At 39.8% G+C, this 280,377-nt stretch overlaps 12 protein-coding genes, 3 long non-coding RNA genes and 1 other non-coding gene across 32 annotated transcripts; 6 read left to right on the top strand and 10 right to left on the bottom strand.

Annotated features, from left to right (window-relative positions):
• Nucleotides 1-5,101: 5,101 nt before the first annotated feature.
• Nucleotides 5,102-7,692, bottom strand: LOC147164336 (gamma-crystallin M3-like). The gene is made up of 3 exons (XM_086090511.1): nt 7,542-7,692; nt 6,343-6,585; nt 5,102-5,427 (listed from the first exon to the last, which is right to left on the bottom strand). Exons 1-3 carry the CDS (start codon nt 7,569-7,571, stop codon nt 5,152-5,154), a joined length of 549 nt encoding a protein of 182 aa, XP_085946637.1. The 5' UTR covers nt 7,572-7,692; the 3' UTR covers nt 5,102-5,151.
• Nucleotides 7,693-10,947: 3,255 nt separating this feature from the next.
• LOC147164335 (uncharacterized) lies at nt 10,948-27,412 on the bottom strand. Its single transcript, XR_015096625.1, has 3 exons — nt 27,239-27,412; nt 19,680-19,746; nt 10,948-11,554 (listed from the first exon to the last, which is right to left on the bottom strand). It is a non-coding gene; the product is annotated as an uncharacterized LOC147164335 (long non-coding RNA).
• A 2,013-nt stretch (nt 27,413-29,425) lies between these two features.
• Nucleotides 29,426-30,443, bottom strand: LOC147164334 (gamma-crystallin M3-like). 2 transcript variants are annotated; one of them, XM_086090611.1, is made up of 3 exons: nt 30,367-30,443; nt 29,842-30,084; nt 29,426-29,759 (listed from the first exon to the last, which is right to left on the bottom strand). In XM_086090611.1, the coding sequence occupies exons 1-3, from the start codon at nt 30,397-30,399 to the stop codon at nt 29,478-29,480; spliced, it is 558 nt and encodes a 185-aa protein (XP_085946737.1). In that variant the 5' UTR covers nt 30,400-30,443; the 3' UTR covers nt 29,426-29,477. The 2 variants fall into 2 exon arrangements, with proteins under 2 accessions (XP_085946737.1, XP_085946738.1); XM_086090612.1 differs by having other exon boundaries at nt 29,426-29,756.
• Nucleotides 30,444-33,744: 3,301 nt separating this feature from the next.
• LOC147164333 (gamma-crystallin M3-like) lies at nt 33,745-34,700 on the bottom strand. 2 transcript variants are annotated; one of them, XM_086090614.1, is made up of 3 exons: nt 34,649-34,700; nt 34,294-34,536; nt 33,745-34,087 (listed from the first exon to the last, which is right to left on the bottom strand). In XM_086090614.1, exons 1-3 carry the CDS (start codon nt 34,679-34,681, stop codon nt 33,806-33,808), a joined length of 558 nt encoding a protein of 185 aa, XP_085946740.1. In that variant the 5' UTR covers nt 34,682-34,700; the 3' UTR covers nt 33,745-33,805. The 2 variants fall into 2 exon arrangements, with proteins under 2 accessions (XP_085946740.1, XP_085946741.1); XM_086090615.1 differs by having other exon boundaries at nt 33,745-34,084.
• Nucleotides 34,701-37,405: 2,705 nt separating this feature from the next.
• On the bottom strand, nt 37,406-38,292 carry LOC147164332 (gamma-crystallin M2-like). Of its 2 annotated transcripts, none has more exons than XM_086090698.1 (3): nt 38,139-38,292; nt 37,824-38,066; nt 37,406-37,744 (listed from the first exon to the last, which is right to left on the bottom strand). In XM_086090698.1, exons 1-3 carry the CDS (start codon nt 38,145-38,147, stop codon nt 37,469-37,471), a joined length of 528 nt encoding a protein of 175 aa, XP_085946824.1. In that variant the 5' UTR covers nt 38,148-38,292; the 3' UTR covers nt 37,406-37,468. The 2 variants fall into 2 exon arrangements, with proteins under 2 accessions (XP_085946824.1, XP_085946825.1); XM_086090699.1 differs by having other exon boundaries at nt 37,406-37,741.
• Nucleotides 38,293-41,274: 2,982 nt separating this feature from the next.
• LOC147164331 (gamma-crystallin M3-like) lies at nt 41,275-42,142 on the bottom strand. Its single transcript, XM_086090697.1, has 3 exons — nt 42,011-42,142; nt 41,680-41,922; nt 41,275-41,596 (listed from the first exon to the last, which is right to left on the bottom strand). The coding sequence occupies exons 1-3, from the start codon at nt 42,017-42,019 to the stop codon at nt 41,321-41,323; spliced, it is 528 nt and encodes a 175-aa protein (XP_085946823.1). The 5' UTR covers nt 42,020-42,142; the 3' UTR covers nt 41,275-41,320.
• A 3,597-nt stretch (nt 42,143-45,739) lies between these two features.
• LOC147164330 (gamma-crystallin M3-like) lies at nt 45,740-46,691 on the bottom strand. Its single transcript, XM_086090806.1, has 3 exons — nt 46,552-46,691; nt 46,235-46,477; nt 45,740-46,164 (listed from the first exon to the last, which is right to left on the bottom strand). Exons 1-3 carry the CDS (start codon nt 46,558-46,560, stop codon nt 45,886-45,888), a joined length of 531 nt encoding a protein of 176 aa, XP_085946932.1. The 5' UTR covers nt 46,561-46,691; the 3' UTR covers nt 45,740-45,885.
• Nucleotides 46,692-51,376: 4,685 nt separating this feature from the next.
• LOC147164329 (gamma-crystallin M3-like) lies at nt 51,377-52,322 on the bottom strand. Its single transcript, XM_086090802.1, has 3 exons — nt 52,159-52,322; nt 51,820-52,068; nt 51,377-51,721 (listed from the first exon to the last, which is right to left on the bottom strand). Exons 1-3 carry the CDS (start codon nt 52,165-52,167, stop codon nt 51,434-51,436), a joined length of 546 nt encoding a protein of 181 aa, XP_085946928.1. The 5' UTR covers nt 52,168-52,322; the 3' UTR covers nt 51,377-51,433.
• A 947-nt stretch (nt 52,323-53,269) lies between these two features.
• Nucleotides 53,270-58,883, top strand: crygs3 (crystallin, gamma S3). 2 transcript variants are annotated; one of them, XM_086090803.1, is made up of 3 exons: nt 53,270-53,899; nt 57,017-57,259; nt 58,568-58,883. In XM_086090803.1, exons 1-3 carry the CDS (start codon nt 53,876-53,878, stop codon nt 58,838-58,840), a joined length of 540 nt encoding a protein of 179 aa, XP_085946929.1. In that variant the 5' UTR covers nt 53,270-53,875; the 3' UTR covers nt 58,841-58,883. The 2 variants fall into 2 exon arrangements, with proteins under 2 accessions (XP_085946929.1, XP_085946930.1); XM_086090804.1 differs by lacking the exon at nt 53,270-53,899 and adding an exon at nt 54,713-54,860.
• A 22,029-nt stretch (nt 58,884-80,912) lies between these two features.
• dgkg (diacylglycerol kinase, gamma) lies at nt 80,913-181,224 on the top strand. Of its 4 annotated transcripts, XM_086091387.1 has the most exons (27): nt 80,913-81,118; nt 90,513-90,895; nt 93,226-93,302; nt 104,448-104,468; nt 105,229-105,379; nt 107,801-107,863; nt 109,216-109,467; nt 110,858-111,010; nt 111,247-111,296; nt 111,570-111,644; nt 113,156-113,275; nt 113,466-113,583; nt 113,665-113,753; nt 114,344-114,460; nt 116,248-116,346; nt 117,506-117,616; nt 119,302-119,375; nt 121,196-121,270; nt 128,182-128,267; nt 128,495-128,584; nt 130,226-130,386; nt 147,030-147,094; nt 155,528-155,618; nt 156,927-157,128; nt 171,548-171,668; nt 173,588-173,648; nt 178,471-181,224. In XM_086091387.1, exons 2-27 carry the CDS (start codon nt 90,829-90,831, stop codon nt 178,567-178,569), a joined length of 2,688 nt encoding a protein of 895 aa, XP_085947513.1. In that variant the 5' UTR covers nt 80,913-81,118; nt 90,513-90,828; the 3' UTR covers nt 178,570-181,224. The 4 variants fall into 4 exon arrangements, with proteins under 4 accessions (XP_085947513.1, XP_085947515.1, XP_085947516.1 ...); XM_086091389.1 differs by lacking the exon at nt 104,448-104,468; XM_086091390.1 differs by lacking the exon at nt 107,801-107,863.
• Nucleotides 181,225-193,585: 12,361 nt separating this feature from the next.
• Nucleotides 193,586-203,287, top strand: etv5a (ETS variant transcription factor 5a). Of its 2 annotated transcripts, none has more exons than XM_086091806.1 (13): nt 193,586-193,733; nt 194,990-195,104; nt 195,238-195,319; nt 195,394-195,441; nt 195,734-195,784; nt 197,395-197,518; nt 197,593-197,898; nt 198,634-198,938; nt 200,293-200,355; nt 200,904-200,972; nt 201,203-201,372; nt 201,446-201,547; nt 201,669-203,287. In XM_086091806.1, exons 2-13 carry the CDS (start codon nt 195,057-195,059, stop codon nt 201,897-201,899), a joined length of 1,599 nt encoding a protein of 532 aa, XP_085947932.1. In that variant the 5' UTR covers nt 193,586-193,733; nt 194,990-195,056; the 3' UTR covers nt 201,900-203,287. The 2 variants fall into 2 exon arrangements, with proteins under 2 accessions (XP_085947932.1, XP_085947931.1); XM_086091805.1 differs by having other exon boundaries at nt 201,446-201,553.
• A 2,881-nt stretch (nt 203,288-206,168) lies between these two features.
• Nucleotides 206,169-226,753, top strand: rbm44 (RNA binding motif protein 44). Of its 8 annotated transcripts, none has more exons than XM_086090355.1 (12): nt 206,169-206,309; nt 217,467-217,510; nt 217,948-218,105; nt 219,775-219,947; nt 220,061-220,352; nt 221,518-221,570; nt 221,649-221,765; nt 222,047-222,110; nt 222,177-222,291; nt 223,389-223,499; nt 226,018-226,085; nt 226,288-226,753. In XM_086090355.1, the coding sequence occupies exons 4-12, from the start codon at nt 219,838-219,840 to the stop codon at nt 226,543-226,545; spliced, it is 1,188 nt and encodes a 395-aa protein (XP_085946481.1). In that variant the 5' UTR covers nt 206,169-206,309; nt 217,467-217,510; nt 217,948-218,105; nt 219,775-219,837; the 3' UTR covers nt 226,546-226,753. The 8 variants fall into 8 exon arrangements, with proteins under 8 accessions (XP_085946481.1, XP_085946479.1, XP_085946474.1 ...); XM_086090353.1 differs by having other exon boundaries at nt 217,945-218,094; XM_086090348.1 differs by having other exon boundaries at nt 217,945-218,105.
• LOC147164325 (uncharacterized) lies at nt 207,521-214,674 on the top strand. Of its 2 annotated transcripts, none has more exons than XR_015096712.1 (2): nt 207,521-208,660; nt 212,046-214,674. It is a non-coding gene; the product is annotated as an uncharacterized LOC147164325 (long non-coding RNA). The 2 variants fall into 2 exon arrangements; XR_015096711.1 differs by having other exon boundaries at nt 207,521-211,521.
• On the bottom strand, nt 221,602-225,396 carry LOC147164324 (uncharacterized). The gene is made up of 2 exons (XR_015096610.1): nt 225,231-225,396; nt 221,602-223,463 (listed from the first exon to the last, which is right to left on the bottom strand). It is a non-coding gene; the product is annotated as an uncharacterized LOC147164324 (long non-coding RNA).
• Nucleotides 226,754-229,942: 3,189 nt separating the features above from the next.
• itgb5 (integrin, beta 5) lies at nt 229,943-265,546 on the top strand. The gene is made up of 16 exons (XM_086091073.1): nt 229,943-230,456; nt 231,655-231,740; nt 231,835-232,042; nt 232,257-232,506; nt 234,627-234,795; nt 236,551-236,712; nt 239,189-239,284; nt 239,375-239,464; nt 242,289-242,423; nt 245,587-245,761; nt 246,127-246,381; nt 257,425-257,647; nt 257,831-257,931; nt 262,121-262,240; nt 263,278-263,444; nt 263,618-265,546. The coding sequence occupies exons 1-16, from the start codon at nt 230,378-230,380 to the stop codon at nt 263,705-263,707; spliced, it is 2,406 nt and encodes an 801-aa protein (XP_085947199.1). The 5' UTR covers nt 229,943-230,377; the 3' UTR covers nt 263,708-265,546.
• A 3,029-nt stretch (nt 265,547-268,575) lies between these two features.
• trnas-gcu (transfer RNA serine (anticodon GCU)) lies at nt 268,576-268,657 on the bottom strand. Its single transcript has one exon. It is a non-coding gene; the product is annotated as a tRNA-Ser (tRNA).
• Between the last annotated feature and the right edge of the window lie 11,720 nt (nt 268,658-280,377).

Raw genomic sequence — 280,377 nt, 5'->3', positions numbered from 1 at the left:
TCTACCTTATTCCGTTTTTCAGTAATCAACAATAGAAAATAGGTTAGTTTCAACCAAATGCTCTGTTTTGGACCAAAATATGGAGACATCAAGCATTTTGTGAAACGATATTATTTCATGCACTCTAGTGAATTTGACACTTCTTTTTTTTTTCCATGAATGATGCCACAAACACCTAAACAGTGCTTTACTGCTGTAAAACACTACCACCAACAATGAAAAAGTGTTTTTTTGATAGCAAAATACGTTTATTTACATTCAACAGTGTAACAATTTGACAAAACAATTTGGCAAACTATTTACAAATGTGTGCAACTGTGGTACTATTTACAATTGTGTGGCTGTTTCAACTACACAGTTTTTCTTTTTGTGTGGTTTATTGTGTAAAACTCCCCTGCGTGCAAGGGGACGCAGCATGATTTGCACCACAGATTAGTTTCACTGCGATTGCCCCTTCGCGTGCACTTTCTTGCCGGCCTTTTTCTCCGGGGAGTAGCAGGTATATACTGCAGTGTGTGTTTGGCCATGTTGTCATCAAGTCTACTCTCAGGATCATGATACGGTGACCTGGTGTTACGTCTGGCTTCCTCATGTCCTTCAGTTCCTATACCGGGTGGTAAGAGATGTTCTGATCCATCTTATCCACTCCATTCATGGTAGCATCGTAGTCCAGAACCAGTGTCTTCTCCGTGATCAGACTGTAGCCACTCCTCCGATGAATATGCATTGGACTCGGGGTACTCTTCATCGTCCGATTGAACGTCCGCCTGTGCAGAAGTGCTCCACGTTTTCCGCCGTTAGCATCACTAGCCGGTGAGGCTTTACGACGTGATCGAAGCCGCCGCGTCAACGCTTCCAACTTCGGCATCAACCTCGGAGTCACCATAATCATCATCAATGTGCTCTTTAGAATTGGTCGATGCTTTTCGTCTTTGAAAAAAATGCTCAAGCGTGAGCTGCTTGCAACCGGTCGCCATTTTCGCTTCCTCAGCCATTCTCCCCTCAACACTCTAGCTCCGCCTCACGTCTTCTACTACTGACTCCTACCCAATCTTGTCCAAAGAGAGTCATCGCTGCCATCTAGTGCCCATAAATAGTCATTATACTAACTCGATCTGCTTGATACTTTCAGCACAGCTGGCCAAGGCAAAAAAACAAACAAAAAAACATAGTGATTGTCTTTTAACATCTTTGGTGGCACTCATTTGGATTTTACTACACGTTATTAAACGTTTTTGGCGGTCAAAGAGTTAAACACTTCCTGACCCCCTATCAGCTGACTAACACTAACCAATCAGAAGCTGGCATACTTTAGGTAAATGCAAGTGAATGACAGAGAGCAGCAGCTTCAACACATCAACAAAAAAAAAAACCCAAAATGTATGAATGTGTAGATAGTAATTCTGGAAACATACATGTACAAGTAAATATCTATTTTAACAAATTTATTTAAATGCTTTAATATTTTATTAAGGTTGAAAAGTTCCTTAATAAACACCATTGAGACGGAAGAAATGTAAAAAAAAAACGGCAAGCAAAGTGGCTGAGTAACATCTCCCATAAAGATAGAGTTGTCGTTGTTGTCAACTGCCTTAAGTGTCCCATTCTTGGCTATCAGCTCTTGTAAATAGAGCGAACTGCACTCTTCAATTTGGGCCACGGGAGCGAGCATTAGCTTTCTTATGTTGACAAGTGGCAAGCAAGTACTGCCAATTCTAAAGCGACTCACAGGGAAGGGATATTGGTGACCGTATTCACCGGAGGACTTATTCATTTTAGACAACATTTTAAATTATTCAGGGTGACCTCCAATTCTACATTTTAAACATTTTCACATTGCATGCTGCAAAAAGTAGATTTTCCTTTACTAGTGTTCTTATTTTGTTGTCAAAATAAAATTTTCATTATTATCCTTCTGGGACAATTATTAGGTGACTCAAACCAATGTTGTTGAATAATAATTAGTAATTGTTTAGTCGTGCAAACTTCTGGCTTTGAAAATACGCGTAAAGAATCAAAATCTACACAGCAAATCGGCCAGTGTTAAATTTCCAGTGTTCGATCAGATAATAAAAAAGTTACTCTGTTTTATTTATAGCAGTCTCCATGACATAAAAAAGCGTGTTATGGGCAAATTTGTGATGCTCAAAACACCCACTGACACGCAACTTTTGCGTAAAAGCATTGCGCTGTGTGAAACTCTGGAAAAGTCAAACCACTTCCTGAACCCATGAAGTGCCTAACGTCATCGGTGACGTCGTTTGCCCGGAATGAATCACGCCTCGACACGCGCTTCAGAAATTTCTTCCTGGATTACTCGACACACACTCCAAAGCCTCGGCACATTACGTCCCATCACAAGAGCTGGGTCAGTTGGTGAACAACGACTGTAAGAGCACTTTAGCAACAAAAAGAGAGCACCGCCGACTACTTCCACTTCTTTCCTGGGACTATACAGCCGGGGCACTATTTTCTCCAGCAGTGCCTTTTTTGTGGTACGTGATAGCACTTCCGCTATTTTAGTGGCAATCCGGCAGTCGGCAGTTGCGCTAAATAGCTTTGGCATGGATGATAAACACGGCTGCTACCTCGGTACAGTTCAACAGCAAATAAATACACTTACCAACACTTGTATGCTACTTCCTTGCTCATCATTCGGTCCCGGCTGGCCGTGTTGTTACGCTGACAACAGATAGGACGTTGTGTGTTACGTAGCCGGTACTCGAAGCCAATTGGCTACCGCAAAGCAAAATGCGAAAAAAGTTAAACATTTTCAACTTTGGCGAATACGTGAGCGTGTGGATTTTTGTCACAAATGTGCGGATTTCGCTGGGATGCATCGTGTCCCAGCGCTCCAAACGCGTCCTCCACGCTTCCCCCCGCACTTTCCTTACGATCCACGCGAAGTTAATTGACTACACTGCAAACGCGCCGCCGAATCGCACTCCACCGATTTTGGTGTGAATGCAGCATAAGATTTACACTCATTGGTGTGGACACAAACACTTTTCTAGCGTTAGCTTTAACACTGTACTAGCGATTTTGCTGTGTAGACGCTGCATTTTGGATAAATTGTTGGCGGGCATGTGCACAGAAAGACCCCTAATGGTGTTCAAGTATCTGCCCTTTTGCACTGAATGAAAAGTAAGTGCCATTCCCTTATTATTATATAGCTTATTAAGACATTAACTAGCGGGTTATTTAGCACCCTAATGAGCTACTTAGAAAGTTTAGCTTGATTTTCCTTCATAACATATTTTCATACATCAATATAGTATTGTTAGAGTAGACAATATTAAGTATTGTACTCTTTGCGTGTTCAATTAACTGAATGGTGAGATTCTGTTGAAGAAGTTCCTTTGCAAAGGTATTAATTACCAGAAGCTTCTGATCACACAATTGAAGTCACCCAAGCAGTGCTCTGTTCAAAATGTGTTGTCTTCTCTCCAGCCCACATCGTTATTTATTCACAAAGAGGGTTCATAAAAAGGTCAGCCCACAACACACCTGGTTACAACTGAATGAATACAAGAGAATCCGTTCCCATGGGTATAAATCAGATTAGAAAAAATACAATAATAATAAGCCTGACTCCCTTCCGACACAGCAGAATCCCCGGCCCTCCCTTTAGATTACGAATGAATAGACAGACCCGTTGCTCTTTCTCATGAAAGTAACACAGATAAGAATATAGGTCTATTCATACAGCCATACTGAGTTAACTAAATATAAAACGGCTAAAATATAATTTAAAACTGAAAAACAATGTTAATAACTCATCAGTATCAAAAAAACACAGTAGAAAAGGACAGAAAGAAAAAAAGGAAGGTAAATGGATATACAGGGTGTCCATAAAGTTTGGGTACATAGTAAAAACACATACTTTTCAAAACAATTTTATTCAGTTGTAATGTTGATAAATAATATTTTCAATGTGATTTCCAATTTTTCAATATGTAACATCACACACGAAGATTACAAATGTGCTGAAATCGACAGCAATGCAGACCTATTCTGAATTGAATGAATCAAATTATGCATTGAAAATGATGGAAATCACCATGTTGAAAATATTATTTATCAACATTACAACTGAATAAAATTAAGTTTTACAAAGTATGTGTTTTTTGCCATGCACCCAGACTTTATGGACACCAAGTATTATTTTTGCGTTAATTAGAAAAAATTGAACATCTAGCATGTATCCATGATACACCTCATGCCATCTCCCTGAAGCTGCACTATACTAACTACTAGAAGACTGTATATTGTCAGCTGAATTATTTAAAGGGTTAACCAAAAAATGTTATTTGCAATAATATGTTAATGTTATATGTAGCCCCATTAGTCTAAATACTGTATTCTAATTAATATTGCGTTTGTGGAATATGAATAAAGTAGCAAAACCCACTCATTTTTATCCATCCCAGATCAAAATGGTCGCCATTTTGACACTTGCTGTCGACTCAGGCCCCGTCCAGATGGAAGCAAAGCCGGCTTCGTTCCTCAAACAAGCTAAGGAGGCTGCGCAAAACGACTACGACACGGCTATCCGCCATTGTTGTTGACAGACTGGCAGTTCCTGTGCAGTCACGCGAGAATTGCCGCACACGTCATCAATCTGCGACAATGTGTCGTCATTGAGCTGTGACCATTACGTCATCACTGGAAGCGTATCCTGCATATGGTGTCCAGACGGATGCGTACGGGGCGCGTTTTTGAAATCTTTCCATTCTGGAGCCCGGTTTCAAAAGTGATCGGTTTTAAGCTCCGAAACTGCACCATCGTGTGGACGAAGGACCTAAACGGTAAGAAACTTGTGAGGACACATTGAAACTGGCTTTCGTGTGGACAGGGCCTAAAATTAACATGAATGGTAATGACCAAACACAGCTCAGCTTGTGAATGTCACATGACCAAACTCAGAAAACAGGTGAGCCGTGATTGGTTGTTATCTGAGCCCTGGCAGTGATGTCATTTCCAGTCTTGATATATATGCGCTTGAAAATCTAGAACAAATGGCTGTATACCGGTGGAAAAATGTGGGTTTGTCCGTCTGCAGGAAAATTCTAGCGACTGAATCACACCAAACAAGCAAAGGTACTTATGAAGAAGGCATTGTTTTTATTTATTCAAGCTTAGTACAGAGTTCTAGCACATGTCAACGATGCGCCTCAAGCTGATGATCCTGATGCCGCTCAGGCCCATCTCTCTGAGGCTGCGGTGCTCGCCGGGCCTCACGTACACCATCTTGCCGCGGAAGTTGGGCTGCTCGAACATCAGCCAGTGGCCCTCCATCACCTGGCAGGACAGGCAGTCGTTCATGCGGAGGCGCTCCATGATGTTGTCACAGTCCTCCTGCAGCTCTTGGGACTGACCGCTCATGTTCTCTCGCTCAAAGATCCTAATCCTGAACTGGCCCCTGTGCTGTTTTGGGGACAGTAAAGAAAAAGAAAACATTCAGAGGTTTCTTAAGGTGTTTCTTTCATGCTGTTCGCCTTCTATCACCCACATCAATTGATGTTTTTTGTCGGTCCTACAATGAGATGTCATGTGGGTTTAAAACTTTTTACACCTTTAAAAAAAAAGAAGTTCTCCAAGTATTTTCATCATAATCAACATATACAGTAGTAAAGCAAGCCCAAGTTTTCCTCATTAGGTCATTAAATAATGATTCAATTAAAATTATTACTATTAGTAGTTGACAAGATGTTAATTAAATTTTTCGATATAGAGGATTTTCCTCTTGTTGCTCAATGTGTCTTTTCCATGAAAACTAACACAAATTCATCTTAGTGTCTTGAGAGGTTTTTTTTTGTGTGTGGTGATTTTACAAATGGTCCGTATTTGTCATATAAGCTGTACCGTAACGCCACTGGAGAGAGCTAAATTAAGTTGTTGCATTACACCAGAGGGCTCTGTAAATTGAAGTGCCAGGATGAGGCAGCCACTTTGCATTCACACAGTAGCAGACAGCAAAATAAACGGTGTTATCTCTGAGATACGTATGAATTTGGGAAAATGTTGCATCTATTGCATGTCTTTAGCATTGTTATGATTGTACAAGGACAAGATTGTCACGGGTTTAATGAGTACTTAGGATTATTTATTCACTTTTTTGCCTTTTTTTCTGATGTTTTATTTCATTATTTATCACTTAACCAATTTTTTGATTATATACATTAATGGGGGGGGGGGGGGGGTCTAGGGAAAAAAAGCTAAACTAATGCAACAAATATCAGAGGACTCTAGACAATGTAAAACCATAGTTTCCGCACCCACTGCACTAAATGGTACAAATGTGAAAGCACCCAAACAAAACCCACGTCCCTTCCTACCCACCATGGGGATGATGCGGCAGGACTTGATGCCGCTGGACATGCCCATCACGTTCATAGAGTCGGAGTGCTCGCCCCTCCTCATGAAGTGTTGGTTGCCCATGAAGTTAGGACGCTCGTAGATCATGAAGCAGCCGCTCTCCACCCGGCAGGACTGGCACTTGCTCAGGTAGGAGGACACGTCGGAGCAGTCGCTCATGCACTCGTAGGAGCGACCCTGCATGTTCTTCTCCTCGTAGAAGATGATCTGGGAAAGCAAACTAGGATTCAATAACATGCCATGATTTGTTCAGCCCTGCAGCCCTTATCAGAATCCAGAGCAGGGATGGGCAACTTCCTAAATGAGGCCACAAATTTTCACCAGCGCTACGGGGGGGGGGGGGTTATCAGATATGACCACATATTTCCTCATCTCGATTGTGGGTGCAAGGTGGTCTCTCCAATTGCCCACGCCACATGCACAGCTGACTACATCATCCTCAAGGGAAGATCTTGCAGTTTACCTGTACAAATGCACTTTGTGTGCACCAATCTCATCTCTCAGGCTCCAGAGAATCAATTTCAGCTTGCGCAATGTCAAGCATGTGTGCGCTTCCACTGGCCTGTTTTTAATGGGAATGAGGGTAGCCGCTTCTATTGGCCGGGTGTCAGCTGCATTCCATACTACTACAGCGGCTCAAAACGCCCTTTTCTATCTGCGCTAGTCAAGCAAATTTAATTATTATTAAAAATATACATATAATTGCTCCATCCATGCACAGTTAGACTACGCTTTGCGCTTGACAGGAAAATAGTACCATACAACAGAAATTCAAATGGACTCAAATTAGTTTTTGAGTAAGGATGTTAGAATTAAAGCCACTATATCAAATGTAAAACATTTCCTTCACTAAATATGACCGTTAGCATTACTAAATAGCGCAATGTTGTAACATTGTGTATGATTACCCTCATTTCGAAAACACTACTTTGAAATATGAAGAAAATATGAGTGTGTCCATGGCCTTTGAACACAATTTAAATGACAGAATATCAAATTTCTGACATTTTAAAGATTCCTCTTTCCCATGATTCAAAAGCAAAATGTAAAAATGATATCAGCATAAAATGTTGTAAAAAAGAAAAACCATAATGATTATACCCGACCGCCATCGTACCCTTGGAGAATAGGAGTCCCTATTACAGGGGATATGGAATGCTTACCTTGCCCATGCTCATGTCGGTGGTGGTCATGATTGTCAGGTGAGCTGCTGGTGCTTGCACTGAACTGCTGCTGTCCTTCCATTTAACCCTGGCTTTTATACCTGAGCGCAGCCCACGCCGTCAGCGCCTCCCCATTGTGTAAAGCCCTGAGCCAGCAACATGCTATGGCGTGCGGCAGGGGCCCGTGTCACATGTCTAACATGGTGGTCTCGTGGCTATAGGCTCTTGAAGACCAGGTACCACAAAGCCTTTTGTATTTGAAATGAACAAAATAGCGGGTTTCATTGTGCTGTATGCGGAGTTAGAGCTGATAAAAACAAAGAAAAGGAATATCGGCAGTACTGTATCTGCTGTACATTCTAAAGCTGCATTTACCGCTAATCAAACCCTTTACATCAATGGGATCCAACCTGATAATGAAAGCTCAACAACAATGAAAAGTGTTCAAAAGCCCAACATATTCTTGGTTCAGCAATTTACTGTGGTTGTTTGGTAGCCAAGCAATTATTTAATCATGTTATTTTTTATTTATTAGAATTTGACTTTAAAATTAAAACTGTGGCATAGTTAGCTTGACACTTGACTGCTGTTATTGCTGACTGTCTTCTTTATTTGGATTCATTTTAACTAGTGTACTACCTAGCTACTTAGTTTGTTAGCTTGATCGTTGGTTGATACCTGATTAGCAAGTTAGGGTTAGGGCTTGTTATCTAGAAAGCTCAAAATCAAGTAACATATTCGTTTTATTTTTGTAGAGTGTAGTGGTTGGTGGGTGGGTGGGGGGTGGGGGGGGGGGGGGTTAATCATGTAAAGTGTTCTTAGTAAGCTTTTCCATCCTTCCTACAGCTCATACTCATGGTCACAGGTGTGCTGCAGTCTATCTCAGCTAGGCGAGAGGCGGGGCAACCCTTAAGTGACGGGACCAATGCCACAGAAAACTAAATAATGGACAGTCTGTGAACTTACCGTCCTGCTCTATCATTGGTTAAAACCCCTGTGGGAGGTAAATGCAATATTAATCAAATACACTGATGTATATATATATTAGAGGTGTCAGTCGATATATATTTTTTTATCGTAATGAATCGCATGACTTCAATAATTAACTGACAATTAATCGCACATTAATTGCACATTAATCGCACATTTTTTATCTCAATTTATATATCAATTTACAATAAAATGTAATTTTTTTTCCTAATTTAAATTTATTTATTATTTAAATTTTTTGGGTCATTGATACAGTAATTTCATAACAATTCAATAACAAATTTAAAATATTTACTGTAAAAAAAAGTGTGTGACTGATCTGTGTTGGTCATTTTTCTGTGACCACATGCATAATTGCATTTGTAAGACAATGGTGACTTCTCAGTGCATTTTTCTTTTCATATTAAGAGCTGACTAATTTTTGCCATGAAGTAAATTGTGAAATTATGCAAATTTTTAGAACTGTAAAATACATAATTACTTGAAAAAAAACCTAGTAAAGTTCAAGTACAAGGAGAGTTTTGGGTACATTTTCCCAGTGTATTTATTTATTTGAAAAAGTTACTAAACTGTTGAGGAACGAACTCATGAACTTCAGCTTGGTAGATAGACACTCTATCCATCCATCTTCTGACGCTTATCCGAGATCGGTCGTGGGGGCCGCAGCTTTAAGAGGGAAGCCCAGACTTCCCTCTCCCCAGCCACTTCAACCAGCTCCTCCGACGGGATCCCAAGGCGTTCCCAGGCCAGCCGAGAGACATAGTCCCAGAGTGTCCCGGGTTGTCCCCGGGGCCTCCCGCCGGTGAGACATGCCCGGAACACCTCTCCAGGGAGGTGTCCAGGAGGCATCCGAACCAGATGCCCGAGCCACCTCAACTGGTTCCTCTCAACGCGGAGGAGTAGCGGCTAGACACTGAGTCCCTCTCGGATGACCGAGTTTTCACCCTATCTCTAAGGGAGAGCCCGGACACCCTGCGGAGGAAACTCATTTTGGCCGCTTGTATCCGGGATCTTGTTCTTCGACCCACAGCTATTGACCATAGGTGAGGGTAGGAACGTAGATCGACTGGTAGGTAAATCAAGAGCTCTTTCTTCACTACAACGGACCAATACAGAGCCCGCATGACTGCAGACGCTGCACCGATCCGCCTGTCAATAACCCGCTCCATCCTGCCCTCACTCGAGAACAAGACCCCAAGATACTTAAACTCCTCCACTTGGGGCAGGATCTCATCCCCGACCCGGAGAGGGCACTCCACCCTTTTCCGACTGAGGACATGGTCTCGGATTTGCAGGTGCTGATCTTTATCCCAACCGCTTCACACTTGGCTGCGAACCGCTCCAGTGAGATTTGGAGATCACGGCTTGATGAAGCCAACAGCACCACATTATCTGCAAAAAGTAGCAATGCAATGCTATCGGTCCAACCTTCACTGGAAACAAATCCGACTTTCTGCCGGCAATGCGGACCAAACTCTGACACCGGTCGTACAGGGACCGAACAGCCCATATCAGGGGGCTCGGTACCCCGTACTCCCGAAGCACCCCCAACAGGACTCCCCAAGGGACCCGGTCGAACGCCTTCTCCAAATCCACAAAACACATGTGGACTGGTTGGGCGAACTCCTACACATCCTCGAGGACCCTGCTGAGGGTGTAGAGCTGGTCCCCTGTTCCACGGCTGGGACGAAAACCACACTGCCCCACACTGAATCCGAGATTCGACTTCCTGACGGACCCTCTTCTCCAGCACTCCATAATAGACCTTACCTGGGAGGCTGAGGAGTGTGATCCCTCTAAAGTTGGAACACACCCTCCGGTCCCCCTTCTTAAAAAGGTGAACCACCACCCCGGTCTGCCAAACCAGAGGCACTGTCCCCGACGTCCATGCGATGTTGTAGAGGCGTGTCAACTACGACATCCAGAGTCTTTAGGAACTCAGGGCAGATTTCATCCACCCCCGGGGCCCTACCGCCGAGGAGCTTTCCAACAACCTCATTGACCTCGAACGGTGAAGTTGAAGATAATTTCCTCAAAGCCGTCCGGATGTCGTTTTCCATGGCACTGAACTCCTCCCATTCCCGAGTTTTTGCCTCAGCGACCGCCGAAGCAGCTGGTGGCCTGATAAGATACTTCAGCTTGACGACGTCTCTCTACCAGTGGGTTTGAGGATTGACGCCACAGTAGTCAGGTAACGACCAATCATGGCTCACCTGGTTTCTGGGTTTGGTCAGCAAACTGAGCCATTATTGGTAGTTAATTACTTCCTCAGCACAGGTGATGTCAGCTTCAGTCAACAGCAAGTGGCAAAATTAGTTTTTACATTTATTAATTGTTCATGAAAAATAATGAAGTTATCGCATTAATTATAGACAAAATATTATCTTCTTACTGTTAAAAATGGCTCAATGAGTCAAGTTTCCATTTAATTAATTTTTCCTTTCGGACATGTCATTGTAACAGCTTCCAATACAACATATACTCACAAGGCTACAACCGAAAAGAAAAAGGGATGACGGGATGAAGAATACATTTAAGATGCATTAATTATCAAGATCTGGATTCATAGTATACATTGTCATAAAATACACTGCGGCATATCGTTGTCATCCAGTCCCAATGCAGCGTGTGTGTCTGCATCAGTTCTTGCCGTGTCCAGTGATATTAGTTAATCAAAAGTTGATTTGATCCCTTGCGTTCAGTCCAGTTGTGCTGGACAGCTGAGGACGCATGCAAACCCGTGCCCAGCCCCATTTTCAGTCGCTGTCATCTCCATCACGATTTCTGGTCACATCTGCCTCTCGTCGTGCAAATCTCTCCAGATCGCACAGCATTGTGACGATGTCCATTCTCGTTCTAGCCGTGGCGTCGTTGAATGCTGTTAGGTCATTTCTCACATGTGACATGTCATCACAGGTCTTGGACAGATTGGCTTGCATTCCAGAAACTGAGTTCACAGCAACATTGGACATTTCTGTTGCCATTTTCTGCCCATCCGCCATTCTGTTCATTCATCTCTTGAACTTTTTGGAAATAAAAAGCAATTATTAAAAATATATAAAGAAATAATGGTAGATTTGTGCACGTAAAAATGATCACAACTGTTCTTCTTTGAGGTCATAGCAAAGATATGTTTTTAAAAAAAAATCACTATCTTAATTTTAAATAAAGTTTTGAAATTGATTGACTCAATGAAGTTGAATAGCATTTTATGAACTTATTTTACTGAAAATAATTATTTTTAAAGCATTTTTGCATGAATGCTACGTTTTAATAATTTTTTAATCTCACGTACCCCCATTTGAGAAACACTGCCCTAGGGTATGTAAACTTTCAAGCACAACTGTATAAGACCCATTGACCTAATAGATGCACTTTTAAAGCTCATATGGGGAAGATAGGGCCCACGGGTCACATCCGGCCCATCCAATTTCTGCAGCCTTTAGGAAGCCAAAACTGAAACGTCAAGTTTTTGCTGATATTATCTATGTGCGTGCGTGTCAGCAGTGTAAGCGAACAAGAGCAATGACTTGTCCTCAGTGCTGCCAATTTGGGTCTTTTCTAACCATTTTAGCAACTGTTTAAAAAAATGAACAGCACCAATGCCAACTTTGGTCCTAATCGCCTCTGAGCAACACTTCTTGGACAGTCAAGTAAAGAGGAATGTCCTGGTTGTGCTTATGTCAGCACACTTTAAAAATATGGACACTTTATTTCAGCTCATTAGATGCCTGGGGTGAACGTCTGTCTTTGAAGATTCATCCACTATCGGCGGGACAAAAGCTGAGAAATGATACTTTATACATCGATGCCTTAAGTTATAGCCTTAGGAAGCACTCTAATATTCTTGAAACGCAAATGTGTACTGGGGCATACGAATCTGGTGCTATTTGCATTCACCACACCTGTATATATTAAGGTTATTTGAGCAAATGTGTCATTTCAGAAGTATCAAACTAGTATCCCTTTGCATTAATCAGTACCCAAGAAAAAAATCAGTGACCGCTGTATTGGAGCGTCGGTCCGCAGTGCAGGAGAGTGTCAGGCGGGGTTGGCGTCTCTGAGTGGGCTCGCCATTGCCCTCCCAACAGGCCAACGCTGTAGTTGAGCATTCCTTTGTTCCCCTCGGCCAGTGGCGTGCACAGAGATTTGGGGGGTAAGTGCTCCGTGGGGGAGGGGGGGGGGCATTTTAGTGCACAAGGAATATACTTTCCTGACAATTCCGAGATGACAACACAAGTCAAGATGGCCGTCAATTTAGTGAACGAAATCTATCTGCTCATTGAAAAGCGATGGACTTTGGATCATTGAAATTCAATTTGTGAGGATTATTTTGATTTCAAAATGTGATGAGATTTCGTTTGTATGATAGTCACAGGAAAAAGCATTACAATCTGCCGTTTGTTTTCACCGTATAAAGGAAGCATTTGCATTGTGTTGCATTGGGGACATATCAGAAATGCCCAGATGTTCGGAAATGTCAGGAAGTTTTTAAATAAACATAACACACACATAATAATAATTAATAATACCCCAACTAGTTTTAATAACAGCCTATTAGGGCAACATGACTGCAAGACTTGTAGCATAGAAGTAACTTAGTTATGGTTTGTACTAAATAATAGCTAATAATAGTTTCATGCCTGCTGATTTAGTACAAACTACTTAAAAAATAATATTTTTCAATACAATTAACCTTAAGGAGCAAATCAATATTAAAATGGGATCTTTAAAAAGTGCTAAACTCTAGTTAACATGACTCTCTCTGGCCTTGACTCTGACTGAGTCTGACCTTTCATCTTCATGCAAAAGCAGAGAGATGCTTCCCGTGACTGCTTGCTGTAGCTCCTTTTCTTTTTTTCCCCCTTATCAGCCTCTCCTTTCTAGGCATTATGCTACAATTACCAAATAAATAGACCAATTGTAACCAAACAGACCAATGGCATGAGAATGAATAAGACTGACTGTTGTCATTACAAGAAGGCAAAAGGGTATTTTTCACAGGCAATTGACAATTCTAAACATCCGGGCATTTCTGATATTTCCACAATGCAACTCAATGCAAATGCTTCGACCACCAACAACGTATTGGATTGTTTTTGCTTGTGACTACTAGCATAATACAAACAACAGTTCATCATATTTTGAAGTCAAAATAATCCCCACAAATCAAATTACAATGATCCAGAGTCCAATGCTTTTCAATGCACGGATCACAGAGAGCTTCCTTTCACCGTCATTAGTCTTACTATGTGGTGGTTATCGCGTTGTCTATTATTGAATTAGCATATAGCATTTTAAACTAGGTGGCTAATATTGTCTAATTAATGCTCAGTTGTTTGTGTTGTATGAGACATGCTACTTCACAACAAAATGATTATAGGTAGGAAGTAGAGGGAAAACAAACAATAGAATTTCACTGGATTCATAACACATTTAACTGGCTGGGGTGGAGCGGCAGGGGAAGGAGATGCATGTGTGTGTGTGTCTGTCCCACACCGTGACAAAGGAAGCGAGCGAGCGAGAAAGCTAGGTCGGGTGCACGCGCGCAGGGGACGCATATTGGGGGATTTTCACACGCGATTGATGCAGCTTTTCTAAAAGATTGTGTCAACATTGACCTGTCCTCAGTAAAGTGTTTATTAAAAAAATAACTGAACTTGGGCAGTAAAGTGTTTATTTAAAAAAACAACCTGAACTTGGGCAACAAAGGGCACGGCAGAGGGGCAAGGGTGTGAACACCACTAGGGGTACACCCTGAACTGGTTCCCAGCCAGTCGCAGGACACACAGAGACGAACAACCATCCACACTCACAATCACACCTATGGACAATTTGGAGTGTTCAATTAACCTGCCATGCATGTCTTTGGAATGTGAGAGGAAACCGGAGTACCCGGAGAAAACCCACGCAAGCACGGGGAGAACATGCAAATTCCACCCAGGAAGACTGAAGCCCGGACTCGATCTCACGTCCTCTGCACTGGGCGGCAGTCTGAGAATTGAGATTCACTTTTTTTTTAATCACAATAGTAAGGGAACTATTTAGAACATGTTTTTTTTTTTAATGACTCAGAAAATGAATCTTTTTAAGTCAATGAATAAATATTTATGAATGTTCACAGTTTTTTATCACTATAGTCAAGAAACTATTTACAGAACAAGTTTATAAACTAGGGAAAATATTGCTGAATACTATACATGCAATAAGAAATGATGAACTAGTATGTGAATGAATGAGTCGTCATAGCAACACAGATTTCTTTTTCTATCGTTTTTTGTTTTCAATGCTTTCATTTCGACTAAGCTGTGTGTAAAGCTTAATTTGCAATATTTATATTTTTATTGACTGCAGTGGGGGTGGGGGAATACTAAATTATATTGATTTGTAGTGTGTTCAGCTGTGCATGTGTGAAAGTGCATTTACCAGCTAAATAAAAATGAACTTGGCAGCCAGTGTGACAGACTGACGCAACACAAACCAAGCCCTGCCTTGTCAAGACCGCTGCGGCTGCACAGCGCTCCAAAACAAGTTTCCCACGTAACTTTGACAAACATTCAAAACTAAATACGATTGCGCTGTAGAAAATTAAGGACCAATGAAGAGTTCATTAATTACTGTCTGCGTGCCAGAAGGCGATGCCGCGTGGACAGATCCTTTTCTCAGAGAGGAGGGAGGGGCCGACTTTCTTTCGGCAAGGATATTAAGAAAGTCTACCCGTGAAATTATCCGTACCGGATACTCATGTAGTCGTGTTGTACGAATATCCGGCTCACCCCTAATAACTAAGATTCATTTCTCAAAAATAATTTCCATTGTAATACATTTTGTAGAAACTTTATTTGGACGTACGCCACCGTTATTTACGTCGCAACGCATTCAGTGCGTAGTGACGTAGAATGGCGGCTGGCTCACTGCCTATGTGAAACGCCTATAAAGAAAGCAAGGTAAGTCTCTGTAGCGTTCCTAAAGGGACCATCAAAACTCTTGAATTCGTCTGGTGAATGACGAGAGCGCGGCGTGGGGGAGGGTGACTCTCTTGATCGCATGTTGTTTCTTTAGGAACGCTACGAGACTTAACTTGCTTTCTTTATAGGCGTTCCACATTGCTCGGCAGAGAGTCAGCCGTCATTTCTTCGTCACTACGCACTCAATGCATAAATAACAATGGCGCCGTACTTCCAAATAAAGTTTCTACAACATTTATTAAACTGGAAATGATTTTTGAAAAATGTATCTAATAGTTATGTTAGTAACAACCAAATAAATAATATAGAGTAAACTTCAGTACCGTGGGGGTTCCTTTTACTAATTTTATTGGTTCCCTAACATTGTACACACCCACTTATTAGTCTGATTAAACATATGTATTTCTTTTAGCCAGTAGGGTGCACCATAGGCTTACAATTGAACATGACCCTGACTTCGACTTTCAGGGACTTTCCCACTTCAACGTTAACCGTAAGCAAACCGTAAGGACTTTCCCGCATGGCTAAGCTCCCACCATGAGACAACAGAATTGCTGACTGTTGATGGGAAAATTTGTCGCGAAGATGTTTTCAAGGCCGGCAATACTGCTCAACTTACATCTTTTTGTAAACCACTTGACCTTCCACAAGACGGCTGTTAGAATGGCTGTTAAATCATTTTTAACAGGCTACAGTTTTAGAACCAGTGGGGCAATGTGCTTCAATACATAGCGTCACTAGATACCTTTAAAATTAAAATTTTAAATTGTAGTTGACGGCCTTCTGAATGAAACCGTTCTCTAGCAGGGGACAAAGGTGCCATAAGATTTCAAAGATGCCAGAAGATTTCAGTCAGTACTGACTATCAGAATTGTTCATTAAAAGAGAAATGTTAAAAGTACCTCAATAGATTTAAGTCATACTGTATGTGCAAGTCTTGTTTTTAATTTCAATCAAGCCAAGTCTTAAAACAGGCAGTTAGAATATGATTAAATTAAGTCTGGCGAAATTGTCCATGTTCAGTGGTGTAGTGGTCCCTGGAGAAGTTGGAATACCTTCAAGTTTACTTTTCTTTTCCTTTTTTTCACTTCTAGAAAAACGCCCTGTTTTAGAAATGGTGACATGTGAGGGAAAAGCCATCATTTGTAATGACGATCAATAATAAAATGATCATGAATGAATTAAGAGCAGTTTGTAATGTAAAATGTATTTATTGTGAGGTAAACATGAACAATATGTTATCTACTATAAAATTCAACTACATCATATAAGTTAGTTAGGGCTATATTACTTTAAGTTATTGTATACATTAAACAATAACTTGGTTAACGTTACTTAGACCTAAAAATAAGGTAAGGGGGGCAGGGGCTTCATAGACACTCAGATAATCTCTGGTCGTGGCATTTATTACAGTTTTATTCATCCAACATTGCAGTCTGGCATAACAGTCTTTGCAAACTGGGTTAATTAAACAATTACTGAAACAATTACGGGGGTTCCCTACATCAGTGGTTCTCAAATGGGGGTATGTGTACCCTTCTGGGTATGTGAAAACACATCAGGGGGCACAAGGATTTTAGAATATATTTAAAAAGTAGCATACATGCAAGAAACCAGCTCGTTTTATTTTTCAGTTTCTGCTTTTATTCAAAGTTAAATAAATGATTTGTTTTGAAAACCAACCTGTACCATGATCCAAAAGGAGGTCTTGTTATGTTGATAATTATTGCACAATTATTTATTTACCATTGAGAGAATTACTTTGCTTTTTATTTTATTTAAATTTTTTTAACCGATACATAGCGAGACTGTGGCCAAAGTTAAACCAGTTCCCAAATTAAAACCAGACACATGTTGGCACAGCACTGATTTGTTTTGTTCATCCAAAATGCTTTGCGCTGGTTGGGGGTACTAGGCTGAAAACATATTTTGCAGGGTGTACATCACTAAAAAAAAGGTTGAGAACCACTGATTTACATGATTCTAATCTAGTTAGTTTAGGGCTGAATTGATAACTTTAGGATAACGTTACATTTCATAACATTATAGCCAGGGTTGGGAGGGTTACTTTTAAAATGTAATCTGTTACAGTTACAAGTTACCTGCTAATTTTTTTTAGTTAGTAATGTAATCCAAGTACCATAATATTAACGTAATGTAACTGGATTGGATTGGATTACTCCAATATTGAGTATGCTCATGAAGATAAAATAAAAATAAATATCACCACAATATATATTCTATACAATGTGCCCCTGCTATTTGCGGGTGATAGGGACCCGGGTAGCCTACAAATAGCAAAAATCCTTGTGTAATTAAAAAGCATGTAGGCTATTGATTGATTGATTGCCATATGCTGTTTTCGAACTGTCACTGAAAGCATCACTAAGGCTTTCGCATCTAGACTAGAAACAGTCATCTCTCACAATCATTCATAGTGACCAAACAGACTTTATTAAAGATCGTCACTCTACTAATAATATTAGGAGGCTCTTTAACCTTATTAGCATGTCACAGCGGCATGATAAAAAGGCAGTTATTATATCATTGGATGCAGAAAAAAGCTTTCGACAAAGTTAACTGGTCCTTCCTCTTTGCAGTTTTAAATAAATTTGGCCTTGGGAAGTCATTTATTCACTGGGTGTCAGTATTATATGATTCTCCTAAAGCTACAGTTACTACTAATGGGATTATATCTCAGAGTTTTACTCTACAGAGAGGCACAAGACAGGGATGCCCACTGTCCCCTTTATTATTTGCAATATTTATTGAACCGCTTGCATTAGCCATACGCCAGGAAAGAAGGATTCAAGGAATTCACTCTGGGGTAACAGAACATACAATTAATCTATATGCCGATGATATTTTACTTTATTTAGAAAAACCTGCTATTCCGTTAGGGGAAGTATTTAACTTAATAACTAAATTCTCACATTTATCAGATTATTCTATTAACTGGACAAAATCAACACTACTACCTATTACAGAAAATTCATGGAACCCTGCCAGCCAGCACCCACACTACTCATTTCCTATAAGTAATTTAAAATACTTATAAAAATAAAAATCTCACCTAAATTAACTGATTTAAATCATTTAAACTTTACTCCACTTCTGGATAGCATTTATAGTGACTTGGAGCGCTAGAATAATCTTCCTATTTCTCTAATAGGACGAATAGCCACCATTAAAATGAAAGTTTTACCCCAAATAAACTATTTTTTCTCAATGATTCCATTTAAACCTTCGGCTAACTGGTTCCAGTTGTTGGACTCGGCCGTTACAAAATTTTACTGGAATAAAAAAAAGCAAAGATTAGTCTATCTACTCTTTAGAAAAGTAAATCCAAAGGAGGTCTAGAGGCACCAAACTTTATGCACTACTATATAGCTAACCAGCTACAATATATCATTTTATGGGCACAGCCCAACAGAGATACTAACTGTTGGCTGGAACTAGAACAGAAGGATTGTAATAACCTCAGACTTCTAGATTTACTCATTACAACATCAATTAAGCGACACAATTGTTTTAAAAACCCAATGATTTCCGCCACCCTGACTGTCTGGTGAAAGGCACTAGAAATTACAAAAGCCCAAGTGGAACCAATCGTTTTCTTTAGGTGTGTGGGAGCAGAAAGGAATTACACATCTCCACCATCTCTTCTCAGATAATATGATTATATCATATACATCCTTGCTCCAAAAATACAAAATAAAAAACGGAAATTTTTTACATTATCTGCAAGTTACAAGTATGATAAAGAAACAAATTCCAACACTTCGGGGTACGCTCCAACCGCCTGTTTTAGCTAACTGCTATATATATATATATTTTTTAGCAACAAATACAGTTAGAAAAAAATGGGCCATCCTGACCACGGTATAAGGTTGATATTTATGATACTTGCTGGCTGTTTTTTTTTTTTCCGTAGAAGTTTATTTAATTTTTTTTATTTTTTTTATTTTTTTTTAGCTCTGAAATTTTTAACAACACCTAAGGGCCAGATAAACTACATCAGTGGTAGGCAACCCTGGTCCTCGAGAGCCACAGTCCTGTATTGGCTCCCTCTTCCAATACAGGTAACAATTGTTCAGGCTTCTCCAGAGCTTGCTGATGCCAACCCTGAACTACACCTTCATTTTTGTAAACCAAATGTAACACTAACATCTGTACTCACCCAACCAGGGTAGAAGACTTTGCTCATGGAGCCCACGGGGTACACACATACGGTCGATATTCGATTCCTTTAGACACCAAATGAAAACAGTTGTCATACACTCACTCCACAGAGCCACAGTATTCGACTGCTTTTATTTACAGTGCTGAGGTGAAAACCACATAGAAGCGGCTCTCTTGCCGGTTCCCATGCTTCAACAGAAAGACACTCTGCACAATGGAGGCTAGGGCCTTATCAGGCAGGGAGCAATCCAGTTGTGCTTTCATGAATGAATTTGAATTTAGGTAGCCGTCATTCACCTAAAACCAAAACTACAGTTGCGTATACTGTATTTCAACCACTTTAGATGAAACCTTTCTGCTGCGTCATGACTGGAATTCCCTTCAGTAGAGGCTTTCCAAATAAGGGGCGGTCGTTAATCGATTTAAGTGCTGTTAAAGGCACTTCAAATGAACGCGATATTAACGCGATCATTTTGATACCCTTAGTGTAAGGATTTCTTATTCAGGACATCCTTAGTTTTAGAGAGTATCCCTATGATTTTTGACATTTTCCTTTTGACATTATCTATGTGTGACTTCCAACTAACACATTTTTCATCAACTACTCCAAGAAATTTATTTTCATACACTATTTCAATTGAGTTTACCATAATTTTGACTTGATGTGTTATTTGTCTAGTGCCAAAAACTATTAACTTTGTTTTGTTTTAAAGTTAAGTGATAATTTGTTCATGTTCATGTCAAACCAATTTTTTCCACAGAAGCTGCTTCAGGTTTTCTCCTGAACAGTAGAGAGTTGTGTCATCAGCATATAAGACACTTGAATATTTTCGAGACACAACAGATATCATTTATGTACAATATAAATAGTTCGGGGCCTAACACAGACCCTTGGGGAACTCCATGAGTGATCTTCAAGTGTTTTGATTGTATATTGTTAAGCTGCAAGTACTGATATCTATTGTCCAAATAACTTTTCATCCATTTTATATGCTAATCCTCTTATGCCTTAAGAACCGCAAACACCCCTTCTTAAATATATGTCTTAAGATACCTGGAAAATCTACTTCTTGACCCATTGAGCCATTTTAAACAGTAAGAAGATAATATTTTGTCTATAATTAATGTGCTAACTTCATTATTTTTCATGTACAATGAATACCTTTTAAAAACACATTTTGCCACTTGCTGTTGATTGAAGCTGACAATTATGGCTCAGTTTGCTGACCAAACCCAGAAAACAGATGAGCCGTGATTGGTCTTTACCTATTTCTTTAGCACGTGTGATATCTTCAGTCGATGGCAAGTGCAGGAATTTGCATGAAAAATAATGTTCTCAAATTAATTCTAGACAAAATACTAACTTTTTACTGCTGAAAATGGCTCAATGAGACTAGTAGATTTTTCAGGTATCTGAAGACATACATTTAAGAAGGGGTGTTTGTGGTTCACACAAGTCACAGTTCGATACTCACCTGGGTTTTAGAGTCACAAACTACCTGAGATAACTTGGTTTAAAATACAGATCACAACTCAACGGTACTGAAGCTTTATTCACTTTATTCTATCAAGTTTCTCTTCACAAAATGTTGTCTACATTGACATAACTTTCAGTGACACGGGAAGTCCATCCATCTGTTGCGTGCACAGGAGCTTACAGATGTCTTCAGTGACATATGCTGAAAGACTGCAGTGTGTCATCAGAGCAGCTAAGGAGATCACTGGTGGCTCCACGCGTAGGTATTTACAACTCGCACCTCGCGTAGGTATTTACAACTCGCACCTCACCCGCAAAGCCCACCAATGTCACAGACTCTTCAGACAAGACTGTTGTCTCCAGGCCAGAACCACGCTGTCAGAAGACAACACTCTCAAGCAAGGAGGAGGCCTTAATGTGACAGGGGACTTCAAACATTCCTTTAAAACTGCAGTTTACATTCAAATAGTTTGTAACAAATACGACTGGCATTTGCCTAATAATTTAGTTGATGTAGGACTTGGACATAGGTTTTGTCAAACTCTGACTGACCATTTGGACCCGATAGAAAGCGCCGAGGCAGGATTCAAGTGATGGCAACTTTTGTTTTGACACGAGCCGGTACTGAATAACGTCTACTTTTTCAAGCACAGAAGGTTGCGTCATCTCGTCCCTTCCGTTTTCAACGTGCCATCCCGGGCCTGCATTCAAAAATTATCCATGTTAGCAAAGCTATGGATTTTATTGTGTTTCGTTTCAGTATTGTGCAGGTGTTTTTTCATCGTACCAAGTTGTGAAAAAGCTATTCCATATAAGTGACAGTAACAATTGGTAGTTTTGTTATTTCAGTTTATACTAGATGAATCAGTTACATCTGTATATATCTACCTACATAGAGCTGTTATATTTTGTCTTTTCTATGGTTTATTTTTATAGAATGGCGGGGATTTACCTGAATCCATGTCAAGAGATTTGTCTTCCATACCTCCGTAATTTACATTGTAGCGTATTAGCTTAGTGTTTTGTGGCTGATCAGGGTTAACTGTTGCAGCATACAGATCTTGTCCAGTTGGACACACAGATCAAATCCCTGGTGATTTTAGATACTTTTGAGAAAGAAATCTGACCATTTTATGGCTGAATAATTTTTTTGGGCCATATTTTGGGCTGGTCCAGCACAGCAGCAAACCCAACTACTCACCGACCATGACGGAAGCATATCTGTCAAATGGTAAGAAAGAAACCTGTCCATTTCCATCTATGTCAATACGGTCCAGGTTGAATTGTCCATCATTATACCTCTGAAGCCCAACAGAAGGAAGAAAACATTTTAATACCACCAATGTTATGCCACCAAACATGTAACCCACCAAATGTTTTTGTATCCGTTTCCACCAATTGTGTGAATGCTGAAGAGCCCGTTATTCTGTTTTATATAGCCTGTATATATTAATAGTACTGAAAAGTCCTCCTTGCTCAACTTGATTCTTACTAATGCGCCTCATAAATTTTAATCTCTGGGTGACTTCTGCAATGATTTGAGTGATCATTGTGTCGTTGCCTCAAGACACTCCCAAATATAAACCACACATTTGCAGGAGGGATTTAAAAAAATTAATGAACAAGCCGATCATCATGATTTGCCTTTGAATGAGAACACACAGGTCTGTTGCCAGATGTTGAGCTAGCTTGGGCAAATTTAATAAACATGCTCCCATAAGGAAATTTAGGGTGAAGTGGCGAGAAAACCCCTGGTTCCCTCTAGAACTGAAACCTGAATAATCCAAAGACATTTTGGAAAGTGGTTAAGTCTGCACTTTTATGGCGATGACACAATCATTTACTGTTTTGGCTCATCCCCTGCTAATACTGTTATATCGCTGCAGTATAGTATGTACTCTCCACAGTGTCCACTCTTGAAGGAAATAACATTGAGGTGGTTCATCAGTACAAATATCTGGGCATCTTGCTTGATGATGCTGTCACTTTCAAATCGAGAATCTTGTCAGGAAACTCAAATTGAAACTCTTTTTCTTCATAAATAAATTTTGTTTTTCTTTTAAGGTTAAAAAAACGACCAGTCACAGCAACTTTTTTTTTTATCCATCTTAGCTTATGGAGACTTGTTATAAAAGAATGATTTGACAGCTTAATTGTCTGACTAAAATTGATTCGGTGTACCATGCTTTTGCGTTTATTACCAATTGTAGGGCCCTGACCCATCACCAACTTTATTCTCAAGTGGGATGGCATAATTTGGCACAAAACAAGAAAATGTTTAAGCATTTAAAAATATAAAGACCAATTAAAAAAATTAATAGAAACACTATAATTATGTAAGTTCCTTTTGGACCAAACAGAATTTATAATTATACATTTACGTTGGCAAAAGCTTGAAGTTGGTGTAGCTTGTGCAAATGTGCAGTAGGATGATCATTTATTTTTTGGTACAAAACAAGAAAATGGTATAAGACCAATTAAAAAAAAATAGAAACACTATAAGTTTCTTTTGGACCAAACACATTTTTTTTATAATATATATTTATTTATGTTGGCAAAAACTTCAGTTGGAGTGCAGCATGTGCACTGTGCAGTAGGATGATATATATATATATATATATATATATATATTTTTTTTTTTTTTTTTTTGTACAAAACAAAAGAATGTTTACATGTAAAAAAACAAAAAACAAAAAATATTTGAAACACTAGTTACTTTTGGATGAAACAAAATTCATTATTTTAAAATGTAAAAACTGGTATCGCCCATCCCTACTGGGGATGGGCCCTTGGCTGGCTCCGACATGTTTCTGCCATCTTCGTGCTACGGATGTTCAACCAATCACAGCTCAGCTTCAGAAAACAGATGAGCTGTGATTGGTCACTGTCTAAGCCCTGAGCAACTATGATGTCATCTTCAGTCGACAGCAAGTGGCAAAATGGCCGCCCCAAAATGGGTAAAAACGGCTGGATTTTGCTGCAGAACTCCACAAATGTAGTATTAATCAGAATATCACGTTTAGACTAGTAAGGTTTGTTTGTTTATTTGTTCATTTTTCCTTTCAGACAGTCATTGAGACAATTTACAACATTACATTTTCACATACTATTACACCTGAAAAGAAAAAGGGCTGACGGGATGATGACAAATTTTATTAATACCCATCCCCAGAATACAATAGGATGCAGATAATCAAAATGGTAATTTGTCAAATATCTAGTTGTGTAATTATCAAGTTGTTGATTGATACACACGGAACATATTGTCAACGAAAGATTAAGGTTGACTTCCCCTTTAAGTTTCATAAAAGAAAACAGGCACAGGTCCTATTTTTTAGGACCAATACATTCCATTATTTCTAACTACGTATTCTTTTATTATTCATTATATATATATAGTCGGCCATAATTAATGTACGCCAATGATTTTTAAACAAACGTGTATTTTGAAACTTACCAAATAGCCACACTGTGGCGAAAAAGCATTTGTGCCACACACGTACATTATGTTGTTGTCCAATTTATGCAGGATCCGAATATAATTACGACAAAGCGGCTGCAATAAGAGCATACAACAGAGTCAGGGCTCCCACAGATGCAGCTGTACAAGTATGCATAAATACATATACAAAGACAACACACTGACCGGCTCTTCCGGTCTGTCGATTTTGCATTGCTCCTCGTTAGTGGACTGCCACTCCACCTGCAGCAACTGAACCAAAGCTTCTTGTCTATGTATGTAGTGATCCCCTTACCTCTGACAACCAATAATGTGATTAAAAAATGCTCCTTTTTGGACACCCATTAAGTAAATGAGGTACAATGACTTAGATATTGAGGTACTAGGTACATTATTGTTACCCTTAAATATAAAAACATTAAAATATACTAAAACAATGAGTCAATTAAAATATATTGCACATTAAAATTTGGATTAGAAAAAGTTTGTGAAAGACTCAAATGAAAATGTATTCCAAAAAAAGTTAAATATTACTTAACTGTATTGTGCATGGCAAGTAAAAAAATGCAAGTTTGAGCAATAAACATTACATGCATTAAAGTAAAGCATTTAATAAATGTTTGCGTATCACATTTAGAATATTTCTTTATGTCAAAATATTGGGCTCATATTTTTTCATTAATTCATTTCATTAATAATTAACTGATTAGAATTTTTTTGAAGACGTACTCAAAATATTAAATGTCAAAAGAACACATAACCGGTGCTCTTCAAATTTGGCGGGAATTTTTATTTATTTATAAAAAAAAGTCTTTTTTTTGATTAAGCGATTAATCAGGATTATTCAAAATTCTAAAATGTGATTAATCTGATAAAAAAAAAATCGTTTGACAGCTCTACTTTTAACACAAATTGTTGCTTTCAAGTCTACTCAGTTCAGTTTGTCGAGTTTCATTTTCAACAAAAAATCCCCTCTGAAAAAACTAGGGGAAAAACAAGGCACTGGCTGAGTCAAACAAAAGGCGCTCCAATAAGGGAGGTAAAAATGGGAACAAAACACTCACGTGACGAGACAAAAGGACCATGGAACAAGGCTGTGAAAAATGCTTCTGTGGACACTAGGGTAACGCCCAATTCACACTGACTGCGGACTCTATATACACGGTTGTTATCGCGTGAACTCAACTCTCCAGCGTGAACCCTCGTGATCTTGTGGTCTGTCGGGTGCAGATTTCCGGACACGGACAGCTCACGCAACTTACTTGGTGTGAATTGCAGTCCCTGCGGATGCCGTACGGAAAACGCACCGCATTAGTTCCGCAGTCAGTGTGAATTGGATGTGACACTCGACTGCTGAACGGACGCGGTGTGTTTTCCTTACGGCCGCCGCAAAGAATAGAAAGCATTCGAGTCTGCGTGTCAATTCACACCAGCTGCAGTGCGGAAGGGATGCTGCGCTGCGGAAGGTTTCCGCAAGCGTTCTATTTTTTCCGGACGCCGCATGCGGATTTTCATGAAGCTGAAGAAATTACACGAGCCGGACAGGAAGTCGAGCGTCGGCATCAAGGTAGATCCGGTATATTATAAGTAAAACCGTTTGCAAACTTTTTTGGGCGGGAGGGAAGCTAGCTAACTACGTAGCATGACATGAGTTGGACATTTAAGAGAAAAAAAAAAAGCTCAGAAATTGAATAAATTAACCATGACAATATAACACTATTTTTTAAACACAAAACGTACTTAACCATGGTCGAAGAGCCATGTTAGAAGTCCCACAAAGAATGTCCAAAAGCATATCGATCATGTGACAAGAGGCAAGTGTGGCTATTGTTTACCAATAGGACTCTATGTACATGGATGTTATCGCGTGAACTCAACTCTCCAGCGTGAACCCCGTGATCTTGTGGTCTGACGGGTGCGGATTTCCGGACACGGACAGCTCACACAACGCAGGCGGTATGAATTGCAGTCCGTGCGGCGGCCGTACGGAAAACGCACCGCGGCCGTTTAGTGTGAATTGGGCGTCAGACTTCAAAATAAGATAGGAAATGGCTAAGATAACGAAAACAAAGACAGACAGACCACACCACGGTGTAACAGAGAGCAAGTTCGTCAAAGATGAAAACTACTGTGTTTCCTCATAGTTATCAAAACAAGTGTTGTACAACAATATATAAATGTATATAAAAAATACTTTTACCTTGTAATTTTGTTCTTATTAACTGCCACTGACAAATATGATGCTGCTCTGTTAATTTCAAACTTGGAAACCTACAGTACGTAAAAAGGCAGAATAACTTTTCCCTTTTTGAAAGGAGATAGTCTATTCATTTGGTAGTTTCGGTGTATATAATCATGAAGCACAATATCTTGTGGGTCTTGAAAATATGAAATTGCTCTAAAAAAGGCTGGCAGTGAATTAAGTGTCAAGAGTCTGTCATTAATAAAACAGTTTGCACTTTTACCAGTCTTCTTTACACATATACTAGATGCGTAGATTAGATAGTATACTTTTGCCATCTATAAAAAAAAAAAATCATAACATTTAAAGAACAAACACTCATGGTATACTCAAGAACCATTGATCATATCATCAATGAATAAGACTAGCAAAACTGACCTTGATAGGGGACAGTGTTTCGTGGGATACTATACTGAATGCTGTTGTCACCAAATGATGCGCAGATCATCAGTCCGCAGACAAGCCTCAGCGCCGACACATGTCTCATCGGTCCTCAATGTCTCCTGGAATTTGATACAGAGCGACAAGCTAGGAGAGCCTTAACCCAAGACACATTCCCTTTGTCTCTTTAATTTATTTTTTCTTATTTTTTAATATGCCAGTCAATCAAGAAGTCAGCCTTAATGATGTCATGCAAAAAAGCTTTGAAATGCTTACACACTTTATGCCAGTCAACATTGAGCACTTTGTGCAGAGGCGGGGGTCTCGAAAGACAGTTGTCAATTTTAGGACTTGCTTGGCTGAAATATAGTTAAACGTTTAAATCAATACAAAAAGCCACATACTGAATATATTTTCCCCCTTTACTGTCTGACATAAAATCAGGCTAACCCTTTCCTGTTTTAAGTCAATTAGGATTCCCAAAATTATTTGCTAAATGCCAACATAATGAGAGAATGGTAAGATTATTCTGCCTTTAAAAATGTTGGGATACCAAGATGATGATGTCAAGTCTTTGGAAAATTCCGACTTGAGTCAAAAGTCAAAAGAAATGAGCTACACAGAGAACCGTGGTCTTGCACAAGTCTGGCTCATCCTTTGGCGCAACTTCCATAAGCCTGAGGGTACCACATTCATTTGTTCAAACAAGTATAAACACCATGGGAGTGTCCGGCTATCATTCTGTTTAGGACGGACACTGGTTAGACCAGCCAGTGCTATTTGAGTGTCCACTATTATTATTGTAAAGTTCTTCAGGCATGCTCCTGTAGTTTTTGTGACAATAAAGATAGCTGATTTCCAGCCCGTGACAATTGAAACATGAGTCAACATTTTTCCCCATTTACATATTTTTTTTCAATGTTATGGGGCCAAAAATGAGCCGTGAATGTATAATTCATCAAGGATGTGATGATGTGGAAACAGCTAGTGAATGCCTTCTTTTTTTGCTATATGCTGGGAGATATTTTGTCAGTGTGCTTGGATGGGACTGAAACATCGCTGGCTGTGCCTTGTTGACACCGCTGCTGATAACATTCAGAGTGTGGGGTTTCATGATAAACGTTACAGGATCAAAGCAGCTGGAAGCAGCATAGAGCAGATGTTCAGCCAGAATGAAGTCAAAGCTGCAATTGCTATTGAGGAAGAAGGAGACGAGCATTAGGCCACATATTCTTCCTGCTGTCTTTGTCATATGTAACGGAGTGGAATCCTTTGTTACCAAAGAAAAAGGGTCAAAGATTGTTTATGTAAGGAAGAGCTAGAATCATCAGGTTTATTCTGCCCAGTTTGTAAGTTTCCACAGTAATACTACCGTATTTCAGACAGTCCCCCATTATACTCTAATTGTAGTAAATCTGTCTGAAAACTGATGACATTTTACAATAAAAATCAACTTGATCACATGAAGTGTGATTTTATGTATACAACAGAGCTGCATGCAACAAACTGCAAATTTTTGGTTAAAGTTTCAACAGCTCAGCTTCAGAAAACAGGTGAGCTGTGATTGGTTGTTGCCTGATATTGATTGGTAACAACCAATCACTGAGAAAAAAACGGCTGGATTTTGCTTCATAATTCCACAAATGTAATATTAATCAGAATGTCATGTTTAGACTAGTGAGGTCCCATATAACATTATTATTGTCAAAAAATGTTTAAGCTTGCATGGTACACTAGGATGGCTGGTGCGAAAAACTGAAAAGGATTCCAGTGGAGAACTTTTAGCATGGTATACTTAGGGTTATCAAGAAAATACTGTACATGAACTACAGTAAATAGCCGCCCATTGAGTTGAGCAAAATCCTTTATGTAGCCACATTGTGCTTCAGAGTTTGTTGGTCAGAGGCTGACTGAAAACATAATTTGGCCCGGGAAGGAGCCGGTGACGTGAGAAGCAGTGTTGCTGTGTCACGTTAAATTATTTGAAATAAGTCAATTTCATATTATTATATTTATTTCACTATCAGCTTCATTGCTCATCAAACCTCATTTTGAGGCCCACGTAAGTAGGGTCCCCTCGCCGCCCCTCTTTTCACGCCACTGCCCCCGAAAAAGGAAAATAAAATTGATCATGCAGGCCGAGATAGATTGTCACAAAGTAAAGGTGAATATCTGACAAATATGGAATAGTGCACGACATTCTTTATTTAATGGATTTGAATGTTACTTTATCCATTTAGTTGCAGGAGTCAGTGATTTGTCTCATGCTCATGAAGGGAGTGCTGCTCACGCCCATCTCCTTGAAGCTGCGGTATTCGCCAGGCCTCACGTAAATCATCTTGCCACGGAACTGGGGCTGCTCGAACATCAGCCAGTGGCCCTCCGTCACCTGACAGGACATGCATTCATTCATATGGAAGCGCTCCATGACGTGGTCGCAGTCATCCATCAGTTCGTGTGACTGGCCGCTGAAGTTCTCCCTCTCGAAGATCTTCATCCTGAACTGGCCTCTGTGCTGCTTGGAAAGAATCCGGGAAAGAGGTGTTAACATCGATGGAAGTTTCTTGAGGCTTAGGACGGACATGGCTTTCTATACTCACCTTTGGAATCATGCGGCAGGACCTGATGCAATCTCTCATGCCCATCATGCTCGTGGAGTCTGCGTACTCGCCCCTCCTCATAAAGATCTGGTTACCCATGAAGTTTGGACGCTCATAGACCATGAAGCAGCCGCTCTCCACGCGGCAAGACTGGCACACGCTCAGGTTGGAGGACATATCCGAGCAGTCGCTCGTGCACTCATAGGAGCGGCCCTGGAAGTTCCTCTCCTCGTAGAAGATGATCTGGTAAAGTAGGAGGGGATCGGTGGTCAAACAAATGGCATAAGAACATGAATCTAAACAAGCAGCAAGGCGTTAGGTCAGCACATCTGTCAAATATGTAATTCCACATTCCAAAATATAAATTGAAGACTCTTGTCTATATGTTCCATGTGAGCATTTTGGACCTAAGCGAGGGCATTCCTAAATCTGCTGAGTCAGCTGTGATAGACTCCAGCTGATTCTCAACCCTACACAGGACAAATGTTACGAAATAGATGGACAGATGAATTGAATGTGACGTACCTTGCTCCTCATGCTGCTGCCAGTGTTGCTCATGCTGGACGTGGATGTGTTTCTGTGGTGTGCTGCACCTGGTTTAACCCTTTCCTTTTATACCTGACCAAACGATGGCCCCTCCCCTTCACAAAGCCCGGAGTCAGCGATTTACTATTGACACCCAGAACACAGAGGTTATAGCCATAATTTCACGGCAGAGGGGCTTTCAGTCTTTAGAAAAGCCTTTTCTTTCACGATAGAAAGCATTTTGGGCCATGTTATTCACATGTGAAAAGGTCCAACTGTGTGGTTAACTATAGCTGGTATAGTATAGAATTGTCTGTGGTCTTTGAAATGGGTTTCAGACATAAATCCCACAGTTAATAACTTATACTTGTAATTATAATTGCTTCTGAATTTTTTTTTCCATATTGTTTTACATTTTTACAATAAAACAGTGTTTTTCAGGGTATAAACGGAATCTTTTTATAGTAACGTATATTATGAGGTATAAACAAAAGTGTCAAATTACAATCTAAATACTTTATTTCTAGTAAATGGGTTATATGGTAATTTTGAGAAAATATATAGTACAGATCTCAAAACTCAAAATTAATATTTAGCACTTTATGGTGCAAAACACAAATAATGTTGTAGATACACACAGTACAATACAATAAACCCATATGCCTACATGAATATATGATGTGGGAAAAAAAATCGACTTAAATGTTTACGTCACGTGACTCCTGACGTTTGATTGACGGGTAAATGGACAGTACTGATGTTGAGACTTAAATGAAGATGATGGATCAAAAGTACAAAGAAGCCAAAGGACGCCACCAGGTGCCCAGTTTAGAAAAAAAGAGAAGATTGATTTCTGCATTGGTGGCAAGTCCATTTTTTGTGGGGCCGCAAAGTGAGGCAATCTTTCGCCCAGGGCCCAAATCTAGCCAGAACCACCTTTGTATATAAGAGTCATTCCAGAATTGGAGAATATTTGGGCTTCAAAATTCTTTGATTCTCTGATTTTCTGCTACATATTCATAAATAATAAACTATCAAAGGCTAGATTAGCTCATTTTACAGACCAATGGTATTTTTTTTTTTACCACAACCCTGTTAATGTAGTGCAGCCAGTCACTCTAATCACAGCAACAGGTTTGCAGGTAACATTATTGCATGTAAATAAGTAAAGAACAAAAATGAAAAATTAATAATTGTCTTATTGTGATCATATGCATAACATGATTGCATGAGATAGAATGAGACATTCAGTCACGTTATAAGAATATGAAAATAGAAGAGAGGACATAGCCTACCGTTTCAAATTCACAGCTTTTGTCTTCTTCTTTTTCTACATGTTAAAAATGTTATGGTAACAGGGTTGTGCGCATGTTGTGGGGCACATGTTCCATAAATAATACGCAAATGTTCCAAAAGTTACAAGAGACAGTAATGAAACAAATTATCCCCCCCCCCCACCCACACACACACAATTTAAATGTCATTTTGCCTGTTTTATTTGAGATTCAGTTTGGTCAGTTCGTTTGGGTGGGATGGACAAGAAAACATTTTTTTTTCCGAGGGTACTCCAGATATATTTGGTACTTTAAAAACTATTTTCAAGCATTCTTTTGTGGTAGTTATTTTTTTCCCAAAAAATTTTTGTAATTTTTTTTAGATTTGGTCTCAGGACAAGTACATTTATCGGAAACCTCATGTTTAATCATTTTGAATGTTGATTATTTATCATTTGATGTGTGGGATGTAAAATGTCCTCCAATTGAATTCTGGAATGACCCATATATTCACTGGTTGTTGGTGCAAAGTCAGAGAAGTCTGAGCATTTAAAATCTTTGAGATTGACATCATCTGGTCTTTCCAGACAATGATTGTGAACCACCCATGGCAATATCAGGTCTCAGCTTTCCAAAGCAGATGGTGTATGCTAAAAGATCTGCAGGGTGGCCAAACTTTTGCAGATGCCATTATTTTTGTTTTCTGTTATTTTGAAAGTATAAATGATGGAGATAAAAATCTTGCTTTTTTATTTGAGTTTTTTTAACATATGTTATAAGAATGTCTTATCTGTAATTTGACGCTTTTTGGAGATTGGTACCCAAACTTTTGATCCCCATTGTACGAAATACTATACATTATATATATATATATATATATATATATATATATATATATATATATATATATATATATATATATATATACATTTAAATGCTATTACGGTAATCTGCCCCAGCCCCCTCAAAAACACCCACATTTTTTGTTACATATTTTTAATGAAGAAACATAGCACTGTATTCGAAAACTGAAGTAAAATATTAATAAAAACAAGAAGAAAGAATATGTAAAGTAATAAACTGACTCCATAAAGTGTAAATTAATCAAAAGTCTCACGTACACACACTCGCACACTAGTATTTGTGTGTTGATGTCAGGAGCTCTGACTCCAGATTTAACCAACGGTTAGTTGAAGTGTGAGTGTCTGCTCCATGCTCCTTTCAGCTGATTTCATGTTGTATATGCTTGTTTAACTTGTCCCATTCAATAAACAACTGAAAGTGCTTGTTGGGTAGGGTGACCAAATGTCACATATCCACTTTTTTACATTACACGTTTTTTGTGTGTAAATAAATGTATGAAAATGTCAGGTTTTCATTGTGCGATAAATGGGAGACGGAGTGCACCTTGTTGTTCCCGCGGACTGCTCCCAAGTGTAACGGGAGTGGTGTAGGAAAAAAAAAAAGTGTTTTGAGTGTTATTATTGTCATATACAATAGTCCCTCGTTACGTCGCGGTTCACTTATCGCGGAATCACAGATTTGTATTTGGGTCCAAAATTCACACATTACGGGGTTTATCTTAATCAGATTTATATAGCGCTTTTCTAGACACTCAAAGATGCTTTACAATGGAATGGATACATTATTCATGGTGGCGGCAAGCTACTTAAATAGCCACAGTTGCCCTGGGGCAAGCATGGCTGCCAGCGTGCGCCCTCCGACCACCACCAAACATTCACACCTTCCATACACCAGTGTGAGAAGCACTGGAGGCAATGTGTGTGAAGTGCTTTGCCCAAGGACACAACAACACGTGACTTGGGGAGAACGAGGATGGAACAGCCGACCTTCTGGTTACTGAACTCAGCCACGGCCGGCCACAACAAATCCTGGGTTGTATCTGGCTATTTCACGAGTTTTTCAGAGATTAAGTTATGTTAAAATAGTTCTCATGTATGACATATTTGAGGTAACTATGTTGAGGTCGGGCCAAGTGTCCACTTTTTTGGAAACGTCACCCTAACGTCGGGGCACTTGTAAGTCAAAATACCAGTGTGCTCTTCTTATTTACTTCTTCTAAAAAGTGAACGTGTGACAAGTGTTTGAATAGTACAAGGTTTCATTTTATTTCATTGATTGTTTTTCATACATTCAGTGAACGTTTAATTGCAGGAGTCCATGATGCGTCTCATGCTCATGACCCTCATGCTGTCCAGGCCCATCTCTCTAAAGTTGCGGTACTCGCCGGGCCTCACATACGCCATCCTGCCACGGAAGTGGGGCTGCTCAAACATCAGCCAGTGGCCGTCCATCACCTGGCAGGACATGCAGTCGTTCATGCGGAAGTGCTGCATGATATCGTCGCATTCCTCCTGCAGCTCGTGAGACTGCCCGCTGAAGTTCTCCCTTTCGTAGATCTTCATCCTGAACTGACCTCTGTGCTGCTTGGAGAGGATCAGAAAAAAAAGTGAAGCCATCTTGCGTTGCCACTCACTAAGCTCGCCTAACTAGAATACAATAATTTTTCTGCAGCTTTTCACGTCATATTTTGTCTCTATGGCGAAAATGTCATATTTAATTGCATTTTTTTTTTTTACAGAACCTGTATACGTAATCAGAACGGCCTCATTCGCAACCCTGTTCAACTCACCATTGGGATCATGCGGCAGGACCTGATGCAGTCTCTCATGCCCATCATGGTGATGTGGTCGGCGTACTCGCCCCTCCTCATGAAGTGCTGGTTTCCCATGAAGCTGGGGCGCTCATATATCACAAAGCAGCCGCTCTCCACGCGGCAGGACTGGCACCTGCTCAGATAGGAGGACATATCGGAGCAGTCACTCATGCACTCATAGGAGCGGCCCTGGAAGTTCCTCTCCTCAAAGAAGGTGATCTGGGAAAGCAGGAGAAGACAACATTTATGCAGATTGAGCTCTAATTAGGACAATCGGTAAGAAATTGACATATTGGTGAATGCGTATGGAATTAATTTAAATCAAACTTACCTTGCCCCTCATGCTGCTACCAGTGTTGCTCATGCTGGACGTGTTGCTGTGGTGTGCTGTACCTGTTTTAACCCTTTCCTTTTATACCTGACCAATCCATGGCCCCTCCCCTTAACAAAGCCCCGAGTCAGCGACTTACCATTGACACCCAGAACACAGTGGTATAGCCATAATTTGAGGGTCGCAGGAACATTTCTATCTTTAGAAAAGCCTTTTCTTTCATGATAGAAAGCATTTTCAGCAGAGCTAGCCATGTGACTAGTTCCAAACGTGGTTGACAACCATGACTTTGGGTTGTATAGTTGAGAAATTTGACTTTTAAGTGGATTTTAGTCATAAATTCCTTAGAAACAACTTGTACATAGACTTTATAGACTTCAACCACTTTTTGTTTGAGCAAGTGTAACTCAGTGGTGGTAAAAAAAGGAAATTAGATACAAAGAATATATATATATATATATATATGCATAAAATAAAATTAAATATATATGACAATATATATTAAATAGGTATGACAAGGTAAGTGGATGGATGGATGGATACAATAATAAAAATAAAGAATGTTATACAAGCAGCAAAAATATAAAGCAACACTTTTGTTTTTGCTCCCATTTTTTATAAAATAAACTCAAAGATCTAAAACTTCTTCCACATACACAATATCACCATTTCTCTGAAATATTGTTCACAAACCAGTCTAAATCTGTGATATGGAGCACTTCTCCGCTGCCAAGATAATCTATCCCACCTCACAGGTGTGCCATATCAAGATGCTGATTAGACACCATGGTTAGTGCACAGGTGTGCCTTAGACTGCCCACAATAAAAGGCCACTGTGAAAGGTGCAGTTTTGTTTTATGAGGTGGGGGGACTGTCTACATATAATGAACAAAACGGTTTTGAACAGTTTTTAAGGTACAAATTCACTTATTCAGCAAACGGCCTAAGACATAATGCATATGTTTAATTTGATAGGCAGTTGTGGCAAATGGAGTTGACTTTGCCTGTGGTTCAGGCTTTATGGGCCAAAACACTTCCCTTGGCCGTGAGTTGTCCAAGTGCTTGAAGCACACAATGCAACATTTTCATTATCTGAAGAGTGACAAAATGTCAATGTAACGATTATTGTTGTAACACTTTTCAAGAACTGTTACAACTGGGGCTGGACACGATCCTAAAATCCTGATTCGCTAATCGTGCTGACTTTAGCAAACTAATTCTGGTTGGATTCATAACTTAATGTGATATATTTACAGAAAAATAAATACAATTTGACGTAAAATGGAGAAGATTTACATAATGTCTACGGTGTCCAAAACGTGTTACAAAGCCCAACATTCAATTATTTGAAGACGTATTCAATTTTCAATTCAATCTTTATTGTTCCACTTTTAACATCAAAGAGACAGACACATGCAAACATGAAAAATGTATACATTAAAAAGACATGCATACCAGTGTTTCCATATGTTTAACTGGTGGCGTACTAGCATACTGGTGGCGGCACGGTGGCTAACTGGTTAGCACATCCGAAAAACATGAATGGTAAGTTAATAATTATCTCTGAATTGTCCCGATAAGAAGTGAACGGTTGTTTGCCTGTTTGTGCCCTGCGATTGACTGACAACCAGTTCAGCATGTATCCCGCCTACAGCCCAAAGACAGCTGGGATAGGCTCCAGCATGCATGCGACCCTCATGAGGATTATGTTTGGATGGTATACTGGTTTATTTGTGAGTGTCACCAAGATTTCATTTTGAGACTTTTCCAGCCTACAAATAAAACTAAAACTGCACTCCTCCGCAAAATTACAGTAAGAAAGAAAACTCTACCCATCATAGTTAGAGCGGGTTTTGCACTGCACTTGTGCGGCTGGGCATGAAAATACAGTCCAATGTTACATAGGATAGGTACATGCATCCTTTTGCCACACACTTGGGATGAGTTCAATCAATCAACAAACAAAGTGCAAAACTTTATTTTAAATATGGTTGTCTCCACTGCTTTTATAATTGTCGCAATAAGTTAAAGTGAACACACAATTTAGCGCCTACGGGTACATTTTAGGGTATTAGTAAATCCGGCTAACCTTGCTCTGCAAGTTGAATTATGGCGGTATTTGTGACTTCAAAAACTACAAAGAATACATCTTGTACCAAGTCCATTGATTTTCACTGAACCACTAGTGATTCGGACCAATCACAGAGATCGACATTATGTTTAGGGGCGGGATATGCAGCTGTGGCAAAACCAGGAAGCGCAGACACCGTGGGAAACAAATTAACCTTACAAGGACGAATGTACGCTGCAATTAATTCTGTTCCTGTTGAATGTTGAACAGCGGCGTTTTGTGCATTTTTATCTGGTAAAGATGTTCGTGTTTTGTTTTTTTTTTACCCTAAAACGAGACCGAAGGTTACGTTTTCATCCCTTGCCGTGATTGGTCAAAACAAACGTGCACAAGATGGCGCATCGTCTAATCAGCTCAAAGTATTGTACAGAATGTTTCGCCTTTCCCGCCGAGCAAATCACCGTGGAGCAGTCCCAGCTTGATATTGTGAATCACAATTATTAATCTGACTATTGCCAGGTTAAAATCTGGCACCAAGACTACAAAATTAATTTTATTCTCATAAATTAAACATAAAAATATGGTAAGGTCAAGAATTTTCAGAGCAAGAAAAAATAATGCTGCAGTCTTTGGTTTTCTTCAGGCAAATCATACAATATCATAATGATGATGACCAAATGAGGATATGCAGATTTTTGAGAAAACTTTTATTTACGTTCTTTTCAGAGAAACATTCCACAGAACGACTTTCATATGTCCATGATGCGCTTCATGCTCATGAACCTCATGCTGCTCAGGCCCATCTCCTTGAAGCTACGGTACTCGCCGGGCCTCACGTACATCATCTTGCCACGGAACTGGGGCTGCTCAAACATCAGCCAGTGGCCGTCCGTCACCTGGCAGGACATGCAGTCGTTCATGCGGAAACGGTCCAAGATGTTGTCGCAGTCTTCCTGCAGGTCGTGGGACTGGCCGTTGAAGTGCTCCTTCTCGAAGATCTTCATCCTGAACTGGCCTCTGTGCTGCTTCGGGACAGTTTGCACATTCTAAAATCCATTGTCATTCTTTTTTGAGTAAATGCTTTGTGAAAGTTATCTCGCCTACCATGGGGATAGAACGGCAGGACCTGATGCAGTCCCTCATGCCCATCATGCTCATGGAGTCGGCGTACTCTCCCCTCCTCATCAAGTACTGGTTACCCATGAAGTTAGGGCGCTCGTAGACCATAAAGCATCCGTTCTCAACCCGGCAGGACTGACACCTGCTCAGGTAGGAGGACATATCGGAGCAGTCACTCATGCACTCATAGGAGCGCCCCTGGAAGTTCCTTTCCTCAAAGAAGGTGATCTGGGAAATGGATTCTCGAGTTGAAAAATGATTCCAAAACAGATGACTCAAAGTATGGATTTGTGCGCTTACCCTGCCCATGGTTGTGTTTGCTGCGTTGGTTCCACAGAGACTTGTTATGCCGCTTTGGTGACGACGCCACCGTGTCTTTTATACCTGACCAAACCCAAAGACTCTGCGGCCACCATTGTGTGCGAAACGCTGACACAGCAACATGGTATGGAGGCCCTATGGAGTGCTGAGGGGCATTCGTCACATTTCCACGTTGACTGCATCCTAGGGAAGTACAATCACGTTTTCCCGCACGGAAAACAGAACAATGAGCATTTTCTCAAGGCTTCCAACAGTGAGTAGGACATTACCGTCTGATTTACTCAAAACACGCCGCATGACACTCTGATCCGTAAGCCGACAATTTATAGGCATGAGCATCCTTTTGTTTCGCCGACAACAATAGTCTGACACGTCTGTTTAGAAAGCAGCGGTCGACAAACAAAAGTGTTTTTTCTGGTGGTTTGTGGAGACATGTAGGTATGTATGCATACATATATGTTAAACAAATGGGCGAGCATTGTGACTTTTAATCTGTTCTGTTAATCAGGTTTGACTCAAGTCATCTGTGATGTCATCAGCCCTGTGTGGATAGTAACTCCAAAATCTCTTTGCACCTCAGAATAAAAACGCTTATGTGGAGTTTCCATTGGTGAGAATGTTGAATACATTTGCATTCTCCAGTGGATTCTGATTGAAATTCTAGCTATTTCCATGGGTATTGTACCATTTTGTAAAAGGCTAGGGGTCTGACTTACTGACAAAGGTTTTTCTAAACTGTGGTTCATTGGAAGCTAGTGGCCAGGTAGGGAGGGACATGAGAGACGGGAAACTGAATACCCCACCATCCAACTTTTCATACTTGTTATCCTCTTCAGGGTGACAGGGAGCTGAGTTGATCTAACATTTCTGTATGAATATAATTATTTTCCAATATAATTTTTGGCAGGATTATTTAATTAAAGAAATGCACAAAGACACTCTTTTTGTCTGACAAATATATTGAACAGAATGAATTGACTTGAGTACCTAAACAGACACGAGATGAGACAGGTTTACTGCACAAAGGCAATTGACCTTTCACAAAAGCCCCACCCCCTTCAGTTGACGCTTCCAGGTCCGACATCCTTCTGCACACTTGCAATGCATACCAGAGCATGTCAGTGAGTGTTTTTGGAGCAATATCTTCCAGATCAAGTCAAAAGGGTCGACACTATGCAGTGGATGGATATGTTCATAATTTTAAAATATACAGAAAAGCGGACTTCACAATTATTGTGGCTAAAGCATACCGGTCTCAAAATAAATCTAGTAAACAATGGTGGCTCTCTCAGCGTGGAAATTGTAATCCCGCAATATAATTCCCATTTTTAATGAATGTACCTGTAAAGTATGTGCGTGTTTCTTTTTCTTTGTCTGAAACATAATGGTTGTCTACGCTGACGTAACACAAAATGATACATGAAAACAAAAAGTGCCTGTTACAATTTTATGTTCACTTTATGTAAATCAATGAAACAACATCACACAGGCCCCAATATGAGACCCAGCATAAACTACCGACTAGGACGTTAAGTTACCCAACTAACATTAATAACGATCAAGATCGTGTATTTTTACGACGCATGTCATAAAGAACTCGCCAGAACTGAGGAAGCACTCGCGGAATTCTGTGTTGAATGGCAGATGATAACGATATTCTGATAATATACAATATTAGATAATCGTAAGTATAACTTTGATGTCCAGTTTTGTGGACAATCTTGCCTCTAGAGCTAAAGTGAATTTGACAACATAGCTAAAAGGTGTGTTACAATTAATTATAGGTGTAAATTTGTGGAATAATTTTGGAATTAACCTGAAAAGGTGTGAATCGCTGGTTGTGTTTAAAAGGATGTATAAAAACAAAGTACAACAACTATATTTAAATCAGGTATAAGTCGGTACAAATGTAGAAAATAGAATGCAATTAAAAATGTATGTGTAAGCATGCTGATTTATATATCTATAAAAATATTTGCTTATCAACTAAATGTTAACTAAGTGTTGGCATATCTATGCACGTAAAAGTGAAGCTGTATATGTGTAAGTTTGCGGGGGGGTTTTGGAAGGGGGTAGGACTTGATACGTTTTTTACTTCTTCCTACTCCCTTTTGAACATGGGGCGAAATGGGAGCAGTGAGCAGCAGCAGAGGCCACGCTCGGGAGTCATTTGGTGATCTAACTCACCAATTCCAAGCCTTAATGCTGAGTGTCAAGCAGGGCGGCAATGGGTTCCATTTTTATAGTATTTGGTATGACCCGGCCAGGAGATTGAACCCACAACCTCCAAGTCTAACAGCAGACACTCTACCACTAGGCCACTGAGCTGGTTTGGAAACCTGGTAAGGATCCTGATTATTTAATTCAGGCGTGTTGGGGGAGGGAGACATGGAAAGCAGGCTTGATAGGGGCTTTCGAGGAGTCTGCCATCTTATAATATAATGCAAAAATTACCAATCAAAACAGTAGTGAGAAAAAGAATAGCCATAGATTTTTCAAACATGGTTCCTGAAATATGAGGGGAAAGCATGTATTCATCAGAATTGTTGTCTAACATTGCAGGTGACGTCCCTAAGTAAATGGTTCCTGTGCCATCGTCAAAAACCTAGCGCTCTAGCAGGGTCTCTGTTCGGACCCAAATATTACCAGAAACGTTATTTTTTTGAACATTTCCTGTGGTGTGAACTTGCTAGGTTTCTTCAAAAGTACATGGTTAAGTCTTAAGAACTCTGCCTGGCAACAAGTGTCTGTGAAAGCATTTCTGAATATACTGTAAAGCTTTAGTTTCATTTAAGCAGTTTATTTTTTATTTTTATGAATCTTAAATGACTTTTGCTGCCTGTTTAATTTATAGCATGACCATCTTGTCGCCCAAACCAGAGTTTGTGGATTCGATCCCGGGCCCTTATGACTATGTTTAAGTGACCTTGAGCAAGATGAACCCCCAGCTGCTCCTGATGCTGCGCCATCAGTAGGTGACTGAGGAGTTAGTATGAAACGCTTTGGTGGAAAAGCGCTATGCACATGAAAGTCCTTTATTATGAAGTCTACATAAGTGGTTGCAGCCCCAATAATTTGTTTTCATCAGGACAGATCAAGATAAAGAACAACAAAATTAGATTTTAGAAAGTCATATCATTTATTTTGGCAACAATGTACAATTAACATGAATCGGTGATGCGTTTCATGCTCATGAAGCGAGTGTTGCTCAAGCCCATCTCCTTGAAGCTCCGGTGCTCACCGGGCCTCACGAAGAGCATCTTGCCTCGGAGGTTGGGCTGCTCGAACAGCAGCCAGTTGCCCTCCATCACCTGGCAGGACATGCATTCGTTCATGCCGAAGCGCTCCATAATGTTCTCGCAGTCGTCTGTGAGTTCGTTCATCTGACCGCTCAGGTTCTCCCTCTCAAAGATCTTGATTCTGAACTGACCTCTATGCTTTATTTTGATGTAAAACAAAATCAGGAATTAGAGAAAACGGCAGGGAAACTTGTGAAGTGTTTGTTGTGTTTTCGACCTACCATGGAGATCATGCGGCAGGACTTAACACCGCTGCTCAGGCCGATGAGACTCATATAGTCTGAGTACTCGCCTCTTCTCATGAAGTGCTGGTTGCCCATGAAGTTGGTACGCTCGTAGAGCATGAAGCATCCGTTCTCCACTCGGCAGGATTGGCACCTGCTCAAGTAGGAGGACATGTCGGCGCAGTCGCTCATACATTCGTAAGAGCGACCCTGGAAGTTCTTCTCCTCGAACAAGATGATCTTGGGGGAGGGGTGGGGGTGGAGGTGCACATTTGTTTAATTTGCTGGTATAATCAAGTAGAATCACCAGTGGCGGTGGTTTACCTACCTTACCCATGTTGATAGTGGTGGTCTACTGGATCGCTCAGAGAACTGCGCTTGAACTGATACTGCTCTGTCTGAACATGCATCATTTATACCTGAAAAGAGACAAAGACTGCGTGCCCCCTATTGTCTAAAGTCCTGAGCAAGCACCTGACTTTAAAAGCCTATAGAGTGTCGAGTTGCTTGCACATATAGCTGCAGGGTCATAACGTCCACGCAGAATTTTCCTTTGACAGGAGTCGTGCATTCTTTTTTTTTTCCAGCAATTTGATGTAAAATAATGATTAGTTAGTATACGAAACAAACAACTGCAATGTGATTAGATGTATGCAGCATCATATGTTAGCATACAGAAGAGCTTCACATTTTCTAGATCAGTGTTTCACAATTTTTATTGAGCCAAGGCACATATTTCACATCCGAAAAACACCACTTTGCAAATTGATTCACAAAACGTTCACCGCTTTTTGTTGGATTATGTTCCACCTGTGAAATTGTCGAAGAGCATTTGATTGTTCTCCCTGTTACTATACATGGCTGGCATAGGTAAGTTTGCATTAAAGTTATTCTCGCGCCACCTGACTTATGAGAAGCTTGTGATTCATTTTATTGTAACGCGTATGGGATATGGAAAAATAGCAGATCAACTGATTAGATGCTTGTTGGATGGTCTTCAGCGCTCTGTGAATATTCTTATGTTTGATGTTGCTATTTCCTTAATACAAAATTGAATTCCAATTCATATGATTGGTAACATTTTCATTATTTTGTAACCCTTTGTGTCCACTCCTTGACTAACCTGGTGTCCCACGTCCGTGTCTTGTTTTGATTAGTTTTGAACCATTCGAATCAAGCCAGGTACATACATATTGATAATTGGGACTTTTTCCTTTCATCGGATCAAAGCAAAGCAAAAACCTGAGTCGCAGATTTTTCAAACATTACCCCGACTGATTATTTTATGGTGTACATTTCACCACAAAAAATAGGACAAGAAGAAGAGTTTGCCACTGTATGTAGTTACCGCCAACATCTAGCACAGGGGTGTCAAACGTATGGCTTGCAGGCCAGATAAAGCCCACAAAGGGGTTTAATCCAGGCCGGCTCACGAGATGATTTTGTAAAATGAGAAGAAAAAAAGAGTAATGCCGGATCAATTAATCAGATAGCCACAATCAACACATATACGGGAATATATAATCCTTAGATGAGCAATGTGACATGGACACAGAATTGCCCTGGATGTCATTATTTTACACACAACCTTAAATTATGGTTTGTTTAAAAAAAAAGAAAAAGGAAAAAAAATATATATATAGATGAGCTAAATACGACACACATTCAACTACTGATAACACAAACACATATAACAAGGATTAATGTACTTATAACTTCATTAACCACACAACACAATGCATTCTAGGAACAATATATATGCAAAAAGGCTAGCTATAACACACCTGGAACTGCCGCATTCCATTTGCATTTGCGTTAAAAAAATATATATATTTAGCGTTTAGTGTCTGGCCCGCAAATAGCAAAAATCAGTCTGATGGTAAAAGTTACATACCATGATTTTATCGGTACCGCCTTCTTGGTAATATATTTTCCTCCATGTGGCCCCTGAGCTAATATGAGTTTGACACCCCTGATCTAGCAGTTGGCCAAACTTCTCCCACTTGTTCTTCTATTTCAACTGTTTCCTCTTTTTTTGCTTTTTTTTTTTTTGCTTAGTGTTTTTTTTTTTTTGTACGCCAAGATTTGAATTACAAGCAATCTTCAGATATGTTGCAGCTTGAGTGAAGTGCAAAGAAACGGAGCTGTTCAGGTACTTTAATGTCCTCCCATGTTAGGAAGGGTTGCTTCGGTCACCATTGCATTTTCGTCTGTTTATTGAAAGAGACAAACTGTAAAGCAATGAGCTGTTGTAGCCACAACTCATAATACAGTACATATGTCGTTCCAGAATTGCAGGACATTTTACGTCCCACCTATCATATTTTAAATCATCCACAAACAAAATAGTAAAACATGCAGTTTTTGAGTAAATTTACTTGTTCTGAAACCAAATCTAAAAATCTCAAATAAGACTAGCGTACCCCCTAAAATGCAATTTTTCTCTTGTCCCACGCCCCCTAATCACCAAGTTGAATATCAAATAAAACAGTTAAAATGAAATTTAAATTCAAATATTTTTTTCTATTATTTGTTTCATTCTCTTGTAAGTGTTGGGACATTTTTAATATTAATTCATTCATTTTCCCAACCACTTATCTTCACGAAGGGCGTAGGCATGCTGGAGTCTATCCCAGCCATCAATGGACCGGAGGCGGGGTACACCCTGAAGCGTTCACCTGCTAATCGCAGGGCACACATAGGACGATTTGTTTTAATAAACATAGTTATTTCAAATAATTATTATTATTCATGAAACGTGTGTCCTACAACATGCACGCAACCCTGTTACCATAAAAAATTTTGCATGGTGGAAAAAGAAGACAGCTGTGAATCAGACGATACTTTGGACTTGAAATCATCAAATAGTTTTCCAAAAGAATGGTTTGTTGAATGTTCGGAACGAACATTCCACTGTTACTTGGTGGTGGGGAGGGGTGGAATGCTGAAGGATGATGTCATGCTCATCTCCTCTGACATTTAGTGTTAGCGTACGACACTATCAGGGCCGGCGCTAGCCATTTTGGTGCCCTAAGCATAAATGCTTTGTGGTGCCCTACCCACCACCCAACACCGACAGAAATTAAGAATATCTGTGTATTTGTATATATATATATATATATTTTTTTTTAAACAAAATAACTTGTCAATATTAATGTTTCCAAAACTTCCACAAAAATAAGACTCTTGTTTTTGTGAAAGTTTTTGAATAAGAGATCTACTGAAATTCACTATGGATATAAACGATTTAATCACAAAAATTTGGTGATATAACTATTGCAAATGGGCTTTCCCAAAATCCTTCCACATGTTTCGGTGGTAGTCCCTCACTCTATTTCTTTGTGTGAATAAAGGAGAGAAGAAAAGAAGAGTAGTCCAGAAGATTTGACGGAACAAACCTATCGTCAAGGCATTGTACCCCTCTAGGATAGGTAAACAAACTATCTGTCTCTCAATCAAAAGGTCAAGCTCATTGATATTGCTAAGAGCTAATCAGTTCATAAGACATCTCAATATATATGTACATCAAGTAGGCCTACCTGTATACATAGATGGATGGGGGGAACTATGCACTCAACTAAACAAAACTCTTAGCATAAATGTCTCATTTAAACTGGACTTCCAATGAAGCACTTAAAAGAATACTGTAGTGCATGTAATGTAGTCCTTAACATGAGCTGCTGGCTGGTATGCATACATGCTTGAGAAGAAAAACTTGCCCTCAAAATGTCTTATCTCAATGATGTATTATTTTTATCATTGCTTTGTCAACGTGTCCTTTTTAGGTGCTTTCCCACATCTTCATGTTCATACTGAAAAGGTTAAGACCAGCATATTGCACATTTAGAAATGTAACACATTTTTCTATTAGACATTTGTAGAAATTCTGAGATGCTAATCAAAGTACCCTATAAGACTTTGCTCAAACGGAGCTACTATCCATTATACTATTGATTTTCTAAGTATTTAATAAAAACAAAAACAAAATAAAACTGTACTCAGATATTTGCAACGGAATCAGCAGTCGATAGTAAATCTTTGTCATTCAGGCCAAACATTGAATCGAAAACTTTAATTCTGCTATTATCATAAGACAAAACACTCAGTAGTTTTAGAGATTACATCCTTCATTTTCTTTTTAATTATGATTATTTTGTACTCATACAGAGATGTGTCCTCAAACATCTTGTGTTTATTAATACTTTAGTTGCAGGAATCCATGATTCGCCTCATGCTCATGAAATGAGTGCTGCTCAGGCCCATCTCCCTAAAGCTGCGGTGCTCGCCGGGCTTCACGTAGACCATTCTGCCGCGGAAGTGGGGCTGCTCAAACAGCAGCCAGTGGCCCTCCATCACCTCGCAGGACATGCAGTCGTTTATGCGAAGGCGCTCATTGATGTTCTCGCAGTCTTCCTGCAGCTCGTGGGACTGACCACTCATGTTCTCCCTCTCGAAAATCTTGATTCTGAACTGGCCTCTGTGCTGTCAATGAAAAACGAAAAGTTCAAACGGGGAAAAGCACTCTTCTGACTGATATGATAGAATGTCATACCATCGGGATAGCACGGCAGGACCTGACGCATTCCCTCATGCCCTTCATGCTCAGAGAGTCGGCGGACTCGCCCCTCCTCATGAAGAGCTGGTTACCCACGTAGTTGGGTCGCTCGTAAACCATGAAGCAGCCGCTCTCGACCCGGCAGGACTGGCACCTACTCAGGAAGGTTGTCAGCTCAGGGCAGTCGCTGCTTGTCTCATAGGAACGACCCTGGAAGCTCCTCTCCTCGTAAAAGATGATCTGAAATGTATGAAAATGTGTGATGAGTACCATTCGGCTTTGTATCTGGTGATTGAGCCGGCAAGAGCACTGACCCGGCCCATGGTTGTGTTCTTTCGGTTGCTACTCAAGACTAAGTTGGTGTCTGCTGTGTGCGCCTGTGGCCGGAAGCCGTTATATTTATATTGCTCGTTTTGAAAACGACGTACACGGCTCCCATTGTTTGAAACCCTGAGTCAGCAACATAGAAACCTACTGAGCAGTCAGGACGCTAAAGGGTTATTATGTTGTGAAAACGCATGCATGTACTGTATACATACACTATTATGGTCAGAAATAAAGAGAAGCTTCCACTAGTTCTGTGTCAATTCTCTCGAGTGTGAACTAATCACTAGTTGATAAATAGTTTCTTAAATACCACTACCAGGGTAATGTTGGTCTATTAGTAGCTGAAAATGTGGAGTTTTGAACCTCGTTTATGTTACTGCACTTGATGGCTGCTAGTCCTGTGACTGCAGTGCAGTGAGCTGGTCAATTCTAGCAGAGAGCTAATGCTACATAAACAAAACCTTAGCCTACTAGCTAAGGCTGTGTGAGGTTGGCTGGACTCCCACAAGTTGAAAATTAGTAAATTTGGTTTGGATTAAGTGTGGGGAAAGTCACTAAAACCATACCACATCTGTTAAATAATGTTTAATTAACTTTTATAATGTTAATAACAAATTGAGTCAGTAACTAATGGCAATAATTACAGCTGATGTTATGAACTGCTTTTGAGCCCTTCTAGAGGCACTCTTTCAAGATATTGTAACTTAAGGTTCTAGTAAGGCGGTTTGATGACCCTGTTGAAATTTGTTTTCATTTTTAACGTGTTTAGAATAGGATATCATCTCGATACTATTCATTTACTCTTTTGGCCTCCTATTCATAAATGCAGTCAATCAATCAAACCAATTTGGGATGTATAAATAATAATAAAAACTACAACTGCAAGCAGCTATTAAGGGCCCTCGTAGGCCGGGCCACTTTGGGGTACTTGCATGTTGGGGTGCTGGCACGTTGAAATGGGATTTTTTTAGAAAATGGCAGAGTAAACCTTTACCCTTTACCGAGATTCTTTCTCTCTCACAAATATTGCCAGTTGTGATAAGTGCAAAGTTTCTTTAGCTTTTATCCATTTTAAGACAAAATCAGCATTATTTTAGTTTTTTTGTTTGTTTTTTCTAACAATGTGTTGCCACAGCAACAACATTTCACGGAAAATCACAAAGTTCGCATTTCATCATTATGAAGGCCTAAAAACTCTTCCGAGCAAATAGGAGGTTGATGTGGTTCACTAACCTGGCAATAGCCAGATTGGTAACTGTGATTTACTCAAGAGAGTTCTCCACAATATCTATCTGCAATTGCTCCACGTTAATTTGCTCGGGAAAGGCGGGGCATGCTGTACAACACTTACTGATTAGACGAAGCAGAATCGTGTGCACGTCTACCTAACTTTTGTTTCGACCAATCATGGCAAAAGATGAAAATGTCATCAATGACATGCGACTGTTGTGACTAGCTGATATCATACATCTTCGAGTATTTGTTGTCGGTTTTGCAATGTTGATATGCGGATACAAGAGACCATTCAGCGAGAACAGAATTAATTGCAGCGTCCACGCATTCGTCCATCGGTGTCGCCATGTTCGGTTTGTTTCTTCCACGGCTTCGGCGCTTCTTCTTTTCGTCACAGCTGCATATCCCGCCCCCAAATACAAAGTCGCTCTGTGGTTGGTCCGAACCACCAGTGGTTTGTATTGGTGGAAATCAATGGCAGCGGTACAAGACGGATTCTCGGGAGTTTGTGAACTCACAAATACCGCGAGAATACATCTTGCGAGAGCAAGGTTACACGCTCTTTGCCAAAAAGCTGAAATAAACGGTCTGAGGCATGATCAACATCTTAAGGCTTTTGTGACAAATTTTCAACAGGATCCGTTCAACAGGCTTGGCATAGCAGATAAAAAAATGTAAAATATGAATTGTAAAAATGTGACATTTCTTGTCACCACTAGGCGGCGCTATATGTATAACCACATATTATCATATAGATGTCTTCAGGCCACGTACTAGTGAAATTTGGGCTTTTATTAAGCATTTCCTCTTTCGTGGCGAAGGAAATATGAAACAAAATTTGATGCCCCGCCCCAATCATAATTTTGAAAACTGAAGACTTTGTCCCCTGTTGTTTTCCCAGGTCTTGACATGCTACAGGCCAACTTAGAAATCAATCGGATGAAATGTCTAGGAGAAATGGGCAAAAGTATGACCACTGTAAATGTGCGAAAATTGGGCAAAATCGGACATTCAATAAATCACAGCTCACTTCCTGTTCATTTTAGCATATAGCTCCAAGAAACTTTTTTGTAGGTCTTGGGCAGTTACATATAGAGTGCCTCCAAATGTTCATAGATCTGGGTGAAACGTACATCTGGGGCTGCTTTATTAAAAATTTCCAGTGGGCGCTATTGAGTCTTACTGTATAGTATATTGCTCATTTTGCCAGGCCAGATGTGCGTGCCAAGTTTCATGTATTTTCATGCAGGCCTTCAAAATCAGCATTACTTTCTTGGTGAACAGTGCATTGCCATGGCAACAGCGTTTCACGAAAACTCACAAACTTTGTCGAAAAGTCACACTATACAGTCTGAGACATAATTAACATCTTAAGGCTTTTCTGACAAATCTTCAACTGCATCCCTCTCAGCTCAGCACAGTAGATAGAATTGTGAAAATTAAAAAATTTTTGTCACCACTATAGGTGGCGCTTTATGTATAACTGAATATTGTCATATAGATGACTTCAGGTTGTGACTACTAATAAAGTTTTTTTTTTCTTGGAACAATACATGCTACATGAGAGTTATTAAGCATTTTTTCCTTTGTGGCGAAACAAATATGAAATGCAAAATTTGATGCCCTAGCTGCCCCAGTAGTGTAGTGGTCCCTGGGGAAGTGGGTATACACTCAATTTTCACCATGCAGTTTAAAATAAAAAAATTTAAGTAGTCCAAAATCGGTGACATGTAAGAAATAAAAATCCGTCATGCTCACAATAATAAAATTATCATGACTAAAAAACGTTTGGTAACACAAGCAGCCTGAAATAATATAGAATGTATTTATCATGAGGCAAACATAAAGTATATGTTATAAAACAAATTACAATAATTAGTGAACAATGAACAAAAATAGTGAAAAACAGTCTGGTTAGACTTCAGTATTGTTTTGTGCTGAATCTTAAACTATTTGTCCCTGTTCTTGTGTTTTAACTTTCCGGTACTTAAAAATCAAGTACCAGCCTAGCGATTATAAGACTTAACTAGAGCGTGTAGTTAGTGTGTAACTGGCAGCATCCACCCCAGGAATTGAACCCACGTCATGATCAAGTATCCTGTGTATGAGGGCAAATCAGTTCACCTGAGCTAAATTTCTGGGTCGCCATTGTGGCTCGGGGGAGCATTTGAAGGATTATTTTCCTCGACATGACCCGCCCTACTTTGCCTCCGATTGACTCATCAGTCCTCATGCCAAAAGTTAGCCAATCTAATCAGTGTAGGCAGGGGGTACCAGCCAATCAGAGGCAGAGGAGGGTAGGGCGTGGCTGAACGCTGTGATTTAGAAGTGGGTATACTCAATGCTGACTGAAAAGTAAGTGGGTATACCCGCGTATACCCTGGACTACACTACTGCCTGCCCCCATCGTACAGCATTTTGAAAACTCAAGATTTTTCCCCCAGTTGTTGTCCCAAGTCTTGCGATGGTACAGCCCAATTTTGAAGTCAGTTGGATGAATCGTCTAGGACAAGGAGGCAAAAGTATGACCCCTTTGAACGTCATTAAGTAGAGCATGGCGTAACAAAAGTAGGTTGCCTTTGTTATTTTTTCATCTGATTGTCAGCTGTCAGGCTACTTCCTGGTTCATGGAGTTTGAGTGAACTCACGCTTCCCAGGATTCTAGAGGATGGACAGTATCATTGTTGCCATAATGACTCAAATGCTAGAAAATGGAACTAACTTGAATTAAATGTGTTGTGTGTAACTGTAGAATCGCCCCCCCCCCCTCCCCACAAACACCCCACCACCACCCCACCCCCCTCCTAAACACATCCTGTTCATCTCCTAGGTCGGGCAGAATAAAGGACCTGTATCCATTTATGCTGGAAATATTTTCTGGTGTATCAGTGGAGTTGGTCGCCATGGCTGTTCGCATTGTGATGGATAATTATTAAAATGTACAGTTGCGCAGTACAACGTTTAAGAGGGGAGCAGCAGAAAAGGCGAAAAGACAGGAAAAAAAACATGTAACAGACAGAATACCATCCGTAGAAAAAACAAAACATTACAATGTCACATTGGAGTCAAATACATGTGGGACAGTAGTGCTACACCCTGTGAAGGAAGGACAGGACAACGTAGGATAGGGAACAGGATGGTGAGGCTGTGTAAATTCTAAAAAAATTAAATTCAAAGAATTTGCGAGGTCAGAAGAGTTTTTTTTTATAGCAATTACGTGGCCCCATCCAAACAGCTGAATGCCATGAATGTGTTTCTACAAGCGCATTAAGTGAAATGATGCTCTCACGGAGGCCTCCCCCACCTCTGCCAGCCAAGAGGGGAGGGCAGCCCAACCAGCAAGACACTACCCATGTGTAAAATGTGTGATGTGTAAAAATATCATTAGAGCAACAAAGGTTATTTGATTTTTGAAGGTGATTTATTTGTAGCCTGGTGTGATAAACTAATATTTTCAAATACAGTATCTTCTCAATAGATCTTATGCTATATTCATTGAAAGACCGCAACCACCACAGGCCATTTGTATTACATATTCATACAGGGGCAGTCTGAATCAACAATAACCATATAGTCATGTTATAAGTTATGAACCATTTATTGATATGAATTGTTGCATTTTCAAATAGAAGTCTCTTAACAAGTTTCCATGATGCGTCTGATAGACCCGATCCTCATGTCAGCCGGACCCGGACCCGTCCCCATGTCTCTCACACTCTTGTACTCCCCGGGCCTCAGGTAAAGCATTCTGCCCCTGTAGTGGGGCTGCTCGTACAGCAGCCAGTGGCCCTCCATCACCTGGGCGGACAGGCAGTCGGACATACGCAGCGTGTCCAAGATGTTGTCGCAGTCGTCCAGCAGCTCGTTCATCTGACCTCCAAAGTTCTCTCTCTCAAAGATCTTCATCCTGAACGGACCTCGGTGCTGCCAAGTGAGGCACAGAGATTAGGTAGGGCCAAACATTTCACATCCCAGTTGGGAGCTTTCCGAAAAGTAGCAGACTCCAACTTTGGCGTTCTTACCATGGGGATCATGCGGCAGGATCGGATGCAGTCGCTCATACTGATTCCCATCAGGCGCTGGTTGTCGGGGTACTCTCCTCTGCGGACCAACATCTGGTGGCCCATAAAATTGGGGCGCTCGTAGACCATGAAGCAACCGCTCTCCACCCGGCAGGAGTTGCAGCGGCTCAGGAAGGAGGTCAACTCGGCGCAGTCGCTGCTGGTCTCATAGGAGCGACCCTGGAAGTTCCTGTCCTCATAGAAGATGATCTGGAAAAACAAATAAAAACAAAACAAAACAATCAGAATCTCCACAGCTATGTTATAAAAATAAAAATAAATACATAAAAATGCGCATACTCTCCCCATGATGATGTCTAATCCTGTCCCTGATTGCACTGCTGCCTGTACCCAGCCGCTGAAACCTTTTTATAGCTGGTCATGATAGCCAAATGATCTATGGAGCTTTTGTTCGGAACGTCTTACTCAGCAGCACAGCATACAGACCTGTAATGTTTGTTCAATTGCTTTGCAAATAGTTATTATTCCTGACTGTATGCATCTGGTCCAGTGCCAATTGTGATCACCTCTCCTATGGGGTGAAGGCGTGTCAGCTGGGCCTCTTTGTGTTCGCTCTGTGGGCATGAGCACTTTGTTGCAGGGCGAAAAAATATCTTTGTCCCATAATTCACTGGTGCAGGTCCTGATTATTTTTGTGCCTCTGGACTGTCTTCAATTCTTTAAACAGCAGATCTACTTTTTGGAAATATAAAAAAAGGTTGTCAATAGAGGGCGCTAGGCACGCTCCCCCGCCCAGCTGAGCCACTTTGAAAGGCACAAAAATTAAAGACAGTGTGAACTCGCTAAGTCAACCCCAACTAAGCGGAAATTCTCCAATCGCAGGTGATCGAGGCACGGCAGTTTTATTTTTTGTTCGAGTTGTTTTCTCCAGCATTCATGTTTGAGGTGCAGTAAAAAAGGGGGTGAAACTAGAAAATTACTACAGGTACTTTGAGGTTACACCATGCTATTTTTGTCACTTTATTTAAGTTAGCAGCTAATCAAAGCTACCATTGCCGTCCAAGCTTGCAATTTATAACACACTGCCACCTATTGGTTTGACAGAAGTAATTGATTGGTGTTTAAAAATATGCTAATGATTTGACTTCACATCATGTTTATTCATCCCTTGTTTCATTTTCAGCAGACACTATGCAGTTATTTAGTGTCTTCCTCAAGATTGTTTGATGACTTTCAGAGAGCACAAGATGTATACATAGAGAAAAGCTAAACATCCTGGGTCAGCTGCCTGATTCTTTGACATGAGGCACAAAGAGAAATCAGACTTGACCATTTAGCTGATATGCAAATGGACAAAAATTTAGATGATAATAGCTTTCCCCCGTCTGCACATTCTGCATTTTGATATAAAACAGCATGGAGGCGCACCAGGCAGTGGGGAAGCCTGCAATATTTGGAAAAATGGGGATGTTGGAAGTATGGATGTTCACATTTTTGGGCAAAATACTGAACTTGCTACACATGGACGAGTGCAACACTGACAGCCTGGATATGAGGTCCTCCTTGAGTTGATGCAACTATATTAAAGTGGAGAGCGACTGCTGGTTGCTCTTCAAGCTCCCAGTCCTTCCTAAGCTTGGGCAACTACCCCAATCGCCACAAGTGGGCTGGACACAACATCAAGTCATGTCACTGTGTCAAGAATGTGAGTCCGCTAGAGAAGATGATGGAGATTTCTGAAGTGACTGTGGGATTTTGCTGCACTCCAGCCAAATACCAGCATCGCTGTGCAGTGAGCAAGCCGTAATCAGCGGACAAAAAGTTGGGACAAAGGGCTTGCGATTTGGCAGCAGGCGGACGGACACTCAAGCATGTGGTCTTCTTGCAAAGCAACAGAACTGCGTTAACCAGAAAAACAAAGGATTGATCGGAATCAGCCATCTTTGCTGTTTACATTTGCCTCAAACGCGTTGAGGGCGGAACTGGGATACTCTGAGTTGGATAAATCAGACTTTAAACCTTTCTCGAATGCAGCATAAGACCACCATTTTGATTTATGACGAACTGTGAGCTTGGAATTGTCAGTACACGCAAGTATCACACGCACTGGGGCGCAACCTTGTTGGCAGCGCAGTTAGTAATGAATTTCCCCATCTGCACGTAGTATGTGGATTAGACACTCCCGGATTGCTCCATTTATATCGGTTAGCGCCGCGGAAAAGCCACAAAAACCTTTAGTGGATTTGGCCTAAGTGGAGAAAGCACTGAGATAGATAGAAATGGATTTTACATTATTCTCGGTGCTTTTATTCTATCATGAGAATATGAGAATTAACGCTAATATGCTAACAGTTGTTCAAATAACATATAATGTATCAGATCATCAACTTGAGAACAGAAAGCGGTGAGGTAGAGCCAAGCAATATGGATTTTACATTGTGCTCTGTGGTAAAGTACCATTTTAAAGGAGGTGAAATGCTAACATGCTAACACTTGGCATGCTAACAACTAGCAAAAATGGTAATTACCCCTTAAGCACTGAGATGCTTAGATGATTTAACCATTTTTCCTATACTTTTCTACGTGGTAGGCGCTGTACGAGTATTGGACTGCAATTATTGTGGTGTTAAAATAGCAAGCACTGGACATTGCTTAATCAGTATGATGTGGTCATTAACATTATATGATGGCCGTGTCAAACATCATCCTGGCCTTCGAGTACTGTGCCGGCTAATGCACTGAAGTGCACAGTTTTCCCTTTAAACTTGTTGGAAACAGAAGTACAAGAAAATGTAAGGCGCTAGCAGCTTTATTCCATTTTTAGACTTTTCTTTGGGCTTAGACGTAGGCCTGTTTTTGATGACCCTATTGTTGAATTGTCTAGTGTGGAGATCAGCAGTAAATGCTGTAGCCATTGTTATGACATTGCTGTGCGATGCACAGTAGCTGTATAAATCCACAACAGGCCTGTGGAGAACATTCTGATTAACAAACTGTAGGTAAAAGTTGTGTGAAGCCCAAACATGGAGCAAGTGGGAAAGGTAGGAAGATTTTGTGACAAATTGCCACCATAACATGTCTGATTGTTTTTATTTACTTCAATGACTTACTTTCCTGATAACTATTCATATACAGTCATACCTTCATTTTCGAGTTTAATTAGGCCCTCTCAAATCAAAAATGAAATTAAGGACAATGGCATTAAGACCTACAAGCCCTTCCAAAAAACACCAACATATTTTTTAATAAGAAAAATAAGTATTGTACTGTAAAATGTAATAACAATAATTATTATTATAATATTAATAATGATAATAATAACAATAATAATGATAACAATAATAATAACAATAATAATGTGTAATAAAACAGAATATGAATAATAGAGGTGTCAGGTGATGACATTGTTTAATTGTAATTAATCGCATGACTTCCATGGTTAACTCGTGATTAATCAAAAATCTGTTAATTATGTTAAAATCTGTTAAACAGTAAAATTAAAAGTTTTCATACTCTTGTTACATACTTTTACAACATAAAAGTGGACAAATGTTTAACTAAAAGAAATATGGCTGCATCTTTTAGTCATTGATACAGTAATTTCATTATAATTCATAAAATGTATTTAAAATTAAAAAGGTGTACTGTATTGTAAAAAAACGAGTGTGATATAGATTTGTGTTGAGGTCATTTTTCTGACACTAGATGGCATAATTGCATTTGGTGACAGCTCAGTGCATTCTTCTTTTCATATCATATCTACTCATTAACATGTCAGTAATTTGTGAAATTCTGCACATTTTTAAAATTGTAAAGTACAACTTGACCCGTCTCCACAAATATAGCCTGTGTGGGGGTATGCGTGTGTGTGTGTGTGTGTGTGTGGGGGTGTGTATGTATGTATGTATATATATATATATATATATATATATATATATATATATATATATATATATACACACACACACACACACACAAATAAAAAAAAGATCCCCCCAGAAAAGCTTGTAGAAGTGGCTTGGGAAAGGAACGTCTGGGCTTTCCTGCTAAAGCTACTGCCCCCACAACATACAACATTCATGTGCACGATTGCGTTTCCAAAACATGTCCATTAATAATGGCATGCGATTATGGAAGTAACAGGAAAGACATATCCAGCTTTAACCAAATGGTAGCGGGAGGAATACTAAGCTAGCATAAACACTTTAAACAAGCTGACGTTAGCCACAGTAGCTATGCTCGTGGCATTAGCCTACTCATTTGTATTGGAATGATACTATCACACTAATACTTGCATTTTAATTCAAACAAATTTAATGTACAAAGCAAAAACTGGAGAGTTAAAATATATTAAATTTAAGTTAAATTTTTGGGAGTTCGTATTAACTCTGAAAATGTAACTTTAATCTTTTCAGAGTTAAATGGTGCCCTGAGTAGGTGTTATTTCATAGAGTTGATCACCTCGAGTGAGATCAACTCCACAGTATTAGATTAACTCCACCTTGTGTGACATATTGCAATATTGTATGACGGTCACTTGACTTCTTTATGTTGTTGACAACTAGGGTCAGCGAGCCTGCGCAGTAGGATTCTGCAGGTTCCGGCTGGCCGCGGTTGGCCGCTGTGATTTCTGTAACGTCTCAAAAAAAAAAGCTGATTGTTAAACGCAGTTCAGTGCAACCTTTCGTTGTTTCATCAGAAATACTACACCTTGCACCTGCACGTCTCAGATTGAGATACGTATAAGTCAGTGCCATTTTTCTCCTTGCTTATCACTGGGAAACAATGACAGACAAAAGTAATTTGGGCCCATGGATTCATTTTCAGTCACAAAGGAGACTGTGGTCATTATTAACATGTTTCAAATGCTCTCTTCAAAAGAGGTGTTCTCAATTAGTTCAGTTTAAGTTGAAAAACATCATGACATCAGCCCGTGATTGACTGATTACCGCCTTTCGGCGAATGCTACCGCCCTATGTGTCCATTAACAAAGTGTATTGTGCAAAACTAGTGCGGTATTACACAGTGCCCCCCCCCCCCCCCCTCTTTATATACTGTACATGCAGTAATTAACTATGTGTTTAAAATATGTTTTGCTTTTGACCTATTGTGAGTGGGTCTGGCCCACATCCCCTGCGACAAACATGAGTGCACTGTGTACGTTAACGACATCCTCTTTTTTTATTTTGGTGCCCAGATCATCTTTTACCAGGAGCAGAACTTCCAGGGCGACTATTACGAGTGCAGCAGCGACTGTCCCGAGCTCAGTAGCCACTTGAGTCGCTGCAGCTCAGTGCGCGTCAAGAGCGGCGCCTGGGTTCTGTTCGAGAGACCAAACTATCTGGGCGGCCAGTACGTCCTCACCAGGGGCGAGTACCCAGATTACCACCACTGGAAAGGCAACACCGACAGCATCCGTTCCTGTCACGTCATCCCCAATGTACGTTTCGTACAGAACAAAGGCAGCTTCATTCCATGCTCAGAATCTTGGCTCAGTTCTCTGAGATATATCATTTTAATATTCCAGTCTCATTTTTACGATAATAAACATGAGGATTTATTTATTTATTTATTGAAATTTGTGTAAATTAAGTTACATACGAATGATAGTTATTATTATTACAGGGAAAGAATCGCTGTAGCTATTAGGAGGAAATAAGTTGGGTTGTAATTTTACAAGAAACCCAATTTACAAGAGAAAGTTGCAAATGTATGCGGAAAAAGTTGTAACTTAACTTTTCAAGAATATATTGCAATTTTGTAAGAATTAAATTGCAGTATTAATCTTAAAAATATGAGAATAAATTTGACAAAATAATCATAATTTTAAGAATACATTTTTAATATAAATCGTAATACTATAGGAGAAAGTTTAAATTTTGAGAACAAAATCTTAACATTATGATAAGACAATTCAGGATCAATTAAGAGAAAATAGTCCTCATTTATTTAGAAGAAAGCAATATTAGGATTTTTTTCTGAAAATAAATTAACAATTTACAAAGAAATGTTAAGATGGAAAAGGGAAAAAGTTGTAAATTTATGACAATAAAGCTGTCATAAGTAATTTTATACTCATAACGTTTTGATATTTTACAGTATATTGCAGTCTTGCGATCTTGAGATGAGAAATTTCATGGGAAGGGATATAAGAAAATAATCAGAATTTGTCAAGAATGTATGTGGACCCAAATGCAGGGAAGCAAGGCAAGGAGGCAGGGGCACAAAAAAAAAGAAGGAATTTCTGCAAAGAAACACAATCAGCGAAAACATGTGACAAAGACAATGAACGGAAGCAGGGAACTAAATACAAACAAATTGATGATGTAACGAGAGAAACCTGGACAATACGGGGCTGAGGGAGATCAAGATGGTGGAAAAAAAAAAGGAGAGAGAGCAATGATGATAACATGTCAAATGAACAATACTGAGCTCTCTCTCTCTCTCTCTCTATCAAAAAAAAGAAAAGAAAAAAAGATGGTGACAGAGCTGCCGATGATTCTGGAAGAACCTCCCAAGAGTGCGAAGTCGTGGCAGAGACGGCTAGAAAAGGGCATTAGACTCTAGGGTAATATTTCAAAAGAAAAAACTGGATTTGAAATAAAACTTTATTGATAACAGTTCTGGAATGTTACTGACACCGCTTATATATTGTGTTTATTTATGTTTGTGTGGTTCAATTATGATAAATGTCCTCTCTAGCACATGTTCAGTAAAAATCACGTTGAATTCCTTGCTTATTTTCCAGTTTTCTGGCACGTTCCGAATCCGCATTTTCGAGAAGCCTGACTTCAGTGGTCAGATGCTGGAATGCACGCAAGATGTCAATCAGCTCTCAGATGTTTGGTCCCCGGGAGACGTTCACTCTGCCCAAGTCCAGGACGGCGCCTGGATCTTCTACGAGCTTCCCGACTACAGCGGACAGCAGTACCTGCTGGAGAGGGGGCAGTACCGCCGATTCGGCGAGTGGGCCGCCATGGAGCCCCTGGTGGGATCCCTCCGGCGTGTCCACGACATTTAGATGCAACTTCACTTCGAGAAATAAATATAAATAGGATGCAACAAATCAGGAAATATCTGTTGTTGTTGTTGTTGTTTTTAATGTATATGTAATGTTAATACTATCGGCCCTATTTTTGTGCCCAGCGTAAGTATAGCGCAAAGCATGGTCTAACTGTGCACATGGGTGGAGCTTTCTTTCTTTTGGTATTTGCATAGACTTTGCGCCCGTGAAAATGGGTGTAATGGGAGTTTACTCCATTGTGTTGGAAGGAACAAAACGTTTTCCTGACTAAAAAAAGCGGCCTCCCTCATTTGCAAAGGCAGGGGGGGCTTGGAGCGCATTCAACCCGAGTACTTGATATTGCCGAAACAGAAACAGAATCCGTGCTTGGCGTCAACAAATAAACGATATCTCTCTTTGCGGATGATGTGATGTGAGCAATTTGAAACCACCACAAGTCATGTCGATTCGACTCAACATGACCCTCACCACTCATTATTCTCAGGGCAGATGAAGCGCATTACACTACCTACGCCACCATTTAGACCTCCTTTTTTCAAGTCTAAAATCAAGTACTTTCTGTCACCAAATGCAAAAAGTACTGGGGGTGGCAGCTGAAACGGCCAGCGAGGACTTGTACGTCTACCAAATGTCACAGACATGCTTTCTGCACCGACCAACCGGGCCTGGTTTGGATGAGGACTCACTTCCCTGACAGCGTCTTCTTGCAGTGATTCAACTTATGAAATGGATTCTTGCACGATTCTAGTTAAAGTTGTTTAGCACCACATGCATCCATTGCAGCCTGGTCATCCTGGTAGGGGGATTTTCACATTTGGAGCCTCTTCTCTAGGTTTCTTTTCCTCTGATGTTTTTGTTGTTGTTTTTCCTTGCCCTCTTCTGGTTTTTTGTTGTTGTCAATAGTGGGTTTGTGAAGCCCTTTTGTGATTATTCAAATGTATTTGTTAAAAAAAAAAAGGGAAAATGGGAATACATATTATTTATGGCTTATTAGGCCACAAATATAGTGGTGTGGCCCAGTTGAGGTAAATTTGGGGTGAATGTGGCCCTTAAACTCAAATTACATTGACATGGCATTATAGGGTAAAAGTCACAATTTTACAAGAATAAGTCACAATAATTACCAAAAAAACTAATTTTACAAGAATGAAGTTGTGCCATTACACTGAAGAAAAGTTCTTGTACATCAATTGCACGTGATTATACGCGTTAAACTTGTCATTTTCCCCTTTTCTCCAGAAAAATAACAGAGTAATATATGTTAGTTTAACATGATTTAACTAGTGTTTGAATTAAGTAAATTGGACTTTTATTATTATTATTATTATTATCATCATTATTATTATTATTATTATTATTATTATTATTATTATTATTATTATTATTATTATTATTATTATTATTATTATTATTATTATTATTATTATTATTAAAAGGCCATTTTCAGTGCATTAGTTAAGTCTTGTTATCCATCCATTCTCTATACCACTTATCCTCACTAGGTGTGCTGGAGCCGATCCCAGCTGACTTTGGTCAAAAAAAGGGGTACACCCAGGACTGATCACCAGCCAATCTCAGGGCACATATAACAACCATTAACATTGACTGGACATGCATGTTGGAATGCAGGAGGAGGATGCAAACAACCGTATTGCTGTAACATTCGACTTTCTTTTCTTGCTGTGATAACATGGCTGCTCATGAGGACTAGTTGTGTTGAGCATAGATCTGATTACTCAGCGGGATTTTACCGTCAGAGCGCGGACATGCCAGCTGGTGTTAAGAGCTGATGACTCAGCGAGTTTTGCTAGTCCGGGGTATGGTACATGCCAGCTGCTGTTAGTGCTGATGCAAAGCTCACTGGGACAACACTGAGAGCAACTACAAACACAAAGGAGGCATGGTTCCCAGGTTATCACCTCCTTGTAGCTGATGGGAGTGCCGCAACAAGGATTCAAAGAATTGTATTTTCATACCAACACATGCAAAAAAAATAACAATAAAATAAAAAATAAAATAGCTGTATTCCATTACAGTAAGGAGGGGGTTAAATACAGTCATGTTACGAACTACTTTTTTTTTAAACAGGTAAAAAGTAACTGTATTGGAATTTGGAATATATTTTTAAACTAATCCTCCCAACCCTGGTGATATTGAACCAGTGGATAGGGGTGAGGGGATGCTCCAAAAATTTTAGGAATTGGCTACCCTAAAAGCATTGTGATGCCTAAAAAGGCAAAGGGAACTCAAAGCGTAACAGGATACCCAAGAGTTATATTTTAGATATCTAAAAGGTAAGGGACACACGTAGGAAAAAAAAAAGTATAATAATAATAATAATAATAATAATAATAATAATAATAATAATAATAATAATAATAATAATAATAAATACATAAATAAATAATAAAAAACAGAGTAATGCCCAAAAAGGACAGAGAGCCCCTACAAGTACTCCCAAAAAGAAGGGACTGATGGGATGGATGTTTTTTACCGAGCTTTTAAATGTCCAAACTCTGTAGTTCTACTGACATCCACTAGATAGCAGCACTGCTGCATTACAATGATGGCGCCGAACCAGCCAACCCTTAAATTCGAATGACGTCGACTTTGAAGTCCAATTGCGTCCAACTATTTTAAGTCTTCTTTAGTTGACCTCAATTGAAATCATTATTTTTTGTATGCCTTAGGTTAGGTGATTTCGTGACGTCAAGCTGCAGCGGCAACTGGAAACAGCATTGCCATGGAAACCAACGTGTGCTCCATTTATCTGTAATCCATCATCCATCCTGGATGTCAGAGCAGGAAATCATGGCTCACCTAAAAAGAGCCCGTTTCTTAACTTTATCAGAGCTTTTATTCATTTTATTGTGTATTGTTTATGTCTGATGTATTCTCTCGTCCGTCGTGGTCGCCGTTTCCACTAGCTAGCGTTCCTCCTGTTCAACTCACGTGGATTTGTTAAAGCTGGCGTGAACCAAATGTGCTTTGCTGTGCTGACGTCTACTCGCCCGTCTCATTTGCATGAAAGAGAAACGCCTGACGGCCTCAACTTCACGCTGCATCATTTAGTCTCAGCGAGTGCACACATCAAACGTTCGCTATATGGGCTGCCAAGCACACATACACAGTTAGTCACAATGTTATGCTTATATCCCCATTATATCACACGCCATATCGATTACCATCACAATACAGTCCTGATAAATAATACTATTATCATGATAAGTATACTATTATAGTATTAACAACTCCAATTACTAATATCTCCTCCAACTCTTGCTGCTATAGCACTAATATACTACTTCTAATAGTTCCACCACTGGCACTGTCATGATCTGAGCAGTTGCCTTGGGCCTCACGTTACTAGAGGGCCCCATAAAATTCCTCATACACTAATAGCCAATATAGTTTTTACTTATTTACGCACATTAATTATGTTTTTGATCCAAATCATTTCGTTAAAATGCCAGCAGAAGGCTTCTTGTATCGTATGTCTCTTGAGCCCCTCCTCAGTTTCCACTAAAGGATCAGTCCCATTTTACTGTGCATGTGCATGCGCAAAAACAGCAGAAGGGACGGCAGTGAGCGAAACTGAGAAGAAAGGAGAACGTAAAAAATGAAACAAAGTTATCCCAGTGAGGCTGAAAAGAATGAGGAGGAAAGCAAAAAGTTGATTGGCAAGTTACCAAAAATGACAAATATTTTCACTGCGTCTATGGCGACTTACAGCCTGCGGCAGCAACAATAAGATCGACGCCTGTTGGGGACGCAAAAGTAGTGAGTAACTGTTCAGCTGGTGACATTTCCCCTGTATTGATAAGTATTTCTTCATCTCATTGAACTTGGGAGGGCCTGTTATTGTTGCAGCCGCATGACGGTTGCTATTTTTAGAACAAGCCGGGATATGTACGTCACTACCCTGGCTATGTGACATATTTAAGCTAGTTTTAAATGAATTCATGTGCTGTTGGACCGTTTAAACAATGTTCATATATTTGTAGCATCACTTATTTCTCCTGTGAGTTGCAACCAGCCTGTTTTTAGGCTTGTCATGATGCATTTTCCAAATTGGCCCAGAGTGATTTCTTTTTTAAAGTTTTGTCTTAAGAAGTCACCCCGCAAAATAATATTCTTTCACTTTAAGTATTAAATAATCATTTTAGGGGTTTTCACTGAGCAGGAAGGGTTTGTAATATGTAACCAGCAACATAATTGGGTTATAATTTGAAAAGTAAAGTTTTAAACAATATCTAAATGAATACAACAACAAGTGGGAAAGTGTTTTCTTTCAGTAACACCCATTTATAATCAACTGTCTGCTTGACGCCTGTGTAATGAATAATGAGACTCACCTGTAGACGCTTGAGCTTTACTCCAGAGACGTTCTGTGGGGTGTACACATTTTTGCAACACCCTCATTTGAGTACAACTGAAAATGTTGTTCTCTAATCCATATTATTAATTTTACTTTCATGTTCTAAGTTAAATAGATGTTATATACATTTAGTCTTGTCATCATTTTGGAAATTGTTTTTGTGTTCATTGACATATTGTTCAAAGTGTTCTTTTTCAAAGGGGGTGTACTCACTTATGCTGAGCACTGTACAATAGTGGAGTAGAGAGTGCAGTATTTGCCTCAGAGATACAGCGGCGCAGACAAAATCTTCAAATTTCTACATTAGCACTTGACAATACCACTGAATAAGAAGCCTTATACTGTGTTGTGCGTGTTTGTTTTAGAATGAGACAGGGATGTGCTGGGAGAGTTACATAATTATGTCAGGCAATTTTAAGGAAAAGTACTATATTGGGAAATAGAGATCTGTCTTTTTTTGGGAGGGAATTTGTATGTACTAGTGGTATCGGTATCTGGTATCAGTATCTGTGACTACTCAACAGTTGAGTATCGGTATCTGTCTGAAAAAAAAGCGGTATTGAACATCCCTATTTAAAATATATATCTGTCTCCTCAATCGAAAGGGCCCCATGCCTACCTTTGACTGAGGCCCCAAATTTCTTAAATCTGCCCGTGCACCCTGAGCTGGTAGTGATTTTTGTATTCTGCCTCTTGTCTTATTGTGTAAGCACGTTAAGTTATTCTCTTTGCCATTTTGGTGCAAGCACTTTTTGTTAAAGTTATTTCCGCGTTGCCGCTTGCACTTTTTGTTACAGTTTTCCTCCTTGCCTTGCAAGCGATTTATGTTTGGATTTTTGTGTGTTTTTTGTGTAAATAAATATTGTAAACTGCTCTGCTGTCCGCATTTTCTGGGACCCACACCTGAATCATAACCGGCACTAATAAACTACCACAACATAAACTATTGTTACAGTTAAGTACCATAAGTACTAGAAGACTCTTACACCTAATTTTCCTCCTACTACTACCACTAATCTAAACGCAGTATTCTGAATAATATTGTTCTGAAACATGTATTAAGCAGCAAAATCCACCTTTTTTTCTTTTCTTTTCTTAATCATTTTGCCACCTGCTGTCGACTGAAAATGACACCAAAGTTGCTCAGGGGCCAGGCTCAAGTAATGACCAATTACCTGTTTTCTGAAGCTGAGGTGTGATTGGTCGTTACTTAAGACCTGTGATGTCATTTTCTGTAGACAGCAAGTCGCAAAATGGGCAACTGTTTAATGTGGACTAACCATTTTTTGTATATTATTACTATTATTATTATTGTTTTACAATATAGTGTTTTATATATATATATAGTGTTTCTCAGAGCATCAAACTTATTAATAAAATTTGTACTGGCTAGAATCTGAAGCATTTTGCCGGCCCGACACAATACCGTAGTGACCTAGGGCCACTGTTGTCAGATGTTGGATGTTTTAAATATCCAAAACAGTCAATGTTATGGGCATAAGAAGTTATCATTCAATGATTTCCGTGACAAAATATGTAGAATCTGGCAGCTCTGAATATTTGATACTACTGTATCACTAATGTGTGTGTGACTTCACCTCTATGGACCTTCTTAACTCGGATGGAAAATTATTAATGTTCTTGACTTCTTGCATTGACCACTGTGTAAAAATAGTATTTTTAAGATTAATATATATATAGATATATATATAGAGCTAGAGATAGATATAGATATAGATATAGATATAGATATAGATATAGATATAGATATAGATATACTGTTTTGTTGGACTGACTAAATTGACTGGTTGGTATATTTTACTGTCTTAGGAGAGGCTTTTAACTTGCCCCAGCAGCACCACAGATGGCTTTCATTGCACACACATGCTAGCTAAAGCAAACACTTCTTTATGACCAAGGAACAGAGAGACTCAAACCTCCCCAACACGCACACACATAAGCATGAAGGTGGATGCGAATGTTTACAGTGGCGTATGAGGGGGATCCTGGGAGGCGGCTATTTTTAGCTCCGATTTCATCATTCGTCTCCTCTGCTGGAGCTCTCCGCTGCATTCTAATGAAGAGACCTTATGTTTGCAGCTCGCTCACAAGACAGAAGCAAGAACGCCCTGACTTTCACACCCATGTTTTCCCTTCCTTTTTGGAATTCAGAGTCCTTGACAATGTTGCATTTGCATGAGGCATGACCTCTGTGTAGGTCACATGACCAGGACAACAACACAATATATGAATAAAGCATGACAGGAAGTGAAGGTCGCCACTGGCACACCAAGGTCGTATGCTAACTATCAGGCGAGGCTTATTTGTTTGTGCTAGTGTAAATTCTTATCTGCATCATCTGAATTTTTTCACACGTTGATGACACTATACACAGCATCAGTATCATCTGTACCCCTCCTCCCAAAATATATAGTTTAAAAAATATGAATTTGACTAAATGGTGGCTTGTGAGGTTTTAGCGAAATGCTAATATGACTACTACTACAACTACTGCTATTAATACTTCTTCTGTTAAGCATCGCAAGAAGCTGAAGCTTTTCCCAGAGGAATATATCAGGAAATGGCTGTCAGTAAATCAAAGGGCACATATTGAGACAACCATTCACACCAAGAACCGAACTTCTGATGCATACATGGAAGTCAAAGAGGACCATTACACTATCAGTTATAGTTCCACCTCAACAGTTATGCATGGTAGTGGTACTGTCATGGCGTGGGCAAGTATGGCTGCCAATGGCACTGGTTGGCTTGTATTTAATGGTGATGTGACTTCTGAAGTGTTTCGATTTGTTTATATTCACCCAAATGCCACACAACTAATTGGACAGTGCTTCACAGTGCAGATGGACAATGACCTGAAGCATACAATGAAAGCAACCAAAGTTTTTTAAGGCAAAAAAATGGAATGTTATGCAATGGCCTTATCAGTCATCTGACCTAGATCAATATGAGCATGCATTTCACCCGCTGAAGACAAAACTGAATGCAAAATGCCCCAAAAACAAGCAGGAACTGAAGACATTTATTTTTTTATTTAATTTTTTTACTTATTGTATTTTAGTATTTTATTGACAGTTTTTTTTATATATAGATTTTATTTGTATGATCGTGTGCTGAACTTTGAAAACACTTGTTTATAAAATGTGCTATAGTATTAAAATGGATTGGATTGGAATGTAATTCCTACACCATGAATTAAAGTTGAAAGTCAGCAGTTAAAGAACATCTTGTTTGTTTCATTTCAAATCCATTGCACAGCTGAAAAACACTGTTACTAATACGCCATTGCCATAACTAGTACCATATGCTGCTACCACAAAATTCTGAAGTGACCACCTATTGTAACGGAACAATAATTGTCAGTTTCGTCTTTGATACTGTGCAGGGAGCAGTCTTGTTTAAGTTATATTCCCCACAAAGAAAGTGATTCATTCATTCCAAGGCTATTTCAGGAAACGTGTTGTCTTTGAAAAAGTGGGTGTGGCCAACTGACGCAACGAGATTCTCAAAGCAGGCTCTATTGATAGCATTCTGTGTAAGTGGGAGGAAAAAGCGACATATCTGGAATGAAGCGTTGTGTTTGCCTTGCTTGCCACCGCCGCTCTTGAACGCCACACACATTTGTTTCGTCCTGCTGTAATGGGTTATCTTGCTATTCTTAGAAAGTAAAACTGAAATATATATGCTCCACTGTAGATTACAGCTGGTTTGTTGCCAAGACTGGAAGAGAGAAAGATGCTTGATATGACCATTTTTGTCCATCCATCCATTTTCATATATGGTAGTAAAGTTTAGGCACACTAATCCTCTCATTAAGGTTGATCTTTTCACATATGCTGTATGTCTTATATACGAAAACAGACGCAATAAAATCACAATTCTGTGGTTTACATGGTTACTAAATTACCAGCAACAGTGCCACCTCCTTTTGGAAATATATTTACCATTTTTTCCTTTTGGAAATATATTTTGCAAATGCTTACAAAAAAAATAATCCTGGAGTGGATTACATTCCACATTGATGTTGTTTTCTTCTCCTGTTGACATTTTGTCAAGGTTTTTACGAGGTTATTTTGTACAATGACATTTGAGGGGTGATTAGATGCTTGTGAAGTGGCGGCATGTGCTAATGCACTGACTGGTGTTTTGATTTGAGGCAGCAGGGAAGGGGGGCAGGAGGGCGGTAGGAAAGGTGGCGCGAATGGAGAATTTTAATTAAAAACTGCAGAGACACGGCGACCCTGGAAGAAGAGGCACAGAATTTGCCAGATTTCGCTGGTGCCCGTTGAGGAAAAGCAATAACGGGGAGCCAATTAGTTCCATCGCAGGGAACCGGACCTCTCGACAAGCTTTCATTTTCTCATCTACACAAGTTTCTAGTTTTTGAAAACAACACTTGACGTTGTCTATTTCTGGTGGTGGTTTTCATGAATAACTGGAGAGATCAGGAATTGCATTGATCACATAAAACAAAAATGGTTAGTCCACCCGTGTTTCTTCAGTGCTTTGTTCATTTTTAATGCATGGTACAACTAAAGATATAAATAATGATGACAACAAAAACTAATCATTAAAGTTTAATTTAAGAACTGACATCTAGCTGTTTTCCATGATTTTCACAATACAACCCCAATTTCAATGAAGTTGGGGCTTTGTGTTAAACATGAATGAAAACTGAATACAATGATTTGCAAATAATGTTCAACCTATATTTAATTGAATACACTACAAAGATAAGATATTTAATGTTCAGACTGGAAAACCTTCAGTAACACTTTATTAAAACGTTTGTTAGTTAACCATTTGTAATACATTAGTTAAAGATGAAGTCATGAGAGCTCATGTTGAACTAACCATCCATTTTCTTAACCGCTTGTCCTCACAAGGGTCGCGGGGAGCGCTGGGGCCTATCCCAGCTGGCTTTGGGCAGTAGGCGGGGTACACCCTGAACTGGTTGCCAGCCAATCGCAGGGCACACAGAGACGAACAATCATTCACACTCACAATCACAATGACATCTAGGGACAATTTGGAGTGTTCAATTAACCTGCCATGCATGTCTTTGGAATGTGGGGGGAAACCGAAGCACACCCACGTAAGCACAGGGAGAACATGCAAACTCTCACGTCCTCTGCACTGGGAGGCGGACGTGCTAACCAGTCACCCACCGTGCCACCCTCATGTTGAAATAATAAATTGTAAATATAAAAAGGAAGGAATTGTTATCTAATAAGTTGTAAATGCATTAACAAAAGATTAAAGTCATGATGAGCTATTATCTGAACTAAAGATAGTTGCAAATTACTGTACTTCAAAATGAGTTAAGATTTGCTCATCATGACTTCATGTTTTGTTTATGCATTTTAATGATTAGTAATGGATATTTCTTAATCATGAGTTAATCATTAGTTAATATTTGCAAGTTATGAGTTCATAATTTGTAAATAATTTCTTCCTAATCTTTTCATATTTACAATTTATTAGTTCAGTACGAGTTGTCATGACTTCATCTTTAACTAATGTATTACAAATGGTTAACTAACAAACGTTATTATAAAGTGTTACCAAACTTTCTTGTTTTTAGCAAATAATCATTAAAATTTTATGGCTGCAACACTTTACAAAAAAACTGGGACAGGTGGTAAAAAAAGATTGAGAGATTTTATAAATGTTCATCAAACACCAGTTTAGAACATCCCATTGACGAACATGCTAATTGTGAACAGGTGGGTGCCATTTTGGGGATAAAAGGAGCTTCCCTGAACTGCTCAGTCATTCACAAGCAAAAATGGGGCAAGTGAAGAAAATAGTCGAACAGTTTAAGGACAATGTTCCTCAATGAACAATTGCAAGGAATTTAGGGATTCATAAATATATTTGAAAGGTTCAAAGAATCTGGAGAAATCACTGCATTTATGCGGTAAGGCTAAAAACCAACATTGAATGCCTTTGACCTTTAATCCCTCAGGCGGCACTGCATAAAAAAATACATCAATGTGTAAAGGATATCACCACATGGGCTCAGGAACACTTCAGAAAACCAATGTCAGTAAATATAGTTCAGGACTACATCCGTAAGTACAATTTAAAAGTCTTTTCGCAACAACACCCAGAAACCGCCCAAGCTCATCTAAACTGGACTGATGCAAGGTGGAAAAGTGTTCTGTGGTCTGACGAGTCCACATTTTAAATTGTGGATAGCATGTGCCATGCTTGACTGAGTGTGACATTGACTTTAATTTGATTCTATGGATCATTTCTACTTGGTCTGTTTATTTCTATTGTACAAGGTGGCAATTCTCATAAATATCCCGGGACAGTAGCGATTGCCTACATTTTATGAGAACTTTTGTTTGACTAGGTATCACGTGGGCTCAGGCTCATGTGCAATTCTAATGGTCTAGTGAGGGTAGGTACATTTATTTTTTCGAAGACTCCAGTTTGGAAATGATGATCCTTCCCTTGTGTAACTGGCTCTGTGAGTGCACACTAATCACATTAGGCAGGAGACAGAGGAGCGTAAATGAGAGTGTTTACTGAACTGAATCCATCAGCAAGGGCGGAAATGAGAGAAAATTGTCACTTTTAACTTAAAGCGGCTGGGGAATGCGCTAATCACATGACTTTTGGACTCACTCATTTATAATAATATATAATTATTTTTTCAAATGATACAACTAGATAATGGTATGCTCTATACGGATATTACTTAATTTCAATGGTAAACATGTCTATCTGATGGATTGGGCTATTCTGGTCCACTCCAGTTCTGTAGGTGGCGGTAATGCATTTCACACCTGGGATGTGAAATGCCACACATTTATTTATTTAGAGAAGCAAATTGTGCTGTTGCATACGTTCCCAATCGAATACTATTTACATTAGATATAAGGGGGGGCTTCTGATCCTCCCCCCCCCACCCCATCTTAATGACCCCATACAAAGGACCAGTGTACCATATTTAGATAGTGACTTGTCTTAAGCGCCGCTGTACTTTGTCAGCGTTTACTAAAACAGCACGTGATATGCACACACTATTGATAAAATGTTACAGATATACTCAAGACGGTGCTGCATAATAAAATAAATATACGTGGGAGATTGTAACAATCGCAGTCTGGCACCACGCCACAGGGTGGCGCTTCTTCGCTTTTGTGTAGCGTGTAGTTTGTGTGGACTTTTTCGTTTTTGTAGAAGGAATGTTTTTGATGCCGTACAGGCCTTCAATAATTGTAACGCGTGGTGGCGCCGAGCCCATTGTTTTTTCCCCTTTTGTTTTAATAAAGTGAATCCGTGGATTGTTAATCTTTTGAAGCTCTCCTGTTTTTTATTGGCTGACCCGCTGCGCCATCCGTGGCCAATCGGCCCGCTCGCGTGACAATATACACAAGACAGAGTATGATGGGAGGGTTTCAAGTTGGTTGTGTTGTTCTTTCCGACAACAGCACACAACGAAGCAAGTGGCGCCTTCGGCCTAGGAAAATACAAAATTAAAGTAAAACTCCACCCATGCGCACAGTTAGACTGCTCTTTGTGCTAGAATTATGCAGGGCATGAAAACAGGGCAACGTGTGTCTGCTCCAGGGACTGAACGAAGTCGCAATAACAGAATGCAAATGAAAAAACACATTGGGAGAAATGGCAAATGATGGATTGGAATGTCAAGTCGTAGTGACATAAAGGTCTTTGTGACATTTTCCTTTTTTTGGGGGGTGGTGCTGCAGTGTTGTCACTGGCAGTCTGTCTGTCCCACACCTTTGCCAAGATGGTGGTGGCTGCTATGAAATGTCAACAATCAACAATTAATTCTAATTGAGTATTTTAAAAAACATGTATTTTTTAAATTGTGCTTATTTAATTTTTAGTTTAGCTAAAAACACTAGGCAAAGGAATGTCAATACAAATTCTGGTATATCCATCCATCCATTCATTTTCTACCGCTTATCCTGAGTCAGGTTGCGGGGGCAGCAGCTTTAGCAGGGAAACCCTTCCCTCTCTCCAGCAACTTTGTCTAGCTCCTCCACATTCCCAGGCCAGCCGAGAGACAGAGTCTCTCCAGTGTGTCCTTGGTCATCTCTTGGGCCTCATGCTCGGAAACACCTCTCCAGGGAGGCATTCAGGAGGCATCTAAACCAGATGCCCGGCCCACCTCAGCTAGCTCTTCTCAATGTGGAGGAGCCGCGGTTCGACTTTGAGTCCCTCTCGGACAGAGATGGGAAGTAACAAAGTACAAATACTTCGTTACTTACTGATTTTCTTTACTGATGATAATTGATGTAGGTGGATCGGTAAAAATACTTTTTACTTTTACTCATCAAGTACATTTTTGAGCATGTACTTTTGGACTTTTACTTGAGTAATCATTTGAGTGAGTACATTTAACAAAGTTGTTTTTTACACAAGTAATTGTACTTCTACTCAAGTAGAGAATGTCAGTACTTTTCACATCTGTGCTCTCGGATGACCGAGCTTCTCATCCTATCACTAAGGGAGAGCCCGGAAGAAACTCATTTCATCTCGTATCCGGTATCTTGTCCTTTAGGTCACGACCCACAGATCGTGACCATAGGTGAGGTTAGGAATGGTGATCAACCAGTAAATAGAGAGTCCACATTACAACAGACGCTGCATTGATCCACATGTTGATCTCCAGCTCGGTACCTTGTACTCCCGAACTTCCATGCACCCTCAAGGATCCTGCAGAGAGTGTAGAGCTGGTCCACTGTTCCACGGCCGGGACGAAAACCACACTGCTCCTCCTGAATCCGAGATCCTCTTCAGCACCCCTGAATAGACCTTACCAGGGAGCCTGAGGAGTCCCTCTATATTTAGAACACATATTTTAAATATTTAATATTTAAAGGCGCATTGTGCAGTTCAAAAAGGTAAGGTAAAGCTTTTTCTAAAATCATGCTTGCTTCATCAATGCCCAGATGAGTACGAAGAGCCCTGACTGTTTTACGCTGACTGCATCACTTTGGGCAGGGGCGGAGTTTTTCTTACCTCATTTGAAGTCATGTCGTCGTTTGTCAACTGTGGCTCAATCGTGCACGTACTCGCACCATGAACGAGCCTGACACAGATGCTGCAGTTACGCTTTGGGCCAGAGGTGGCAGTCACGAGTAAAAAAGTGACAAACTTCACAAAGATCCTTAAACATATTTTAAATATTTGACAAGTTCATTTATTTTTGTACAAACAAAAAGGTGCAATACATCATAATTTTGGTCACATTTTATTATTAAATGTCTCAGTCATTAATGCACAAGTGTTAAAGATCAAATTCACCTATACATTATATGTGGACAGTTTAGTGCTGATTCACAATCGTTTACTATATTTCTTTGTGCCGTTACAATTGTGAATTTGGGTCATTCCCCCACAAATATTTAAAGCCTTTTCACTTTTTCATAAAGCATGTGACCGGTAGAAGCATGGTGAAGGAATGAAGGAATGAAGGACAATGTGAGGAACTTTATTAAAACATAGAAAGTAAGGTGAGTGGACAAGGACTGGACTGGACGCCATGACAGGACTGGACGAGAGGAGGCTAAATTAAAACTGTGTTTTGTACGTACCGGAACCCAGGTGGAACCTGTGATTCGAATTGCGTTCCAGAATCAGGATGTCACGTGACAGTTGCCTTTCGCGTTCCATTACGCCTCCAAACGTCACATTGTTTCAGTAAGTGCCTTTTCTAAAATGAAATAAAATCCGACCATTGCACAATATTAAAATGTCTTAAATCTGAAATAAATCCAACCTAAGTGTACTTCGTATGTAAAATTGCTGCTGATTCATCGCTCTACATGATAAAATGTCAACATCTTTTTGAATGCTTTGAACGCGGCGGTTGGTTTAGTGCTAATGCACCCGCACAATGGGGAAAAAGGTCTGTAACCCAGATTCAATTCCCGCTACGGGTGTCATGTTTTTGCAGGTCATTCTTTTTCCTCTCTAATACTTTGTCAAAACTTGATGCCCTGTCGTAAAAAAAAGCCTTTGAAATGTATCCTGTTGAAATGTAGTTTTGGATTAAATGTGATAGCACTGGGGGTTTCACCAAAGCATTTAAGTCATGTTGAGAGGCAACGTTAAAAACAAACCAAGTATCAGCAACAACAAGCTCATTTGTACTTCTATACTTATTTTGACGGGGTAGAGGTTATTCAGTTTTTGTTTTCCATGATATTATCTCTCTCTCTTATGGCATCCATTACAATTATAGCCCGATTGCCAGTTGTGTAAATTAGGTGATGACAGACAGCCAATAGTTAGTTTCCTTACTGGGGAGCTGGCAACACTGATCTACTGTTTGATTGTAATATTTTACACTTAGCCACCAGATGTCGCTGTGGGGAGGTGTTTCGAACGTTCCAAAAGATCGATTCTTTTTGTGAATCAATCGTTTCAAATGATTTGATTGTTTCATTGTTCGATTTCTGCCATTCCTATTAACGAGACTAGACACACAAAACTTCCACACATAACGTCAACAATGCTCCCACACTGACAGGACCCACACAGCATAACTAAATCCACCAATACTGATGAGCCACGCCTGAGGGAACACAAGTGGCTGAGGGCACTGATTGGTCAAACACAGGGAAGGGCAGACCCACACAGGTGGATGTGGTTAGACATGGAAAAAACAAAACAAAAAAAAACACCCATAATAAACGAAAACCCAACCTTTACAAAATCTAAACATGACACACTTCTTTTCGATTTGGTGTGCAATTTGTTTTTGTTTTTATTGTGTAAAAATAAGCTTGCTTGTTTTACTTTTTGTTCAGTGGTGCCATGATACATTTATTTATCTGAGCCATTATGCGCCACTGTCATTGTACTTTACCTCACGCACAATTGGATAGTTTTGTTTTTTGGTTCTTTGGCCACTACGGAAAGGAGTTGAATGCCAAAGGAGGATCATTTGGTCATAAAGATGGCTTACTTTTGACCAAACAATTTGTCCCCCTCCACTCTTGAAATAATGACTATGACCTTGTCACTTTGTCCAGCTTTTGGCTCCTTACCTTTGAATTTTTTAAAGCCCAATGTATGCATTTACCTTATTTTATTATCGCAGATTAAATTATTGACGCGGTCTCTTTTGAATAATTCAGTTGCTCCCGTGGCGCACACCAGTAATAAGTCATACAAGCTGTTTCCTCACGCCACCATGAATATGCATGCTTTTAATGGTGAGGCGCAGAGATCAGCTTCCTGTTTATGGAGTTTGTTCAATGTTGTTGAGGCTCAGGATGGCTGCCACCATCCTCTTCCAATCGATGACCTTTGCAAGGCTAAGCTACTTATGCTAATAACAAGAATCACAAGACATGACTCCCACTCAAACATAATTCATTGAACATTTACATATGGTAAAACAAATGTATTAAATGTATAAAATTTAAAATGTGATGATCTCATTTAAAATTGTGTCGATTTGAAAAATCTCCCATGCAATGCTCAAATCATTTTCACTGGATGTGAAACAGACTGGAATTCATTGGCTTCTTTTCAGCTTCAACATATTGATCTGCATCTTTCTTGTTTTCTTGACAAATTGAGCATGTCAGTAGTAAATTATAAAATGTTTTTTATACTACAATAACTTTTGATGAACTGAAACAAAGCCTATCACAGATTTGCTTCAGATATGTTTTCATGTTTCTTTTTATAGCTGTGGAAAAAATAGACATCTTCAAACAAACAGCAGGCTCTGATATGTCCTGGGGCTGCTTTGCTAATTCCAGCACAGGGTGTCTTGAACCTGTGCTGGGTGAAAATAAATCTCAAGATTATCAACACAAACACACAAGTTTAAAAAAAATGCTGACTGGGGGCGGAGTTGGCAGCTTTTGTGACAAAACCACCACAGGTTAATTTAACATTGTAATTTAACACAATCAATTATACTGTAATTAAATCTAGCTAACTTATTAATTAAATAGATAAGTGCAGTGTGATTCTCCACCTTGTGGCACCAAGCACAACCTAAAAAATAACAAATAAAAATAAAAAAGCTCTTCAAGTCATGATCCACATTAAAATAGAGTAGTGCAGAACATTTTATGTGTTCACCAAAAATGATGGCGCGATTTTATGCCCCAAAAGTACATTTAGTACTTTCGTAAACCACTCAAAATGAATAAATTAAAACATACAGCACAACAAATGGTTCAATTGCAATTTTGTATCTAGTATAGAAACAAATAGTTCTTAACGATTAAATGCAAATGTATTTAATGTATAAATTAAAGACAACTAAACTGTACCTGTAGGCAACAAATAAATAAATAAATCACGTATTGTACAACTAACTCTTCACTTTGAGAATCACTATACAGGTGCAATGTATTTGTTTTGGAGCTAACAAATGAGCTTTGCTTTTCCCAAATGTGAGCCAGCATGAGAAAAGAAATTTCACCACTACAGGGAAATACTTTTTGTTTTATTTTTTGAAAAGTCTTGCTGCACGTTCGTGACAGAAAGTCATGTTGACATAATATTGACATAATTGGGCCTTTGAAATGTCGGAACTCACATGTGAGGTGCACTCGTTCAATATATTGGTCCTCAGCCAATCACTGTCTATTAGATGCAAATGTCAGGCCAATGCATCCATGCAATAATAAACTGCATGTGTCTGACGCTGTAATTTATTACAAGTCACATTCCTGTATAGTATTGTGTGTTTGCATGTATTTATATCATCACTGTTGAGTTGTCTTTTATTTTTATTTTTTATATACTCTTGTGTATGCTATTGGAATTCTGACTGAGTTCATGAAAACCCAATCCAATGACCCGGCTACTCGATATCCCCCCCCCCAAAAAAGAATAATTTTATTGGCATTCATCTGCCCTGGCTGATGTTTGCTAAAGCAAATCTCATGTTTCTCATCAAAGACATTCTCAGCTTGTTGTTTATGAAGATCGCCGCTAGTGTGCTGCTTGGCTCCAAGTCTGCATTATTATTGCAAAATGCAAATAGTGAAAACTGGTGGTGGTCAATTATCAAATTATCTTTAATGGGCTACTTCAGCTTTTATAAAGCTAGCACCAAAAAACAAATGTTTATTATTACTATTGGTGTATATGTCATTGTACACCCACAAGGAGTTAAGTAGATTTGTCAATGAATAGAATAAGACACAGGTGCCAAACTCAAGGCCTGAGGGCCAGATATGGCCTGCCACATCATTTTATGTGGCCTGCAAAAGCAAATCATGTGTCAACTTGCATTTGCCATGTGTAATAAATAATGTTGAGATTTTATTAATTCATTTAATTAACAACAATTTCTAAGTAGAAGAACCAGAAACTATTTGATGCCACAATAAGTTACTCCGAATGATATGTCTATATATGCCCTTCCTGACACAACCCACCCATTTTGTGGGCATGCCATCTGTCCAGACCAGGACTTGAATTCCGATTCCGGTGCCCAAAGTCTTTTAAGAACATTACAATACATTTACTTCAACTCCATTACACATCCAAAATGGTGACCAGCTTCAACTGTTCAGCCCAAGCCAATCTTCACTATAAAAACAGAATTGCTGAACCAATTTAAGATTACAAATTGAATTGTTAACCTGTTGACCAATTTCATGAAATTGCTTCAATTGGTAACACACACAATTAAATTAAGTTAATCCAAAGTGAAGATATTGAGTTTAATTATTATAAGTTCATTAAACTTAATATATTCACTTGAATTCAGTTAATCCAAAGTGAGTTGATTTGAAGTAAATTACCGGTAAATCCAAAGTAAATATATATTGATAAATTTAATGAACTCATAATTGATTAAATTGAATATATTCACTTTGGATTAATTGAATTAAATCGTGTGTTATACAAATTGAAGCAATTGTATTAAATTGGTCAACAATTCATTTTGTAATCTTAAATTGGTTCAACAATTCTCTTTTTAGGGTGTTCAGCTCAATCATCTGAGTTTAAGTAATTAACTCAACTTTTAATAAAGCAATCAGCGCAATATCTACAGCTAGCCTGCCAGTGGATTAGGACAACAACCCATCATTTTTTAGTGTCTAGTATGATCAAATGAGTTTATACAAAGGCCTTCTCCCAATTAATTCATTGTCCTTTCTACAGTTGAGGAAAGAAATGCTCCCAGCCAATAATGAAGAACATCAATTGTGACCAAAGTAAGTTGTTGTTGTTTGACTTCTGAAATCTGTGTAGTACTAACCTTGTGGAGTATATCTAAATAAGCAGGAACAAAGCAGATTTGGATATGTGTCACTTTAGCATTTTCAGCAATACTCAGCAACGTTGATTACCACTGATAATGGAGGAGAGATGTTAGTTTCACACGGTCAAATCATCACTTACGAGAAGACAAAGACAAGGCGTGTGTGTGGACGCATTGAGAAACTAAAAGCAAACTGAGGTGTACAACATGAGCTCAGCCTGCAATGATAAACATTGTGTTGTTGTATTTTTTCTTATTTATGCTATTCTTAGTTTAAAAGAAACCTTTGTTCAACTGTCAAACCACACGTGTCTTTATTGCCGCCTTCCACTTCCTGTTTTGTCGATAATTGTTAGATTGTGAGTGTGCACGCGTCACACTTCCTGTGTGGGTGGTGAAGTCATGGAGATAGGTCAACTTGCACAATTGAAATCTGCCTGCAATAACGATATATAGCCCAGTAGTAAAACATATGAATGAGAATACATTACAGGGGCAGGTTTTCAAGTCAGGTTTTAGGTTTAAAATTAAGCCATGATAGGGTTTCAAAGTAGAGTTTCAATTCTGGTTCAGAATTTCAAATAAGGGATTCCCCTAACCTCTAACCTCCCCATCACTTGAAACTCAAGACAAAACATTTTTGAGGGATTTCGTTCTCAAGGCCTGTACATCAATGTTCCGTAGCAACACTACTGTTATTTGTTGTTGTGTCCAACAAGCCAAATCCATAAGATAGTTAATGAATTAATTGGCTGAAAAAAGAACAGGATGCTGCTGGTAATGAGGAGCGATAGAAAAACAATAATGGAGGCTTTTCTCTGTCCTCTAGGGATGTGGTTCGTTTAGCATTGCAACAGCAATAAGTGGGAAATGAGGCTGAATTCTGCAAAATGAGACAAAAAGCCTGCAGAAAGATGGGCTCTAGTTGGTGCATTAGCACATGCATTAGTGTGTGTGTGTGTGTGTTTGTGTGTGTGTGTGTGTGTGTGTGTGTGTGTGTGTGTGTGTGTGTGTGTGTGTGTGTGTGTGTGTGGGGGGGGGTGTGTGTGTGTGTGTGTGTGTGTGTGCGTGCGTGCGTGTGTGTGTGTGCGTGCGTGTGTGTGTTTAGCGACTCAGTGAGAAATGGGCAAGCGGGGCGGATCTGGCTTCATTCATCAATGATGTCACAACAGAAATAGCCAGCAGCGCAACAACAGGCCGACACGTTGCAGTGACACCTTTACCGGAGGCTGACACGCTGAGCAGTGTGTGTGTGAGAGAGAGAAAGGGCGGCGGTGGGGGTATGGGGTCAACAGAAAACAAGATGGCTCTTGTTGCATTTTTTTTCCCTTTTGGTTAAATTGCTTTTAAATTGTTCATCCATAATAACTACACGCTAAAAATGGATTAAAAAACAAAACAAAAAAACTACCAATCTAATAGAGGGGTAGGGTCAACAGAAAACAAGATGGCTGTTTTGTATTTTTTTTTTCTTTTGGTTAAATTGCTTTAAAATTGTTTATCCATAATAACTACAATCTAAACATGGATTGGTTAAAAAAAAAAAAAACTACCAATGTAGTAGGTTAAGCTCATATTGGCTTGATTAACCATTAGATTGGTCAGGCAATGACCATTCAGGGCTATATTTATTGTATCAATTTATTGAATTCTAAATGAATTTATTCATCATTATGATTACAATATATAATATAGTGTTTAAAAATGGAAATGTGTGTCTAGATAGATAACTAAGTGTGACCAGCTCTGTGTCTGCCCTGAGACCTAACTAAGCTAACTCAACCTCATGCTAACGCTAACGATCAGCACCTGGGACAACAAAGACTTCAGTTCAATTGTATGATACGGTTCATTATTAGGCATAGTTGGTTTGTAGTCTGTATCTGTTTATGTTTATCTAAAAATAAATAAACAAATAACGGTCTGTTAGTATAACTAACTCTAACCCCCAACCCTTGTTTTATGATGACACTTACCATCTGTCTAGGGACAGCAGTTAAAAATAGCCCTCTGGCTAACTCTAGCTAGCATATTTACAGAAATTATTATTAATATGTACTGCATGTCCCTGATTGCGAATCCACCAAAGTCAACACAGAGCTGTCAACCTTTTGAAATACACTTCCAGAACAATTTGTCTGAATTTCTATATTTTTAACCTTTTGTTAAAGACATTATCGTGGGACCCCATTTCTGCAGTATATCTTGCGGTATACATATGTATATTTCTCTCTCACACTAAATTATTTCTACCCAATATTCCACTAAAACGTTGTGTCTCTGCCACTATTCCTCGCCGCCGATATGAATATAGCATGCAGTGATCAGGGTTAGCCCCAAGACGTTAGCTTTGAGCTACCGGCTTTTTAAAATATCTGTAATATTCATGTTACGGCCGGAATACAGCAGCGTTCAGTGATTTTCATAACAAAGCAGACAATCCGAAAGGTTGGCAGCGCTGTTGACCCACCAACTGGACTCCAACCCCACCCTAGGCTAAACCTAACCAATCCCAAACAAGAGGGTTTTGGATAGCATTACTGGTTATTCAGATCCACATTTCAACCAAAATGTAACCCTAACCCAAATAGTAGCCCTATCCAACCGTATACACTAGCAGTTCACTACCACGGTGCAGCGGTTCAAATAAACAAGCCGGGATTTTACACTAATTCCATTTGTGAGTAAATGAAAACAAGGTCATTATTTTTTTTATTTGGGACTTTTGTTAGGTTGTGTTCTTTGAATTTTTATTGCGTAAAAATAAAATGCATGCCTAATTGGCTCAATAAAGGTTGGAAAATTTTAATCCACTAATTACCACCCCAATCCCAAAATTGAAAAAACTAAACCAACGTTTGTTGGTGTAACCCAGTGCTTCTTTGACATTTGTTTTTATTTTACTGCATTTTAATTGCCATTTTTATTACCATTTAAAATTTTAATTGCCGTGCTGATATATTTATCATCCCGTAATCACATAATTTATCTTTCAATTTACTTCACAAGTATTCCACATGCATTCAGCTTTCAGCATTCACACGCAATTTATCCAGAAATTGCACTTTGTCAAGTTATATAAAATAGGTCTACCATCTTATTATAATTTTTGCTAAAAACAACAAGTAATAAAATACTACATGTGCAAAACAAATTAACCCGATCGAATGATATTTGACATTACAGCATGTGACCTTGGAAACACATCGCACGTTTTGTTCAAATCATGTGACGGAGACCATTATAACAGAAAAGGATGGCTTGAAATGATTATCCTCAGTTAAAAAAAATCATTGGGGAACACTGGCACACACACAAAAAAAGAAGTTGCTCACAAGCAAACAAGCCAATGAGGCGCTAAACGTGAAAGGAAACAGAAAGAGGGAAGAGAGCGAGAAGCACACGACAGTGAGCGAGAAAGAGAGAGGGGCAGGGCTTCACAGAGAGAAGGGGGGAAAAAAAGTGTTCTTGCATTCACAGTGGAGAAGGATGAGGTGAGGGTGAGGGATGTTTCTGTTTCTGCTACCGCGTGGACACAACTCTGCAGGCTCGGAAGCACAGGACCGCCTCCGCGCACGCTTGTGGTGCTGCTGATTTGGGATGTTAAACGGGGATTCTTCCTGTTAACGGCAAAGGAAGAAATCAGGTAGGAAGGACTTTTGGTTGACATTCATGCCGTGTTGTCTTCCTATCGACATCTCACAACCATCAAGTCCACTTTGCGTTTGTGCTTTAAGACAGGTGTGTTCAACCGTTGGCAGGTGGGTCATACATTGTCATTTGCATTTGACATCATTTGCATGCACACCTGTAAAACACATAAATAAGACAGGAACTATTTTGCAGTGCAAAGGCCCAAATATATATTTGACCCACAAATTAATGTCAGCATCGTGGAGTAATGTTTGCATAGCGCCAAAGCCTCACAGTAGAGTGGTGCTGGATTCGAATCTGACCATAGGTGTAAATATGCTGGGAATGCTTGTTTGTTTATGTGTGCCTTGCAATTGGCTTGTGAGCACTCCAGGCTGGACACTTCCTCTCACACAATTAAAACAACAATAATAATGACATACATTTGCCTGCATGAATTTGGTGTTCACTCCCACTCAGTGACGGTGTGAATGTGAGAGTGAATGATTGTCTCGAGTGTCTCCTGTAGTCTGCCTTTCATCCCAAATCAGCTGGGATAGGCTCCAGTTTACATCGACATTGCTCGGGATAAGTGCCATAGAAGATGGATGAATGATATTGAACAACAAAGTACCAACATGATATGATGCCTGAGATGGAATTCAGCGGGACTTTAAAGCACTCAGATGTTCTATATTTTGTATATTTCATTCTATTTAGAAGCCCACACGAATGCCAAAGTAGTTTAAAAATAATTGCTCTTTAAATTTCATCTCATATAGTAGTTATTGATTTACTCCTGAGTTTGTCTGGTTGAGTGGCGCTCCAGCATGAGGCAGCTGACAGCATATGCTTAACGACATATTGTGCAGCTGGATGAGATGTTTATTGATTGCTAAGCATCCACTTGGGCGTGTTATAAACATGATGCTGTGGTGGCCTTCTACCATTGCAGTCCATAAAAGCTTTTATCATTTTCAAAAGCCGCAATAGAATATTATTGTTGTTATTATAATCAGGCAATAAGATAATAGTAATAAGATATGTCATGTATATGCTTGTGTTAAAACGTACGCAAACTAACAAAAAGGGAACAAAGTCAACTAAAAGGAATGTCAAATGTCACAGTTGACAGAATTTTATAAATTTCTCTCAGTTATGTTCATCCATTCATTCAGTCCCCAAACAGTTCATCCTCACTAGGGTGGTGGCCGTGCGGGAGGCAGTGTACACCTCAAAGTGGTTGCCAGCCAATCACAGCAGCTCAAATTGCTCATTCAATATGCTGCTTGCTTAGGAACAAAGTCAGAAAGACAAATGTGATGAAATTACCTACAAAAACACCAACAAAAATTACATAGCAATGATGAAACAATAAGATCTAGATTAGATCTAGATGCACTTTAACAAATTGACTGTAGAATTTACAAGAAACTTACAAGTATTTACTGTATATAAATTTGTTACTTACTGCATTTACTATTTTATAAAGAAAACAGCAGTTCACTGTAATCTAATTTACAACTGCTTCTTGTATTCTAATTTATAGGAATTCCTGTAGCTAAATAATACAGTATGTCGTTGTAAAATCCATCCATCCATTTTCTTAATAGCTTATTCCTCAGAAGGGTTGTAGGGGTGCTGGAGCCTATCCCAGCTGGCTTTGGGCAGTAGGTGGGCTACACCTTGAACTAGTTGCCAGCCATGCATGTCTTTGGAATGTGGGAGGAAACCAGAGCATCCAGAGAAAAACCCTGCAGGCACGGGGAGAACATGCAAACCCCACCCAGGAAGGCCGAAGCCTGGACTCGATCTGACGTCCTCAGCGCTGTGAGGCGGATGTGCTAACCAGTCATCCATAATGCTGCCCTTGTTGTAAAAACCTTCCTCGTTCTGCAGCCGAGTGCATAAATCATGTTAGCTGTAATGTTGCCTGTTGATTGGAGAAATGCCCTGGCACTAAAATATTACTCAGCATTCATTCTTTCATTCGCTGAATTCTTGTCTGTGCTCCGGTGACAATACAGGGTCTGCTATTTGCTTCTTTTCATCTAGAAAGTTCTATACAAGCCAAAATCCGACAATCTTTACAGTATTTTCATGTAATCCACATATATACATGCCAAAACATAGTTGCTGTAAAATGTATAGTATTTGACCGCTAATTATACAGCAATGCACTTTTTTTGTTTTAGCCATAATGTATTGCGTTATACAGTTAAGTATTGTAAAAACAGATGCTAAAATTCAGAAAAACAAATTGACTTAGTAAAAGAATGACAAAACCTGAAAACACCAAATTCATATATATATATATATATATATATATATATGTGTGTGTGTATATATATGTATATGTATGTATATGTATGTGTATATATATATATATATATATATATATATATATATGTATATGTATATATATATGTATATATGTGTGTATATATATATATATATGATTAATGTAAAACCGTTTTTACATACATAAAAATACATTTAGAAACAAATGGCAAATCTAGTGGAAAGTTCTCAGCTAAAAGGAAGTGAAGGCTGTACCCATTGACGGTCTTGAGCTCGTAAATGTAATTTTATACAAAATTGTATAAAATGTGTTCTCCCACTTAAAAATGATGACAGAGGTCTGTCATTTTCATCATAGGTACACATCATTTGTGAGGCATAGAATGTCCACAAAAAATTCTAGAAATCACATTGTAGGATTAAAAAACATTTTTTTTGCAAATGATAGTGGAAAATAAGTATTTGGTCAATAACAAAAGTTCAACTCAATGCTTTGATATAACCTTTGTTGGCAACCACAGAGGTCAAATGTTTACTGCAAGTCTTCAGCAGATTTGCACTCATATCGGCCCATTCCAGCAGTGATGTTTCGGGGATATTGCCGGACAAGACAGAGTTTCTTTGGGGTTGAGGTCTGGAGAGTGGCTGGCCAGGACTTTGCAATGCTTCTTATGGAGTCACTCAGTTTTTTTTTGTTTTTTTGTTTTTTGTTTTGTTTTTGTTTTTCCACAGTCACTCTGTTGTGGTTGGAATCATTGTCATGCTGGAAGACGCAGTCACGTTTTATCTTCAACACTCTCACTAATAGAAATAGGTTTTGGCTCAAAATGTCACAAAACTAGCCATTTCTTGTTTTTAGGTGACCAAATATTTATTTCCATTTCCAATATTATATATATTTAAAAAAAAATCATAATAAAATAAATACATTTAAAAAATATTTATGTTGACAAGTTTATTTGACTTTTTCATAGTTGTGGGGACCTGTTATTAAATAGAATACAACACAAAAACTCAATAATAACTGATATTGATCAGTATGAAATGAAATTGTAAATCCGTGAATCGTGAAATGTATCGTGATACACTTTAGTGACCCGCTTATACGACGTCCAAATTTGGCAAACATGGCGAAAACATATTTTCTATGAGTGCCTTGTGTTTGACACTGAGGAAAAAAGAAGAAGAAGAAAAAGCTTCCGCGTAGTAATCACATTTTCACAAAAGACCAACAGCTTCCTCTTGTGGGCGTGTCCACAATGACAGCGCCAAGACTGCTGCCACTATCGGGTCTGCTGAACTTCCTGTCAAGAGGTTCGACCCTGGAATCGCTAGGACGGGGGTGTCAGACGCATCCTGCGCTGTCAAAAAACAACAACATTATTGTCCAACTTCCTGCGTGAGTGTATGTCAGCTCGCCATTATCGCTGTAAACATCTCCTCCTGTATTAGCTGCTGCTCTCTGGGTGCCTTGCAGCAAGTCAATTGACATTTTACGTGACAAAGGCCGCCTGTGTGGGCAGACGAAGTGAAGTGCAGGCACAGGCACGAGTAAGCTTTACAAAGTCACATGCGAGCGAATGGCATGGAGAAAAAAATGAAGTAAATGCTTTTGCAGTTACTTTATTTCTTACCAAAAAGCAAGGGGGAAAACATAGTCAGGACATCTATTTGTTCATTGCCTAAATCAGTGATTCTCAGCTGGTGGGTCGGGTCGGGCCCAAAAGTGGGTCGCAGACAGCTAGTAAAAACAAAACAAAAATGCATGTATTTCTATTTAGATTAGACAGTCGTGAGACATGCCAAGTTCCCACATAGAACATAAAGTATGGGGTAAGCATCAGCAAACGGTACTCACTTGTGCTCTAGCTACTCTGACAACAAATACAGTGCAGCTCAGCTTTTGGCTAGCAGTTGAGAATCACTGGTCTAAATGGCCTTCCACATTTACAAAAACATAATTTTGGTTTGTGGTAGACTGTAATTTGTCTTTAAGTGTCCCTGTGGTGCTCAGAAAGAGAAATATACAGTATTTGGTTCTTCAAAAAAGATGAGATGCAACAGACGAGGTGCTGTACGCACATGTAAGTAATCTCCCGCCGTATGCAAGCCGGAAGCCTGTTTGTCAGGTCAGGTTATTCCTAGGTGAGTCAGCCAATTACATTTTTGAATTGTAATTAATCTCATGACTTCAATAGTTAACTCACGATTAATCACAAATGTTATGTCTGTTCTAAATGTACAATATTTCTTTCCCTGAGTTTTCATACTTTTGTTAACATAAAAGTGGAAAAAAGTGTTAAACTGATATAATATGGCTGCATCTTTTAGTCATTGATACAGTAATTTCATAACAATTCATTAAATTGAGTTAAAATGAAAAAGATGTACTGTACTGTAAGAAACAAGTGTGATATTGATTTGTCTCGAGATAATTTTTCTGCCACTAGATGGCATAATTGCATTTGTAAGACATTGGTGATTTTCCTTTTCGCCATCTAATCTTTAACATAATGTAACTTGTGAAATTCTGCACAAATGTTAAAATACAACTTGACCCCAGTCTCCGCAAATATATGCATTATTATTACATTTATTACTGATAAATTTGTGTGACGTGTCTGCTGCTTTGCGACTGGAATTACCATAGTACAGGCTTTCCAAGTAAATGGTGGTCATTAATCACGCGTTAAAACCTCCCAATGAGTGCCGTTAAAGGAACTTGAAATGAACGCACTCATTTTGACACCACTAGTTATATCCTTTTTAAATAAATAATACATAAATAAATAAATAAATATTGAAGTCTATAGTACCCATAGGATCTGGCGTATCACTCAATAGTAAGTAATGGGTGACGTCCATTAAAATTAACCGGCGGAATTGCCAAATACAAGACTAGACACAAAAATTGGAACACTAGATATGAATAAATTTTTACAACCTTGCTCCGTTTCCCCATCAATAACTTAAAATGGGGTGCCGGAGGTACACATTAAGTTTATGGATACAAAGTTCTCTAGGTTCATCAAAGACTAAAATTGCCTTCTGTTAACAAATAAATTATAGGTTTGCTCAAATTGTTTACTTTGATATTTACAAATATACTACGTTAAACTTGTGGAAGGCAAAAAAACGGAAAACGGTAACGTTAGCTGAAATTGTCTTTAATTTTTATGAAAACACATGCGTTCATCAAAGACTGAAGCACTTTTTACACTGCCCTGCAGTGTGAAAGGTTCGCAAAACAGAACGAAAAAAGATGGCACCCCATTGGCCTGCGTGCCCATATTTGGAAGTGCTGACGTAGCACAGACAAAACAGACATTTTCACCTACAGACTTTTGGCTCCTGGCATTTTTTGTTTTTTTTTCCTGTGAGAGACAGTCCAAATGGCTCTTTTGGAGTATTTAAGGTTGCCGACCCCTGCAGTAAATGTATATTTATATTGGCAGTGAGATTGTTTCTTTAACCAATCAGAGTCAAATTTATCGACATTTATTTACATCAGGCTCCCAACAATGTCAGCATTTTTCTGTCCTCTGATTGGTCAGCGCTGGTTACTGTGTAGTACTGCAAACTTGTTTTTCTTCCTCTGTCATATGACAGTGTGCAAGATGAAATTATGGTTGTATATGTCATGGTTGGCAAGTGTGTCTCGTGTTGTCTGGTGGATTTCAGTCAGTCTGTTAGGAAAATGACAACAATCGTTTCACTGTTTGAACTTGGTGACAAAAATCACAAGCAGGGCTGACTTTCATTGTCCCCTTGGACTGATCTAGCACGGAGTGTTTATATGTGAATTCCCCGTTGCTTGCTGGGAAGATCAAGCATGTGGTTGGGTGGAGGATTTTTGTTGCGCATCATTCCATTGTTTGCGCCGAGCTGTCTTGATGTCTTAGTCAGAGACATTCTCAGTGATGGATGAGAAAGGCTTGTGTAATTTTAGTCATGTTTTCCAGAGCCACCCTGATAAATGATTTTCAATAGTTTAACCCCACCCAAACACTTTAAACCAGGGCTCTCGATTATTATTTTTTTACTAGGAGCAAAGTGACAGTCGCTGGGGAACAATAGTCAGCGGTACAGAAAACTACAACCACATCCAAGATATTGTTAAATTCGTACCTCCCTGATAGCGTCAGTCATAAGTGGGCTTTGTTCTCATGAAGGGATTTTGTGTTGGATGTCATCAGATCATGCAGGTGTACCTAATTTTGAGACTGCTAATAGGAGGGCAGTGCATGAAAGCAGAAGCAGATAGCAATCTCGGACAGTAAGTCAAGTGTCCTTCATGTTTCCGTCGTGGTGTTTCTCTTTGCGCTGCAGTGACGTCATGGTTGCCCAGCAACCCGCTCAGCAAAACAGAATCCCTCTCTGCACCAGAGGGGGGAGGCCCTCTGTAAACTCACGCACACACTATAACACATGGGGATCTTCCTTTTGTCCCTTTACACAACAACGCATGCATGTCCATGAGCGCACATGCTTCACTTTGAGGAACACATAGCATCTTGCTTCTGTGTGTTCTTTTCCACTCTTAACCGGAATGATTGTATTGTTTGTTGCTGACGACATGTTGACATGATGTAATGCATGTGTTCCCTGTGGGGAAAAATATTATACTTTAACGGCTGAATGTGGCTATTAGAAAGAACAAAGAAATCCTGTTTAGAGAGTGAGGCAACACCTGCTGAATGCTGCACATCCAATTTATTTAATCTTCATAGAACAAAAACAAACCCAACCCATCCATTTTCTATACTGTAAGGGTGTGGCAAAAAAATTGATTCTCATAAGAATCGCAATTCTCTTTTAGTATGATTCAGAATCGATTTTAAATGTCCCAAAATCAATTTTATTTAAATTATTTTATACTGTTTTGCCCTTGTTTGTGTGTGCCTTTATTGGGAGCACTGTTCTTGTTGTACACGATTTGGCCACTTAGGGCAGTGTGTTTCCGCTGGTTCTGATACACTCTTAACTTCTATGTGTAGCCACATAGAAGAAAAAAAGTCATGATCAAGTGATTCCAATAAAAGTGTTGTTTTTTTTGCAGTGTAGGATGTTAAGATGCTTCTCTGTATACATTCCTGAAGCGTTTTGTATGAATAGTCATTCTTTGCGTGATAAAAGTGCCATGAGTAGTGTGCTAATTAGCATTAGCGAGTCAGACTGGAGTAGATCATGAAAATTCTTTACATATCTATAAATTGAAGCAGAAATCATTGTCAATCAAATAATTTTTTATCTAAAATCGTTCTGAACTGATAATCGATTCTGAATCGGATCGCAGACCCAAAAATCTGAATCGAATCAAATCATGAGACAGTCAAAGATTCCCAGGGCTACTGTTTATCATGTTGAGGGTTGCAAGGAGCTGGAGCCCCATCCCAGCTGACTTCAGGCAAAAGGTAGACTGCACTGCACCCTGAACTGGTCATCAGTCAATCGTAAAGAGGCACAACCATTTACACTCACATTCCCACCGTCACTGACGGAACCCGCACTACTTGCATGTCAAGCCATGTCAAGAACTGCTACATAGTTCCATGATCACAGAATCTAAAGGAGTATTATTAAATATTATTCATCTTTGGCGTGGTCCTCAAATGAGCACCAGTTGTTGTTTGGTGCTCATTTGTCCCACCAACCTCATAGATTACTTAGAGCAGAGGTCCTCAAGAGCCCCTATTCAGCCTGTTTTCCATGTCTCCCTCCTCCAACACAGCTGAATCAGCTCATCAGCAAGCTTTGTAGAAGCCTGATAACGGTCCTAATCATGAATCAGGTGTGTTGGTGGCGAGAAACATAAAAAAACTGTTGGATGGGGGCTCTTGAGGACCGGACTTGGGCACCCCTGACTCAGAGACTTATGACACATCTGGGCAAGGTTTATCGTTAATATGTGTAGATATGTCATTTTAATATAACTGAACAACATTTTTCTTTTCGGTTTTTATTTTTAATTTCCTAATTATGACAACATATCAGGGCTATACACATGGCATCTTATTGAAACAATACAATTTGCTGTTCTATAAAAATACATTAAATTCATATTTAACACTTTCATGAAAAATGTAATTGCCCACCTCTGACTTGTTGTATGGGAGCCTGCGATCTGCTAGCTAGCTTAGCACTCTTCTCTAGGGCAGCAGTCCAGTGCCCAATCTTTTTTTGCACCACAGGCCGCTTTGATGGACCATGAGGGTCAACTTCGAAATAAAAGCGTAACAAGCAAGATTTTACATGGATATCAATGCCTTACTTAGCTTTTATTTTGAAGTTGGATCTCGGAAGCGTTCGTTGCGGTGGCGGCTCACATGACTTTGAATTGTGGCTGTATAGCCTGTCTAGCGTAGTGGTGACAGACTTTTTGAACTGGAACGTAACATTCAATTTGCAGTGATCATGTCATGCGCATCAGCGCACTTATGTGCACTCCTGTTCGTTACCATACATGTGTAAAAACATCAATAAACACCATCCGTCAACTATATTTGTGCTTTTCCTTATCTATCTATCTATCTATCTATCTATCTATCTATCTATCTATCTATCTATCTATCTATCTATCTATCTATCTATCTATCTATCTATCTATCTATCTATCTATCTATCTATCTATCTATCTATCTATCTATCTATCTATCTATCTATCTATATCTATCTATCTATCTATCTATCTATCTATCTATCTATCTATAGTTTAATCATTGATGAATGAATTGTAAAATATAAAATTATTATATTAAAGTATACATTTGTGGGATTTTTTTTTATATATATATATATATATATTGCTAATACAATCTATTAGTAAAAATAAGTGCTTCCTCTTTCATAAAGTTACATTAAGGATTATTACCATTGGCAGGGAACTGATGTGTTTGTTAGTGAGCTGAAACTCAAAACTAGCATGTGACATTCACCCATAGCGACCATTAGTGCACAGTTTTGAAATACACTATTCATTTAACTCTATTTTTACTGTGGTGGTTGGTTCACAACTACTCTGCCTCATAGAGCTGTTTTAAATCAGTATTAACGGTTGCTGTAGCCTGTGTTAATAAAAGTGTATAATGTCGTGTGTTTGTGTGCAGGTGTGAACATGGAGGCCTTTTCTGCTGAGTCATGAGGACGACATCGCTAAAATGACAATCAGACAGGTTACATCTGGCCTGATCCCATCCTGACACATCCTCCTCCTCATCACATCCCCTGGTGGACATTTTATACTTCATATTTTGGATTATTAAAGCTCTTTAGAAGATTCAGGGACTATAATTCTTCTCCTGGACGAGATGACAAACCTCCTAGCCTCAATCTTTATCCTCAATCTGACCTAACTATCCTGTCTATTTCTGGTGGAAATTGCACCTTTCCGGACGTCTCCCAACCTCGGCAAATTAAGGCATTATGGGAGACGGGAGCTGGGTTTGCCTGAGCCCGGCTGAGTTCAATCAACTGCAACAGTACAGTGAGTGTAAGTACATACACACAGTAACACACTGCTTTCTACGCCTGTGTGTGTGTTTGTTTTGGGGTGCTTTTATAAAATAAATATGGGGTTATGCCAAACAAGTAGCCTACATACTAGGAAAACTATAGTGGTTTGACCCAAACTAGGCTAAATGCTGCTTGTTGTTAACAGAAACGTGTACATTAAGTCACTGCAGACTAAATTTTGGTCAATGTTAACATTCTTATTTAGTTAGGTTGAAGCAGTACAGATACAGTACAGAGTGGAAAGATTTTAAAACGCGGCCCGTAGGTCTACGTTCCAATGTGGACACCATATGCGGGATACTCCTCTAGTGATGACGTAGTGGTCGCAGCTCGATGACGACACACTGTCGTAGTTTGATGACGTATGCTCCAATTCTCTTGTGACTGCATGCCAACCGCCTCTCTGTCAACAGTGATGGATGCCTGTGTTGTCGTCATTTTGCGCAACCTGCTTACCTTTTACAGCATAATTTTTTGCGTGCTGTTGTTGTACTTGAATCACCCGCCAATGTCACTTCTCCTGTGTTTGTCACACTGATCTGTGTTATACTATTGGATAGCCGATACACGTCCGTGCAAGCCATTGAAGCAACACTGCGGCCATCTTACTCCTCCCATCTCACGAGCAGACTACTGTATAAACGATATGTATATGTGAAACGTTTCTTGGGAGGAGTAATATGGCGGCCTAGTGGCTTCAAAAGTCTTGGCCTATCAAATTCAGATCAGTAGTTCGTCTTCTTCGTTGATTCTTCTTCTACGCTTTCCATTAACTCCCTGTGGCTGCGCTACAGCGCCACTCTAGACTTGGCATATACATTACAGCCGTTAAACGTCCTCAGCGTCTTCTTTTGGATCTCTTTAAACGTTTATGTGTGTACAAGATTCTTTTGAGGAACGAAGCCGGCTTTGCTTCCATGTGAACAGGGCCTTACAGGGCCTGTGTTTACAGTATGCTCCCGGTGGCCACGGCGCTCCCGTTTCCCTGAAACACAGCGTGGTGGGGGATTTTGCCTATTTTTTCCCTCCGTATTTCCAAATTTTCTCACGGCATGCCAAGGTATGAGTGCGGGCCGACGTGGGAGCTCAAAGGCGCACTATGGTTTGGTTGGTGGTTTACCACAGATGCCGATACATTGAAAAGTTTGTGGAATACTGGGGAACTCATAAGTTTCCTGTCGTTTCCTGTCCCACTATGGACCATATAAGTTTTGATAAATCCTATTACACATACACAATTTTACTGCAGTTGCATTTACACCGTCTGACTGCGGCAAACTGATCTCTCATCTGCACCGTGATTGTCATGGCAAAGGTTTTGGCACTTGAAAAATCTGTCCGGGCATTTACGGTAATCGTCACATTTAATCATCATGTCTTTTGTTCCGTTGTCTCACGACCATCCCGTTTTGTCCATGGTGGCCTGAAACAGAGCTGCTGTACTGCATGGGAAGATATTACAAGGCATGCCTTCATCCTCTGTGATGTGGCTTGTATTGCCGTTCATGATCTGGCTGTGCCATCATTAGCCATTAGCACATATAATGTAACAGAAAGACGAAAGCAAATGGTACAAAATGAATGGGGACACTATCTTCTGTGCAAAAAGCTGATCTAGACAATATTGATGTCATTCTAGTTGCAGCTGTTGGGAATAACGTCATACAATTTCACGGAACAAATATTCTAATATAATACTATTCGGCTAAATTGTTGGGGCTGGGTATGTTTATGTTTAGTGATGCATTGACAATTGTCATTCAGCATCATAGTGATAAAATGTTACATTCCTAAATCATAATGTAATGGGATCTCTTATCGTAGCTGTGTGGGTGGAGGGCTATGGCTAAATGAACCAGCTGTGGCGTTGCGCAAGGTGCTTTTCAATGCCTTTAAGATAAGGACATCTGCTTGTTTTACACACTCTGGCACTGCTTTTGCTAGTAGAAGCAAGCAGCCGGCCACCGAGCAAGACTGAAGAGGAGACAGCCAAACGGCAGCAGCACCGCGTTGGCGAGTTCCAGCCAACTGGTTGTCATTCGAACAAAGCAGACGTAGAATATGGGACGGGATGGGGGCTGGCACACTGGACGAGACAGATCGGTCCCATAAATAAGACATTTATACCATGGCAAGAAATATGCCGTATAAGAACTGTATGACTTTATTCTTGATCCTTGGGGTATTTTGATGAAAGAATGTCAAAGTTCTCTGGCACTGAGGATTCTTATGATTCTTTATGCCAATATGTACTCTGATGGAGTGTGCTCATCATGCCTTGAACTAAAAGGTTATTTTTCCTTACAGACTCCACAAAGAAGTTAAAAGATGTTCTGGAGGAGTTCCATGGCGAAGGAGTGCTCTCCAAATACAACCCTGAGCAGGTTTGTGCACATCACCGTCATCTTCATTCTCTGTGTCAGTGATTTGCGGTTACAGGTGACATCGGTGTGTTCCCAGTTGTTAATAGGTCGTAGCTGTGGATTTCATCGACCTTTTTCTTAAATATTAATTAATATAATTGTGGTGGCTTCAGTGCTTTTTGATGTGGCTATATAAGGTAACTGAAATGCACGAACACTAGGTGAATGGAAAACTCTAAACTGGAGTCTGCAGTGTAGACTCTTTGATGCTTATGAAAACACGTACGTTAGGTCAGTCGAAGGCATAAAATTGTCTTTATCGCTGTGAAAAATGTGCATCATAAGTTGATTAAAGACAACAAATTTACTAAATGTTTTGAGTTATTTACAAACATACATTTGAAGAGAACAAATAAAGACTAAAATGCCTTTAATGTAAAAAAAAAAAGACCTTCATTGTTGACAAAAATACAAGTTCTTTCATCAAAAACATCCAGGCTCGATTCATTCATTGTTTCTTATAATATCTTAAATGGATGGTTGGATGGGAAAAAACATATTTTAGCTTAACGGACAAAAAAAACCCTTCTATTTCTTTGATGTTTTTGAAAACAACCACTCGATTTGTTGAAGAGTGAAGAACCCTTTTGGTTTTACTGAAGACTGAATTGTCTTTCATGTTTACAAAAACATATATGTTAGCTTTAACGGCAGCTAAATTCTCATCAGAGTTGACAGAAACCCTACCACAGGGTAGAATGCAAACTCTTACATGTTAATAAAAAAAAAACCACACACATTAGTTTAGTCGAAGTTGCTAAATTTTCTTTGATGTTTACGAAAACAAACGCACGTTTGTGAATTATACACAGTAATACAAAAAAAATCAGTAGTGTCCCTCTTTTATAAATTATAGTGCTTGTAATGAGGAAAAGGAAAGAAATCTCTCAAGTTGCAAGTTGCTTTAAAAGTTAGCTAGCACTGGCTCGGCTTTAACACTTTTAACACTATCAAGCCATACCTTTGCTAACGTTGTGAAATAAATAACAAAAAGATAAAGACTGAAGAAATACAATGTGTTGCTTCAGATAGATAGATTTTTGTTGTTGTTGCTTTTTAGCCTGAAACAAGACAACAATTTCACTACGAATCTATTTTGTCACTGACAACATCAAACAATTCTCTTACATAAGGCCACGGCAAGGGAATATCTTTCTTTTCTGAATCCTTTGTCATCGTTGTTAGAAAAGTAAAAGTGAAATTGTTATTAATGATTTGGGTTTTGGTTGATTTGGGCTTTGTTGAGTTTTGTGTTCTTGTATTCTCTGACATGGTCTGTTTTGTTATGTTTCCCTTGTGTCTCACTTTGTCTCATTAAGTGTGAACTCGTCCACCTGTGTCAACCCACCCCTTTGTGTTAGCCAATCAGCACCCTCAGCCACATGTGTCTTGTCCACGTGTCTTATCTCATTAGTGAGTGTGTTCTTGTTTTTCATTCTGTCGGTCCGTTGTCGTTGCTCCATGTCCTGCTTTTTGTATGTCACATCTCTCGTTTAGGTTAGCACTTTTGGGATTTTGGACTATGATGTTTTTGTTTATGCCTGTCTGTGCCAAGTTCACCACTTTGTATAGGTTTAATAAAAAATAAAAAATAAAGCCTCTTTATACTTTATCCCTGCCTCGCTTTCCTACACTTGGGTCCACCTTCCCTCACACAAACATAACAAACAAAAAAATGTCAGTGCAAGTACAGATACTTGAAAACCTATTTAAGTAGAGTAATAAAGTATTTTGATGCTTCCCATCACCCACCTATGTTTCATTGACAACTGAATTGTCTTTCAGAGTTAAAAAATTGTACATTAGGTTTATTGAACTCAACAGTGCGGTTCGCTTTTCTTGTTGCTGTTACGATTATCTTTCTTTTTTTGATCTTTTCTCTCTTCCGTCTTTTGTTACCTTGATGAGTAACACAAGCGCTCTCTTTGACTCTGTGTGGGCCAGACAGACTTAACGTCCACGTAGGCTCACCTGGCGCCACAATGGCTGACTTTGGCCTCGCTCTATGTCATCCATCAATTTGCGAGTGTGTGCCTGCATGAGTCATCGGGGCGGTGTAGCAGCCACAGTGGTTGCCTTTAAGCGAAATGGCGAAAAAGGAGCCGCGGTATATCTCGTTCCAAAAAGTGTTGGGGTTTTTTGCATCCTAGCTCCCTCTACGAGACTGATGAGTGGGTAAAGCAGACGGTGTTCATACACCCACATTATTTCCTATGTGATCTATCAGCCTGATGCTTGCGTTACAAATATAGCATCAAAGCGAGCTCACCACCTGTTGTACTGTCATAGTGACATATTAGATACAGTAAGATAAGATACTGTACTGTGGACACTTGGCTCCATCTTCATCTTGGTAATAGAAGAAATCACTTCCGGTGGTCAGTGTTGCCAACTCCCCAATAAGGAAAGCAGCTTTCGGCTGTCCTTAAAGTCGTCAAGTGACGTGATCGCCTAATTTATATAATTTGCATGTAATTGTAATGGACGCTGTAGGAGAGAGGAATAATGTCGTGGGAGAAGCAAAGTGAGTAAAAGACACCCTAAAGAATACCAGAAAAAAAGTCGCTAGATTTATCGCTAGTCGCTTTTGACAAAAAGTTTGCAGAGGTTTTTGAAAGTCACCAGATTGAGCAAGAAAGTCATCAAGTTGGCAACACTCCTTGTACTTTTTTGAAATAATGACAAAAATGATAAATGGTGAATGGTCAATGGAGTGCAACTACATAGCACTTTATCTACACCATTAGGTACCCAAAGCACTTTGCAAAGCCTCACATTCTGTTACGTTTGGGGGGGTGAGGACCTAAATGCAGGATTCAGGGAGCCGAGGCAAAAGGCATTTATTTTCAAAAGAACAACCAAAAGGCAAACAAGGAATGTGGAAAAACTTCTAAATTAACAAAAGACTAAAACGTAGATGCAAAGTAACAAACGAACGAAACACACGGGCAAGGACAGGACGACTGACATTGACTGTGACACAAACGAATGATCCAACAAAGAATGCCGGGAAGGAGGGAACTAAATAGGAGCAAACTAACGAGACAATGCCAAACACCTGGGCATGACACAAGGGGCAGAGGGTGCTGATTGGAAGACACAAAGGGAACGGTATGACGAGCACATTGAGAACAAAGAAACACAACAATGAAAACCAAACAAAACAAAACACAGATCATGACAAAAGACAAAGCAACAAAACTAACCAAACCCAAACCATAACCGTACCTTTTAATGGACGGATCCCAGACGACCCAACAGAGTCCAAAACAAAAGAGTCCAAAACCGAGGCGGGCAGAAGGGGGGCACGGAGGCGGGAACACGGCTCACCCACCAGGGCCAGTCAGGAGGATGTCCCTGACGGCAGACAAGGGGAGGCCGGCGGCGTCGTTCAGGAGTGCGTCCCGGACGGCAGACGAGAGGCGCCTAGCGGCGCCGGTCAGGAGGGCAGGACGTGCGCCGCCAAACCAGAAGCAGAAGACAGCCGCAGGACGTGCGCCGCCGGACCAGAAGCAGAAAGCGGCCGAAGGGATTGCTCCGCTGAAAGGGAAGCAGAAGGCGGCCGCAGGGCTTGCGTAGCCGCAACCGGAACGTGGGCTTGAGGCTGCAGCAGCTGAGGAGCAGGCGCTTGAACATGGAGCTGCAGTGGCACAGGCGAGGAGGCCAGGGGTGGCAGCGACTTGAGGCCGTGAGCCGGGGCACATCAGCCTGCCACCATTGGGGTTAGTGAACACAGGAGACACAAGGGACCGAGGATACAGGAACTAAAGACTCAAGACTAGAAGAAACAGGACGCGGTGAGGGCGAGGGAGAACGAGGTAAAGAGGACATTGGAGAACAAAATGACTTGGGGTGACAAGATTGCAAGGAACGAGGTGAGGAAAATGGTGTGGAATGAAGTGGTGTGGGGACAGGTTTGAGAAACGTGACTTGGCTACAGACGTACTATCTACTGAAAGAGATACGGTGTTTTGTGACTTGGAAGACGTGGGGTTGCGTGGCTTGGAAAAGGGAGCTGACGTTTGTGAAGAGGATTTGTGACCTTTACTTGGGCGCGCCCGCCGGCCACCACGCGAAGGTCCCAGATAGATAGCCAAACGGGTGCCCAAGTAAAGGTCACGTTGACCTGACGGTGTGGGGATGGGTTCCTTAAAAGAAAAACGGGTCAAGAATTGAGAAGGACTAGAAAAACCAGGGAAATCAAAATCTAAATCTAAATCATTAGCGTCAGAGATGAGATTAACCAAAACTGAAAAGACGTCACAGATGTGTACTTTCAAGTAAGTGTCCTTTTCGCGGAACAAAACTTGCACCACTCGAATCCCAATTCGGATTCACCACCGGTTTGTGATCAGCTCTTACTAATGGGTTTCTGTCTCCTAAATTCTGCGTCGCAAAAAGTTTTGAAAAGGCTTTGATTTGCGCGCCGTGGTTGATGGATAACTATCTTTATTGCCATATGATCAAATGATCCACTCAGTGAGCATACATACATATCATTTAGACAGGCAGCGCCTCCTTTGTCCTTCATTTTGAATGTCTCAGACGAGTTCTATCAGATATATTGCGCCCTCCTCAAATGAACGATGCAAATGTGTCATGGTCGTCCTTGGCAGCGATGCCACATGTCGATCACGTAGCAGCAGCAAGGTGTTGCTGACAGGAAGTGTGGACATTTTTTGAATTATATCACCACAAAGTTGTTCAGGGCTATAGCAAGCATACACATAAACGTTTTATTGGTTTCTCACTTTTTTTTTCAATTGTTGTGATTTATAACTACTGAACTTCATATTTACTTTTAAGACATTGAGCTGAAGTACAAGTGCAAGAACATTGATGATTTTAATCAATATACAATATATCAACATTGAATGATCAAGGCCACCGCATACAATACTTACAAGAAGTTAGGGTTTTTGGACTTTGAAATTTCTGCTTGAACCTAAAATGCACTACAGTACATATAAAACTGAATTCATTTTTTTACTCCACAGATTAAAAACTAGTGTCAACTTTGAAAAGGCCAACCAAGTAATGGCTATATTTTTTTTTTCACAGATTAAAAGATTGTCTGCATTTACATTGTTTTATCCTGTGAGGGGAAAAAATGCAGACCTTTCTTTCTCTCACTTTCATATGCAAAGAGCAATGTTATGGTTGAGAGTAGACTAAGGACTGTCAGGTGTGGGGTGTGATTGAGGACCCAAGGCAAGGGAAGCAGGGTAAGGAGGCAGAGGTGAAGTAACGAAAAAAAGGAGTTCAATTAAACAAAACAAAAGCAAACTCCAAAAGGCAAGCCTTGCGAGACGTGGGTGGCAGGGGTGGATTTAAGAAATTTGGGGCATGGGGCCCTTTTGAATGAGAAGACAGATACATGTATTTTAAATAGGAATGTTCAATAACGCTTTTTTTTCAGACAGATACCGATACTTAACTGTTGAGCAGTCACAGATACTGATACCAGATACCGATACCACTAGTACATTAAAATTCCCTCCCCAAAAAAGACAAGACAAGATCATTTTAAAGGCAGACCTCTAAATCCCAATATAGTAGTTTGTCCTTACAATTGCATGACATAATTTTGTAACTCTCCCAGCGCATCCCTGTCTCATTCTAAAACAAACACGCACAACACAGTATAAGGCTTCTTATTCAGTGGTATTGTCAAGTGCTAATGTAGAAATTTGAGGATTTTGCCTGCGCCGCTGTATCTCTGAGGCAAATACTGCACTCTCTACTCCACTATTGTACAGTGCTCAGCATAAATGAGTACACCCCCTTTGAAAAATAACACTTTGAACAATATGTCAATGAACACAAAAACAATTTCCAAAATGATGACAAGACTAAATGTATATAACATTTATTTAACTTATAACATGAAAGTAAAATTAATAATATGGATTAGAGAACAACATTTTCAGTTTTACTCAAATGAGGGTGTTGCAAAAATTAGTACACCCCACAGAACGTCTCTGGAGCAAAGCTCAAAAAGCCCAAATTTTAGACTACAAGCGTCTACAGGTGAGTCTCATTATTCATTACACAGGCGTCAAGCAGACAGTTGATTATAAATGGGTGTTACTGAAAGAAAACACTTTCCCACTTGTTGTTGTATTCATTTAGATATTGTTTAAAACTTTACTTTTCAAAGGGGGGGTGTACTCTTTTGCGCTGAGCACTGTACATTATGTTGCTGGTTACATATTTCAAACCCTTCCTGCTCAGTGAAAACCCCTAAAATGATTATTTAATACTTAAAGTGAAAGAATATTATTTTGCGGGGTGACTTCTTAAGACAAAACTTTAAAAAAGAAATGACTCTGGGCCAGTTTGGAAAATGCATCATGACAAGCCTAAAAACAGGCTGGCTGCAACTCACAGGAGAAATAAGTGATGCTACAAATATATGAACATTGTTTAAACGGTCCAACAGCACATGAATTCATTTAAAACTAGCTTAAATATGTCACATAGCCAGGGTAGTGACGTACATATCCCGGCTTGTTCTAAAAATAGCAACCGTCATGCGGCTGCAACAATAACAGGCCCTCCCAAGTTCAATGAGATGAAGAAATACTTATCAATACAGGGGAAATGTCACCAGCTGAACAGTTACTCACTACTTTTGCGTCCCCAACAGGCGTCGATCTTGTTGTTGCTGCCGCAGGCTGTAAGTCGCCATAGACGCAGTGAAAATATTTGTCATTTTTGGTAACTTGCCAATCAACTTTTTGCTTTCCTCCTCATTCTTTTCAGCCCCACTGGGATAACTTTGTTTAAATTTTTACATTCTCCTTTCTTAGTTTGGCTCACTGCCGTCACTTCTCTTTCTTATGGCATCCATTACAATTACAGTATAGGCCGATTGCCAGTTGTGTAAATTAGGTGATGACAGAGAGCAAATAGTTAGTTTCCTTACTGGCAACACTGCTCTACTGTTTGATTGTAATATTTTACAAATGGGGGAACAACGGGGGGGGGGGGGGTAGTGCAACAATGGTTCAACGCAGACAAAGGGGAGACAAGATACACACACACACACACACACACACACACACACACACACACACCCACACACACACACACACACACACCTGGGCAGGACACAAGTGGCAGAGGGTGCTGATTGGTTTACACATGAGGAAGGACAGGCAAGCCGGTTGAGATGACAATGCTTGACGAGACTCGGGAAGCACACAAGGACAATATGACAAGAACACAGATCATGAACGACACTTAAAGAAACATGAAGACAAAATCAAACAAAAACAAAACTTAACACGTCATGACAGAAGCAAACAAAACTAACTAACTCAAACCCAACCCAACCCAAATCATGACAAGGACTACTCTTTTTTTTTCCTCTTTTTTTTTAACTCATTCACTCTCAGCCATTTTTACAGAAGCAACCCCCTTTGCTCCCACTTGTTTTACTGGATTTTGAGTGATTTTGCAAGGTCCACAGAATATTGGATACATGGAACCTACCAAAAGAAAGATTTGAGTCTCTTCTTTCATCAGGAAAAAGTATGTTTCTATCTGGTTCCGTTTTGCAGCAATTAGCATTATAATATAGCTAAGTTTCATCATGATTTACAAATCTATTTAGAAATGTGAGTAACGAGCTTCTTTTCAACATGGCCCCTGGTTGATTGTTTGTGCAATAACTACCATTTCTTCAACTGTTGTTTGCAGTTGAGAGGCTTCATCAAAGCTAATATAATTTAAATATGTCTTTGGGACACTTAAAACATTGGAATATAGAACACATTTATAAATTTTTTGGAGCAAATTAGTTAATTGAATCTTGGTTTATAATTTTCAATTAAAATAAATTATTTTTCAACTTTTGATGTTCAAGTGGAGGTGTGGAGGATGACTGGTTAGCATGTGTACCATAACTTTCAGAGATTTTGGGTAGGGGTGTGAACTGCCTAGTACCTGGCGATTCAATTCGTATCACGATTGGATTCTATACCGATTATTCCCGATACAAATCTATAAATTGATTGCGGGGTTTTTTAACTCAAAATTTTTAAATACTAATCAGTAAACTTGCACATGTACACTGTAAGATTTGTATGAAAATGTATTTATTTATCTGAAAATTCAGGTTGCAGTCTGTTTCATGTTTGAACAGCACTGAAATAAAAATATTAAGGCTTAATGTTCCATTAATATAACATTCTTCTATGCTTAATGTGTAAATCCTAACCCTAAGTAAGACGTTTTGTTGAATATTCCCATAAAAAAATTTATGTTTAAAAATCGATTTGGCCGCATATTGAATCAATTTGAGAGTTGCGCGCTGTAATTTTGCGATATGTTGCCGAATCGATTTTTTCTAACATCCCTACAAAGTAGTAAAGAAAAGCACTTTTTTTTTGTTTGGAACCAACCATTTGAAACAATCGATTTTCTTAATAAAAATAAAAAAATTCTAATAAAGTTTAAAACAAAATCAGGTTACCCTAAATGAATTGTTAACATCACATAAAGCTCACATATTAAATTTTCTTAAGTTTATCCCATGTTTTATTTTTTCAGTGTGCAAATGTTATAGAACCTTTTAGATTCATTATGATGGATGAATATGCCTAACTTTTTGTGGAATTATGTATTTTCTCATTTTCAGAATGCCTTGATTGAACCATGTGTTATGTATCCAAGTAAGACTATTTGAATGGAAACAGGCACAACATAGTCATGATAGCTCAGGTCAAAATGTAAATTGGCTCCTTACTTGTCAGGCACAATTGTCAACTAATCATCTTCAAACATTTGGCCACTTTACCATAGATCAGAGAGAAGTCACCACTTACAAGCCAGTGGAAAAAAGACTGCTTTGCAACTAAGGATGAGGGAAAACCATGGGATTATCATAAATAAATAAAAAGAAGCAAAAAAACAACACAAGTCCCAAAAAAGTTAAAAAGACCATTTCCACAACTATATTCTTTACATGAAAATTAAAAAATCACTGCAGATTCTTTCGTTTTCACTGTAGCAACGGTCTCTGCGTGTGTGGTGTGCGCTTATCGCACGATGCACAGCAAATTAAAGTCTGTTGGTGGGTTTGACCAAAAAAGGAAAGAAGAGTGGCGGTGGTGGTCTCTTTGGGAGCTGGCGGGGTTAAACCAACAGCGGCAAGTTGGGAGGATGTTTCCTGGGTGACGGGGTCTGAACATATTGCACAACCGTATGTTTCCATTCCTAATCTTAAGGTGCACAACCTGATCCACTTTACCTTTTTTGGTGTGCAGCGGATGGCCCCTTTGATGTTTTGATGGACATAGCAGTGAATAATTTTTCGTTCAAATGTAGGGCACCCGTGTGTTTTCCTTCTCTCAGAGCTTATTAAACACTGCAGTGGCCTTATGAGGTTAATTTGTTGCGTGACCAAGCTCGCAACTCAATTTACTATATTACATTTGTGTTCCCTATTGAAATTAATTGTCATTGATCCGTTCCAGCGCCCTCAAAAATTCTGTTATATGAGCAAAGAACTTTGTATTGTAAAATATAAATTCTGTATTCTCCCCTCCATCGTGGGGGGTTGCGTTCTAGCCAATAAGTAAAATCGACGATATAGAAGCGCTTTATTTAAATATACCCTAAGGCAACTTTTTATAGCATTCATGGCAATTACATTTCTTTTAAGGTCTTTAAACACACTTTAAAAATAACACAAACACAGTTAAATACCAATAATACAATATACTGAGAGGGAGCAAGAGCATTGGATAATACAAAAATATTGTACAAACGGTGTCACAGTATACCGAATAAATTTCTCAAACTAATAAACTTCTCATCTAACAATATGCATCACCAATCATGCCTACAAATTTTAATAAATAAATAAATTAAAAAGTGTTTTAAAATGAATCAGCAGCCAGCACTTTGAATAGGCGTAAAATGCAGGTTGACATAGTAATAACAATAATAATAATAAGAAGAAGAATTTTCAACAAAAACTACTTCGTGTTTCATTCTTCTTCTTTCAAATTTACTTCATTTCAAACATATTAAGTGCTGCAAACTAGGGGCGGACAGTAGAAACACACTCAATATAAATGACTGACCAAAATAGTTATTAATTATACCAACAACAAAAAATCTGAGAAATTATGGGACCATGAACCTTGAACCTGTGATGGAGTGGAGGGTTAAGGGTTAAAAACATGTTAAAAATTGACAACATATTATACACTCTAAAAAGAGAATTGTTGAAAAACCTTATTTAGCATTACAAATTGAATTGTACATGAAACTTTCATTCTGTCAAGTTGGTATTATACGTATTTAGTTCAGTGTTACCCTGACTAAAGTGTGCGCCGAGATCCCCCCCCCCCCCCCCCCCCCCCTGAGTTTTCCAAGTTAGTCAATATTGTGAGTTAATTCATCACGAGCCAAAATTTGTGGTTTGAGCACACTTCGGATTCGTAGCCGCTAGATGCTGGCATAAAACACCACAACATCCACCCAACATGGCCGCCCCCCGAGGTGGATGACAACGGCTGGATTTTGCTGCATTACTCATATACCTCAAATGTAATGTTAATCAGGATGTCATGTTTAGACTAATGAGGTCACATATAAAATATTAATGTCACGAAATGTTTAAGGTTGACTTCCACTTTAAATCTGTATATGTAGCGTTTGATCACTCTACCAGCCACAGTTCTGAACTGATGTGTTTCAAACATTCATGAATTATTTTGTATTTCTATATCAACATGACAATCCATGTGAATTGAGTTTAAATGGTATCTAGGATAACTATAGGGTCAAGTCAGCATACTGCTTGCCACTTGTGGACCAGCGTTCAAATTGTAAATGAAAGACACCCGATGTGTTGAAATACTATTTTACTTTTTGTCTACCAGCCTTTGGGAATTCTTCTGGTTTGGTAATTTATGGTTGTGAACATCTCTATCCAGATTCTGACATTTTTAATCATTTTTATATGAAATATGTATTGAGTGGACAAGCTGGTTTAAAAGATTTATGGACATGGCGACTAATGACATCATCTTGAATCCTTTCGTCCTTCCTTCCTTCTTCCCAATTTTTACGGCTGCACGCATAAAACAGCAGCGAGATGTTCTCGACAAAGTAAGTCTCGGCCCAGGTGGTGCTGGGGGTGCATGCTGTGTGGATGTCATATCTCTCTGTCAGTTGGTTGCATGTACAGTGCATTGGCTCTCTGTCATGTTTACACCTGAATGTGTTGCTCAACGTCACCCGACAGCAGTGAGTGGCAGCAGGGGGGAGGCTTTACTGGCCCAATACTTGCAACCATCAACAGTGCATTAAGTGGTGCTAATATTATGCACCGCCGTGGCCTGGCAACAATTATTTAGCTGTCTTGAATGTATTTAAAGTGTTCATCGTGCATAAGGGCAACCATTCAAACCCTCCCTCCATTGTTTGTTGTGCTGCTAGGTCATTGTTACATTTGTATCACAATAGAGGCTGAAGTCATCTCATGCTTTTCTGCATCGTACCGCTGCACTAACAGAGGTACACTAAATTGACAAAAGTATTGGGACAGACTACCTATAGGAAGTGAAAAGTGCATAAAATATAGTGGGACCTAAAACGTTTCTCTGAGGAACTCCATTCACACACTATACAGGTAAAAGTTTAGGGGCTCATTGCACCTACAGAAAGTGAAATGTGTTTTTGATATCATTTAGTTTCCAGAAACTCCATTTAGCAACAATTGCTCAATGTGTTGCCATTGTTTCATTCAATCAATCATCTTGACTCCACAGGAGCTGAGCTCAAAATAATGATTTGCTGTTGTTGTTGATATTGAGCAAAAGGAAGTATGCCATGCTTGTCATCTGCTCAACATTTTCCCTTCATGCAGCCAATCGACTATGAGGGCTTCCAGCTCTTCATGGCCACCTACCTGGAGAACGATATCCCAGAAGAGCTGTGTCAGCACCTCTTCACCTCCTTCAAGAGCAAGACGGGAGGTGCCTCGCCTGACCATTGTCGAGCAGCAGGGAGCTTACTGGGTGAGCTTCTCTCATGTTTACTTCCTTCAATCTTCTTCACACTTGAACGCGGAACCCTTCACCCGGCATTTGGCAACTTAAATGGGGCTTCCTAATGATCGTCACTACAATGAAGTCGGATAAACTTATCAAAATTATTATAATGAACAATTAAACCCTCTAATTAAGCAGTAATTATTTGAATGATTTTGGAAAGTCAACACTTTTAGCACAACTGCTTCACAACTCTGAAGTTGTGGGTTCAAATCTCAGCTCTGGTGTTCCTGTGTGGAGTTTGTATGTTTTCCCTGTGCTGGTGTGAGTACTCTGGCGTCCTCCAACATTTCAATAACACGCATGTTAGGTTTGCTCATAGTCATTTGGGATAGGCTCCAACTCACCTGAGTCCCGAATAAGGATAAGTGGTAGAAACAATTTAATAGATGGATAGATTAATTCATCTTCACTGAAGTGAAGCCATGGCTTCAACCCGTCAGCCCTTCTTTTGGATGTTATTGATGTTGCAGATGATGTGATCGGTGAAATCTGTTGTAATAATATGTCAGAAAGAAAAATAAATACAAATAGATAATAATGAAAGGACAATAGAATAAGAATATGGAAAACAGTAAATCTAATGTTTGACGCCCACAGTTAAAGTATTTGCATGATTGCTACATTGCACAATTATTGTTATTTGCAATATTCTAATTACTTTTATGGATCATTTCTCTGTTAAATTTTGATTATTATATTTGTATTATGATTTGCAAATATTAGTTACCATTTTCACCATTTTGATGGTATGTAATAGTTCTGTCTAGCAATAAAAAAACTAGATAATCACAAAGTTTTCCGTAATTAATCACGATTAATCACAATTTTCAACTATTATTTTCTACCAAGCTTGTAACAGATATTTACTTGTGTAACATCTTGGATTTTATGTACACACAATTAAAATAACCATTAATTTAGTTTTTTCCAGAATTGCTTCCTGTGCTTTTTTCTTCTTCCATTTTTTGCAGTTTTATGGGGACTTTGCTTATGTGAAATATTAATATGTAATGCTACAAAGCATGTCAATTATAAATAGTGAGAGCAGGAGAAAATTGCTTCAGGTGGCAGTTAGGGATGTAACGATATCACAATATGATATTATCACGATATGAGGATCACGATACGATAATTATCATGATATGGTGGGGAGGTTGGTGATATAAAAAATTGTCACAATATTGTAAAAAAAAAAAGAGCTCATACTAAAAAAAGCACATCTTGTGCTTTTGTATATAACAGCAATGCATATAAACAAACTAAAACCTTTACTGTAACACTTAATATTGAGGAACTTACTTGCTAATGCACGCACACATTGAATTCCTCCACATATTGACTTGGTTCACAAGCATATTACGTTCCCCTTCATCTGACGATTAGTATGGATTTTAAACATGGAGGGGCCAAAACATGCCTTGTAAAAATGTAACTGCACTAAAAAACTAGCTACCAGAGGAGGCTAGAACTGCACAAATGGAAATCAACCTGACATTTTTTTAACAGATGTGCTGCTTTTAATATTGTGACGACGATATTGTGGCAGTTTTAATGTCGCGATATCATGATATTTAAGCGATATCACGATATTGCCGTTATCATTACATCCTGAGTGGCAGCATGGTGTCCTAATGGTTGGCACACCTGCCTCACAGTTATGATTTCAAAGCTCTTTCCTGTTTGCTTGTGTAGAGTTTCTCTATGTAAGCACATGCATGCGGGGTTAATTGAAGACTAAATTGTGCATAGGTGTGAATGTTTCTATGTGCCCTGCCTCTCACCCTATGTCAGCTGGTATAAGCTCCAGAGCATGTGGTATTGAAAGTGGATATCACGGTTGCCTCACAATCGAGGTTCTTGGTTCGAAATCTTGGCTGTGTGGCGCTTTTGTGGGTTTTCTCTGGGTATACCGTTTTCCTTCTGTATATCATGGTAGAATTATTAAAGACTCTAAGTTGTCCATAGGTGGGACTGTAAATTTGAATATTTATCTATATGTGCCTGCCCTGTGATTATCTGACAACCAGCCCACAAAGTCAGGTAGAATAGACTGCCTACACTCTAAAGGACAAGTAAGTGCCAGATCAAATGGATGGACAATTATTTGTGCCTGCACTGCCACCTGGTGTTTGGTGGATTATAAAAAAAACACACCGTTGGTTTAGATTAAGTTGTCCATTCATTTTCACTCTAGGTATTCTTCTCCTGGTTGACATGTAAAGAAGAAAGGTCATCAAAGATACATCAATCCTAAAATGATGTTCATTAAAATTACCTTTATATTCGTTTTTTGGCCTTATGATGTAAGTCAAGCATTGGAATAAAGCCCCATTAATCTTGCGTCAATGTTGTCTTATTGCTACTCAATGTGTTTCCTTCTCAAAGAGTCCTGTTCCATTGATGCTGGTATCTCTATTCACACCGAGGTGGCCTGTGCCCCCATCACAGGTACTAGCAGACCTGCTACTGCTGCTTGTTGTGTTGATGGGTATTTTTTGGTTTAACATTGTGGAATCCATTTCGTGACATTTTTTCAGCCAAGCGTTGTAACTGCACCAACTTCCCTTCATCTATTTGTAATATTATTGTGTTGTGCCCCTTTGCGTTAAATAACCGACTTGTGATACCTTGTTTTTGTTTTGTTTTTGCAACAAGGGAACCTCTTAAATCAAACACACTGCAAAAACTGAAATCTTAATTAAGTAAGATTTAATTTCTTAAATTTAACCTAAATTAGCTTATTTTGATTTGATACGTTATTTTCACTTAAAATAAAATTGTCAGGCAAAATCATTGTGCTTATCTTAAGTTCCTATTTACTTATTTGTCTTATTTGATCAAGCAGTCTTGGCATTGAGTGTTAACAGACAGTTTTAAGTACTGTGAGGATTAAAACAAGCATTTCCCACATTTTAAGATGACAACTAACCAACATCAAAGGCCCTGAACTGGGGTTTCATAAATGTTCTTATTTTAAGATTTTGCATAATCTAGTAATAAGATAAATGGAAAAAAATAAGTATGAAAACAGACGAGGGCAATATGGTTCATTTTGTTATGTTTACAAAACAAATTTTTCCTTGTTTCAGTACCAGCTTAATGGTCTAGTGGTAGAGTGCCTACCCTCATTCTTGAAGGTTGTGGGTTCAATTCCTGGCTGGGTCATGACAAAGAAAATGGGACCTGTTTCTCCATGCTTGACACTCAGGCTAAGTTATCCAAGCGTAAAAAAAATACTCATGTATTTTAAGAAAATAGTTCTATTTATTACAGCTTGAAAACAGTCGACATTACTTGTTTTAAGTCTGAAAATACTATTTTCAAAACCGCAGTGGTTGATATTACCCTATTATTATTTTCTTATTTTTCAAAATCTTACAGGTAAATTTAAGCAAAGTTTTCTTGTTCTGTTGGCAGATAATTGGAAGTAATAATGTAATTTAATATTTTTTTTCTTAAATGTTCTACATTCCTTTTTGCAGTGCACCCAACACTTGTTCGGTGAGCATTGAAGGATTATGCAACATGCAGTAAATGTAAAACTGCTTACTACTTACTAAACATAACAGTAACAGTTTGATCTGATAATTGCTCATTTTTCAATGGAAAACATTGTTGCAGGTCACCTAAAAGCTTGTGTTCGACTTCAGAGGCTACGCTTTATTCCGTATTTATTGTTTTATTGTTTATTTTCTGTGTTTGATTGTGAGGCACTGTTGTACATCAAATTGCCCTTCGGGGACAAAAAAAGATTTATCTACCTACCTACCTATCTATATATCTTTCCTTTTGTGTCCAAGGCATGAACGGTAAGAGCATCCTGTCGGCTATGGGTCGAATCACGCCAGAGCTTGCCGGCAGCACTGGGGCCACCACCTCCGCTTGTTCGTCCCGCTCCTCCTCGCAGCGGTCCAGAACTGGGGCCCACACGCCCGGGGGGCCTCACCGCTCTCCATGCATCCAGGTCAAGCCCTCTCAGAGCAGCAATAACGTGCTGACCCCCAATGCCGGCCCAGCCCGGTCACCAGTGTCGCCCCCAAAACTCTCACCAGGTGAGCCAGATAACTTAGCTTCAGACTTTCATTCAGTTGTAGAGCGGCCTCAGCGTTTTAAAGTGGTGCCTTGAGACACGAGCGACATGAGTTACACATTTTTAAGATACGAGCCGTCGTTTGGCCATAGCTGTTTACTGCCACACACAGTTGAAGTTTAGTCTCACACTTAACATAAAACAAAGGCACATACAGTAAGTAGCCTTAAATCCACTTGCCGGTAGCTGTTATGGATTACCGCCAATGGTCACTCTCTTTTTGTTGCATGCTCAAAAAGGCGATGGTAATGCAACAAAAGTATATTCCAACTGTCACTAGAAAGTAGAAGATGAAGAAGAATTGTAGTCTTGGCAAATAATGTGTGACGTAACCCTGCTGCCGCTGCTAGCATGTGGTATTCACCACAACAAGGATTTACTATTTACACTAGCACCAAAGTCGCAATAACCAACCAGGATTCAACTTTTGGCCACAATGCGACACTAGATTCTAGTTAAGGTAAGCCACTATAAACTAAAAAATAAAACTTTTCTCAAGTTAGAGAAGCCAAATTTTCGACTGCAACCAGAACTCATTTGAATGCCGTCAACACACATGGCACTCATTTTTGGGAGTACCCTGAATAACCAAACTTCACATTTGAGCAATGTTCTGAGTTTCCAAATGGAGTGAGTGTGCGCTCGGGGTGTATTCCAAACGCACCAACAATTAGGGAATGGGGATTTTTAGGGCAAGTCCGAGCTCTACTGTTTTTGCTTTTGCTTTTTTGTAAAGTACATTTCTCCAAAAATTGTGATTTGTGTATGTGTTTTTATTGTTTTTCTTCTTTATGATGCGTTTTTGGGCTGGTACGACTTATACTCCGGAGCAATGTACGGTGCAAAAATATGGTAATATTACTATATCTTAGTGAGGCACTTGCAGTAATTGTAAAACTTTTTTATTTGTGCCTGCATGACTGTATTATACTGCCCCCCAGTGGCCTATTCACACGCACCAGTAGGAGCCACAAGCTTGATTCTTTACATTCTAATTCAGCAACCAGGTCAGGGTGTACCCTGCCTACTCTGCCCGAAGACAGCTGGGATAGGCTCCAGCTCGCCCGCAACCCTCATGGAGGATAAGAGGTTCAGATGATGGATGGATGTTCCAATTGTACCAATTTTAATCCTCATTGGAAACTTCAATCTAGACTCTTGGTTAGATATCTGGTTGCACACCACACAGAGAAGCAGAGCACAAATGATATTGATAATTATGTCATTGAGTATCTATTGTGTCTGTAATGTACTGTAATGGTGTTTCATAATCAAGTTTAAAATAAGGAAAATCTTGTTATGCACAGGAGATTCAATACACATGAGATCCAATATAAATTGTACATCGACAGAGAGAAGCCGCTCTGAGAAGCATTTGTCACTACGGAGGAGCCCGTCGCCCCACAAAGGATCCCACCAGTCAGTGCCGCAGGTGGTCTTCCTGAAGGACATAGTCTGTTACCTTTCCCTGCTGGAGCGCGGCACGCCGGAGGACAAGCTGGAGTGTGAGTGATGGGCACGGGGACCGAGACGTCACGTGGGCAGGAAACTAGTACCATGAAAGATCATTTTCTATCTCTATGCTGCCATGTCAATGTAAGAATGAGTAGTTCCACAATAAACTATGTGAAACAGTGAATTCACTTACGCCGCTGAGCATGCTATAGGTGCTAATGCTAACACCTCACTTGGCACACGTTAAAGAGACAAACATGAACTTTCTCTTTGATTTCCCTTCCAGTCATGTTCCGGCTATACGACACAGACGGCAACGGCGTCTTGGACAGTTCGGTGAGTGTCTCCACAACTTTCTTCATCTTTCTGTTTTCTTTCCATCCTGGTTACCCATTGTCCTAAAAATAGAAGCTAGTTGGCAGGCAGCGTGTTGACATTAAGATCGTTTGTTATGATCAGTCCGTTTTAATGCTAGCCAGGTTCTGAGGCATAAACAGAACATTGCAGTCCGTGTGGAATTCGCAGCATTTTTACATCATGTTTTGATGTGAGCGGTTGTGATCCATGTGCCACAATGTTTTCTTTTGTCCTATTTGGGATCTTCGGTAGGAGCTGGACCGCATCATCAATCAGATGGTACACGTTGCTGAGTATCTGGAGTGGGACTCCACAGAACTGCGGCCGGTGAGCAGCAGAGCACACGGATTTATCACCGCTTTAAAGTAAATAATGACACAGAGCGGTTGATTTTGCCGGTGTACATGATGTGTCCTGTAGGTGGATCATACAGTGGAACGTTCCAAGTGGAGCACAATTAATTCTCACAATTTTGGTTGATACTGGTTGACTTATCAGTCACTCGAATTCCATAACTTTTTGCGAATAGAAATAATCGGTTCCAGGGTTAGACTGTCACCACCATGAAACATTTAGCAACTTTACAGGCAATGTTTTAAGAAACATTTTCACTAGAGGTCGCACTTGCACCCAAAATCCCCACTTGCCATTCATTTTAACATCAGCTATTAGCTTTCCAGGGTGGATCCCGCGCAGCATTGTGGCCAAAGGTGAAATCCAAGTTGTTTTTTGTTTCTATTGGTGCCGAACAAAAATAAATCCTCTACACCAGGTATTAACAACAATGGGTAGATGTTCTCGCTGGGGCAGCCGGCTGTCATTTTTTGCCTGACAGTGTGAGAGTGCAACGACTGAGGTTTGATGCACTTGCTGTCACTGAGATGGGCTTCAATTAGACTGTACTGCTGAACAGTGGATTTCACACATTTGCTGGATCGCATAAAATACACATACACTTGTATCCAGTTATGTCTGAAGGATCCCACATCCTTGTTGACAGCTTGACAAAACCGCTTGCCCTTCGAGACATATGCACTCCCTACAAAGCTATGTCATTCACATTTGAGTTCTCCATTAACTGCTGTTGTATTGCTAAAATTGTAATGAGCAGCCTGATCCATTTTATTGTCATCATACTTTTTCTCGTCTTCTCTGGTACTCTTCAGTTGTGACACCACTAAAGAACACACAAAAAGCCAAAAAAACACACAAAATGTGCATGTGTAGTGTAGTTAATTCTTTAAGATCAGGGGTGTCCAAAGTCTGGCCATTTGCAGCCTGTTCAATGTTTTTTATTAGCCCACCGCATATCCTAATAAGAAAATCACGCTTATGTTAAAAATCACGCTTATGTTAAAAAAAAAAAATTGTAAGCCTATGATTTGCTTTGTTCATGATAACACCAATAAGACATTTAGGCGTTTTTTATTTTGTTTTCTTAAAGTACTCTATGTTTACCTGCTTTATCATAGGTTGCTCAAGAGCAGGGATCACCAGCATGGTGCCTTTGGGCATTTATAAATAGCTCACCAATGACCATGGGACATTGTGATTTTATTGGTATGTTTTAGAAATGCTGATTTGAAGTGTATACACTTAAAATCATCAGCTTCGGGAAGGTTAATGACCCTGGACCTAAAGCATATTAAATTGTTTTGGAAACTCTGAAACTCACAAAAGCAAGTATTTAGACATTAATTGAGAATTTTTGGTTTGAACTCCAAATTGTGCTACTTTTAAGCAGTTTAAGTACTATATTAAGCACTGTATATTAGCGTAGAAATTAGCCGATATGAGGTAGAAAGTGTGTCTCAGTGCTTCTGCCTGTGCCACCGTAGATTCTGAAGGAAATGATGGAGGAGATTGACTTTGACCGGGATGGCACAGTCACCCTGGAAGAGTGGATCCGAGGAGGCCTGACCACCATCCCCTTACTGGTGCTGCTCGGCATGGACACGGTTTGTGTGTTTGTTTGTTTTCTCTAGTTCACTGGCCAAAAACAGCAAATGTTTTTGAGGACTAATATATGGTGTCATGTCATGACGGCTTCATTAATCTTGTGTTTGTGTGACAATCAAGAGACCTCTGTCAAGGTGTCAACATTTGTCACCTCAAGGGGAAAAAAAACATTTTCATGTCTCCCACTAGAATGTTCAGGAGGACGGCCAACACGTGTGGCGCCTAAAGCACTTCAACAAACCGGCCTACTGTAACTTTTGTCACACCATGCTGCTGGGTGTGCGCAAGCAGGGCCTCTGCTGCTCCTGTGAGTAGATCGCCACGACCATGTACATGTATGTTACCTGTGTGTTGTCACTAAAAAGTGTGTGTTGTTTTTTTTGGACAGTATGCAAGTACACGGTGCACGAGCGCTGTGTGTCCAAAGACATCGCCGCCTGCATCAGCACTTACGCCAAGTCTCGCAGGCACACCAATGTGAGCTTAAATGCACACATACAGTTACTACAGATCTTTCCCCCATGACGACACTGTATGTCCGAGTGGCAAGAGACTGAGCTTTTTTTCTGATGGAATTACCAGTAAACAAACCCTTTTATGACATTTGACCGAAGCAGTACAGTTGAGAAAACAGGATAAATGACTTGAATTATTATTTTAGATTAGATTACTTTGGATAACTTTTAAAGTGGATAGAGGAAATAGAAAAGTACAAAAAGACATGGCCTTATTCTCCCCAGTAAGTCCCTTTAGAAGTAGCTACTATGCCTTGCCATCTTCTCTGTACAACCATTTACAACAATCACTTGATTCCTTTTCTCATCACCAAAAGGCAACACTGGACAAAATTATAATGATATTAATAAATAATAATAATCTTTTTAGGATATATGTAGTGGTCGACCTCCCCCCCCCCCCAATTTTTTTTATTTTTATTGTTTTAGTTCATTTCAGAAGTTGTCAAAAAAGAATTGACCACCTGGAAGTATCCTCAAGTCTATTGTTTCTAAACATTGCGAAAAGGTCTATGATACATTTGATTGACTTGTTTGTGTGTGTGTTTGCAGGCTATGCAGCACGTGTGGATGGAGGGCAACTCCCCTACCAAGTGTGACCGATGTCACCGGAGCATCAAGTGTTACCAAGGCCTGACCGGCCTCCACTGTGTGTGGTGCCAGATTACTGTGAGTAACGATGGATGGATGGATGGATTTGACAGTACAGTATTACCTCACTTTTCAAATAGTGAAAATTTGTGCGGTATTGATGCCCCCCTAAAAAGATTTATAATTGCCTCTAGATATCACATGATCAGGGCTGGACTGGCCTTCTGGCATTCAGGGCAGATGCCCGGTGGGCCAGCTTCTTTTGGGGCTGATGGTAACCCTTTAATGATTATTTTCCTCAATTTCCGTCCACAATTTAGAGGGAGCAGCCCATTAATCCATTTACAATATAGATCGCAAACTGTACCCGTTAACATCAGTGGCAGAGCTGTGTAGTAGTCAGCTGTGGTCAGGAGTTGGGTTGGGTTGGGCCGGGCCAGCAGGCCTAAGTCATAATGCCAGAGGCAATTTTTTTTGTAACAGTCCAGCCCTGCACATGATTGCAGCAAACTACTCTCGGTACGTTTGTTTAAATGAAACTCTCAATTCACTGCAGCATAGTTTCTGGACTGACAATTTGTAGAAGACAGCCTACGGAACCTAAGTGCTGGCAGGGTGAGCAAATAACTTCTTGGGGCACTCACTTGAAGGCCTGTCACATTCCCCCGGAACTCACCTTTTAGTTTTAGGATGGTACTCTGGCTCACTCCAATGCTACTTAGCTACTTAATTTTGTGGAACACCAACTTCAAGGTGCCCAATTCTCATATCCAAATCAGTGAAATGTAGCACATTGAACCAGAAGCTTAAAACAAGGGTCAATGGCAACAGAAAAAGAAGCGCTCTGGTGAAAAGATGGCTTTTTTTTTCATAGGCATGATTTAAAACAATAAACATGGCACTATTTAAAAGGGAGCTAAACTGGCTTCCCAACTGTATAATATTCATTGCAAAGAAGCATCGTTGCAACAAAGAAATAATGTATCAAACAGGTTTACTTATTTTTAGTGCTGTTTAGATGCAATACTACTTATATCCACTAGATGACCTCACTGTCTTGCTTTTACAATCAAAGCTGCGCCACAAAAGTGGCTGCAAATGCCATCGGCCTATCAGTCTTTTTCTCAAAGCTGTTGTATAATATGTAAATCACAAGTTAATTAAAGCCACAAAATTGTCCACAAGTCTGAATGTGTTTGCATGTGTTCTGCGAATGACTGACAACCAATCAAAGGTGTACCCTTTCCCAGTCTGAAGTCACCTGGGCTAGGCTTGAGCTCACATGCAACCTTATCATTTAAAAAATTATTTACAGGGGGGAGGGGGGGGGGGGGTGCTTGTTATTTGAGAGGGGAATTGAAATTTAAACAACATTGTGTTTGCAAAAAACTCAAAAGTATGTGCATTTCAATCTGTGGATTGGTTTTGTGGAATGGTCTTGAGAAAACATCAAAATAAGTCAATTTAAGAAATTGTGTAAAAAAATCATTTTTGCTAAATATACTAGGAATGAATAAAAAAAAAGTGGTTGAAAGTACAATTTTTGTTAAGGCATTTATGAATAATGAGTTAAAGTAATAAGTGAGGTAAAATCGGATAGGACTAGATAAGCAGTTGCTTCATCCTATTCCATTTCGAACAGTAAGTAAATGAGTTTTATTTATGGTGAACGAAAACTGTTATATTTCATCCTTGTTTTGTGGAATAACTTAAATGTCTCTGTTTGTTATTTGTTTTTGACCCAATTGTGACATGCTTTTTTTTCTAATTTTTTTATTGTCATTTTAAATGTTCGAAATAAAGTTGAGGGGAAAAATTGAAGATGTACTAGATTTATTTGTGTGCCTTCGTGCTGTCCTCCACAGCTGCATAACAAATGTGCGTCCCATGTGAAGCCAGAGTGTGACGGAGGAGCTTTGAGGGACCATACACTGCTGCCCTCCTACATTTGTCCTGTTGTCCTGGTGAGTCACATACTACACTTCATATTGTATACTACATTAAAATGGAGATTAGAGTACATTAATGCGCAGGGGCTCTCAAGTGTACACAGAAAAAGGAAACAGACAAATGGACAGTCAAGTACAGATGACTAATAAATCTATTTAAAGGTTAAGTCAATCTTAAACATTTCTTGAAAAGAATATGTTATATGTGACCTCACTAGTCTAAACATGAGACTCTGTTTTAATATGACATTTATGGAATATGAGTTATGCAGCAAAATCCAGCTGTTTGTATCCATCTCAGGGGGCGGCCATTTTGCCACTTGCTGTCGACTGAAGATGACATCACAGTTGCGCAGGGCTCAGGCAATGACTAATCACAGCTCACCTGTTTTCTCAAGCAGCGCTGTGATTGGTTGTTACCTGAGACCTGAGCAACTGTAATGTCATTTTCACTTGACAGCAAGTGGCAAAATGGCCGCCTTCTGATATTGATAACAACTGCTGGATTTTGCTGCTTAACTCATATTCTACTAATGCAATATAATATAACCAGAATACTGTACTTAGACGAGTGGGGCTGCATAGAACATATTATTGTTAAGATTTTTTTTTATGGTTGACTTCTTTTTTCAGCATTTTTGCTTAATTACTTCCCACCTCCAATATGAAAGACAACACATAGCCTCTCCCCGATTTACCCTGTCGACAAACACGTCACTTATTTGCCTTTGAAAAAGGTCGCATGTCATTTTCAGGTGTGAACAGCAGGTGCATATGCCAGTCGGAGTGTCACGCTGTCACTCTTCTTAACTGGTCGTGTCTGAATTAGAGTTCAGCAAACACCTGCCTCCATTTCAAACTTTGAAATTGATTCTGTTTTTGGCCTACGACATCCCAAGAGCCCTCACATGAGGCTTTAACATAAGGTGAGAGTCTATAAGGAAACAAAGATTTTGGACTTACAAGGGCGAATTTGCGAATAATAAAAAAAAGCCATGTTAAAAGAGTCATGACAGTATTAATTAGATATACGATCTATGAATGAATCAGCTATTGCTGGCTGCATCATGTGCCTCCCAGTTGATATTTAAGAAATCGCTGATTTCGTTGATTGAGAAAAAAACAACCAATCAGAGACATAAGTCGTATCATTTTCCATCGGTCTCGTCTGCAGGACCGCCAGTCTGTGGTCAAACGCGGAGAGGGCGAATCGCCTCCCTGCACCAGCCCGGACGATATCAACCAGATGTTCAAATTCTCACCTGGAGACGGACAAGCACTGCAGGTCCACACATTTTTACGAATTTTTTTTACATCAGAGATGCAAGTAAATTTTTCTAAGTAATTGTTTTGCGCTGATACCAAATTTGCACTAGTTTTTTGTCTAGAACATCAGGTTTTCATAATAGTAATGATAATCATATGATAACAATAATATAATATGTAATATAGTCAGTGATGTGCGGTCAGGATAGGCAAGGTAGGCACTGCCTGCCTCAGGCTGAAATAAAAGTTGAAAGCGTTTGGCCTTTTCTATTTATTTTAATTATTTCTTTCATTTCAGAAAGCCTACACTACCTAGAGGTTTAAAAGTGACAACATTTGGTGATTTTCATACCTCAATTAAAAATGACTCATTACTTCGTCTAGCCTGCAGGCAAAAATGCTGCAAAAAGGATCCTCCTGAAGCCACACCGCTGCTGTGCTTTTCCCAGTACTGTCCGCGATGTGTGTTCACGCATGCGTGGTCAGTTTCCCAGTAGAAGAGGCTTTTACGCAAATAGGCAGATTGCTACGCAGCCTTTTTACGTCGCTGGATTATTCCTATGCGAACGTACGTTCGCACGGTGCATTTGTGAATTCAAAACACACTTGGTGAACAGCAAAGCGGTAAGATGACACCACTCTGGAGAATATAAAACTATTTTCACGGCTTTCTTCTGAGGAAATACGTCAGCTTTTGAAGGATGGGAGACCAACGCCTTAGTTACCGGATCTTCAGCAAAGTAAGAGATAAAGAATTATTCGTACTTTTCACAAAGAATGGGTGCAAAAGGAAAGATTGGCTTTGCGGTTGTGCTTCGATTAACTGGTTGTTTCACTTTACAATACATGATGTTTAGCATTGCTATTGCTAGCCTGATTTTGTGAGCAATTAGGCTGTTTTACCGGGAGATTACATTCTATATCTTTATTACATTCTTTCTGGCCGTCGGGGGGTGTAATTGTCCGTTTTGCGTTGTGCGGCAAATGAGGGGAGGAGTGCACTTCAACGTTTACCGTGGCTGGTAGACTGTGCACTAACTGTGACGTTGGCCCAGAACTTTAGCTGAGTGGCAAGTGTTGAGCTGCCGCATCCGAGGCGATTGGTACGAACCCCGCTCGAAGTAAAAATAAATAAAAAATAAAATGTTGCGGAGCAAAAAAAAAAAAAAAGACTTCAAAAGAGAATAATGTTTTTTGTTGTATTTTTTACCCATACGAAGGAGGCATATGTTAAAATAGTTTGAATGTATGGCATCTTGTATCCAAGTATCAAATATCTCGAGGTCGGGCTGAGTGTCCTCTTTTGGGGAAATGAAAATATGGTCACCCTAAGATATGTTGTACACTCGCCTGCCGACACACAAATTTGTAATTGGTGTGTGCGTCTCAATTTGCGACTGGGTTTGCCTACCCAAACCTAGAGCTCACTGCACGTCACTGAATATAGTAATATTTAGTGATGTTTATGAATTAAGAGTTAGGTTCAGCAACAGAATCTCTTCTGAAACGTCATGGCTATAAATTACAAACTTTTTTTTTTTTCAAGAAGAAAATACCAGTATCAGTCAAAAATACACGGGGACACATAAAGCCGTCTTTGCTTAAACTTTGCTGTTGATCAGTGTAATTTGTTGTTCAGGCCAGATCTCCAACCAAAACCAAGACTAAAAAATTGACCTTGTTGATTCAACTTCCTCTCTCCAGATCTCCCCATTCCCAGGCACTCATCCTCTGCTGGTGCTGGTCAATCCCAAAAGTGGCGGAAGACAGGGGGAACGGTAAGTTTGCTATTTTTATATTGCATTTTCTTAGATCATGTACTGTATTGTAGCATCAATTAGTGATAATGACTAAAGATGTCCAGTGGGACACATTGTGGTCATCTACAACATCCATTCTTCCGTTAGTTTCATTTGTGCTTTCAAAATCCTATTAACATTACTAAAAGGGATGTTTGCTCACCAATAGTGTAGATAATTGGTTTCTGTGTGCAACTATGTTGCATCAGTTATGACATGACGTACGTGTGTTGTTCATTCTATCAGTTGTGTAACTCTACGAGGTCACAGGAAACTGGTGTGCATACATGACTGACTTCATTAGCATATGGACAGTTTGACTGGGCAAAGGTCAATATACAGGCAAAAGTATTATGTTGAACTATGTTATATGTTTTTCAGTTTTTACCAGTGGCAGGAAGTGACCTTGTATGAATATTCTATTACAATATTTTTTTTCATCTTTCTTCAATTTTTTTTAGGACTATTTAATTTTGCTCCCTACATTTGAAAACAAATATCTGTTAGTTGTACTTTGTACTTCCTCCTTCATCAAAATAAGCTCGTTGTATTTCTGGGTGTTGTTGATATATGGTGTTGATTTTACATGGTAGCGTTTTAACTTCTATTTGTAGATGTAGCGATGAACTGTGTTACCTGACATTGGTTTTCTGAAGTGTTCCTGAACCCATGTGGTAATATCATTCATAGAATGATGCTGGTTTTTAATGCAGTGTTGCCTACAAGATCGGAGGTCACGAGCATTCAGTGTTGGTTTTCGGACTTGGTGCTTATGTTCAGATTTTCTGGGTTGTCCGGTGTTCACAAATTGGTGAACCTTGCTTGCAACGTTGCTTGTGGACGGACAACTTAGCCTTTCAGGGATTCTCCTTTTATATCCAGTCATGCCACTTATCTGTTTATAATTAACCTGTTCAACTGTGTAATGTTCCAAACAGTTAAAAAAAATATATATATATATATATATATATAATTATTTTTTTAGCATTTTTCAACTTTTCTAGTCTTTTTTTGCCCCTTCCCAGCATTTTTTAGACTTGTTGTGGGCATGAAATTGAAAATGAGAGAGTATTTGCTTGAACATTAATGAACTCATCTTCATATTGTATTAAAATGAAGGCAAATAGGAATTTTGCACAATGTCCCAACTTTATTGGAATTGGGGTTTGTATTTAATACAATGAAATGAATATGAAGTTCAGTGGAAAATCGTACTTTTTCTTCTTTTTTTTTTGTGAAATGAAGAAGCCTTAAATCCACTTTTTGACCATATTGTCTCAAACCATACCTACTGTAAATACTAATGTCAACCACATTTGACAACTGGTTGATTGAAAACTTTAAGTAAGAGCTTGGGGCAGCAACAATATTAAGGAACATGACATGACATATATATATATATATATATATATATATATATATATATATATATATATATATATATATATATATATATATATACATATATATATATATATATATATATATATATATATATATATATATATATATATATATATATATATATATATGTATGTGTATGTATAATTATTTATATATATATATATATATATATAATTGTTTTATTTTACTTAAGTAAAGGAATTTAATAAGTACTTCTGCTTTTAGCAGTATTAAGTATCTGTACTTCTAAATAAGTACAGAGTATGAGTACTTTTAATACCTGCTTTTTTTTCCCATTAAAAATATTTAAATGTATATAATCATTAGAGAGGATTTGACAAGATTTTTATTTTCCTTTTTGGCTGTTCAAAAGTGGTCACTTCTCCTCCCTTCAGGGTTCTCAGGAAGTTCCGGTATCTTCTAAACCCGCGGCAGGTGCATAGTTTGGACCAAGGTGGCCCAGCACTCAGGTAAATGCTATCCCTTAACTTGATTTAATTCCATCAATTATCAACATCCTCAGCCTCCTTGAGCAGTTACATAAACAATTGATTTTAGATCACAACACAATCAAATGGATGTAGGTTGCCTACAGGGTTAACTTGTCTCTCATAAAAGGCTGAGTGTTGCCATGGAGCCTTAGCAACAGGCTCAGCTGGCAGCGTGGTGAGACGGAGATTGGTTTTGGCCCACTAACACACGCTTGTTTTAGACTGTCGCTCATAAAAATCCCAGTGCAGAACAGACAATCAGGATTAAGTGGATTAATGAACGTTTCACAGTGACATAGACAATGGAAGTGACTCATATGTACACAAACTTCAACACCCAACCCCTGCGCGATTGCACGATTCCCAGCAATGCCACACAGCTGAATTTTCTCCATCAAAATCCACCATGAATGCAAAAGAAATTACACTTCGATGAGATTTGACAGAGATAGAAACGTGATTATGTGAAATGGTTTGCTATGTTAAATTCTAATTGACAGTTGTCAAACTCAAGGCCAGGGGGTCAGATTTGGCCCGCCACAAGATTTCAAGTGAGAACAATTAAATTAAAACAGGAGTTGACACATTTTTTCCCCGATAATTTTACCTGTTTAAAATTAAGATTTACATTTAATTAATGGAATGGGATAATTCTAAAGAATGTCATTCATTTTTATCCATGAAAAATGCAAATAAATAAAACATATATATTCGTTTTTTCATATTTCATCCATTAAAAATGTATTTAGAACTAGATACAAATGAGAAGGATTTCACAAAAAAAACATTACAGTTACACATTGATATATAAAATAAAAAAAGGATTTGACACACATTTTGTTTTCCTTATACCATTTTTTATCTTTACCAATACCAAGCTGATATATTTTATTTTTGTACCTTTAAAAAAACAAAAAACATTACCCATTAATATACAAATTTACAAGTAAATTAAATCCGAAAAGACTTGCCAGAAATATGCTTAACAATATTCCTGATTGTCAATGTCGCTACTGTACATCAAAGATTTTCTTTCCTAAGGTGTGTAATATGAATTCAGTATGATTGTGGCCTAAATCTGGGCATTAATGATCCGCTGAGCACCAGGTGGCTGACTTGAGTGAAAGGCGTCTTTGGCTGCGTGCAGCTGCCAGAGATGAAAGCCTCCATCAACACCTTTGTCCCACTCACATGAAAGGTCCCTTTGAAGGTCACGTGTGTGCCCTGTGGCCGCATAGGTGGAGTGTGCATATGTGGATGGACAGTATCTCTTCATCTCATACCTAGGTTTAGAAAGACGTGGAAAATCCCCAGTAAATTTCCAGAAAACTTCTGGTAAATTTCAATTGGAAGCTTGCTGGGGAATATTCAACCTTTTCTAAATTGGATACTTTCCATGGGAATTATCTGAATTGGTGGAAGGGAACTGGGAATTGAGGGTAATTTAATGGAAATGTATCATATGGTTACATTTTTGGCACTCAAGTTAGGCCTTTATATCGCTGTGATCTTTCTTGCTTGGCCTTCTGTATCTTTTGCACTCTTGGCACACATACTAGTTGTATCCAGATAAGACCGTAGAAGCACGCATTGCCACATGGGATAGACAAATTCACCACCCTATGTGGGCGCTGCAGAAAAAAAGCTCCATGGATGTGTGTTGATCTTTTTTATGGAGGATAAAAAAAAATAGATACATTAAAAGAAAAAGAAAAAAATATATATATATATACATACACACACACACACACACACACACATATATATATATATATATATATATATATATATATATATATATATATATATATATATATATTAGGGTGCCTCAAATTTCAATGGGAATTTTTAATGTGAAACAATGAATTCGGCTGGCATTGCATTTTGTTCCAATTATCCCAAAAAATGACTCGAAATCGATTGAATTTTAGGGGTGCCACCAAGCACACAAACTTTTGCGAATTAAAAAAAAAACATATTTTTTTAGTGTAATTGTCCAAATTTCACTGGGAAATGTTGACTATAGTACAGTTTTTAACAGTAGTATATTCTCTCGGGCCATCAAAGTTAATTTAGTCTATTTACCCTGAGAGGGAACTTGAACATTTCTTGGAACTCATTTTTTATTTACTCTGACTTATTTTACACATATAAAGTTGAATTGATTTTATTGTTACACGCAAGGAGCGATACTGACACACACAGAGGAACAATCTCTCTTTAGTGGCTAACTAATAGAAGAATAAAAGTGTATATTAACTAAACCAGGGTTCACCAATTCCGTTCCTCGCGGTCTGGAGTTGTACAGGTTTTACATGTTCTTGCCTACCAACACATCTGATACTAAAGATCAGGATCGTTATCAGGCGTGCTGATGAGCTGATTATATGAATCAGGTGTGCTAGTGGGCGGTAACATCTCAAACTTGCAGGACTCCGGACCTCAAGGACCGGAATTGGTGAACACTGAACTAAACCCTAAACTTAAATTGCTCAGTCAGGGACAGAGTCCCCTCCATTGCATCATCCACTCACCCACTGGATATGTCTCCTTAAGAGTAACCATGCTATTCAGGGATTAGCTTGCGTTTGCAGCTGTGAAAGTTGGGTTGTTGGTGCGGTCAAGTTCAACTACCTGCAGCACATTCTGCAGATGATGCTCCTTCCTGGCCACTTCAACAAAATCAGACGTGAGCTTGACGCTACACTTGGAGTGCCATTGTCCACATTGGTTACACATAGATTGATGTCACTTTTTAAGCATGATTACTAACAATAATTGGGTCATTTTTTATCAGGTGTGGTGCCATTTTAGCCTTCAAAATGTTTTTCTTTTAACTCTCCAGACTTTTTAAAATTTAATATCAAACAGTGTTCATTATTTTTTCTTTTTTTTTTCTTCTTTTTTTTCCTTCTTTTTTTTCTTTTTTTTTTTCTTAAGAGCTCAGTATTGTTCATTCGGAAATGTCATCATCATTGCTATTTTTATTTTTTTTTTTTAATATATATATATATATATATATATATTTTTTTTTTTTTTGTGTGTGGGTGAGTATGTGTATGTGCGTGCGTGCGTGCGTGCGTGCGTGCGTGCGTGTGTGTATTTGTTAGCTCACCAGAAAACCTATTAGAAAAAAATCTCATACCGTTTACCTAAATCGAACACCAGGAGACCCGAGGGGACCGAAGAAAACCAAGGAAGGTGAAATCCAGCACCGACCAGACACCCCCCACCAGAACTCCTCCCCAGCCCAAGAAACATCCAGACCCCAACAAATCCAAAAAACATAAAATCAGGGAGGCCTCAAGAGACCAAAGGAGAGACCGAGAAAAGGAAGGAAGGACAGACGAAGCCGCGTGAGATCCGCAGACACCAGCCTCCACCGATTCAATAACCTGAGGAGGAAACAGATTGTGTCTGAGTTTCGGTAGATGCTGGTGTGGTGGATCTGGCATGCATGAAAATCTCCACCAAAGAGGGGAGCCGTCGACCCCCGCCGGAACAGAGCAAGCGCAACACCTCAGGGCCCCCCAGGCCGCGGCAGCGCCAAAGGACGACCCCCGGGCCCCGCCAGGGCCACCGGCCGGAGAGCAAACCCAGGAGCAGGAGCGCCCCCCGCCCCAACACGGCCCGCGCCCCCGGCCCAACGCAGCAGGACGGGGCACTGCAGGCCCACCAGGCACCCCACCGGCCCCCAACCCCCGCCCCCCCCCACGACCCCCCGCCCCCCATCCACCCCCGCCACCCACCCCAACCCAGCCCCAGCCGCCCCCACGCCCCCAATCCCCCAGACACCCCCCACCCCCAGCACCCCCCACCCCGCAACCCCCACCACCGCCCCCCCCCCCAACAAAGCCGCCCCCCCGACCCCACCCCGACCAACCGGCAGCCCCCCCAACCCCCGACCCCCAGCCCCCGGGGACCACCCGCACCCAGACACCGGCGCCGAAGAGGGGCCGGACAGCGGAGCGGAGAGGGCAGCCGCGCCCACCCCACCCCCCGCCGTGTGGAAGGACGGAACACCGGGGGCAGAAGGGGGAGATGGGGGCACCGGAGGGCGGCCGACACCCCCGAACCCCAGGCCCAGCGGGGGAAGGCCCCGGTCGTCACCCCAGCGTTCTTTGTGAAAATTAACCCCTGTTACTGAGTCCGCCAGCTCGCGGACTGGCGAACTCTACCCCTAAACCGTGAATGTGACCCCACCCAGTGTATATACAAGTGTGTGTGTGTGGTGCATTAAAATTAGGAGCAGGTGAACCGGAGCCGATGGAAATGATATTCCCACGCTCCGATCCACCCGCCACCCAAGCATGTTGCTGAGTGTATGTGGTGCATTTAAAAAAATAGATAGGGCGGGGGGGGGGGGGGTGGCGACACGGACAGGGGACCGCAGCACTGCTCTATACTGCGGCCCCCAACCGATGGCACCCCCACAAGACCCCCCCCCACCCACAAGTTGTGTGGTGTATTAAAATTGGAGGGGAGTTGTAGGGTGAAGACGGTGTTTCCACCCTACCCCACCCCCCAAAGTGTGTTATGTGCCCTATATGTCTATAAAAGTGTATTGTGCAAACCTAGTGTAGTGAGTTAAGAGGTGTGACCAGCGGGGCCCCCCCCAACCGGGCGGGGGCAGGAGGCGCACCGGCCCACCAAGCCCCCACCCACCCCACCAGGACCCCGGCGGGCATATGGGACCCGTCCGGCGGGGCGATACAGTGTTCATTATATAAAAGGAAAAATCTATTGGTCCAGCTTAACACGTTATGATGTAACCATTTTTAAAATAGGTTTGTTATTTACTAACTAACTAACTAACCAACTAACTAACTAACCTTTGCTATATTAGTTAGCTTTATGTAATTAACACAAAATAACTACATAAAGACCTAAATGACTGTAAAAGTAAAAAAAAATAATAATAATAAACACACACACACAATTACAGGTATGATAGTGTAATGTATTCAACAATAATTGTGTCATTACTAGTAGCTATTCTGTGCCATTTTAGCTATAAGACAGTTTTGTTTCCTTTAACTTAATTTATCATTTAATATCAATCAGGGTTTATTATACTGTATGAAAAACCCACTGATCTATCTTAACATGTTATGATGTAACCATTTTTTTAATAGGTTTGTTTAACTAGCTTAACTGTGGTTAGCAAACGTTTGTTAGGTGATGTTAGCTTTATGAAATGAACACAAAATATCAATATAGACCTCTATGACTGTGAAAGTAAAAAGTAAACACACAACAGAACAGATGGTAAAATGTAATAAGATTATACATACCCAATTGAAACAATGACCGTCACTTCAGTTTCTTAAGAAGCAGTCTTTTGTTTTACCTCATCGCTTTGGCACCCATTAACCACAATTTACTAATAGTCAAAAAAACAAATATATGGTGGCATCCCTAAACCATCATATATTGGAGAAATATTTTGTATGTGTGATTTCTAGATATATAGCCATATAGAAAAATCTAAAATGTTGTTTTTTGATGCACCCTTGAGCAATAAACATAAGTATATGCATTAAAGTAATACATTTAATACATTTTTGTGTATCACATTTACAATATTTGTTCATGTCAAAATATTAGGGTCATTTTTTTCCATTTTAAATTATGCAAGTAATTAACTGATTAGAAAAGGAGGCGGATGAACGTGTGCAGTGGATCAAAAAATGTTGAAGACGTCATAACATTCAATGTCAAAAGAATTAACACATAACCAGTGCTCTTCAAATTTGGCGGGATAAACATGTTGATAAAAAAGCCTTTTAATTAAGCGATTAATCATGATTAATCAAAATTCTAAGATGTGATTAATCTGATTAAAAAAATGTAATTGTTTGACAGCTCTAATATATATATATATATAAATAAATGTATACAAGTAAAACTAAATACAAACACAAAAACCTAGTAAAATGTCAATGACTGTGGGAGTCATTGACATTTTACTAGCATCTTTAAGTAGAGCAAAGTACATCAGCACAACATGCCCCCCCCGCTCCTTTTGTGGTCACTTCAAGTACCTAGCCATTGGTATCCGTAAAAGGTGGCCACTTAATTAGGGATAGAGAGAAGGACTGTAGCCCTGCTTGTCGTCTGTGTGGTTTTGCACGGAAACATCTCGCCATCCGGTCGGCTATATTTAAGAGGGTTGTTTTCGTTTACATTTTTGTATGTATGAATTTACTATACACATTTTACAAAGACTACTGTATTTTCACATGTATACAAAAAGCAAAGGGATAAGAGAGGCAGTTTACCAGTTGAAATAATTGTTATTAAATGACAGTTAACTTGAAATAAGTTTTATTCTTTATAAGGATTCAGTACTGCACTGCTCCACCCCTTTGGAGGACCAAAACTGCCCAAATTAAAAATACATAAGTGACTAAATAGATAAATAAATGAATAAAAATGAAAATAAAAACAGATTTGAAAAATATAATTCTGAAATTAAATACCAAAAAATAAATATAATTGGAAATGAAACAACAATATAAATATTTTTTTTTTTTTAATCACGCTAAGGACCGCCTTGTAATTTGAATAGCATTTCATTTGAATCTCATTTTTTATTTATTTATTTATTTATTTTTTATTTAGACATAGATATATATTTTTTGTTGTTTGTTTTTTGTATTTAATTTTTTTATTTATTTTTATATCCGTTTTTATTTTCACTTTTATTTATTTATTTAGTCATTTATTTATTTTTAATTTTGGTCCTCCATACACCTCTAATCATTACCATAGCAACATCACTGCCCAGAATTGTGTTTCTGCTTAATGTATCAACTTGGGCTAATGAGAATTCATCAAAGCAGTGTTGACACCAGTGATGCTAACACATCGCACGTCTTTCCCCTCAGGCTCAACTTTTTTCACGACGTCCCTGATTTCCGAGTGCTTGCGTGTGGCGGGGACGGCACCGTTGGATGGATCCTAGACTGTATAGGTACTTGTTCACACGTTCATGTTCTACATTTCATGTTTTCTTGCATCACCTTGATATGTAGTATGGAAAGATGTAACTCCGGTCACAAAAATGTTTTTAGAAACTGGTGAGGTCATCTTGACCAATATTAACGTCAATGAAAACGTCTTTGAAAAAAAAAACTGTCATTTCATCTTGTGTATCAGTCACTGGTGAACAAATGTGACAATAGAAATATGTCTCTGCAGACAAGGCCAACTTTGCCCGGCATCCCCCGGTGGCCATTCTCCCGCTGGGGACAGGCAACGACCTGGCACGCTGCCTCCGCTGGGGGGGAGGTGAGACCGCTCTACATGCTATACTACACAGGCAAAGTCATTACTTCATGTGCAAATCGTCTATCGGAAACCATTTAGCAGTATTCGTTTGTATTACTCCTGCCAGCAAACCTTGTTTACAAAATTAGAACCGGCAGTTGTGAAATGCATCCACATGATGGAATTACATGGCCATTAAGATAATATTGTGCATTAAGTAACCTCATTAGGGGGGGAGGCTATTGAGGAGTTAAGTGGAAATTAGTTAAAGCCTGGATCAGGAGTTCTCACTCAAGAATGAGGGCAAACAATTGTAACTTCCTGTCAATAATAATAGGGAAAAAAAAGACAAATATATTTTTTTTTTTTAATATGAGCTTGTGGCAATGCATTCATTTAGTTGATTTACCGTTTTATGTGACAAGCTACACTGTTGGGCCAACACTCAACTGTGAGTCACCCGGACAGAAAATATCACCACCTGCTCCATATTTTTAGTTTTGAAGATAAATTGACAGGATATGTACCAAAGAACCACCTATCAGTTTCACGGTCCATGATTGATTAGAATTATTATAAATAGTAGCTAAAGGCACTAACTAACAGTTAAGACATTTACTTAGCGTTAGGCCCTGGAGTATTTTGGCAATGACATTGTTTTTAATGATATTTGCCTTTATACAACACCAAATTAAGCTTTAATACGAGCGGTTTTACAAAAATAAACATTCATCATTGAATTCTGTCATTTTTAGGGGGGAAAAATAAGTCATTGTGACTAAACCCTTACGAGCAAGTAGTTTCACATGGTTACCTCATATTTTGCATATCATGTTTAACCTGTATAAATAGTGACTCTTATTAAACACTGTCAACTTTCTAGCAGTATTAGTATATTAGTGTAGTTAGTATATTTTCATTGTCCAATACAAAGCGAGCATTCTAAACATATGTTCATTGTTTTTTGCATAAAACCAACACCCGTAAAATTTTGAGTTACAGGAAGTTTGTTTGTTTCTTTGTTTCTTTCTTTCTTTCTATCTTTCTTTCTCTTTCTTTCTTTTTAGAATGATACTTCTCAAAATAATTTTGTAGGAAATCATAATCAAATCAGTATGAATAATTTTACTCTGAAAATTGACAATCCGATAAGAAGTGACTTGTCTGAGTTTTTCTGTTCATTGTAACCTAAAACATAGTTAGTGATCTCTTTTGGTTTGAAAGACAACAAAAAAAAAAAAAAGTATTCCGGCTACAACACCCACCTCCACCCACCCCCTCTCCCAAAAAACTCACAACATTTGGAATGGCTGTAAATTTCACTTGGCAGTGGCCGTATGACAATTAATGACCCAATAAAAACTGCTGAACATTTGTTGAGTTTTCTCTTAATTCAGAACAAAGAAAATTATTTGAATTTTGCAGAAATCTTTTTTTTTTTCTTCCAATTGCTGTTTCGTGTTTTTAATCGCACAGCAACGATATCTCAGCAATCTCAAAATAATTTAGTTTGAAAGTATACAAAAATAAACCATTTTATTAGATCCTAATGGACTATCGTGCTAAGAAAATTCCACCCAAATATTAAGGTTGGTTGCACTTGCAGCATATTCCACAAATATGAGCGTCTATTTATGTATGCTACTAAATGTGTGTTTTTAGGATACGAGGGGGGCAGTTTGTTAAAGTTCCTGCGCGACATTGAGCACAGTATCGAGGTGGTGCTGGATCGCTGGAACATTGACATTGTGCCCGATGACAAGGAGGAGAAGGGTGACCCGGTACCCTACAACATCGTCAACAACTACTTTTCTATCGGAGTGGTAAGAATATTTAACTGTAAAATATTATCACTGAAGCACTCACCTTATTAGATGAAGTCGAATTAGATTTTTTTTTTTTATAGTAAATTACAATAATGTAATAGATTTGGATTTACATAATTTTCATTGGACCACGAGAATACAACATGTTCTTGAAAGTATTTGTTGTAGGGTTGTTGTTTTTTAAATTGCTGTTTGCTCAGAAAAAACAAAAAACAAAACCTTATGTGACGCATGTTATCAGATCAATACAGTATAAATGTTGATCAATACTGATTAGCATTCCAGTAGACAAATATGATCATTCCAAAATGTTGTATGCATCCATGTTTATGTATTTTGGTTGTCTATATGAATTATTCGTTCTGTCCAGTTTCTACAACTATCTTTTTATTTTGTCAACTTTCAATACACTAACATACAAATAACATTGTGTCATATTAGAATATGCACAAAATGGGTAATAATGGCCTACCCCTGATAAGATCACATCAACATGTTATGGTCGATTCATTTGCAGTAAAATGATCAAGTCTCTTTTGCCACAAAAGAAGAGAAGATGAATCAATGAGTTGCTCCCTCTTGGACAACTTTCTTTATTTGCGAATTTGGTTGGTTACCAGGTTACTGTTACCGAGCAACCCATCTTCTTATCGGCTCATGTTCCATTGGAGTTACTGGCCAAAGGACTGATTCACATTTTTTATAGAGTTCGCACACGCACACGCACGCACGCACGCACACGCACACACGGACACACACATCTTCAGGATAGTCAAACGCTTATGTGTTGCCACACGTAGGTAGTGAAGCATCACCATGGCAACGCAGCAGCTGTGCAGTCGACACTCGAATGAAGCCTCAGCTGTGGGGTTGTAAACAGCCATTGCACTCACTAACTAAATAACGACATTTTTTAGCAGCTAGTTAACTGACTGATCACGCCTTTTAACTGGCTAGCTAACTGGATCATACTTGTATAACTAGCTGAAAATTACACAATATAGATTATTATTTAAAATGCTATCTACTACTAGGCACTAATTGGTTATATAAATAATTACATATCAGTTAACTAACCATCTGACTATTTAACAAGCTGGGTAACAATCAATGCCAGTAATTTATAGTGCCAGGCGCAACAATGAGTGGCTCTTCCAATCGATGACAGAATAAACCTGTGTATCCACTCGTTGCCATTCCTACAACAGAGAAAAGTGTGGCTTCTTTCAAAGATATGAGCATTAAGTTCAATTAAACAGGCCTAGATTTCACCTGTACATATGTTAATAATTTCAGACCATCTTCATTATTTTACTATTCATACTTTTTGTGCTGTAAGGTTTTTGGGAAGGCTACATAACTAAGTGGCTAAATTAACTAGTAACTCTCAAAATAGGTAATTGGCTAGCTAGGTAGCTATAACTACCTTCCAAAGTTGTATGTGTATTTTCGCCAAACAATACGTGTCGTGTGTAGCCGAATTTTAAGCTGAGTCATCAATGCAGAATATTAAGAGCCAGCCATCTGTTATTTCTTTCTTATTTGCTGTTGTTGATTTTTTTCTGTGCGTCTCCAGTGTGATAACTTGACAGGACAAATGAAATAAGTCTTAGTCATCGCATGTAGAGAGTTCATCATAGAAAAAAAAGATGCAAATGCCAAAAGAGAACATTATGTTCACAGGTAGAAGAGGATGCACCGTGGTGATGTTACACAACTGCACTCCCACTGATGTCTGCATGCTTGCCAGACTGAACACACAACACATTATGTCTTGTCTATGTGTGAACTGTGTCTTCTGGTTGCAGCTTTATATGTTGTGTCAATTTTCATTTTCCCGCTCAAATCTATTTACAATCACATTGGACATTTTTGTTACCGGTAGTTTATTTACTATATAGAATTTCATAATAGATTAGTAAATAATTTGTTTATTAAAAACAAGTAATTCACTTTAATATATATATTTTTTTACTCGATTTACTCAGTTTTATTTACTTCCTGCTATGGCCTATAACCTGCAGCCAAACTTAGTTACTGGCGAGAAGATGGGCAAACATGGATTATATTGACACTTGTTGGAGAAATCTCAAATAATTTGTGCTCTTTACAAAGCCAAATTCAAATAGCATATTAGTTGTACTTATTTGGCGTATCATCTTAGAACAAAATACCTTGCTCCTCCATGGGGCCTCGCAAATCAACCCTTCTGAAGTACGCTGCTTGTGAGCACAAGTAAATCTGGAAGCGAGAATTTCTGAAAATTGTTTGCATGAGAAAAAAGATGAATCAATTTGGGCCATTTTGTTTGGCAGTTGTATTTTACAGGAGAAGCATTCTATTCAAGAATCAAAGAAAGCTATTAGAACAGTCTTTGATTCTATTCTATTTGATGATTTTACATTAATTCCAATATTTGACTTAAGTAAAATAAATAAATATATATATATATATTTATCTGTTACCAGCTTTGATAAACAAGGTAGAAACAAAATTAGAAAATGTGATTAATCGTGATTAATCACGATTAACTACGGAAAAATGTGTGATTATTAGTTAAACAATTGTAATCGCTTGACAGCATAATATGTCATTATTACCTTATTATGATAGCATGTATATAGTGAATATTTGCAGTTTGGAATTGGCCTTTTTTTTAAATTCTGTAACCCTTTTGTGTCATCTGGAGAAATCTTGGTGCTAACAAAATCAATTGAGGAGCTTCATTTACACAAAAGGATTCCTTTGCCACCATCTTGTAACATCTCTGGCAAATACAAACCCATTTAGGGGTGTTAAGTACTCACAGATTTTCGTTATTTGCTACAGTGCTGAGCCACTATCCCTGCAAATAGTAGGGGTTTACTGTTTATACAAACTCTAACCAACTACAGTGGAACTTCTGTAGTCAAATGTTTTTAATGTCATACCTTTTATTTGTCTTTTGTCTAGATATTTAACTTGCTATACCTATTTTATTTCATAGCTGCTAGCTATGGGGGCACATTCAGAAATACTCTCGGAAGTCCATGAACTACACTGAGAGTGCTCGTTGTTTAGAGAGGCATAGTTCTCTCCACATCCATTAATTTCCGAATGCACCAGTTTGTTAAGTTAACCTGCAGCAACTAGTAACCAGCTCAACGTCAACGTTAGCCAGCCTAACAACCACCATCTGAAGAAAAGCCCCAGACCTAGCGCCTCTAAACCACAAACTTCCGGGAAAAAAGTTTATAACTTACCGAGGGTGACCATATTCCCTTTGCCCCCCAAAAAAGAAGACACTTGCCCCGGCCTTGAAATTGTGGTACCAGTCGCAGTTACACAGTGTACTTCACCTCCTATTAGTCACACAATGCTAACCGGATATTTTCATGAATTTATAAAACCTCCGGACGCCCGAACAGGACGTAAGAAAATGGTCTTTCCTCCCAAATGAGGACATTTGGTCACCCTAAACTTAGCAATTTGCACCGGCATTTTTTATTTTAATTTTTTTGGTGCACTCTGAATTTCCGAACAGCAAATTGGAGCAACGCATTGAGTTTCCAAACGGTCGGAGTGAACCAGTGCGCACTCTGAGTATACAGTGGAGTTTGAACGTCTCGGAACTCGAACAATTCGGACTTCAACCAAAAAATCTCGGTAAAAAATGCCTCAGAGTTTGAACTCATTTTCGGAGTTCGAACACCCAAGCAGCAAAGTAAGCTAAACCGAACTAACCTTGAAAACGGGTAGCAGAGTGAAGCCGAGCAATGCCGAATACTCACGTTGCGGTAGTTGAGACAATGTATTGTTCATTTCCAGTCAGATCATGAATACTCCCAGAGGTGCTCAATTCTCGCGAGTGCATTTGGATTTTTCCACGACAATTTTCTTCGCCATGGGCCCAAAGAAAGACAGCAAATAAAAACATACAATGCTACAAACCACAGTGGAATTAGGAAGGAGATTATTGCGCAGTTGTAACTACCGTGACTACTTCTGTAAATACTGGCACGAGGACCCCCGCCCCTTAGCTGTTCAACAACGTGCCTGACATTGAACAACGTACGCAAGGACCGCTTAGTAGTCTAACAATATGCCCAATGTAAAATACACACACTCAGCACTGAACTAAAGCTAGCATTAACATAGCATTTATCATCCACTGATGTCATCACACCACAACAGGTAAGGTAAGGTATTTTTATTGTTTAAATACTGCACTGTACTGTAAATGTAAAAAACATTAACATAAATTAAAATAGGATTTTTCTGTTTTTGGAGCTTGGGAGCGAATTAATTGCATTTACATTATTTACTATGGGAAAAAATGTTTCGGAGATTGAACAATTCGGACTTTGAACACTTCGCAGGAACGAATTTTGTTCAAACTCCGAGGTACCACTGTATTTCCGAATGTGCACTAAATAACTAACTCACTGACTAGCTTATTAACTCTCTATCAATTAGCCATTTTGATAGCAGCTAGCTCTCTAATTATTAAACTGCGTAATGTGATATAGATAACTAACTTGCTAGCTAAATACCTTGCGATCAACTAACTATTCTAGCTCTAACTAGCTACTGGCTAGTTGACTGGAATGATTTCTTAATTTGCAGCTACTTGCTTTGAAAGATAAATAAATAGAGGAATTCCAAAATTATATGTATATGTATATCCATATTCATTTATTGATGGACAATATACCATGGAAAAATATAGATAAATGGGCATAGGTTAAGAAACACTTATAATAAATGTACTATACAGTAGCTATGTAAAACCCAGGGTGACAGATCGCGGAGCCTAGCGGGTGCAATGGCGACAGATGGCTGCCTATCTGGACACCTGAGTGAACCAGCCGCTGTGACTCAGTCCACCACGTCACCGTAAGAGGCCCTCCAATCTGCTTGGCTAATCTTGTGCTTCAAGGTTTGGGAGCCATGGTGACATCCGGCTCAATGTGAGCGCTTCCCCAGTTACAGTACATGACGTTGACTTTGCTACATGGTGTGGAGCATGTGGTGGGCTTGTCCAAGGCGATGACAAATAATGTTAGCGTCTGTTTTTTATTTTGGTTGTCATGCTGTGAAAACTTTTTTTCCTCTGAGAATCCTAAGATTTATTTTAAAGATGATATGATACATTACAATCACTAAGGTATAGTTTCATAGTAGCACATTCACCTAATTTGCTTGATAACGAGCTAGCGAGCTAGATATCAGAAATATTTGTACTGTGTTAGGAATCATTCGCAATCCACTATATAGTCTAATGCTGGCGTGCAGTCAAGGCCCAAACAGCTCAGAAGCACAAAAGTATTCATGTGATTTTCACCGTGAAACTCACCGGCCACTCCTAGGAAGGTTTTGCACTGTTCCATGTTTTCTCCATTTGTGGATAATGGCTGTCAGCGTGGTTCGTTAGAATCCTCAAGCTTTAGCAGTAGCTTTGTAACTCCACACTGATAGGTGTCAATTACTTGATTGTTTATCTATTCTTGAATTTCTTTGGACCGTGGCATTTTGTTTCAGCTTTTTAAGATCTTTTGGCAGACACCATTTTGTCAAATTTATTTTCAAGTGTTTTCTTGATTGAACAGGTCTGGAGAATAGGCTTGGGTATTGTCCATTCCAGGCCGACATGGCCTTGTGTTTTTCTTCTTCTTCTTTTTTTTAAATAGCTGCCGGTCTTGACCAAAAAAACAAGATCTCAGAAACAAGCGGACAAAATGAGTTTCCTCTGCAGGGTGTCCGGGCTCTCCCTTAGAGATGAGAAACTCGGTCATCCGGGAGGAACTCTTGAGTCGAGCCACTACTCCTCCACGTCGAGAGGAGCCAGCTAAGGTGGCCATAGGGAGGTGTTCCGGAGTCAGGACAAGCTGGAGAGACTATTGCCGCTTTTCCAATAGACCGGTTCCACACTGGAAATAGATTTTTTGTCCATATGTGAAAGCTTCTGTGCATATGATGGGCTGTACTTTGCGACGTCGTCACATCATGCAACATGCAAAAACAGTGGCTGAGACTTTCCACTCGTTAAATGTTATGGCAGATACGTACACGCTGCGAGTGTGCATGCTTGGACAGTTCAATTGATCCCGCCGTCTGTTGAAATGGAAATGTAATGGAGGCCTTCTGGTGTCGTGCCAGGCCGTGTGGTAATGTGCCGTTCGGGTCTCGTGGAAAAGGGGTATATGTCTTTCGGCTGGCCTGGGAACACCTTGGGATCCCGCCAGAGGAGTTAGATGGTGTGGCTGGGGAGAGGGAAGTCTGGGCTTCCCTGCTAAAGCTGTTGCCCCTGCGACCCGACTCCAGATAAGTGGTAGACGATGGATGGATGGATGGATGGATGGATGGATGGATGGATGGATGGCTGGCTGGATTAGGCCCTAAGGCCAGGGTAGCCACACGTGTGTACACCACACACACATTCAACATTAAACATTATAAAATGAGTTTCTCATGGCATTGGGTATATTAAACACCTGGCTTAGCTTTTGGAAGAGTTGAGGCAGTGTACTGGCCATATTTCGATGTGTATGGGTTGGCGACGGTGACTATGGGCTCATCACTTCCCTCCAATGTCAGCTGAACCAACTGAACCTTTTATTTTATTGTGCGCCTTTGGTCAGAAAAGCTTTTTGTTTTGTTATCTCTTACCAGTTGGACAGAATGCAGATCTTGGTTGTGCATAACTCCTATCCAACAACAAAACGGTGGCTAGTGACAATGCAGAATGCAGGCTAGTAACTATGCACCGCTAGCTAGCTAGCCACGGTTGCTGGTTTAAAAAAAATAAAAAATAAAAACCGATGTCCAGGGTCGCACTAGCCACACAGATGAGTTCAGAGTACTTACTGATGTGTAGTCTCCAAAGACAAGAACACGGTCCCTATGGTCAAACATGCTGGAGGTTCACTAATGTTTTGAGGTTGCTTTGCTGTTTCTGGTACCGAATGCCTGGAGTGTAATCATACAGACAGCATCATGAAATCTGAAGACGACCAAAGAATTTTGGACTGTAATGTAGGGCCCGGTCTCAGGAAGCTGGGTCTCTGTCAGAGTGGGGTTGGTCTTCCAGCAGGACATTGACCCAAATCACACTTTCAAAAACACCCAAAATGAATTACGACAAAGCGCTGGAGAGTTTTGAATTGGCCAGCAATGAGTCCTGATTTAAATCCCAGAGAACACCTGTGGAAATTTCTCAAAACGGCAGCTGGGAGGAGGCACCCGTCAAATCTGAGAGATCTAGCGCAGTTGGCAAAAGTGGGCTAAAATTCTGACTGGCGAACTAGTTACCTAACTAATGAACTGGCTTAGTGGATAGCTTAGATAGCAGCCACCCAACAAATTAACTAACACATTTTTGTCTAAATAACTAGAAATCAATCCAAGTATTTGTCTAGTAACCAGACAATTACTAATTTACTAGCTAAACTAAATACTAAGAATATTAAGTAGCTAAAGTACCGGTAAATACAAAAAGAGTGTTGTTTTCTATGTACATTTTTTTGCAACTGTGTCATTTTAGAGCCTAACAATGTAAAACAATCTCAAAGAAAAAAAAAGGAAAAAGATCCTCTGTGTTAAGTGTAAATGCCAACGTAAATGCCAGTGGTACACCACAAGTCCTCGGCTCACCCTTGTTGTTGTTTCGCGCTTTCTAGAAATTACTTTCTTCTCTATTCTGATTGGCGAAAGTACAATACAGCCATTGCCTTCTGCTTGCTTTGATATTCCCTAGACAGTTTGCTAATCTCAACAACAACAAAATAACAGTGAGCTGTACAAATGAACAAAAGTGTGTCAACTTGTCGTTGGGCCTGCACGTATGTGACCTTAGTGCTCTTGAGCAGAGTTCCTCTGGTCTTGAAGAGTCGGCAGGTGTCTCTCAGCATGGTTATTCATTACCGTCCATTATTCATAACCTGGCGTGGACCTGGCAGCTGCTGACTTCCTGTCACTGATACTTCCCCTGACCTTCACCGAATGCCAGCAATACTCCAATGCATGGACACACTTACACACACATGCAGACACACGTATCCTCTTGCACACAATTTGTTTTTGCGGATATGCCTGTATGCTCTCTCAGCAAAGATGCACATGGAAAGTTTTACACGTAATGGGTTAACAAGTACAGGAACTCATTAGTTAGTAGTGGTTGGTCATGTAAAACAACAGCAATGTCTCAAGAGAGCAAACAACTGTTGTGCATTTTGCTGTTAAGCTTATAATAATAATAATGCATTCGATTTATATAGTGTTTTTTTGGACACTCAAAGATGCTTCACAGTGGTTGCATTATTCATGTCCTCACACATTCACACTTTGGTGGCGGTAAGTTACTTAAGTAGCCACAGCTGCGCTGAGGCAGGCTGATGGAAGCGTGGCTGCCAGTATGCGCCTACGGCCCCTCCGACCACCACCAAACATTTGCGCTTTCCATACACCAGTGTGAGTAGCACTGGAGGCAATGAAGTGCCTTGCCCATGGACACAACGACACATGACTTGGGGAGAACGGGGATCGAACAGCCGACCTTCTGGTTACTGAACGACCGTCTCTACACCGCCACAGCTTCTTATTGGAAGACAGCAAGTTTTACAAAAGTACCGAAACACTGAATTCGGGCATTCAAAAGTTTTGAGAAGATCAAATTAAGTTTACCTACAAAGGTCATAGTGAGTTTTAGAGTCATCCTGAAATTTCACCCGGAAACTGAATGTAAGTAGCATCTGTACGATGAACAAAATACAGTATGCTAAATAAATGAATGAACTTTTGAATGTAGTCTGGAATGGATGGTCGTCATGGTTACAGACAGTACCACAAACTTGTTTGTCAAGATCATGCAAGTCACGAGTTTTACAAGAATGAGGAAACAAACGTCGTCGGATATAATCGTCTCCAGCTGTGAATTCATGCTGCTTTGACTCCACCCCCCACATGCTACTTAGTGTATGAAATATACAAGATTTGTTGTTTTGCTGTTTAACTACATTAGTTATAGCGAGCCAGGGCTAATAAATTTTCACGCCAGATCGAAATAACTTAGGGTCAGACGTTTGGGGTCATGTCTTGCAACGCTATGTGTCTAATGTTGTTGAGTCCAGCGTGTCCAGAAAACGCAATTCCGTCAACGCATTCGCGAACATTCGTTCTATTTAAGGGTTTTTTGGATGTGTCATTGCCAGCTCGCGCCCTTTTTGTAACACTAGCGTTGCTAATCTCATGCATGCTAACTCACTTGAAGATGATCCATCAGTTTCTGTTGGTTAGTCCTGGTAACACATCCTGTTTGGTCAACATTAAAAATGATTGCAATAATTATAATGAATGATAATAAATTACTTTAAGAAAAAAAAAGGTTCACGCTAACAGTGGCTGAGGGCAATGTTGACAGTCTGTGCTCATGACATGCATCCTTATTTCTTCACACTTTACACTTTTTTCACAATTTTGGGCTGCAGGGGGCCGTGCATTTTATACCAAATACTGTCCTTGGGGACAAACTTGACTTAATCCACCTCTTTATTTCATGGTAACGTACCCAAAAATTGTACACAAGAGTAGGCTGCTGTTACTTTAGAACAGGTTTCAGTATTTCATCAAAAAAAATTCTACTGAGAGGTATGGATTAATTCAAAGGGCTACCGGCTTGATATAGACATTTATAAAATAACATCGCAATCGCAAGCCCACAATCTTGTCTCTGTGAATGTTATGTTCTGACCTTTGAACTATACTTTTTTTTTTTAATCTGGCATTTCAAAAAAAATTTTTGATGTAGTGCACTTTTTCCAGTAACGAGACAAAAAATTGAAATATTTTACTAGTGAGCTATTTTTTCAATAGGCCTCTGAGATTGCTACTCATGTTGTCCTTGGGTGCTACCTAGTGCCCTTGGGCACCATGTTGGTGGTCCCTACTTGAGAATAATATGATTTAAATAAAAGTATAAATAATTCCTTGAGAAGGAGTAAGTACTACAGAGTGACTGGTGAGTAACTTATGATGATTATTATTTTAATTCAAATAGACAAAATTTTAAATTGAATGTGTGATTTTCTACATTGCCCATTAAAATCACTTTAACTAAAACAATACTGTTCATCTTCATGAAGTAGCATTAATTAAGGAAAATTCAGCCACCAAAAATGGTCTTAAATTAACTTTGTTTACTCTCATAAAACAGCACAATAGACTCACCAGGCACATATTTCGATTACATAGATAAAGGTAAAAAAAAAACTTCTGACCACTACTATCATGTAACAATTACAGAAACCCTCAATACTATACAAAATCTTTGGAGGATATGTGTCATTGCCTAGTGTGAAACTTCATGCATGCTAACTGTTTCTGATGTTTCTGTCAATGGGGTCATGTCGGTTTGTCCTTTACAGTTTTACTTCCTGTTGCGACAACTTTAGGATCAAAACAACTTTGATGCTTGTGGCGACTGGAGGCAGTTGCAAATATTTTCAGATTTTCTGATGTGACAGTTTGTCTTGTTTTGGAAAGCTTCGTGTAGTCCTAAACCCTAATGAGTTACAAAAAAAACATGTTCGCATGCACACTCGAGGCCTTTTGATGCCCTCAACCCCTCAATTCTGCCATGTTTTCCACGTTTGTGCCTCGTAGTTGTCATTGCAGTCACCTTGCCATGTTTCACGACATGTGAGACACTCCAAAAAAGCCCCACATTCCTCATGGTTCCTCTCAGTCCATCAAATTGCTTGTGATGTCCCGTCGCTCGGCGGGTTTCAAGTTCTCTGCCAATTAAAGCGGCACTGGCGCTTCTATTTTGAGATATGAAATTTGCTGATGCCGTCAATTCTGCGCATCGGTGTCCGTCACGCCACGCTCGAGGTGGCATTTTGCCAGGCCAGTCAGCCGATAAAATCCATATATGATTCTGAACCCAACGAGAGAGACATGGTACTTAACGCATCAATGCACAGCTTTTTCATAATTTTTGGGTCACCTATTATCAGGCGGAGAAAGAACACATGCACACGCAGCCAGCAGGTAACAACATGGCTTTATTACTTCATATCTGCTTTGGCCGCTGTGGTGCCTCGCTGCGAAGAATTTCGGCGTGTAATCCATAAACCATGAAATACTCTATCAATACTGTATGCATTGATTGAACCGTTCATTTTGGTCTATATAGTAACATGGTCTACTAACAACATTAAAATGTGTCCAAGAGCGTCCCACACACTTTTAACTCTCTCATCTCTTTGGGGGAAAATCCTTCCAAAAAAAAGTTGGGCCCCGAGTTATGCAGCATGCTATGCAAGCAGTTATGAGTATACACCTTTTGCTGTCCTTACTCACACAAGCGACATATATTGAGTCCCAACATCCTTGATACTTACACGTCATTTGTGCTTTCCATGTGTCATCCATCCATCCATTTTCTTAACCGCTTGTATTTATGTCAGGGCTATATGTGTGCATTGAATCTGTAGGTTGGGGTCTGTGTCAAGTTATTTTTGGAACCATTTGCCAATATATTCCATCACCTTCCTTAACTCTGAAAATCTTCATGTTGTTTCTGGTGTACCCAGCTTCAGTATCATCCAGTTTTTCAAGAATTTGCCCGCCACCATGTTTCACTGCTCCATTTCCTCAACCCGCATTAGTATGACAACCATCTTATCTTTTAGTTCCTCCATTTCCATTGTTAACATAATTTATTTCTGGTCACTATCTTGTCTCAGTCATTTGATTTCTCACCCTGAATGTAATTTCGCCTTTATTTTTTATTCAGGTCACTTTTTTAATTTGGCCTGCATGGCTTGAATCTGTGTGCTAATGACGACCAGGCTAGCTTGCGACTGCATCATTTTGTTAGCCTTGGGCGGTAGCGTAATTATTTTGTCTTCTTAGAGACTTTATCTGAATTATTCAGTTGCGTTCTATTGTTTGCTCTGGTAGTCCCATGTTTATGTTTACTGATTAATTAAGTTAGCCTGAGCGGAGGTCTCATCTTAGTGTGCATCACTCATCCACCAAACCGGAAGTCCTGTTTTGTTTGTAGCCTATTTGTGTGTCTTTGTATATTGCAGTGCAGTTTTACACAACTAGAAACTACAACTACCACACTGTAATGGACATATTGTTCAAATAAATGTTTCTGATCCAACTTTCAGGTTCAGTTCCAGGTTGAGGTTACTGATAATGATGGGTCATTCGTGAACGAGCTGGTACAAAGAGTACTATTTGAAGTGAACGATGAGAGCCGGCTCCCTCCCTCAAGAGCCGGCTTCGTCATTTTACCTCTCGCTCTCTCTTTCTTATTATGTTGCGCTCTCTTTTTCACATGTCTGAAGCGAGGTTTGGCTGCGCTGCTCAAAGAGGGAGAGACGGCAAGAGAAAGGGGAGGGGCGAGGGCATACAGTGAGGGTACTGCACGAGGAGCACGTGCTCCGTATCTCCACCAGTCAGAGAGAGAGAGAGAGAGGAGGAGGAGAAAACAAACAGAGAAGAAGAGAGTTGAAGTATTTAGTTTTTCTGAATGCCAATTTGAAATAAAATAAGGTATTTTATCCTGGACCTGGTGAGTAGCTTATGTTTGTTTTGATCTGTTGCACTTGAATTACTACTCACTATTTTTTTTATTTTGATTGAAGTTTAAATTTTGTTGCTTATTTATTGTTTGTAGCCTTTTTAACGTTCAATAAAATAAACAAAAAAACTTTTCTTTACTTTTTTCTATTTACAGTCAGTAGAGTGAAATATTTAGTTCACCAAGTCATTTAGCAAAATGTATGCTAAATTTGTCATAAATATTATATATATATATATATATATATATATATATGTAAGCTAAAGTTAAAAGAGCCGTTTGAGAGCCAAAAAGACCCGGGCTCTTTTCACTGAGCCGATCCAAATGAACCGGATCACCCAAAAGAGCCGAAAATCCCATCACTAGCTCCTTATTAGATCATATTGGTGTACCTAATGAAGTGGCCAGAGAGTGTTTATATTGTATTTCCCTCCATGTGACAGCAAAATAGGAAGAAAGACAAGACAGACAAGAAGCTTTTAACCTATTTATCTTGACAATGGCCTTGTGTGTGAGGAGGCACTTGAAGTAAATCAATTTATGTTCTTGTCAGACACTTAAGACCAGCCGCGATTTTATACACTTGATATTATTTATTTTATGTGATGTATTGCTTAGAAGCTGCCGTTGAATTATTTTTTTTATACACACAAACAGGGCTCTTTCTCAGGGCCCCTGTGGATCTGCTCAAGATCAACCCGCCGTTCAATTAAAGCAGATCAGTTTAATTGATAAACAGCACACACTCATGAACAGACAATTTAGTTTGATACACAGCACACACTGTCAAGCAATCATGAGCCATAGCTCCTCGGATTAATCGAGGTTATATCAGGTTACCACGTTTCCTCACAATAATAGTACTGTAGTGGTTATAATTTACTGTAGATAGTAACTACCTTGGCCTGGCAATGGTTGCAATATATGTATTTTCTAATACATATTCACCCAGCCCATAGAGAGAACATTGCATTTATCCACCGGCAGCCAGGGATGGGAAATCCAGGTCCAGAAAGTAAAAACCTTGCCACAGTTTGGCTATAATTACAGGTGCTTGTATTCAACCGGCAGATAAACAACATCATTACAAGAAGCACCTGTGGCTAAAGCCAAACTCTGGCAGGGTTTTTACTTTCTTGGCCTGGTTTTCCTATCTCTACCGCTGACAGAACTTTCCCAAAACAAAAGCTCATAAACCTTAGGTACTAAGAAACACAAACAAAGACCAAGAGTAAAGCAAAAAGTTATGGTAATAAGGAATTGCCAACAAAGTCTTGGTGGACTTAATCCGTGTGCAGGGTGTCCACAGATCATGAATATGATATATTTTTGGGGCTGGGTTGGAGTTGGAGGGCTATGGTTTGTGATCGGGCATCGCGGCCCTGTATGTTGCATGTCATCATAATTCATTCATAAATTTGACAACAGTGTGGGACAATACCTCTGGATCATTGAATAAATCAATTCATTGAATGGATTATTATTATCCTAAATGTTTTTTTTAATACAGCACTGGTGGTTTCAAATTGCCCACATGACATCATCCGCAAGGAGAGATCTTGATGTTGTCGATGTCATGCAGTCTGTTTTGTTTTCCACAATGTCAATGTCAGTCGGGCGTGCTGCACTCTGAGTACTCCTCCCTCTGCAAATGAATGAGGTCCCACAAAGGCTCACAATGGTGCAAACAGCCAAAACAAAGAAAAGTCCTCCCATACAAACATTTAGACTGCGCTGTGCTGGAAACGAAAATAAGGCCCTTAATGTAGCTTCCTACGAGCTACGGCTAGTTAGCTTATGTGGCGAAACGCAAAGAACCACGGAGATGAAAGCTCACTTCGCGTCTGGTCTCAACACAGCAAAAGTCACTTAACATCGCCACCATGGCGGCTAGTAAAGCTACACTTCTGACAAGTATCTTTATCAAGACGGGAGGATGGGGAGTCAATAACCGCTGAAAGATTGAGAAGATATGCTAATTGCTAAGATATTGTGGCATGTAGTTGGGAGACACTGAATTAAGTGATTGGCTGATACGGTACCTTTTTTTTTTTTTTGTCCCGCCTCATACAGTACGTCTGGCTGGAACCGCGTTATATTGGATAATAAACTTTAAACAGCAAAATGGCAGGCAAATTAAAATGTGTCTGGAGAGAAAAAAAAAGACACAATAAAAATAATACACACTGCTATATACATTAGCCAGGACTCGAACCAGAAACCAAAAATGAATTAGTACACAACGCATTACATCAACCGAGGGGATGGGGCAATAAAGTTAAACATACTGTATATTCATTGAATAAACATTTACAATATAAGATATGGTAACTTTTATTTTGCTTCTGCTATAGAGACATTTGCATCGTTTCAGCAGTAATAATGGATACAGAAAAAAAAAAATAACTGCATGCACAACATAAAAATCTCAACTATTGTCCGTGCATAAAAACAATCCAATCTAAATCTATCAGCAAAGTTGTTTGTTTGCAAAATTTTCATTAATTTGGACTTTTGAGAGCTAATAAACCTGATTTAATAGTCTTGCTTTTTTCCCTACGTTTGAAAGCATAATCGGTAAAGGCTAATCAATCCAAAGACCGATATTTTGACATTGGCACATTGTAATCACTTATAGGCGAGACCGGGGCTAGTTGTATCACTTCTTATACTGTTATATATTTCTTGGAATCAATACATCATATATAAACAAAATGTATACCAGATGAAAGACCAAAGTCTTAGGTATATTTTTTGTATTTGTGTCATTTTCATACCTTGCGTCAGTGCAGATTTATAAGCCATCAAATAGAGTGAACATGTGACATGTTGCCCCACCAATGGGTAAGTTGTCACACTATATGGGGTAAGATGTCACACTGCATTTTGTAACTAATGAAACAAGGCCAAAATTATCCTTATTATCCTGTTTTTGTGTTTACAGCCATAGAAATCGTTTATCATTGATCTTGAAAATTTAACATTGTACTTGAGAAAAGCTGTTTTGCTTCCCTTAAACTGGAAATTTGAGAGTAAAATTATTTTATTTTTTTAAATAAAGCATTTTGTTTAATGGATGGATGCTTCAATCATGAAACTTAAACCAGTCCTGACATGTTTACATACTGTAGTTCCAACAACTGGGAAATCAATTTTTAATCAATGAAACAAAACCTGGCAAACTAATTTCCTCACTCTTCAGGCTCATCATCTGAAGAACAATTCTGGCATTTGTAAATACAGTTGCCAGAGGTGCATTTTTCATTGGCCCATTCTTTTGCATATGTGACAACAAAGCCCAAAATAACTGAGACAAGTTGCACCAAACAACCATGTTGGCTTATTCTTGCTCTAGTTTAAAGTTAGCTTAAAATGCCGTGACTGAGGCATGACAAGATGTCTGAATGTCTCCTCTAACGTGTCCACATGATTTGCTGCTAGAATTTGTCTATGTAAGACGCCTGTTTCAAACTACTTAGAAATTACTTTGGATTGTGCAAAACAGATAACCGGCACTCATGTCGGCTCAAAATATGCTATTCTCTTCTCAGACAGTACACAACCCCTGACCATTAATACGGAGAAAACTAGTATACCACTTTTTTGTTGCGCCCTATGGTGGAAAAGAAAATTGCAATGGGACAACTTACCCATGATACAACGAGCCCCGGTCTCCCCTACTTTGCGTTGATACAGGCTGCACCTGTGTCCGCCATTACAAGGTTGTTGCAATAAATACACGACAATAGCAAATGATGACGCCATAATATATGAACAATTATGGTTATAGTGTAATGAGTATGCTGTGCATTTTTTTTTTAATGAATGGTATCAGTAAGGCATATAGACCACTCATACCGAATGAAAAAGATGCCAAACAGAACAGGTTCACCCCTAATCAATTTCTGTACACTCTGACGTCAAGTAAATAAGCAGAAGTGCACATTGAGGAATTTGTTGCAACAATTTCCTTAATGTCAGTTATTTTTTTCTAAAAGTGAGGATCTCTAAACACGAGTGACATGTGGCATCATTTATAGTGAATCGTTTTATATTTTTTTCTTCACAGGATGCCTCCATTGCCCATCGCTTTCATCTGATGAGGGAGAAGCACCCAGAGAAGTTCAACAGCAGGTTAGGAGATGAACATTTTTACATAATTGGCTGGGATGGCCACTTTCTTGCTTGCTGTGTAGATAGCAGTTTGTTTACCATGTGGATTGCATTACATTGCATAGGCAACAGATGACCTTGCACTTTTAATCTGGAAATGTGAGCCAATCAACATAAATCAATAGCTGCCTGCCCAGCTGGGTCTGTATATTGATCCTTTACACACCACACACATGAATGAGATCCAGTCGAAAATGTTATATTTCCAAAGAGTGTTCAGCCAGAGGGATTTAAAAATATCGTTGTCGTCAAATAAAAAGCTGTTATGAATAATTTAAACAACAATTTATTTATTTTTTTATGGTTTGGCAGATTGGGGTGGCTCGAATGGAATGAATTAAAGTAGTTTTCAAGGCACCGCCATATTAATTTTCACTTTAAAGGGACTTTAAATAATTAAATAATCAATCAAGTAATTAAACAAAATGAAAACACAGTACAGACAATAATTTTACAAACATTTCTAATTATATAGATTTTTCATCATTCTGTTATTTATATTTGTCCATTCTGTTTTTTATTTCATAATAAATAATTTAAGACAAAACATCCTTTTAATAATAACACATTTATTTAACAATTTTTATTGATGTATGTTTTTTGTTAAAATTATTTTGCTAATTATCAGAAAGAAATCAAAGTGAATTTTTAACAGACAAGATATGAAATACAGTGGTACCTTGGAGTTTGAACATAATTCGTTCCTGCGAAGTGTTCAAAGTCCGAATTGTTCAACCTCCGAAAAAAAAATTCCCATCGGAAATAATGTAAATGCAATTAATCCGTTCCCAAGCTCCAAAAACAGAAATTTCCCATTTTAATTTATATTAATGATTTTTACATTTACAGTACAGTGCAGTATTTAAGCAATAAAAATACCTTACCTTTTTTGTTGTGGTGTGATGGCATCAGTGGATGATAAATGCTATGTTAATGCTAGCTTTAGTTCAGTGCTGAGTGTGTGTAATTTACATTGGGCATATTGTTAGACTACTAACCGATCCTTGTGTGCGTTGTTTAACGTCAGGCACGTTGTTGAACAGCTAAGAGGGGTCCTCGTGCCAGTATTTACAGAAGTAGTCATGGTAGTTACAACGGCGCGATAATCTCCTTCCTAATTCCACTCTGGTTTGTAGCACTGTATGTTTTCCTTTGCTGCTACTGGCACTGTTGTCTTTCTTTGGGCCCATGGCAAAAAAAATTGTCGTGAAAAAATCAAAATGTACTCACGAGTGTGGAGCACCTCCGGGAGTATTCACGATCTGACTGGAAATGAGCAGTGCATCGTCTCAACTACCGCAATGTGAGCATTCGGCATTGCCCGGCTTCACTCTGCTACCCGTTTTCAAGATACGTTCGTCTTAGCTTGCTTTGCTTGGGTGTTCAAACTCCGAAAATGAGTTGTACGAGTTCCGAGACGTTCAAACTCCGAGGTTCCACTGTATTACAATCATAGCATTGAAGTCCCAGTGTTGGCTCATCACATTCTTTCCAGAGCACCAAACATTCGCCTGTCGGCTCCTCCCTGCTGACAAGGCAGTTAAGTATAAAAGCTTGTTCCGCCATCCCTGTGGGAACAGGACCTGTTCGCATAATAGCATGAATTCAGCCGTCTCCAACTACTCTGACTAGGAAGTGCGAGCATGAGAGTGTTATTGAGACATCTTGTTTACTTTTTAGATTTAAATAATTGATGCAGAGGTCTTCCATCTGCTGTCCTGTATGTATTTGCTACATCAATGACTGGCGGAGGTGGGCGACAAAAAGATACCGCGGTTCTCCAATGGAACATTACTCTCATGCTTTACGTGAACTATTACAGGGCAGCCTTTCAAAATAGAAATGAGTAAATACTAGGTGTCATTTTAGATGCCGTTTACACGCATTAAAGAGATGGAATGGGGAAGGTTTTTTTCTTTTCTTAAGATGTTTTCATGGTGCCTGACTAAACATTGAAAGCATGCATAGTTTTGTATTAAAAAAAAAAGGTATGTAAATAAATACAAAAAATTGGAAAATTTATAAAAATAAGACAAATAATATATATGTATACACAAAATCCTCATCATGCTATCAATAAATTCAACAAATTTGCTAAAAACAGTCACATTGCTAAATTCCATGAAAGTTGCATTGCTCATCTGAGGATTGCTTGTGAAATTATGAATTTATATGTTTTGATTGTGGCCATCTGATTAATTGGTCTGACTACTATTTATTTATTTATTACTTTACAAAATCATCTTGCGGGCCGGATTAAACCCCTTTGTGGGCCTGATCCGGCCCACGAGCCGTATGTTTGACACCCCTAGTTTAACTGCTGAAGAGGGTTTAAAAAACATGTTGTTTTGGCCATTGGGTTATGCAAAACGGCATTTTGGGGCCTGACAGCATGATATATGCCGACAAAGTAAATTTCAAAATTTGCTTTCCAAAAGGACAAGCAGTTGGTCTGCTTGCTCGTTGTTGTTTTTTTTTTTTTTACCAGTGACATAGGCAATTAACAACTCTGGAATATTACAGTTGCAACAACTTAATTAGCAAGTTTTCAGCATCCCAGAGGAAAAGCGTTCCCATAACCCAGAATAATAATGTTGAAGGATGGAATCTTGCAGTGTAATTCTAATAAACTATTTGAGTGACAAGTGAGCTCCTTATGGCCACCGTCACACTGAGCTCCCAGCGAGAGCGCTTAAGTGACACTTTAGCGACACGCTAATCAACACTATTTACAGTAAGCCAACACTGAAGGCTATTGTTCATCTGTGAATGATCCTCTGCAGAGCTACAGACAGCTGATTGACAGCGGCAACTGTTCCATTGTGGAGATGACTTGGCACTTTGCGTCCCATTCGTAGCCGTTTGACTTGAAAAGATGTTGTTTTTTTTATCTCTACGGGTGACAAGATGATCGATCGCCTTTGACCCAGCGTCAGTCCCATAGCGACATTAGCGACACTGCTGTGTTTGTCCTCTTTGCCACTCACACACATTCCCACGTGTCTTTTCATGCATGTCTCACACATACACACACACTAACCACCCCTAACCTTCAGTATCACCTTGCCATCCAGGGCCTGTTAGAGAAGAGACTCTGTGGGCAAGTCTGGTGCATGGTGCGGCAAAAATGTATAAGGGGCGGGGCCAGACAAAGTTATAGCAATTTCATAGAGGCAAGTCTGCGCCGTCTGGGCATCAACATAGCCAACTTCAATCATGTCCACTTAAAGAGGCTTCTCTGCATTGGAAAACCTAGACATGGTGAATTCCCAAACACAATAAACTGGACTTGTCCCGGCAAGAAAATAAAGATGTGCCAGTCTTTATGCCGACCACACGAATGCCTGTCTTCAAAAATGGGGCGCTGTATGTGTGATTGTGAGCCCAGGTACCAGGGATTTTTCACACAAGCTAACTATTAAGGCTGACAAATTAAGTGCTCACAGAAGGGAATGATGTCAGCTTGACGTGAGTAGAACTGGAAGCAGTAGCTGCTTGGTCCATAATGACTTGGCTTGTGGAACAAAGAGTTGATGGCTAAAAATCTAGCTACAGACAAAAGGAAATTGCTAACAGCTGTAATTTCTCCAGAATAACACATGTTTTGGCTAAAAATATGTAATGAATAAATTAATAAATTAATAAATAAAGTCCATCGTCCGTACACCTTAAATGATGTCATAAAATTTGTCACATTCTATATACGGGTAAATTAAGGTTGTGAAAACAGTCATTTAATTCCATTATGATCTATAACTTCACATTTGCATTTTCAAGATGGAAATACAGTCCCCATGCTGAGTTTGTGATAGTTGAACATGAAAATATGAAGGTTAATTGTACACGTAGTACATAGTAAAGTAACAAAGTTACTTTTAAAATCAAGTAATGAGTAAAGCAACTACTGTACTTTTACTTTTTCAAGGTAACTGGGGCAACACTGGCCGGGACATTCTGAGGTTAAAAATAAAAAAGGAACAAAAAAAACAATAACAACCAAAAACAGCTGTTGAATCATCATAACATTTTAATTTTCTTTATGTGACCAAATGCATATGAGACATAACATCCATGATATCAATCAACTCACTTGTCACAGACCACACCAAATGACAAATAATCTTCACACAAAATGATAAAATCTAATTTCCCACTGCGGTAATATGACTTCATTTAAACAAGAAAATATCATAAGGGGCAACAATAAAATAACCAAACTTTGTCTGATCCCTCAGAAGATGAATTGTAATCTTAATGTGGTCTTCAAAGTTGAGATTTCATCTGTTGAGAGGTCAAACTTCCAAAATTTTTAAAGGGTTCAAATCTCAGATGATGTCCTTATCTGCTATTAGAATTGACTTCCCTGTGCTATATTAATAGTTCCTGAAAATTTCATGTCAATATATTTTTCCTAAGGTACTGGTTGCTATGGACATTTGAAAGATGCATGAACCAAAACTTTAATAGTAAAAAAAATTGTGAATGGTTTACTTTTGTGCATTGTTATTTAATTAATTAACTGTTTTTTTTGGGGGGGTGGTTGTGTGTTTTGGTGGACTTGTGACCTCATTTCCACAAATTGACAAATGTCCTGCTAGTTGACCGTTGACCTCTTGATCTTCATTAGCTCTCTTTAGTGTGAGCTGCCTAAGGAAAATAAAGTAATCAGCTGATTAGTGGGGATCAAACGTCAACACCTTTTTTACCTCCGTCCCACAACGTTGTGGCTGTACGGAGTAGATCGTGTTCTTTTTTGCAAGTGTGTGCTACTGATGTTTAAGCTAAGCAACAGTTTTATTTCTCATGTAGACTTTCTCATATTGTGACAATCCTATCTAATACTATATACTGTGTTGTTAAAATAGTTGCCAACAAATTCCATTTTCTTTAGAGCGGTTGGTTTCTTAATATTAGCATACAATTGTGCAGCAGAACAATGAAAAGCAATTGTTAGCATAGAACAAATAAAAATATACTTCACTACACTAAAATTTCAGCATACAGGATGAAAATTTGCAAAATATAAGGTCTCAAGAATAAAGCCATTGTATGCAGTATATTGTATAATAAAGACATATATCATACGGCTTCCCATAGATGGATTAAATAGGTGCATTTGTTGGTTCTTCGCAAACTAATGTAAGTTTGTACATTTTGCAAATTAATACTATTTTACATGGAGAGTAGACGGAGGGCGGGGGTCAGTGTGGTCAAAGGGTCACTGCTCATGTTGAGGATTAAAGGAAATGCTTATCAGGAGAGGAGTCATCTGGCGGGGGGTCGGGGGGCATAGCTCTGCTCCAGGCCCCGAACTGTGTTTTCACAACAACTTGCTTCCAGCCGACATGTCCCGGGACTGAGGTCAGGTACCTCTCTAGGATGTAAATGTAAAGAGATACGTTTCCTTTAACTCTGTGATCTGTCCCAATCTTTGTTAGGGAGTCAAACATCTACAGTTGCTGTTGTTATTGTGAGCACGCAACACCTGGCACTAACTATACAGTATAATGATAAGATGACGAAATGAGAAGGCTTGTGAAATGTGAGTTAATTACATCTTAGCAGGCCGTCTCCAGTGGAAGCTGTTTAATGAGCTGGGACACTTTTCCTCGTAAAGCAAGGCAACTGTTCCTAATTGTGATGTCACATTAGCTCCCAATCATTCCTTCTGACAAGGCTTCCTGGGGGAGGTGAAACTCTTTAGTCCCTTTCACACTGCTGATTAAAGCTGGGAATTTCCTGCCTTTTTTGGGGGAAGCTGAAGTCGACCCACAACTTTCATGGCTGGGGTGGTTGTTCTGTTGAAAGCCTGTTGTGTTGAAAGCTAAATGACAGTATATTTAAAAAATAAATAAATAAAAAGTTTGAACATTGCTAGTCAACCAGGTGGCTGTGACGGTTGTGCTAAAATATTAGCTAATGCTAACTGTTGTTTTGGTTCACAGTTCAACAGCAAATTTTTCACTTTCTATCGATTGGCCGGCATGACGCGATGTAGCTTTGAGTTAAAATTCAAGCGAATGTGTGAATAAGCGAATATATGGGTGCTCGCCCCAATTCGCGTCACTACATGAACAGCTTTGACTTTCTATGCAATCACGCCGCAAGAAACGCTTAACTTGTGTTGTTTGTGATCTGCTGTGTATATGCTGCGGCCAGAGTCATCTAATTGTCTGATTTCATACAACTGTGTATCTTTTTGAATGTGTTTTGTCATGTTGTGTTGTTGTGGTAGACATATTGTCACTTCCAAAATGGAAAGAAGCTTGTGTGATGAGCGAGTCAAGAAGAAAACCTCCATTGTCATTTACGGTGTCAACCTCCTGTTTAATTTATTAGTGCCTTACACTGTGTCATCAAGGTATACAATAGTAGCTACGTAGCTGACGACATGCTAGCCAAATCAGTACTTGCCATTCCAAACTGCATGGTAGCAGGCGCTATTGAATTCTACTATTTGGTGTAAGTGTGGTTTGTGACAGTAGAAGAACATCAGGTTAAACTCCAGCTTGGCTGGAATTGAAAATTAAATAGCAGTGTACCATAATTTTAATTTAAACCCCCAAAACATATAAATACGTTTTTTTAGTACTTTGTCCTTCAAGCCACAAAACATATCTATATGTTTGTTTGTTTTTTATGGTTTCTAATGCTAGCACATACAGAAGGCTTTGATGCAGCTTCTGACCTAAAGAGGTCGCTTTAAGCAATGGTAGTTATTACAAAAGACGGCCACGAGGTGCCAGCAGAGTATAAGAGATCAACCAGGCCCATGTAGCAACAAGCTTTTTTCCCCAGTGTTTTCAACAGGTTTGTGAATAATGATGAAACTTAGATATATTCTAATGTGAATTGCTGCAAAACAGAAACAGATAGAAATATACTTTTTTTCCTGATTAAAAAAATGACTCTAATCTGTTTTTATAGCAATAGAACATAATATCCTGTGGGACTTGCAAAATCTGTCAAAATCCAGTAAAACAGCCGGGAGCGAAGGGGGTCGCTTCAGTGAAAATGGCTGGGAGTGAACGAGTTAAGAAAGGTATGGTTCTCTGCTGAACATGGTGGCAGGCAACCTTGGCTTTGACATACAGTACCCTTGTCACATTGAGCTGTTGCATCAATAGAGTGCTATTGCGTGATGTCAAGCATGCCTTCTCGTTAATTGGTGTTATATATTGTGTGACGTACAGTATGCCACTTGGCGAGCAATGGAGGGCGAGATGTTTCAGACTTGGGCGGGGATTCATAATCATCACAATCATGTGGATTCACCAACATTCTTAAACACACACATACATGCTAAACTATACCACTAACTATATTGCATTTCCACTGCAGGAACTTGCAGCTCTGGTCAGACCTTTATCAGCCACAAAAATCAACCAATGTTTTGTTGTTTTTTTGTAATAGGGTCAGGCTCCATTGTGAAAGACATATCTACTAACAGTAAAAGGGTACAGTATGTAAACTTATGAGCACAACTGTATTTACGTATTGTGAAAAGACACTTTCACTGTGAGATCAGAGCACTTTTCAACCCTTGAAAATGTTCAACACTTAAATAATAAGGAAAAAGCACAAGTTGAGCACAGCAACAGTCATTTTCAGGTTGTCTCAATAAAAAGGTTTTCCTTTTTAGTTTAAAATAGCTTACTTTAACCTACAGGATCCCTCGCCAAACACCGGCCAACGGCAAAACCCAGAGTCAATTTTTGCTTTTGGTAAACTTTTAAATCCATCCATATCGTGTCTGTTGTACCAGCTAGCTAGCATTAAGCTAACTAAGGAGGGTTTGTCTCACTGGCCCCAGTGTCCAAGTTTGCAAATTCCCTTCATGCTACGACGGCGTCAGAGGCCAAGAGTGAAGTAACATACACACCCCATGTATCAAATCATATTATATTGGAGGGATGCACAATCCTACATCTTACATAAAGAATGTTCATTTTTCCTTCCCCAAAATTGTTCCAATTCATAAAATGATGATGGGAAATGACACCACATCTATCACGACATGTCTGTCTGTCGGGCACTTTTGGGCAGATGCTTTGACTGACGTGTCCACCACCAGCAGTGTTTCACCACACGCCCCACCTCAGGCAATGTTATATGTACAGTATCCTGGTGAATAGAGTCAGTTAGGACATTGTATGTGCACAGTTTTGATGAACAAATGGACAGAATGGCTGGATTCATGCAGCTTTAAGGTGCTGTTGGGGAGTTTTGGCCTGCTGGGTCACATTACCCCAAGTTGTTTTGAGAGTCTGTTGACATGACTCAAGGCAGCAGACAGCTTCAACAGCAAAAAAAACATGTGACCTCACGTGTTGTCAGGACTGCACTTCATGTGTCCTTGATTGATTTTTTTTTTTGTTATGTTTTGCTGCTCAGAATGAAGAACAAGCTGTGGTACTTTGAGTTCGGTACCACCGAGACCATTTCAGCCACCTGCAAGAAGCTCAATGAGTGCATTGAGGTTGAGGTGAGTCAACACTTGAGAGTCAGCGCTGCGTAAGAGTGATGAGCAAATGGGAAGTAAATTGATTACTATGGTTCTAATTGGATTAAAATAGTTTTTTCTTATACATGAATACAAAATCTATATATAATACAATATTTAAGGCTTACTGTTGGATTTATTATTTTTTTAGCTCAAGCTATTGAGTACAACGTGTGCATTAAGGGGCACAAAACAAAATTATCTTGCGACAATGAATTGTTACAAGAAATTGTTGTTATATTACATGAATAAATTATTACAAGAAAAAAAGTTGTGATCTCACAGGATAAAGTCATTTTTTTCCAAAGGAAAAAACGAATATCAAGAGAGTAAAGATGGAATATTACAACCACAAATCCATACTTTCTCGGCGTTAAAAGGACTGTTGTGGTTGCAGTTTAGTTGTTGAAATATGTTTTGATTATATTCTTAAAAGTTGTTTTAAATATTTTTTTGTAATACGGCTTTTTTCCCCTCCAAAACAACTTTTTGGGGTGAAATATTATAACTTTAGTATCAACGTTATTCTCATACGAATATGACTTTTTCTCATATATTTTACAGTATTTGTGTGATAAGATGACTTTATTAACTTTATTCTTGAAAGACTTATCTTTTTTTTTTAAGAAATTACATCTTAATTATTTTAACATGATAATTTTTGTATCTTTAAAAATCGAATCTGGTATTTTTTCACAACATTTTAACTATTTTCCTCCTAATTTTACATTCATTAACCTTTTTTGTTAAATTTTTAAAATGAAGAAAAATGTCATTGTATTACAAAACAGAGACAAAAAAAACGGAACAAAAGAGAATGGGAAGAAATAACCTGTGCAAAATAACAAGCGAGTGATGTCATAGCTGCCGTCAGTCAGGTTAGCCATTTGCTGCCCAGTTAGTTCAGTGCTACCATCTGCTCCATGCTCGTTATTAGTGTTTTCATGTTGTTTTTGTTTCTATGTAACGGTTTGTCCCTTTCGATAAACTGTGGCTCTCTCCTTTTTTCCCACTTCACTCTAGCAACAGCTAAAAGCTTGCCCATAACTTAATTTTTAGTGAGCAATGCCCCCACATTTTTTTTGACTGCTCATAACTTGAAAAACACATAATTTGGACTCCTTATAAGTGTGGGTTGAACAATGAATCAAATTCAAATTGACATCGCATTGTAATAGAATGCAATTTTCAAGACTGCATTTCTCATTGCGTTTGGTAGTAGACTATTTTGAAGCATGCTGTCTAAAAATGAATGCTCACTAATACTTCTGCTACTTTTTTGTGCTGAAGTGCGACGGCATCACATTGGACCTGAGCAACACCTCCTTGGAGGGCATTGCCGTGCTCAACATTCCCAGCATGCACGGCGGCTCCATCCTGTGGGGCGAGACCAAGAGGAGGCGGAACTATAACCGCATGAGCAAGAAGGTTCCCGACAGGATCCCGAGCAGCACCGTCACCGACCCCAAAGAGCTCAAGTTTTGCATGCAAGGTGAGTGCAAGTGCCCTGAGTGATGGACAACAACAACACCCTTCTAATCTCTTACCCTGCGCCGCAGTGATGCAATGTTGCCATGGTGATGGCAATGTTACGCTCAGAAGACCATCACGAGAACACCTCAATGACTCATTTGAGTCCGTTTTTTGTGTGTGTGCCATTAGCCTCAAGCATGGAGCACTCATCCCGCGCCATTAGCATAACACACCCCTATTTGTACAGTAAAGTCAACTGTCATTGTCACTCCCCCGGCTCAATGAGTCTTTTTATGCACAAGGCGCTTTTGTTGTGAAACATTAAGGACAATCAGAAACGTTCAAATTAGCTTCTTCAAACGTGCATTAACCAAACGAGTGTGAATTTTTTTAATTTGTGCCTTATATATTGCAATCTATATATGCACACACACAAACAGACACACAACATCATGTGTGAGTGTCTGTAAGAGCCTTTGCAGCCGCTCTGGCCTCTGCTTTAAGCGCTGACCTGATTTCTCCATGCGCACGCTCCTTAAAGTATCCTCTTAAAGAAAGACGCACTGTACTCGCTCCCAGTTGTATCCTTATCTCATCACGCTGGCTGACCAGAAATACAATACTGTACTCACACTCACTCCGCTGGCCTTGTACTCTACTTAACCTCTTGCTGACGCACCTGTTTTTGGCATAGTGTCTACCGTACAGTAGATGACAACGTTTAAATTCTATTGATTTCTCAGGTAAAAGTTTAACCTTTTTCAATGTGTTTAGAGGGGTTGATACTTTTTAGTTTGGCCTGCTGAATTTAAAATTACTATGAACAAGCAAGAACCAAATCCATATTTCAAGAATAAGCATGCTAAATTATGGAACATTTAAGGTACAATATAATAGAATCTTGTCTAGAAGGCTGGTTGACGTCTGATTTTTTCGGATTTATATTTTCAACTGTTCCAGGATCAAACTGTACAAGCTGTTTTAAGTAGCAGTTTAACATTCTTAACTGCCATACAAGTGTAAAAAATTATTAAAATAAAGTAATAATAATACGTTAAGCAGTTCGGAAAATGAATGCATGAACAATATATAATGTCATATACACCAATATTGTATAAAAATGTCAAAGAAAGATAAAATAATAATAATAATAATAATAATAATATGATAGATATAATGTTAGTATTTAGACATGCAAACAACCAAACAAAACTTAAATGTCAACATGTGAAGGTAATTCACATCACAACATCAACAATTGTCAAACGTGTAAAAAAACAACAACACAAAAACATCTGTAAACCATAAACACAACCAAAGTGTTTAGCCTAAATTTGACAAAGTGACAACATATATGATGACACTGAAGAATTACTGCTTTGAACAGTCTGCTCATTTCACACAACTGCAATCTAATTGACAACCCCCCCCCCCCCCCACCCCAAAAAAAATCATTTATCCCTATAGTGTTGGGAATAAATGAATACAATTACATGGAACAAACATTAGCATTTAGGTTGTAAGTGTAGATTCAGTGGCGTAAATATCGACGATGCAGCGGGGTCGTATGGGGGAGCAGGGGCTGTGGACCGGTGGGGTGCCTGGCGGGCCTGCAGTGCCCCGTCCTGCTGCGTTGGGTTGGGGGCGCGGGCCGTGTTGGGGTGGGGGGCGCTCCTGCTCCTGGGTTTGCTCTCCGGAAGGTGGCCCCTGCGGGGCCCAGGGGTTGTCCCTTGGCGCTGCCGTGGCCTGGGGGGCCCTGAGGTGTTGCGCTTGCTCTGTCCTGGCGGGGGTCGGTGGCTCCCCTCTTTGGTGGAGGTTTTCATGCATGCCGGGTCGTTGAATCGGTGGAGGCTGGTGTCTGTGGATCTCACTCTGCTTCGTCTGTCCTTCCTTCCTTTCCTCGGTCTCTCCTTCGGTCTCTTGAGGTCTTCCTGATTTGTTGGAATTTAGATGTTTCTGGAGTTGGTGAAGGACTCTGGTTGGTGGCCCGGTGGGTGGTGGGTGGTGGGTGATGTCTGGTCGGTGCTGGATTTCACTTTCCTTTCTTTTCTTTGGTCCTTCCTCGGGTCTCCTGGCGGCCTCACGACTCTGGCTGGATTCTGAAGTGTTCGGTTTAGGTGAACGGAATGGGATTTTTTAATAGGTTTTAGGTGAACTAATGAATACACACTCACACGCACATGCACATACTCGCTCACATACAAAATTTAAAAAATAAAATAAAAAGTAAAAAAAGGAAATGACTTCGCTGATGAGCGTTTGAAGAGTGATTATAGCTACAAATTCTTTTTGTTATAAAGTGCAGTTAGTGGGATTCAAATCTATGGAAAATTACTTTATTGTTTTTTGGTGCCATCGTGAGCCTTTTACACATGTTCAAACTGTTTTAAGTTGTAAAACAGAATATAATGTATTAGAAGATTTTTGTGGTATTTTTAATGTTCAATATAAATGTCACAATATTAAAATTGAAGGCCCTGCAAAAGTCCTTGGTGACAAGTCGCACTTCTCTCCAAAGACTGTGTGCGCACACATGTGTGTGCGTGCGTGCTCGTGCATGTGTAGGCGGTGGATGGGGGGAAAATTGGGGTTAGGGGGTTCCCAAAATGTTTTTGGGTACCGACGCCACTGTGTAATTAGTTTTGCTAGCCCTTTGGCTCGCCACCTGAATATTAGTGTATGATGTAATAGACGTTAAAGCGCGCGCTGGAATCCATGAATTGCGATTCATTTCATTATCTTCTGCTGTCAAATCTTCTGGAGCAGGACTCATCGTGTGGCTCAATGTGCATGACTGTGTGCATGTGCGTGCATGTGTGCACGACTGTGTGCATGTGCGTGCATGTGTGCCTTTGTCATACACCTAATTGCTTATGGCAGTAGCATTGTCTGGTGCAGTAAAGTGAAGCTTTTAAATCCATTTGCTGGAGTTAATGTAATCTTCACAGAGCGACTCGGAGTGCTTTGCGAAAAGCCCGCGGCGTGTGCGTGTCTGCACCGCTTTCATCTTGTCGTGTTATGCCTGCACACAGCTGAGATGGGACTCAGGTACGCTGGATGATAGCGTCATTCACGTCGCTTCAAAATCTCTTAGCTGATTGACAACGCAGCGAATAATCTCCTGTGCATATTTACCGAAATGCCTTGGGTCATTTGGATGTGTATTGACGTTTGAAACGGCAAGTTAGCTGTGCTGGAGGGGATGTCACTACATCCCTTCAAGGGAGATTAGGTTTACTTTGCTGTCTGTTAGCTAATTAGCAGAACAACTTAACCAAATTACATTAGAGGGGCAGCGCACAGGCCAAGGAAGAGCTCATAAAATAGAGGGAATGGAATGGTCCACCCTAGAATCAAAATTGTATCATTAGTCTATTAAAAATCAGCAGGTACATCATGGAATGGTCACTGACTAGAAACAAAAACACAGCAAATCCATATTTCCATGTTATACTGTACACTCTAAAAAGAGAATTGTTGAACCAAATGAAGATTACAAATTGAATTGTTGACCAACTAAAAAAAATTGCTTCAATTGGTAACACACGATTGAGTTAAATTAATCCAAAGTGAATACATTAAGTTAATTAATTCTGAGTTTATTAAACTTAATATTTTCACTTGAATTAAATTAATGCTAATCCAAAGTGAATATATTATTGTTGACCAATTTAAAAAATTGCTCCAATTGGTACCACACGATTGAATTAAATTAATCCAAAGTGAATATATTAAGTTTAATTAATTCTGAGTTCATTAAATGTAATATATTCACTTTGGATTCGTTTAATTCAATCGTGTAGTACCAATTAAAACAATATTTTTAATTGGTTAACAATTCTATTTGTAATCTTAATTTGGTTTAACGATTATCTTTTTAGAGTGCACACTTTATTCAGCGAGGCTATCGCACCCGACTTTGAGCCAACGACAGACTACACCCCACATACTACACTACACAGGCGAATGACCGGCGACAATTTCAATAACTTGAGTGTGAAAAACACTTTTCCCATTTGTCCAGCTATTAACCAGTTTGACTTTGAGCTACCTTGTCAAATATTAACACTTGTTCAGTAGTTAACAGGATTACGCAAAAAGTGCACAATCAATTGTAATTTACCTTCCAAAAGAAATTGTTAAATGAATGTGCGGATGTTATCATTTATCAATTTATTGAAATATTTGAAACACTCTTTTCTAAAACAGGCCAAATACCAAATAAAATAAAAAAACGTCAATCTTTCCATAAATCATAAAATTCATTGTGAACAGCATGGTTGTCAGACTCACTTATTTTGCCCTCCACGTTGTCGTTATGGTACCCTTAAAGGGCCATTATGACTGAGAAAATCATATAAATGTTACAAAACCTCATCATAATATGACATCTACGCAGCTGGACCTGCATTTGATTGTTATCATATCTTTAACAACACAAAGTCATGGAAAATAGTGAAAACCAAACACATGTATTCAACTTATTTCAAGAATGGATCTTCTGAAAGAAATGCTTGTAAAATCTGTTAAAATGGAAACCAATTTGCAAATCGGGTACATGTTTTCTGCCAAAATGATGGAACAAATCCATTTAGCCAGAAGTAGACTTGATTTGCTTTAATGGACCACAATAACATGATGTGGCGCGCCAGGTCTGGCCTCTGGGCCTCAACGGAGTTTATTGAACATACTCAGACTAAAGCCAGTGACTTGTTTTAATACGTTATAGCAGTAGTACTAACGAATTGAGTCTCTTCTCTCTTACGTGGACCAAATATGTGCAATTCTAGTTAAATAATGACTTGTTGTGCATTTTACCAAACTTAAAAACAAAGTGTTCAGACCGCCATAAATCAATCTTTCTCTGAAGTTCAGGGGACGCAAACGTCCACAACAGTCTTGTCGCCGGGCTGAAAACAGATGGCAGTCAGAGGAACACAGCGACGACAGGAAAAGGATTTACGTGCAAACTCTTCCCACCGTGGTTCGCTCACTCCTCACCGTTTATCAGCGTGCCATCGCTACCTCCCTTGTTTACTTCCTCTCTACTCCCAGATCAAATTTCTGCTACTTCCTGCAGCCAATTGATGAACATAAATAAAAAGGGGGTGATAGCAAGCGGGAATGAGAGCAAGTTAAGTGAACATGACTGGGTGTGTGCTGTGTTGTGTGCTTGTATGTTATAAAATAGGGAGGCTATTGTCTGATAAATGGCAAGGAAGTGCATTACAATTAATTTGTCCTTATTCATACATTTGTTCTCATAGTTAATCTGTGGATGGCTGCTTGACCTTACATCATCATAGCTGACCTATGATTGACGCATTTAACAACAGAATTAAGTTCTTGGGTGATTGAGTGCACTTTTCACAGACGACTGGTCAGCACATTAATTTGGAGCGTATCCAACTTTTTAGACAAAATAGCAGGCAAATTAATAAATGTCTGAACTGTGGAGAAAAAATCTACTCGCTAAACTGAACCGAAAACATTCATTAGTCAGGAGACGTGGATTATAAGGTTAAAAGTATATTCTAAACATTCATAATAACAGTCACAATGTTATTTGTTTGTTTTCACAATTGAGTCCTGAGTTTTGATTTTGAGGTCTGCAAAATAAATGTGCCCAAAATTAGATTGCAGTAGCTCTTGTTTTTTTTTTTAATCAATTTAGCTTTTCTTCTCGAGTAGACAAAAAATACAGTTTGATGTTATACACAATGTGAATAAAAAAAAAAACTGTTAAATAGAAAAAAGAAGACAAATTGTTCATTCATTATACCGTATAGGCAAATTGTTATTCTTTAATAAAACCCTTGCTTCGGGTCTCTTAGCTTAACCTGCAAAAAAATAAATACAAATTGCTCCACAAAATTAGTAAGTTGCTCTTCAAATGAAGTCATTGATTTGCAAAACTGTGTCACAAAGAAAAAACGATAATTTTTTTAGCCTTGGCACGTGTCAACAAATTTTTACAGTATGTCTAAGAATAATTTTCGGAAGAAACCCCAAAATTAGGAGATACAATTTAAGCTTTTTATTGAAGTCATTGAAGTTTATTGCCTTATCCGTGCAGGCCGCATGGGTTCAGTTTCTACTTAGTGACAGTGTGAAATGAGAGGTTGTCTGTCCTTATACAAGTATGTGCCCTGTGATTGGCTGCCATCCTGTCCAGGCTGTTGCCTATCATTTCGGCCGAAGTCAGCATATTTGTCATGTCCAACATAAAGTATGTACACTTTTACAGTATATCCAATTTTGGAAGTTTTCTTTTGAGTCCCCTTTTTTTATTAAAGAAAAACTGAAGACATTTGTACTGTTTGGAGAATATATCTTTTTATTCATCAAGAGTCCGTTGACATTATGCTTCCCGCCTACAGTGGCTGACAACGCTCGTGTTGTGAGCTGCCACATCGGAGGCTATTTTAGGTCTGTCGCATCCAGAGACGGCAATTTGTTTTTGTTCTCACAGAACAAAAACAGTAGACTATAATTACCCTGATGCTGCTGCCAGTGTACGCCCACCCGACCGATTTGCGAGGCTAGAAATATTTCCTGTAGGAAGTCACTGAGCTGTTGAGTGCTGGTGAGAAAGTGGGTGACCTTCCACTGACACCTTAACGACAACTTAGCCTCTTCAGTGGGTTATACATACTGATAATTGAGTTGAAATCAGAAAGGGGGGGGGGGGGGTTAATCAACATCACCAACCCCCCCACCCCTTCTGATCGATTTTCCTGGGGATTGTTAAGAGTGATTTTTCCTCCCCAGTCTCACGCGCAGGGCAACAATCATACATTTGAAAATTGTGTAGTATTTCCAGTTGCAAATCTTTGTTTGTAGCAAACCATAATGTAGTCCAAGCCATGGACTCTCTGATTGTGACGTGAAATACAACAATATCCAATTAGGAAGTGACCTGAAGCTCGTGTTGTTGCCGGATAAAAATAGAAGAACAACTTGTTGTGTAGCCGCCAGGATACTTCTGGGTGGCAGAATGCGAGTGACTCTGTCTCACTGACCTGAACTGAAGCAATGACGATATACCCAAAAAGGTTGAACTGCTTTTTTTTTTTCTTGCACCATCCATTTCACCATCAGAAAAAGCACATCTGTGCCATTAATTTGCACAACGGAAAAAACTGGAGCTAAAGTGATCATAACCTTTGTCGTTAGATAGTCACTAAAATAACCACTTTTTAGGCTAGACCCTTTTACAATTTATGATAGTTTGCTAGCTTTAGACCACATCTACCTTGACCAAAGTTAAGGCATTTCATTCGTGTAAACCATCTTTTCTACTGATACTCCTTACGTAATTTGTTCTCTTGATATTTTTTTTATGGTAGGAAAATATCTGCGAAGGCTTCGGACTGTTTGTGCTCCATCTTCTAGAATCCGCTGACTTGATACTCATTTTATTTTTAAACAGTATCATAGTAACAAGGCGTTCTTTGACGCAAGGCCAAGTGCTCTCCCCCGACTTTTACCTCCCTTAGAGGTGATCTACTGTAGTTCCTCTTGACCATCTGCCACCACTCGGACCACCCCAAGACAAGAACAGGCGGCTCAGCCAGTGGGAACAATACACAAATATGTTTGCCTAAAATTATGACATACTATAAGTAGATGACTTAGACCGAAAGCTGAAAATATTAAAACTTAATTTTTGAGTCTGTCCTAAATGTACACTCACCAGCCAGTCTAATAAGAACCCTATTAAACATGTACCCTATACATTTTTGTTTGTTAGTAAGCAGTCTTCTTCATGTGTCATGGAGAAAAGGGTAACATTCTGGGATGGACTGTTCCATCAAAATTCCAAACTGAAAACTAAATATAGATTCCTCTATGTCCTAGCCCATACAAGAAACCATCCGCAACCCTTGGTTGAAATACTGTACTCGTTTGCACTGCTTGATACTCTATTCCAAACGTGAAACCATAACTTAAAACTAGGAATGGGCGAGTATCGGTATCAGGCCGATACCTGGCCTTATTTCAAGGTATCGTACTCGCGCTGGTAATCGATACCAGTATTATTATTATTTATTAATAGTTTCATTATCAGGTACTAGAAATTAGAAGAATAGAAAATCACCATTTGCATTTAGGTCTTGATTTGTCGTTTTTTGGGAATTTTTATGTACCAAAAATACGAGTAGTATCTGTACTTGGTGTTGGTATTGGTGTCTACTCGAGAGTTGAGTACTCATACTGGTGTCAGTCTGAAAACTCTCTACTCTACTCTACTCAAAAACTTAATCCCTCATTTAAAGCCAAAGCTCCGGTTTTAAAACGTAACTCTTGTTTAAAACAGGCTTGAAACCCTAACTTGAAACCTTAACCACCTGTGCTTGAATTTATAATTGGAACTCCTAACCATTGCTTGAAATCCTAATTTCAAACCCGAACCCTTGTGTGGAAACCCTAAGCAAGAATTGCCACTTAAACTTGAAACCCTAACCCTGGCTTGAAAATTATTAATAATAATAATTTGATTTAAAATTTTGTCAGTATCATGAAGTTAGACATTCTCACAATAGGTTGCTTTTTAATTAGGTTTAATCCCTGAAAAGTGCAACAAAATGTAAAACATAATGTACTTGTATTGGTTTGATATAAAGAATGATTCACTGGCATCAGGCTGAAATTTGACAAAGAGCAGCCAATTCTCAGTGACTTGGCAAAGCAAATGCCATCCCATCCCAGGATGCATTGCTGCATGCTGGTATTATGTAAGAGGCTGTTCTCATCTATTCTTAGCCCTACCTCGCTGATGCCGTTTGATGGCCGCTTCCAAAGCGCAGCCGATGTGAGAACACAGAGCGCGGTGGGGCTACTTCGCCATCGTGCCTCAACGCAGCGGGGCAAGGGCAGGTCGGTGTGCCCATGTTTGGCACTGGTAGGAAGCAGAGGAGGGCAAGTGCATGTAGGCGTGCGCTCAAGAAGGGAGGGGGGTTATACTACATGAACAAACAATGATCTATGAATAGTGTTTAGCATCTCAAACACGGCAGCCAAATCTTGCATGTTGTGTTTGTTTTTTGCACTCAAATTCCTGCGGATCTATGGAAATATATTCAGAGTTGACAAAAGTACTCGCACACTGTACTTTGTTTAGGTGTAAAAAACGACTAGTAAAATGAGATGTATTGATTCAACTGTACTTACTTAATTGCTGAAATGTCCTGAAGTACAAAAGTAAAAAGGTGAAAATAAACGTGTAAATTCAATTATATTCTATACACATCTTGATAACTTTGGCACACACACAAAAAAAGTATGTTGCATATTGTTTAAAAGATAGAAAGTGTTGGCTTGACTTTGATGCAATCAAAACAAGTTCCCGTAACATTTTACTAACCTTGTGAAATTTTGACTATAAGAAAAACACAAAATTAGCCGTGACTCATTCTTGTTGCCAACAAAATAAAAAAAAATCCTCCGAGTTTGTTTTGTCATCGTCGTTAATGATCCGTGGTTGTACAGTACAGTCAAACACAAATATCAAACGAAACACTCGTGAGCGGCTACAGAAGACTTCCTGCTTGTCCCAATGTCCAGTAATTCCCTTACATTCTCTTTTATTTCATCTTATTACGTTTTCAAACAATACAGTTCTCTTTTTATTTGCTAGTTAAAACAGATCAAACAATTTGAATGAATGTAATTTCAGTTCCTTTAAATGGTTTATTGATTTGATAACTGAGAAAATTCCGTTCCGTCTTCAATTCCGCTTATCCGGGGTCGGGTCGCGGGGGCAGCAGCTTTAGCAGGGAAGCCCAGACTTCCCTCTCCCCAGCCACTTCCGCCAGCTCCTCCGACGGTATCCCAAGGCGTTCCCAAGCCAGCCGTGAGACGTAGTCTCTCCAGCGTGTCCTGGGTCGTCCCCGGGGCCTCCCGCCGGTAGGACATGCCCGGAACACCTCCCCAGGGAGGCGCCCAGGAGGCATCCGAACCAGATGCCCGAGCCACCTCAATTGGTTCCTCTCAACGTCCCTCCCGGATGACCGAGCTTCTCACCCTATCTCTCAGGGAGAGCCCGGCTACCCTGCGGAGGAAACTCATTTTGGCCGCTTGTATCCGGGATCTTGTTCTTTCGGTCACGACCCACAGCTCGTGACCATAGGTGAGGGCAGGAACGTAGATCGACCGGTAAATCGAGAGCTTTGCCTTTCGGCTCAGCTCCTTCTTCACCACAATGGACCGATACAGCAGACGCTGCACCGATCCGTCTGTCGATCTCCCGCTCTAACCTACCCTCACTCGTGAACAAGACCCCAAGATACTTGAACTCCTCCACTTGGGGCAGGATCTCATCCCCTACCCGGAGAGGGCACTCCACCCTTTTCCGACTGAGGACCATGGTCTCGGATTTGGAGGTGCTGATCCTCATCCCAACCGCTTCACACTCTGCTGCGAACCGCTGGAGATCACGGCTTGAAGAAGCCAACAGCACCACATCATCTGCAAAAAGCAGAGATGCAATGTTGAGGCCACCAAACCGGACCCCCTCAACACTCCGGCTGCGCCTAGAAATTCTGTCCATAAAAGTTATGAACAGAATCGGTGACAAAGGGCAACCTTGGCGGAGTGCAACCCTCACAGGAAACAAATTCGACTTACTGCCGGCAATGCGGACCAAACTCTGACATCGGTCGTACAGGGACCGAATAGCCCGTAAAATTTAGTTACAAATTCAATTCAGAAGTCAAGTGCCACAGTACTTGTATTATTCATGAAATAAAATTGTTTGTTATTAGCTCGTTAACCAACATGCTAACATTATGCTAGGCTACATGAGGGAGTGTTTAGCCAGCTAAGATACATAAAAAGGCTCGTTCTGTAACTTTTGTATCAACCTATTGTGTGTGCAATGCCTGCTAGGTAGCTTATGTTTCTCATTTTTGATTTGTTGTGCACGGTTTCCCTGTTCTCTTTTCTTTGCTATGGTACATTTAAACTGGAAAGGTCAATTTTGTGCCTCTTTGCTGCATTTTATGCTACAATGAGACAGACAAAGTGAAAACACAACTTGATGTATTTATTTTCCTGGCCTGTAGCGCCGACTCAGTTTATAGGACCTCCAGTGTGCAAAAACAAAAAGTTAGTCATGAGCTGCTTGTTAACAACAACAACTTTGGCTAACAAGCAAAAATACATTCACAAGATCCACAAAATGTTACCTTTTTAATCATAATAACTCACTATACAGTATATACTGTAGTTATTATTGCAGTTGACCTCCTACTAGATAATTTACAGTTAAAAGAGAGATTGAGGAATAGATTTTTTAACTATTTGCTTAAAAAAAATAAAAGACACATTTACAGTGCAGCACTGAACGAGACGCAACAATGTCCTTTTTGCGTTTAGACACACAGAGACAGCGAGCTCGAACCACGTTGGGGAATATTGACGTTGTTTGCACTGCAGTCACAACAGGCTGCCAGTCTGGACGTGTCTGGGCGCAGACCCCCAGGCCATGCTCCCACCACAAAATACATGGCTTTTATTCTCTTTGGACTGTACTCAAACACGCACAGAAGGCTTTTTTGCATGTGTGCACAGTTTATGTGGAAAACGTTTTTCAGTGAGTTGGTTGTGCTGTGGCAGCTCACAAATTATCACACCGGCTGTGCAAAGGAAATAGTTATATTGTTCATAATTTATGTTACAAGTCATTTGTAAAAAAAAAATAAAAAAATGCAAATGTGTTTTGGCCCTTAAGTATGTCAGAGTTGTATTAGACTGAATTGGGCAGGCCTGTAGATTATGAGTTTGAATTCTGGGTTTCAGGGTTTAAATTTAGTTGGTGTGTTCCGCCCTTCCTTGCGTGAGTTTTTTTTGCGGATGCTATACTCTCGCTTCTTCCCACATAAATTTTTTATTACAAATGCCCTGCAATTGGCTTACAACCAGTCCTAGTTTTATCCTGCCTCTGGCCTAAAGCCTGCTGAGATAGACCTACAGGCTTGCACTGTAACACAAATGAGTACAAGAGGACAAGTAAAAGGATGAATGGACTACTAACATTTTGTCTACTTGGATTAGTCATCACTCCAAATTGAATAAAATCAAAATACAATGATTTTCAAATATTTTTCAACCTACATTCAATTGAAAACACTACAATGAGATATTTAATCTTCAAACTGATCAAGTTGATCTTTTTTCCCCAAATATTTACTCATTTTCATCCCTGAAAAAAAAAAGATGTTGCTTGGAAGGCAGCATATATGTTGCTCTAAAACCTTTCAGCATCAATGGTGCCTTCACAGACACCATAAAGTCATAGATGCTGGCTTTCGAACTTTCGTTTCCGATTTGGCCCAAAGGACACGTTTTGTCCATAATTTCAACAACAACAAAAATGAAATTTGGACTCGTCAGACTACAGCACACTTTCTCACTCTCAGATTAGCTCAGGCCCAAGAGAGGCCGGCGGTGTAATCTGGGTGTTGTTGATATCTGGCTTTGGCTGCGCATGGTAAGAGTATATTCATTTGCATTTGTACATGTACAGTAGCGATGAACTGTGTTAGCTGGCAATGGGTCACTGTTCCTAAACCCACGTGGCAATATTATTTCCGCAATGATGATGTTTTTTTTCTCATTTGCTCCCAGCCTCTGAACTGAAGAGGTCGTTTGAAGCAATGTTAGTTATTACAAAAAAACGGCCAGCAGGTGGCAGCAGAGTATACGAGATCGACCAGGGCCATGTTGCAACAAGCTCTTTTTCCCAGTGTTTTGAACAGGTTTGTGAATAATGATGAAACTTTGCTATATTCTAATGCTAATTGCAGCAAAACGGAAACAGATACAAATAAGATTTTTTTCAGATGAAAGAAGAGACTCTAATCTTTCTTTTGGTAGGTTCCATGTTTTTATAGCAATAGAATACAATATTCTGTGGGCCTTGCAAAATCAGTCAAAATCCACTAATACAGTTAGGAGCGAAGGTGGTTTGCTTCAGGGAAAATAGCTGGGAGTGAATGAGTTAATGTAGTGCTGCCTAAGGAATTGAAAGTCATAGGCCCAATGTTGGCTTTTGGCCTTGCCGTGTAAGTGTAGCGATTCATCATATTGAACATTATAGAGCTACTCTTTGTTGGTTGAAAAGGATTAGCTAATTATTGTACTCCGTTTTTATTTATGTTTCACACAACATCCCAACTTCATTAAAAATGCAGGGGTTTTTCTCCTTATAATTTACAATTGTGAATTTAACCATCATTTTTTCAGGAAAAAATGCTCCTATAAAGTTGCAAAACTGTAAAACATCACAATTCAGTGAGTATCATTAATCAATCGTGTTTTTGCTTGGTTTTTGACTGGAGACTTATTCCAGAAGGATGTTAAGAGTAGAATGTGAGCCAACAAGGAGAATACCGAATCATCTTGTCTCACATTGTTCCAATCATCTGTCCCATTAAAAATAATCGGGGTCTTGCTCACAAATAGGAAAAACAACAGTTTTTGATTTTGAAGGTCTGAGTTAGAGGCTGATTTATTTTTTTTCGGGAATCTGCCACAGGATGGGAGTCAATGTTACCTTTAAACACAAGATTGGGGCGGGGCAAGATAAAAAAAAGTTCACAGGAGCAAACTGGAGCAGGATTATCCAGTAGGGGAAGAAAAGAAAACCTGGGGCTTTGTTTTTTTAATAAATGTAACTGACCTCCAAAATGGGAATAGTGCTGAATGGGGAGTCATTCTGAATGAGAGCAGGATGGGACAGGAGTCATTTTAACCGGGACGGGACAGGATTTTTTATTTATTCTTCTCTTCTTTAACCATAGTCCGGCACTGGGACAGAACAAAATCGGAAATAGCTTTTTTAGAAGCACAATACTCACAAGGAGAATTTCTTTTTTTTCCACCTCCAACATTAACAAGAAAATCCCTTCAAAACCAAAACACTGAAGATGACACTGGCCAAGTGATATCAGATATTATGCACTGGATATCTTTCAGTAGTCAGGATCTTGTCACGAAATGTAAAACTCACCCAGAGTTAGAAAAAAGTTTTATAAAAAAAAAAAAAAAAGTTAACAAAGAACTAATTTTCGGCTTATAATAATAATAATAATAATAATCTTGATCTGAACTGTGTAATCCCGGGTTTGATGTCTCTTCAAATCAGTTTGGTTATTGCTCCGATATATCACCAAAACCCTTAAACATTTACAAGGAACCAAAAAAAATTATAAATACCTTACAAGGAACCATGTACTGCTTGTAAATATTCGCTGTCAACCAGGATCCAGGTCATTTCATTTTAAGGGCAATGAATCAATTGCAATCAGATAACCAAACCAGTCCAGTTACAAACTTTTGAATGCTGTACTGTATCGCATTCAAAATCAACACGGTTATTGCTCACATTTGTGTAAAGCAAATGTGCTAAATGTTAACTTGTGTCGTGTATGCAGACTTCAGCGACCAGCTGCTGGAGGTGGTGGGTCTGGAGGGGGCCATCGAGATGGGTCAAATCTACACGGGGCTGAAGAGCGCCGGACGCCGCCTGGCTCAGTGCACCAACGTCACCATCAGGTCGCTACTACTTCTTGTTTGACTCACTTCTCCTCCATCCTACTTTATCCGTCTCGTGCCTCCCCAGTAACACCTGACCCCACCGTTAAACGCCAGCTGGGATTGTCCTAGTTAAAAATGCATTTATTTAGAGTGTTACTTATTTACTTTCACATGGAGGGTTTCCCAACAATGATCATTTTGTTCAAGCGAAAGAGACATATTGTCTCATCTGCCTTTTTATGGCTGTTCCAAGAGACACCATGTTGGAAAAATATCTCCATTCCCAAAATTAAACAAGTGTTTGAAACACTCTTCAACCAAATGTGCATTTTCACCAGAATAATCACAACTTGTGTGCACGAGCACAAAATTGTAATGTGACAAATTAGTAGGAATTCTTATATAATGTCTGGGACTTTCATGAAAGTAAGTGGGCTATTTTACGCTGACCTTGCACACGCGAACACTCGCAACCATGCATTGAATAAAAATGTCCTTCTCCAGCAGTTAATTTACTTTTATTTCAAAAGAGTTAGAGCGTGGGGTTTAGTGTATGAGGAAAAAAAAAATCATAGATTGAAAAATTCCGAAAAACATTAACATCAATAATCCTCCAAAATTGTCTGTTAAATATCACCACATTACAATTTTATTTAAAGAAATCCTATGTAATTGTGTTGAGAACATGCTTAAATGTCAAGACCAGTCCTTGTACAACCGTTGCATACATAAGAGCAGCCTTGGATCGTCTTCACTATGGGACTGTGTACCCACTCAAAACTGTTATTTAAATATCTCGTATTAAGTTACCCTGACAACTGTGCATGTATTCTTGTTCTTTGAGTTAAAGGGACTACACCATGGTATTTTAAGCCCTTCCATAGATTGACCCTAGGTATATAATGAAATCTTACCTTTGACACAATCGCGATGTAATTTCTTATGAAATATGAGTTATTTTGGTGGCTATTTTCCTTACCCGGAAGTCAAACGCTCGGTTCAGTAAAACCCCACCTCCACCCCTGTGGCTGCCGCGCCCCTCTCATGACGTCGTCCGAGCCGGCGGCTTCACGCAACGCCCACGAAACATACAGATTTTTAAAATGGACTCTAGATTTCACGGGCTGCTAGATTTCTGCGTTTGGTTACGCAAGCCATCAATTCTTGAATAAACATTTGAAACAAAACGGGTCCTTGCCGCAAGAATGATGAGGTTAGAGGAAAGAAGGAGGAGAGGGGAGAAAAAAAAGCAAAGGTAGGGCCGCACGCAATGACGTCAAACCGTGCCAACAGCTCGTTTTCTCAGGTTGGGAGGGGCTGGTGCTTGGAGAGCACAATAACCTAGAATTTCTCATACAGGGGCGAATGGAGGAAAACACAACTTTGGTCATGTTTTTGGTGAGGAATTAGCATTTTAACATGGCTAAAAGTTCCAAAAAGTCCCTTTAAACAAGTTAGACCAGCGCAAAAAATGACAAATCTTACTATAAACAGTTTTACATAAGAGTTGTCATCATCAAGAGTGAAAATATTTAGAGAAAAAAAAAAAGAGCGGAAGAACCAGAAGTGCAACTTGAGTTCCCCATGGACAAAATTTTCTGCAGCACCTCACTCTTAACTTTGCTCAATTTGGGAGGTTTGTTTGGTTGAAGACAACTCCAAAATCTGTCACTCATTTTATCTACTGTACTTTTTGTAACATTTGTAATATCCTATCCTGTAAATCAATGGACATTACATCTAGCCATTTTCTGTAGTACTTGTGCTCATTTGGGTCGTGGGTGAGTTTGAGCCTATACAGCTGACCTGAGACAAGGTATTTGTCAGGGTGTCATGGGAAAAAAAAAATTCTATGTTTGCCCAGTGTGTGCATGCATTCATGAGCGTGTGTGATTTGATTGACCCTTTGCATCCCGTCTCTATCTTCATCTGTCCAGGACATCCCGTAGGCTGCCCATGCAGATTGACGGCGAGCCCTGGATGCAGCCGCCATGCATGGTGAGAGCAACCATTTTTGACTAAATAAAGTTTGGGCTACCTGCAAACGTGTAGCACACTTGTGATGGGAGCTAAATGGCTTAATCGTGTTGTGTTTTGCCGAACAAAAGCAAAAGTAGGCCCCCAAAGCTTACACTCTCAGGGAACAAGTACATGAGTAACCATGCTGGGTTGTGCTGAACAAGAAGTAGGTCAACGTTGTGTTCACAAAAATGTACGTGGTTGTAGCTTTAGGAGACCAATGCTTCAATTTGTTTGACCCCGGTTAAGGTACAAATATCCAACTTGAGTACAGTTTGGAACATTCTGAGCTGACACGTTGTGTTGGTGGAGAGAGAATTGGACTTTTACTTCAGCCGTATTTCTAAAGAGTAAACACTGATGAAAAGTACATTGTTGTACTATGTACATGACTTTTCATTGGGCTGCTACTTTTAAACATTCTTTTTTTTTTGTACCCTTGACATTTTTACAACTTGGAAACATCCAGTATCTGACAAAAGTCAGTACACCCCTCGCATTTTTGTTTTATTGTATTTTTCATGGGACAGCACTAAAGAAATCACACTTTGCTACAATGTGAAGTCGCATTATAATTTGCAACAGTGAAAATTGACTGCCCCCTCAAAATAACTCAACACACGGTCATTAATGTCAAAGTGAGCATAGCCCTAAGAATGTTGAAATTAGACCCAGTTTTCCCTCCTCGGTGTCACGTTGATGTTGCAAGGTCTCAGGTGTGAATGGGAAGCAAGTGTGTTCAATTTGGATAATGGTGGTCACTCACAGTATTGACACTTAGGACACAATTTGGACATTTTCTCTCTTTGTTTCAGCTTTAATGGCTGTGACTTAAATTAGTTGGAGGAGATAGTAAGCTTTCTGTACACTGACTACTTTAAATTGTTGTTCCATGAAAACGTAAATTATTTAGAAAATGTTCAGGGGTGAACTCACTTTTGTGAGCTACTGAACCGCTACTTTTTTGGCCTTGGAAAAAGTACCATGTAATCCATAAGTGAGACAATGGGAAACAGTGTAGCTTAAACTGTTTTTGTTTACTCATAGAAAAAAATAAAATGCCACGGTAACTTGTACCAAGCGAACTTTATACCACACTAAAACGACCAGTAAATGTAAAAATTTGACATTTTGGGATTGTGACAATGCAAACGCCTCAACTGAACCATGTTGCTAGTAAATTATACTACTTTTAAACAATTCTGCTTTTGTACCCTTGTTACTATCTAATATTGGGACCATAGCTACCTTTTGATCTTTTGGAAAAGGTATCAATTGTTCCCATAGAGTCCAAAAGTTTACTCTATATCAGGGGTGGCCAAGTTCGGTCCTCGAGAGCCACTATCCAACCTGTTTTCCATGTCTCCCTCCTTCAGCTCATCAGCAAGCTTTGCAGAACCCTGACAATGATCCTGATCATGAATCAGGTGCATTAGTGGAGAGAAACGGGGAAACCAAACTTAGCCACCCCTGCTCTATATGATACATTTATTTAAATTACCGGTATGTCTATTTGTGACACTCACTTTTGGGATGTCATTGTGGGAGGCCTGATTTTGTCTCCTTCGCATTTTGGGACAGTTACATGCTGTGGATATAAAAAGTCAACACACCCCGGTTCAAATGCAAGTTTTTGTGAAGAGACAAAAATAAATCATCAAAATCTTTGCCGTCACAAATGTTACCTATGAACTGTACAACTTGTACCACTGAATTGGGTTATGATGGTTGCGTAACAATACACACACCCTCTTATAACTGAGGATATGTTTGTTTGTGTTCAGAATTAACCAATCACATTCAAACTCATGTTAAATGGGAAGCATCACACCCCTGCCACCATTTAAAGTGCTTCTGATTAACGCCAATAAAATACAGATGCTCAAGTAGGCTATATATTTTTATAATTTTTTATTATTATTATTATTATCATTATATTTGTATTTATTTATTAAATTGCACGGGTTATTTTGTTTATCTTGCTCTCTCTTTTTTCCCTATCACTAAAAGCTGACATTTGAACAGGGACTTTTGATATCCACTGCACATACATGAATGTAGAAAATCTCTGAACGAAGGATATCATGTTTATAAAGTGCACATGGCTTGTCTTTGGAGTGCTACTGTCAAAGCTTCCACATTTCCCCCGTATACTTTTGTCTTCACTTTTTTGGCCTTTACACTATAAAAAGAGATTAAAAATAGACCAATGTGGGTCAAAAACAGGCCGACTTAACTTTGAGTTATTCATTTAATTAAATGTGTGGTTTAACACAAAATGTTAGGTCACAATAAATAACCCACAAAAATGGCGTATTCCTTTACAAAACCCACAAAATTGGATTGTTTTGTACAAACCAAAAACTTGGGTTCATTTGACCTTTTTTATTTTTTATTTATCTATATTTTTTTTAATGAATGACCCAAAAAGTATTTTTGACCCATATTGGGCAATTTTTTACTCAACTCACTCAAAAAAAAAAAAAAGTTGGCTCCAAAATAATTGAAATTGGATCAAATAGGGGAATGACCCAATGAATAAAGCACAAAACAACACACATTTTTGGGTTGTTTGTCATTTATTCATTTGACCCAACTTTTTGGGTTAAAAACCCAAAAGTTGTTGGTCTGTTATTGACCCAGTTTCAGTTATTTTTGACCCAACTCTTGAGTGTAGAAAAGGATCGGAACCCATGGATAGATGGAAAGATTCCAAGGCCTAAGCTAGCAAATCAATGGCCTTGAATTGTCACCTTAGCGTTAACTTGTATCAATCGTGCTGGTCCCAATGGATGATGAATGGCGTAAATCATCCTGGTCCATTTGTCATCCTTGATCTAATGGTCCATTTAAATAAAATAAAAATAGCCTTGACTTATTTGCTTTCTCTTGCACTTGTTGGCACATTTCTCTGCACGCCACCAGTCTTTCACATCTAACGCAGTCATGCCGTCCAATAGCGCAGGCAGGCCGACACTGCTGTTTGTATTGAAGGAAAAAAAGAACGTCAGCTATTTTGTGTACTCCCTCGCACAGTCAAATATTTTTCATTTTACCACAGCGTGTCTTCACGGAGGCAGAGGAGCCACATTGTTTTGTTGTATTATAAGTGCTGAGAATGAGTTTTTTATTTTTTTTAATCAACATGTGTTTGGTTACCAGGAAGCCATCACTGTCATCACATCACAAAATCAGAAATATAAGTACATCACTGTCCCTCTTAGTCTGCTTAGTAAGAACTCCCTGGAAATTGCATTCCACCTTAGTTCCGAATCTGATCTACAATCTGATTGGGTGAGCCAAGTCTACAGCTATTTACACAGTCATTAGGGTTTTGATTTTAGACGGTTGACCCTTACATGACTATCACCTGGCATGTACTGACTACCACGTTTTCCACATTATCGGCACGTAACAGAGGAGGCGGGAGGGAGCAGGATGACATACTGCAAACAAAGATACTTTTTGCTCAGAATAATATGCGTTTTCCTTAATAAAAAAAAAAATGCCAACGTGTACTAGTCAGCCCTAAGGACAACATGAGTCACCCACGGTTAGCTCACCAGTGACGGGTGTCACGATGCAGTCACGACTTGATGTAACTCAAGACATAACCTAGACAATCAACCGACAAGAAGTGAAAGAAAGAAAGGAACTAATAATGATGCATTTAAAAAATGTGGGAAATCGGAATTATCCCACTCGGATTGTCTCGGTTCCAACCTCAAAGCGTTTGATGCAAATATAAACAACAAAGATGGCTGAATCAGATAAATTGTTTGTTGTTCTGGTTAACGCAGTCATTCCAAATCACGTTGTTACATGAAGCTATTTCAAATAATGAAATTAAAGTAGTAATGCATAAATATTAATAAATACCTGTTTAAAATCTTGTCAGATTAAAGCCTGACAGTGAAGTTGGGGTCCTTTTTCCCCCGATTTGGCAACTCTGATGTACAGGTTCAAAGGGACGTTCCCGTGCTCGCTTCCTGGTATGAAGTCAGAAAATTTTGCATAATACACACAAACTGACGAGACGAGAGACACCTGGACAAGACAGGTGGCTCAGGGAGCTGATTGGATGACAAACACAGGTGGAAATGATAAAACTTGATGAGACAATGACAACAGGGACACAAGAAACATTTTGCATAACCAAAATCCAATCAAAACCAAAAGCAGAAAACATGGATCATGACAACAGGACACTGACTTAATTAAAAAATAAAAATAAAACGGAAGATGTTATGCTAATGTTTATTATTTATTTATTTCAAACTTAACATGATATGTTTCTCATGTACTAAATGTTCCATATTTTGTCCCAAATGGAGAAAAAAATGAAAAAGGTTATTTTAGAGTCGTAATTTTAATACTCTGATAACGCCATATTTTTGGTCACTGATATACCGGCAGAATCTAAAATCAGCCTATGAGAGATTAATGTTCAGCGAGGTTCGGGGGCTGTTGGGCAATTTGTGGTGATGGTGGCAATTGGCAAAGGACACTAGGACCAGGAAGGCAAGAAAGGGTGAATATGGATATGTGGAAAAATCTAAACACTAAACCAACAAAGTCCCAATAATCCAAATTCAAAGTAGCAAAGAAACACAAGAAAAGTAAACACTCACCACAATAGGAAATATAATTAAACTTGAATCAATCAAAGTAAATATAATCAAAACCATGTAAAACCTTTGCAGTTTCTCCTTGACCATAAAAGATATGCTGGTGTTCCCAAATTATAAAAGTGACAAGGAAAATATTGTAGCCCTAAAGACTTTTTGTCTGTTTTTTACAGATCAGGATCACCCACAAGAACCAAGTTCCTATGTTGCTGGGGCCCCCTCAGAAGACACCCTTCTTTTTTTTCAAGAAGCGCACCCGCAGTCGGGACTAGTGGGGATGCGTGTGTACACATCCGCAGCGGACTCACTATACAACACAATGATGCTAAAAACCACACAGTATACTGTACAGGCAGCTCGAGCCGGTCTGGAACTCTCCCAGTAGTCCCTTCAGTCAACTGCCAACACACGCCAAAGGCCTGCCAACCATCAAAACAACTGCAAATGAAGTGATGCAAGGACCGCAAGAGGAAGTTAGCCGCCTTCCGAGGCCTGCTCAGAACAACTGAGAAATAATTCAGCAGCTGCTTGTATGAACTTTCGATTCGGAGAGCAAAGCGGCTTCATCCATTATTGACCCCTTTTGTTCAGGGCTGGATGGCAGCGGGTCGTCCGGAATGGGGGCAAATTTTTGCATCCCTCTCAATGTACCTTTAGGCCCACCTCGGCAACACGGGCTCGAAATTTGAAAGTTGATATTGGAGTGGTCTAATTACTGTACATCCCCTCAGGGACTAACATCCAGACCCCTGCAGGTTTTTATGTACCAAAGCTAAAACTGCAAGCCCCCTTTCTAAATGCATCCCGCTATTTCGGGAAGAGTCTAATTCGCCTCCCGCGGAACATGAAGCCTGATTATGAACGGCGGCTTTGTGCCGTGTGTCCTAACTGGCCAAAGGTGAGAGAGATGTCAAAAATATGTCAAATGGTATGAGACGCATAGTATTTGTATATATCAGGAATGTAGGATTAGATCACACGCATACAAGTGTGTTTTAATATATGCTCGTCATGTCAGTGTTGTTCACCATGATCACTGGATTGAGAGTTTTTCCCCTTAAGTGGAATTCACATCCGTTTTTGTTTTTTTTAATTCACCATCTCAGAATCATTTTAGACTTTTTAAATGTCAAAATGAACAAATTATCTCGACCTGCAAAGTTATATGAGTGTGACTTGTGGGAAGTCACCAATCTACGTACCAAAATGCTGGCCAGCTGTTTGGAATTCTACACCACTTTTCCCATCGTAGGAAATATCGTAAATCAAACTGTCGCCAAGCAATCTTTCAATGTAATTTTAACATTCGGGGCGGTTGTACAAGTGTCCAAATGACAAGAAACAGATAAATCAGGTGGAACGGAAGAGTGTCACATTGCGAATGTGACTCACACCTCTCATTTTTTAAAACATTGTTTTTATTGTTAAACATTTTAAGCTGCAACTAACAGTAATTTTATTAATCGAGGAATTGATGATAAAAAAAAAAGTTGTAACCCTTTAAAAAAAAAAAAGAAGTTTTTTTAAACACATTACAGTATTTCAAATTGTGCTGAAAACACACCATAAACATAATTTGTATTTTCATGCTTTTGGTCCATGAACATGTCAGAAAAAAAGGATAAGATGTTGAGCAGCGACTTCCAAAATAAAAGCAGATGTATGCAAATCGCTGGCGTCAGGCCAAAAACTTCTTCTTCCAAAATCAGCACTTTTCAGAAGACCTAAAAAAAGGGCATGTTTGTACAACCCTTAACATTGCATCGACAAAGACAGCAAGCCATTTTCAGCAGCTCTATAGATTGGTGAATAACTTGTAAAAATAACACCCACAAGTGTGGACAGACCAATATGAATTTTTTTTAAATTTTGAAATTTACCGAAACATGAGGTTTCGGCCCAACTTCAGCAAAATGTTTCATTGTCATTCAATGCAAATCTAACACTGGGGGGAAATCTGGAGAAAAAAAATTATGTTAGATTTTTATGTTGCTTCGAACTAAAATGGCTGTATCCAAGATTGGAGTCAGTTTTTTCTCCACAGATTACCCTCCAGATCAGCAAAATTCCACTGATTAACTGTAGTAAGACTGTAGTAAGAAAAGCTAATGCTTGTTTGTGCAGTCACAATTCAGTGAGAGGTATATGAAGCTCCCAATGGGTCAGCGTTATCAATATCTGCACACCAAAAGCTTCTTGTAACCGTTTTTTCGTTTTCAAACTTTGTAACTATTTCATCTTAGTGTTTTATTTACATACATACACATTTATTTAATATTTTTTTAAGAAAAGGGGATTTTATGGCGCAAAAACCTTATACGAGAGAGATAAACTGAGATCAGTTTTAGATTCTGCACCCAAAATGTATTTAAAAACAACTCTCAGACCTAACGCAACAAAAATTGTGTCCCAGACTGTAATCAATTTGCTTTCATGGAGAACTACAGAAATCACTTGTAGAGAGGCTGAAATTTCAAGAAAAATTATTCATAAAAATAAAAAACGTGAAAAAATAAGTTATTGAATTCAACTTTTGGGGATAACCGTCTCAGTCCACTGTTTTTTGCAAGACACTCAGCGTGAGACAAATAAAGATGTGCTAAGGGGTGAGGCTTTGTCGCCTTTTGCCCCCCTTTTCCCTTTAAAAACGTGCCAAGTTCACTTGACTTCAACTCATCAACGCTGATACATAAACACTGAGACTGTACATAACGTAGTGTGTTTCCTGTGAGTGTGTGTATGTGACGGACAGACGATTGCGTGTTTACAACAGCGTCACATTTACTGTTCAAACAATGTCGTAGACCACTATAACCACTTTGAATGTACATACAGCACTTGTTTGTGACATTTCATGTGTCGTCATCTTACCATATGCCTGCTGTATCAACAATCACTTTGAGTGAACAAAAAAAAATGGAGGTATTCAAAAATCTCGTCTTGGCTTGATTCATTATTTTAAACAGTAAATAAATGCTGATTAGGACACATACTGTAGAGTTAGCAGCAGAGGTGAGTAGTAAGGAGTTACATTTACTCCGTTACTTTTACTTAAGTTACTTTTTTCGATCAATTGTACTTGAACCTTGAGCTACATTGCGCTCACTATTTATATGTATATCTTCATCTTGCGCAATTTATTTTTGGGTTGTCTGAGAACGTTGACTCCATTTGACCATTCAGACTGAGCCAGGTGGTCACATGACAGCACACAGACTCACTTGAGTGAAACATAGCAAAATCTACACACACAAAATCTCACGCTCATCAGAACCTAAGTGAGGATATTTGGTTTATAAAATGGATGGATGGCTGTCATTTCAGTCTACTAAACATCAGCATTTCAGCTTACAAGAATTTCACATGAAACTTGAGAAACATGTAAGGCTGTCTCCATCTGCAAATTGCTCTTTGGAATAAAACCAGTAGGTCATCCACAGCACATGAATGCAAATTGCAGTTGGGCTGCCCCAATTAGACCCAATGGAAAAGGTTGAAAGGGTTGTGCATTTTCAAAAGCAGCAGGAAGACAAGCAATCCACAATGTATCCATCCTCCCGCCCATCAGCAGGAGCGTGCAGGGCATCTCAGCTCTCTGAAATGCTTCGGACAACTGAGACAGACACACTACACACTCGCATCCGTCGACGGGAACGCGCAACCAAGGGGCACAAGGGCTGAAGCGCAACGGGACGCGGCCCACACGCAAACTGGAACTTGAAACAAAGCTGATGTGTGAAACCCGGAAATCGGAAATCCCGCCTCCTCCGTAGCATATACCACATACGGTGGCTCAGAGAGACATATTTCGCATGCCTACCACCAATTCTTATTATGCGTGAGAAAACGAGCATTTCTGCGAGCGACGGCAACTTTGCGATGCCGAAAGACCGAGCGAGCCAGAATTAGCTGGAACAGCTAACGAGCGGCTAGCGGGAGGAGCTAGTTAAAAACAAAAACAAAAAGCTAGTATCTTGCAAGAGTAAAGCAGAAGGTGACAAGCGACGGGAGCCCAAATCATGGAAGTTAGTGACGACCACCTGCAGGCCTCAGCTGTGTAAGGGGGCTAACTACATTTGCATAGTTGCCCTTTGGGCATCCGTCTACAGCCATGTAATATAATTAGTGATTACTCGGAGATTGAACGGCTCTGAACTCGTACAAATCGGACTTCAACCAAAAAATCTGGGTAAAAAATGCCTCGGAGTTTGAACTCATTTTCGGAGTTCGAACACCCAAGCAAAGCAAGCTAAGCCGAACATACCTTGAAAACGGATAGCCAAGTGAAGTCGAACGAAGCCGAGCAATGCTGAATGCTCACGTTGCGCTAGTTGAGAAATGCATTGCTCATTTCCAGTCAGATCGTTAATACTCCCGGAGGTGCTCCATACTCGCGAGTGCATTTTGATTTTTCTATGACAATTTTCTTCGCCATGGGCCCAAAGAAAGACAACAGTGCCAGTGGCAGCAAAGAAAAACATACAGTGCTACGAACCAGAGTGGAATTAGGAAGGAGATTATTGCACCGTTGTAACTACCGTGACCACTACTTCTGTAAATACTGGCACAAGGCCCCCCCCCCCCCCCCCTTAGCTGTTCAACAACGTGCCTGATGTTAAACAACGTACGCAAGGACCGCTTAGTAGTCTAACAATATGCCCAATGTAAAATACACAAACTCAGCACTGAACTAAGGCAAGCATTAACATAGCATTTATCATCCACTGAGGCCATCACACCACAACAAAAAATATAAGGTATTTTTTATTGTTTAAATACTGTACAGGGTGTAAATGTAAAACATATGAATTAAAATAGGAATTTTCTTTTTTTGAAGCTTGGGAACGGATTAATTGCATTTAAATTATTTCCTATGGAAAAAAATGTTTTGGAGGTTGAACAATTCGTACTTTGAACACTTCGCAGGAACGAATTATGTTCAAACTCCAAGGTACAACTGTATATATATATATAAAGTTTATACGATACAACATATATTTTTTAATACTATTGACATAAACAATCGATTTTTTAAATTAATAAATTATTAGTTCACCACTAGACGGATTTACGGATCACTGGCTGTCCCATCGTGCTTTTCCCTCTGAGTTCTGAAACTTACGATGTTGCAGCTTTTAGAAATGAAGCACTGATCTATAAATGTGACCCCCAAAAAAGAAAAGTTGGCGAAAAAGACCGTTGAAGCTGACAGGTTGGACTAACTTAAATGAAAGACTACAGTTGGATTGTTTTGGGCATGAAGGGATGTATTTTGAAAGAGTGTACTAAATTGCGTACATTTACAGTTAGGTTGTGCTAGTAGGTCACATCTCAACTGGATCGCTAATCAAAAATGTGATTTAATAAAACAAGCCCTCTGTTTTGCCCTCGGGTTGGCTTGGTTTGAGGGTCAAGGGCGCACCCTCCCCCACCTTCATGTAATCATTAGTGCAGCTTGCAGTGAGGGTTGCTTCCATAAGCAATATTCTACCAACTAAAACAATGAAAAAATTATAAAGGTATTTATAATATTCCATATTTTAAAATGTTTAACATCTAATTATATAATTAAGCTATGTTTCTGTTCCCCAAAAAATTTTGGGATTGTTTTCATAAACCATACACTGGGTAGCTGTGGATTTTGAGCAAAATGGGTTACTTTTAAGCAAGGTTGGGGTAATCATTTTGACCTCAGCTATACTGATAACATGGTAATGCATTTCTTGGATGCTTTAACTCACTGGTTCTCAGGCCCGGTCCTCGAGTACCCCTATCCAGCCTGTTTTCCATGTCTCTCCAGCCAACACAGCTGAGGATCGTTATCAGGCTTAATGCAGAGCTTGCTGTTGAGCTGATCGTTTGAAACACCTGTGTTTACTTGTGGGAGACATGAAAAACAGGCTGGATAGGGGTACTTGAGGCCTGGAGAAGATTTTGATTCAACAAGGGTTTAAAAAAAAAAACTACACACAGATGAGTTAAAGCAGTGGTTCTCAACACTGCCTTAACTCATCAGTATGTGTTTGATCAAATCCTCAACCCAATGTGTGTATAAATAACCCAGCATTGGCTTGGTCCCTTTTGAACCCATGCACTGGGTTAGCTATTTCACCTAATTTGGGTTATTTGGAACCGAGCAGTTTTAAGAATAGACGTAAAAACTTGGTAAAGACGGGAAGCTGGCAAATTGAAACGAGCCAAGTTGTCAAAATCAAATAAGAAACAAATAAAACATTTTCTAAAAAGTTGTGTTGATTTTGTTTTGATAAATGTGTCAAATGTCTAATTGTAGCTCGTAACTAAATACAAAAATAAAATGGTAGTCAAGTCATTAATTTATACAGCACTTAATCACAAGGGTTGCAAAGGGTTTCAAAGGCCAAAAGTAAAAAAAAATAATAATAATAATAATGATCTACATGCCCTGGTCTAAGACCCCCCCACACACTGAAAAGGAGAAACATGAAGAAAGAAAAAATCAGGAAAGTGATCAAAGATGGCTTTCTAGGATGACCAGGCTGCAATAGATACAAAGTGGGCAACATGTCTGATATGATGCTGTACAGTGTTAAAAACAGCATGAGAATCATTTTTACAAAATAAAGGAAGACGCCTCTGGGGAAGTGATCCCAGTCGCTTGATGCGGAATCCTTAAAGCCGCAGCCTGACTTCAATCAATGCCATCTAGCCCCCTCTCTGGTTAGAAGAGGATGGCGGTGAGGGTAGAAGAAGCGGCAGAAGAACCAGCTAAAGTCAAGATGTTAGGGGAGCAATTTAAACACTTTTACAGCAGCCTGGAGGCCGAACTGAGAATGCTCTTGGAATGCTCTGGATGGAACATAAGGTACCACTTAGTCAGCAAGATAGAAAGGTGCTAAGTCATGTAATATTTTATGAATAAATAACAAACCCTTAAAATTACATCTCAGATGAGACAGGAACTAGTGCAAGATGGCTAGTAAGTAGTGAGATAATATGAACATTTTAGTTTGAGTCTTGCTGCAGCATTTGGTACCCTACTAACTACGGACGTTTAACACTAGTCATAGGAAGACCAGAAAGCAGAACGTTACAACAGTCAAGACGAGATGTAAAAAATTTAATGAACTATGCTCTCTGTGTCAGGGATAAAATTACCCGTATCTTAGCAATATTTTGATGGATAAATGTACAAAATGTTCCTGATGAGCAGTTGAAAAGAGAGAGTTAAGTCAAACATAATGGCGAGATTTTTTTAGGCAATGGTGCCTCTGAATGGCAGGACCAGTAATCATAATCCCATTTTCTCAGGCTTGAGAAGCAAAAACTCTGCTAGCTTTGAATATGTACTAAAATAGTTATTCAAATTGACTGAAGAGAAAAATGTTACAATTAAGGTGCCATTTAGTTAAGAAGTCCAGCACCCAGTTGCGAAGGGCGAGGCTCAAATCTAGTGTGTGTAGTTTCTCCATAATGTGATGATAATATTGACAGCTGATATGAAGTCAATAAAGTTCAGGTGGATGTAGGTGTGTCATGCTGGGTGTGAGTGGTTGCAAGATGGTAGACCCAAACACGGCAGGGAGACAGGAATGAAGGGCAACGTGAAGAACTTAATTGAAACATAAAGAGTAAGGTGAGTAGACAATGACTGGACGGGAGGTGACTGGACTGGTCTCCATGACTGGACTGGTCTCCATGACTGGACTGGATGACTAGACAAAACGTAGGCCACTTGGCAGAGCATGGACGACTCGACAGTGATGAAGGCGACTTGACAGTGACGTGGGCGGCTTGGCAGTGACGTGGGGGACTTGACTGTGACGAGGACGACTTGACAGTGACGAGGACACCTTGACAGTGACGTGGGCGACTTGGCTGTGACGAGGACGACTTGACTGTGACGTGGTCGGTTTGGCAGTGACGTGGGTGACTTGATTGTGACGAGGACGACTTGACTGTGACGAGGACGACTTGACTGTGACAAGGACAACTTGACAGTGACGTGGGCGACTTGACAGTGAAGTGGGCGGCTTGGCAGTGACGAGGGCGACTTGACTGTGATGAGGACAACTTGACTTGACGAGGACAACTTGACAGTGACGAGGACACCTTGACAGTGACGTGGGCGACTTGGCTGTGACGAGGACGACTTGACTGTGACGTGGTCGGCTTGGCAGTGACGTGGGTGACTTGATTGTGACGAGGACGACTTGACTGTGACGAGGACGACTTGACTGTGACAAGGACGACTTGACAGTGACGTGGGCGACTTGACAGTGACGTGGGTGGCTTGACAGTGACGTGGGCGGCTTGACTGTGACGAGAACGACTTGACTGTGACGAGGACGACTTGACAGTGACGAGGACAACTTGACTGTGACGAGGACGACTTGACAGTGACGTGGGCGACTTGACAGTGACGTGGGCGGCTTGACAGTGACGTGGGCGGCTTGACTGTGACGAGAACGACTTGACTGTGACGAGGACGACTTGACAGTGACGAGGACAAATTAACTGAGACGTGGACGACTTAACTGAGACGAAGACGGCTTTACTGTGACGAGGGCTTAGCTTTGACGCGACGAGAAACACGGACTCCCACAAATAGCGTCGACAATGCTCCCACACCAACTAGACCAGGGGTGCTCAAGTTCGGTCCTTGAGAGCCCCTATCCAGCCTATTTTCCATGTTTCTCTCCACTAACACACCTGATTCATGATCAGGATTGTTATCAGGCTTCTGCAAAGCTTGCTGATTAGTTGATCATTAGGTTCAGCTGTGCTGCAGAAGGGAAACATGGAAAACAGGCTGGACTAGACAAACACAACAGACTAAGGCTCCGTCCAGACGGAAGCAAAGCCGGTTTCGTTCCTCAAACAAATCTCGTACACACAGAAGCATTTCAAGATTTGCGTGTGTCCAAATAAGACGATGAGGACGTTTAACGGCTGTAATGTATATGCAAAGTCTGGAATTAACGGAAAGCGTAGAAGAATCAGCAAAGAAGACAAACACTTTTTTCCCCTAACTTTATTGCAATCTACAGAACAAACATGGCTTGGCATGTATCAAAACAACATGAATAAGACAAACACAGGAGAAGTGACAATGGCGGGTGATTTAAGTACAACAAGTACAACACCGCTTAGTGACGGCTTTGTTTCCGTCTGTACGGGTCCTAAATACACCAACACTGATGAGACACACCTGCGGAAACACAAGTGGCTGAAAGCACTGAACGGAAGAAACACACAGGTGGACAAGGTTAGACATAACGAGATAAAGGAAGAAACCAAGAACACATAACAAAATCCAAACCCCACAGAACCGAAACATGACAAAGTGTCCTTACTCTTCAAGGTGAGGGAGGTGTGAACGAATCTTTTGAATGGTTATTTTTAATGAACTGATTCTAAAGATTCAGTTTACTTAAAAGAACTGTCATAACACTGATGTCGATGGTGTATGTGATGTTGTTGAACTCATGGCAACCTTCTTGAGAACTTTTTGACTTGATCTGTGTAAGAGCCATGGGACAATAGTTGTTCAGTCATTGTCTACCATTTGGTGACTGGAATAATGGTGGACGTCATGCATCTACGGATGAGTGCGTAAGAGAGGGACATTTTGAATATGTGTGTTTTTCAGAGGGGAAGTCAACCCCCTCAAAAATTATTGACAATATAATGTTCTATGCAGCCCCACTAGTCTAACTACAGTATTCTGGTTAATATTGTTTTAGTGGAATATGAGTTAAGCAGCAAAATCCAACAGTTTTTATCAATATCAGAAGGCAGCCATTTTGCCACTTGCTGTAGAGTGAAAATGACATCACAGTTGCTCAGGTCTCAGGTAACAACCAATCACAACTCAGCTTCAGAAAAACATGAGCTTTAATTGGTTGTTGCCTGAGCCATGACATTGTGATGTCATCTTCAGTCGACAGCAAGTGGAAAAATGGCCGCCCCCTGAGGTGGATAAAAATGGCTGGATTTTGCTTCTTAATTCATATTCCACAAATGTAGTGAGGTCACATATAACATATTCTTGTCAAGAAATGTTTAACGTTAACGTTCTTTAACACCTCCGCCAGCTGAGAGCAGTCCCAAAGATCGGCCCCTGTGATGTTGTTACTGCCAGCATCCTTGTACGAGTTATTCTTTTGAGGGAGCATGAAGGAGCATCTAATCAGAGGTTTCGTGAACATCAAATTGGGCGATGGGTTTGTTCAGTTAAGTTAATAATTCTTAATCAAAGAGCTGCTAAGTACTCTTTTGTGCAAGTCATGGTTTAAAACGGACACATTTTCTTGATGTTTTATTTTAAGACTCTTGGTTGGCTGACTCCTTTAATACTCCAATTAGCTCCTAGATAATTAATTATACTAATAGTTCACATTCTTTTTCTACTTTGCACTGTTTACATAGACCAGTAAAAACATTCAATCATATAATAATTTGTGTGATATTGGTTTAAGCAATTATGTTTGTCTATTGTTGAAACGGAAATGAAGAAAATATCCCATTTTATGACTAGTTTGTGCCAAGAATCCGGTATTTAAAAAAAAAAATCCACTTGAAACGGTTTGTTTTGAAAAGCTCTATAATATCCATATCTTTTTGCTGAATTATTCTGTAGCACTATCAACAGGACATTTTTCCTCCCCGCAGGCGTATTTTCTAATGGTCCTAATTAGCATGCTAACTTGATCTAATGTGAAAGGCCGCAGGACAGAAATCGTTTAGGTTTTAAACAAGACTAAGTTATTTCGAGTGCATGTTTTCTGTAGTTGAGTGGCTTCTTGTGTCACTGACAGAAATAGTCCAAGAACAGGAGGGGTAGAAACTGTGGAAATCATAAAAAGAGAGTGTGGCTTACACAACTGAGAAGAATAGTGTGCCTTCGGCGAGGCTTCTTGAGCGTGGTTGCAAAGATAACAAGGCAGGAATTATCTGGCAAAGTGCTATTAATAGCCATCATGTCAAATCTTGTCCCTCACTCAGAGAATATACTATGCCTGAAGGCTACACTTAAAATAAGAAAAAAGAAAAATAATGTTGAAAAATTGGGGCCCCAGCCATTTGACAGACGTCTCCAAGTTGGGACAAATGCAATTGCAACCTGACAATTTTGTTTTGTTTTGTTTTGCTTTGTTTTAGTTAAAAGAAAAAAGTAATTTGCAGAAAAGTGCCTTTCATTGGACAGCAATGGATGCAAATTATTTATTATCCGAAGAAATGTGTGCATCTTTAGATTTACTTTGTTTCATTTTAATCTGGAAAAAAAGTTTTGTTTTTTTGTTTGACGGCGTAGGTTGGATAAAAAGAGGGGGGGAAAGCATGTTGTTTGGAAATACGCTTTTTTTATTTGTGACATCTTAACAGATTGTTTTTTTTATCTAAAAACAAAAAAGGGTTTGTTTTTCTAAATTATAAAAGAAAAAATTAAATTTAAAGATATGCTTCTGTTTTGTTTTGCTTTTTGAATTGTTTTTCTTCTTGAGATAAAAAGGAGCGAAAAAATGCCACTTTAGCAAATTGTTTGAATCCAATGAAAAGTGAAAAGAAAAAATATATATTCATATAATATGTCATATTTTGAATTTTGGAGACGTGCAATTCATTGGACAGCGACTTTCTCTTTTGTCAGAAAGATAGAATCGGCATTCTTTGTTTTTTAAATGGGTTTATCTCCCTATGTTGTGATTTTTTTTTAATCTATAAGATATATATATATATATATATATATATATATATATATATATATATATATATATATATATAGTACGTTATTCATTAAACTGCAACATAAAGCAAAAATAGACAATAATGTTAGGCCTACAAAACAAATATCTTCATATCTGTTAATTGTTTTAGATTTTTTAAGCAATATGTAAATATGAAAAGAATGCATCTCTGAATTTTGCAACAAAGAAAAAAAATCAACAAGAAAATTGTAGATGCACGTTTTTCATTGAACACCAAACTTACATGAATTGTATTTCACATAGCGACATGTAAAGTACATAATTATTTAGAGCATGCAGAGATGATGTACTTTTATTTTTTTTGTATTTTTAATTATTAATTTCTAAGCATATAAATAATGGATGTTCTGATGTGAGTGTTCTGAAGTAAAGATCAGAATCAGCCCAAATTAGGCTTGGGCAAAATAGGCTGGCGTCACACTGACCTACACTAGCTCGAGTCGGCCTTTCGAGGGACGAGGAAGTCGTCCTGACCTGGCAGCAAAATGCACAGTCTGCATATATGCTGCATTTATTTTAAGCCCGAGCAACACAATGCGCTCGTCCTCTGAATGCCTCCCAGTAAGCACCCACCACATCCTCCACGAAAAAAAGGTGCGCTAGCGTCCCCGCGGGCTTCTGCTTGCAAACACGTCCTCTGCTATTTCACGCCTAGCATGCGTACAATTGAATTTGACAGCTGCTATTTTTAGCCACACTCACACCTACACAAGCACACATCTTTATCTCGCTGCAAGACAAGCCGCTGACCTGAGGCATGACCGAGCGTAATGCCGCTTCAGCGCCGTAATACAAGATCCAGAATTGATCCGTCTTTAACACACAACACAGGGAGGTGGGATATAGTGCAGTTTCACACAGTGACATGGCATTGTAATATACTGTGAAATATATACTGTATTTATGACTTTAGTACTGTGCTAGCATAGGCTTAGCAATAGACTAAGGTTTACATACAAATTCGGATTATGTCACGCCGTAAATGATGATTGGTCAATGTGTCAAAACGCCACAGTGTAGTGCCTACTACTGGCAAGGAAGTTTTACATGTCTTCCTAACGGTCTTGGGCCAACTTATTTATCTGACCTGCTTTTATCGTATCAACCGTCGCAGATCCTGAGGTCCTCTGGCAGCGGCCTTTTAACTGTTCCGAGGGTGAGGACCAAAACACATGGTGAGGCTGCATTTAGCCACGGTTCTCACCTATGGAATAGCCTGCCGGAGGGGAAGGGTTTGTGGGGGGTGTCTTTTATTTAATTATGGATGTTTTAATTGTTTAGCACCTTCAGTTGCATTTTACACTCTAACTCTTTTGGGCTAAAACAACTCATAAATATTGGTTTATACTTGGGTCAAAAAATTGGGTCATTTTTTATAAAACAACCCAGAAAGTTGGGTCAAATTGACCCATAAAGTGGATCGGTCCATTTTTTATCTATAATTGGGTTACTTTTGACCCAGCTTTTTTTAGATTGTAATGTATGAAAGGTGCTCTATAAATAAAGTTTGATTTGGATTAATTTTAATGACCTTTTCTTTTTTTTCTCTCTCTCTCTTTTTGCTTTAAGTATTAGTGGCTTTTATCGGCTGACTTCACAAGTACCTGACACCTTGAAATAAGGCTAGTATTGACCCAATACTGATATCATCCTTAATACGTTTTCAAAGGCTATTTTTCAACAAGACATGTTCTTTATTGCTCTTAACTTCTGTAAAAGTTATTTGACTTGACAACAATAGAAAAATAGGGTCCCAGGGTCAAAACAGTTGATAATCAATGCCATTAAAATTATTAAAATTACTTTTTTTTTTTTTTTTTTTTTTTTTTTTCTTCTTTTTTTTTTTTTTTTTTTTTTTTTTTTTTTTTTAAGAGCTCAGTATTGTTCATTCGGAAATGTCATCATCATTGCTCTTTTTTTTTTTTTTTTTTTTTTTTTTTTTTTTTTTTTTTTTTTTTTTTTTTTTTTTTTAATATATATATATATATATATACACATATATACATACATATATACATATATACATACATACATACATACTTTTTTTTTTTTTTGTGTGTGTGGGTGAGTATGTGTGTGTGCGTGCGTGCGTGCGTGTGTTTGTTAGCTCACCAGAAAACCTATTAGAAAAAAAAAATCTTATACCGTTCACCTAAATCGAACACCAGGAGACCCGAGGGGACCGAAGAAAACCAAGGAAGGTGAAATCCAGCACCGACCAGACACCCCCCACCAGAACTCCTCCCCAGCCCAAGAAACATCCAGACCCCAACAAATCCAAAAAACATAAAGTCAGGGGAAAAAAAAAAAAAAAAAAAAAAAAAAAAAAAAAAAAAAAAAAAATTATTAAAATTACAATTATTATATATCCCACAGGCTTTAAACTTGTTAAAACACACCTAAATACATTAAAACAATGTTGTTGTTGTTGTTTTTTTAAGTATTCTTCTTTAAACAAGCTCATTTGTACTTTTCTAAATGAGAGGCAAAGCATGCTTTATTTTTCACTCCCATTTTAAGTTTAGTCTAAAACTGACACATAAAGCAACCGACAATTATTTTTTTTTAAGACCGCCTCCGCCAGCCGTAACCTTATGATGGAGGAGGAGTTTGTGTTTGTCAGTTTTGTCCCCCACTCCGTCTCATCACCATTGATACAGAACACCAATGAGGAAAAAAGGTGGGGAAATGGCAGCTGTGCCAGGCAGTGTGAAAGGGGTTTGTATCATGATTTACTATTATTGACTCCGGTACAGTTTCATAATCTGTGCATCACAGCTACAAGGATTTGATGGATTATTGCTTTCATACCAGCTGTTGGGATGGATTTTCAAGACAGACGCTTTCGAGAGTGTACCTTGGTGGTCCTAATTTGGTGACAGAGTGGTGACAGTGACAAATTGTATTTTTTTCATGACCTCTAACCTTCCTGTGGGCGTAGCTGTTTCCTATACACATTTTTGTCAACACGTACGCACACATGTAGCACACATACACACACATACACACAACTAGACAAGTATGGACAAGTTACTAGCTTGCTTTCTTGGTGTTATTATTAACTCTGGTCAACAATTGATTGCTTTGCCATTTGATTTGGGAAATGTAATGGTATTATCTTACCTAAAAGTAAGTGAATCAATGCATAATCAACTATATGTGACACATGCATACATACTACTATTTGGTTACTGATGTAGCATCTCAAGAAAAATACTGCAAATGAAGCAGTAACACAGTTCAAAGTAGCACTCGTTCCTTTTGAGTAGCTCCATTTCCACTGACGCTGGTCCTTTAAATCAACTTTGCCATCGATGGTTGGGTGGGGGGAGAAATGTGAATGAAATCAAGCCATTCATAAAAATAGGTCAGTGCCATGCTCCGATTGGACGAGCTAGATCTCGTGCATAATTTATGAGCAAAGGTTCCCCCATTGGCTGCGTCGGCTGACAGACATGTCCCTCCGGCCAATCAGTGTGTGTCTCCGCGTTGCGCTCAAGCCCAGGGGAAAAGCAAGTCGATCCATGAACGAAGAGCTCAGTCAAGTTTTGTGAGTGGAGACGGTCACATCAACCCGAGCGTGCGGCTACACCGTTAGCTACTCGTTCGTCTTTCTTTTTTCTCCCTTCTGTGGACGTATTTACCGCATTCTCTTGCTCAAGAGGAAACATACGAACTCAGTCGAGGTAAGCTTCATGTCTACTTTGCTGGACTAGTTATTTTATTTTTCGCGAAACCTTCCAAATGTGTGAGGCGAAAAAGAGTGCAACGCCATTTTAGCAAAATTTATTTACTTTTTCACTAGCACTTTTTTACGTGCGTCATGAATAAATGAATCGACATTTTATAATAAAAGCATCCGTGCGTTGCGCTGTTTGCGTTATCTCTTATCGCCAGAGAGGCGGATTGTTTGTGATGTTTTTCCCTTTTTTTATGAATGGAGGGGCCATTGGTTCCCCTCCTCCTACGCGTTTCCACGCGGATCGAGTATCAAGTTTCACTTCATTGAGAAAAAACAAGGTGACGATGGGTGGGGGAAGGGCGGGGAAGAGTAAAAGGGGGCATTGGGTGACAACCCCACCACCCGGAGCTAAAAAGTTAACAAAAGTTTGTTCCGCCTACATCGTGTTGCGCAATTTGTACAGAAAATCCACACCGTGGCTGTTGTGTTCAGTGACCACTTATTTTTAACGTTCTCGGTCATGTTGCGTACAGCGACTGCCTTTTGTTTTTAATGCTCAGCCAGGGATGGCGCTACACCGCGGCCATGGAAATCTCCCAGCATATTTAGAAACCTGTTCTCAGCCGATTAATATAATTTGCTCCTGCTGCATCATTTGAAAAACATTCTTTAGTTGTACTATTGAAATACAATTTCATTTGCAAGTGAAGTATACACCTGTTTTTCTGGTAAATATCTATGTGGGGGCTTTTATAATTGTTAAATGTTGACTTGTGTGACATGAACATGGTGCCACACATACACACACTCATGTTCTAAGTGCTATCTGCTCAGCGTCTGCAGTAATTGCCTTCAGCTATGCTTTATTCGTCATCCATTAACGAGAGATAGAGTGAGTCATATCTCTAGGTCCACAGAGAGATGTGAGAATGGAGGCCACTGCTGCCTATTGTTCTACAAATACAACTTTTTATGTGTCCTTGCTGACTGTTGATGTTTAGTTCAAGGGCTGGCCTCCTTCCCTTCTTGACCAACAACAACCTTTCATGATGTTTTATTCAAGATGTGCAAGCTGATTATACAGGAAAGCGTTTGCCATCTCAGTCAATGAGCCCGGCTTATGTAACTGCATTATGCGTGTTTACGTTGTGCGACTTCATCTCGCCTGGCACGGCTCAAATCTCAAAAAGCTGCTTGTTTGTTGCATCATGGCAAACACGGTGGACGTACATGTTTATGTGTTGCTTTTGTGTCTTCTAGTGATCCAGAAAGTACCACCCCTTTAGTGTGAACATCCCCCCTTCTCCCAGGAAACCCGAAACTGAACATGGACGGCTTCTACGACCAGCAGGTCCCGTTCATGGTCCCGCCCAATGTAAGTGGTACACGTCACAAGCATCATACATGGGACGAACCACAATCCATCATTTGACTGGCAGATACGCCAGTACTCCGATGTCATCGGACTGCTGTTAAAGTACCCTTTCCCAATGTTCTGTCCATAACAGTCTCATGTCGAGGAACACAGCAGGATCTTCAGTGACAGGAAGAGGAAGTTTGTGGACACTGAGCTCGCCCAGGACACAGAAGGTGCGTGGTTTAGGTTGTAATAAAGACTAAAATCAATTAAGAGAATACTAATATATTTGTAATCTATTGGATAGAACTCTTCCAAGATCTCAGTCAGCTTCAGGACATCTGGATTGCAGAAGGTGAGTTCCACTTGCTTTACATTCTGAGAATCTTGTGGTTCCGGTGTTTTGTTTCTGGATAAATGCTGACTTGGAGTTTTGAGGTGGAACATTAACTTGAGTGTGAACTACTTTTACGTTTTGGTGTTTTGCAACAAGAAGGTGTCCAAAGTCCTGCATGTGACAAGATGCTGACTTAGACAGTTTTTTTTGTTAATAGATGGTGATTGGTTACTGTTTGAGTTTTTCCAAGGTGTCTGTTCGTGTTCATTTCCGCCATGTTTTAACTTTTTGCTATCCTTTGTCCCCACAGCCCAGGTGCCAGATGATGAGCAGTTCGTCCCAGACTTTCAGTCAGATAGCTGTGAGTACTCATTCATGTTGTTGTTGCCCGTGTCCTCCGAGGTCGCCTAAACTGCCTCCTAATTGGGATGTTTTAAGCATTACTACCTCAAGTCCTCGACTTAGTTTAGTTGTGGAGCATCGGGGTATGCTTCTTTAAGAGTATTTGCTACAAACTTTCCCTGACCTGAAGTCTGGGTCACCCGTTGATTATTAAAAAGTCTTAATCCCGTCAAGGACAAACGTCATCCTTTGTCCTCAGAAGCCCGCTTTGGGCTTGTGCGCGCTCTCTTGTCCGCCTCTCCCTCTCAACCATTTTGAGTTTAATCAGCCGATTGGCATGGGGCATCACATGAGCCAAGCTCCTAATCTGATTTCACACTTTCCCGCACTCGGGCCTCGCTGCCGGAACGGACCAGATTCCAGCGGATAGGGCGGTCTTTTACCCCCTCTACCCTGATTTCCAAAAATGTGTGTGTGCAGCACCCCTGTCTTGAAAGGTATCCTGTTGGTTGCGACTGGAGTTCCCTTTTGTCAATTTGGGATGGTGTGCCGCTTCAGCCTTGTAGCATGATGTAAGAATCAGAAGTGCAGTGTGGGAATATTCATAGCTGTGTCAGTAAAGAGAGTTTGCAGTGTGTGAGTGTGAGATGAGTTTCTGGCGGTGGCTGCAGTTGCCAGGCTGCAGGCGTTCTCTCGCACCTATTCAAGGCCAGATTGCAAGATAGGCGATTACAATGAGACTGATCTGGTGAATCACAGATTGTCTACATAACAAATACAAAAGCTCTCAGCCCTGTAGACCTCCCTGAATAAGTTATGCCTCTAACCAGGACACTTTGGACAAGGAAGAAAGCTCTTCAAACCATCTCTGGGGAGCTGCAGATGGCAACAGCATAGTATGCAAGGAGGTCAGGTCTTATCAGAAGAATGGCATTCTGGTTTCTGTCCTTGTTTACTTGCCATTGGTAGGACGACAGACGTCGCAATAAATTGGTCCATACAGAATGCAATTGGAGCATATAAAGGGTACACCAAAGTAGCATCAACCATTTTGCGCTGTTGAGGGAAAAAGAAAATCTTTTCCACAACATTAGGCTTCAGAGTATGCACACACAAGGGACCACACGTTGGTTGTTTGCTCAGCCGCAGTCCATCAACGGCCTCGTCATCTGACGCCCTCTCCTCTCCCGGATCTAGTTTCTTCTCGCCCATCATGTGGCGCCCTGGTAACTGCAGCCGGTATGCAGAGGGCTGCGTCTCTGGTCTAATGGTTACAGCAGCAGTCAGGGAAGAAAATCATTCACCGCCATTAGGTTGCAGCTACACTGATTCATGGCTATTGGGATTGAGTCTGTCCTAATGGGAATCAGACGTGAAGTTTGATGGGGTTTTGCGCATATAGTGCCATTTAAATCACCCCAGCTACACAGAGTGGGGCATGGATAGAGGATAAATAACTGCAAAGTGGCTTTGGACAGATGAGGCAATACCCAATACGCTTTGTCCACATGATGTGCTAAATATGATTAAGATAACTGTTGCACTTGTGCCTATGGCTCCGATTACGTAGATGGTGTCTGGACTTTTTCTGATGGTAGTCTAATTTGTCGTGTGCCTGCTTCTGTCCAGTGATGTTTCATGGACCGCCACCGACCAAGATCAAACGTGAGCTGACTCCCTCCAAAGAGCTGTCTCCCTGCCACCAGGACAGGAGTCCCATGCACTACGGAGAGAAGTGCCTTTACAGCTACAGGTACAAAATAACTGAAGATATTTTATGACGAAGAAGAATTCCTCTCTGATTGACGCTTTCCTTTTGACACTCAGTGCCTGCGACAGGAAGTCCACTCCTGGTTTCAAACCATTAACCCCTCCCTCCACACCAGTGTCTCCATGTGGTTCCACTAGCACCGCTGGAGCACACCCCCACAACGAGCCTACACCTCCCCCTCGCCCCAATGTAGCCAACCTAAACCCTGGACCAAGGCCGGTACATGTCCCGCAGCAGCAACAGCCCATCACACAGAGTGCAGGCCCGCGAAACCAGCCGCCACTCTCAGTCCACAGCCCGCCATTCGCCGTGCCGTGTGCACTAATCGGCCAGGATGCCCATAACTTTACGCCAGAGCACAGGTAAGCAGTTCCACCACATCCTGGGCAGTGCCCATAATTTACTGACCGGCTGATAATCACTTCTTATGTCTTTTTGTAAACTGTAATGCAAATGTCCTATTGTTTTTTTTTTTACCGCAGTTCCAATTAATCTCATCACTGTGTAGCCTTAACCTTGACATTGTCCATTACGACTTAAAATCAGGCCACAGTTGTGAAGTTTTCTCAAACTGTATGCTTGACTGGAATGACATTCTTTCAGTTGTTCTTAACTCAGTCACTCCCAGCCATTTTCACTGAAGCAATTCCCTTCACTTCTGGCTGTTTTTTGCAAGCCCCACAGAACATTGTGTTCTATTGCTATAAAAACATGGAACCTACCAAAAGAAAGATTAGAGTCTCTTCTTTCATCAGGAAAAAAAAGTATATTTCTATCTGTTTCCGTTGTGCAGCAATTGGCATTAGAATATAGCTAAGTTTCATTCACAAATCTGTTTAAAACAGTGGGGGGGATCTCTTATACTCTGCTGCCACCTGCTGGCCGTTTTTGTAATAACTACCATTGCTTCATGCATTCTCTTCAGTTCAGAGGCTGCATCAAAGCCTTCTGTATGCACTAGCATAAAAAAACATTAAAACAAACATATAAATACGTCTTTGGAAGCATGCTAATATTTAAGATAGAACTTATTTCTACGTTTACGTGAGTAAAGATGTGTGATGATTTGTGATGTTACTTTCTCCTACCATCTTTAGGTTCCAGAGGCAGATGTCAGAGCCATCTCTACCTTTTCCCCCATCTGAGAGTCAAGGGAGGCCCCACTTCCTGTCCCAGCTGGCTAATAACAATGGTCGGCCACATGAGGGCCGACCACTATACCACCGGCAAATGTCCGAACCCCTGGTGGCCGTACCCCCACATGGCTTCAAACAAGAACTCATTGACCCGAGATACACTGAGCAGGGAGTTCCCAGCGTAGGACCGCCAGCTCCACCGCGCCAGACTGCGTTCCACCCGATGGCCATCAAGCAGGAACCCCGCGATTTCTGCTTCGATTCCGGTGAGTGACACGTCATATTCGCCCATTGAGCTAGATAGTCTACAGTTAGCTCAGGGCTAGGAATGCGCCTGGCCGTGTTTGTACAAGACTGCTGACACATGAATGCAAGTTTTAGCGTGTAATGGCGGCATGGGTGCACAGGTACTCCCTTTCACACTTGCACTTTCTGAGTTGAATCTGATCATTCCTCGCGAGTCATGCCAGTAAAGTAAAAGGGGGTCTTTCAGCTCAGCCTAAGCCTCTAAGGGCAAAAAGTAAATGGGTCATCCAGTCAGGTGGCAAGAACCTCCTCACTGAGCCTACCTGGAATAGATCGAGGCCAGAGTCCTCAACGGACTTTGCAGCCTGCAAGGTACGACGAGTTGATCACAAAAGGCTTAAAATGTCTTCACTTCATGGTAAAAGACGAAGCCCAACATTTGTCAGCCCACCTTCTGGGGGTGGGAAAACCTGTGAGCCTCGATGAAAGAGACTCACTGTTTGGTCACATGGTATAAATCAAACAAGCGCCTGACTGTTGTCCTTCTAACACCCACACACCCAGCTGTTATGCTCTGCCGCATTAACATCCGCTTTTCCTGAAACGCTCAAACTTTGGGGGAGGAAAAACCCCAACGACGTCACATACTCTCCTTTTCTGTACAGTGGATGACCGGCTGGCCTGGCTGTGATGTAATGACAAATCCTCTTAGCTTCTTATGGCCTTACCTACGTCACAGACGGCTATCATCTCGAGATGGGCAGAGGATGGCCATGTTTGGGATCTTGGCAGGGACCATACCAGTAAAAACCGGATATTTAACATGTCTGTCTTTTGCTACACCGACTTCCTGCGTAGTCTAATCTTGCACGGCTGATTTCTGTCAATCTTACCAGTTGATGGGACACAGAATAATGAACAATTGCATCGTGGTTGGTATGCAGAGACGAGCGGAAGCCAGGCCCAAACACCCGGGGGACGGCCGCTTGTAACTTGATTATCATTGAGATTTAACACAGCAGCCACAGCACTAATCCAGTTTAGAGGCTTGGTGGGCGTACGAGGGCTGGAGTGGGTCGTGCGGTACAGCTCTGATCTGGGTTTTAGTCCGCTCTGAGAAATGCGTGCGTGGGCGGGAGGCAGTTGAAGTTGCAGCTTAATGTGACTGGTAGCAGCCACTGATCCATCCATCATTACTGATATTTATCACACAAATCAAAGACGCTATTTAAAACTGTGTATCTTTATATGCTTTGTCCAAAAATACATTGATCAGCTGTGAGGTAGACTTTGATGTGGCGCACATTTGAGATGACACCAAAGGCTGGGATGTCTGTGGTCTAAAATTACATGCCCAATGTCTTTGTTTTGCAGAAGTGCCCAACTGCCACTCATCCTTTGGGACAGCGGGGAGCTACTACCAAAATAACCACGAAAGTAAGTTGTTGTTTTTTCGCTCTCTCTCTCTCTCGCTCTCGTGAGTTAGGAAATGTTTTGTCCATGAGGTATTTGTATCCCCTGATCCGTGCGGGATTTATTGAGCCGTAGAGGGATCAGCACGCGTGAATGAGTAGAGGTCAGCGGCATTTTAAGTGACCGGTCAGGGAGAAGTAGATAGTACATGCTAGCGTCAAACTACACTTTGTTACATGTTTACCACGGAGGACCAAAACTGCCCAAATTTAAAAATGAATAAATACATAAATAAATAAAAGTGAAAATTAAAAACTGATATAAAAAATATAATTCAAAAATTAAATACAAAAAAATTTATGGAAGTTTGCAACGGCGGAGGCCAACCCAAGACACCTTAGACGCTTAGGACCGCCCCCTCATTTGAATAACATTTCGACCTGACCGAGTATCTGCAGCATGAAATAAATAAATGTGAGAGCAGAGAATTTTTTTTCATTGATTGATATTTAGTTCAACATTTATATGTATATTTATTTTCATTTTTGTATTTATTTCTACTTCGACTTCAGGTTTCTCCTTCGACAGAGATCCTCAACTCTATTTCGACGATACCTGTGTTGTACCTGAAAGATTAGAAGGTGAGATTTTTTGGGGGGGCGAGGGAAAGACATGATTTAGCTCTCTACATTTTCTGAATTCTTCTACTCTTCCAAGAAGTACAATGAATAGCTAGTCTACTTCACACTTGCCATCTGGCAGGAATGTCTCACCACACTGCGACTGTGGTGAAGTGCAGAACTGCTCGGCTTGCTTTATTGTCATTTTTTTCCCACTCTCAATTTTCTCCCTTCTCCTCTCCCGCATGCAGGTAAAGTTAAGCAGGAGCCTTCCATCTATCGAGACGGACCACCGTACCAGCGCCGTGGCTCCCTGCAACTCTGGCAGTTTCTTGTCACTTTGCTAGACGACCCGGCCAACGGACACTTTATCGCCTGGACAGGTCGGGGAATGGAGTTCAAGCTCATTGAGCCTGAGGAGGTAAGTGGCTTGGCCGCAGCTGCTTTTCCATTATGGGCATTACAGATGAGTTTGTAACCTTCCTCTTGTTAAGGTGGCTCGCCGCTGGGGCATCCAGAAGAACAGACCAGCCATGAACTACGACAAGCTGAGCCGCTCTCTGCGTTACTACTACGAGAAGGGCATCATGCAGAAGGTAAAGGCACGTTGCCCCTTCTCTTTCCTTCCATCCTTTTTGTTTGCAATGTGCATCTGTTTTAAAAAGTACATTTGAAAAAGTCTGAGTCAAATGTTTTCTACTGAATTGTGCTGCTCAGGTGGCTGGTGAACGGTACGTGTACAAGTTTGTGTGCGACCCCGAGGCCCTCTTCTCCATGGCCTTCCCTGACAACCAGAGGCCTAACCTGAAGGCTGACCTGGACAGCCTGCCGGGCCTGGATGACGACACAGTGCCCCTCACCCACTACGAGGAGAACGCTCCCTTCCTACTGGACAGCGGAGATCATTGTGTTGCTGGCTTGCCCTTCCCTGACGGTTGCAGCTACTGAACCACCACACAAAAATGCAAAAACACTACCCAAGTCTCTTGATGATTTTTTAATTCCGAGGCAAAGAGGAACCGTTGTGGATCTCATGTAAAGAAATTGATCTGCCTCAAACAATGGACAAGTGTAAAAGATGTGACATACTGGAGAGGGTTGTGAGACTGATGACTCAAACCTCTGGCGCCTTCTTTTGCGGTGGAAAGATGCAAAGCCTCAAGATCTCAAAGAAGACTACATTTCTTGTATCTGGAAGGACAAGAGCAGAGTTTGTGATTTTTATTTTGTGACAATGTGATTTTCATAAGCAAGATAAATCTAAAATGTAATAAGACTAAATGCAGCGCTGTTATAGAGTTGCCTACTGGAAGCTGCTTTTACGCTTCTGCGCCTGAGTTAAAACATGAGTGAAAGGGCTGTGAATTGCATAAATAGATTGTCCAACAACCCTATTTTCAACTAACAATCTCAATTTCTGTAGATATGATTTTTTTATTGCCACTTTTTTGGGACTATAAAGCTAGAGTATGACAGGCTAATTGGTTTGGCTGCTCTCTTGTGTAAATGTTGTTCTTTCATTGTCCTACCCGTAAGAGATTGTATCCGCTACCACCCTCTTTGGAGACTGCAAACCTTGGTACAAGTCTGTGCTGTATTGTTCAATTTTTGAACTAATTAGCACTAATCTATTTCAAAGGGGATGCATATGCAAGTACAAAATTCTCCCACAGCGACCCTTTTATAAATGGTCAAGTAGCTTCTTTTTTTAAAAACGTTTCTTTTTTGTGTGTGTGTGTTGTTGTTTTTTTACTTTGCTGTTGTCAAACAGCACCTGATGCGCGGATTTGGTTGCATCGCAAATTGCATGCGGAGAATAATAATTAAACAAAAACTTTCTGACACCTTCTCCAAGATGACAGTAAAGATGACTGCATGGTATAATCAGTCAAGACTGCGTCCGCCAACATATCACTTTAGTGTCTTTGGACGAACATTTGTATGTTTCTGTATTTTATTTGGAATGAGGGCAACGTTAAAAGTTATATAAAGTATATATTTTTGCTATAAGCCTGCAGTCCAGTCCAGTTCTTGATGTTTTTGTTGTTTTTTTTGTTTTGTTTTTTTAAAATAATGTATCCGCTGTATAGCTCTGGCAATGTTTTTTGTTTTTTTTTAAGAAACAAAATCTCATGAAGACTCACAGCAGGGTGTTCTGTATGACCAGGTCGTCAGGAGGCATGCAAAAGGCCAGAGTTCCGGCTAAGGCCACGTTACGGGATACCCAGGGACAGATCACACTTGTATAGGCTTCTGTTGCACCCCCTCTGACATTGTGTTCCTTACACAGCTGAGTTTATCATGTGTACTGGGTCAAATAAACATTCTATGCTTCATTGCCTGTTGTGCTAGTGTGTTTCTTTATGATCTTAACCCCCACACCCTCTCCATCCAATATCGCTGGAAGCTTGACTTTGCTGTCCTGTTATGAGTCACATGTTTTTTTGTACAATCCATTTTTGATGTGAATTATTATCACCTACTCTCCTTGAGAAACATTGTATGAGTAAATTTGTAGATTAAATTAAACCAAATTTGTAGCCACTCAAGTGGGCCCGATTTTGTAATTCGTCATTTACATGTCAAAAACATTCATTGCTATCTTCAGGATGTCATGGGATTCTTCATCTGAATACTGTAATTCATAGCTTGACAGGGAATTGTGTTGCTGAAATCTTGGTAGTTAGTATTTATTCCATAAAATAATATTTTAGGGGTTGCAAGGCCTGTTGTTACACTGTTATTTGTTCATACACTGAGCTACAATTGATCATAGGAAAATAGGCCAAAAAGCTAGCTGGTAGTAAAAGCGAAGAGAAGAATTTGGGATTGGATTGGGGGCATTCGAACGCCTCTTTTGATAATTTTGGCTGTAATGTGTGGGTGTCATGGACTCGGGCAAAATATTCATGGCATGACGAAAAGTAAACTATCCGCCTTGCTTTGTGGGCTTCCTCATTCCCCTTCCACCATTCCTGACATCACAATTAGTCCACTGGCCGAATATAACACTCTTGATCCGTTCCAAACGTCGTTGACCTGCCAAGGCATCGGCGGGATGATGGCTCAAAACGTATCTAACAATCGCAACATAAACAAGACTTCAGATCGATATATATGCAGTTACAGAGCACTTGACACAGAGCTGGGCCTTCACGTTAAGTGGACATATATCAGGCCACATGGCCGTAGGCCGCTTCTTCATGGATTATTGATCCATGTATGAGAAACAGCAGCGTTAATGCAGTTTAAACTCTGAATCTTCAGGCTCTCACTGTGTCAACACAAAAACACACACCTCCCACTGTAAAGTCCATTCAAAGTGCTCTTTTGGGCCTACATCTACAGGGAAATGTGGGATTTGCTTGTTCAAATGGAGCAAAATGCGTTCACATAATTTGTTCCATACTTTGTGTTTACACAGTCCTCATTATCATTGAGACCAGCGTTCCAAACGGTGACATAACTGGTTTGTCACAAATACACACCGCCCACTGACTTGTTTTCATATTTAGTATATGGGCCACTGCTACCCTCTGGTGGAGCTCTCATACCATAGTCATTAAAAGCAGATACGGATACAAACGATTCAAACGCATGGTTAATGTATCTAGCCAAACAGTCCCTTTTAGCTTCATAAGAAAGTGTTCCGCTCATTTGTATCCTTTTTGACATTGTTACATAACACTCTGCTATCTTCTTGGTGCTAATGCCATTTTAAAGTTGTTGACATGGTAACATAATATCTTTTATTTAAAAAATGTGGTGGGGAAAACATTTTAGATACACACTCTTAATCCAAAATAAAATTTGAAAAATAACACAATTAATAATTTGTAACCAAATTAATAATGAATTGTTTCCAAATTCCATAAACATACAGTTGTGCTCCAAAGTTTACACACCCTAGAAGAAATGGCAAAATATCGTCGCTGCTATATGAAAAACACTTAAGTCCATTTTTATGTTTTTGGGATATCTGCATTGAGTTTCATCTCAAAAACATAAAAATTTTAAAAATGACCAAAATTGACATAAGTGTCTTTCATATAGCAGCGACGATATGTTTCATTCCTTAAGAAAACATAAGTGATCATGCAAAAACATCTAGATATATTTGTTAAATCCTTTTCCTGATCAATAAAGTTCAACCATCTTTTCTTGCAGGTCGTTTGACAGTTATTTCGATTTCCCCTTGGCTCTGGAAAAATCAGTGCAGCCCTGGAAGAAATGTGCTAAGGTCACATTACTGAATACACTAATGAACTTTTTTTTTTAAGTCACAAGTGTTCAAGCTTACTCTTAATAGCCATTCAAACTTCAAAAACCTGTTTGTTTACAGTACATTCAAGGCAGTGGTGTAGTCCAGGGTATACGCGGGTATACAGAGTATACCCACTTCTTTTTCAGTCAGTATTGAGTACACCCACTTCTAAATCCGCCCAGCCATTCACTATTTTTGTTTAATTGTTCACTAAATATTGTGATTTGTTTTATGACATATACTTTATGTTTGGCTCATGATAAATACATTTTATATTATTTCTGTTTGCTTGTGTTACCAAACTGTTCCTAACAAGCCATGATAATTGTATTATTGTGAGCAAGTACAAATGACAGATTTTTAATTCTTACATGTCACCGTTTCTAAAACGTTTTTCTGGACTACTTATATAAATAAGTAAATAAATAAATAAATTGAGACTATAACTACTTCTCCAGGGACCACTACACCACTGATTCAAGGGTATGTAAAAAAAATTATTAGGGTCGTTTGGATGTCACACAGTTATGTGATAACAAATGGCGTCACCTGACCACTATCCAAAAAATAAGAAGTTTTCCACAAAAAAATTCCAATATTTTAAAAATTCTGCCAGGATCTGTAAACTTATCTGAACAGCTGTAGGCTACTGTATTAAAGCACAAACTGAACGGGTGGTGATATCAAATAATATGTCACAGACTTGATGTAATGAATAATTCAAATTTGAAGAATTATTAATTATTAAACATGGCCATAAATTACTAGAATGTACGTTTCCCCCTTTACAATCACTACAATATGTACGTTTCCATGAAGTCTATTGTATTATTTAATTATCATTATTGTATTGTAAATATTTTGAAGTGCATAACATCCGGCGATGACATTTCTATACAAATAATTTGTCTATAGAATTCGTTGGAAGTAACTTTTTGCGGGGGAGGGGAAGATATCAGGTGAACTAGTGACTGACTAGTCGACATTAATTTTTAGTTTACAAGATGATAGCAAGTAGTTTTCAAGATGATAGCTGCCGTCAGTCGTCAGCAGTTGTAGCTCCCCTCCAACTCGCTCCTGCAAGCTTACTCCAGGTGCTCTAAATTATTTGATATTTGTTATTAACTTGGGAGTATTATTTGGCTCTTGTCTGTCGATCTTTTTTTCAAGGTCGTGGCACTGACAAGCTAGCTAGCAAGACGCCCATTAGTTCATTTTGAATCAGTCAAAACAAGGTTGCAAACTTTTATTTTTTTCCTGACTTCAATGACATTTATTTTTTATAGTTCCAATTATTAATCGAGTAAGGTTAAGTTCATGGCTTACTTTCAACCGGACTGGCCGTGCTATCCGCTAACTTTGACCTGCCGTCCTTACTGGCCTACGTCGAGTCATAGAGATGTTTCAAGCGTACCTCCATTTTACCACAGACATGCTAATGCAACAAGGCTACGTAAGTGTCTGGTTGAATTTCACGCAATAAGAAACATTTAATGTTCGTGCAATGTGTCTTCGTTGAAATCACTAAGCGTTTACTTGAATGCCAATTGTGATTTATTTATTTATTTATTTACAGGAGAACCTGCAAGGCTTACTCACGATGCGTCTTTAAAACGGAGAAAAACGTTATTTTTGCAGATGTATTGTTACAATTATTAATATTGTTTTCTGTTTTACATATATATTCTTCAAAGTGTTTTTGATTTTAGTTAGACGAATATAACTGTGGTAGAATGTGGTCTGTTTTCCCCCTAAGGAAGTGAGGTGTCAGAATCCACACAGCAGGTATGCAGGAATCTCTGGAGCCAGCTCTCCCGAGGTCAATAGTTTATCTAGGAAGCCAATTGTATACCTCATGTTTGTTAAGGACTGGAAGAACTCAATAGGAGTTGGCCAGATTGTATCTCACTCTGCTGACAGGACAAGATCAAAAGGGGGGCCAAGTGTGGCCCACAGCCCGAAGGAAGAGATAAGAGAGGGGGTGTGTAGAATTGGGGTGACAGGAAATATCACATGCTGAGAAAGGGCCGAATGGTCAATGAGGGGGAGGGAACCATATCTATATATGCACGCATGAACTTTGTAAAGGACACATCTGTGGGTGAGCTGCGATGATTGAGCAGTACTACAGGTGACTTTCAGAATCTGAAATAAAGCTGGCAAACTTGTTCACAGATTTCCACTTTGAATTTATTTGAACACGCAGAAATCAAGGAAATGATTTCCAACAATTGGTGACCCCGAACGCTGAAGGAGGTAAGAGGATTTCGAGCTGCAGTGATTGATGAACGAATGGAACTTCTAGGCGCCTAAATAATTAATTACAGTAAGTGGAGACGTTGATCCACTAGAGGAGTTCTGTATGTTTGAAATCATTGCATCTTGTTTTCGTCTGCTAAATTGTGTAAATTTGTACATGAAATCTGTTTGAACAAAGTTGTAGTTTGATGTCGTTCTAAAAATTTCTGCGACATTGAACTATAAACACGTACGTGGGGTGGAGCATGTGGTGATGAATGTGCTGGCCCGGACCGGTGAATGCGCGAGGCTGCTGGGGACAGGGCCATATTAACAGGAAGAAGCAGCGTCTTTTGTTTTGTTTTTTTAATTTGTAAGTGTTATTCTGTTTTGGCGTTGTGAAGGATTCGATAGACTATGATATTTATTTTTTGAATATAAGGATAAAGAGGTTACGGGGTTTCGTGGATATTTGAAGATCCATTGGTAAATCTGAAGATCATAGTAGACGCGCCTGCCCTTGGCAGTTTTGGTTGGTTCAGGACTGTTCTTTTTGGTAGTACATGTCGCCTGTATTAGACGGTCCATTTCACGTAATAAGTTATTTTAAAAGTGCGCGCGCTGTTGAAATTGAACAGTTGGGGAAGTCAGGTCGATTGCAACGGACATTGGGTTTTAAACGTTGTATTTGCGATCGATAGATTACGTGTGATTTTTTTTGATTTTGCGCTGAAAGAGCGCCTTGCATGACATATGCAGTAAAAGAGAGACAGTTTTGACACTGTGGAATTGGATCACGTGATTCGTTGTCTGTGTACGTTCTGTGAGTCATTGTGTATTCGTTGTGTGTGTACGTTCTATGTTGTGTTGTGCGTGCTGTGTGTTTTGTGGGCTTCTGTGATTGCTTGTTGTACGGTTGTTTAAACGTTGTTGAATAAATTTACCCTATTTGAACTATCATATTGTAAAGTGAGACGTCACTGCATTGATAAATATTAATACTACTTGCGTAAGATAAGAAACCGAAAGTAAAATAGCCTATGAACAAAATGGAGGCGATTTCGACCCGGATACAGTATGGTTTGTCCTGAATGCGCTTCCGGTTTAGAGTCGGGACTTGTGAGTCGCCGTGAGGAAAAAGTGTCGATATACAGTGAAAAAACGAACTATGGATCGATTGTATAAAAAGCTTTCGCTGGACAAAATGGTATGTCAGACGTTTGTATTTTCTTTGTTGGTAATGAAAAAAGGCTGAATTTGGTGCTAAAATGACTCCAGCATTGTTGGAGCAGTTTACGGATGGGTTATTCGAAGTTAACCCGTTTACTGAAATCACCGTATGGAACTGCGGTTTAAATGCTATAAGATTTGTGGACAACGAATTGATAGAATAACACCGTTTATTATGATAATGACTAAAGAGTGTGTGCGTATGCATTTGAGTGAGGGGTAGAGAAGTACGACGAAATTGTAGACATGAGGATCAAATGATGAGGAATGCTAGAATGTTGGCGATGGGCAGTTCGGTTAAAATTGCTAGAGGAGCGTTGGTAAAAGCGGGTGCTAAGGATGTGGCTAATTGTGATGCTAACATTGTTGACAAAGCATGTGCTTTTAAATTGGACCTAGCTTCTAAAAAAAAAGGTGGGGGCTGCTCTGTTGGAAGTGTTTGGATATTGGGAGGTTTTGTTTGATTTTCTTCAATATTCTTAACTGTAAATTGGTTTTGTGTGAGTTTAGACTGGTGAGATGATGGCAGATGGAATAAGGTAATGAAAAGGAGTTTGGTAAAATGGGTTTTGCGATGTTGAGGGATGCTAAATGAAGAAATTTTCTCTCCTCCTCTGTATGGGAAAAGAGGGGGTTTGAGTGTGAGTGGGGGATTAGTCATGTGTCCTCGTATTGTGAGTTTTTCTCTTTCATAGATAAGAGAAGGATGATAAAACAAAATAAGTAACAGTTTTTTAAGGCTGTTGCTAAGTTCTTGTAGAAAAATATTAATTTGGTGTTTTTATTTTTTAGTGACTGCATTTGACAGTCTTTTATGCTATACTGTTTTTGATAAAGACGAGCCAGGTTAACTTTTTCTTTTCGGGACAAATGAATAAAGAGTAATGATAAAATGATAGCATTTTGTATTGAGCTATGTTGAGTTAAAATAATTATCCCTATATCCGTACAGCTGTGGCTGGATTTAGGATAGTTGAATGAGAAGTTATGAATGTTTTTGTAGTCAACATAATGATTATGATGTTTAATATTTGTTTTTTCTGAGTGTGTCATTTCAGAAACTGATGTTTAAGTTCCAAAGCGGATGGGGTTTGATGACTATCTGCAAACGGGATGCGCCCAGCTCTACGGATACGTTGTATTTGCAAGTATTTCTAGTGGCTGTTTTTGAGGGGCATTCTAAAAAGAACAAGTTTGAAATAAGATAATAAGAAAACGGGAAGTGAAATATCTTGCTATAATCCCACATCCTCAGTCTGGCATTTTTTATGCATTGCATCGACGAGTGTGCATTTTTTGGTCAGGTGAGCTCTCAGAAAGACTATGTGTCATCGAGTCCGCCATTGCAGACAGCAATTTCCAACGTTTGGATGTACGTGACAAAGAGTCAAAGAGCTTCGCGCCGCAGCACAGTCATTCTCCTCCCGTGCCGACAGACAATCATAATGCTCAAATTCCTCAATGCCCAGTGTCTGTGTACACGTCTCATTCCAGTGACTTCTCCCCTATGGCTGTTTTGCATCCAGAGGAAATCTAAATGCCTGCTCTGAACATTGCTGCCACAGCAGCCGCCCTGCTGGCCAGGATTGAACATTGACAACAGCTGCCGTCCTGCCTTTTGCTGGAAGACTGGACAAAGACTAAAAAATAAAGATGGAGGTCCGAATGGGGTGTGATCTTGCTCAAAGAAATGCTACACGAGTGGTATGCAAGGCATTTTTAATGTGTTGGATGGGGAACTGTGATCTATAGCAAGGTATTTCAGGAAATTGAACACGACATATGTGAATTTGGAATGAGGGATTGAAAAAAAAATTATTTCAATCTTAGTTCCTCTATTTTTTTTGTTGAGAAGGGCCTACTAAATGTCTGGCTATTTTCTTGGGATAATCAGTTTCTGAATTGGTACAATGGGAATTTAACTAATACGATACGATATACTTTTGTTTTCCCTGTGGGGAATTTATTATTTTTTTTCTGGGCTCCGTCCAGCTGCAGTTAAAGTTGAATACGAAGTGCAGCATTAAGTAGGAGTCTTCCCAGAAGTCTTCACAATAGTATATGCTATAAATATGTATTATCTAAGTGTATGTTCTATAGACATAATATTGAAACTTACATCTTATCATACTGAGATATTGTTATTCAACAAATAACTGATAATCTGATGGTTCATTTTCGATTATTATTTTTTTTTCTCACAGCACTGTGATTTGTTAATCCCAGAGATATTTTTTTGTGCTGTGTTTTTACGAGCCCCACTAATCTGTAGAAGAGGTGGGGTTGATTGGTAGTTTCTGAATCGTTTTTAGTTTGCTTAAATCTAGTGGTATTGTTTTTCATGTCTCCAAAGTTTTCACATTTAGTGTTTTAGTTTTTATCTGATTGTGCTAATTATTTGCAGTGTTCTGCGGCTATCTCGGTTGCCTCACATTCTGGTTTTGGGAGTTGTGAATTTTACGACGTCTTTTGCGGGGGCTGTGGTCTGGCTGTTCTTCTTTATGAGCTAACGGGGTTTTTTGATGTGTCTTCCTTTGAAGTGCAATGCGTGTTTGTAAAGATCTGTAGATCTTTGCCAAAATGAGGGAGGAATGAACAGAAGGACAGTTCATGTTTAAGATATTAACCAATGTAGATGAATTAGAACATTCAATACAAAATTAAAAGGTTGTGGGTTAGAGAATGAAAAACAAACTTAAAAACAAAATTACAAAGGTTGTGGGGTATCGCCTACACTCCATTCGACAGGGTGAGTTTGAAAGTGATAATCCACAGGAAATCGATCGCAAAGTAAGTCTGAAGCAAGCAAGGACAATAATGCATATTCGCCGAATGAAGGTAATTATATTATATTATATCTTTTATCTCAGAATCACATGTGAAAAATGTAATGTTTGGAGCCCAGTGTTTGCAAAAGAGTATAGATAATATGAATATATGTGAGTTTTTCCCAGCATGCCAGGATTCGGCCGATCATGAGATTCTGGGAAGAGAATATATGATATGCTAGTAAAATGATTCCTTTCAGGATGGTGAAAGGCACAGTCATGCAAATTTAGAACTGTAAATGTCGAGGTAAAAAAAATTACCTACAATTATATGAAATCTATTTGAAAATTAAATATTTACGAGCTTTGTCTGTTGCATTAATGAATGAGCGAATGTCATTCAACTCAATCAAAGGCTGGGCTCTGTTTCAATGTCACAAAAATAGATATTTTCCTGTTCCAACAGTGCAGTACCTACGGATCTTAATCAAATAACATTTACTAATCCCAACTAACAAAAACTATCAGGGTTTTTCCTCAAAATAAAATTTATGTGTGTTTGTGAGAGACTAAATGAAAATGTTCTGCACTCAGGAGAACGGCCCCAGGGGGGACGGAGAGGAAATGTTGTGCAGTTCGCTGCACAGAAAGGAGGATGAAGACGACATTCCACATCTGGTCTACAAGGTTGCCGGAGACGTGCCAGGCTCAGCTATCTTATCAACTGATGATCATCAATCTCATCACCTCCAACTGGGAAAACAACGTCAGCTGATGTCCCGATCTAGGAGCCACGTCAACTGATGATCCAGTTTCCGGCTCAGGAGCTGTCGTTTGAGGACATCATTCAATCTTATTGAACGAAGATCAAGAGCAAGTGCCTTTTCTTGGGCATTCATTCCTTTGATCAGTCACATTTTGGGCAGAATAATCCCAGGTGACAAATCGAAGAATTTGGGTAGTCTACCCCAAATTCTTGAAGAAGAGACGAACTATTGCGACACTCTTTTCATTCAAAAAGACCTTCAAAGAACTTCATTACGAGATGGCTTCAAAGCTGAAAAACATATCCTTCTGCTGTACTGCGACCTTTCTTCTCATGATGACTTGGTACTTTTTTCAGCCTTTTGACACAACTTTGAACGCAATTACAACGTATCGTATTAAGCGAAGTATTAAGTCTACATATAATCCCTGGGTCACATTCTGGACTTATGAGAAATCAATTGCTGTGACAGTTGCTCCAAATACAAACACTTCTGTTAAAATTCCTATTAGATCCTTAAAGGGATTTGGTAAGGGGAGACAGACTAAGGGGGAAGATTGGACAAGATACTGGTGGTATTTGACAGGTCATGTACGACGAGATTGGAATGCTCTGATAACAACACAGGATGGAAGATACTGGCGTCAGGGAACTAGTGAGGAGGCAGTCTTCTTTAGCAAAAGAATAACATTGCGTAATATGGGGGGGCGACTCTATATGAACTTTATTTTTCCAGAAGGGGAATTACGGTAGCCTAACACAACAATTGATAACGCCTCCTGTTTTGGATTTTTGTTGTGGGCCTGGTTCTCCGGACATGACCCATATTTCCCCATTTTAGTATGCGTAAATAAAACAATGAGTAATTTAGAACAGCCAAAAATGACTAAATACACAATGGAGAGCGGAGTAAAGGCGGTCAGCGTACCAACTGAGGGAATAGTTGAGAGGTTTCGGGTTACAAAAGGATTTTCCGGGGGCAGTAACAATTGGCTATTATTGGCGAATGAAGCGGCTCGAGCCTCTGATAAAGACAATTGTGTGGTATGTGTAGGTCCGCGGCCTCTATTGAGAATCATTCCGGCTAAAATAGATGATCACTGTATATTGGAACTAATGAATAAGGCTGTCCCAATGTCAAATGCTCGAAATGGGATAAGGTGTATCCCCTCGTCGATTGGCAGAAAACTAAACCAGTATTTTCAAACACAGTTGCAAATGGTAATTTTACATGTATTAAAATGACAGGCACTGGAGAACAATTGGGAAAATTAAATCAGATTACTCAGTGCGTGTCGATAGTAGATGTGGGACAGAAGTTCCAACCGAAATCCAGAGCGGACATATACTGGTGGTGCGGTGACAACAGAATATTTGATAAGTTGCCTTTAAATACAAAAGGATATTGTGCCCTCATAACCCTTCTCATGCCAGTACAAATCTACCCCATCTCTATTGATAATCTGTTACAAATGATTGATAATTGGGAACCAAAACCTCCTTCTTTTCAGAGGACCAAAAGACATTCTTGGCAAGAGCAGAATGTTCCCACCTACATTGATGCAATTGGAGTACCAAGAGGTGTGCCAGATGAATACAAATTAACTGATCAAGTACTCTCAGGATTCGAATCTGTAATTTGCTGGTGGTGCACCATAAACAAAAATGTAGATAGAATTAATTCACTGCGCTAATAACGATTTGTGGTTGTTGTTTTATTCCATGTATTCGTTCACTTTGCCAAAGACTTATTATCACTATGATTGAGAAACAGGATGTACAAAATAAGTCGTCTCATATGATGGTAGCTGTTGCTAATCAATGGATGTCTCCTGTTGCTTCGAATGAGGGGGATGAGGATGCTGCTGGCATTTTCCTTTAAAAACAATATCTAATGTGTTGAACTATAGAATAGTTCAAATGAGGGAATGTTACAATTATTAATATTGTTTTCTGTTTTACATATATATTCTTCAAAGTGTTTTTGATTTTAGTTAGACGAATATAACTGTGGTAGAATGTGGTCTGTTTTCCCCCTAAGGAAGTGAGGTGTCAGAATCCACACAGCAGGTATGCAGGAATCTCTGGAGCCAGCTCTCCCGAGGTCAATAGTTTATCTAGGAAGCCAATTGTATACCTCATGTTTGTTAAGGACTGGAAGAACTCAATAGGAGTTGGCCAGATTGTATCTCACTCTGCTGACAGGACAAGATCAAAAGGGGGGCCAAGTGTGGCCCACAGCCCGAAGGAAGAGATAAGAGAGGGGGTGTGTAGAATTGGGGTGACAGGAAATATCACATGCTGAGAAAGGGCCGAATGGTCAATGAGGGGGAGGGAACCATATCTATATATGCACGCATGAACTTTGTAAAGGACACATCTGTGGGTGAGCTGCGATGATTGAGCAGTACTACAGGTGACTTTCAGAATCTGAAATAAAGCTGGCAAACTTGTTCACAGATTTCCACTTTGAATTTATTTGAACACGCAGAAATCAAGGAAATGATTTCCAACAGTATGAACATTTATGAATATTGACAACATTTCTTATATTTGACCCTCTTAATGTGTAGCGACTCTAAGCTTCCTTGTCGCTTCCGAGAGAGAGACGGTGGGTCCTGTACTTGCTGACGAGCTGTGTCGCAATGTTGGCTTGTCAAAAGAGGCACGAGTCTTGAATGCTCTTTGTTTAGTTTAATCAGCCTTTCACGATCACTCACAACTTGAATGGTGGAGCAATGCCATGCGGATCAACATTTCATGGCCATGCGTTTGTGTCATCATGCGATCACCAAAAAATACGGCTATCAAGGTCGACTCAATCACACGTACTACCGGGAAGCGCGTTTATTTGAAGCTACCGGCATACATCACCTGTCATGTGACCCCAACACCCACGCATCACAGCAACCCCCCCCCCCCCAACACACACACACACACACACACACACACACGCACACACACACACACCACGTGACATGCTATGGCGCCTACAAAATGTATTTGTCTTTTGTCGTCCAGGTCACTATGATTTTGTGTTGGCTTATTCTAACATTTCTTTAAGTGACCCCACGTTAACTAGCTGGCGCTTGAGTTTGCCACCTGAATACAGACAGTTCGTAGACGGTAAGTTTTGCTTCATTTAGGAACACTGTTACCAATTTAAAGGGAAGATTGAATTGTCTTCTCAAAAAAAAGAGTGTAAATGTTGTATAGTATCGCAAGTACGCCTGTACATTGTAATGAGGTTCCATCTCATCTCTGAGTGCTCTAAGAGGCATTCTAATATGTGATTAGTTAAATAAGGTAAATTAACAATTAATTATGGATGGAAATGTCGCCCCCCCAACGCCTTGTTTGATGACGAGGTAACTTTTGTGTGTTGCTGTTCACCTACTTGCAGTTCTAACTATAATTTAAAAGTGTAGCTCAGCTCACAGATGTGGCACAAGGTAAAAACACTCGGGAGCAAAAGATTTGAGAGATTAAAATTTGAAGAAGCTCTACCGTAATTCAAATTGTGTAGGTTAATTTCGGTTTCGGTTTGCTGGGCATATCTACCATATCTATGGGGCACACAACATTTTAAACATTTTAAAAACAAAATTTTAAAGTGCGGAAACGTCATGCCACACTTGCATCAAAGACAGAACATGCGCAGACCGGACACAGCCTGGCTAATCCGACTGAACTGTTTACATGACGCTCGTTCAGATTGGCTAGTCAAGTCATCTAATCTTTAAAAGTAGTATTTCTCAACCCTGGTCCGCGGGGCATGTTATCCAGCCTGTTTTCCATGTCTTCCTATTCCAACGCAGGTGAGGATCGTTATCAGGCTTCTCCAGAGCTTGCTGATGAGCAATCATTGGAATCAGCTGCGTTGAAATAGGGAGACATGGAAACCAGGGTGGATAGTGCGCCCCGAGGATGAGGGTTGAGAAACACTGGGCTAAAGGAATATACAACCCCTGTAAATCCGATTGAAATCTAATTCGGATTCAGCATTTTCATTCCAATTGAGGTGTTTATATATATGAAGCATTTTCATTCCATTTGGCCATTCGTAATACATGGCTGAGGCTCCATGTAAACCCGGATAGTGCCTTTTAGAGGGACAGCCACCATTTAAGGAAATACAGTGTTCCTTCGTTTTCCGCTGGGGTTATGTTATTTAAAAAAAAAAAAAATACCCGCAATAAATGAAATCCACAAAGAAGTTAGCTTTATGTTTTACATCTATTATAAATGTTTTAAGGCTCTAAAACCCCTCACCACACACTTTATACACTTTTTCAATTGAGGCATTTACATTTTCTCACATTTCTCTCTTGTTTAAACATTCTCAATGTTCAAACCTTCATAAATTTAATGAAATAGATAAATTACTGTAAAAGAAAATGCATGCAAAATTGCATACCCACAAAAAATCCGCGATATAGCGAGGCCGCAAAAAGTGAACCGTGTTATAGCGAGGAAACACTTTATTTCACGTCATTGTCAAAAAATAATGTTATTGTTGGGGAGGCTGAAAGATGTAGCTCAACTTCCCTTTGTCATGTTGGGCTTCCTGTGAATGCAAACTACTCCTCTGCTGGTTGCACTCAAGTAGTGCAGGCCATTTGCTTCGTTTATTTGCACATGGACAAAAAGACAATATGAAAAAAACCAGTTATAACATTAAAATGTGCATGAGAGATCAGGAAACCCATATCGGGTTTATAAAAAAAGACCTCACCTGATACATAATCTTCATATTCAGATTACACATTCAATACAGAAAAAATATATAAAACATTATATATAAGATACACTTAATACACCAAAAGCATTTTTAAAAAAGCACTTTATAAGAATTCCAATAAAAAATAAACTACAATGTATCTATTATCACACGCCGCGCCCTCTGCTCTGTGATTGGCTGAAGGGGTAAACATTGACTTTCGTCCAGAAACGTCCCGCTTATGGCGAAGCACAACAAAATGGCAAAATACAGGTCGACAAAATCACCCCTACACATTAACAAGCCCAGAGGTGTTGATTGAGACTGATTTAATGTGTATACATCTAGTGTTTATTTCTGAGAAACTTTGGACTATCCCTTTAAGTTTTTACAAATTAAAGGCTGAACGATGCAGGTTTATGGTGTACCTAATGTAGCGCCATGTGTTTGATGTACAGTACACATGTAATGCAACTGGCAACAAATAAATGTGTTGTCCATAGATGAAGAATTTTTCGATTTTCTGCAGACACCCTGGAATAAAAATATTGATCCAACCGCCTGGTTCGACACGTAAGTTAACCTACCTTCCCTGTGTGTGTCTGAACTGCTTGTTTTTTAATTGACTACCATTGCAGGTAATTTCAGAAGCAACAAGCCAAACAACCATCCCATGTACTGTACTCGCATTCAAGGCCTGGAGTTACAGTAGTTTATAGCGTTTTATATGACAACCTCGTTTCCATCATGGGTACCTGTACATGCATATGGCTTGGAACAAGGAGCAGATTTGGCGATTTAAAAATGATAAGATTAATCAAATAGTTGACTTGGCATTTAGTGAATAGCAATGATTCAAAACAGAGTTCAGCAAGCATATTGAGAATCAATACTGTTTGACGTTAGAAATTCCATTTTAATGTTTGAAAATGCCCATTGTGTGTATTGGCTTCTAATATAAAGAAGAGTTGTTTTATGTATTTTATATCTCATATTCTTTTTGCTAGAAGTGCCTCAGGTATTATTGCAAACGTCCCCTACAAGGTTTGGGGAAAACTTGGTACAAAAAGACTGGCCGTACACTGCTTGCTGCATGCAACACTGCTTCCATACCTCCTACAACAGACCCCAAACGGAGAGACCAACGCTTCACCTGAGTGAGCAACAAGTATGCATACAACTAAAAATGTTGACAAGCAATTCCCATGTTGTGAATAGACAATGACGTGAAAAAGTGTTTGCCTTCTCAATTTGTTTTGGGTTATCTTTCGTTTAAGATCGTCAAACAAATATAAATATCAGAAAAAGATAAACCAAGTAAACATGAAATGCAGTTTTTTGATGGGGATCTTATGTACTAAGGAAAAAGAAAACTATAGCTACCTGACCCTGTGTGGAAAAACTACAGCATTATATCACCATTAAATAATTAAGTAATTATAAGTAATTAAAAAAAAAAAGTGTAAAGTTGAGTTCATTTTCACTAACCACATCCAGGCCTGGTGATCTCCAGACCTGTTCAGTCAAGAAATTACTTTAAGTGAATCAGTGTGACATGAAGAAATTAAGTTTGCAACAACAAAAACAAAAATCTCAAAAAGCACAGTTGCTCAGGACTCCGTAACGACCAATCGGTCATGTGATGTTTGTAAGAAGAGCCATGATTGGTCCTTTACCTGATCCCTGAGCAACTGATTTTCATTTGTCATTTTCAATCAACAGCAAGTGGTTGCCCCCTGAGATGGCTAAAAATGGGTGCATTTTGCTGATTAATTCAAACTCCACTGACGCAATACACCGTGTGCAGACTTGAGGGGCTGCACCGAACATATTATCGTAAGGAAAATGCTTGGGTTTACTTTCTCTTTAAGGGCCTGGACAACTTGCTGTGATTGATTGGACCATGAATTCTAGTTTACCGGAAAATTCTGAGGGAGAAATACTCAACCATACATTCAAGACCTCAATCCTCAGTACACTTAGGTCATGCAGCAGGAAAGCGATCCAAAGACACATCAGCAAGTCAACTTTGGACTGGCATAGAAAAAAATAAAATGAAAGTTTCGCAGTGGCCTAATTAAAATCCAGACTTCAATCTGATTTGAAATGTGGTGGCATATAAGGGAGGTTCGAAAACCCCTCCTTTGCCGATTTAAAGCAATTCTGCAAGGAAGTAGTACAACACAAGTTAACAAAGAGGCTCTACACAAAGTGTTACGTTCGAGAAGGCGCAGAAAGAAGTAGAAGCTTATCTTGTCCTGCCCCATCTTACAATCCAAATTATTACCTATAAACGTGTATTTGTATTTTCTTGGAAACCTATAAATAATAAATCACCACATCTCAACAAAATATCCATCAATTTTTCTGAGACACTTGTCCCACACCAATATAAACAAAATCTGCTTTCCAGCCCCACATACATTCATGAATGATATTTTATAGCTGCTTTTGAATTCCTTAATATTATTATTTTTTCATTTCTACATCAAGACCATTACAAATCGATTAACATGCTTCTTCTTCTACGTCTAGTAACGAGAGTATGATCCTTCTGTTTCCCTCGTAAATTATAATTACCTTCTCTACCATGAACATTTTCTGAATATTTCCTAGAAATAACTTATTGTAGGTAACATAATTTTAAGAGTTTAGATTTGTTACCAAGTCCATGAATTACAAGGTACAAATAAAAAATAAGAAATAGTTTTTTCATTTTGCAGTTGATGATATTAAAAATTAATTTGTGGAAACTGCAACAAAAAAATAATAATTAGAGACTGGGGGAAATACTTTATCACAGCAATATACTATAGTGTAATTATGTGTCTTCACAGCAGGGATCACGACTAGCATAGCCCAGTGCAAGTGGTGCTGTGCAGGGCCTGCCTGGTTTCATTATGGACTTGGAGCAAGGTGGATGCTATCCACAAGGAAAACCTCCACTGATCAGCCAGATGTCAGTGGCACCTGACAGATGGGACAATTCAGCGGATGCCAGCAATTTACAGTGAGTGAACTCTCACCAAACAACAGCTGCAATGTTAAATTTTTTAGTGACTTTTTTTTCTCCTTTGCATTTCTTTTCTAGTTTCATAAAGTCCCCATTGTTTTACATTTCAGGTCTGAATGTCAGCAAGTCGAAATGGAGCTCCAGTCCAAGCTACATGGCAGAGAGACTCACTTTGTTAGTGAAGCAGCTGCATCCAGCGGCAAAGCCTGCATAATAGAGCAGAAGATCAACACTGCAGATAAGTGCACCTCCACAGTGCCTTGTGTTGCTTCTTGTGACATCATGGTGGGCACACCATTCACCGAGCACTCGTCAGCCTTCACCCAAACCAAAGAGCTGCTCACAGCCGACAAGTGTGTGCTTACTGAGCTGAGCATGTTTGATCTGGACTATGCTGCACAGGTCAGTTAAATTCAAGCAGCTTATTAACATGGGACCATGGGGTAGACATTTTCTGCTAAATTTTCCAGATATCAGAAGTTTGTGAACAATTAAAGCTGTACATTTCACAATTTAATTTGCATAAAATCTGTTATTTTTTATACGGATGTCCCGATTTGATCTGCTTTTTCAGCTGATCGGGTATCAGGCGAAAAAGATCGGACATTTAAACACACGTTAAAGTTCACAAAGCTACAAAATAATCATGTGAAAATATCTTACTATGTAACAGTAATTAGCTTAGTTTTATATTGCACAATGTTACGTTTTTTTTCTCTCTCTATTTACTAGTGGTGCAGTTAGTAACAAATGAGCTGCACACACACAGACACGACTTCTCTACTAGTACTCAGCTCTACTGCAAGTAGCAGAGGCAGAGCGATGCGTTTGTCTTCATAGAATGCTTGGAGGGAGACGGAAAGAATACGAAAGATACTCCCAGTTAAGTCTACCTTGCCTAATATCGAAGCTTCATCGCTAAACGGGCTGAAAGATACTTCAAAATAAGTCTGCCTTGCCTGATATAAAGAATCCATCTCGCTTAACGACAACAGTTGAGGGCACGACAGACAGGTTAGTTCGGTAACTTAAAATAAGAGTTTAATGAGTGAAAATTATTTGGAGACAAGCAAGTGTCGTGCGTTTGTGTCGTTTGTGCTTTTGAACACTTCAACATGTATAAGACATGATGTGACGTCCTAAAACAAAATCTCTCGTTTGGATTCCTCACTGTGGCGACACCTTTTTCCATCTAAGCCTATCTTATGTTTAGCCTCACTACACCTCTAAAACTTTTTTTTAATGGAAATAAGGAATAAATAATTCCTTGAGGTTAGTTCCACTATATTCCCTCGGCGTAGTAGGCGGCAGTTCAATTGCATAGTTATTGCCATTTTTTCATCACAGCTCCATTTTTTTGAAATTGTGTGTGGACAGCAACAGCAAAATGTGAAATGTTCTCAATCTGCTCATTTATCTGGATTTGAACTAAAGTTTTATTTGTTAATACAAAACACTGCAACGTTTCATGAAAACTGGTTACGTGCCTTTCTTTTGCACTTTTTTTCCCGTGTTTGGCGGCGGTAACTATTTACATTGAAAATACGTGTACTTTTTTCTATTTCAGGAATTTAGCAAACTTAAGGTGGCCCATAAAGTGAGAAAGAAAAAAGAGAAGAGGTATCAAATAATAACTGTTTTTCGGACTGACTTGATATTATTTTACTTTAATTTCTGATTGATGGTCTTTTTGTCCAGTCTGAATCAGCAGGACGGAAAGCAATGCGACTGTGTTGGACTTGCTGAGATGGCGAAGCCAAGTGTGCTGGCCCAGCAGTACAATATGTTCCAACAGTACTGCAACAGTGGTCAACTGTAAGAATGTTTCCTTTTAATGGGCAGTGGAACTTGAAAATTGGAACATGTAATATGTTTCATCATGACACACTTGCTGACCTCCAAGTTGCTCTCATTGCAGACAAAACCTGTATTAACTGTATAGGATAAGTTTTATGTTAACATTTTAACATTCTTGACGGTCATGTTAAGTGAAAATAAGTTGTGCCAGTTAATGCTATTCGCGTTAGCATCTGTGAGCATTTTCATACATGCCTTTCATTCTTTAGACGCTTACCATTTTAATTTTTAATTTGAAGAAAGTCTGATGTGTATTGGTGGGAGAAACCACGACAACAAGACAGAACATTAGAGTGCAGCCAGGTAAGCTGAGTGCTGTTGGAAAGCCTCATTTAAATGTTTGTCATTAACAATGTTTGACATTCCTAGGATGCTCAGAGAAATCCCAGGATGGACTGCGGCAAGTCCACGAACACCAGCATTTTTGTCTCCTGGGAAAGAAGTGCCACCTTTAACGCAAACACTGCTGAAGAAAACCAATCAAGTATGTCATCCATCCATCCATTGTTCTCTGCTTATTCAGGGTTGGGTATCAACTTTAGCAGGGAAGCCCAGAGTTCCCAATTCTACTTTATCCAGCATTTTTGAGAGGATCTTGAGGCATGAAGCCACATGCGAGACAGTCTCTCCATGTCCTCGGTGGTCCCTGGGGCCTCCTCCCATAGGGGCATGCCCAGAACTCCTCACCAGGGAGGCATCCAGGAGCAGGAGTAGGGTTGGCCCTAAGATTCTTGTTCGGCCAGTCATTTTTAGTGGGTCGCAGCACAGACTAAAATAACATTTGACACGGTCAATGTTGTTTGACTGCATTGGATTACCTTCTACACTTAGTGACAAGGCGGTAGAACAGAAGAAGATTGTTCTTGTTCTTGCGGTGTTCAGAGTGTGCACAGTGTGTAGGGCACCATCGTCTGTCAGGGAAACGCATTGCGACGTCATTGAGTGCGTACCGAGCTTCTCACACTATCTTTAAGGGAGAGCTCGGGCACCCTGCGGCAGAAATTTCGGCCATTTTTGGCCGTGACGTAGCTCGATCTATAAAACAAGAGCTTTGCCTTTCGGCTCAGCTCTTTCTTCACCATAGCAAACCAATGCAGAGTCTGCATCACTGCAGATGCTGCACCACTCTTTTCTTTTCTCACAAGACACCAAGAATGTCCTCCACTTGGCGCAGGGTCTCATCTCTGACCCGGAGAGAGAACTGTCCACCCTTTTCCAACTGAGAGCCATGGTCTCAGATTTGGAGGTAATGATTCTCATCCCAACCACTTCATACTGAGCTGTTGATTGCTCCAGCATCAGCTGAAGATCACGTGCTGTGCATGGCCGGGTCCCACGGGTGCAAGCCTGGCCATTAGGCACTGTCCATCGAGCCCCACCTCCAGGCCAGGCAAGGGAAAACATTGTCCATTTGTATTTATGTGCATCGTAGGGGTTTTGTGCCATGCTTTGTGTAGGGGCTTGAAGCCATAGACAAATTAGCTCCTGAGATGTATGGAGGAAAAAAAGAGAAAAGCACACTTATTTCAAAGCCTCTGGTTGTTTGAGTGATCATGATGTGTCCGTGCCCATGAACAACAGGTGCATGCAAAGAGCTGAACACGAGCGAGGTGTGGTACGACGCTGCGGAAGACCTTGATCCAGCTTCAATACCTGCTGAGGTGAAAGAACAGTCAAAGGAGATGTCAAATGGTAAGATATACAGTATGATGCCATACAGTTACTAATAAATAGCACCTTGATGCATTTCCTGTCATACCATTATTAATAGTAATAGACCGATGTTTTTTTTCAGGGCCGATACTGATTAGTAGTAGTCAAGAAAGCGGATAACCGATATTTCAAGCCAATATTCATTTGCAGTAAAAGAGAAAATATTTGTGTCAATGTCAAAAAATAATAACTTTGTTCAAATGCCATATTGCACGTTTGTTAAAACAACTGTTCACATTTTCAACACTTTTGAAGGTTTTTATTTTAGTTTTAAACATAAGGAATAGACAGTTTTGTTTAACAATTATAACAAATTGCAGGGTCATCAGCATGTTCAGCTAAATAAAAAACTTGGCAAGGAAATAGCTCCCTACAGTTTTCTATATTATAAAAAAAAAAAATATATATATATATATATATATATATATATATATATATATATATATATATATATATATATTTAAATTTAATTATTTTTAAATAAAATGTGTAGGGTATGGTCAGCATTATCTTTTATACAGTGGAAATTTAAAGGCACTGTCCGGAGTTTTGACCATTTCTGTTTGTAATCAAACCGTTTCTGTTTGTAAACAAACAATTCAAAATGGACCCCTCCCATGGTTCAACCCATACGAGCTCAGCGTTCACGCCCCCTGCCTCTGACCGCACTCAGCCAAGCAAGCTGCGAAAGTGAGTGACGAGGTATCTTGCAAATGGTCACATTGCTGTTCCGAGACTGTACACCGGCGATCAGCAACAGGGATAATAGTTCAAAACGACATTTGCCTAGTAACAATGGTAAAATAATCAGGACAAGTGTGGAGTTAACAGTTTTCAAGAACAAAACAGCAGGCTCAACTACCACAACACAACAGCCAATAGCGTGCGTAGCTTAAAAAAAAAAAACTGTGTGTGATGCCTTCACGGCCCGTCCAGACCGTCGTAAACTACCCAACCCGCAACTCACTCCCAAAGGTTGCTACAGCCATTTGGCTTAGCTTCACTTATTGCCACGTGTAAATATAAGGATATAAAAAAAAAAAGGTTTGACCCTCGTTCTATATTGCCGAGTTACCTTTGTCAATGTGACTAAGCCAAATCAGCAAGCTATCATTTTCTTTTCTGTTTGGCACTGAAAACAATCTTCTGTTTCAATTTAATTATAACTGTTAAGATTTAGTCATAATGGTGTGAGCTCAGTAGAGATTGATGAGTTAGGATTCGTCCTTCGACTTATCTGGGAAAAAGGAATGTGTAGGGAGATTTCCTGTGTATGTTTGAGTGCTGTCAAAGTCGTATTTGCTTTCTCCCGTCTCCCTTCACATTATTCACAGAATTGTGTTTTTTGCAAATGTGTTTTATAGCCGGTTGGGAGAATGAGGGGCTGGAGCCAGGAAGTCTAGCTCTGTTTACACATCAATGATTATCTAATCTCCTGTTTTCAATCTTGTGACCGCTTGGGGGCAGCAGAGAGGAGGGAGGGACAGCAGAGGAAGCGGAAGGGGAGGGGTTTTTGGCATGAATGAAGTATATTAACGTTTGGACGGGGGAGGAGCGTTACACACGAGGAAGAACAATGGCGGCGTTTGGCCCCTCTCTGTGTCATCAAAAGCTTTTGATAATAAAAACCTTCGAAGGAAACTTTTCACAATCTCAACTCTGATTCTGAAAACAATTTTACGAAAAGGATCGTTTTCTAACAGCACTTACCTGTCGAATAGCAAGCAGGCCAACTCTGCGTCACTCTTCAGTTAAAGCCGCTCCTTCAGAGCTCGGAAGCGGGTAAATGCCAAGCCAAGATTTACTCTAGTTTTCGCCCGTGCATTATCCACTCCGCGTTTTGTTGTGGTATACTTTATTTTTTTCACTCGAGTCACTCAACTCAACGTCCCGTCTCCCTACAGTGACACGCCCCCCCGCGACCCCCCGCTCTGCAATTGGCTGGAGAGTAAACAACTGTCTGGAGACTCTGAACATCTCGCTGCTGGCAAAAAAAAACACAAAATGGCAAAATACAGACTGGGTAGGGGAGGGTTGCGGACAAAATCACCACCACACATTAATTAAAGCCCAGAGGTGTAGATTGAGAAGTAGTTCATGTTTAAACGTCCTGTATTTAAGTAGTGTTTATTTCTGAGTCAAAACGTTGGACAGTGTCTTTAAATAAATACATAAATAAAAAGTTACCTATATTTCACTACACGCAAATGTAGCTAATTTGGGGTTTTCTGCAGGGTTTGTAAAAGGTTTTGAAAAATTGTCTGAACATGTTAAAAAAAATTTTTAGACAAGTAAAAACTGTCTGTGAACATCTTACAAATCCTGATGAAAACCCCAAATTTGCTACGTTCGGAAGCATTCACCTCTGTGAGCCACCAGCTATATCGGCCTTCAGATTCGCATAAAGACTGATGTTGATATTTGTCAAAATGCCAAATATTCGCACCGAATATTGGCCTGGCCGATAATCCGTCTATCCCTAATCTTGTTAACATAGAATTGGCCAAGGAAGAGGAAATGAATTCTGGACTTTGTGTTCCCAACATAGCCAACAATTTGACTGAGGTGAGTCCACTCCCATTGCTTTAATTATCTACAGGCCCAGACCTTTATATAGTGTCCTAAAATCAAGATCTTTACTTTTAAGAATGATTTTAGTAAATGTATGCTGGGTAATGTGAAGACATCTCATGTTTCATTTCCAATTAGACTGCTAAGAAATGAATGCTGGTGAAAGTTCACCACCCAGCCTATGCTTTGTGTTCAGAAGCGCTTGGAGGTCAGCAACACACCCATGCCTAGGGCAACATTTGTGCCTCAGCACTATGGCACCATGGTCGCGTTCGACACCCTAATGGCCGAACTGATGCATTTCCACCCGGGCGCTTCGAAGCGGTGTATTGTGGGCGCTTTGAAGGAACTGTGGGACGTTTACCATAGTGATCTCTGCACTCTGCCCCTCAGCACTGTAAGGCAAATGGCATCCGACGTCCTTAACAGGCCAACAAATGTGACGCCACCTTAAAAGTTTTTGTTGACAAAAAAAGCATTTATGTTTGGCCTTTGAAAGTCATGATACATCCAAGGTTTTGAATTCACTAGTTGGTTACAAATATGGGTTAATTTTGGCGCTGATGCCACCAAGATGTATCAGATTTGAGCGGTCATGACCGTTCCCTTTGTCAGCATGCTGTTATGTTGAAGTGGTTTGTATGCTGCTACATTTGTTTCCTCTCTTGCAATTAAAATGATAGTTGTACAAATATTTCTCTTAATTTTGTCATGACTTGGTACAACTGCTGTTGGCGGTGTAAAAAGATGAAGATTAGCACCAATGTAGCCGGGCCACTTAATAGCAGCACAGTCATGGATCTCACCGAAATCAAAAGGACAAAATGTTCATCTCCTTCAGAATGGGTGTACTTTTCTCAATCCAAACACTAAAATGGTTCACAACCATTGGGGATTTTCTAAGGTATTATCTTCTTTTTCACTAAAACATAAAAATAAATGTGATGCCTTGGAAATAATATAAATTTAAAAAAGTATTAACCAAAATGAATAATAAATCTGCCTTTGTTATAGTTAATCTTATCACATTTACTACACACACAAAAAGAGCCCCCTTTGAATAGGAATTTTAACTTTAGAGGAACAGGAACAAAACACTGAACATGAATGACATTCAGTCACTATGGCAGATTTACTTTCTTTTCATCAGTCATCTGAGCTTTTTTTTTTCTTTTTCTTTTTCTTTTTTTTCTGGAGAGCTCAGTATTGTTCATTCGGTAATTTTACCGATTTGACATGTCATCATCATTGCTCTCTTTTTATTTTTTTAAATATTTTATTTTTTTATTATTTTGTATGTGGGTGTGAGTGTGTATTCATTAGTTCACCTAAAACCTATTAAAAAATCCCATACCGTTCACCTAAACGGAACACTTCTGAATCCAGCCAGAGCCGTGAGGCTGTCAGGAGACACCACCCACCACCCACCGGGCCACCAACCAGAGTCCTTCACCAACCCCAGAAACATCTAAATTCAAACAAATCAGGGAGACCTCAAGAGACCAAAGGAGAGAATGAGGAATGGAAGGAAGGAAGGAAGGAAGGAAGGACAGACGAAGCAGAGTGAGATCCACAGACACCAGCCTCCACCGATTCAACGACCAGAGAAAGAAGCAGATTGTGTCTTGAGTTTCGATAGATGCTTGTGTGGTGGATCTGGCATGCATGAAAATCTCCACCAAAGAGGGGAGCCGTCGACCCCTGCCAGGACAGAGCAAGCGGAACACCTCAGGGCCCCCACGGCAGAGCCAAGGGACAAACCCCGGGCCCCGCAGGGGCCACCGGCCGGAGAGCAAACCCAGGAGCAGGAGCGCCGCCCACCCCAACACGGCCCGCGCCCCCAACCCAACGCAGCAGGACGGGGCACTGCAGGCCCGCCAGGCACCCCACCGGTCCACAGCCCCCGCCCCCCATCCACCCCAAACACCCCCTATACTGCAGCCTGCCCCAATCGCTGCTCCCCCCCCCCCCCCAGTTGTGTGGTGTATTAAAATTGGAGGGGAGTTGTAGGGCGAAGAGGGTGTCTCCACCCTCCCCAGTCATCTGAGCTGTAATGAAAGTTGACATTCGACTGTTGTGATTCTGGCGCTGCTGTGCCACAAGTTATTCATCTGGGAAATAAATTATTAAATGTTTCCACGTACCCCTTCAGTGCGCTCAATCATGTACCCCTTAAAAAAAAAATCTTAATGCGTTATCAGCACCCAGTTTAAACTGGCTGGATAAAAATGGTAATGCTACATCTGATTTCAGTCTGATCCACATCACCAGAACTCATAGAGGTGATGTGACTGCTGTCAGTTTTTCAGAGATTTGTTGTTGCAACGAAAACTTCCTTGGTTGATTCCTGTCTTGTGAATACCTCGTCTCTGAATTATAACTATCTGTCATCCACCAATGTCCAAATATGGCTTTATAGAAGGTTTTTGTCATCTACAGTATTATAGCCATCCATCCATTATCCTTTCATATCTGGTGATTTTAATATTTATGACAATAACAGAGCCAAATGCAACAAACATTGTCAGTTAGAGGCATTAAATTTTTCACAAGCATGCCCGTGGATATACCCACAATAAATTAAAAAATCTCGACCTCATCATCTCCAAATGACTTCACATCACTGCACCCCAAATTATAGATGTAGCGTGAAAAATAAAAACTGTATATTAATACAGTCCAAAGCTTTGAGCAATTAAACATGCAAGGCAGTATTCTCTACAATCATAAAGTACACCCCCCCCCCTTTTTTTATAGACATCAATCGACCCCCTCCCTGAGCCATCAACTTATCGTTTGAACATTAGGGTGTCCACCAATCACGGCTCAACTAACAAAACAGGTGAGCCTTGATAGGCCTACGTGACCTAAGCAACCAAGATTTCATTTTCAATCATCAGTAAGTGGCAAAATGGCTGCCCCTTGAAATGGATGACAATGGATTTTGCTGCTTAACTCATATTCCACAAATGCAATATTAACCAGAATGCCTTTAGACTATTGGGGGACATACAACATATTATTGTAATGAAAATTTGTGGCTTAACATCCCTTAAGGAAAAATATGTACAGGTTGTAATACTATTTTTAGTTGTCTGGTTTGTCCTGGGGCGGCACGTTGGTTGACTGGTTAGCATGTTCGCCTCCCAGTGCAGAGGACGTGAGATCGAGTCCTGGCTTCGGCCTTCCTGTGTGGAGTTTGCATGTTCTCCCTGTGCTTGCGAGGGTTTTCTCCAGGTACTCCGGTTTCCTCCCACATTCCAAAGACATGCATGGCAGGTTAATTGAACACTCTAAAATTGTCCCTAGGTGTGAGTGTGAATGGTTGTTTGTCTCTGTGTGCCCTGTGATTGGCTGTCAACCAGTTTAGGGTGTACCCCGCCTACTGCCCGAAGCCAGCTGGGATAGGCTCCAGCACCCCCGCGACCCCTGTGAGGACAAGCGGTTAAGAAAATGGATGGATGGACGGTATGTCCTGTTTAAAAGGAACAATTTTGCATTCATGTATTATAATTTTTTTTAAGCAAATTGACTTAATTTGGGCATGGAACACAAATTTGAAAACACTTTTTTTAAATTAAATATTGCACCAGTGGAACATAAAAAATACACTTTTACACATGTCTGACAGGTTATTGTTAAAATTTGGAAAGATCTGCAGATCATAATTTTATTTAAAAAAATAAATAAATAAGCGAAACATACTACAGTTTGTGTGCATCGAAAATCAACGAGTAGAGAGACCCGTCCTCGAACCCGCCAGTAGGTGTCAGCACTTTGATGGTTAGCCTGTCAGGTTTAGGGTTAACAAATCCTGCTAGGAACTGGGAGAAGGGAGGATTCAGGGGCGGAGTCTCTCAGCTGGGACGCTGACCAAGTGAGCGAGATCAAATCTGAGCCATCAACTTTGGAGATGTGCTGCTTCTCTTATCATTTGACGCCTTGTTGTCTCCACTTCCAGCTTGATTAAAAAACAGTTTGCGCGAGGCCGACATGAAATCCACAAAGCGGCTAGGCAGCCGCCTGCATGGCTGAGAGCAGACGGGGACGTGGAAACTAGCTCCCCGAGGCGTCACAAGTGAACCGAGGAGCGGATCAACAATGGCAACCTGTCGCTGACTCGCACGGCTCGTCGCCATGAGGTGTAAACAGTCGACCAGCTGGACCGGAACCAGTCCTGAGAGGAACTGACGGTCGGGTTAGAGGACCGCTGCTATCTACGAATCCGGAGTGGATCGTGCAAGGAGAGGGGAGGCGATTGTACTGTAAACACGCCGAGTGACGCCATGTGGAGCCGGGCGACAAGCGTGTGGCGAGCTGCTGTGTGCTGCTTGCTGCTGCACACATTCCTGCACACTTCCAAAGGTAAGCCGACGACATTATTGTTATGTTTGGCAATATCAGTAAACGGTTGTGTCAAGATAGAGATATAAATTTCGGTATAATCTAATGGGAGAGTTGTGTAAAATAATTTGGAAATATGCTCACTTTTGATTGACATAAAATGCGGTAAATTACACTGAGTGCTGTGCCTAATGTCTGGTCAACGTATTTAGTGACACCACGACTGTCAGAATATGAGCGACCTATTTCTGCACCAAAACAAACATATACCAGAGTGGCAAACGAACAAGCATTGTCAGCAAACAAACCAGTTTGTCAAAGAAGCGACTGAGAAAATGGCGTGAATTGCGGTTTTCATTTTAACTGGTAAGCGGATTAAAGCCCTACCCTCATATGCAGTTAAAGGATGACACAGTTGCTGAATTTCCGAGATGCTTTTTTGTTATCAGCAAATATATCACAACTATACCAACAATTTGCAAGGAGCGCTGCAAATTATGCTGGGAAGTGCTGGCTTCACCTTCGCTGCAATATATTTTCTTCAGCTTTCCTGTCCATTAGCCAAGAATACTTAAAAAAAAAAAAAAAGAAGGATTGGCTATTTAATTGACCTTCTGTTGCTAATTAATGGCACAGGTTTTGACGTGGAAAAAATGGATAGTGTATGTTTTACTAAATTATTCAAAGACAACCCAGCATACATTTGATACATATCTGCGAGAAAAAAAACATTACACAAACTCAATATATTTAGGATATCAAATAAAAAGTAAGGATGCCAAATCCAAGTCCAGAAAGTAAAAACTTCGCCACAGTTTGGCTTTAGACACTGATGCTTCTACTAGCTTGTTTACCTGCCACACCTGCACACTGGAACATTAAACAATATTTTAATAAATGTTATAAACATGCATCATAGCAGCCATGCATTCAAATGAGTGCATATATTCTTATATAACCCATCCCAGTACACTGCTACTCACAGCTGTGGCCAACGAGCACTCATCTAGAACATCAAACAATACCTGCCATACACCTAGTCAATAAAAGTTAGAAGATTAGCCTTAACAATGGAAGTATTGTACTAGAAAATTGTACTAGTAGGTTCCTGGTGACTCATTCTGATGGAGTCATACAACAATATGACGAATTCAATGACAGTACCACAATTTATTTACTAATATGTATGACTCTGCAGTCTATACAATTTCTCCTTCAGGTCTTAATGTGTGTATGAGCGGCAGCGCAACTTCCTGTGAAGAATGCCTCCTGATTCACCCTAGTTGCGCCTGGTGCGCACAGGAGGTATCCTTTGTCACCATGTTAATTTTTTGGAAGATTGTTTTCCCCACTGATACATCTTACATTACTGTTATTGTCTTCTCTGTTTGTTACACAGGATTTCGGGAGGGGGCGCACTGTGACGTCACGGTGCGACTTTGTTCAAAACTTGCACGAGAGGGGTTGCCTGAGCCGATTTGTCGAATACCCGACGAACAGCATCAAGGTGCAGCAGGACATGCCTCTGAGTACCAAGGGGTCCGGCTTGACCCAGCAAGATGTGGTCCAAATTAGACCCCAGAGGATCTCGCTCAGTCTAAGACCAGGTTAACTGACAAATGTCAAATTGAACCCCATAGAGAAAAGCAAACTATGGAAATCATTTGTACGCCCTTTGGACACTTATAAAAGCAATCAATCGTATTTTTGTTGTTGTTGTGAGGTTCACAATATGCTGAATTAGCATGATCTTCAGATTTAGCTGAATCTGGTTAGTTGAGCTCAACCAGACTGAAAATTTATTTCATACTGGACATGCAGGAGAGCAGACGTGGTTCTGGCTACAGGTGCGCCAGGTGGAGGACTACCCAGTGGACCTCTACTACCTGATGGACCTCTCGCTGTCCATGAAGGACGACCTGGACACCATCCGCAACCTGGGCACCAAGCTGGCCCTGGAGATGGGCAAGCTCACCAGCAACTTCCGTCTGGGTTTCGGCTCTTTCGTAGACAAGAACATGTCGCCTTTCTCCTACACGGCCCCCAAGTATCAGGAGAACCCATGCAACGGGTAGGTAGTGTGAAAATGCTCAATTGGACTTTTTGTTTGTTTTTTGTGTGTGTGTTTTTTTGCTTTAACTTGTGAGTGTGAGGCGGGGCAAACCTGAGTTAACAGACAGTGAAATTAACCAATGAGCGAAGACCGGACGTGACGTTGGTTTTGATGGACGGAACAGAAGTAGTTTGTCTTGTTGGCTTCCCTCCCGCATGTAAGTGAAGTGTGTCGCTACGGTAGAGCTGATGTTAATAAAGCCATCTAAAATTGCATTAGTGTTTTTTTCCTTTGATTAATTATAAAAATAATCGTGTTTCTTCGTCTCCCCAAACATATCTTTATCATCCGCCATTTATTGTGACTACAAACGTGCGTGTGACGTAGTATCGGTCAAAACGTGCGGCGTATATCTGATCTTGTATTCTCTGTAGTCTTGTAGTTTCCATCGCCAAAATGTGCATTTTCCTTCCAAGCGTAAAAACGTTTTTGCGAATTTTGGGCCTTTTATCAAATTTCTGGCGTTTCCATTCAGTTACTTTTTCGCAATTCTTGAAAATTCGAATAAAAATAGGTGGATGGAAACCTACCTAGTGAGTTAACAAAGGAGTTGATACACTGCCTAGCTGAGCTTTATTGAAAATTTATATTAAACAAATGACCGATACTTTTTACAAAAGTAGCCTACTAGTGGTATCGGTGAATACCAAGAGTTGAATACTCTCACCGGTATCAGTCTGAAAAATTGGCATCAAACATCTTTAATAGAAATCACATGGACATAAGTATTCACAGCCTTTGCTCAATACTTTGGTGATGCACCATTTGTGAGCAATTACAGTCTCAAGTCTCATGTGATAAAATACCACAAGATTGGCACGCCTCTTGTTGGGCATTTTCGCCCATTCGTCTTTTTGCCTCTCCTCTCAAGCTCCATTAAATTGGATGGGGAGGGTCGTTACACAGCCATTTTCAGAGCTCTCCAGAGATGTTCCATCAAATTGTCGTTTGGGCTCTGGCCAGTTCACTCAAGGACACTGACAGAGTTGTCCTGAAGCCACTCCTTTGATATTTTGGCTAAGAATCGTCGTCCTTCTGAAAGATGAAAGAAGATCCTATTGACAATTCCGAACATCCTGATATCGCCACAATGCTGCAACGCTTCTGTTCTACGGCGTAGTGTATTGCTTTTAAGGCAAATGTAAATACAAGACAATTTCACATGACACAACGCGATTTGAGCAGAGCAACAAACAATTTATCAGAATCAGCCATCTTTGTTGTTTGCACTTACCTCGAATGCTTTGAGTTCGGAACTGGGACATTCCTAGTGGGATAAATCTAACTTCAAACCCTCCTCGAATGCAGCATAAGTCCGCCATTTTGACTTGTGACGTAAGCTTGGAATTGTCAATTGAAGCAAAAACAAAAGTGCTGTTTTTTTTTTAGTTTACAGGTTATTTTGCACAGTGATTTTAGTTTTAAATACTTGTACATTGTAGAAAAATGGGTTTCATGATATTATGGGTTAATGTGTAGAATTGTGAGGAAACAAATACATTCAATCCATTTTGAATAAGGCTGTAACAATGTGGAAAAAGTGATGCGCTATCAGAACTTTCAGGATGCACTGTATTCATCATCAAAACGACAATGTAACATAATTTGTTTGACTGTAGACAAAACTTTAAATACATAAAAAATACAGTTAAACACATCAAAGAGGCAATGAAATACATAAGGAAGCTGTGCAAGGATGAAAAGTGATAACTCATAGAATCAAATGTAACCCTGCACATTCTCTTTTTTTATCTTTATGAATTATGCACTGTTTGCTCTTAATATTTGATAATGTCTAGTGAATAAAGTCTCCAGCTCGTACTCTGCAGCAGAGAACAGAATATGGACTTCTTCCATGTTTGTTTGCCCTGGAGGTGAAAGTGCAGCGCAGCCAGTGCGCATCACTTGCCATGTAGGTTATGAGTGTGTGTTTGTGCGTGTTTGTGCGCGCGCGCGTGTCAGCCATGCACAAAGCAGTACAGTAAGATCATATTGGCAATAAATGAAATTAGTTTGACCTTCCAACACTGCAATACTTATTCATTGTAATTACAATCCTGTTGTTAATTCCTGCCTAGGTACAAGCTGTTTCCAAACTGCGTGCCCACGTTCGGCTTCCGTCACATCTTGTCGCTGACGGATAAAGTGGACAGCTTCAATGAGGAGGTGCAGAAGCAGATGGTCTCCCGCAACCGGGACGCGCCCGAGGGCGGATTTGATGCTATTCTGCAGGCGGCGGTTTGTAAGGTGAAAAACAACCCGTCAATCTCGTTTCTATCCATTTGTTTTTGGTCTTTTTAAGTCCTGATCTGAATTGTTTAAAAATGGTACTATTGTTGCATTACCTGGAAGTAGGAAATATCCAACATGGAGCTAATAAGTGAAACGAACAAAAAAAACAAGTCTGACAACTTCATTAACTCAGTCACTGCCATTAACGATTATTGACGTCAAAAATTCATTTGAACTATTTCTATTAGTTTAACATTTTTTTCCCACTTTTGTTAACAAGATTATGAAAACATTTTTTATTGTACATTTAGAACAGATATCACATTTATGATTAATCGTGAGTTAACTATTGAAGTCAGGCGATTAATTACAATTAAAAATTAGGAGCGTCGGGCAATTAAAATCGTAATTTATTGCATGACTTGGAGTTACCTCACGATTAATCAAAAAATGTATATCTGTTCTAAATGTACAAAAAAAATATATCATACTCTTAACAAAAGTGGAAAAAAAATGTAAACTAATAAATAGTACAAATTAATTTTTGACGTCTATAACCATCAATGGCAGTGAATGAGTTAAGCATGTTTGTTAGCATCAGATAAAAGTAATTTTTTTATTGGTATTACATTGGGACATACATTGTGGAGAAGTTGCCCTTTGCTCAAGTGTGTTGCTAGTTCACTCAAATACAAAGGTCATAGCGTCAGATATTGCATGTTATAGTTGTTGTTTGACGATAAAACAATGTTAGTGCAATATGGCACCTCAAATATTATTGACACAGTAAGAATTTAGTAAGCAGCCCTAATAACAAGCATCTGGCCTATTTGCTTGTTAATTAAAAGCATCAAGGGGGGCGGGACAGGAAGTGCATTCTGTTGTAGCTGTCTTGCAGAAACGGGTCAATCCTTGTTCACCCTCCTCCTCTGTTCTTCGCTACACAAGACGCACAGGGCCTTCCTCCAAGTAAACGCTGCCTTGTAATTAAAAAAAAAAAGCCTCAGCTAAGGCCTCCCCCAAGGCCAGATTTATCTAATTTTACTCATCAGAAGTCAGGTCAGCCTGAAGAATGCCTTTTAATTTAAACTTGTATGCATTATCTTCAACAAAACAACAGGTATTAAATGGAATATTCCTCTGTTGTTCAAGCACTTTCTATTGTTTCCAGTAGATAAGGCTCCTGGCATCTGCTTTTACTCCCCACCCTTATTCACTTCACGTACACACACATTTGTGTTTGGGTGAGTGGCTCTCAAGCTGGTGTGACAATCTTCAAGGTCTTTACTTGGCATGTGGATACATGTTGGCAGAAGTGAACGCAGTGTGGTTTAGTTTCTCTTCTCTTTTTGGAACGTGACCTAATGGTAGCCTCAAGACCGGTGTAAGTTTTAGAAAAAACAACAACCACCCCTACAATTGGCCCTTCTGTTTACTGGAGAATGGGGCTAAGAACTTTTTTGTTGTTAGATTAGCCCGTGAGCTAACAGTTAGCTCGCAGGCTAACCTAATAGCCGTTAATTCGTGAGCTAGCCAGTTAGCTTGCGGGCTAATAGCCGCTAATTCGCTAGCTAACGCATTGGCAACTAGCGGGGATATTAATAAAATGCTGAATATCGGCGCCGATTATTGGTCTATCCCTGTTCATGTATAGGGCAAGCTGAAGTTGGTGGCATAAACCTGCTCATTTGGATATTGGGGTACTGGTTCGGGTGTTGAACTGTTGAGTGCTAACATCTTTGTAAATGTGTGTTTCTACTCTGTGTGCAGGAGGAGATTGGCTGGAGGAAAGAGGCGTACCACCTGCTAGTGTTCGCCACAGACGACGTTCCTCACCTGGCCTTGGACGGCCGTTTAGGTGGCATCGTGCAGCCTCATGACGGCCGCTGTCACTTAGATGACAACAATGAGTACAGTGCTTCCACTCGCTTGGTAAAGAGATGAGAGACCTCCTTCATCATTTGACATGCATGTTTTTCAATGGGCAGGGATTAATTTATATATATTATTTAAAATCACAGTGTGTTTCCTAGATTTTGGTGAGAATTCATGAGTACCAAAAAATACGTTTTGTTCCACACCCACCCAAGATAGGTGAATTTCCCCCTAGTGGATGATGTTTTAAAAATGTATATATATATTTTTTTGTGTTCAATAATAAGGTTAAACATATTTGTTTGTCATTTTAAATTGTTTACTAATTGTTTGGATGGATAATTACAAATTGTATTTATGTTTAAAGGAAAAGTATTGTCGTTAAAGGAAAGGTAGGTTTCTGCCGACATACTTCCTGTTTAGCCTTCCCGGCGCACTATGGAAATGTAATCTACTGCCATCTATGTTGAATTATCAAGCAGGAATGCTGTAAACTTATTTTTAATATGCTTTATGCATATGAGTGTGGATAGTAATGCTTATTTCCGCCGATGTACTTCCTGTTTGCGAGCGAAAAAACATGTCCGCCTTAACGGAGCAGTATAGAAATGCAATCCACTGCCATCCGCGTTGGATTAGCAAGCAGGAATGCCATAAATTTCGTTTTATTATACTTTATGCATATGAGCATGGATATTAATGCTGACTTTCATCAAAATGTTGTTACAAATACTTCGATGCACTTTTTTTTCTCCTTCCAGTGGCGCAACAGTGTCTGTATTATGGACCCAAATAAAAATCTGCGATATAAGTGAACCGCGAAGTGGCGAGGGACCACTGTATATATCATACGACACATATCGGCAACTTCATTCTACTCAGTAAAACACTGTCATTGGAAAAAAAACTGAAATTGAGGACATTCAGAAAGAGATTCTCCAATCTAGGCAGATTCAGTTAAAATTTAGCCTTAACTCCTTTTCCTAGTAACAAGCTGAAATGTCAAACCAAGACAGATCTTATACAAATTTAGCAGTAAATGCAATGTAAAAAAATCTAACTGAGCGTGTTTTGACTTTTCATATCTCTCTCATCAGATTTATTGCTGTGCTACGCAGTTTGCGTTCACACCAATGACTTCCTTGGCACTTTGTGCTGATATTTAAACTTGATTTTAGTGGGTTGTTCCCATTTGTTTCCTGTCTAGGCTGATAGGTTGTGTGAACTTAAGCATGAGGAAGGACTGCTGGTGTGGTCTATTTTTATTTAACTCTTCACATATAAATATAACACACTTGCTTTTAGAAGTAATTGCAGAGGAGAGAAACTGACACACACGCGTACTTCTTGGATCAGCCACCCTTTAGTGAAACCACAAAGTGAAGTGTTGACTTGTAAAGACACTTCAAAAGTACTGTACTATTCAAGTCTTCATGATGGCAGTAGACAATTGAAAACCATAAGTACTAATCAAGTTTTCCTCATACCATGAGGAAGATAATGCTAGTACTGGGATGATAGTACTTCGGGTCTTCCTGTCACCAGCTGGCATGAGGAAGACTTGATGGGAGACCATAAGCACTAGTCAAGTCTTCGTGGCAGCCGATGACTAGTACTTATGGTCTATCATCCACTACTAAATTAGATTAGGTTTATTTGGTACCCATGGTGAATTTCTATTTTGGTGACTGTATATATTACAGAGAGGACACCATTCCACACCACAGGCAACAAAAACAACAATAAACTGCATGGGACAAAGGTAGTAGCAGCCAGGCAGGTCAGCAAGGCCTGCTATGCTATGCCAGTCTATGGCTATGCTAGGATAGGCTATGCTGCTACCATGAGGAAGTCAGGTCTCCCCCACGTATTAGTTTGCTTTTGTATTTAATAAGATGCTTTAAAAACACACAGAGGATGTGTTTCACACAGTCATCACGTGCATGGCCCTGTATGCCTCATAATTCTTTAAATGTGTCTCTGTATGCCACAACATCAAAAGACTGCTCATCAAATTATGTTTATCAGCATTATGAACAATCTACACATAATTCCAAACAGCCCTGCTTTAAATTGTGGTAACAATTGTGGGATAACAGTCAAGGATAGATAAACAATGCAAGCAAACTGGCCTCAGCAGGATTGATGAGGATTCTCTGCGAGAAACGCTGTTCTTGTCTTTTGGGTTAGTGTCACCTCGCTGGTATTTGATGATTGAATCCTGCAAGCATGTTGATCCTCATCCCATTTTAAAATAACTGAAATCTCTCCACTCAAATGTGCCCTATCAAAACAAGCCTGCAATGTGAACTATAGTCTTTAACCTCTTATATAGTTCTTTTGGAAATGAGACAAGCCCTTTTCAGACTGTCAATAAAAGCATTTTTTTCCTGTGAGATCATTGTATTAAAACACAGTAGATGATAAGTTAGCTGACCAATATAAGTCTGTAGGTAGATGTAATATTAAAGAAAGCATAAACGTCAGTTAGCTTAGCATCCGATTTGATACATCTCTCTCCCATTGTGTGCAGGATTATCCTTCTCTGGCGCTTCTGGGCGAGAAACTGGCAGAAAACAACATTTTCCTCATATTTGCTGTCACTAAGCGATTGTATGTCATTTATAAGGTAGTTTAACTTCTTCTTTTTCTACACGTTTGTGACTACATGGCCTGCCTTATAGTGCTTAAAATGTTATTTTATTGCCATGTTTTAAAGAATTTCACAGCGCTCATACCGGGAACGACAGTTGAGATACTTGACCAGGACTCAAAGAACGTCATCCAGCTCATCATCGCAGCTTACTCTGTGAGTTAGCAGCTTCCTGTTTTGGTGTTACAAAATATATATATATATATATATAAATATTGGCAGGCTGCATGGTGGAATAGTCCATGTCGGTGTCACAGCTCTGAGGTTCCAGAATGGAATCCCAGCTTTTGTGTTGCGTTTACATGTTCTTCTTGTGCTTTTGTGGGTTTTCTACAGCTTCCTCTAACATTCTAAAAGCATGCATCCATAAGTGAAAACTAAATTGTCTGTTGGGGTGAATGTGATTGGTTGTTTGTTTGTCTATACTGTAGGTGCCCTGTGATTGGCTGCCAAACAGTCAAGGGTGGACGGCAGGCTCTACCTTTTGTACAAGTCAACTGCGATATAGAAAATTGAATGTATATTTGCTCATTTGCAGATGAGTGAGGCCTTCATTTATAATGCTTTTGTTGAACAAATTAAACAATGTTACTGGTATAGTTTAAAAGTCTTTCAAGTCTTCCCCTGACCATAAAACACACGCACACACAGTTTGTTAATGATGCTACAACTGACACACAGGCATTTGCTTACAAGCTGGAATTCTCATCACGGCATAAAACCTCTGGACATGTTCTAAACGGCTGATATTTTTTGCACACACTTATGGCAACTCTTTTGACCATCTGCGAACAATAAGAATAGACAGTTGCTTGGTTGCGGCGGCGCTAATGTGAGGATTTCCTCTTAGTTGTCGTAAAGATGACACTTTTTAGCAGCTGAAGCACGCCGCTGGGAAGCATGTTAGTTCACGGCTGCAGCAAATCACTCGCCTGCTGACTTTGCCACCATTATGTTGCATCAAGGAGCTTTGTCTGCTTGAATTAGATCATTTTAAGTGAAAAGATAGCTCCATGTGTGTTTATTTAGCTTTGTTTGGAACAGCACTCCATTGTTTGTAATATTTTGGCGCTCTTGTATAGATGTGTATACTGCAAATACTAAATGTTTTGACCAGTGAGCAACTGAGCATATGTCTGTTCCTCAAACATAACCCTTCACATAACTGCCAGTTTTCAAAACTCGTCAGACCTTCCCTTGCGTGTTTTTGCCGCGTGGGTGTTTTAGATTCACTCCCTGCCTTAGCCAAATGATGTTTTTTGCCTTTGGGCGGTAGAATGGGACAGGCGGGGTGTGTATTACTGGAGCTTGAAGGAAGCACTTTTGACTCATGGCCTTATTAACATTCCAGCTGCCAAACTGCATCCCTCGCGCCACGACGGCCAAAATGTATGCGACTGCAGGACGTTGTTGTGTAACCGCCTGATTTATCTCAGAGGCAGACTGCAGCTCAAAGCTACTGCTGGCTGTGAGCGTGTGAAGGGTCAACTGAGACCACAGAGGAGGGCACACTCGCATATGATGATAGCAAACACTGCAAAAGATTACATTTGTTGTTTTAACAATGTTATAATAACCTTAGGTATCTACGCAAATAGTGGCCAAAGAGGCATTTATGTCCGTTTGATTTTGGCCGTTCGACTGGCCAATGTTAAAAAGTCAAGGTTTCAATAACCGCAAATACTGGTAGTTTCTATTTACTCAGATATTTCGAAAAGGTCATTTTTTTAATTAAACAAATTTTAATATCGCGATTCCATAATATTTTGGCTCACTGGTTATTATACCATCAGATAGATACAGTACATCTCATATTGGGCCATGTCTTTTTTTTTTTCTTTTTTTTTTTATATAATTTTTTTTTATTTTATTTTTTTTTATTTTTATTTTTTTATTTTTTATTTTTTTTCATATTGGGCCATGTCTAATTCCAGCAGTATGGTGGTCAGTGGTCACCAATCAATCCATATAAAGGGACCATTCACGTTTACATTCACCAAGTGGGCATTAAATTACTATTATTTTTTTACTTTACTTGTGCAACTTCTGAAGTAAAAGACATGTAGCTTACAGAAATATAAACATGGCCGCTGTCAACATTGGCGTGACCAACTGTAATGAATCAATGATAATTGTTTTTAGAAGACACTGTCTCTACATAACATAATTCATCTTTAATTCTACGCAGGGAATTTATTTACAACGTGGTAAAGCTCCCATGAACATAAACATGGATGCGCTTAATACTGGAGTCTGGAAAACGAATGACGTAGCTATAGCCACACAATGTCAGAACATCTTTGTTAAAGATAAGAAATGCTTCAGGGGAGAGATTTCTTTTTTGGAGCATTACAAATAAAATCTGCTGTATAGGATTCCACATAGAGCCAGGTTGCCATTGGTGCAGCTGTTTTTGTTAGCAACAGTGTTTGAATGGGCTCAGTAGTTAACTATTTGACTGTGGGATGAGATCTTGCAACCTGATTTCTTTCTCTCTTTCTCTCTATTTCTTTCTTTCTTTCTGATTAGAAAAAGGGAGACACCTGTTAGAGGGATACGTTTATTTGAGGAACTAATTATGGCATCTTTTTCACTACTACTGTTAAATTCTGTGGGGCTTCATGCTAAAGTGTAGCGCTGATACCTCCGTAAAGCTGTGTGGTCTTATTTTACTATGTACAGTTTTACTGTGTCAACATGACTTCTGTCACTAAAACAACAAAGCCAGCGGTGGAACACGTTTACAATTGATTTACAATCAGTTATGGGAAATGGGATAAAATATGTTGCAAAGATCCAGATGTGCCGTCACACACTAACAACCTGCCTGCATGTGCAGAGCTTGCGGTTTTTCCAAAGTCCATAAAAACTGTGACTAACAAGGCTCAAACTTTACCCGTGTTTACCTCCTCCTCTCCCCCGCAAGCAATTATAATTGTGTAAAACTTAATCATACATATCTGTTTTTTCGCCCTTACAGAACATCCGCTCCAAAGTCGAGCTGACAGTGTGGGACCAACCCGAGGACCTCAGCCTGTCATTCACCGCCACTTGCCAGGATGGTGAGCCACTACCCGGCCTCAGGAAGTGCGCTGACTTAAAAATAGGGGACACGGTGAGTCCATGAGCACGCTCTCCTCAATTCGTGATTTTTTTTCTTTATTCTGCCATGTTGGCAGCCACCATGTGGCAGCTTCTTTGGCTTATACATTGGAAACGTTATTCTTTTTGGTTGGCATTTGACAGGCATGAAAATCCCTCAACTTTCGGCGAAATTCGCCATTTTAGGGGGTGGGGGAGGCTGCGTTTCACTGAACTGAATGTAGTGTATTTTTGCTTTTTGTGAGCGTCATTTTTGTTCAGGGATGCCAGTAAAGTGTCTGTAAATAATCCACAATGTTTAAAAAAAGAAAAAAAGTAATGCTTGGGCCATTCATGATTGATGTAATCGCTCCTCTCACCAGTTATCCAAGATAACCAGCTCGGGTGAGTGAGCCCCTAGTTAGATGTCTTTGTTTTGTGTCTCCCATGATGTAGCATGCTAATTAATGTGTTTTTTTAATTCCTTCCTTGTTGTAGGTCATTGCATTAAAATGTATATTGAGACCTTGATGGTTAGAAAATGCTTGGGAGCGGCTTTGTACAAGTTGGAAGTCTGCCCTCGAAACCTTGTGTCGTTCACTTTCGTTGTCTGTATTTTCCTGGGACCGTGTTGGGATGGCAACGGATAGTGGCTGGGGCCTCAGAGGGGGGATTTGGGTGACATTGTTGCATAATGGCACCAATGAAAGGACGGGGGGCTTCCAAAAGAGTTGGGGTTCACATCTTTTATGCTGACGAATGAAAAGAGTTTGCAGGCTAGGAGCAAAGTCTTCCTGAGGCAAAGGTGCAGCTCGTGCGTTTCATATGTCCGTTCCCGCCGTGGAGTAGGATGCTGCATGTCAATGACCTCACACAAAAGTAGGCTGAAGGAGTAAAGAGGCTGTCAAACAAAAAACACTTGGCAGGAAGAGGAATTCTTTCCAGGGCATCAGTAGCTAAGCAAACGTTTTTCTCACAGTTATACTGAAAGCAGCCGCGTTATTATTATAAAAAAAAAAATATTATCTGTCAGCATTGTGTGTTGCTTTTATTATTGTAATTGTTTTGACACATTTGCTTACCTGAACATGTCCATGAAACATTTTTCACAGTTTTACTTGGAAGATGCTTTTTTCTTTTTTTTTTGGGCAGGGTTTGACAAGTCCCAATATATTAATTGATTTAACTTTCCCACTGGTTAAAGCAACTGAACTTTTGTGTGTTGCATTCACTTGTCAGTTGGAATGATGATAAAAGCTGCATGATGTCTGCTGAGGTACATTGTGATTTTCTGCTCTTTAATGCCGATCCTACAATTCAACCCAGATATTCTTCAGTAATATGCCATTATGTGTCCTGCAAAATTTCATCATCATCAAGCATCTTTGCATTTGTATTTTTTAGATGCTAACACAGAACACGATGCCAAAAAGGGACAAATTTGGTTATAACCATAGAAGTATACTATACAATATAACCTAGCAGTTAGTGCCTAATCATAGTAGGGGAAGTTGATCAATAAGGTCCATGCTTTTTTGTTGCATTAGAATGTATGCAATAATGTAAACTTGTGTAGCGCAATGAAACCTCAAAAGTGGCGGCAGACTTTTTTATTTGATGATGTCACCATAGAATGCAACAAGTGATGATGTTAAAGAACGCAAAATGGAATTTGGGCTGGAGGAAAGTGGTACACGTCCTTCTTTCCTGGCTGGCTCAGTCGCTGACAATTAATTGAAATGATTAGTAAAGGTTGAACTCTGGCCACAGAAATCAATCATAATATTGAACAGTCCTGTTGCTTTAAGCAACTCCACATTTTTTTCACTTTGTGTAGGTGGAATGTGTTGCAATAATTGTGTAACGATTAGTCTGAGACAATTATGAGTGGAGTTCCTCTGGGAACTCTTTTAGGTACATTCATTCTCTGTAAAGGTTGAACCATACTTATCCTTACAAACACATTCTTTTCCAAATACTTTAGTGTCCAAATTAGTCCACAACTCCACTTTCTCAATGACTCTCAACACATTTGCCTGTGTCCTCTACTATTTCCCGCGTGTTTCCCCTCACTTGACTTTTGACAACCCCCTCAGTTGTCCTTATGACTGTCATGAAGCTGGGGGCTTCCGCGCGATTCACATTTACACTAAATTTAATTGTGTGCCTTGCTCATTAACTCATTAGGGATACAGAGAGGCGGCAAGGGGGAAGGAATGTCCGGTCGTCGCCATGTGATGTAATCACTTCCTGTGTAGCTCGTGCTGGTGGATATTCCGCCATCTACAGGTAGTGAGGAAAATATTGTGTAGATGCGAGCTTTAACAGCTTCCAGGATGTGACTGTCTACTCCCCATTGCATATGATGCCGTTTCGTGTTGGGTGACACTTCTTCCTTACTCTGAACAATCAGATCTTTGCACTTTGTTGATTCACTGGATGAGCCGCGCCCACTGGTATAAGCATTGGGGTCATGTGTAGTTCACTGTGCGTGGCATGGCAGCTGTGTTTGCCTATGAGGAACACACTAACTATCTTACAAATATGGAAACAATAGTGGGAATTTTGTTGTTCCAGTGACTGTCTATTCACTGGACACCTTAGTGAGTACAGCTGCACAGTAAAACAATATCCAATGCAAAAATTCTACCATGCTCACTATATTGACATTTAGAATATCTTACTGAAATTTAGAATACCTCTCTGTTATTGTGGTTGGGTGTAGGATTACAGAAGTGGATTTTACACAATTTAAACATGCACTTTCACACACTGTAAGATGGGCAAGAATTTAACTTAAAATGTAATTAAGCTAATTTGTTTATTGACAAATGGCATTCATTTCCAATTTGAATATATTTTTGTGAAAACTTGAATTAAAATAATGATGTAATTTTTCCAAGTATATTTTTGTGTTTCTTTCCAACTTGAAAATGTATCTTGACTTGTGGCTATAAAAATGTGAAGTTGCAGGAATTCTACATTATCAAGTTATCATTTCAGGAAATGCGCCCAAATTACATTTTTGTTACCACCGTTCCAAGTCCAGTCATAATGAGCGCTTTTTCAAATATTTTATTTACCTTACCTGACTACATGAGAGGTCAAAATATTAGCAAACGACAACAATGAATGATTAGCCCTTTTTTAATTGGACATTTTAAAATCTAATGTTTTGTTCCTGATTGCCACTCCAGGTGTCATTTAACGTGAGCGTGGAGGCGAGAAGTTGTCCTCTTCGCGGCACCGACCACAGTTTCACTATCAAGCCGGTGGGCTTTAAAGACCGCCTGCAGGTCGCCGTCGAGTACCAGTGTGAATGCGACTGCACCCAGGGGGCCCGAATCAACAGCACCATCTGCAGCTCCATTGGTAATTGTCAGTTGGGCCATCCTTTACATTAGGAAGTGTTTGTCCATACGTTGTCTTTCTGTTCTGCTCTTTTCTTTTGCTTTTTCAGACCACTAAAATGTGTATATAATTATATACCTGTTATTCTTTTTCTTTTTAAGACTAGAAGCAGAATTGGATCAATATATAACTAGTACAGTATATAAATTTTTTTTGTATTTTGTATAAAAAATAACTGATGTAAATACAGTGATATATTACATATTTTTGGCCTCAAACATGCATGCAATCACCAAGTTTAGTTTTGAAAAAAAATACCTAATGTGCAGTATGCACATTATGTAAATTTGCTAAGAGTGAATGGAAGACCGTGTTTGTCCTGACAGGAATGTACAAGTGTGGGACCTGCCAGTGTGAGCCGGGTTACCTTGGTGCCCACTGCGAGTGCCAGGAAGGCGACGCAAGCAGCATACACCTGAGCGCCTGCCGCGAGGCCGAGGGAAAGCAGGTGTGCAGCGGCCGCGGCGAGTGCAGCTGCAACCAGTGCCTGTGCTACGAATCTGAGTTTGGCAAGATCAGCGGCAGCTTCTGCCAGTGTGACGACTTTTCGTGCGCCCGGCACAAAGGCATCCTGTGCTCAGGTAACGTCATGATACTGTAGTACAGTGGTACCTAGACTAAAATTTAAATCTGTTGTAGGACCAAGCCCATAACTCGATTCACTTGTACATCAAATCAATTCTCCCTTCTTGTTTTGATTGTGCGATTGAATCCATCGCTAGTCTTTTTCATCTGTGTTTGAGATGTCCTGTATTGTTGGCGCACGTCGTGCACAAAGTGAAAAATTCCCCAACTTGTTTTATTGTGTTTTGAATGCCAAGGAGGTGGGTGTATGTATTGTTGGTGTGAAGTGCCAGTGTGCATATGTGCCCATGTGTGATGTCACGTCAGTTTGTAATAGCATATTATATAAGCTAGCAGTGCTAGCTTATACCTTTGATGAATTTCATGTGGAAGCCGTTGTTTGTTTATAAAAATAAAAATAAAAGGGTTCATGACAGTGGCCCATTTTAAATACATACTGTTATTGCTTTATGATCCTTTTAATTTTATGTTATCAATTATCTAAAGTGCTTGCCTGACTGCTACGCGCCCTCATTGGCTTTGCTGTGTAAATGGTAGGACACTTGTAGTGCTTCATTCGATGAGATAGTTGTTTGTTGACTTTGGAAGAGAAATGATGGTTATAGTAAATCTAGAAATTAAGAGATTAAAAACTGATGACACTGATTGCAAACTAGCCCATAAAGTCCTTCTGCTAAAAGTAATTGTGATAATGCTAACAAGTCAAGTCCAGTTTATTTATACAGCCCTTAATCACAAGAGTCTCAAAGGGCTTCACATTCCCACAGTTGACAAATATTAACGACATCCCCTGATCGAACAATAGTGTCACCAAAACTCTTAATTTTTCCACTTGTCGATTATTTCATGCCACATATTCTTTGCCTTCAGTTAGTTGTCAACTGACAACCATTTTGTAATTGCACATTACTGCCACCTACAAGATTGAAGTGGATCAGTATTGATCTCGGCCTTGACAAAAATTATTAATACTCTAAAATGGATTATAGTGTGGAATCTTCTTTTTCAAGGCCATAGACTCTAACATGGTTGCTCCACAATGTTGCACGGGGACTAAACAATTAATTACTTCCACCCATTCTCCTCTGTTTGCCATTTTGTTGAATTTCTTCATTAACCAGAATGACCTCGGCCACTATTCGCAGAAACATAGCTGGTTATACTGTATTTATTTATATTGTATAAATATCAGCACTATTGTTCAAAAGACTGGGCTGTTTTCTGGAAGGTGGCTGGTTTGTAGGCCACTTATCTTGTTAATTGCTTGGCCAGCGTTAAGCTTTTGAGGGAGGCACGTACCATTGTCTTTGTTCTTGATGGAGGTCCTAACCATCGACCCATAAAGTCCCTTTTCCTCCAAGCAGTACAGTTTGGTTAAGCTAGGATTTTTATCATGGGTCCGAAAAATATCCAATCAGTACCACTTGGTGTTTTGGGCAAAATCACATGGCAGTATTGTGAATTACTCAAAATCCATTCCTACTGCACAAACCAATGTGTACTAATCCACCCAGTCCCACTTACATACAAACTTGGTGGAAAGACAGCTTCAACAAAAAGTTCTCATTGGATTGATCAAATTGTGTTCTCAGAACATTTTGCTTCTGGAGGCGAGGCCACTGGTGCGCCCCCAAGCCACAGACGGTGCTTTGTGACAGTCCCGGCGTGCACAATGCCGTCTCTATTTATGTAAGCCCAACAAGTGTTTGGTGCAGTATGTGGAAACCAGGCCCAACACACTGATGCTTGTTGCAGTCATTAAATGTTAACAATCCAATGCACTTTCTTCTTCTGTGGTCTTCTACTGGTTTTCCAACGTGAGGCCTTAATGAGGTTCTAATTATAGCAAACAGTACACTGTACACACCTTCATCTCCCTCTGACTACTTTCCAGATTTGGTTTAGGGTGCATGAGGCATGCTTGGAAAGTGCTTTAGTGCTCTAATAATAAGGCACTTATGTTGCATATTTGATGATTGCATTGCAACATTGCAGTTTGAAAACAATTTGCTCCGTTTTTTTAATTTCCCCCAAAACAAAATAATGGAAATATAAATAATCTGGACTATTAAATATATAATAGTTCGACATCAGTGGAGTATAGTGCAGGGTTGTTCAAAATTGTCCTCCCGAGCCACATTGTGAAACGTTCATAAATCCGACCTTGACACGGAGCATAAGGCAGGGACCCAATTTTGCTGCTGAAATAGGAATTCTCTTCATTCACCTGGGTGAAATTTAGTTTTGTGTCTTTGCGTATTATAAAAGCCAGGTAAACAAATATGTGCCTTTGTTAATGTTTAAGCTTTGGGTGCTCTTGTATGAGATTTATTAAGCACTGTTTCATTAAAAGCTTTTTGCTCTTCAGAAGCTGTTTGACATTTGCGCTGTAACAATATTCCTGCACATTCTGCAACTAAGTACGTTTGTGGACCTTTGGCTTTTAAAATAACTGGTTATGGGTTTGTAGATATCCTTGATTGAAGCTTTATAGTACAGAAGCACATTTGAGGGTGCTCCTGCAGGAGTAATCAACCATCAATTCGACACTGTCTCCTCTTCGGTATCAGTGTTGGATGACATTTTGTGTCTGAATGTTCCCGTAATCTTATCCTCGCTATCTACATGGGCGTCTGTCTTTGTGTTTATGTCTGCTTCTATCTGTCTGCACTTTGCCAAGGTCGTTTAATCATGAAGTCATTCTATCCACAAGTCCGAAAACCCATAAATATATTACTTGGAACTAACTGCAGCATTCAATGCGGTGGACCACAGTATTCTTTTGGCGAGTTTGTCAGCACCAGATGGTCATTAGTGGTAGTGCTCTTGAGTGTTTTAGATCCTATTTGGCTGATAGAACTTTTTGTGTTGAGTCCCACTGGTGTTCCACAGGGTTTAATTCTGGGGCCTCTGCTGTTTTCATTGTCACGCCTGTTGTGCAGTTAGTGATTTTGTAACAGACGTTTACCACGACACATAATGGTATCATTCATTGAGCTTAATTACGTCTGCTTAGTGTTGTTGTTTTTCATGGTGCGAAAGAACAAGCCATCTCTTACAGGTGAGGTGTTTGTTTTCATTATTGTGTTTGTAGGCGTGCAAAACCCATGTTGTATAGCTCGTGCACTTAAAGTTGTACTTCCTGTTCCACCAGATCCCTTGGACCCACAGCATTGCTGCTGACTTTGCAGCTTTGGCTTTCGTTTGCAAATACAAAAAAAAAAAAAGGATATTTACCTCCCCTTTTACCTCACAAATACAATGTTGCCCCAAAGCTACATTCTTTTTGTTTTGTAATTGGGTGTTCCATGTACAGTCAGTAAACGGGAACACGTGTTTTTTTCCCCCCTCAACTGCTCTGTTTGGGTGATGTGAAAAATTGCTTGTTTAAAAATGAACATCACGGTGTGAGTCACATTTTCCATCACTGTAGCATTTTATTTTGAGAATGTTTTTGTCTCATTATTGAAGTACTCAAGGACACAACGCACAATATTAAATACACTAAATGATGTCACTGTCAATATCTAATGTCATGTTAGTGCCATGATAGAGATTCAGAAAGACGATTGCTTCAGTAGGCAGCGTGAAAGGTTTTACAAACACTTTTCTGCCTCAGTTATGCGATCTCATACACTTTCAACACTTTGCCTTGTTGGAGGAATACTGCCTGTACGACTGTCCTGCCATTCATACAAATGTAAGAGGAAAAAACGGAAAATGTCATGTTATAGAAGCAATATTTCTGGGCTAAAAATACATTCTAACCTAAATTTGTGGCTGCCATACTTCCTATAACAGCTGAAAAATGCCGGGTCAATTTCGGGCTCATGGCTCATTCACTCATCTGAATCCATTCCCGGAGGTAAAACTGGTTCACCGTCTCGTTTCCTCTTTTCTTATTGAGACGTGACGTGACTTGACCTTGACAAACAAAATCCTCCGGCATGGCTGATGGAAAAACTGAGTGCCGCACCCTTCTCCAGCCCCGTCGCAAAACATCTAATAACTTTTTCTCTCTCTCGAAATCTGATCCTTTTAGCCACATGCATTCCAAAAAAGGCTAATACCAGAACTGAAATGTTTGTTGAACATGTGCCTAAGGGCAGGTGTGGACATTCCCAACACAGATGATGCATCTGTGGTAGATTCTTGGGTGGTTCTTCAGCCCACAGCCATGGATGATTGTCACTTTTATTCGCAGGGTGCTGACGGATACTTTGCATATGTCAACGGGGAAAGCGGGGATTGAACAGCCAACCCTGAGCCGTGGCCGCATTAACTGCAAACTGCAAGGGGTGCTTAAACACTGTTTACTTGGAAATGACGGTGTTCTATTGAGCTGGTGATGATGTTTACTGTAACAAAAAATGGCACATGTGAAACTTCCTGCTCCCTGTAATCGCAACTAGAGGTTATCCCACCACTAGTTCAAGTTTGGTGAGCTGCTAATTTTGGAAGGTTTCAGTTCTCCTTCACACTGAGGAAACTAAATGTTATTTTCTCATAGCCACCAGCGCAGAGCCGTCAGTCATGACATGTCTCAACTCGTGCAGTTTTAAAAGCCGACAGACACTAACTTTAATGATGGTATTATTATTGCAGCCACATTTTAAACCACATATAATTGGGATGGCACCAGGGATGGATGGGAACAAAATGTGTCCCCCAAACAGTCAGCAATTATTATTGGTTGTTTGTAGATAAGGGAAGGGAATGTGCATGGCTAACCTTTAGTGGGTTTTGTGAATTTTGTTATCCTAAGATTTATGCATAGTACACTAAGTAATTTGGTTAAAAAAAAAAAAAAAACTCACTAAAATGTATTTATATCATTTGGTACTTTCTCCTATCGTCCATAAACATGACATGGAAGTACATTTTATGTAATGTAAAATGAATGAAAACTTCCCTGTGACGATATCAAATGTTGAAGTCTCCCTCTTACTACAACTGAAGGAAAATATTCCAACTTTTAGCCCTGAACGGCGATTACTTATCTTTATTTATAATACAGTAATGTGCGTGTGACATTTAGCCAGGGTCTCTCCTATAAGTAGTCAACTATGCCCAACAAACATTTAATCATTTCATAACTATTTTTGCACATGTGATAAAAGCCTCATCAGCAATTTGATGGGTAAGAGATCATCTCTTCTTCTATTGGTTTTTGTGGTTGCTGACTGTTACGGTTTTTGTGGTTGCTTACCGTCGTATTGTTGGCCGGTTTCCACTGTCATCTTGATTCACATTTACTGAAGTGTGTGGGAGACCACTAACAGGCGGCATCCTGTCCACTAGTATGATACTCCTTGCTGCTTGGGTACACCTTTTATTCTCTTTTAGTCTTCTGCTCAAAGGCAAAATCAGCCATCCTCCCCCGCGACCGAATTGTGCTTGTCTCCCACAGCCGCCTGTGTCATTAAGTGTGGTGGTTTTCACTTCTTGGCGTCACCGTCTGCGCGCCACGGACCAACTGCGCACCACAGTATAACAGTCCGATCCAGTTTCCTCTCACGGCAAGACAATCTGTCTGAGGAAGTCCAAGTGTAGACAAACATAACACAAGCCACAAGCACACTGAACCACAATGAGCCCCCACTTTGGAAACTGATCAACAAGCAGTTTTCATTATAAAAGTCATTGGTTGGAATACTCAGACTTTATTCAGACTTTACTTATGGATAACATCTTGTGTGTTGGTTTATTTACCATTCATTCTGATCACTGTCCATGTATGGCCAGTTTTTTGTTTTTTTATGCTAGTTTGCTGTGGTCCAAACCTAAAGGTCCTCCAAAAGTTTCTAGTTTTGAATTTTAACTAAGTCCTTTGAGCGTTGCGCACAAGTTGACACACATTTTACACTTTGGCACATTTGCACCTAACAACGCGGAAGGCAACCCACGAAAAATATTTATTCGGCTCATTTCCTCTTCATTTAATCTCCAAATATTGACTCAAGCTCCTTTTGAAAGGGGTGTTCCAATCCAGCTTGTCTCCGGGCAGAAAAATACGGCGGCGCATTAGCAGAACTGAAGCTGCACTTTATCTTGTGCTGGCACGCTTCACAGGGGGAAATACTTTTGGATCCCATAATTGTGCCTTAATCGGGCCAACAAAGTGAGCATGCAGTCTATCCTATGTGGTAAAAGCAGCATGAAGCTTTTCGGGGTGCTTGCAAACTTTCGTGGAAACGTTTCAAAGGGGAAAAATACAACGATCTGACAGATCTGAGCTGCTTTCATTCGTCTTAAACTATAGTATAGCTTTTGCCACATTTTCAGTTGTAAATTAAGCACTCAAGTCAAAATGTTACAACAGCTAGTGAAAAAAAATATAACAAAGCAAGCTGTGACTAAAAGCACTCCTTGATTTTGTTCCAGTAACTTTTTGATCCTATTACATCCGACAAGCACGAAATAGTGCGCATGCGTAAAAACACCCCCCTCCTCCCTGCTTTTTACGCAGGAAACGCCTTCTCTGGAAACTTGCGCTGGAGTCTCATGTATTTGTTTACGATCAGTGGTTGTACTACTCCACTATTCATACATAAGCTACACGACATAGGCTACTTACAAAACATTCGCTGTGTATGTAGGAAAAGTTAGCGTCAATAAACAAACCGTTGCGCTGCATTGACACTGGTGTCATTATACAACTTAACATGTTTAACAAGCTTCATAAAGTATCGTTCTTACTCAAAAAGTCAACTGAAGTTGCCTGTCCAGCAGAAACTTGCCGACCAAAGCATCCGTCTTCAGACCTCGCTGCAACTTTAGCGCACGCCATCGCTGAAAAGACTCGCACAAAATGACTTTTGTTTGACTTCGCTCTTTCAGTCCTTGTCTCCAACGTTCAGCAACCTCAAAAACAGTCTTTCTTTTACGGCTCGGTGGTCCCGTATCCTCCTCTGCCATTGTCGGTTAACTTTGAACACACATGCGAGGAGCTAGCTACAGCAGGAGGATGCTAAACATGCTGGTAAACAAAGTTACGCGAGAGGCCTACGCAAGCTTAGTATTCGGGGCTCATACGCAAGAAGTGTGATTGACAAGCCAGGAGCCAATTAATAATGAAGCACCTTTGTTATTGAGTGGCTAGAATCTAACATTCCCCAGCACATCCACAGTTTATGAATAATATAGATATACCGTATATTTTTTGTTAACCATAAGTACAAGTCTGTTATCGGTTGAAAAAGCGATTTTTATCTTTCTTATCTATCTTTTTTCTTTCTCCGTGAAGTAGAAGGTACCTGCTAGACTAGCGGACTTGTTGAGCAGCAAATTTGTGTCAAAGCAACTGCACTTTTCTTCATTGTTGCCAAAGTTCTGTAAGAAAAGTAAGTAAACCTCTTTGTCCTTATTGCCAAGCAGCACTGTTGCCGAGGTGACTCATGGCAGCCAGTTCCGCTCCAACCAAGCTTTATCATGTTATTTAAAAGGGGGAAAAAAATACAAAATAAAGTACAGCTCCCTGTTGCATGTCCATATGACATTGCACCACTCTGACCACTGCCTTGACGATCAAACTTAATGTTTCTTGTTCCTTTTTTTTTTTTTTTTTTTCATCCATTTCCCTTGTAGGCTTGGGGTAGCAGTTGGAACAGTTCCAATCGCAGACTGTCGTTAATGGTCTTTTGATGACGGGCCACACCTAGTGACCCAGTTACTCCCTCAAACCTTTCCATTGGAAGTGCTTATGAAAGGACACTAAATAGGGCATTAGTTTGTTATTATAGAGGGTTTAACTTATTTGCTCCGAAAACGTATAAATATGTTCTATTTTAAATAATTTAAGTGTCCCAAAGACGTATTTATATGTTTTTATGTTGTTTTTTTATGCTAGAGCATACAGAAGGCTTTGTTGCAGCCTCACAACTGCAAAGAACGGTTGAAGCAATGGTAGTTATTAGACTAACGGCTAGCAGGTGGCAGCAGAGCAAAGGAAATAAGCCAGAGCCATGTTGAAAAAAAACTGAATTACTCAGAATTCTAAATAGATTTGTGAATAATGATCAAACTTGGCTATATTCTAATGCTAATTGCTGCAAAACGTAAACAGATAGAAATGTTTTTTTCCTGATGGAAGGATAGATTTAAATTTTTCTCTTGGTTGGTTCCATGTTTTTATAGCAATATAACACAATATTCTGTGGGCTTTGCAAACTCTGTCAAAATCCAGTAAAACAGCCGGGAGTGAAGGAGTTAAGATTGAACTTTTAAATATTTTCCCTTCAGTCTGGAAGTCTAAAGACTAAAGTCACATGACTAAAACATTAACTTTTGAACCATAAGAAGCCATACAGAATTTTCTTTAGAGCGGTAGATGTATCCTGCAGTTCTTATCTTGCATTACAAAAGGGGCATAGTTCCATCCAAGGTCATTATAGTTTTGGTATTTTCATTATGCTTTCCTGCAAGGCAGTGTGAAAGGGACTTGGTTATTTGGAAGAGCTCAAAGTTGTGTTGTTCAGAAATGGATCCGACTTGCAAGTGAAATTGAATTAGTGCTAATTAATCCTATTTATGAGAATAATTGTTAACGATCACATCTTGCAAAGTGAAATGAAGTCAAATCTAGGTTTCCAGAGTTTGGATGCCTTTGCTAGTTGGGACTACCAGAGCTAAATGCAAGTGCCTGTAGTCTGACTTATACCTACCTGTCACCTCTGTGAGCATTTCACAAGCGATTGGGAAGTTTGGCATGATGTCACAAAGCTATTTTCAGCCTCTCAGATCCGGGTGTGGATTCTGATGTGTTTTGACCATTTTTGTTAAGATCTCACCAACTTCCACGACAATAACGGACTGTCATGTTTGACCTGTCTGTCCCCCTATGTTGTCTCGGGACCATCCCATATTGTCCATGGTGCCCTAAAACAGGGCTTCCATGGCCAACATAGTGTAAAAGTAGCTTAAGAATGCAATGGTTTCTAGTTCCGTCACATCTTCTTTTGATACCGTGGGTGCAAATATGCACCATAGGTGCCTGGCGTCCATGTTTTATCTGTAGAAATCCTTGATAGGAAGTGTAAAACATGTCAGACCTTGATCAGGAGATGATCAACGTGGCGCCTGGTTGGGTGGGGGACGTACTGGCATTTGTGGTAGTGTTGGCCAAACTGTAGTGCATTTTTCAGCCTTTGGGACTCAGCAGCCTGCTCACACCCTGTCATGGCAGCTGCGCATTGACCCTTGTTTTTCCACTGTCACCATTGGGTCATTCCATTCCATTTTGGAAAACTTGGTGTACTTGTTGATAGTGATGGCACAACACAAAATTTCAAATTTTACGTCCATGAAAGCAATGGTTTGGGAGCTTGGGCAAATTTTGACATTCTCTGCAAAAAGGGGTATGGCCCCTTCCTTTGAACCCTTATATCTCAGGAACGTCACAAAGTGGGTCTTGTTGGAAAGAGGATTCAACAAGGATTTCAAATTTGAGAGAGATTCCAAACCCCTGCTTTGATTGACCTATTTTTTTTTAGATTTAGTGCTGTGCCATCAGTAACCATAAGTACACAAAGTTTTGTTAAAAACAAAATCTGCTTGGGTGATTCGGAATGGAACGAGGTAGAGATGACAATGCAACCCCTTTCAGATTTCTCCTGCCAGCCCCCATTGTGTTACCACTAGTCAGGGTTCCATCCAATTGTTTAGATTTTTTAAAGCAAATTTACTGAATACATGCGACTTATGCCCGTTTCCATCTGTCCGTGCGACGTGTATCTTGTATCTGGTAATTCGCAAAACCTGTATCCAGAGCCAAAATTTGCAATTTCCTTTTTTCGATACGCTACCAAATCCATTCCCTTTAAGCATAAAAAAGTTTTTCTTGCGAATTTTGGGCCATTTTTTCGAATTTCTAGTGTTTCCATCCAGTTTTATTTTCGCATTTCTTGAAAATTCGAATAAAAATGGATGGATAGAAACCCAACTAGTGTCTGGTGCTCTGTAAAAAAAAAAATAATAATAATAAAAAAAAACAAAAAAACTGTGACAGTAGTCTGGTTTCCATCCACCCATTTTTATTTGAATTTTCAAGAAATGTGAAAATAAAACTGAATGAAAACGCTAGAAATTCGAAAAAGGGCCCAAAATGTGCAAAAAAATAAAGTTTTTACGTTTAGAGGGGGTGGATTTTGAAGCGTATCGAAAAAAGGAAAATGTGAGTTTTGGCTCTGGAAACAGGTTTTGCAAATAACCAGATACAAGATCGCATATTTTAACCAGATATTACGTCACAACGTATGTTTGCAGTCACAAAGCAATGTTGGACGATAAAGTAAGGTATGTTTGGGGAGGACGCCGAAACAGAAATCTTTTTGGAATGAATTATAGAAGCAAATATTAATGCTCTTTTAGATGGAAAACAGCAAAGAAACGCTACGATTTATCAAGAATTACAAAAGCAAACTCGTACGACGTCGGCGAACGGCGCAGCCGCTTCCTGTTTTTCTTCTTCTTCTTTTAAATTACTGGTGGATCACATCTCTATGGTGTATACCGCCACCTACAGCGGCGGTGTCACCTCTCAATATAAAAGAACAGATGGAAACGGGCATAAGTCGCATGTCCGTTTTGCGCATTTTCAGTAAATTCGCTTAGAAATTTCGAATCAATTGGATGTAAACCTGATATGTCACCTGATTGCCTGAAGCATAGTTGATGTGCGAAAGCTCACACAATTGTGGCAACATCATGCTGCTCTGGCAAAATTCAGTTGAAGTCATAATGTAGCAGTTTTGTAGGATCCCCGTGTGAAAGAGTCTTGTGTTGTCAAGTTGAATCTTCTACTTGGGATTCCAACCCTAAGCTTCTTTCACGTTGCTCCAAAGGTTACTGTGGGTCAGTTGTTCAGCATCGTTAGGATCCCATGCTTGTCCATCAAGTAGGCAAAGGTCACTGGCCTTTCCAGGCGTGCTAGATTCAAGGATTTATGTTTCTTTGACATCTTTGCCTAACAAGTTCCACTCAGAACTAAATTGGACTTCCCAGTTCTAACTTCCTCTTTGACTCTTGATTGACTTTGCTAGGTCATGGCGAGTGCGACTGCGGCGAGTGCAAGTGCCACGCCGGCTACATCGGCGACAACTGCAACTGCTCCACAGAGACGGCGTCGTGCATCGCCGACAACGGGCAGATGTGCAACGGGCGCGGCAACTGCGTTTGCGGACGCTGCCAATGCAAGCAGCCCGGCGCCTTCGGGGACACGTGCGAAAAGTGTCCCACCTGCCCGGACGCCTGCGACACCAAAAGGTACGAAACAGGACAGATACTCACATCCTAAGTTAATGTCGTCGTACTGTAATCTGCCTCCAGTTCACATCTGCTATGTTGAAGCAGTTTGACAGCGGCCCTAAACCACAGCAGAAATAACAAACCTAACTTTTGAAGAGTGGGCATTTTTCTTTTCCATAAAACGGCTTCCTCCTCCTGCAGAGAATGCATCGAGTGCCGGCTTTTCAACTCGGGGAAGCTCTCAGACAACCAGACTTGCCAGCGTCTGTGCAAGGATGAAATCATCACAGTGGAGACTCTCAGTATGTAAACACTGTCCATGAGCGCGTGCGCACACACACACACACACACACACACACACACACACACACACACACACACACACACACACACACACACACACACACACACACACACACACACACACACACACACACACACACACATAACAGCTGTATTCACATACATGCCCGCCACTATTCTTTGACTTCAAACCTTGTGGACTGGCGTTATTTTAGTTTGGAGGGCTGCTTGAAACATCAGTGGGTGACACATTATGCTTCTTAGATTAAAAACACTTCAAAGTCTGCGTTCACTAAGAACAATCATAATTGACATGTTCATATGTTTAAAGAACAACATGGACTCAGCTGTGTGTGACGTCATGGAAGAGTTGAAGTCAAGGTCTTCTAAAATGGGATCCAGCTGCATTGCTACACAGACTCCTCCCGTGTATAAGCACGGAATAATAGCATATTTCCTCAAACAGTGGCATCCACTCAAAATAAATGTTGTGGTCCTCTTATATTGAAGCATTCAGTGTTGTTTGACAATATTAGGGATAGCCGATTATCGGTGCCGATATTTGGCATTTTGACAAATATCGGCGTCTGCCTTTTTACAAATCTGAAGGTCGTTAAGGTTGTATCTCACTGAGCGGTGAATGCTTGCGAACGTAGCAAATTTGGGATTTTCATCGGGATTTGTAAGATGTATACAGACAGTTTTTACTTGTCGCAAAGACATTTCGAACTTATTCAGACAGGTTTTCACTGCTAATTTTCTTTGAAACCTTTTACGAACCCTGACGAAAACCCCAAATTAGCTACATTCGCATGCAGTGAGATACAGGTAACTTTTAATTTATAGATTTATTTAAATTTCCACTTCATAAAAGATAATGATGACATTGGGAACTCCCTACACTTTTTATTTTGAAATATATATATTTAAAAAATATATATATATTATGTTGACATTTTAGAAAACTTTTATTTACAGTAGAAAACTTTAGAGAACTATTTATTGCTTACTTTGTTTATAATTTAGCTTAAAACATGCTGATGACCTTGGAAGCTCCCTGCAAGTTTTGTTATAATTCTTAAACACAGTTGTCTATTCTTTTTATGTTTTTTGTTTTTTTTAAAGTTTTGTTGTTGTTGTTTTAACTCATAGGTGTCAAACTCTGGTCCTGGAGGGCCGCAGTCCTGCAGGTTTTGGATGTTTCCGTTCTCCAACACAGCTGATATATGATCAGTTCATCAGAAAGCTCTGCATAGGCCTGATAACGATCCTGCTGATTGGAATCAGCTTGTGTTGGAAAGAGGGAAACCTTGACACCTATGTTTTAACTCATTCATTCACAGCCATTTTCACTGAAGCAACCCCCTTCGCTCCAGGCTGTTTTACTGGATTTTGACTGATTTCGCGAGGCCCACAGAATATTGTTTTCTATTGCTATTGCGCCAAAAAACATGGAGCCTACCAAAAGAAAGAGAAGAGTCTGTTCTTTCATCAGGAAAAAAAAGTACATTATCTGACTATCTATTTCCATTTTGCAGCAATTAGCATTAGAATGTAGCTAAGTTTCATCATTAGTCACAAACTTGTTTAAACACTGGGGAAAAGAGCTTGTTGCATCATGGCCCTGGTTGATTTCTTATACTCTGCTGCCACCTGCTGGCCGTTTTTGTAATAACTACCATTGTTTCAAGCATTCTCTTCAGTTCAGAGGCTGCATCAAAGCATGCTCTAGCATTAAAAAAAAAACAAAGTCTTTGGAAGCATGGTAATATTTAAAATTAACGTATATGTATGTTTTTCGGAGCAAATTAGTTAATTTTTATGAGAATATTTCCTCTTTTACTGCAAATGAATATCGGTTTAAAATATCGGTTATCGGCCTCCTTCACTACTAATATTCGGCATTGGTATCGGCCCTGGAAAAACCATATCTGTCTCTCAAATAGGGAGGCACGTGTGACCTCACGGAACATGTTTTTTTTCTTTGTTTTTTTAGTTATTTTGCACATCTACTACAGTAGGTGGCAGTAGCGGTCTCATTGTCAGAGTGTGCAAGGAATATTTGCCCCCATGATAATGATCTTTTCTGTAGAGCCACATTTACTGTGTGTAGTGCACCCTTACAGAAGTCTTTGTATAAATAAATGCCTGGTATTCTCTGCAGTTGAGTAAATAAACCCCCAGCAATTGGCACAGATGTGTGTGTGTCGCTGTTGAAACTATTTTAGGAGCGCGGCGTGTTGGCCCAATTCTGACGTGATTCATAGCATTCCTCGCTGGTCGGATCAGCCCTAATGGACGCCATATGTACATTCCACATACAACCAGAGGAGGGAGGGCTTTGCGGTCGGGTCCCCTCCTCTTCCACACGCATACACGTCAGTGAACATTGAGTCAAAACACATCCACAGCGTGAGACCATATGATTTCTCTCCATGCTGGATTGTTGATGTGTGATGCATGTTGTCTTCTATTCAGAAATAATAATTACTTCATAATGGCAGTCTAATCAGATCCAGAATCAAACTCTATTTAAAAATAGCTGCATTTATAAAAGAAACTAAAGAATGAGCGCAGACTGACTCACACTTTCTGGATTTTTTTCCAGATGTTTATGTATTATAATTGAGTGCTATTGTTATGTTGAGATGGTTATTAATCAATAATTAAATGCTTTAATTTTGTGTGTAATGGCAGTCTAATGTAACAATTAAATTACCACTCTTTTTTCCCTCACAAAATAAAAAAAGGAAATGTAAATGTTTATTCTTTAGGGTCAAAATGAACAGGTAAAAATTTCTAAATGTGGGCAGCGGTGTTATATGGGGGGGGGGGGGGGGGGGGGTTGGGCTTAGTTATTATTTTTTTTACTATTCAATGAGTTTTAATTCGTTTTTAGAGCAAGTTAGTTATTAGTAGTTTTTTTTTTTTAATTCTTCATTTTAGTTGAATTTTTATTCATTTTAAGTATTAATTTTACTTTTTTAAGTATAGATATACGGAGTATTAGTCGAGTACAAGATGATAGAAAACAGGCCACTAAATATAGTGTAATAAAATAAATTATAATTCTGAAACCACTGCACTTCCTTCTTCTGTAGCTAAAAAATGTACTGCAAAAACGAAATAAATCAAATTACACAAAAGCAAGCATTTTTACTATAATTATAATCTTATGAAAAGAAGATATAGTTAAGTTTCACATAGTTTTCTTTTTTAAGCATTTTTGTTTTTATTTCATTTTTCTACCAAAATGTTTTATTTCAATTTGAGTTTGAGTTATTTTGTTAGTTTTCGTTAACTATTTGGTGGGCAGGATAGCACCCTAGTGGTTAGCACATCTGCTCCACAGTTGAGATTCTGCATTTGTTTGGCTTTTCCCCCGGGTACTCCTGTTTCAGACGTGCATTCCAAAAACATACATTTAAGTCAATTTGCGACTCAAAATTGCCCTTTGGCATGAATAAGATAAGAATGTGAGTGTGAATGGTTGTTTAACTCATTCACTCGCAGCCATTTTCACTGAAGCAACCCCCTTCGCTCCCGGCTGTTTTACTGGAATTTGACTGATTTTGTAAGGCCCACAGAATATTGTGTTCTATTGCTATAAAAATATGGAACCTACTAAAAGAAATATTAGAGTCTCTTCTTTCATCAGGAAAAAAAAGTTGATTATCTGTTTCCGTTTTGCAGCAATTATCATTAGAATATAGCAAAGTTTCAGCATTATTCACAAATCTGTTTAAACACTGGGGAAAAGAGCTTGTTTGCAACATGGCTCTGGTTGATCTCTTATACTCTGCTGCCCGTTTTTGTAATAACCACTATTGCTTCAACCGTTCTCTTCAGGTCAGAGGCTGCATCAAAGCCTTCTGTATGCTTGAGCATTAGAAAAAAATTGTCTTTGGGACACTTAAAACGTTTAAAATGGAACGTATTTATACGTTTTGGGGAGCAAATGAGTTCATATGCTCCCTCTGATTGGCTTGTGACAGGTCAGGTGGTGTAACCTGTTTTTTGCCAAAAGCCAAATTCATCTAGGAAAGACTTCACCTCACCTCCATCTTAATAAGGACATGCTGATTGCTGACTTTTTCCACGAGCTTGCATTTTCTTAGAAGAACCTGAATGACATCATACCAGATTGCGCTGGTGTACCAAGTGTGATATGGCGTTTGTTCGTTGTAGAAACGGACGAGCCGGGTGCCGTGCTGTGCCTCTACAAGAAGGAAAACGACTGCGTGATGAAGTTCACGTACTCGGAACACGCCAGTGGACAATCCGTTCTCACCGCACTGATGGAACCAGGTGAGCATCTGCTTGTTTCTCACTGTGCTACCTGACGGCCACACTCGAATTGTACAAGGAAACGACTTGAGAGTTCTTTAGTAGACACCCCCCCCCCCCCCAATAAAGGTTTGTAATTTCTTGTACATGCCACACGTTAAAGGCAAAACACTAGCTTTGTCCAAATGAAGCTTCTCAATTCAACTACAGTAGTTCCTTGGCACCAAGTTGCCACCAGATGGCGCCAAAGAAATACTATTTATTGTTTGGCACAAAAACAGCAACGTGAGTTTTTCAGCAACTAATGGAGCATGGAATTGAATGACTTATTATTTATTTTTGTGTTTGAGTTAAAAAACAAGAAGACTATGCCAAAAAAAATATAAATTTTAAATTAAGGAAATGATAAATGATTTTCATGTACTAAACTCTTGTGCTACATTTGACTTTTGGACTCATGTTTGTAGCCATGGCGATATAACAAAAAACTTTCGGTGGCACACGAGCCAAAAATGTTGGGAGTCACTGATCTACAAGTGCAATGATTAATCAACAACTGATCAATTATCAAATCAACTGTCTAGATCCTCAGAATTATAGTCTAAACGGTAAACATTCTCACATTTCTGCAATCCTCCATGAAAGTAGACTGAATTATGTTTGCCTTTTGTAAAAAATAAAAAGGTATTTGCAAACTTCTGCTTTTACTTAGGCAAACATAGAGATCATTTTTTTCCAATTTTCTCTAATGTAACGGACCAAACCTTTAACAAAATTATAATTAGTTTATCCTTGTGCTTTTTCAGTTTGAAATAATGTCTTGTTTTAGAACGAAGAAATGGAAATGGAAACTTTATTCACTTTTTTTATCCATCTAAACAAAATAATCAACAGATTTATCGATTAATAAAATGATCGTTAGTCATAACCCTACTGTAATCTAATATTGTCTAGAAAAAAAAAAAGTGTAACAAAGAAATTACTTATTTAAAGCATCCAAATGATTGTGACTGATAAGTTGCGTTTTGTTTTTCCTTCTCGTACGTTTTCTCTGTCAGAATGTGGCGGGGGTCCGGACGCCCTCATGGTCCTGCTGGCGGTGGTGGGCAGCATCCTGCTGGTTGGAGTGGTGCTGCTCGGCGTCTGGAAACTGGTCATCACCATCCACGACCGCCGCGAGTTCTCGCGCTTCCAGAACGCACGCTCGCGCGCACGATACGAGATGGTAGGCCACAGCAGTATCGTATAGTTAGCCGAGTACTTTTATCAGGTTCTGACTCGTGTGGTTGTATATGCTCATTTGTGGTTGTTTGGTTCTTTCTCATAGTGTCTGGTTCTGTGTCATTATTTCTGGCTTTGTGATATCTTTGTTTTGTTTTTTCTGTCCCGGTTCCACAGGCTTCCAACCCGCTTTACAAGCAGCCAGTCTCATCCAGTTTTGGCGAGACAGATATGTTCGACAAGCCCTACAATGGAGGGGTCCACTGAGCCCTTGGCGTGTGGGGCGGCATGACCGGTCCAGCAAGAGGGACCCTTATGGGGGACACGGAGCCAATGAACTGAGGCCTACCCCTTCCTCAACAGGGCCACAGAAGTGAAAGTAGAATACAAAAGACTTGTCCTAGAGAAGCAGCTTCACTTCATCGCATCGGCCAGCAAAGCGCCAACATCTGAATGTTAGCGACAAGCTAAGCTGGCTGCAGATCACGTTTGGATTATTATTTTTTTTTACATATAAATGCAACCAACAGCTTTTTTTTTTTCCTACACTAAATAAAATGACATTTTGTAAAGAAGGTCACAGAACGTTTGAACATTTCAACTAACTTTACTGATTAACAAAGAAGATTTTGGATTTTGGATTTAACTTGGTTGCCTTTTCAACAGGGATGGTTTTCTTCTGCTTTCTGATCGGCTAAAACAAGCTATGTTCTCGGGTGATAGTGCCACCCGATGGTTTGGCAAGCACATGACAACCTGGTAATACATTTTTATGCATTTTCTGACACGAGTAGGGTAAAAATGAACAAAAATGAACGTTTTTGAACATACCTGAAGCCACGCAGACAGATGTAGATGACATTTTGTGAGGGTGTGTGTGTGTGTGTGTGTGTGTGTGTGTGTGTGTGTGTGTGTGTGTGTGTGTGTGTGTGTGTGTGTGTGTGTGTGTGTGTGTGTGTGTGTGTGTGTGTGTGTGTGTGTGTGTGTGTGTGTGTGTGTTTGTGCGTGCGTGCGTGCGTGCGTGCGCGTGTGTGTGCGTGTATGTAATTGCAAGTCAGGGAACCTTTGCTTCCCTTAACGGTGTTATATTTTTCAACAAAACAGCCAGGCGTTTGTCCTCTTAACATGCTATTGCACTGCCACAGTTTCACTTTAATTTCAGCTGGTGAGTCCAATTCAACATGATTTATTGTAAAATCATAATAATAGTGATGATGATGATAATAAAATAAATAAAAATTATAATTACATATGTCCAAAGGTCTTCCACAGAAGTGGGCTTCAAACTATAGTAGATGTAAGAGCAGTAAGAATCAAATACACATTTTAGGTTATATTGTTTAATACAGATTGAGATCAATAATTGACCCACCAAATTTGGTTCTAATTCAGATATTGGGAAGAAAAACGTATTTTGTAAAAGTGGAAAAAGAGCCATCAAGCAGAAATGTGTCGATAAATGATTACAACACCTCTTTAGATAAAATTTTCTGATTTGTCAATTTAAAAAAACAAAAGATTAGATTAGATCTGCTGTGACTTATAAGCAGACACTTGTCTTCGTGTATCACCCATTACAGAACAACCTTTCATACTACTTTGCCGTTCTGGTGCTACCTCCGGCCTTTTACAGAAAGAGGGAGGAGACTACAATGTCTTACCTCTCTGCTTTCACAAACCGACAAGCAGGGATTTTTAATACGAAAAATAAATGTATGAATTCACCAGCATTAAAATTCTCATTTGTTTATCTCCGCAGTGGTAATATTTGCAATCACAATTTAGGAGATCGAGTGGCACATAGACAAGTCTTAAATTTTTTATACTGTCAACCATATTAACATGAACTTTAAATAACAATTACACAAATTGCACCTTTACTATAGCAAGCCAATAATTTCACAAGTGTCAGGGACTTGTGTAGGTGCGTGTGGTATGAGCATCAAATGTAAATATGGAGTGGGTATGATAAGAGTTTCACTGCACAGTTTGGACTGTAAGTGACAACACATTGTGTTAGGACAAGCAGTTGCACAATTAGGACTCGGGCATGTTTGTGTGACTCCACATCACAACCACACAATAAATGAGCTTCTTTCAGAAGAACCCCGGTGTGTTTGTGCTGTTCATTTGTGTAGAACCATAGAATTATCTGCAATGGTGCTATTTTGAAAACAAAGCTAGCATTCTGTGGATTTACAACTTTTACGGTGTCCTTTTTGGGATGTTTTTAATTTTGTTCTATGTTCTGTGCTTCTGTCCCAGGATACAATGAGGTCTTGTGTAGCCAAAGTTTTTTTTTTTTTACTCATTTACTGCCATTGACGACTATAGACGTCAAAAATTCATTTGCACTATTTCTATTAGTTTCGCTTTTTTCCCCCCACTTTTGTTTAGAGTATGAAAACCTAGAAAAAAATGTATTGTACATTTAGAACAGATATAAAATACATGATTAATCTTGAGTTAACTAGTGAAGTCATTTGATTAATTACAATTAAAAATTGTAATTGCCTGATGCCCCTAATTTTAAAAAAAGATAAGAAAATATTAAAAATCAGGGGCGTCAGACGATTATTTTTTTTTTATTGTAATTAATTGCATGACTTCAATAATTAACTAACGATTAATCAAAATTTGTATATCTGTTCTAAAAGTACAATAAAAAAAATCTAGGTTTTCATACTCTTGTCAACAAAAGTGGAAAAAAAAGTGAAACTAATAGAAATAGTTCAATTGAATTTTTGACGTCTATAGCCAATAATCGCAGTGAATGAGTTAAAAGGGGTGTTTTTTTTAAGGAGACATTTTGGTTGATTCCCAAGAATTTTTGGTCTTCAGAGGCCCCACTGTATTTAATAAAAGTAACCGGCATTCAAAGATAATAATGTGATGCATTCAAAAAAAGACAGTATGTCATTGACAGATCTAGGCTTGCACAGGATTTTTATTTATTTTTTTACTCCTTTCATGTCACACACTTGATGGCCATGTGGGTGAATCCTCTCCAGTTGGATAAAGTGTGACCTGGTTTCCTAATTTAAAATTTTGCTTCCTGTGTGCAACGTCTACATTGGCTTATCTTTATCTGCTGACACACACTTGTCGTGTAGCCTTAAATTTCCCTTTTTCTTTTTTTTTAAAGAGGATGCGAAAGTGACAGCGGGGGTCAATAAACTCCTTATAGTAGTTCGTGGATTAACGTCAGCTGTATGCTTACCGACGTTATGCACCTCCTAATACCACCACTTTCACGTTGCAATTTTATACGCTTCAATATCCCTGACAATAGCTATTTTCTCACACGCCAATTGACAAAAAAACAACAACAAAAAACGGGTCTGATCCCCGAGTTCAATGCGGCTATTGTCATTGAGTGTTGTGTGTCAAACAAAAGCTTTGTTTGGCTAGAAGACTTCAGCCTTCATTTTCAAACAATTTCAATCATGTGACTTTCGGCTCGTCCGATCAGAGGTCACAACATTAAGTCCCATAACACCTAACTAAAATAAGTTACTGTAATGAAGATGCTTTAAAAAATAGGTTCCTATGGATAGTTGCCCTTTGCTGCCATCCAGTGGACAGTCTCATCCCCTACTAGCTGTTATGTCACATATTAAAGTCAAATAGTTCAATGACATATGATACAGTTAATCCAATGGCACCCGGACGCACTGTAAAAACATTCCTAACCGAGTCCTAACCAAGTCCTAGCATTTCCTAACGAAGTCCTCACAGTTCAAACTGGTTCCTACTAGCTCGGGCTGGGTATGTAAATCTGGAACTTTCTTTCTGGAGTTTCGATGTTGTCCCCATGTTGCAAAAAGTAATAAATTAAAATAAATGCAGACACTTTGACCAGGAAGGGGAGTGAGGGGACAACAAAGCACAGCCTAAACTTACTATTGGTAAAGTGCCCACCCCACCCCTGCCCTCCCCGACACACACGCGCGCGCGACCCTACATAACAACAATAATAATAATAATATATATGACGAGTCAGTAACTAATAATATTAATTACGAGTCGGTAACATGGTAAACGCTACAGCAACTCCTGACAATGTTATTAAAAAATAATAATAATAATAATTACTCTATTGCTATTTACTTCTATAAAAGTTTCTACTTTGGTCCGTATAGTAGTACGTGGTATTTCCAACTGTAAAAGTGGTAGCTCATTCTGTAAAAGTTTCTACTTCAGGCTTTGTAGGCCTACTTTAAAATTTCTAAACCATGTAAGCTAAGCTATACGTTCGAGGTTTGAGTCATGTCGTATTCACAAATATACTCCTCCTACGCATACAAATTAAACAGTATACGATCTTACTAGTGGTGCAACGGATCACAAAAGTCACGGTTCGGATCGGATCACGAATTTGAGTCATGGATCGGATCGTTTTTCGGATCAGCAAAAATAAATAAATAAATTAATGAATGAATAGTACTTTGTCTTCATTTATTTTGTAAAACGCTTTTGCCCATTTAAAAAAATCAACTCAAAATGTCTAATATGGCGTTTTAGGATTTAGGAATGCAACTTTAAGTGCAATATGAGGCAGACACATTCTTATTTTACACATGGTCCATGTGTAAACAACAAGGTATTAATGGCTTGAAGTTATGGTCCTAAAATCCGCGACATATATATACTGTATATATGTTTTTTTTGTTTTTTACATTTTGAGTTGAATATGTTTGTTTTTTTCAATTGGCAAAAGTGTTTTATAAAATAAATGAAGACAATGTTCTATTTATCTTTTTTTTAAATATAATAATAAGAAAAAAACTCAAAGTGCAATTGAAGTCACATTACCTTCCTTTAAACACGGAGAATTAATGATATGAAGATGTTAGGACTCCGTTAGGACATGTTAGGACTTGGTTGGGAATGCTTTTACAGTCCGTCCGGATGCCATTGGGATTTGAAAAGACAAAAGATTCCGAACAGTTCCTAACAGAGTCCTAACAACTTTAAAGCAAGCACACAAAAGAAAAATGACGACAGTATTCGAACTCACGCGTGCGCATTGTTAGGACTCCGTAAGGAAATGTTATGAATATTTTTAGCTATTTCAGTGGAGGTTATATTTTAAAAACAAGAAGATAAAAGAAGGCTGCCTTTCAGAAAAGAATCGACGAGGATGGGATTCGAACCCACGCGTGCAGAGCACAATGGATTAGCAGTCCATCGCCTTAACCACTCGGCCACCTCGTCTGATATCATCACCTGATTAATGTTATCTAATATATCTGCTTTATGCGTCATGATTTATAATTCATTGCTCCATTCAACGCGTGACCTAACCGATACGTTGTTTTCTGTACACTTTAATGCATTTACTTTGATTTCATTTCGATGTTTGCGCACAGGAAATGCACAGCTCAATTACGTGTCTTGGAATACTTCCACGTGACAACTCAGCCAATCAAAGTCCATTGAAGGAGCTACTTTTTAAGTGTACTTTCTTTAACGGAATTGTAGCCCCAGAATAACATTTCTTCCGAGAAAATAGTTACTCAAACAGTTTCCTTTGACATTTACTGGATGCATTTATTGTTCTTATTAGCCGTTACATTGGAGTAGGAAAATAAAAAATACTGTAACGTCTGCGTATGCCGTATGTGGTTAAAGGGGAAGTGAACTCAAAAATTTTCTCTAGTCTACATTATTAAACGGCATCCTGATTAATATTGTGTTTGTGGACCCCGCCGTAAGACGTCACCTTACCTTAGTGGACTCTGGAAGGGTTTGTGTGTCCCAATAATCCTTGGAGCTAAATTGTCTGCAGGCATGTAGCCTACCAGTGTTATGTATTCAGAATAAAAACATTTTTTAACTATTCCGTTACAGTAGTCTACAGGGGGACACACACAATCAGATTACAGGTTATTTTATTAATAATAATAATTATGGTTATTATTTCAAGGAATTACCATTTACCAACATCGTGTAGACATCGGGGACAGGTGATGTTTTATGATGTGCGACTGCGACTGGAGGGTTTGTTAACTTCCAAGTTATTATAGATGGACCACACTACTCAGGCTCCCTGGTAAGGTCTATTCAGGGGTGCTGGTGAAGGAGTTCCGTCGGGAAGTCGAATATCGGATTCAGGAGGACCAGTGTGGTTTTCGTCCCGGAAAAAGTGGACCAGCTCTACACACTTGGCAGGGTTCTCAAGGGTGTATGGGAGTTCGCCCAACGAGTCTTCATGTGTTTTGTGGACTTGGAGAAGGCATTCAACCGTGTCCCTCGGGGGAGTTCTGTGGAGAGTGCTTTGGCAGGATGAGGTACCGAGCCCCCTGATATGGGCTGGTTGGTTCCTGTATCAGTTTGGTCTCCGCATTGCTGGCAGTAAGTCTGATTTGTTTCCAGTGAGGGTTGGACTCCGCCAAGGCTGCCCTTTGTCACCGATTCTGTTCATAACTTTTATCAACAGAATATCTAGCATCAGCCACTGAAGTTCCTCTAGTCTCGTCACATTACATAAATGATACTTACATGTAATGCTACACTAACACCTAGTTCAACTAGTATGTGGAAAAGCTCAAACGAACAATGACATTCACTGTAAAAATAATTATTTGTTACCGCCAGTGCCGCCCACCGCTGTCATTGGCACATGCGCGTATGCTACAAAGGAGCAAGGGACCCATGAGAAACCAAAATAAATAAATAAATACATGTAAACTATCGATCCGATACTGATGCTCACATTAGTATAAATTCTATCGATACTTGGATCGAGCTGTACAGCCCTACCAACATCTGCTGTGTCCGCGCCAGGCAGAGGCGGGCGACGCGGAGGTGCACCCAGCATATGGCGAGTCGATCGTGGGGACATCCCAGCCGCTGCTCGCGTCAGCAGGAAAAAGTCCATGCACCAGGTGTGGGGCACCACGCTCAACCAAAACATGCTAGGAAGCGCGAGGCTTCACTCCCGTTTGGCTCGTCGGCGATTCAAATCTTGCTTGCGTCCATCCAAACCCGGAAATACAGCGTGAATAAAATCCAGAGCGAGTGAGTGACGTTGGTACGCTGGTTGTGCGTACACTGCTGCGTTCAAGTGTATTTCACAGCCTGAAACCTGAGCACAATTGACATTCTATTAATATGTTATGTCATATTATGAACTCTGAAAAAGTACCAATTACCAACATTACCTTAAAAGTTTTCTCTTCATGCTCCACATCTACTTCCTCCCCATTAAACCTGTGCGAAGTTACATCCAAGTCACTAGTTTCAACACTTGGATGTGGTGGAAGGTAGTTTGCCTCTGGTTTGCTCTCTTTGCATTCTTCTAATAATTTGTGGGTGTTTGTTCAGTGTTCACCTGACCGTTCCCTTTTAATGGAGTTGAGATCGAGCTCAGGACAAGTTACATCATGCCTTCCAAGTTTGGAAAAGTAGTGACTTAATAATTAGCCATCTTGTTTTGAAGATGCTGCCGCCACCCGTACGCTGTGTGGCTCGTCGAAACAACACCAACAACCTGTACATGAAAAGACAACATATTTTATTAAAATAGAGTATATACTAAGTACAACATCTGTTGTTATATTACAATGTGAAACTAATGCAATGTTTTATGTATACCATTGGCTCAATAATTAATATAAAGGTTCTTACTTGCCTCACCAGCTGAAAACCCTGCAGCACTGATGAAAGGAGTTACATTGAGAATAACAAGTTTACAGACTTTATTAATACATACACATAATTTACTTTAAAAACTAAACCTAAAAACCTGTACATGAAAAGACAACATATTTTATTAAAAAATAATAGATACTAAGTACAAAGTCTACACATTTGTTATATTACAGTGTGAAACTAATGCAATGTTTTATGTATACCATTGGCTCAATAATTCATATAAAGGTTCTTACTTGCCTCACTAGCTGAAAAACCTGCAGCACTGATGAAAGGAGTTACATTGAGAATAACAAGTTTACAGACTTTATTAATACATACACATAATTTACTTTCAAAACTAAACCTAACAACATGTAACATGCTCTACCATTTTTATTCAATGTTCTAACATTAATAGCATGTTTAAAATAACTGAAATAAGCTCCATTCTTCATGTACTGTTAAGTACTCATGTCCCGTTTCAGTGCAGTTGGTTACGAGCATATTAGCAACACAGCACACAGACAGGACCTTCCTCTCACTGCTAATAGGCCCTTAGCATTAGCAACTTAGTTTTATATGTTTAGGATGATTCGGAACAATTCCTTTACTCAAACCACCTCCAAAGACCACATGTGCTTAGCAACCGAACTGACAATTGACATTATGTTATGTTTATATTAATGTACCTTTTACCGACCTGAAACAGAACACAGAAAGAAACGTTTTAATACCGCTCACAGCCACGTACGGATTGTACTTCTTTTTCTACGCCGTGTGTGTGTGTGTCTGTGTGGCTACAAACATGGCGCTTCACCTGGTAGCGTAATTGTAAAACAATGATCCGGTAACATACCATACAAAGTACAGTAGATATCATTAAAATCAACTAAATGAAACACTAATTGAATTAAAAAAAAAATATATATATAATGTATAAGCCATTCCTTGTTTAAATGTCCATTTAATATTTATATATACAATACACAGCAACACTTCTAAAAAATAAAATGTAAAATTTATAAACTACATAATTCAAGCTGTGCATGTTTTACAGCCGTGCAAATTGAATATTATCCCAAAACAATGTAACATTTGGTGCCAATGACTTGCTTTCATAAAATAGTTTAAATACCATTGCCCGCCAAAGGTTTTACCTCTGAATCTGTTTTCTACTAAATGTAAATAATTATCTCTTTCACATGAAACTATTCATATAGTTGTTTTTATTTGAGAAGTGTTAGATTAAATGTTGCTATTTGTTTTGTTAAATTGAAGCAAAACTCTGGTTCGATGGAAAAAGATTGTCTCAACAGCACCTAACTAAAAATTAAGGCATTAAATGAATAACTACTAAGGAAAATTCTAGATTACCACAAACAGCTATGTCTGTTTCAGATAGACAAGACCAATTATGAAGCTATAAAATATTAAAAGTAAATCAAAAGGGAAATAAAATACTTAATTGATTCGCTACAAAAAATGGTGACTGCTGTTCACCTTCGAAGAACTTCTCATATTATTGAAGCTACCATGCGCAAATTTTGCACATTTAATTAAGTAAATACAAAATCTGATTGTTTGAGCACAAGCTATTAATTGGACCTGAAAACAAAATTACCATAGAACACAAAACACACCATAGTCTTCTTCCTCCGCACTGGAAAGATGCTGCTATTGCTGCTATATGACAACCCAATTAAAGCTGTGAAATCTGAAGGGAAACGTTGCACCGCAGCATCACGACGTCATCCACCATTTTGGAAGATGTGGCGACTGTAAACAAAGCACGGTGGTCTACGTTAACAAATGACATAATGTGTGTGCGTACCGTCCATCCATCCATCCGTCCATCATCTACCGCTTAACCGGGGTCAGGTCGCGGGGGCAGTAGCTTTAGCAGGGAAGCCCAGACTTCCCTCTCCCCAGCCACTTCAACCAGCTCCTCCAACGGGATCCCAAGGCGTTCCCAGGCCAGCCGAGAGACATAGTCTCTCCAGCATGTCCTGGGTCGTCCCCGGGGCCTCCCGCCGGTGGGACATGCCCGGAACACCGCTGCAGGGAGGCGTCCAGGAGGCATCCGTACCAGATGCCCGAGCCACCTCAACTGGTTCCTCTCAACGCAGAGGAGTAGCGGCTCGACACTGAGTCCTCCACGGATGACCGAGCTTCTCACCCTATCTCTAAGGGAGAGCCCGGATACCCTAGGGAGGAAACTCATTTCGGCCGCTTGTATCCGGGATCGAGAGAGATTTGCCTTTTGGCTCAGCTCCTTCTTTACCACAACGGACCGATACAGAGTCCGCATCACTGCAGACGCTGCACCGATCTGCCTGTCGATCTCCCGCTCCAACCTACCCTCACTCGTGAACAAGACCCCAAGATACTTGAACTCCTCCACTTGGGGCAGGATCTCATCCCGACCCGGAGAGGGCACTTCACCCTTTTCCGACTGAGGAACATGGTCTCGGATTTGGAGGTGCTGATTTTCATCCCAACCGCTTCACACTCGGCTGCAAACCTCTCCAGTAAGAGTTGGAGATCACGGTTTGAAGAAGCCAACAGCACCACATCATCTGCAAAAAGCAGAGATGCAATGTTGAGGCCACCAAACCGGACCCCCTCAACGCCTCAGCTGCGCCTAGAAATTCTGTCCATACAAGTTATGAACAGAATCGGTGACAAAGGGCAACCTTGGTGGAGTCCAACCCTCACTGGAAACTAATTCGACTTACTGCCGGCAATGCGGACCAAACTCTGACACCAGTCGTACAGGGAGCAAACAGCCCGTATCAGGGGGCTCGGTACCCCGTAATCCCGAAGCCCCCCCCCCCCCCCTACAGGACACGGTCAAACGCCTTCTCCAAGTTCACAAAGCACATGTGGACTGGTTGGGCGAACTCCCATGCACCCTCGAGGACCCTGCCGAGGGTGTAGAGCTGGTCCACTGTTCCACGGCCGGGACGAAAACCCCACTGCTCCTCCTGAATCCGAGATTCGACTTCCCGACGGACCCTCCTCTCCAGCACTCCTGAATAGACCTTACCAGGGAGGCTGAGGAGTGTGATCCCTCTATAGTTGGAACACACCCTCCGGTCCCCCTTCTTAAAAAGGGGGAACACCACCCTGGTCTGCCAATCCAGAGGCACTGTCCGCGATGTCCACACGATGTTGTAGAGGCGTGTCAACCACGAAAGCCCCACAACATCCAGAGCCCTTAGGAACTCCGGGCGGATCTCATCCACCCCCGAGGCCCTCCCACCGAGGAGCTTTCCAACCACCTCAGTGACTTCGACTCCAGAGATAGGGGAGCCCACCTCAGAGTCCCCAGACCCTGCTTCCTAAAAGGAAGACGTGTTGGTGGAATTGAGGAGGTCTTCGAAGTATTTTTCCCACAAATTCACAACGTTCCGAGTCGAGGTCAGCGGCACCCTATCTCCACTATACACAGTGTTAATGGTGCACTGCTTTCCCCTCCTGAGACGCCGGATGGTGGACCAGAATTTCTTCGAAGCCGTCCGGAAGTCCATGGCCTCACCGAACTCCTCCCATGTCCGAGTTTTTGCCTCAGTGACCGCCGAAGCTGCATTCCGCTTGGCCAGCCGGTACCTGTCAGCAGCCTCCGGAGTCCCACAGGCCAAAAAGGCCCAATAGGACTCCTTCTTCAGCTTGACGGCATCCCTTACCGCTGGTGTCCACCAGCGGGTTCGAGGATTGCCGCCACGACAGGCACCAACCACCTTACGGCCACAGCTTCGATCGGCCACCTCAACAATGGAAGCGCGGAACATGGGATAAGGGAGAAGTTCTGCCGGAGGGGGGTGTTGAAACTCTTTCTGACAGGGGATTCTGCCAGACGTTCCCAGCAGACCCTCACAATACATTTGGGTCTGCCTGGTCGGACCAGCATCTTACCCCACCATCGGAGCCAACACACAACCGTGTGGTGATCAGTTGACAGCTCCGCCCCTCTCTTGTGTGCGTACCGGTGTGTTAAAAATAAAATAATTTTAAACCTTTAAAAGATAAAATAACGTACAATCAATGTATTTCCAAATATCGCACACGCGTGGAATCAATCAGGCAGTTATAACCAATTAGGCATTTGAGTGCTGTAAAGTGTACATTGGAGTTCCAGTTGAGCATGCGTGGAACCAATTTTGCAGCTGGACTGGATTTGGTAATAACAGCGGCCATTTTGCCACTTGCTGTCGACCGAAAATTACATCACAGTGCCTAAAGGCTCAGGTACCGTGGTGTGGTTACCGTCACTTGCCTTCGGTGCAGGTTGGCGTGAGTTCGCCTACCCCGCCTGGAAGACCATATATGTGTGTGAGTGCACAAAAAAAACGACCATCAGAGCTCACCTGCTTTCTGTGTTAGGTCATGTGACATTTGCAAGCTGAGCCCTTAGTCAGCAACTGTGTCTTAAGGATTCTGCTGAGCATCTGCTGGGAAGTGAGCGGATTCACCATCACTTCTATACATTTAGTTGGTTCATCTTTTTTCTTTTTAATTTAATAGAAATATTGGCAATGACTTGTTCCCTCGTTCATGTTTGATTGAAGACCTGTATTTTTCACAGTATAATGTCTTTAGAGATGATGCATGTTACATCATGCTAGCCAGTCATTCAGAATAGTCTGGATGAATTATAGTTACAAAAAAAAAAAGACCCTTGAAACAAACGTCCCCCCCCCCCCCCCCCCCCCCCCGTAGCCAATCATTTCCATGTGTTAAGTGCATCTGGACAGTAGAACTCACTTTTTTTGTCCAGAAACGTGTGTGACTTCACATCATTTCAAGACAGTCATGACTGAACACAACCACACCCTCCAAAAACAGCACACCCAGTGCCAGCCCACTTGTGATATTGTCCAGACTGTTCACAATGTTTTACAGTCATGACGTCAATTAGGCAAAACATCTTAGAACAATTTGCCTCAAATGCAAATGGCCTAGTTGGAAAGCATTTCAAATTAATGTGAAATTGCAGGAAATCAAGGCTATTAAATATTAGGGGAACAGGCAATGTTTGAGGTCACAATCTCAATTTTGATAAAAAATGTTTGTAAAAAGACTATACTGTACAATGAAACTATATCAAAGTAAAACGACTCAATTTAACTGTATGCATGAGTGGAGTTTTCTTTTCTTTCTTTTTTTTGTATTTTGTTTGACTGGAACAAGTAGAAAAGGGTGTTTGTTTAAAACACAGCCAACTCCCAGTCAAAGTGGCTCCCCTCATTCCCATTAAAATCAGGGTGGTTGAAGAACTTTGTGTTGGCCGTGGGTGCTCTGAGTCCCACAATGTCCCACTGTCATATGGTGTTCCACAGGGTTCTATTTTGGGGCCACTCCTGTTTTCATTGTATTTACTGTCCCTGGGCTCTATCTTAAGAAAACATGGGGTTTCTTTTTACTGCTGTGCGGATGACAGTCAAATCTTTGTCCCGCTGAGCAAAAATGACACTTTCTAATTCAAGCCACTTTTGTCCTGTTTGGAGGAAATAAAAGCCTGGATGACACTCAATTGTTTTAACTTAAACAAAAAGAAAACAGAACTTATAGTCTTTCGTCTCAGTGGCCCATCTTGGTGATTTGGGCTCCTTGGCGCCCAATCTAAAGCCCGTCCTTTCTCAGCAGCACTTGGAAATGTTAATCCATGCTTTCGTTACATCTTGGCTGGAATACTGCACTCAAAGAAATGCATCAGCAGCAAATGGCCAAATGTATGATGAACTAGAAATTTACATGCAAAAACTTAGTTTTTTCACATTTCTAGTCCATTATAGATTTGACCATTTGCTGCAGATGGACAAACAGCCTGACAGGCACAAACACATCAAGCATTTTAGGACAGTGTTTGGCGCGTTTTGCTCTCAAAACTAATTTGTGTTAAGTATAACATATGTGATTGCAATATAATGGTATAGGTCAGTGGTAGAGTGGTCATCCCTCGAGCCAGTGGTTGTGGGTTTGATACCTGACTCTTGAGTAACCATGATGCAGTGTCCTTAAGCCAGATACTGAGCACCCTGATGCTGCTCCATCAGTAAGTCAATAGGAAGTAAGTGTGAAACAAAATTTTATATGCCTTGATTTTGCTTTAATAGGTGAGTAAGCCCTGGATGGAGAGCGCAGTTCGAGGCGTGCCTCAACGTCGGGTCGACCTAAACGTTTGACTCCGCCCACACAGATTTTCGACCTCGAAGCGCCTTCTTTTTTTCTGTTGTTAAACCTAACCCTAACCCTAATCCTAACCATAACCTTAGCCCTACCACATAACGATTACATTATGTCTTGAACACTGTATTGAACAATGAAAATTAAAAACTGACCGAAACCTAAATACTAACCTCAACCGTCCAGGGATGTGCTATCTGCTGGGGACATGTAGTACTGCACTTCCGCCTCTTCCTCAAACCGTTTAGTTAGCCCCACCCCGGCTGACTGAGGCTTGAGTGTTTGTAATTGCCGATGCTCCATAATGTGTTAATAACTTTACGTCATAAGATGGCGCATCATTAAATCTGCAAATTTTGTTGGAGAAAAAAATAGTTTAAACCATTTTGAAAAATCCGTGTGAGTGGAGTCAAACGTCAACCCGACGTTGAGGCACGCCTCGAACTGCATTTTGCATCCAGGGCTACTTGTAATAGGTGGAAAAGCGCTACCATTTTTAGTAAATCGAGAAAAATTGTGTTAAATAAATATTACATAATGGTGTTCAGTAAATTTAACATAATGAGGACTGATAATTTTTATTTAACAATATCAGGTAAATTCAACACAACTACTTTTAGTAAATTCAACATAATGAAGTTGAGTCAATTCAAAATAATAATGTTGAGCAAATTCAACATAACACTGTGTAAATTCAACACAACTCTGTAATGTAGTATTAAATTAAGAACATTAGCTACATTTTTGTCATCCAACATTCATCCCATTGAAATGAAATAGTTTGACGGTTGACGGAACTGTGTTATTTAAATCTTATGATGCATTTCATAGCTACGAAAATGGGGTCCATTGTGTTGAACGGTACAGTTTTCATTGTATATTAGAGCAGTGGTGGGTAGTAATGAAGTACAAAAAAAATTTTTATTTGTAGACCATACATTTGAAAACAGATATTTGTAGCTTCTACTCATTTTCTAAATTAGCTTGTTACTTTTTTCAACCTCTGAGGACAACGAACGATATGACACAAAAATAAATGTAAATTGAGAATGGTGAAGTCAACCTTGATTGTAAGATTTTGTGATTTTAGGATGTTATAGACGGGAAAACAGGGTACAGAATGTGAGTACTTTTGCCACTTCTGACAGTAATTACTGGAAATTGCAAACCATTTTCCGTAACAGTTAACACACTTGACTCACAGTTAGCAACGTGACGGAATCAAACAAGGATCTTCCATTGCAAAGTCTGCTGTTTTGTGTCATTCTTCAGCCACCCAAGCACGCCTAAGCCACTCCTATCCCCTGCAGTGCATGTTGCCAGTCACCCAACGATGTGTGTCATGTTGCTGCATGTGGACGCTTTTTACATCATTGTCAAGAGCCAAAAATATCACATCGTCACCCTCCAGAAACAACATGGCCACCACTGGCTTCATTTTATTATGGTGTGTTGACCTCCCTGCCCTGTTAAATGTTTATTTGATGTGTGTCGTTAGCATGATGTCACATGTGACATCAGTACTTTTTCAAAGTTCATTCATGACACACAACACACACACCTAGCCCCCCCCCCCCCCCCCAAAGAAATGTCATGAGAAAGACATGAACGATGACTCTCCCATGAAAATGCAAGTGGTTTTAGTGGCAGATGCCAACTTTCCATGTGTGGGTTCGACAAGCCCAGGAGAGTGAGAGAGACGCCCTGAGGAATGAGATGGTCACACACGTTGTTTCCCAAATCTGGAAGTCATTCGATGCACTTTTTACAGCCGCTTTGTTTGACCTCTGGCAGGAGTGAGGGAAGATGCCGTCACGCCAGCGTAATCACGTTGTCGAACACACACAATTCTTAGGCCAAATGTTGTTTGATGAAGAGTTTTACGCATGTTTATCGCAGGGGATATACGTTCCAGACACATTCGTAATTGGTGAAAATCTCCCTTCAGCCATATGAAAAGTCAAATTTTCATAGCTTTAAACACATTGATTAGAAAATATTGTAAAAGTACTCCTTAAAAGTATTCCTGTTCTCATTCTCACTCAGTTTTGCAAATAAGAGACAAAGATGCTTGCCTCCGTGTGGTCTGTAGAAATAGGGTGACCATGAGGTCCCTGTATCAGGGACAGTCCTGATTTTGAGCATTGTGTCCCTCAAGTTGCAGCAGATTTTGATAGCCCCATTGTTTTGTCCTATTTTTACGGAGTTACTGTCCTGGCATCTCTTTTTTGTTTGTTTGTGTGTTTGTTTTAGTCCAGTCAGCAAACCAATTGTTTGGGCCATTGTTATTGTTTCATACAATAAACCAATTTAAAAGGACTTTAACTGTTAATTTCCTCCCTATTTATTTCACATTCACGTTGTTGACATCCTGGAACTACTTCCTGCTTCTGTGTCTAAGAATCATGGGAAATGTAATCAGACAGAACGTGAGATGAGCGTTCGGGCGGGGGCAGCGCAAAAAATGGTTGGATAACGGTGCGCTGTTGAACTGTCATCCAAGATAGCATTTAGCATTAGCTAAAGTAATATAACACAACCACCGGTCACCAGATTGACTAGTGATTCAATTTGTTATACAGTAAATAGTTCCTGGTAAGAATTTATTGTATATTTGATTTTCAGCTAAATGGGCTCTTTGCACAGCTCGACTAGATACTTCCTAAAATAACACCACTCCTTTGTTTCCTCTCTTTAATGATTGAAACTGATTAATCCAGGTGTGTCTGGCCATTGTCGTTATGGTTACTGAGGTCAAGCACACCTGGATTAATCAGTATGTCCACTCATGAAAGACCGGAAATGAAGGAGTGGTATTGAGTTCAGGAAGTAGCGGATTTGTGCAAAGACCCCATTATAGTGTCCCGGTTTGTAATTTTGAAAATGTGGTCAACCTAAGTATACGTTTACTGTAAACTGACATAAAACAAAAGACAACTAAGCATAGTTGTCACCAAAACGTTCAACCAAGCCACATAATTTCATCTATTGAACATAGGCTAACTTAATGTTAACATATATTTTGAAACGCCATATGTGCCATATGCTAATGTATATTAGCATAGATGTCACTATAATTACAAACCTTCAAATGACTGCTACTTTACACACAC

The sequence above is a fragment of the Leptonotus elevatus genome, chromosome 12, assembly GCF_054856555.1.
Source record: "Leptonotus elevatus isolate MCC_2025b chromosome 12, RoL_Lele_1.0, whole genome shotgun sequence".
NCBI classification, from domain to species: Eukaryota; Metazoa; Chordata; class Actinopteri; order Syngnathiformes; family Syngnathidae; genus Leptonotus; species Leptonotus elevatus.
This window is presented reverse-complemented; position numbering and strand designations above follow the sequence as displayed.

Coding starts and splice junctions, on each gene's coding strand:
- LOC147164336 (XM_086090511.1), bottom strand. CDS start 7,571: ATGACCACCACCGACATGAGCATGGGCAAG. Junction 6,586..7,541: donor CCGACATGAGCATGGGCAAG/GTAAGCATTCCA, acceptor TTGCTTTCCCAG/ATCATCTTCTACGAGGAGAA. Junction 5,428..6,342: donor CCTGCCGCATCATCCCCATG/GTGGGTAGGAAG, acceptor TCCCCAAAACAG/CACAGGGGCCAGTTCAGGAT.
- LOC147164334 (XM_086090611.1), bottom strand. CDS start 30,399: ATGAGCAACACTGGCAGCAGCATGAGGAGCAAG. Junction 30,085..30,366: donor GCAGCAGCATGAGGAGCAAG/GTACGTCACATT, acceptor CTACTTTACCAG/ATCATCTTCTACGAGGAGAG. Junction 29,760..29,841: donor CCTGCCGCATGATTCCAAAG/GTGAGTATAGAA, acceptor ATTCTTTCCAAG/CAGCACAGAGGCCAGTTCAG.
- LOC147164333 (XM_086090614.1), bottom strand. CDS start 34,681: ATGAGCAACACTGGTAGCAGCATGAGGGGCAAG. Junction 34,537..34,648: donor GTAGCAGCATGAGGGGCAAG/GTAAGTTTGATT, acceptor CTGCTTTCCCAG/ATCACCTTCTTTGAGGAGAG. Junction 34,088..34,293: donor CCTGCCGCATGATCCCAATG/GTGAGTTGAACA, acceptor ATCCTCTCCAAG/CAGCACAGAGGTCAGTTCAG.
- LOC147164332 (XM_086090698.1), bottom strand. Junction 37,745..37,823: donor CCTGCCGTTCTATCCCCATG/GTAGGCGAGATA, acceptor ACTGTCCCGAAG/CAGCACAGAGGCCAGTTCAG.
- LOC147164331 (XM_086090697.1), bottom strand. Junction 41,597..41,679: donor CCTGCCGCATGATCTCCATG/GTAGGTCGAAAA, acceptor ATCAAAATAAAG/CATAGAGGTCAGTTCAGAAT.
- LOC147164330 (XM_086090806.1), bottom strand. Junction 46,165..46,234: donor CCTGCCGTGCTATCCCGATG/GTATGACATTCT, acceptor TTTCATTGACAG/CACAGAGGCCAGTTCAGAAT.
- LOC147164329 (XM_086090802.1), bottom strand. Junction 51,722..51,819: donor CCTGCCGCATGATCCCCATG/GTAAGAACGCCA, acceptor CTCACTTGGCAG/CACCGAGGTCCGTTCAGGAT.
- crygs3 (XM_086090803.1), top strand. CDS start 53,876: ATGACGAACTGTGAGCTTGGAATT. Junction 53,900..57,016: donor CGAACTGTGAGCTTGGAATT/GTCAGTACACGC, acceptor TTTGGTGCCCAG/ATCATCTTTTACCAGGAGCA. Junction 57,260..58,567: donor CCTGTCACGTCATCCCCAAT/GTACGTTTCGTA, acceptor CTTATTTTCCAG/TTTTCTGGCACGTTCCGAAT.
- dgkg (XM_086091387.1), top strand. CDS start 90,829: ATGGGAGACGGGAGCTGGGTTTGCCTGAGCCCGGCTGAGTTCAATCAA. Junction 109,468..110,857: donor GCCCCCAAAACTCTCACCAG/GTGAGCCAGATA, acceptor GTACATCGACAG/AGAGAAGCCGCTCTGAGAAG. Junction 157,129..171,547: donor GCTCAAGTTTTGCATGCAAG/GTGAGTGCAAGT, acceptor TCGTGTATGCAG/ACTTCAGCGACCAGCTGCTG.
- etv5a (XM_086091805.1), top strand. CDS start 195,057: ATGGACGGCTTCTACGACCAGCAGGTCCCGTTCATGGTCCCGCCCAAT. Junction 195,442..195,733: donor GGACATCTGGATTGCAGAAG/GTGAGTTCCACT, acceptor TTGTCCCCACAG/CCCAGGTGCCAGATGATGAG. Junction 200,973..201,202: donor TGTACCTGAAAGATTAGAAG/GTGAGATTTTTT, acceptor TCCCGCATGCAG/GTAAAGTTAAGCAGGAGCCT.
- rbm44 (XM_086090355.1), top strand. CDS start 219,838: ATGGACTTGGAGCAAGGTGGATGCTATCCACAAGGAAAACCTCCACTG. Junction 220,353..221,517: donor ATCTGGACTATGCTGCACAG/GTCAGTTAAATT, acceptor TTTCTATTTCAG/GAATTTAGCAAACTTAAGGT. Junction 221,571..221,648: donor AGAAAGAAAAAAGAGAAGAG/GTATCAAATAAT, acceptor CTTTTTGTCCAG/TCTGAATCAGCAGGACGGAA.
- itgb5 (XM_086091073.1), top strand. CDS start 230,378: ATGTGGAGCCGGGCGACAAGCGTGTGGCGAGCTGCTGTGTGCTGCTTG. Junction 262,241..263,277: donor CACCGCACTGATGGAACCAG/GTGAGCATCTGC, acceptor TTTCTCTGTCAG/AATGTGGCGGGGGTCCGGAC. Junction 263,445..263,617: donor CGCGCGCACGATACGAGATG/GTAGGCCACAGC, acceptor CCGGTTCCACAG/GCTTCCAACCCGCTTTACAA.